General features: G+C 42.2%; 2 protein-coding genes across 2 annotated transcripts; one reads left to right on the top strand and one right to left on the bottom strand.

Annotated features, from left to right (window-relative positions):
* Positions 1-7,971: 7,971 nt before the first annotated feature.
* On the top strand, positions 7,972-28,893 carry DCLK3 (doublecortin like kinase 3; the record flags this gene model as incomplete). Its single annotated transcript, XM_081970653.1, has 5 exons — positions 7,972-7,977; positions 8,565-8,735; positions 19,290-19,422; positions 27,364-27,513; positions 28,808-28,893. The coding sequence occupies 5 exons, from the start codon at positions 7,972-7,974 to the stop codon at positions 28,891-28,893; spliced, it is 546 nt and encodes a 181-aa protein (XP_081826779.1).
* A 19,098-nt stretch (positions 28,894-47,991) lies between these two features.
* STAC (SH3 and cysteine rich domain) lies at positions 47,992-243,309 on the bottom strand. The gene is made up of 11 exons (XM_081933459.1): positions 243,008-243,309; positions 193,269-193,542; positions 149,412-149,512; positions 148,410-148,488; positions 127,527-127,642; positions 89,734-89,815; positions 88,516-88,586; positions 75,139-75,227; positions 74,849-74,900; positions 74,075-74,209; positions 47,992-49,862 (listed from the first exon to the last, which is right to left on the bottom strand). Exons 1-11 carry the CDS (start codon positions 243,110-243,112, stop codon positions 49,764-49,766), a joined length of 1,203 nt encoding a protein of 400 aa, XP_081789585.1. The 5' UTR covers positions 243,113-243,309; the 3' UTR covers positions 47,992-49,763.
* Positions 243,310-276,815: the final 33,506 nt, after the last annotated feature.

Here is a 276,815-nt window from a genome sequence, read left to right on the forward strand (position 1 = left end):
TTGTGGACTTCAACTCCCAGAATTCCACAGCCAGGCATGCTCAGTTCCAATTTAAAGCGACAGCATTTGTTTTTCTCCTTTGCTCCTTCTTTCTTTTTCTTTTTCTTCTCCTTCCCCTCCTTCCTCCCTCTCTCCCTTCCTCCCCCTCTCTCAAACACACACACACACACACACACACACACACACACAAGTTGGATTGGACTATCTCTCCTACCCCTTCCCTCTCTCACTCACTCTCAGACGAACCCCCACACACACAAAAGTTGGATTGGATATCTTTTCCAGTGGCTTGAAAGCAGCTCCTCTGTCATCCCCCCCCCATTCCCCTGCTGCCTTTCCCAAACACCTCCACCATTGCAAATGCAGCCTGATGTCTGGGTGGGAAATGCCTGGAACACAATAAAGCCCACCCACCACCTCCTGCTGGCAGGCTGGGGTGAGAGGAGAGGCAGAGAAGCCGGAGGGGAGCCGAGCCGAGCCTTCCAAAAGAAAGAGGCTGGGGGGAAGTGTGTGTACTACAGCATGGCTCTTTGCCTGGCTTCCTGCCTCCTCCTGTGGTCTCCTCAATGCTCGCTTGTGCTCTCCCTCCCCAAGTGTAGTTTGATTGCAGGTGGAGCCACGTTGCCTTTTCAAACTTGTAATCAGTGAAGCTGGGCTAGATTTTTATATAGTTTTATCCAGCTGTGTGTGTGTGAGAGAGAAATGAATGGGGGCCTGGGGAGGAAGTCACTACACTTGGGGAGGGAGAGCACCAGTGAGGTTAAGCAGAGTCATCCACGGTGAGGCAGCAACTAGCTCAGCTTTTTCCTTTTACTTTTTTTTTTCCATGATGAGAGTGGTGAGGCTGTGCCTCACTTGCCTCACCTGACTGCACGTCACTGATCTGAATTTAGTAAAGAGATTGGTCTATAGTTCTTGGTTTGTGTTAAATCAGTGTCCTTTTTGGGTAACAGTGTAATATATGCTTCTGACCATGATTTAGGTATTCTACTTTCAGACATCACTTCATTCATAACTTCTAAAAGTGGGAGGGACAAGGATTCTTCTAATGTTTTGTAGAATTCCACTGGCAATCCATCCGGTCCTGGGGCCTTTCCATTATTTTGTTTTTTAACTGCTTCCGTTAGCTGCATCATCGGTATTTTACCTTCCAACATTGTTCTAGTTTCGTTTAGTATCTGGGGAAGATTAGCGTCCTGTAAATATTTTTTAACTCTTCCCTCTTCTATTTTCTCTTGTTCATACAGATTAGCATAGTAGTCTTATATAATTTTCTTCTCCTCAGCATTTCCATACTGAATTTGTCCTTGCTCATCTCTTAACTGCAATATTTTCTTTGCTTCTCTCTCTTTTTTCAATTTATATGCCAACCATCTGCTTGGCTTATTTGCATTTTCAAAGTAGTTCTGTTTGGTGCCTCTAAGTCACTTCCGGTTTGCACAGAGGGTCATTTTAAGCGTTCCGAAGGCTTCAGGGAAGCCTCCGGACGATCCCTAAAGCCTCCGGTGGGCCTCCGGGGGGGCGGGGTCTCTTTTTGCCTGCCCCAGGCTCCTATAAAGCCTCTGAGTCTGGGGAGGGCGAAAAAAGCATGTAAAAATGGGGGGGAAGTGCCCTTTGTGTGTGCATGCGCAATGGGGGTCGCGCATTGCATTATGGGTGCGGCACACATGCACACAACCCCCCCTGCGCTCCCCCCACTTGTGGCACATGAGCCAAAAAAGGTTTGCCATCACTGGTATAAGGGAACTAAAGCACATGGCTATTTTAGAAGACATTATATAAGGAAGGCATTGCTATTAAATTGTGAAAAGGTTAAAAGATTACATTACTTAAAAACTCCGGTCTGGATATCAACCATTGAAGCATTTTCATATCCAATAATATATAAAAAGGAACAAACAGTTAGATATGTTGAAATATTGAATGCAAATCTATCCAAGAGTTGAAACAAGAAGGAATAGAAATGAATTGGTATTCATATGTGCAGATACACTCTAGATATAATAAAGATAGAAAATCAAAAGGCTTTACAACAAAATGACTGAGCTAGACAAAATTTTAACAGGTACTGATGAAAAAGTAATTAAAAAACTATATGGATATTTATTAGAGGTCAAACTACAAGAGTAACAAGTTAAAGAAACTATGATAGCTTGGGACTGAGTTAGAGAAATGGCAGAAATTGTGGTCTCAAAATTATAAAATGACAATGTCAACTGCATATAAAGAAAATTTGTATAAGATGTCTTACAGGTGGCATATACCCCCTCGTTTCTTGCAAAACGAGAATTGCAAGAATGTCCAAGAATATATCGGAAATGTGTTGGAAATGTCATCAGACACAGGGCTCATATTACCACATGTGGTGGACTTTACACTGAAGCTAAAAGGTACTGGACTAAAATTTACATGTGGTTGGAGAAAATGATGCACAAACACATAGACATTAAACCAGATATTTTTTTATTGGGAATCATACCAGAAACTTCCAATAAAGAAATATCTGATCATAAACGTTTTAACAGCAGCTAGAATTGTATTTGCAAAAAAACGGAAAAATGAAACAATACCAAAACAGGAGGAAGTTAGTCGAAAAATAATGGAGTGTGCTGAAATGAGTAAATTGACACTTGAAATTAGAAAACAAGAAGATGAGCAATTTTATAAGATATGGGATTTGTTTTATCAGTGGCTTGACAAAAAAAACTGGAAATGAAAAATGTTTTATTTATTATTTTAATTGAAGGAGATAAGTGATAATTCAAACATGTTGTTAAATAGATTAATAATGATACAATGAAGAACTGACATATATATGAATTGAATAATTTAGAATATTTTTTTTTAAATGAAGGATAAGGATAATAATGAATCTATATATTTGATAGATGATTGGTGATATTATGCATAACTCTAAGTAGTGATGTATATTATAAAGATATCTTGTTGTTGATAAAGAGTTTAATAAGGAAGTAATGAAAGATTGGTATATGTATGAAGTGAGTATTTAGAATACTCTGTTAAAAAATGAAGGAATAACATTTTTGCTTGAATGTATGATGTACAAGGACAACAATGAACATAAGCATACTTGATGGATGATTGGCGGGATTATGCATAATCGAAAGTAGTGATGTATAAACATAAACAGTTGGTAAATTATTTTACACTGTAAAAATAATCAGAATAAGATATGTGATTACATAAAGGTATATTGTTATTAAATAGACAATCAAGGATGCAAGGGAATTAGGTTCACTGAAAAGAAAGAAATATTAACCGTAATTGAATATATGATGTACAATGAAAATGAGGTACTTAGTTATATTAGATGGAAACTTTGTGATTATATACATAATTGAAAATATGGATGCACAAACGCTTGTAACCAAACGACATGTTGTATGTAATGGATGAGAATTTTTTATGCTGTCTTTTATGTTTAAAAATAAACATTTTAAAAAGAAATAAATCCTATGATCAATGCATTCTGTGTCCTACAAGCCAATTCACAGAACTCCCAATTCAGCCTGTTACTGCTCTGGGAGTTAACCAAATATGGTTAATCATCCTGTTATCTCTTAGCCTTGGTTCCCACCTTTTTAGCAGAGCGGCAGAGAGGGCTAATTTCAAATGGCTTTTTTCCCCTTTTGCCGAAGCCCAATTTCTCTGCTGCTCGGCAGGTGACCTGGTGGATGTCCAAAGGTGTTGGGCACGCTATGGAAGGCATCCAGTCTCTCTCTCTCACACACACACTGTGCTTGCTGCAATGCAAGGTGCATGTGGAAGGAGGACTGGATCAGCTGAGAGGCTGGCAAAAAAGAAGCCTCTGTTTCTCCACTGCTGCAGCTCGCAGAGGAAGGAGGCGGGGATGCTGGCAGGTGCTCTCTTCATTTACCACTCGCCCCTGCCTGGCTGGGTGGCTGGCTGGGAAAGTGGTGGTGGAGTGTGTGTGTGTTAACATAACCACTCTCTCCTTTGCCATTTAAAAAGAAAACAAAGCTGGAAAGGTGGGGGGGAGGGGAAACACACAACCAAAGTTTTAGGGAAGTTTTTATAGAGACCCCTTCAAAATCTCATTTTTTTCCACTCTTTTGCTGGGGGGAGAGAAACATGAAGTGGATTGCCCAGAATAGTAAAAAGACCCTCTATAAAGGTCCTTTTGATCCAGAAAGCAGGAGAAGGTGCGAAAGGAGGAGAGAAAGAATTTGGACTTCTTTTCTCTTCTCTTTTCTTTGGGCTTCTTTCTGCTTCTTCTTGCCAAAATCCATGCAATTTAATTGTTGTATCATAAATTGCCAATTTACATTGTCAAAGGCTTTCTGTGCATCTAAAAAATCAATGCCATTTGCTTTTCTGAGTGTGCCTCATAGTTTTCCAACATGTCCAAAATAAACCTTATTTTTAATTTGTCTTTTTGATAGGAATCCAGGTGAATAAATTCGTTCAGAAATCTTTTTAATCTCTCTGCCATTATTGATTCAAATATTTTATAATCTGCATTTAGTAATTATATATAGGCCTGTGTCAGATCTGAATCTTATTTTGGGATTAGAGTAATGTTTGCTTCTATCCAGGTATTTGGTATCTTCGCCTCTAGCAAAACCTCACTATAAACCTCTAACATTGACAAACTCAATGTATCCTGTAGCTGTTTGTATACTTCTGCTGGTAGTCCATCTGGTCCTGGGGTCTTATTGTTGTTGTTTTTTATCTTTTTATTGCCTCTTATCAGTTCAATCATCATTGTTTTTTCATTTAACAAGTTTTAAGTGTTTTCAGTCACTTTTGGTACTTTGGTTTTTTCCAAGTATTGTTATCCTTTCCTCTGATTTTTTTTATTTGTCGTATAATTATTTTCTTTTTAGGCTCATTTTGAAACTGTCAGTTTCCTTTCCCCTGTTGTTTACTTATCAGTTTCTTCACTCTCTCTCTTTTCAGTTTATAAGCTAACCATCTTCCTGGTTTGTTAGCATTTTCAAAATAATTTTTTGTTCTTTTTATTTGTTGCACCAATTCTTCTTTTTGTATTAGATTTAATTTGTGTTTTATTATATCCATTTGCTTTTTAAAAAGTTTTGTTTTGTGGGTCTTTTTTGCAGTTCTAATTCAATGGTGAGAAAAGTACGGTCCTGCATTTAAACAGAAGCATCAAGATTATGAGGAGTTATAGTACCACTTTATACCACACTGATGAGGCCATATTTCGAATACTGTATCTAATTCTGGTCATCACAATACAAAAAGTGTTGAGGTCCTGGAAAATATAGAGAAAAGCAACAAAGATGATAAAGGATTCAGAGGCTAGTGTCAGGATTCCAAGTAGCATCCAAAAGTAAATCAGTCCAAAGCGAAGTTTTGTTCATAGTTCCAATTTATTAAGAGAGCCTTGTTGGCACATCTGGGAAAACCCGAATCTGAAAGCTTCCTGGTTTTCCCCACCCAGTTGAAAGTTCAAGATCTTGCCCCCATGCCCACAAGTCCATCACATGGTCCAATCTCCCACTGCCATGCTGGCTGTTCTACCCATCCAGATCCAGTCAGGTGCAGAGACAAAGGATGACCTTGGTTTTCTAGAAAGAATTTTGTTCCAAAATGCATAGCAGAATAACAGAAAGTATGGCAGGCCAAAGACCCCCCAAAAAGATGGCTGTAGGCTTGACAGCTAAGTCATATGGCAAATGGTTGAGGGAAATGAGGTATGTCTAGCCCAGGGATGCAAACTCAATTTTATTGAGGACCACATCAGGGTTGTGTTTGACCTTGGGGGGCAGGAGTGTGTGACCAGGGTGGGCATGGCCAGGTCAAGATCACTCATGTCAGGGGTACCTGTGATGGCCCGGGCAAGGTGGGGGAATCCATTGTTACAGTGGAGGAAGGTGAGACCTGGGAGAGCACCAAACCCTTGTCTTCCAGAGGACCATTGCTGTCTGCTGGTGGCTAAGTGCTAAGGCAAGAATTTCCTTCCTTCCTCCTTTTCTTTTTTCTTCCCTCTTTATTCTCCTTTCTTCTTCCTTCCCCTCTTTCCTTTTTCCTTGCTCTCTTCCTTACCTTTTTCCTTTTCTTTCCTCTTTCCTCTTTCCCCTTTCCTGTCCCTTTTTGCATACTCAAATGCCAAAGGGGAAACATTTCTCCTTTTGTTTTGCTTTACGTTTGTTTTGCTAGCTCTCTGCCCTGGGCCCCCATTTTTGGCCTAGATGGCCTCCTGCAGCTTTCTGCACTCCCTGACCCCATTTTCACTGGCAAAGGCACTGCAGGCTAGTCCTTCACTGTTTCCAGGATGGGCCCTCAGGTCTTGAGTTTGACACCCCTGGTTGACCCTATCAAACATGAGGGGAAGGAGTGTTTTTGTTAATTTTTAAGGCAATTTTAAAAGTTTTTAAAAGTTAAAAATACTCACCTGCACATTCCTTCTTTAGTAGGCCAATGAAATATGCACTTGAATATAAAACCCTATTTTTAAACTACATTGCTCTACTTGACTAGAATCGTTTGATGTACTCTAATGGATCTAGAACTTTTTGCATTTTCAGTTTATCCATTTGAAATATGGATAAATAAAAATAATGAAACAGCTTATTATTTTATAAGTGAACTGACATTTTCATTTAACCAAAAGGGCAAAGAACTTGTCTCTCCACCCTTGATTCCCATGATGTACAGTGGTCCTCATGCCCAAATACTTATATCTATTTAGTATGTCTGTAAATATTTAACCAGACTTGCATAAATTCATAGGTGCATAATTAGCAGTAGAGTTTATAGTTCTATCTTCCGAGTTAAAGATGCTCATTTTATCCAAGCTTTCTATTCAATGCTAGATAGTCTTTGCAAGGATCAGAGATGGTTAATATTTACACCAAGGATTTTACACCACAGATTATTTGCAAAGAGAAAGTTCTCTGGCATCTCACACAAATTCATTTGAATGATTGTTTTATAAAACCTGAATGTATTTTGCATTTTTATAATTTACCCTATTTGCCATTCCATAGAAATAGACATTAAGATGCAATAAAATCGTACCTCAAAAATTAAGAGAAATATTTAACCATTTCACTTAAATAAATGAAAGGATTTTTTTTCTGATGTGGATTTATACATATTAACCAAACAATTTGGTTCATGATGCATATTTATAGCTTTATATTATATTAACCATAATGAATATGTTTTATGTTTAGTCACAAAGTCTGGTTATGAAATCATTTTAGGACTTTTTAGTTCCCATATAAAACAACTCAATATTAGTATAATTTTATGTAGAAAAATCCCCCAACTATAAATGCAGTTAATAGTTTTTGGAAAAAAAACATTTGGTTTCCATTTTAGAAATATGATAATTGTATTTTATAGGATTTCAGAATTGGTATACAAAACATCATGTTTTCATATAAGTTCTTGGAAATCTTTAACAACTTATATATTTTTGTCATTCATACTTTAGTACATGTTTCTAGGATGACACCTGAAAAGGTTGCTGACATTGTTAATAAAATGATACTACATGGTTTATATTCAAATTTTATTTCTGTGAACATGAACTTTGCAGCATTGTGCAGCCTGCTCATACAAGCATTCAACATTTTCTGAGTGGCTTCTTCCATTGCTGTGCCATGTAGCTGCAAGCTGCTCCATTGCTAGGATGCACAGCATGATCCTAGGAGCAGCAACTCAGAAAATGATGGAACATTGTGGAGTGCTGCAAAAGTTGTGTTAGCAAAGCAAAGCAAGGTTCTCTGATGCTGGGATACATGGTATAGCACACTCCTGGAAATGGCCACCATTTTAATGTTGCCACTTGAAAAATGGTGACCATTTCTAGAATTATGCCATGTGGCTAGCAACCTAATGACCTGCTGTCTTTCCCTAACCCAACCTCTGAGCTCTGGAGATCTATGAAAGTTAAGTGAGGAGGGGCTCAATGGGGTGGAAAGCAAATCCAAGGCCTGCGGGAATCCAGTGTGGGAAATGGAGGTAGGAGATAGGTGCGGAAGCACTGCAGCATTCCTATGATCAGTCATAAGGGTGAGTGATCATAGGGGTGCTATATTAGCTGTAACTTTGGGTTGCAAAGACTTTTGGGAGGTCCACCATAAAATACAGCAGGCACCAATTAGGATTCCTGATAAAGTGGGATTGGAAATCTCATTATGTGTGTATTTGTGGGGGGTGGGGGTAGAACATGCTACATTTCATGTGTGTTGAGCATCGTAGAGGCTTAATACCAATTTCATTGCATAATGAAAGAAATAAGAATACATCTAAGTGTCTAACTAGTCAGTTTCTTCTTAGGGTTCTTGGCTAAGTAAAACGGACAAAAATATTACATATTTGATTTAAAAGCTTTTGTGCCAGAGATCGGAAGGCGGACAAGAAAAATGAAAGGTGGTGTTGCAGCAAGATTGCACTTTTTTGATACCCTTGGCAAAAGAATAAGAAGTCGAAAAATTATAGCGAGGAAAAAAAAATATCTTTCTCTCCTCATTTTCATACTAAACATTTTTGTTTTTGTAGTAAAGCATTTATATATATGCTTGATGAATTTTATGTTATGATAAAAGCCAAGGATTATCACAGTAGTGAAGCCCTGTAGGCATGCCGTCAGGAAGATAACATTGCTTTTAAACCGGCATTCTGTTCAAACATTTGAACAGCTCATTGCTGACATCTCAGAAGCCTTGGGATTTTCACGGTGGAAAAACAATCTTTTGTTTATTGGTCGAAGGAATGAGGTGAGGCACTTCTGAGGAGACGCAACGCAGTTTATTAACAACAGACAGCAGTCAGAACTATTTACAGCAACTTCAGCACCTTCCCTGCTTGACAGCTATTTATATGGAGCAGTCAAGCAGGGTAGCCAATAGGAACGGCCCGAACAGCCCACGCTCAGCCAAGCCACATCTTAGCCAATGAGACGGCTTGGCTGTTGCCGGCTGTCAGGTCGTATGTCAAGGATATAACACTCCTTTCCCCCCAGCGAGGATGCAGGCGCGTATGTAGCACATGCATATTCGCTGAGGTAGCTGGGGGGCCCCGGACCCACCCTGAACGCCTCAGTTGAGGAGGCGGCGGAGGAGGAGGAAGAGGTGCCTATGGAAGCTCCTCCCTGAAGGAAGTGTAGCTCCGGGCAACGTCATCCAGGCCTGCACCAGAGGGCGGACCTGAAGGCCCAGGTAGGACAGGGCAAGGGGATGCGTCTGATGGAGACGGGCTTGAATGCAACTGCCGGTATGTGGCATCTGGGTAGGCGAGGCCTGACTGGGGGAAGGCCACACACATGATTGTGTTTGCCAGTGGCGGCGGTATTGAGGATGGCTGCAAGGTGACGGTGGCCAGGCTTGACATGTCGGTTTGAGCAGATGCCTTAGTTGGGTGGTGGCACCTTAGTTGATCCACATGGCACCACCACTTGGTGCCATCTGGAAGGTGGACCCTGTAACAACAGGGACCAGTTATTTCTGAGACAGTGGGGGCACCCACCTAGGATCCCCCGTGTAGCTCCTAGCCCAAATCAAATTCCCCACCCCGAATATGTGGGGAGGGGCCCCCAGGTTGCACGGCTGTTCCCCTGAATAGAGTGGGTACATTCTATCCAGGGGTCTCTGCAGTTGCCGGCCCATCAGAAGCTTGGCGGGGCTTTTGTTGTCAATGGGGCAAGGGGTGGAGTGCTGACCTAAAAGGTAAGCGGCCACCCTTGCCGGCCAATCACCCCGATCCATCCTGCCCAATGCCTCTTTGGCTGAGTGGATGGCCCGTTCCACCCAGCCATTGCAGGCAGGGTGGTAAGGGGCGGTGGGTGCATGGCGGATGCCCTGCATAGCCAGGAACTCTTGAAAGGTCGTGGATGCAATGGGTCGTGCGGCCCATTGTCGGATACGAGAATGTCTGGCATCCCGTGTGTGGCGAAGAGGCGCCCTGATGGTACTCTCCGCTGTGGTGGATGACATGAAGATGACTTCTGTCACGATGTTAAAAAGTTTGCTAGGCCTGAACTGCCTGAATTGACACTCAAGAGTTAAACTAAGAAAGCTTTATTGTGCAGGTCATAAAACAAAATGTTATCTGAAAGTGATTTATTGCGCATGCGTTACACATTCCAAAAAAATTCCTCTCTTCTTTGTTCGCCTGCTAACTTGGCAGACGTAGCTTTCATTATCAAAATGTAACCAATTAGTTATTTTCTGTTTCATTTACTTTTATTATTTTATTATTAAAGTTTGTTTATTAATTAGAATAATTTTAAAGACTTTTATTTTTCTCAATATCTCAAAAGATATGCGGAAGGGAATCAGCCACGGTCCATTGATCTCAGATTTCCCCAGGGCATTTTTTTTCCCCTGACAACTTGGTAGCAGAGTTGGTCCGATGATACAAGCTGAGATGGTTACAATTTATGGCTGTATTTTCCCTTCATACTATCTAAAGATAACCGACTAAGCCTAATTAGCAATGTCGGAGAAAAAGAAAAAAAAGAAAAGGAAAGATGGGGCGAGCACAGATGAATCAGCTTCCTCTGACGAGGAGGCTTCCTCGGACACAGAGAAGCAAAAAACTTCAAACGTACTCCAGGAGCAACAAAGTGCCGAGCCAAATATGGGGGAAGGAGCTACAGGACGCGACATCCACGAAACGAGGTCAGTGGTTCCTCCTTCTAAAATATCTCCAGGAGATTATGAATTTTTTGGGGCCAAGCCAAAACTTCCCACTCTGCCAGAGCCACTCCATTCCCAGACCCTTGCAGATTATCAAACGATTGATGAATGGCAACTGCCGGCACAAAAAAAAATCCTCCCACGCAGAAAGCAGATTTTATGAAATCCCCCCAGATGATGAGCAAGAAATGCAAAGCTATCTTGATCAAATAGAACGTTTCGAAAGATATGCTAGGGAGGCGAGAGTGTGTTTTGAAGAGATAAGGCGAAGTAGGAGAAGCTCCCCCACTCCCAAAATGTCTGAGGACGCCATCTTGTCTTCAAAACAACAGCCTAAGACACACCCCACAGAGTTCATTGGTCAATCAGAACAAAGAGACATGTACACGTCACTGAGGTCACGTGGTCCCTTTGAGTCAACTGAACTTCCGCATACGTATAGAAAGGTGAGACAGCCAAAAAGTGAAGCTGCACTGCCATCTGCTGGCGGAGAAAAATTATTACAGCAAAAGATGAAGCAATTGGACCAGATTTTTAGAGATCTGTCTATGAGTTTTACAGAAGCCCAAACTTTGCCCCCAAAGGTTAAGTCTTCAACACCCCCTGGCGGCGTTGAATCCTCCCTAGATGGAAAAAGGCAAAGCCAAAGGCGAATTCGAGGAAGCCAATTTGATGTTGCCACGCAAAGGCCAATGATGCAACCCCAGCATCCCCTGGTTCAACAACCAGATTTGCAACCAGAGCAACAAATTGTTCCTCAGCAGGTATTCACAGTCACCCCCTTGACTGGTGAGTCCAAATTAAAGGAGTCAGGAGAGAATTATAAAGCCTGGGTCAGTGAAATTGCGCTCTTACTTCGAAGAGAAGGCACACATTCCATGATTTTTAATCCTCCTCCTCCACCGTGGACGCCTGCAATAAGAGACCTCGAAAACAGAGCAATCACGACTTTACTCATGTCAATGGAAATTGAGATCCAAGGTATCTTTCCACCTGATGCAACTGCCCAAGAAATATGGGCTATTTTGGAAGATTGCTACAGGCCCGTTTCAATTGAATCTTCATGTTTGCTCATGTCCGAGTTCCATGGTTCGAAGTTGAAACCTGGTGAACGAATTGGTGGACATTTGACCAAACTGAAAAGAATGAGAAGTGAATTGAGACAAAATGGCCATGTAATCGATGATATCCAAATGATTAGCATCATCATTAACTCATTGAATTATGAATGGAAAGATGCTGTTGCAAAGATTAACTACGTGCCTATTGCTCAACGCACAGTTAACCACGTTTGCAGACTTTTAGTGGAAGACGAAGCTATCAGGTTAGCTACCCCACATCTGCAACGACCTCCAGCGTCAAAGGCTCCAGCCAGACGTCCCTTCCGAGGAAGAGGCTATGCTCCAAGGATGCCAAAATGCTACACCTGCAACCGTGTGGGACATGACACCCGGGATTGTCCCCAACGAGTTCCAGCTCCCGCCACGTACCAGCCCAGAGGAACAGATTCCAGAGGCAGAGGTAGAGGCGGAAGACAAGGTCGTCGTGGTCCAAGGCGTGATTCACAAGCTCCACTTGTGACACTGGCCATAACCAACGTTCCACAACCTGATCCAAAGTTCGAGAGACGTCTTTTGTGGACTTTAGATAGTGGAGCAGCTGTGCACGTTACCCACAGAAGGGAACTTTTCACAGAGATGGGCGAACCAGAGCCCGAGTATCGAGAACTGTATTCCTTCACCAACCACACTTGCAAGGTCATGGGAAAAGGAACTGTTTACATTGAAGAGCTCGATACACACATCCCTGATGTTTATTACATACCTTCAGCAACCAGTAATTTGCTTAGTCAAAGTCACTTGTCTAGAGATCTAAAGTTCCAGGTTCACCACCTCGAAAAAGCAAGTTACTTAGTTAAAGATGGTGATATTGTTGCTGAAACCATGCTGATTGGTGGTGTTTATTACTTAAAGCCAAAGCCTAAAGGGCAAGTACAGGCAAGTATGCAAACTCCAAAAAGGCACAACGCAAACCCAGAGAGAGTTGTCCCAGAGAGAGAAAGCGTTACTGTGCCAAAGGCTCCTAAAGCCAACAAACAAAGAAAACAGAAACAGATTGCTCAGAGCAAGCCTGAGGGTCCTCATGAAACTGTTAATGTTGAGAATTCACTAACTGGTAAACCTTTGCATTCCAGGTGTATTCACAAGTGGCACAGAAGATTGGGGCATGCCAGTTTCCGTGTTCTTAGAAAGATGCCGGAGTTCGCAAAAGGTTTGGATCTAAAGGGGTGTAAGGTGTTTTTGGATTGTGCGGTTTGCAAAAAGGCTAAATCCAAGGCGGCTGCAATTCCCAAACAAGCTACACGCCGGTCAACACGCATTTTTGATTTGGTACACACTGACATAGTGGGTCCTTTCCCACCAACACTTGGTGGCAGAAAGTATTTTTTAACAATTGTAGATAATCATTCTAGATATGGATTTGTATATCCTATGAGAGAGAAATCTGAGACCTTTCAGATCTTTAAAGACTTTGCAGCATTTGTTTCTACACAATACCAAGTTCGCATCGCCAGAATCCAGAGTGACCGTGGTGCAGAATTCATGTCTCAGCGTTTCCAGGACTGGATGCGTAAGAATGGAATTCTTCATCAGACATCTGCTCCATATACACCGGCTCATAACGGAGTCGTAGAAAGAAGACAAGGGGTTCTACAAACCATGATGTGTTGTCTTCTAGAAGATGCCAATCTCAGTAACGCATACTGGGGTGAAGCAATCAAATATGCAAATTACATTGTCAACCGTACTTGGAGCAGTGTAATCAATCAAACTCCTTTCTACATGCTGTATGGCTACAAGCCTAATCTCAAGAACCTCCATATTTTTGGTTCATATGCTATGGTGAACACTCCCTTAAGTCAAAGACGAAAGGGAGGTACAGTAGCAAAGAGACTGAGATTTATGGGTATTGATGATAATTCAAAATGGTACAAATTCATTGATACTAAACATGTGATTGTCATTTCACAATCTGCTAATTTTGAGGAAGACATTGACTGGTCCAGGATTCATTCCAATGATCCTGAAGTTTATTTTCCTAGAGATGGTGTTCCAGATGCCACGCAGCCTGATGACAATTTGCAGGCAGATGTTCCTTCTACCAGCTCTTCACAACCTGATGTTCCGTCTTCGCAAGCCGCGGATGCTGATGCTAGCGACGAACGTGAGGACGAGGATGATGATGAAGAAGAAGAAGACTGGACTGATGTTCCTAGACGCTCCAAGAGGGCCACAAAAGGAATCCCTCCACAACGTTATTCATGGCAACTGACAAAGTCACCATTACCTTTGATTTGCAACGTTACTCTTCCTCCAGAGACATTCACACAAATCAAACAGCTTCCTGATTCAGAACAAGACAAATGGTATGATGCAATGCAGGATGAAATGGACAGTTTAAAGAAACTTAATGTATTCACACCTGCAAAACCTCCAGCAAACAAGAAAGTCATTGGCACCCGATGGGTCTACAGAATCAAGAAGAAACCAAATGGTGAGTCTTTATACAAAGCCAGACTGGTAGCTCAGGGTTTCGCTCAACGTTATCCTGAGGACTACACAAACACTTACTCACCAACAGTCAGAACTGAAAGTGTAAAAATTGCTTTAACCACTGCAACTATTCTTGGTTTAGAAGTTTTTCAATTTGATGTGGACACAGCTTATCTACATGCAGACCTAGATGAAGAGATCTACGTGAGAAGCCCTCCAGGATTCAGAAAGCAAGAAGGGGATACCTGGTTCCTGAACAAAAGTCTTTATGGTCTGAAACAGTCAGGTTTAATGTGGTATTTATGTCTTACTGACAAACTAAATTCAATGGGCTTTATTAAGTCTGAAACTGATGAATGTGTGTTCACAAAAAGATCTAACAATGCATATGAGATAATTCTTGTTTATGTTGATGATATTGTTTATATTGGTCCAAATAAGAAAATGAGTGAGATTTTTGCCAAAAGTTTGCAGAGATACTTCACACTAAAATCTTTAGGACACATTAGCACTTATTTAGGTGTTCAAATTGAAAAGACACAGAAGGGGTTTAGTCTTTCACAAGAGGAGAAAATCGACCACATTCTACATCATTGCAACATGAAAGATGCTAGCACAACAAAGACACCCATGCAAACAGATTTTCACAACTTAACACATGAACCAAGTCCTGAGTTCGAGGATCAAACACTTTATCGTTCAGTCATTGGTTCACTATTATACATTAGTAGTTGGACCAGACCTGACATCGCACTTAGTGTTAATCTTTTATCACGACACGTAGGTAAGGCAACACAATTTCATTGGTCATGCAATAAGAAGTTGTTGAAATACCTGAAACACACTAAGCACATGAAGTTATTGCTAGAACCAACACACACTGATCAACCAAAGTTGATTTGTTTTGTTGATTCCGACTGGGCGAGCGACAAGAAGTCACGCAAAAGCACTTCTGGTTACATGATGTTCCTAAATGGTTGTCCTGTTTACTGGCAAGTGAGAAAACAGAGTTTTGTTTCATGTTCATCTACTGAAGCTGAATATGCTTGTGTTTCAGATGCTTGTAATTCTCTAACGTGGTTTGATGCTTTGATCACAGATATCTGGACACGTCCGATTCGACCAATCACCGTGATGGAAGATAATGTATCTGTTGTTTATATTTCTGAGTCACATTTTACAGGTTCTAGGTCCAGACACATTGACATTCGTTATCAAAACACAAAGCAATTAGTTAAGCAAGGTTTTGTTAAATTGCAATATGTTTCTACACATGATCAGATTGCAGACATGCTTAACAAACCACTCGCCGCAAATCAACACGAGTATCTGCGAAAGAAGATGTGCCTTAATTGATGATTTGATGACGTCAGCCCAGACTAGCAAAAGAAGGGGTGTCACGATGTTAAAAAGTTTGCTAGGCCTGAACTGCCTGAATTGACACTCAAGAGTTAAACTAAGAAAGCTTTATTGCGCAGGTCATAAAACAAAATGTTATCTGAAAGTGATTTATTGCGCATGCGTTACACATTCCAAAAAAATTCCTCTCTTCTTTGTTCGCCTGCTAACTTGGCAGACGTAGCTTTCATTATCAAAATGTAACCAATTAGTTATTTTCTGTTTCATTTACTTTTATTATTTTATTATTAAAGTTTGTTTATTAATTAGAATAATTTTAAAGACTTTTATTTTTCTCAATATCTCAAAAGATATGCGGAAGGGAATCAGCCACGGTCCATTGATCTCAGATTTCCCCAGGGCATTTTTTTTCCCTGACAACTTCCACCCAGCGAGAGTATGCATCCACAACCACCAAGAACACCTGGCCATGGAAGGGCCTGCGAAATCCACATGGACCCTCGACCATGGCCCCTAGGAGTCTCCCACTGCCGGACAGATGCAGCAGGTGGGGCGGGGTGAGACAGCTGGCACGGGGAACACCATGCCAGCCAGGCTGCTATCTCGTCATCCAAGTGGGGCCACCAGACATAGCTGCGCGCTAAAGCTTTCATGCGCACTAAGCCCAGGTGGTCCACATGGTCGAGGAAGACGATGGAGAGGATGGACAGAGAGGGCACTGGAGAAGAGCACGAACTCGTCGATTAAATTTGTGCGGTTGGGCGGAGGTGGTGGCTGGTATTTGAACATTTGTGCCGTGGACTGTTCTGATAGTTCGGCGGCTCTGGCCTCTTCCACCGCTTGTTGGAGAGTGATCTCCACCCAGGCTAGAAGCCGCTGCTTCAGGTGGGGGTCCCTGAGGAGACGCAACGCGGTTTGTTAACAACAGACAGCAGTCAGAACTATTTACAGCAACTTCAGCACTATTTATATGGAGCTGTCAAGCAGGGCAGCCAATAGGAATGGCCCGAACAGCCCACACTCAGCCAAGCCACGTCTTAGCCAATCAGGCGCATCTTGGCTGTTGCCGGCTGTCAGGCCATATGTCAAGGATATAACACAATCATGTGAGAAAGTTGTACAATCCATCAGACAGCAGGGGCAAGCTCAGGAGTTTTCACCTGGATTCCCCTCTGTCCTCTGATCTTCCAAAGTTCTTTCCCCAATGTGTGATAGCTTTCTACTGGATTCCCCTCTGTCTTGCCTCCTCCAATCTCCCAGGGTTCTTTCTCCAGCATGCGATAGCTTTCTACTGGATTCCCCTCTGTCTTGCCGCCTCCGATCTCCCAGGGTTCTTTCCCCAGTGTGCGATAGCTTTCTACTGGATTCCCCTCTCTCCTGCCTTCTCAGATTTCCCAAGGTTCTTTCCCCAGCATGCAATAGCTTTCTACTGGATTCCCCTCTCTCCTGCCTTCTCAGATTTCCCAAGGTTCTTTCCTCAGCATGCAATAGCTTTCTACTGGATTCCCCTCTGTCCTGCCTCCTCCAATCTCCCAAGGTTCTTTCCCAGCATGCAATAGCTTTCTACTGGATTCCCCTATGTCTTGCCTCCTCTGATCTCCCAAGGTTCTTTCCCCAGCATGCGATAGCTTTCTACTGGATTCCTCTCTGTCCTGCCGCCTCCGATCTCCCAGGGTTCTTTCCCCAGTATGCGATAGCTTTCTACTGGATTCCCCTCTCTCCTGCCTTCTCAGATTTCCCAAGGTTCTTTCCCCAGCATGCAATAGCTTTCTACTGGATTCCCCTCTCTCCTGCCTTCTCAGATTTCCCAAGGTTCTTTCCTCAGCATGCAATAGCTTTCTACTGGATTCCCCTCTGTCCTGCCTCCTCCAATCTCCCAAGGTTCTTTCCCAGCATGCAATAGCTTTCTACTGGATTCCCCTATGTCTTGCCTCCTCTGATCTCCCAAGGTTCTTTCCCCAGCATGCGATAGCTTTCTACTGGATTCCTCTCTGTCCTGCCTTCTCCGATTTCCCTAATTTTGGCCCTTAATCCTCCAGTTGTCTATTTTTGGGAGGTTTTCCCCTCTCTTCCCCCTCCCTTCAAAGGAGTCCCACAAGGCTTGGGGGTGGTGTGGTCATGTGACTGAGTGTGCATGAATGATGTCAAGTTGGTCATACCACCCGATCACATGACTGCCAAGCCATGCCCACAAAATAGGCCACACCCACAGAATAGGTTCTAAAAAAAATTGAAACCCACCACTGGTTTATATGAACAAATGATCTAGCAAAGGAGTATGAAAAATATGCAGAATGGTACAAATTGTTCCTATCCCTTTAAGGATTAATGTAGGGATTTGGATTGATTGAATTGATTACATTCTCTGGTTGAGCTCATTGAAAAAGTTTGGAGTACTTTCTTGAGAAAAGGAATTTCTGATTTGCATTAGATGTAATTCCATTCAACTTTAATACATTAAAAAAATAACTTAAGAGTATACTTCCCTCTTCTAAACTGATAAATAGGTTTTACACAATTATTCTATAAAATAGAATGCAAAAGTGAAACATGATTAATTTCTCTAATGACCTTAATAATTTGCAGTATGTAAGTAATCTTTAGTGTATTTGAGAAATGGGATAGATGCATAGCAAATGGCATAGATGCGTAGCAAAATATTATATGGATCGATATTCTATCTTATGTGGCTAGGGATAACGGAAGACAAAAAGGGGGGCCTGTTGTAATGTCTGTATAGAAGAATACATGTACCTTTAAAGGTGTTCATTGAAGTCATTGATGGCTTTCTTGGCTCATCAGTTCAAACAAATGAAGATTTATGTGCCTCCTTTTTTAATAAATTTTTTGCCTTCCTGTTTTCATGCAAGTGTTCAGGAGATATATCAAAACTATAGCCAAAGAAACAAAAAAGAAAATCAAAGGCTTCATTCATTTAAGTGGCTTTGGGAGGATTGCAGTGGCTCATAAAATTCATTTCATATTCTAAAACTTTCCAAATAATTCCTTGATATTTTTCTCAAGATTCTTTTCAGCTGAGGCACCATAATGTGTCACTGAAAGGTTAGCTATTGTAACAGTGCCCTTCTACTCAAGGAACTTCAGTCTGGGTAGTCCTCAACTTATGACCAAAATTGAACCCAGCATTTCTGTTGCTCCATTTTATGACATTTTGCCACAGCTGTTAAGTGAATCGCTGCAATTGTTAAGCAAATTATTCAGTCATTAAGTGAATCTGACTTACCCTATTGACTGATTGTCAGAAGCTGAGATTACAGATGGTGATCATATGACCCTAGGCATAAATACATACTAGTTGTCAAGCACCCAAATTTTGAAGATGTGACAAGGGATTACTGCAAGAATTGTTAAGTATGAAAACCAGTTGAAAGTCACTTTTTTCAGTGCCATTGTAGCTTTGGTCACTAAATGAATGGTGTAAATTGAGGACTACTTGTATAGCAAAAGAGGTGGATTTCTGTAGTGGTTTAACCAGTCCAGCCAACTAAAACCTTTGAAATACTCTCTGTGACATCATAGTAATTAAATCAATATCTGTTTATTTGTGATAGGCAGTTAGATATGATAGGTTCTATTCCACTATCAGTTTTGTAGCAATAGAGATCCATTGTGTAATTTAATTTTTAGTTGATGGTTAAACCTCAAGCTTGTGTGCAATTCACACTAATGATTTCTGTCTAATTTTGGTTTTCCTGTTTAGGTTCAGCATAATTCAGATAAAACTATCACATTGAAACTAGCAGATTTTGGTCTTGCAAAACAGTTGACAAGACCAATATTCACTGTATGTGGAACTCCAACTTATGTTGCTCCTGAAATACTTGCTGAGAATGGTGAACATAATTTTTTGTAAATTTTTTATGTTGTTACGTAAGCATTTGATTAATTTTGTTTTATTTTGCTTAGTTTTTATCCAAGTAGATGTTCTTATAACTATGAATGTGTGGATATTGCTGTGATTGTTCATTTGGGCTGTACATTCTTACAACACTATGAATTTGTCCTCGGTGTGTTCTTTTGTATTATATTACAGAGTTGTCTGATGTTTTATTGCTCACTTGTCTCTTTCTGATGGTAATTATTGAGGAATGCTGAATTGTCTCCAGTTATGCATGTCTGAAAATGCACAAAAGAGTGGTACAGAAATGGGGATTGGGATAAACTTTAGGAATTGTTTTACATCACTCCCCTTTCTTTTTCTCAAAAAACTAGGAATTTGTATGCTATGGGAGTACAATTGGATTGTAGTCTTTGTGTTTTGTTAACAGTATTAATTAGGAAAATGAGCAATTTGGTATACAATAATAGTCTGGGCATAAGGCATACTGTGCTTTTTTACATACTTCATCAGAGCTAGTCCTTTAAGCAGTACTTAAGTAGTTCAGTAGACTGTAGTTATTTAATGCTGTATTTTACTACTTAAGGACAGGGAAATTTTACTTGATATGTAACTGATCTTACTTTGGTTAGTTGCCTCTTTGCCTTCAATAGAGACATGAAAAAAATGAATGAGTGTGTGCCATCATGTTCATTACCATGTATTAATTAGATAGCAAAAATGATTTGGGCAAAGGAGAGGAGAGAGAAAACAAAAGTATGGTATAGAAATTTACTGGTGTTGCTCAGTGGTCTCACTAACACCACACTAGTGTAAATTGTTTATATATTATTACCCATTTTAAATAGATTCTTCTTTATATGTTAGTTGAAAATATGCTTAAGGAGTATTCCTAAACTCGCAATTTTTATTGTTTATGAGACACCAACAACCTTTTGAGAGTCAGTGGCTTTTGAAGTTCAAAGCTGGAATAAATCCAAAAATTGCTAGCATATTCCTTAAGTTTTAATTAAGACCTTGACAATCCAAACTGCTTCACATATAGGTGAGAAGTACTGGCTCTGTCATCCCTGTGAAAGTGTGTACACATATATGCATCTGTTTTTGAATGCACATAGTGGCATACATGTATACATACTGATACTATATTATGATATAAGTAGTGAATTGAAAACCTGGGCTCATTCTGTCCTTGTAATGGTATGTGAGAATACCCTTGAGAGACAGGTGCGAAGAGATGCTACCTTGGAAATGATCAGATAAATGAGGTGGTCCCTGCAGATGTCTAAAGAGCAGAAAAAGAAACTCAGAAAAGATCCCCTATAACTTGTAGTCTGTAAAAAGAGACCAAAGAGACCATAGGGTCTCTGTGTTCCCTGTGCTGAACTCTTCCTGTAAACTCCTCTGTAAAAAGAGACCAAAGAGACCATAGGGTCTCTGTGTTCCCTGTGCTGAACTCTTCCTGTTTGTGGGCTCTGGAGGGAGCCTAAGCCTCCCTGAAGGAGTGGTGAAGCAATGAGGAAGCACTCTGTGAGGTCAGGAAGAGTCACAGCTCTCCTGTCTGGCCCGGGGTTTCTTTTTCCTCTTAGCCACCACAAGAAGAAGAAGCAGTCTAAAGATGGCTACTACAAAGCTGGGACAACCAAAGAATAACAGCTAAGAATGGTGCTGGAGAGAAGAAGGTGAGAAGTAATGGAACTGGGGGAGAGAATGCTTCTTTTGCCTTAAATTGAAACCAAAAAAATAATCCAGAACTATTTGCCCAGAATTGAGTGTTAGCCTAAGCACTTTGGAGCGTTTTGGGGAAAAAATACTTAACCGGAAATAAAAGCTGCAGGAAAATAAGCAACAGATTATGAAATAATGAAATAAACAAAGTCTTAAACTAGGAAAAAGCACTACTGGGAAAGTATTTTTAAATATTGGGATTATATATACTCTTTTATTTTGGCTGTACAACTCAAACAACACTAGTAAACTAGCAAACCGAAATTTAAATGGAGAGTGCCACCTGCTGACAAAAGAAGAAACTATAAGTAAGTGATTTAATTAAAGAGACACTTGAACATTATATCAGAGGATTGAATTTGCAAAGAGGATATAAAGGGTTTTGGGACTATTCGAATGGAACTGAGTGTTAACTTATGAAATATAAAGAATTTGGACTAGTGTATTTCTTGAAGAATAATTTAAAGACTAAATAAATAGTTCTTGGATTGTTGGATAAAAATTAATTAAAAAAAAAAAGATACTGAAGAAGGAGAAATGAATGGAATTGTCCAGGAGATGGATCTACTTTTTCCAAATATAAACGACATATGGACAAAGAATTTAAGGATATTATGGAAAACACTACACGATGGATAATGATGATAGAACAAGAAGAAATAAAGAAGGAAAAAACAAGAAGAAGATCATAACAAAAATTATTATTATTAATGAATTGAACCAGAGGGGAAACATACTACGAGAGTCAGAAGATACATTTGAAATGGAGGCAGGGTCATTGGACATCCAATAAAAAGATATAGAGGAAGACTGAAGAGAGAAATGGGGGAGGGGCAGTAAAAAAAGCATAGCAACTGAGGTGTCAAAGCGGGCAAGAGATGATGGGTAAACAAGCTTTTTTTTCTTATTGTTTTGACTTGTTTTTCCTTTTCCCCCTCTTTCTTTTAAAGCATAGCAATTAAAGTATAAAGCAGGCGACAATTGAAGGATGATTCCTTTTCTAGGTTGCTGTTTTGAATTGATTTTTCCTCTTTCCCTCCCTCCCTCTGCTTTTTTCTTTCTCTTTTTGTAGGTAGGTGACATGATTAGAAGTTAGATAGGAAAGAAGGGAAAAGCCTTTTATAGGGTGATATGATTAAAAGTTAGACTGTGATAGAAATAAAGGGAATATTGATGAGGAATAGGTGGAATAACTGAATAATGAAAGATTGTATGCAAGAGTATGTAATTATGTTTGTACTTTCGATTTATTTATGTGTTTTATCTGACTGTACACCGCCCCGAGTCCCTTTGGGGAGAGGGGGCAGTATAAAAGTCCAAATAAAGTAAAGTAAAGTAAGTGTAACCTAATATAGATGTATATTGTTATGAGAATTATATAAGTTGATTGAATATAATAATAATATTTAATCTGATGAGTTTTGTTTGTATTGGAATGTGTGGTGCCCAAGTGCCATACTGTTCATATATTGATTGGACATTTTTATTTAAAAAAATTTAAAAAATAAAACAGAAAAAAAAGAGACCACAGGACACTTTCCTTCAAACTATTACTAGATTCAATAAAGTAGAATTAGCTCAACTGGTCATGTTTCCTGATAAGGCTGACAGTCCTATTTATAATACCAGATGCCTCTGTATAAGTCTGGCAAGAACAGGTGTTAATGGGCCCCAATCATGCTTTATTAAGTTTAGGATGATTAGAAGGTTATTAAATATACTTAGAATTGCATGTGACAAGACGTAAGCAATTTATTTTCTAATATTTTATTCATATTTTAAAATATAAATCATTTGCCTATGTCAATATTTTTTCTTTCTCTTGTTGGAGCGCGAGGATCGGTGTTCCTGGTTACAGATGCCGCAGACGCCCAGAGCCACTGCTGGTGCCCTGTATAGGGTTTTTGGGCCTGTGCTTCGCCAGTGAACTGGGGAGGGCCCCATCTGTTCGGTGGTGGGCCAGTCTTTCAAGCCATGGATCGGCAGCAGGCAGCACCGGTTCGAAGGAGCTCTGAACCACTCACAGAGCTCACACTGGTGGTGAAGTGAGAAGAGGTGGAGAGACAGCGACATGAGTAGGGGCGCGATGGCGGAGGCCACAAGGAGTGGGGGAGCAGCTGCCCCTGGATTACCAGGTGATTCCAATCTGGGTGAGAGGACCTCCCGGGGGGCTACCCCAGTAATGAGGGGAGGTCTACCTTGAAGAAAACCTCCTCAAAGTCAGCCAGGGGGAGAGTTCCTAGCAAAGAGCCCCACATTACCAGAGCTGCAGGCAGGAGGATTATGGAGAAAATCAGTCCTTTCCCATCCAGGTCACGCTCCCCTCACAGGCCTTCACCCTTGACTGAAGTTCAGCTTGGGTTCTCCAGGTTCCCTATGTGGCTCTGTGAGAGAAGATAGCCCCTTATCCCCTCCTCTATCTCCTGTGCAGTCTTCAGGACACTGTGGGGAGTCCTTTGGCCGTATGGCAGCTGGTTCCACCAGGCCATGTCTGGCTCCTCAATCTGCAGGTTCCAGACCCGAACTGGAGCCTCCTAGTCTAACCCCAGTGTATCCAGAACTTTCTGAAAATTTTCAGAATGTGATCACTCGAGCCATTGCTCAGGGCATTGCCATGGGCCTGCATCACAAATTTCAGAGCTCTAGATGAAAGTCTTCTCATGGTGCCCCATGAGGTCATCCAGACCAACCCAAAACTTCTGCTGCCAGGGAGCGAAGATTGGCTTCACCTTTGACTGCTAGTGCGGGGTCTGGCTTAGAAGAGGAGGGGCAGAGATCTGTCAAGGCAGAGGTTGGACTCAGAGGAAACTGCTTCCTTCAAACTTTTTTTCTCCGCACTTCCACATGCAGCAGTGTCATCCTCCAGCCTCCTGGGGGGGGGGGGGGGCAGGCAAAGTCTCCAGCAGAGGAAGGCAAGAAGAGGGCAAGCGCCAAAGTCTTGTCCACCTGAGGAGAGTTGCCATTCCTGGAGAGTGGCATGGGTTTCCTGGTGCCCTGGGCAACGGAAGTCAAGGACCCAGTCTTACCCTTGAGTTCCTGGGGTGCTGGGACCCTGTAGCCCAGCTGAGCCCAGCATGGGCCATACTTACCTCCTCCTTGAGGCTGCTGCTGTTGTGTTTGCTCACCTTGGCCAGTTTGCTCCTGGTGTATGTCGGAGGGCTAAGTCTATGGATCAGTTCATCAGTCCAAAGTCAGATGGAGGCTCACTCCCTTTCCTTGCCAGGAGACTTAGCTTTGTAACCAAAGCATCCTCAGCAATAGGATGGTAGATGAGCAAGAGAGAGGAGAAGGAGGGGGAAAGATGATGGTGAAAGGGAAGCAGGGCTGCTGATGGCTAAATGCTAAGGCAGGACTTCCCTCAAATCCTCCATCCCTTTCATAACTTTCCTTCCTTCCTTCCTTCCTTCCTTCCTTCCTTCCTTCCTTCCTTCCTTTCCTTCCTTCCTTCCTTCTCCAAGAAGTAAGGTGACCAACTTTTTTACAATGAAAAGGAGGCCAAATAAATTGGAAAAAATATATCGTAAATAAAAGAAATATTTCATTCATTGCAACAATAATACACTAAAATATGATATATGCATAATAAAAACATTTGCAACATTTTATATTGTAATTATGCTTACATGCCTGTTAATTATTATTTAAATGAGTACTTTTCCATTGAATTAATATTTTTTGTCAATGTATCATCTTCTAAGAATATATTGGAAATATCTGAACAAGAAATATCCTTCATATTGAATTTTACGGCAAGTGCTGCAGCTAGAGTATCAACATTCAATCTCGATTTCTCACTTGTCCAAAAATCATTGGCAATTGAAAAAAAAAACTCTTTCAACTGCTGCATTAGTTCCAGGGCAGCACAATGTAAATTGAACAAGTATAAATAAATGTTCACATGGAATATGTTCGTTTTTGAAATGGCTGAAAATATCCACCCATCTTTTATCAATTTCAACGTGTTGATTTTCCCATTGTATTAATTTTTCAGAATTTAAATATACATTCAGTCTTCTAATTTCTTCAAAGAGACAATTGTCGTCTATTTTAATGTCTAGCATTTCTTTAGATAAAAATTCAACACAAGATTCAATATCTGTTCAATATACTTGCGATGAAGTAAAAAAAACACCATTAAAAACTGTTTAATAAAATACGTCACATAATGCGCAACAGATTAGCCTTCAAATATCAAAAAGGAGGACATGTAGGAGGACACTTTTCGAGGGAGGACAGAACTTACAAAAGAAGGACTGTCCTCCCTAAAGGAGGACGGTTGGTCACCTTACAAGAAGGGACAAGGGCGGGAGAGGGTGGCGGTGCTGCTGGTGGCCATGACTTTTCTACCCAGGACAGGAGGTGAGGCCAGTGGGCGAGGCTGGGTGGCAAGCAGGCCATGGAGGTAGTGGAGGTGCTGGTGGGTATGGTGCTGCCTCTTCGCCTCTACTATATGCTGATCTACAACAACTTCATGGTGACATCCAGGCTGGGACACGATCAGCCTTAGATCTTGGTGGTGGGGCTGCCCTGCAGACTGCGAGCGACCAGCCCCATCCCCTCAGCCTGGGTCATCCCAGCCTGGCTGGGGACTCCCCCTGGGTGTGTTCACAGTAGCCGACAAGCATGTGGGAGGGAGAATTCTATACTTTAATTATATTGAATTGCTCAGGAATCAGCCAGAGCTGGTTTTGCTTTCATTCTGTGCCAAAATGATGTACTCACTAAAGTTTTGCATGAAGATATTGGATTGTTTCATCAGTGCTTGCTGGGTTGAGTTCGTCAGTCGGAACCTTGACAGTATATTTCCTAGATATCCCCTTAAATAGTGGAAATATGAGCAATTTCATGAGTAAAATTTATTCACACCTAATGCTAAATCATAACTGGGTTTATCTTTAATTGTTTTCAATATGAATTAGTTGATTTTGCTTTCATTATGTGCCAAAATGATGTACTTAATAAAGTTTTGCATGAAGAGATTGGATCATCTCGACTGGCCCATGTACTTCCCCTCTCCTCACTGTCAGAATCTGCTACCAACTCTGCTGGCAGACCACAATGCTGACATTCTGACCCGGATGGATGTACCAAGTTGTAGATCAGCGCTGTGCCTGCATCATCCTTTCCATGACAAATTCACCCACCTGGCCTCACAACTTGCAAGCTTCCCTTTCACTGGGACCACCCCCACTTCCGAATGGGAACGGAATGGGACCTTTAGGACAATCGGGTGGCAGACAGAAGCCATGATGCTTCTGACAAGCGTGCAATGGGCAATAAGTGGTCGCAGGAGCTTTGGGACTGTTAGGGGACGTGGCAGGTGAATGGTGGTGGGCTGTGACTTCTGGCATTGTGGGGAGCAGAGCTTCTGGGGTTGGGGGGCTCAGAAGGAGAACTGCCATTTTGGCATCAGGCATAAAGTCAGTCCAGGCAATGGGGAGGGTGGGGAAAAAGAGAAGCTGCAGCTCCCTTTTGGGGTTTCTTTTTAAAGCTGTCAGAGGCTCTGAGGAGAGCTGGCAACAGGGAGGCAGCAGTGGGCAGAGGCTTTGGGGTCATCGTGCCCTGGGAGGTTGAGGGTCAGGCTCAGCGCTTGCCCTCTGTTGCCTAGGGCTCCAGACAGCCTGCACTGCCATCTGGAGTCTTCATGTGGCCTGAGAGGGATGGTAAAACTCCTCTGGTGGAGAAGGGTTTGGTGCTCACCCTGGTCTTGCCTTCCTCCACTGGAGAAAATGGATCCCCCCAGCCCTGCCAGGGCCACTACAGGGATGTCCCGATGCAAGCAACATTGAGCTGAACAATGAAATTGAGTTTGACACCCCTGTTATAGAGCCATAATAATGGAGAAGCAAAGTTAAGCTGTGATTTGTCTATATAATAATTTTGTTGTGCAAAATCTGAAGTATGATGCTTAATGCTGGTCTTTTTTAGTGCAAAGCATTGTTTTTTTTCTTATTCTCTGCTACATGTTTTTTGAAACTTTATTAAAAGTAAAAGTATATTGTAAAATTATTTCATACTACTTTTAATACTTTATTCTAAAATTTTGACAGACATATAAATCTTTCTTAGTGCAGTACAATTGAATGTTTTTGTAATTTTGGTCTTCCAAATTGTGGCCCATTGTTGCCATACTTTAAATTTTTAAATTTTATTGAGTTTTTTCCAATTCTATGAAATTTCAAAGTGAAGTCATATTAATTATACTTGTCTTTGCGCTTAATGGTAGTTGAGCCAAAAAAGCACTATACTGCTCAACAAGTTCTTCGGCACCTATGGATCCACACAGCTGGAGAAAGGAACTGTAGAAATCTCCAAAGGGAGGTGACCATCAGTCTTGAGCAATACTTTCGAAGTCAGTGTAAGTCAGAAGTTACCAAAGAAGACTCATAAGGGATCATGCACACCAAAGACAATGTTTTTCCATTCTGTATTCATACAATCTTCTTTCGGAGATCAAATGTTAGGGTTTTAGGCAAATTCATTACTTCTGCTAGAGTTGAAGTCTGCTGAGCATATATCGATTTAACTGATTTTATGTGGTATCATGCAGTCATTTCCTGGTTCTTTGTACATAGCAATTTGTCATTTTTGAAAAAGGATTTCTTTTTAAGTGAACAAAAGAACTCCCATCTGAAAGGCAAGATTTTGATTGACTTTGCCATGCATTTTGATGATTAAGACACTTCTCTTTGGTCTCCAAAACGAAATAAGATGCAATGGTGATGAAATATATGTGATCTTGGTTAAATTCTTGTTACAGAAATATATTTTGAAAAAAACATTTTGTAAATGTGACTTACCCAAGAACTTGTCAAACTGCTGGTTAAAATGAATAAGCCTATTTTTGAATCATTCACGTATATTAAATATGGTTACAGAAAGGCCAGGTCCAGAGAATTATTTTCAGTATGCTTAATTTCCTGGGAATTGAATGAGCTACCTAGATTTTTTTTAATTAAAAGCCATGAATAAGTTTCTTTTCTTTTTTTAAAAAAAACTTAGTTTCAAAAGCTTGTTGTGGTATGAGTTGCTTAAAAGAAAAATTCTTTGGGGGCATATTAATTTTTTGAAATCATGTTATTGAACATATCCTTGATGTTTTATATTGTTAATATTTAAAATATTTGTATATCAAGGATGGAAATGATTTCTTGTACAAACTATATATAATGCATACCAGAGCTTTGTTTTAATTGTGCATAGATATTATACTTAGAGTTTATGTGAAATATTATTTACTTTTCCATATCCAAAGAAAGAGGGATGAGACTAAATAAAGAAAATGGTCTTCTTCTCTTAAGTAAGCTGTTAGATGTATTCTGAATTTATCTGTGTCTATGTACATGCTTTAGTTATTTCTAATATTACATAAATATATTATTTTTGATATTGTGATTTTCTTCCTTTCTTTAGGGCCTTCATGTTTAAATGGGTACTGTGAATTATACACCAGATAAAGTTGCTGCTTTGATAGAATTTGTAAAAGGTATTTGTTAAATAAGAACTCTCTGAGGTTGCAGTCTAGAATAGTAGCTTTGGCTAGATTATGATCTCAAAGATGGATTGGCAATATGAATCCTGAGATATGTACATGTAGTATAGAGTTGACCATTGTTCCTAATTTAATTGTCACTGTCTTGTATTCCTTATAGGGAGGGCCCTGTACTCAGAAGTGGAGAAACTGTCTGTGGGCGGGGAGGATGGGCACTTGCGGTTATGCCTCTGTGAGGTCCAATGACATGAGGAAGGTTGAATCCCCTGTCCAAACCTCAAAAGGGCGAGCGATGAAAATAAGGCAGGGGATGAGCTTCGGCATGTCAATAAAGGAATGGAATATTTTTTTTCTTTATCCCTGGACTCAATCAGGAGATGCTCTAGGTAATCCCCAAACAATTGCTCCCCGGTAAAGGGGGTGGGTGCAAGTTTCCACTTGTGTCTAGCATCTGCTTGCCACTGGCAGAGCCAGAGGAGACATCTGTTGGAACCCAGTCACTGCTGTCTGATGGCCTTCAGTAGGCTTGGGCAGAAGCTGCTCTGCCTGCTGTTGATGGGAGCCAAAATTCCAGAAGAAAATCCTTTTTCTTGATTTCTTTGGATATTATGGAAGATATAAAGCATTCAGGAATGGAAGAGAATTTAAACAGACGTCTTGTCCTAAGATAGACTGAGTCTAAAAGCTGGAAGGAGCTACCAGAGGAGGCATGTCATCACAGCTTGTAGACTCAGCCTGATTGGGTGACAGATGGTGTTAACTCATTCCTGGATGCTAGCTCCACCACTATGGAGAATAGTTAAGTAGATTGTCCCTGGAAGAGTGATTTTTTAAATTCATGAATAATAAAATACCAAAATATTGCAAAAATTACCATTATACATTAAATCTATATATGTAAAAGTGAAACCCACTCATGCCGGATCACAAAATCTCCAGAACCATAAAGCCTACAAACTTGAAATGTGGCACATATGCTCCTCTCAGCTTCTAGTTACTCGCTTAGAAAGGATTTTTCAAAATAACCATCAGCTCATTAGTATTTGTTAGATTATTATTAACATGCTCTGATACTAAGAGATTCTACTCCCCCCTCCCCACCTCAAAAGATCTCTGTTCAAACTTCTACTTTGGCCAGTGATCTGGCCTGCTGGCTGGGAGTTTGGAGAGGAGCCTGAGGGAGAGAAGGAGATAAGATAGGAGACGTTTTTGTGGGGCAAGCCTGAGGGTGAGAAGGGGATAGGATAGGAGACATTTATGGGGGGGAAGGCTGAGGGAGAGAAGAGGATAGAAGAGGCCGATCATAACTACTCATTAATTTTCAAGCTGTAAGTGTAGATTTATCAAGCCCAATCACATAGTTTCGTAGCGGAGCACAGGTATTAAGCTAGTATTGAATATACTTCAATTCCGTTGAAGTAGATGATCATGGAAGTAAAACCATATCAGACAAAGTTCAGGAATATTTGCAAGTGTCTTATCCTTTAACTATTTACATTTCCAATCAGCCAAGAAATACTTTTCTCAAGACCAATATTTCATAAACAAATACAACTACCATTTTTCTGACAAAATCAAACCAAGAGAAAGATATTCCTGTTGGTTTTTTAAAAATCTGCTCATCAGGATTACCATGGAGGTCACCTAGCCAAAACAATCTTCACTATCTATTCGCTCCTTCCCCCCACCTTAAGAATGTGGTGAGCCTGAAACCCCCTCTTACATAGTAAAGAGAAAGAAAAGGAATAAATGAGTATAATAGAGAGCTAAATAAAATGGCTACACATATGTCAAATTCGGGCTTGACAAACCTCTTATTCTAGAGATACCCAGCCTTTTGGCCAGATCAAACAGCATGCATCAAAATACAGTTTCATATCTGGTAGGCCCAAACCCCCTCTTTCCTTAGCATCTTGTAATAGCTTATATTAAGGTGACCAACTTTTTTACAATGAAAAGGAGGACAAATAAATTGGAAAAAATATATTGTAAATAAAAGAAATATTTCATTCATTGCAACAATAATACACTAAAATATGATATATGCATAATAAAAACATTTGCAACATTTTATATTGTAATTATGCTTACATGCCTGTTAATTATTATTTAAATGAGTACTTTTCCATTGAATTAATATTTTTTGTCAATGTATCATCTTCTAAGAATATATTGGAAATATCTGAACAAGAAATATCCTTCATATTGAATTTTACGGCAAGTGCTGCAGCTAGAGTATCAACATTCAATCTCGATTTCTCACTTGTCCAAAAATCATTGGCAATTGAAAAAAAAAACTCTTTCAACTGCTGCATTAGTTCCAGGGCAGCACAATGTAAATTGAACAAGTATAAATAAATGTTCACATGGAATATGTTCGTTTTTGAAATGGCTGAAAATATCCACCCATCTTTTATCAATTTCAACGTGTTGATTTTCCCATTGTATTAATTTTTCAGAATTTAAATATACATTCAGTCTTCTAATTTCTTCAAAGAGACAATTGTCGTCTATTTTAATGTCTAGCATTTCTTTAGATAAAAATTCAACACAAGATTCAATATCTGTTCAATATACTTGCGATGAAGTAAAAAAAACACCATTAAAAACTGTTTAATAAAATACGTCACATAATGTGCAACAGATTAGCCTTCAAATATCAAAAAGGAGGACATGTAGGAGGACACTTTTCGAGGGAGGACAGAACTTACAAAAGAAGGACTGTCCTCCCTAAAGGAGGACGGTTGGTCACCTTACTTATATCTAATTCTTATTGTTTTCCCCTTGCCATATGAACTTAGAAATACCCTTCTGCCATTGTTTAAATGGATTGTCCGTTGTAAGTATTGATAACTTCTGAAATAAAAAAACATCTTTGATAAGATATTTATCTTGGTAACAGAGATTCTACCCAATAGTGATAAATGCAATTTATCCCATCTTTGTAAATCCCTCCAAAGAAGTACCATAGTTGTTTTGAAACAGTTTTATGTTTGCATTTGTCAACATAACCCCTAAGTATGTCACCTTTTTCTGAACCCTAAAACTCGACTTGTTATTGAATTGAATATATCACTATCCTGAGAAGGCATATTCTCAATCAGCATTGTTGTTTTGTGTTTATTTATTTTGAAACCTGACAAAGCCCCAAACTCATTCAATTTCCTCATCAAATATTCTATATTATTTTGGGTCCTGTAATTTGGTGAAAACTTCATAAATATGTTTAAGGCAATTTACTGCAATCAAATGGCCAGAGTGGTAATAAAAGGGGATACAATGAGCACCTATTCTGCTCCCCACTCACATGCCTCCCAGTCTCACCATGCCCTGGCCAAGCTCTCCCTGCAGGGCCAGGGCGTTGCCGCCATCCCAGTATGGCTTCTTCTCTGGCTTCCAAACTCCGGAGATCAACTGCTGAGTCTTCCAGCAGTGGTCACTCTGGGAGTGCGCCCAATGGTTGTGGGCCAGCTGCTGGAAGACTCTGCCTGGCCAGAGAGAGGTTGTCCAAGAGGCTTATTTTCAGGGGAGGGCTTATATTTTTGCCCAATTGAAAAATATGGCATGGCCTTATTTTCAGGACATGTCATATTTTCGGGGAAACACGGTAATTACAATAAACTATTTTATCAAATTAAGGTGGATTTAGAACAGTGGAAAAATTTACAGCTCTTCTTCATGGGGAGAAAAGCAACAGTCAAAATGAACATCTTACCCAAAATACTTTTTTTATTTCAAAACATACTAATAAGATTGGAGAAAGAATATTTTAGAAATTTAAACAAAATGGTATCTAAATTTATTTGGCAAGGAAAAAGGCACAGAATTAATTGAAACTCTACAGGATTCCAAGGAAAGAGAAGGATTCAGACTGCCAACTTGGGAAAGATATTACCAAGCGTCAGCACTAACATGGGTAAAAGACTGGATAGGACTTAAAAACAGAAGACTATTAGCGTTGGAAGGTAATGGTATGCAAATGGAGTGGCATGCCTTCTTATGGGATGGAAAACTGGAAAACATAAAACCCACCAATACTTTCAGAGCCACAATATAAGACAAGCTTTACTTGATGTATGGATGAGGATCAAACAACAAAACTAAACTGGTTATCGATGCTGGAGATGTTCGTACATCAAAATTTTATTAATTTAGGGAAAGTAATTACTTTATAAGGAGATACTAAATGAAAGAGGTGAATTAAAATCTAGAAGAGAATTATTCGAGGAATGGTGCTTGTGGCAGTTCTGAATCTAATTCTGTTGTATCTGATTGTTCCAGTCTTAGTCTCTTGATGAAGAAAGAGGTCAAACTACTTTGACTTTTCATCCTGTTAAATACTACTACTGCAAAAGAAAAAAAACAATATTGTGCTTTGGACTCAACTGTGGTTGTAAGCTGAGGACTACAGGTAACAGAAGGGATCTGTGTTTCACCCAATAATGTACAGCCTTTTCAGGAAGGATGTCCCCAACAAACAGGAAAGATAGTTTTTCATCTAAGAAGCTAGATCAAGAAGAATAAATGTCATAGGTAGATTCACAGAGCAATACAGATTTCTTTTTCTGAAATTCATTCCTCAATTCAAAAAACAGAAATATGTGAATTAGGTTCAGTACTTAGGTCAGTATAAGTATCTATTCAAGAGTTAGTGGTGTCATGGTTGGAAGCAATGATAAAGCAAGATATGGATTTAAAACCAGGAATATTTTGTTGGATATTTCAAAGGGAATACATATTTAATTTTACACATGTTAACACTGCTAGAATTGTGTTTGTACAACAGTGGAAGAACAAAGATATGAAAATGAATAAAGAAAATATAATGTGCAGACATGAATAAATTAACAATTAAAATCAAGAGGAAGACTTGTTTTATCAATGGCTAACTAACAGAAACAGAAGTTAGAAATCTAAAAGTATGAAAGAAAACACCAGTTATGTAAGGAAGGTTCACTAAAATATATAAGCAAATATTAGTATTTGATCATTATTAATGTATAGATAACCACATGACATTACACCCCCCCTGCCTCACCCCCCCCAAACTATGACAGTGCCAGGAAAATACCAAAAGCGTAACAAAGTTTCTCCCCAAAAGAATTGCATTTCACAAAAACAATAACATTTCCTTAAAAAAAATTACACTCATTTTTTTAAAAGCATAAAACAAAACAAAAAACCCAGCCATTTACCAGCAGGTAGAATAAGTTGCTCACCGATGAAATGGATGCTGGAATGGATGTCTTCCACTTCCAGGCAGGCAGGAGACCAGACCAGATGATTCCCAGTCAGTTGAAGATAAGCTGGAGGCTATGGGGACAAGCGGTCAGCTAGATCCACCTGTGATGGTGCTGAGGTGGCTTAGCCACCCAGGCAAGGCCAGGGACTGGGGGTGGGGGCAGTGGCAAGAAAGGCCTCAACTGAGTGCCAGCAGGCTTCATGACCTACACGAGCCCGCTGGTGATTGGCTGAGGCCTTTCTTGCTGCTCCCCAGCCCCCAGCCTTGTGTAGGTCATGAAGCTGCAGCCTTTTTTGCCGTACCCTTACCATACCCCCTGTGAAATAACAACCGAGGCCAAGCGCTGGCGAGTTTCCCAACCTATATGAGGCCGGAGACTGAAGGGGTGGCAAAGAAGGCCTCAGCCAAGTGCTGGCGGCCTTTGCAAATGATGTGAGGGTCCAGGGTGTGGTAGGCTTACTTACCATTGCAGGAGGAGGCAGCAGTTCCGTTGGGGTGCAGGACAACACCACAGAAGGGAAATCAGCAAGCAAGGTCTCAGGTGGTCATGACAATGTGAGGCCAGTAGGAGTAGGTGGGCCACGTGGTGACTGTGGTATATATAGGACTCAGATGGGTGGGGCAAGCAAGCGAGTCAGTGAGTGGCCAGCGGGTAGAAAGGTGGGTCGAGCATCATGCGGTGGACAGGAAGAGTGAGTGAGCAAGTGGTGACCGGGTAAGCAGGGAGAGCAAAGAGGCCAGGTGACGTGTTTGGGGATGTGGCCAGCCTGCCGGCAATACCAGTTTGGCGACCCAGGCACAATTACCACTACTGGTTTGGCCAAATTGGTAGGAACTCACCTCTGCCTCTAGCACCACTAAGGTTCACTGACACAGCGGCTAAGGATAGTCAGTTTGGAAAACCAGGATCACATGAACAAAAGCAAGAGTGTGTGTGGGAGGGAAATGCTAGGATGGGACCAAGCAATCCCCAGGAAGATGAACTAACAGTATATAGGGTAAGCACCTAAATTAGGAATCTAATACATAGATTTGATCTGTGTTATGGATCAAATTGGAGGATAAGATACTTGTGTTTAGAATATAGGTTACAAATCACACTTGAACCGGTCAATAGGCATACCTTGCAGAAATGAGCAGAGCCTCAATAATTTGAAGATTGCTTTTCACTGAGATGTTAATTTCTTACGTGAATCAGCATTGTAAACAGCCAAACAAATCTTTAGCCGATGAGATGAAATAATGCTTTTTTCTGCTTAGTTAATATTCCATATGCCATTTCTGTTTTGCTTTGGGGGAAGTTACTTCCTTATAAATGCTTGGATAATCTTATATTCCTCTGAAGGTTATCATTCCCTAATGTAAGGCAGAAATAAGTGAATATGTTGGTGGAAAGCAAAGTCTTATAAAACAGTCAATGACCCACTATAGAAATAAAGTAAGAGTCAACCGAGGAATGATTCCAATGGCATTTACATTTAAGTTCTGGGAAAATTCATTTTAATTTTGCCAAAGAATTGATCTGCCAGACTGCAGTGTAAGTCTGTTCTAGTGAGACATCTCTTATGAATTGAAGTAGGACACCTGTAATTCAGTGGACTCAACTTCCAAATGCTTAGATGATCTCTAGAAAGGACATAGAACAAACAATAATAGAGTTGTGAGGGGGTGACTTCCAGTTGCACTTCTAGCGCGACCTCCCCAACCCCCTTCTGAGCCCTCTCCATCGGAGGGCTCAAATCGATCCATAGCCACTCTGGAAGAATGGTGAAGTAAAGTGGAACCACTGTGCAGGTCGAGGAGAGTCACATCTTTCCTCCCTGACTCAGAAAGCTGCCTCATCTGAAGATGAAGAGCAGCGGCAGCAAAAAATGTCTTCCATGAAGCCAGGGACAGCCTGAATACCTAAGACTGTGCTGGAGCAGAGAAAGTGAATGGTGTGTGAACTGGGTGAGAGAACTTTTTGTTGGAATTTGACCCTAAGACATTTAAGGGAAGTATATTTAGAACTATTTGTTGAAGAAGTGTATAGGCACTAGAAAAAATACCAGAGAATTTAAGAAAGAAAGAAAAGTACTTTTAAAAATAAGTAGAAATTTGGATTTCTCAAAGTTAAAAGACGTGGTATTGTAAACATTTTAAAACACTGGAACTAAAGCCTCAAATTTCTTCTTACAAATATTGTAATTATTGGATTTACAACTTAAAATAATTGAAATTGGAATTGTCATCAATATTGCAGAGAAGCTGTAGCAGACTGAAGCAAGATTGCCATCTGCTGATGAAAAGGGAACTATGCAATTTGGAAATAATCATTTTAAAAGATTGAAAATATTTGCTGGACAAACTAGAGATTTGATTGTTAATTAAGAACCTTAGTTAAGAGATGCCTGAATATTACTGATATTCAGAAATAAAAGTGACTTGAAGAGGCGTGGACAACTCCCTGGTGAATTTAAACTGATTGGACTGATTCTTGATAAAACATTCAAAAATTGTGACCTGGAAGTTTTGTTTTGAACTAATGAATTCGGGACAGCTAGCTAAAAAGGAGAACTACTAAACACAGATGCAATGCAAGACGGAAGTGAGGAGAAGTCAAACAGAATGGAAATTTTCCAAAGCATCAAGGAAATATTTGACCATATAGAACAAAAACAAGAAAATATAATGCAAGGGATAAAGGGCAAAGATCAGGACAATGAAAAAAGAATAGAGCCATCAGAAGGAACAGAGGGGAAAGCAGAATTCAGAAGGCAGCAAGAAGATAATAAGGAGGAGGTGTTATTAAAAGTAATACTGACTAAGGAACTAAAAAAAAGAGGAAAATATTGTAAAGGGCTTAAAAAGGGAATGGGAGACACAGGAAAAGAACTGGGAAAAAGAGAGGAGGGGTTGAATAGATACTTCTGAAATTAGACAGTGGGAAAAGGTAGAGACAGGAGAAAAATCTACATTGCACAGACAAACAGATGGGATAAAAGATTTAAGGGACAAATATGGGAGACAAGTTAAGAAGAAAATAAGAACAAAGTTTCGGATGAGGGCAAGAGATGATGGTTAAGGGGAAAAGAAAAAAGAGTATAAAATTTCTTATGAATATACTTAAATAATGTGTACTAATATTAGAATTATACAGGTTGGACAATTATTTTATAATCAGTATGATAGGCATTAGGATACTAATATAAACAGATATGAAGAATTGGAAAATTAGATTTTAAATGAGGATTAAATGTGTCTAAAAATATGATTAGTAGTGAAATGTTAGAATTGAACTATGGGTGATTAAGAAATATATATGTATTTTAATATGTGTATTAAAAGCAGAATTATATGGATTGAAGAACTGGAAAGAATATGAATAGATGTATTTTAAATGTATAATTAATTGTGATTTATTTTTACAATTTTATACTAGGATTTTGAGTAATTAAAGAATGGATGAAATTCTGAACTAAGGAAAATATGAAAAATATAACAGATGAAAAACACCTTTGAATATAACGAAGACCAAATAGGGACAGAAGTAAGAGGGAAATAATGGTGGTGGTGGTGGTGGTGGTGGTGTGTGTGTGTGTGTGTGTGTGTGTGTGTGTGTGAAGATATATAAAAGAATAGAAAGGTTTACAAATGAAAGGATGTATAAAATAATATGAAATAATGGAATGGAATGGAATATTTAGGAGTAATAAGACTATGTCTATGTGTATTGAAATGTATGATACCCAGGTACCACTCCATTCACACATTGATTTGTATAAATAATATTAAAAAATCTTCATTAAAAAAAAGTTGGAAGGGACTGTGGAGGTCCTCTAATCCAATCACCTGCTCAAGGAGGAGACCCTATAGTTGTAATGGCAAACCTATGGCATGTGTGCCACAGTTGGCAGACAGAGCCCTCTCTGCAGGACACCAGCTGTCACATCAGCCTAGCTCCATGCAGGTGTGCACGCCTTGCACCAGTCAGCTGACCTTTGGGTCTCTGCCGTGCATGCGTGGGGAACATGTGTGGGGCATGAGCATGCATGTGTGGGGATGGGGGTGCATATGTGTGTGTGGGCTCACATTGCATTTTGGGGTTTCACACGTGTGCGTGCTTTGAGCACTCAGCACCAAAAAGGTTAGCCATCATTGCCCTATACCATTTAAGACAAGTTGTTGTCCAGTCTCTTCTTAAAGGCTTCCAGTGATGGGGTAGCAACAACTTCTGAAGGCAAGCCAATGCACTGATTAATTGTTCTCACTGTTCGGAAATTTCTTTTTAGTTCTAGGTTGCTTGATTAGTTTCCATTCATTTTCTCTCATCTTGCCTTCTGATGCTTTGGAAAATAAGTTGACCCCATCATATTTGCATTAGCTCTTCAAATATTGGAACACTACTATCACATCTCTAGTCGTTCATTTCACTAAATTAGACATACTCCCCAATTACTGCAAAAAAAATTGTAAGTTTTAGCCTCCAACTCCTAATTATATTTGTTGCTCTTCTCTACAGTCTTTCGAGGATCTCAGCATCTTTTTAATATTGTGATGACCAAAATTTGATGCAGCAGAAGCCCTTGTTTCCAGCGGCTATGAGGCAGCCATTAAAGCTTCCGAAGTCGGGGACAGCTCTGGAACAGAAGGGAAAGCAGGAGAGAAAGTATGTTGATTTGGTGAGAGAACTTTTCTTCATTATTATTTGAGAAAACACCCTAAAAGACTAAAAGTAAAATTAAAGTTGAAGACTGAAGAGGTTAAGCGGCGAGATTAAGCCAGAGTCAAACTGAGTGGGTTTTTTTCTTCCTTTTTATTGCTGGAATTTGGCTGGACTTTTACAAACGCTTTCTACTTTTTAAACTGGACTGTTTTTTTTCCTTTTTAAAAAGAAATACTTGCATAATAATTTTTATTGTCTAAGACTTTTTTCCCTTCTACTTTTTTTTCAATGCTTTATTGTATTTCTTTTTGAATTTCTTTTTTCTTTTTTGAGTATAAGGAAAGGGGATGAAAGTGGAAGAAAATAAGTAACACTGCCACCCAGAGGTTTGGAAATATTGTTTGTTTGTTTTTTGTATGAATGTTTAGAGAAAAGTTAAGAGTTGTGTTACATTTCAAGGATTCTAAGCCTGTTTATTGAATGATAGTGGGATGAGCATGGAGGATTGTTTATACAGGTGCTCTTCTGGGTCACTATTAATGTGTGGCATTTGGGCTTGAAAGAAAACTTGGAGTACAAAGAAAGAAGATTGCAGTGACCTTGAAAAAGAGAATTGCTAATTTTGTTTGGAACTTAACAGCCTTGGATTTTATACAGTGGCAGTGTTTTTCTTTTCAATTTGTTTCTCTACTCACTTACTTTCCTTCTTATGTAGCTAGTCACAGCTGATCTGAGGCCTTTTGCAGAAGAAGTCTGGATTTCTCCTTTCCTTTCCTTAAAGAAGGTGTGCCTCTTTTCTGTTTTTTTTTTCTTTTAATACATAGACGTATATTTTCTCTTCTTTTCCTGCTGGATTTTGTCATTTTATTCTATTAAATTGGATTAAGGTAAATAAAAGCCTGAGGACTTTTATTTTTATTCCTTTTCATTTATTTTTTTATTTTGTGATTGACCTGTAATTTTTTTCTTTTTCTTTCTTTTTAAACAATTGGAACCAATTTGATTAGGGCATACAAGAGATATTGATAGCAGATTGAGTGTGGTCGAAAAAGAGAAGAGTGGAATATTAGAATGGGATTGACAGATCAGAATTCTATCTCAGATTTCTAAATATAGAAGAAGAAAAGGGAGAAAACATGGCAGAAATAATGATAGAAATTCTGGCAAATGCCTTGGAGATAATCAAAGAGAAGATGATGGATGGTATAGACCAGGTGTTTTGAGTCTTTACAAGATATACAATGAAAAACAAACTCTCAAGAGAAATCCGTATAAGATTTACCAAGAAAGCAATTAAGACACAAATATGACAGATGGCAAGAGATAAAGCATTGAAATATAAAGACAAGGAGATTGTGGTTCTGAAATAAGTACCAAGAAGAGTGAGAGAGATAAGAAGAGAATATCAATTTTGACTAAAATTCTACTGAAAAAAGGTGTTAATTACAGATGACTGATTCCAGAAGGCCTCATGTTTGTATGGCAAGGACAAAGACACAGAATAGATTCAACTGAGAAAGCAGAACTATTCTACACAGAATATCTTAGAGGGAAAGAGGAGGAAACAGGAAAAGAAGAATCATTAATTGTATTTCAAGATGAAAGCCTGGCAGTGACTGAAAAAGAAGAAGGTGCAGTAGGCAGCATTGTGGACCCTAGAGAACAACGAGAACCAACATCTACTAGAGCAGTAAATCCTTCCTATAAAGTGTAAACACGGAAGAGAAAAAATTGATTACGATTAATATAAATGGACTTAATTCAGCTACTAAAGGAAGGAAAACATTCCATAAATTAGAGAAATTAAAATGGGATATAATCTGCCTACAAGAAGTATATATTAAAAAGCAACAGGAACAAATATTGATACAGCCAAAATTAGGGAAAATATTTACTGCAGTGCCATGATGGTTTTGTATATTAAAGATACAATTCCAGCAGAACAAATCTATACAGATGATGATGATGGAAGAATCTTGATGGTGGAAATTATGGACAATAATAAAAAATGCTTTTAATAGCAATTTATGCTCTTAATGACAATCAAGATGAATTTTAGAGAAAATTACACATGAAAATAATTGAATTGGACTATATTAATATTTGCATGATGGGAGATTTTAATGGACTCATAGATCAGAATTTGGAGTATAAAACACAACAAACAACAAACTAAATAGAAAGACTCTTCCAAAATCTTTTTTCAAAATGACTGATGAAATAGACATAAAAGATGTTTGGAGAGAAAGAAATCCCACAAATAGACAATATACCTTCTACTCAAATAGACATTTATACAATACAATACAATAGTAGAATTGGAAGGGACCTTGGAGGTCTTCTAGTCCAACCCCCTGCCTAGGCAGGAAACCCTATACCGTTTCAGACAAATAGCTATCCAACATCTTCTTAAAGACTTCCAGTGTTGGGGCATTCACAACTTCTGGAGGCAAGCTGTTCCACTGATTAATTGTTCTAACTGTCAGGAAATTTCTCCTCAGTTCTAAGTTGCTTCTCTCCTTGATTAGTTTCCACCCATTAGTTTTCACCCATTGCACCCATTTATCACGGTCCAGAATAGATATGATATGGATATTTTAATGTTGTACACCGCCCTGAGTCCTTTGGGAGAAGGGCGGCATATAAATCCAATAAAAACAAACAAACAAACAATCAGGAAAGTGGAAAACAAAAGCACCAAAGAAGAATCCACAGCTGGTGTTTTGTCTTATGTGGCAGTTTTTACCACTCTGTTTATCAAATCACTATGTTCAAGGCCATTTTTAAAAATATATTCCCTCTGTTGTCACTAGATGGCACTGTTGTTACTGAAAAGAGTAGTTAGGAAAGGAAAAAAATTCCAAGAGCAATCTCAGAGTTCAGATTCTTCAATATCAATTATAAAAATTTAAAAATTTCACTGGCAATCAACTCTACTGAAACTATTTCTCCAAACTATCCTACCAAAACTATTTGATGAATCTTTTATTTATATTGGTGTTCGCTTCCCCACCACTGTTTCTTGGATGGGTAATCCATCCCCCCCCCCTTTTTGCCTTCTCTCTTTGTTCTCAGTCAGTCAATCAGGGAGAAAAAACAAACTTTTGAATACAGTGCCCCAAGGTATTATCACAATCTCACCCAGATGTTCCAAACCACTTCCTTCTCTCTTTTTGTGAAGCTGCCTTAACTCTTGACAGCTCGCAATGGCTGTCTTCCTTGTTACCTGGATCAAGAGCTATTGCAGACATTCCAGGGGGTTTGCAGCACCCCCCTTCACATCTGCCCATGCTCTCATTCTTCACTGTCCCTCCGAGACAGTTTCAGGCTCAAATGAGCCTCCCAGAGTGGTAAGATATCACTGCTCCTCCGGAGCCCTGAAGTTCACGTGTGTACCATTGAGATGCTGGCCACACCCTCCAGAAGGTTGGATTTGAGTACAACAAAAACTACTGGGAACATCAGGTTGAGAAGGTTCTAGAGAATGAAAAAGTCAAGATCTTGTGTGACTTCAGAATTCAGACTGATAGGCACTTGGTCCACAACACACCTGATATAACAATAGTTGAAAAGAAAAAAGTTTGGTTCATTGACATTGCAGTACATGGTAATGCGTGAATTGAAGATAAACAGCAAGAAAAAAATCACAAAGTACCGGGACTTGCAAATGGAAGTTGAGTGACTGTGGAAAAAGACATTGTGTGCTGTCCCAATTGTAATTGGAGCCCTTGGAGCAATACCTAAAGGACTACCTCACTATTTGGAAATTCTACATTTATCAGACTTGAACATTCTGATTCTACAAAAAACCACCCTACTTGGAACAGCTTATATCCTCCGACGTTACCTTAATATTTTCTAGGTCTTTGGTTAAGACTTGAGCTGTTGAGCTACCAACCAGCCCCAAAGGCTGTGAATCTCACCAAAGATTAACATAATAACAACAACAACAGTGCAGCTGTGACCTTGGCTACAGGGAAATATAATTTGAAACTGTGAAAATTGTTAAGGAGTATCTGTTATTGCAACATTGTATTCAACTGGTTCACATCTATTTGCTAGAACCATTGTTAACTTTCTAAGCTGTTCAGAGAACCAGTTGTTGGAAGAAATCTCCTTTTGTCCGTCCGTCCCCCCACTTTACAGGGCTAATCCTATAAGGAAGGCAGGAAAGAAACATTCTGGTGTTGTTTCTAGCCTAATCTTTATTGCCTGGCTTACAGAAACTGCATCTCGGTTAACCCTTATTACATTGTAACAGCTAAAGGAGAGTGGCAGTACGGCCAGACTTACTGTTGCCTGAGTTTTTCCAGAATTCCCCTCCCCCTTGCTGGTACTTTGCTGGGGCTTGACTTTCTTAAAGGAGAAGGGTTGTTTTAAGCTTTTTACACTGCTGTTGGGAGGAAATATTCCCCTGTTGGAGTTCTTCCAGCCAGGATGCAATCATACAACGATCAGCACTTTTAAGAAATAATTGAATAATGAAGCAGAGTTGCTGGAAAGAAACTTAATGGTAAGGAACCAAGATGAGGGACATTCAGCAAGGCTTCTTGGCTTGAAAGATTGACATTCACATGTGAGTTTACATACCCTTTCTGAGTTTTGGTCTAAAACTGGTTTTTGGTGAAGTTTAATTCTGTGCTTGGTGACATTTAATCTGTGTTTATTAATGGGATAATTCTCCCTATTCAGCTTTATTTGGAAGAAAAAAGGTTAATGTCTGTTCCTGAGAAGAAAGTGGGTTGAGAAATCTGGCTAGGTCCTGTGTCTATTTGTTCTGGTAATTGGTTTAACGAGCAACTGCTACTGTGTTTGCTACATTCTAGTGCTAATTGCTTTCTTTGTGGTTAGGCTTATCTCAAGTGTTTACACTTGAGCTTGCCTGGGGTGTAAACTCTGGCAATGAGCCAGACAAGGCTTATGTTTTAGTTTAAAAAGAATTTAAACTGTTGTGATTTAATTATCACAAAAATTCAAACAGAATGCAATCATTAAATTGTATTGTGTTTGATTTTTTCCCCTGCCTCATGGTTTATTTTTCTATCTGGGGAGAAAACTGTCCTTTTGGTGTGTACTTCCACAGAGGCAGGATACAAGCTTGGCACTGATTTGTACTGCCTTTCGGGGGGGCATGTGACCTTTCCTTAAATATGGATGGTTTCCTTAGGATATCTTGTGAGGTGAGACCAACTGTTGTCGACAAACTTGGGAGTGCAGAGACTTGAACCTGGGCTGGTTTCTTATATAATTTGTTAGTTTGTCTCTTTAACTTGGCATTTAGTAGTCCAAATATGCCCACCCACAGCTTAAATGACCTCTCTGCTAAAGGGTTTCCATTTATGAGCAAGAGTTGCTGATAATTATAATTGCATTTTAACTATTTTAATTCCTCAAGGTGCTCTGGCACTCTACCTGATTTGTAACTCTGGGTTGCAGGTATTTCTAATCTAATAGTTGGTATTTAGAGCAGCTTTTTGCAAGCATTTTGTAATTTTGTACAGATAATCCTTTAAAAAGTGACATGACCGTTTTTCACACTTAAGACTGTTGCAGCATCCCCATGGTCACAAGAGATCGGAAGAGGAGAAACGCCCCTCAATGTGAGTGATGTTAAATTGGCTATACCCACCCAGTCACAAGGCCACCCAGCTGGTCATTAGGACAGAGAACCAGTTGTTACATTATTTGAATCCCATCACTGGCCTGAATGGCCTCCTGTACTACCCTGGCAGCCAAAATGGGGCATGCCACATCCCTCTGTGCCTCATTTTGAGCCTGGACAGCCTCCTACAATACCCTGGCAGCCAAAAGAGGGTATGCAGCCTGCTGCACTCCCCACAGCCTGTTTTGGGCCTGGACAGCCTCCTGCACTACCCTAGAAGCTAAAAAGGGGTGCATGGGGGTTGCCCACACACCCCGAATGAGACCCTGTCCCACAGAAACCAATGCTGCTTGTGTGGGGAGGAGGAGGAGAAGAATGGCAAGGCTTTGTGCCAGCCATCTGATCAATCAGCGACCAGGTTAGGCATGGCTGGCTGGTTGGGGAGGGAGAATGATAGTGGCTTCTGCCACCCCAGTGGTGGGTTTCTGCCGGATCGCACCGGATCGCGCGATCTGGTTGGAGAATGAATCCGGAAGTAATTTCCTGCCCCGCCCCCTTGGCGTTTTTTGCATCGGGGCTGACTCCCCACTGCCACTGCTGTGCTACCTCATGTTCCTTGTCTTCTGGCCGTGGAAAACATAGGCGCAATTACAGCCCGGAGCAGGAGCAAAGCCCCTTTCCCAACTGGCCCTTCCTCCCTCAGAAGGCTTCGGAGGGAAGCTTCTGCAGAAGCCCGGGCGAGTGACAACAAGTTCCCACCGTTACGAAGTCTCGGAGGCTGTAATTTTCTGAGCTGTGCGCACGCGCCTGTTTTCCACAACGTGGAGCAGCGGAGAGATTCTGCGTGGCCGGCAATGACTCAGGATGCCATCCGGGAAGACAAGGAACGTGAGGGGGGACCATTGACGGCCTCCGGAATCATCGCTGGCCGCGCAGAGCCTTGCTGCTGCTCCACGCCGTGGAAAACAGGCGCGCGCACACAGCTCAGAAAATTACAGCCTCCGAGACTTCGTAACGGCAGGAACTTGTTGTCACTCGCCCGGGCTTTTGCAGAAGCTTCCCCCCGAAGTCTTCCGAGGGAGGAAGGGCCAGTTGGGAAAGGGGCTTTGCTCCTGCTCCGGGCTGTATTTGCACCTATGTTTTCCACGGTGTGGAGCAGCAGCAAGGCTCTGCGCGGCCAGCGATGATTCCGGGGGCCATCCGGGAAGACGAGGAATGCAAGGGGGGACCCTGCCCCCCACTGATGGCCTCCGGAATCATCACTGGCCTCGCCGCTACTCCACGCCGTGGAAAACATAGGCGCAATTACAGCCCGGAGCAGGAGCAAAGCCCCTTTCCCAACTGGCCCTTCCTCCCTCGGAAGGCTTCGGAGGGAAGCTTCTGCAAAAGCCCGGGCGAGTGACAACAAGTTCCCGCCGTTACGAAGTCTTGGAGGCTGTAATTTTCTGAGCTGTGCGTGCGCGCCTGTTTTCCACGGCGTGGAGCAGCAGCGAGGCTCTGCGAGGCGAGTTATGATTGCGGAGGCTGTCAATGGTCCCCCCTCGCATTCCTCGTCTTCCCGGATGGCATCTGGAGTCATTGCCGGCCACGCAAACCTCGCTGCTGCTCCACGCCGTGGAAAACAGGCGCGCGCTCACAGCTCAGAAAATTACAGCCTCCGAGACTTTGTAACGGTGGGAACTTGTTGTCACTCGCCCGGGCTTATGCAGAAGCTTCCCTCCGAAGCCCTCCAAGCGAGGAAAGGCCAGTTGGAAAAGGGGCTTTGCTCCTGCTCTGGGCTGTAAGCTTCCCTCCGAAGTCTTGGGATGTTCTGAGGAGCCCCCCAAGGAAAAACGCCGCTGCCAGGTAGTTAAAAGTACCTCTCTGATTCTGTCAGACTCTGTCAGTCTCTCTCTGATTCCCTCTCTCACTCCCTCGCTCTGTTCCTCTCTCCGTCTGTCTGCCTCACTCACACACACACACACACTGTGGTCACCTTGTTGAGTGTTCCAATCACATTTGAAACACTCAACAACTGGCCTGCATTTATGGTATTTTGCAGCATTCTGCAGTCATAGGACCAAAATATATGGTTAAAAGCATATATTTTGGTCCTATGACTGCAGAATGCTGCAAAATACCATAAATGCAGGCCAGTTGTTGAGTGTTTCAAATGTGATTGAAACACTCAACAAGGTGACCACAGTGGTGTGGGTGTGAGTGAGACAGACAGACAGACAGAGAGAGGAACAGAGAGAGGGAGTGAGGGAGGGAATCAGAGAGAGACTGACAGACACACACACACACACACACACAGAGTGACAGAGAGAGAGGAAGGGAGGGGAGAGAGACAGAGGGAGAGACAGAGACAGACACACACACACACAGAGTGAATGAGAGACAGACACACACACACACACAGAGTGACAGAGATGGGGGAAGGAGGAGAGAGAGACAGAGATACAGAGAGAAGACAGACAGACACCCAGAGAAAATGACAGAGGGAGACAGAGAGGGAGGGAGGGAGAGAAAGACAAAGAGCCAGAGAGAGAGAGAAAGAAAAAGAACTTAGCCTCTGCACACGCACACATGCTGAGATGATGTGGGCTGGGCTGAAGTGGATCCTTACAGTTTTCAGGATGGCCACATAGGTCAAATTCGGCCTCATTGTGGGCGGGATCCAGACCACGGGCCTTGAGTTTGACAACCCTGATTTACATGAAATTCCTTATTCCATTATGTTAAATGAATTAGTCTAACAATAACCAGTGGTTATTTAATGGGCTACCATCTGTCTCCTAATTTTGGACACATTAATTTTGAACACATTATGCAAACACCAGTTCTCTTAAAAAGTCCATAGTGCTGAGAAAGGTCAAAGAAAAGAAAAAAGAAGAAGAACCAGCAGGAAGGGTGGACTTGAACTTGGTGGAAATGGGCATCCTTTTGGGAGACCTGAAGGGCCAGATTAGGGCCAGGTATCCTGAAGAAGTTCTGTCTACCTAGTTGATATTGTCTTGAGGACAGTGAAGTATTAGTTATGATCCTAATGCATCTATTTTCCGGTCCACAGGTATACCAAGTAATAATAACCAAGACATGGTTGAATAGAAACATTAAGATGTACCATATTTTTCGGAGTATAAGACACACCTTTTGCCCTCAAAAAAGAGGCTGAAAATCTGTGTGCACTTATACAATGAATACAGCATTTTTTGCCCCCTGAAACCCCGCACCCTTCATCAAAATGGCCGTGCATAGCCTTTAGGAGGCTTTCAGAGTGCTCCTGGGGGCTGGGAAGGCTGTTTCTTGCTCAAGTTTGTCCCCCCCCCAGCCTCCAGGAGCACTCTATAAGCCTCCTAAAGGCTATGCATGCCCCCCCCCCTTTTTTTTTTTACAAAAAACAGACTCGTTTTTGCGGAAAATGGGCCATTTTTGCTCATTTTGCCCCCCCCCCCACCAGGAGCAGTCTACAAGCCTCCTAAAGGCTATTCATGTCCTTTTTGTGGGGAAAAAAAACCCGGGTCTGTTTTCATGAAAAACTGCCATTTTTGGGAGGTCTGCAGAGTGCAAAAACTTTTTTCTTAATTTGCCTCTTCAAAATCTTGGTGCGTCTTATTCTCCAAAAAATACAATACTTGAATGCAATGTCTAAATATGAGGAACATTTAACAAAAAGTTGATTCATGAGTGGCTTAAAACAGTGTCCAACATTAAAGATGAATACTGTGTGGATATTAAACCCTTTGATCCACCATAGCAAAAGATGTGTGTATGTGCACATGTATTTCTAATTTCACCATCAATGGTGGTAGGGAAAAAGATGAAAGTCATTTGCTTGTAACAGAAACATGAATCAATATAAAACAACCCAAATGTCTTTTAAAAATCATTTATTGCTTGGTATCAAAAGAAATGACAATAATTAAAGGTCATTGTAAATTGAAACTAATATTAATATTTATCCTATGAGGCAGGAATGAAAGAGAAATTGAACAGAGTTAAAATAGGGCAGAATGACAATATATTGCATTGAAATAAACAATAGCATGTACAAATGATTGCATTATCAGGTCTTTGCATACTAAAATACAATGTCGTTTGAAACCAATGATATAAAGCAGGTTAGGTTAATAGTGTTTCTTCTGTACTGCTACAAAGGCAAATGTTTAGCAACTGGAAAACTGTCTGGCTTCCCTTTTCAAAAAATGTAATGTAATGTAATAAATGTTTCTGGTATATCATTTATTACAATTTTGCCTTTGGGGTGGCTTTATTTACATGAACAAGTATAAGAAAATTGAATGGCTATCAGTACCATGTAATATCATTCTACAATCTGGAAAATGGGCTTTTCAAATGAATAAATGATAAAATCTCTGAAGCATTAATGATGTTCACACCATGGTTCCAGATGTATCTTCAGAGTCAATGCTAATCATAGCAATTCTGATCAATGCTAAGAACAGAGTTGAAAATTGCAAAGGCATCTTCTCTGATAGCAAATGCACATCAACTCAAATATTGAATCACAAACCAAGCTGTAATTTTCTTTTGGATCATATGAATCTCAGGTCAGTGTTAACTGTTACTCTTACATAGGAGTAACAGTGTTAACTGTTACTCTTATCTCTCTAAAATGTAAAAGTGTATCCTAGCACATGGTTAGCATAGGTTTCAAAAGATTCTAGTTCATTTTAAAATCAAACAAGGAAATCATAAATTAACAAGGGGCTTACAACTTCTCAAGAGTGATCACACTGGATTCTCCTTAAGTCCTAGGCAAATAGATTTTATTTAGCCTCAAGGACAATCTCTCATCCACTTGTATAAAAAAGAAAGGAAAAGCTGACTCCAAACTGATTCAACTGGAATCAAAACGATGTTGTTTATATTGGGTGTCAAAACAAAATGTGAAATGACCAAAATTTTGACTTCTGTCAGAGGCTGTTATCCCAAAGCAGTGCTATTTCTGTTAGACTTAATAGAAGTTTTTATACACACCTGATTTTGTGTTGGCTTATAGCTGATTCTTGCTTTCAGGTGAATTGTCAAACTTTGCTGTTTGAATGTGTGCTCATTTTTCAATGTGTTAATTTATTTTTTCTTTCAGCCCATATATTTTTCATTTGTGGATATATGCATTTTTCATTCTAAAGGGAACTGACTACCCACAGAAACAAGCCAATGTTGTATGTGTATGCATTTACCCTCAAATGTTCCCATCCATGTACACACACATAATATTTTAAAATATTATTTTGGCAACAACATCTAATTGGCCTCACTGGGGAAAATGTTATTCATCAGTTGCATAATCAGAATTTACATCTGTGACCTGCACGTTTTTAGATATACATGCTGACCAATTTAACCTATCTAAAAGAAACCTGCAGAGCAGCATGTTTCCCAAATTGATGTCTACATGTTTCACTTAAACTGCCTTTTAATTTTTTTTAAAAAAGGGAAGGCCTCCTCAGCCGATAATGGAACTCCGCAACTAAATGCAGTTGGTCTTTGTAGTTGTCTCCTGATTCCCCTAGTCATCTCCAAGACAGTTTGTTTGGGTAGATACAGTGCAAAATGAAGCAAGCAGATATTCCTGGCAAAGCTTCGCTACTGTATTGCAGTTGCTGAGCAGGCAAATTTCAGATGTGTTCTAAGACATCTACCGGGACAAAGCCCCTTTTTTTCCCACTGCATACTTTAATAAATCCGTCATGTTCCTTTTCTGAAGTTATGCAGATCTGAAGATAAACAATGAAGAGAACAGTTAAACATGTCTCACACTCATACACTACTATTATTATGGACCGCAAATAGCTGCTGCATATAGTAGAGGAGACAACGAGCTGTAAATACACTGAGTTGAACCAGGCTACCCAACTTTGCAGCCCTCTTTTAGATTTCTTTGATGTTTGCAAAGGGTATGAAGATGGAAACTACTGCTTTCTAAATATAACTGTTTGTCCTATCCAAGGTTGTCAAATTGGCAGCCCACAGGCCGGATGCATCACGTGCAGTCCCGCCCATCCCAACTCCATGAATTGAAAAATACATTGTGAAGCATCACATGACGGCAACATGACGCCATGAGTTTAACACCTGTGGGCTATACACTTTATTTATTCATCATATTTATTATCAATCATATTTCTTTGTGACAATAAACCATTTCTTTGATAAAAGCTATTAAGAACAAGCACTTTACTGTGGCTGAGATGTTTGCTAAGAGTTGCATAATAAAACTAATTGAAATGATGGTTCAGAGAAATTCTAAACATACAATTTTAATTAGTTGCAATCTTACCTGTAAAATTATATATAGTTTGTTCAACTTTAACTCTATGGAATTCATATGTCTAATTAAAGCACTGGATTCTTCTTGGTGACTTGAGATCACTGTTAACTTTTTCTCAAGAGTTAGGGGAATAATATTGCCTTTGATGGCTTATGTATTAGTTTAATCTTATGTTCCTATGAGCCAGTGGTGGGTTTCTGCCGGATCGCACCGGATCGCGCGATCCGGTTGGTCAATGAACCCAGAAGTAAGTTCCTGCCTCACCCCTGTCACGGGACGGCGCTTACCTGCGCTCCACCAGCTTGGGCACGACCAGAGAAGTTTCTCTTCTCAGAAATGTCTTCAGTGGAGCGGTGGCAGCCTGCATCCCTTTCAGGAGCTCCACTGAGGAAACTTCTCCGGTCGCGCCCGAGCTGGTGGAGCGCAGGCAAGCGCCGTCCCGTCGCCAGGGAGACAGTGAGTGAGGTGAATTGCGTGGTTGCTCAGATCACACGGGCGCAGCCCAAGAAGACATTTCTGAGAAGAGAAACTTCTCCAGTCGGGCTGTGTCAGTGTGATCTAAGCAACCACGTGATTCACCTCACTCACTGTCTCCCTGGCGACGGGACGGCGCTTGCCGGCGCTCCACCAGCTCGGGTGTGACCAGAGAAGTTTCCTCAGTGGAGCTCCTGAAAGGGACGCAGGCTCAGCCTGCCAGGCTGCCACCGCTCCACTGAAGACATTTCTGAGAAGAGAAACTTCTTTGGTCACACCTGAGCTGGTGAAGTGCTAGAAGGGGGTGGGGGGGAAGGAGTTGAAAGGACAAAAAGGAGAATGAAAGGGAGAAAGAGGAGGTGGGGATAGTGGGATCCTTGCTGCTTTCTGAGCTTGGTGGTATTCTTACAGACATTTCATTACCAAACTAGGTATCATCACTGCTAGAAGGGAGTGGGGTTGTGGGGAAAGGAGGAGGAGGAGAAGTCGTAGGACAAAAAGGAAAAAGATAAGGAGGGAGAGGACTTTGGGGTCCTTTGGTGTTCTCTGAACTTGGCCGGCAAGCCACTCCTACCCAGTCACATGGCCAGCAAGCCACTCCCACAAAGTAGGCCACACCCACAGAATAGGTTCCAAAAAAATTTGAAACCCACCACTGCTATGATCCCAAACATGAGTTATGAATAAACACTATAATTTCAGCTGGACATGACCATTTTATATGCGGGTAAAAATTAAAGCCACATCCCTAACACCTCATACAATTCTGCAATTGTGAAGAACATTTATTTATTTATTTTTAAATTTGTCAAACAAAAATGAGAAGAATAAAAGAAAAATTCAATGAATGTGATAATAGGCATATTAATGCACTTATACATGCCCCCTCTCCTGACCATTTAAATATGAAGTAAGATCCATGGAAGTAAATTTGCAACTGAAACTATGAAAATTTGTAGCTGAGACAACTGGATCAGATAGAGCATTCCAGACTTTGACATCTCTATTACAGAAATCATATTTTTACAGTCAAGTTTAGAACAATATACATTAAGTTTTAAAAGGTTGTTTGCATACGTACTATTGCAATTACAACAAAAGAAGTCATTTACAAGTAAAGCATTACTAATGTATAATTTTGTATGCAACATAGGTCTGACTACAAGCAATGCAGTTTTGTTATCCAAACTAAGAATTTCGAGCCTAGTGTTGTGGCTCAACAGCAGCCAGCTGAGCTATTGGTGGAATCTGACAGCGATGAACACTATGGGACTGCCCTGGAGGCTGAGGAAGACTGGGGGGTGTTCGGAGTCAGAGCAGGGATTAGAGAGGCTTGTTGGCCACCAGGTGGCGTCTGAGTCAGGGAGCAGTGAGGAAGAACAGAGGGAGGCTGTCCCTGACGTACATATGCGTAGGACTGTGAGGAGGAGGGAGCAACTTTGGAAAAAGGGTCACAGAAGAAATAGGAATATTGGCCCCTCCCAGAGAGTTTATAGGTGGGGCGACGGGAGGGGAATTTTGCAGGAAACAACAATTTACTGATCCAGCCATAGAGAAAGAGTGGGAGAATTTCATGAGTTCAAGCCTTGTTTCATAGAGATAGCTGTCTGGACTCCCAACCAAGGGGTTGCTTATCTCACTCCTTAGTTGTGGCAGACAGCCAAGTCTGCGTCCGTATATATTGTACAGAACAGTTTGTTTCCTGCCCTCTAAAACAGATTTAAATATAATTTAAAATGGAGCAGCTTCATGCAGAAAACACGCAGCTCACACAACAGATAGCTGTGCTGGCTGTCCAGGTGGCTCAGCTCCAAGTTCAAACTGCTCCACCACTGCCTCAGAAAAAATGCCCGGTTGCAGTGCTTGATAAATTCGATGGAAACCAAGCCATGTTTCCAGCTTTTTGGGGACAATGCCAGCTGTTTATCAGCTTGACAGCAGAGGATTTCCCCACTGACCGAGATAAAGTGGGGTTTATGATTACCCTTCTCTCTGGCTCCGCAGTTTGTTGGGCTATCCCACTGCTGGTCCAGGCTAGGCCTTTGCTGGATGACTTCAGGGGGTTCTGTGACCACCTCAGGTTAATGTATGACAACCCCATTAAGACGGAGATGGCTACCCGACATCTGAAGACTCTGAAGCAGGGACGGTGTCAGCCTCTGCTTTGCTGCTTGCTTTCAGCTGCCATTGAAATGGGGAGCTTCAGCACAGGAGTGAATGAAGAAGGGAGTGTTTTTCTCACCATCTACTGCGCATGTTGCAGATAGTGGAATTGCCACTAAGGCCAACCGTCCAGCATACCAACCTGATGATGGGTTTTGAAGATGCAGCCCACATGACACCTATGAGGTGTGCAGATTGGACTGGGTGATGAGGTTACTAGGGGGAGGGAGTTGGGTCACATATTGATATCTGTTGTGGCCCAGCCGGTGCCGCTGTCACCAGACTCCGAGAGTGATACTCCATACGAGTCAGCTCCAGAGATGTGCGATCCTGGACAGGATTCGGAGGCTGAGCAGGAATCCGAGAGTCTGGTCAGCCACCAGGTGGCGTCAGAGGCATGCAGCAGCGGTGAGAGCGAGAGGAGGAGGACTCCCGATGCCCTGCCTTGGAGCAGCGGAGAGGATAGTGACTCAGGACTTAGTAGGGCGTTTCGAGATGCCCGTTTCCGGCGCGCCCACAAACGCAAGGAGCGTGGGCGTAATTATAGGCAGTAAAGAGCTCTCAGGTGCTGTTGGGAGACGCCCTTTTTAGGTTATAAAAGGGTTGACTCTGGACAGGCTCTGCGTAGCAATCAACAAAGGACTTTGGACAGCAACTCTAGTCTGGGATCCTGGCAAGCTGGATTGCTGCTTTTGTGTGTTCTGTCTTTGTGAGTTCTGTCTTGGTGGCTTGCTGCCACAAAACCTCTTGTCTGTTGGTGTAATAAACCTTGTTCCCTTGTACTGTTCCGGAGTGTGTGTGCTGTGTGGGCAACGGAGGAAGGGGGGTCAGAACAGATTGATTGCTACCCCAAACGTATCTCCATTCAGCTATGATGGAGCAACTTCAGGCGGAGAATGCTCTCTTCGCACAGCAACTTGCCTTGCTAACAGCGCAAGTTGCACAGCTGTCTGCTCCTGCCAACCCCCCACCCCCCCAGCAGCAATGAAGGAAATGCCCAGTGGCCATGCCGGATAAGTTTGATGGCAGTCCGAAACTTTTCCCGGCGTTCCTGGGCCAATGCCGGTTGTTCATTGCCTTGAGAGCGGAGGACTTTCCCACCGACCAGACGAAGGTGGGCTTTGTGATAAGCTTGCTCTCAGGCACAGCAGCACGGTGGGCTACGCCTTTGCTGACTCAGCCGAGCCCCCTGCTGGATGACTTCCAGGGTTAGGGTTAGGGTTAGGCTACCACGAATTTTATGGATGCAGCGTTTGTCACGAAATATCACGTCCCTCTGTGCCCGGTAGACCCTCCGATGCGAGTGGAGACCATTGACGGCCGGGTGCTTCTGTCTGGGCCCATCAAGAACGCCACGCAGCCTTTGTGCCTGATCCTCGGGGAGCATGAGGAGGCCATTCAATTTTACGTGGCTTCAGGTCTGCATTTCCCCGTGGTGTTGGGCTTGGCTTGGCTGCGGGCGCACGATCCCCAGATCCACTGGTCGCAGAACCGCATCTCGTTCCCGTCCTTGCAATGCTTGGACCATACCCGTCATGTTTGCACGGCTCAGGTGCCCAGTTCGGCCGAGGTGACAGTGCCGCCGGATTTAGCGGAGTTCGCGGACGTGTTTAGCGAGCAGGAGGCGGATCAACTGCCACCGCACCGGCCTTACGACTGTCCCATTGACCTGGTACCTGATGCGAAACTCCCGACGGGCCGCCTATACTCCATGTCTGAACCGGAGTTGGCCGCATTGCGGGACTTCCTTGACAAGAACCTGGCCCGGGGTTTTATCCGGCCTTCGTCTTCGCCCTTGTCTGCCCCGGTTTTGTTCGTCAAAAAGAAGACCGGGGATCTAAGACTTTGTTGCGATTACCGGCGCTTGAACGCCATCACGATCCGTAATCGCTACCCATTGCCTCTGATTCCCGAGTTGTTGGAGCGGCTCCGGGAGGCCGTGGTGTTTACAAAACTGGACTTACGTGGAGCTTACAATCTGGTTCGAGTCAGGGCGGGGGACGAATGGAAGACAGCTTTTGGCACCCGATACGGACATTTTGAGTATACGGTCATGCCGTTCGGGTTGACCAATGCCCCAGCTGTCTTCCAACATTTTATGAACGATATCTTTCAGGACCTTTTGGATCAGTTTGTCGTCATCTACCTGGACGACATCTTGATCTACTCTACATCTCGGAAGGATCATCAACAGCATTTGCGTCAGGTCTTGCAGCGCCTTCGAAAGCATCGCTTGTTTGCCAAGCTGGAGAAGTGTCAGTTCTGGCAGACCACCATCGAGTTCCTGGGGCACCGTATTTCCCCTGAAGGAATTGCGATGGAGCCAGGCAAGGTGGAGGCATTACGAAGTTGGCAATCTCCTCGACGGATGAAAGACGTTCAGAGACTCCTCGGGTTTGCCAACTACTACTGGTCCTTCATCCCCGGCTTTGCTTTCTTGACCGCGCCCCTCACTCGGCTCCTGCAAAAGAAAGTGCCGTTTCACTGGGGGTCCACGGAACAACAAGCGTTCGTGGCCTTGAAGCGCGCTTTTACAAAGGAGCCAATCTTGAAACACCCTGATCCCCATCGCCCCTTTGTAGTCGAGGCGGATGCGTCCGACATCGCGGTGGGGGAGGTGTTATTGCAGGCTCACACCCCTGATGGCACCCTTTTCCCTTGCGCCTATTACTCTCGGAAACTCAATCCTTCTGAGCGCAATTATACCATCTGGGAGAAGGAGTTGCTGGCTATCAAGGCGGCGTTCGAAGCCTGGCGACATCACCTGGAGGGGGCCAGGCATCAGGTCAAAGTCCGGACAGACCATCGGAATCTGGAGTTTTTGACAACAGCGCGGAAGCTCAATCAGCGCCAGATCCGGTGGTCTCTGTTTTTTGCCCGGTTCCACTTCAAGGTCACGTATATCCCCAGTGCCTTGAACCAGAGGGCGGATGCCCTGTCTAGAAAGCCGGAGTACTCAGACCCTGCTGACTCACTGCCCCCCCGGACGGTCCTACCCGTCGAGTCCTTCGCTGCAATCCAGGAACCCGTGGATTTATGGTCGTTGATACGGAATGCGCAGCGAAACGACGAGTGGGTGGAACAACGGCGGGCAAAGGTAGGGCCGACATCCCCGTGGACCTTTGACGAGGACCTTTTGAGGTATCGGGATCGGCTCTACGTGCCTGCAGGACCGCTCCGTGGATTGGTTCTCTCCCAATGTCATGACACTCCGGCAGCGGGACACTTTGGCCTGTTCAAAACTTTGCACCTGGTTTCCCGTACGTTTTGGTGGCCTCGCCTGCGACACGACGTGCAGACGTACGTCACGTCATGCGTGCAGTGTCGACAGGCCAAATCAGCGACGGGAGCTCCTCCAGGCTTGCTACAGCTATTGCCGACCCCGGACAGACCCTGGGGAGCCGTGTCCATGGACTTCTTGACGGAACTGCCTCCGTCGTCCGGTTTCACTACGGTCCTAGTGGTGGTGGACATGCTCACCAAGATGGCGCATTTCATCCCCTGCCAGAGATTGCCGACAGCCCGCGCCACCGCCCGCATGTTCATCCAGCACGTGTTCCGGCTGCACGGCCTACCTGACCGGGTCGTCTCCGATCGTGGTACACAATTCACGGCCCAGTTCTGGAAAGGGCTGATGGCTGCTCTTGACGTTCAAGTTTGTCTGTCCTCGGCGCACCATCCCGAAACCGATGGAGGGACGGAGAAGGTGATTGGGATTCTGGAACAATATCTGCGCTGCTTCGTGAACCAGCAGCAGAACAATTGGGCGGAGTACCTCGCCGTGGCGGAGTTTGCGTTCAACAACTCGCAGCACTCCTCCACACGGACGACGCCTTTCATGGCGAACGTCGGGTACCACCCTCGTTTTTTCCCTCTCACCCCCGTGGACTCTCCGGTCCCCGCAGCGCAGGATTTCCTCTCTGAGCTTCAGGCGGTTCACCAGATGGTGCGCCGCTACTTGAATCAGGCGAAGGAGGATTACAAGCGGGTGGCGGACAGGTCTCGCCGTGCGGTGCCTGAATTGGCCGTGGGTGATCGCGTGTGGTTGTCCACGCGGCATCTTCCGTCCCACCGGCCTACGAGGAAGTTGGACCACCGGTATCTGGGGCCGTTCCCTGTGGAGGCCGTTATCAATCCGGTGGCCTATCGCCTGACCCTCCCGCGCTCGATGCGAGTACACCCGGTGTTCCATCGCTCGCTCCTGATCCCTGAGCGGTCGGATTGTCCTCTCCGACGTCCCTCTTCACCCCTGCCGTCATCGCCTGAGGTGCACGCACGGCCATCGCACAGAGTGACCCGGATCCGTGACTCGAGATGGCTCAAGGGTCGGTTCCAGTATTTGGTCGACTGGGCGGACGAGGACTCGGACGGGGGGTCCTGGACCGATGCGACGGCTGTGCATGCTCCAGCTTTGGTGCGGGCCTATCATGGACAATTTCCCTCTCGACCGCATCCCGAGCGTCAGGCCCGGGGGAAGGGCCCTGCGGTGAGGGATAGTGTTGTGGCCCAGCCGGTGCCGCTGTCACCAGACTCCGAGAGTGATACTCCATACGAGTCAGCTCCAGAGATGTGCGATCCTGGACAGGATTCGGAGGCTGAGCAGGAATCCGAGAGTCTGGTCGGCCACCGGGTGGCGCCAGAGGCATGGAGCAGCGGTGAGAGCGAGAGGAGGAGGACTCCCGATGCCCTGCCTTGGAGCAGCGGAGAGGATAGTGACTCAGGACTTAGTAGGGCGTTTCGAGATGCCCGTTTCCGGCGCGCCCACAAACGCAAGGAGCGTGGGCGTAATTATAGGCAGTAAAGAGCTCTCAGGTGCTGTTGGGAGACGCCCTTTTTAGGTTATAAAAGGGTTGACTCTGGACAGGCTCTGCGTAGCAATCAACAAAGGACTTTGGACAGCAACTCTAGTCTGGGATCCTGGCAAGCTGGATTGCTGCTTTTGTGTGTTCTGTCTTTGTGAGTTCTGTCTTGGTGGCTTGCTGCCACAAAACCTCTTGTCTGTTGGTGTAATAAACCTTGTTCCCTTGTACTGTTCCGGAGTGTGTGTGCTATGTGGGCAACGGAGGAAGGGGGGTCAGAACAGATATCTATGATTACACACGTTTTTGCCTCAGATCTTGCTTTGCCTAGCTGCTATCTACTCATAACCAGTAAAAGTACTCTTAATTCTGAAAAATGGAGTTGAGTGGTTTCTTTCTTGGTTACTGATGGAGGCTGGAATACATCAGTGAGTTTAGGCTGCTTAGCCAGGATTTGGCTTGGAATGAGGCAGCCCTCATGGACACATTTCAGGATGGGTTGTTGGAAGAATTGCAGGATGAGCTGGTGCATGTGGATAGGCCACCAAATTTCAACACACTGGTCCATCTGTGTCTCCGGATTGATGCTCAGGTGCAGAGGCAGGGAAGTTGCCGCACATCCCAGGAGAATAGGGTGGTTCCGGCCATGCGTGAGACTCCAACTCCATGGGAGGAGCCCATGGAATTAGGTGCAGCCAAACCCCGCTTGTCGATAATGGGGAAAAACAGATGGCGCTCAAGGGGGTTGTGTTTTATTGTGGGGAACCTGGGCACATGACAACCTTTTGCTCCAAGAAGAGACGAGGGGCGTCAGTTACTGGACCTACATCCCAGCCCCAGAACGTTTTGTCAGGAAAGGCCCCTAAGCCCAATCTAAGGGAGACCTTGGGTTGGGCGCACACCAATTCTGAGCCATGCTCAGAGACAGTGACTTGTAGGCCTCCCCGACACCTGATCCTGGCATTATAAATAGTCCTGTCCAGTAGTCCACAGGGGATTCTGGCGCATGCTCTGGTCTACTCTGGGGCTACAACAAACATCATGGATCAGGCATTTGCGACCAAGTATGCAGGCTCTCTGTCTCCAGTAGATCCTCCTATGCTTGTGGAGACCATTGATGGCTGGGTGCTTCTGTCTGGGCCTACCAAGGCTGCCGTGCAATCCTTGCACCTGGTCATCGGGGCTCATGAGGAAGCCATCCAGTTCTACATTACCTCTGGCCTGCATTTCCCCATGGTCTTGGGCTTGGCTTGGCTGTGGGTGCATGATCCACAGATCTACTGGTCCCAGAACATTGTCACTTTTCCAGCCTTGCAATGTGTGGACCACACCAGTCAAGTCTGTGCAGGCCAGTTGCTGAGTTCACATGGGGTGTCCTTTCCTTCCAACATAGCAGATTTTGCAGATGAGTTCAGTGAATGAGAAGCAGGCCAATTGCCACTGCACCGGCCATATGATTGCCCAATCGATTTGATTTTGGACGCACCGTTCCCCATGGGTAATTTGTATTCAATGTCAGATCCGGAGTTAGCCACATTACGGATCTTTTTGGACAAAAACCTAGCTCACAGTTTTATTCAACCCTCATCTTTACCACCCATCAAACTGTGTTGTCCTGTTGGTCAAAAAGAAGACTGGAGATTTGAGACAATGTTGTGACTACCGTAAACATAATTCTATCATGGTGAGCAATTGATATCTTCTGCCCCTTACTCCTGAACTGTTGGAGCAGCTCAGAGAGACTACTGTTTTCACAAAGTTGGATCTGCATGGAGCCTATAATCCTGCCGGATCCGGTCCAGGGATGAATGGAAGACAGCATTTGGCACCAGGTACAGGAATTTTGAGTATACGGTCATGCCTTTTGGGCTGACCAGTGCCCCTGCCGTCTTCCAACATTTTATGAATGACATCTTCAGGGACCTTTTGGACCAGTTTGTCATTATTTATCTACATTCTAATTTACTCGTCCTCCCAGGAGAGTTATCGCCAGCATCTATGCCTGGTCCTACAATGGCTCCATGAGAATTGCTTGTATGCGAAACTGGAGAAGTGCCAGTTTTGGCAGTCCACCATCGAGTTCCTGGGGGATTGTATCTCTCCTGAAGGCATTGCAAGGTAGAGTCTTTGAGTAGTTGGCACCCTCCTTGGCGAGTGAAGGATGTCCAGTGATTTCTCGGGTTTGCCAACTATTATCGGATCTTTATCCTCGGCTTTGCTTCCCTGACTGCACCCCTCACTCGGCTCCTTCAGAAGAAAGTTCCATTTCACTGGAGTGCCCCTGAGCAACAAGTGTTCCAGGACTTGAAGCAGGCCTTCATGAAAGAGCCCATCTTGAAGCATCCTGACTCCCACAGTCCATTTGTACTGGAGGTGGATGCATCAGATATCGCTGTTGGAGCAGTATTACTTCAGGCTCATGCCTCCGGCGGTACCCTCTTCCCTTGTGCTTATTATTTGCACAAACTCAATTCTTCCAAGCGTAACTATACCATTTGGGAGAAGGAGTTACTAACCATTAAGGTGGCATTTGAGGCCTGGAGGCATCATTTAGAGGGGGCCGGACATCAAATTGAAGTCTGGATGGACCATAGAAATTTGGAATTTTGGAAGACCGCACAAAAATTGAACCAGCACCAGATTCAGTGGTCCCTCTTCTTTGCACAGTTCAATTTCCATGTGACATACATCCCAGTGTGCACAACCAAAGGGCAGATGCACTCTCGTGGAACCTGAGTATTCTTGTACCAAAGACCAGATCCCATCCGGACAGTTTTACCTGTAGAGTCCTTCTCTGCAGTTCAGCAGCCTGTGGAGTTATGGCCTCAGATATGGGAAGCGCAGCGGCATGATGATTGGGTGGAACAATGGAAAGCAGAGGTGGGGCCTGCCTCCCCATGGACATTCACCGATGAACTCCTGCAGTACTGAGACACTCTATGTGCCAGTGGGGCCACTTCAGGGACTTATTCTATCCCAGAGCCATGATAATCCTGCGGTGGGGCACTTTGGCCTCTTGAAGACTTTGAACCTGGTCTCCTATACTTTCTGGTGGCCCCGATTATGACATGAAATGCAATCTTACATCACATCTTGTGTATGGTGTCGGCAGGCCAAGTCAGCGATAGGAGCCCCCCCCCCCAAGGCTGCTCCAGCCATTGCCAACACCGAAGAGACCCTGGGGGCCATTTCTATGAACTTCTTGACGGACACCTCCATCTTCTGGATTTACCACGGTGTTCGTAGTGGTAGACATGCTGATGAAGATGGTGCATTTTATCCCATGACAGGGATTATCCCACGCCATCACCCGCATGTTTCCAGGTTGCACAGCCTACCTGACAGGGTCGTGTCAGACAGGGGAGCGCAATTTACAGCCCAGTTTTGGAAAGGGCTGATGAAGGCCTTGGATGTATAAATCTTCTTGTCCTCGGCGCACCATCCAGAAACTGACAGAGGAATGGAGAAAGTGATTGGGACCTTGGAGCAGTACCTGTGCTGTTTTGTGAACCAGTAGCAAAATGATTGGGCGGACTAACTGGCAGTGGCAGAGTTTGCGTTCAATAGCTCACAGCACACATCCATGCAAACGACGCCCTTCTTGGCCAATGTAGGGTATCATCCTCAGTTCTTTCCTCTCACACCAATCAACTCACCAGTCCCCGCAGCTAAGGACTTCCTGTCAGAACTATAGGCGGTCCATAAAGTGATGCGACGATATCTGGATAAAACCAAGGAGGATTATAAGAGAGTCACGGACAGGTCTTGGCACACGACACCGGCATTGACGGTGGGGGATCAAGTGTAACTGTCCACTAGACACCTTCTGTCAGACCAGCCAGTCAAGAAGATAGACCACCATTATCTTGGCCCATTTCCTGTTGAAGCAGTCATCAATCCGGTCACCTATCGCCTGACATTGCCATGTTCAATGCGAGTCCATCCGGTCTTTCATTGATCTCTCCTTGTTCCTGAATGGCTGGCTAGTCCTCTTCACCAACCAGATCATCTCCAGCCAGAACCTCGTGAAAATGAGGTGCTACCCAAGTACAAAGTTGCCAGTATCTGGGATTCCTGATGGCTGAAAGGATGGTTCCAATACCTGATTGAATGGAAGGGCTATGGGCCGGAGGATTTTACCTAGGAGGATGCAACCTCCGTGCACGCACCTGCTTTGGTGCAGGCCTTCCATGATCAATTCCCATCTAGGCCACACCTAGGGGTTTATGACTGCCCTGAGAAAACATTTTGACAACCCCCTCCTAAATCAAAAGGCGAAGAGCAGGATGAAACCCTTAACCCAGGACAGAAGGCCTGATATATGGGGGATGTCCGAGGAGGCACTAAAAGCAGAAAAGGAGGGGCTCTGGGAGCCCAGCTGCTACACTAGACATGGCCCCACTGACTCCGGCTGGTGGGGAGGAACCTGGATGGCAGCTAGGGAGACACTGTAAACTGCCCTGGAAGGCAAGGAAGGTGCTGGTGTCCTTCCTCCAGGCCAGGAAAAGGAACCCTCCTCTTCCACAGAAGAAAGTGAAAATGATTCAAATGAACACCACTCAGTGAGTCCCCGATTGGGCCCCATGACCATCCCAGTAGAATTAAAAGTGCCATCAACAGGAGCCCTGTTTATTTTTGGATACTCTATCTAATTTCCTTTTTAACTTTTGTAATGTGTGTTTTTTTTAATGTTGTACGCCGTCATGAGTCCTTTGGGAGAAGAGCGGCATATAAATCCAATAAACAAACAAACAAAGAGGGAGATGAGTGGAAAACTGCTTTCAACTGCTGTTTGGGAGGTTTCCAGTTTAGAGTACTCCCGTTTGGACTGCAGGGGGCGTCAGCAGTTTTCATGCAATTAATAAATGAAGTTTTGCATGAGCACCTCTACAAGGGTGTGTTAGTTTACCTTGACAACATTCTTATCTACACGGAAACACATGAGGAACATGTGACTTTGGTGCGCTCAGTCCTCAAAAAACTCTGGGCCACTGAACTTTATCCCAAATTGTCTAAGTGTGAATTTCACCAGGAGAGGATTGATTATTTGGGATACCATATCTCCCACAAAGGTATCGAGATGGACCCAGCAAAAGTCACTGTCACTGAATGGGCACCTCCTCGCACCAGCAAGCAACTACAAAGTTTTTTGGGATGGGCAAATTTCTATCGCCAATTTATCCCCTCGTTTGCAAGCATTGCACTACCAATTACAAATCTCCTAAAATCAAAGGGAGAGGTTAAATTTAGGCCAGGTAAGCGTCTGAATTGGACTATGGAATGCCAAGCAGCTTTCGAGAAATTGAAGCAATTTTTCACTGCTGAGCCTGTTTTAAACACCATTTGTGGTTCAAGCTGATACCAGTGACATGGCAGTGGGAGCAATATTGCTCCAAACAAATGCAGAAGGCAAATTGCAACCTTGCACTTACACCTCACGTAAGCTTACAGAAACAGAAAGAAGATGGGCTATATGGGAAAAGGAAGCTTTTGCAGTTAGATGGGCCTTGATGACCTGGCAACATTTTCTGGAGGGGGCGAAACACCCATTTGTAGTATGGACTGATCATAAAAATCTGGGAGCATTGAAGACTCCACATAAGCTGTCACCTAAACAAATGCGCTGGGCACAGCATTTCAACCACTTCAATGTTATCCTAAAATACATCCCAGGAGGGAAGAACTTTATGGCTGATGCTTTGTCTAGGCTTCCCCAATACAACAGTGCCAGACCAAACATGGTTCATCCAGTCATCCTGGCTAAGAACCTGGCTGCCCCAATGGTTACTAGGAGCCAGAGCCCAGTGGACTTAGATGTGACCATAGACCTAATGAAAAGTCTTGCATCTGATGACTGGTTCAAAGATCATTCTGATGAATGCACCATGAAAGATGGATTGGCTTGGATAGGAGCTAAGCTGTATGTTCCTGCCAGCCTGAAAACTGTTGTCTTTCAATGGACCCACAACTCAAGAATGGTGAGTCATTTTGGATTTTTAAAAACTTTGCATCTGATTAAAAGGCAGTTTTGGTGGGCTTTTCTGAAAAAAGACATTGAGTCCTATATAGCTAGTTGTTCTGTTTGTGCAGCTGCAAAGAGACCACCAGGAAAACCCCAAGGAGTCCTTCAAAGTTTTGCCTGACCTTGGGTCCCGTGGAAGGAAATATTGATGGATTTTATTGTTTTATATATTTGTTTTTTTTTCTCTTTTTTTTGTAATAAAATTTTATTGGTTTTTCAAGATTTATAGGGAAAAGGGTAAATGGACAGGTATACAAATTTTGGCAGTTGATGGATTTTATTGTTGAGCAACCAGAAAGTCTTGGTAATACCGTGATTTGGGTGATCACCGATCTGTTCTCCAAACAGGTCTACTTTGCACCTTGTTCCAAGATCCCATCAGCAAAGTCGCTAGCTAAATTGTTTATTTTACATGTGTATAGGTTACATGGAGTTCCTGAATGCATTATTTCAGACAGAGGGGTCCAATTCACCGCCCTCTTTTGGAAATTAATAAGCTCTGCCCAGGGTCTAAGCTCCTCCCACCATAAGCAGACTAATGGGGCTTGTGAGAGGACTAACTCGGTTCTGGAACAATACTAAGGTTATGTCAATCATCAACAGGATAATTGGGCTGACCTTTTGTCACATGCAGAGGTGGCGTACAATAATTCAATACATAGCAGAACCGGAATGACCTCTTTTAAAATTGTGTTTGGCCAAGACTTTGTGCCCATTCCTGAATTGCCTCAAGAGAAGTTGCAAATTTTGTCCTTGTCCAAGTGGAGTGATCAACTTCAACGGTTTTGGCCAATGACTCGCAAGGCCTTAGATGCAGCTCACCAAGCACACAAAAAACAAGCTGACAAAAAACGGCAAAGCCAAAAGAGTACCAAGTTGGGGATAGGGTATTTTTGTCCACTGTTTTTGCAAACCACCCAGAAATTGGGTCTGAAATATGTGGGTCCATTTCCCATTGTCAAAATTAACAAATCCATGTCAGTGAAATTGGAACTGCCAAATGCCCTTAGAAGGATTTATCCTGTGTTTCATGTAAACTTACTGAAACTGGAACACACCTGCTATACCCCAACCCTCACCCCCTGTTCTCCTCCTAAAGCTAAAGGAAACCCGTCAGGTACATATGACAACTCAACAGGAGTTAATAAATCTTTTCTGTTACTTGGATTTTGCATGCACTAGCCATGTAATTATCACTTCAGACTTGAATCCAAATGGCATTTTCACACAAATATTTATTTCCAATTTATATAGTCACACTTATTTATTAAATAGATGTGTGTAATGTTTCTTTTGTTTCATCTCTAAGTAATTTACAATAAAAGCATCAATAAAATATACCACATGATCTGTGTAAAATGATTACTGCTGGACTGAGAACTGCTGCCCTAAGAATTATGCAATTTCTAGTAAAATTTAAATTATTGTCTTTGCATTTTCAAATTTTCTTTTTCTGCTCTTTTTGTGTGTCAACATGAGTAATTAAAAACTTTTAGGTTTTAATATACCCATTTTATACACACTGTTAATACCTGAAGATACTTACAGTTTCCTAAGTAGCATGCTGAATGCCATCTGACCTGAGAGGACAAATAATCTAGTAGTATTGTCAATAATTTTATACTCTTCTCATACTTAACCCTAACCCTAACCCTAAGCCTAACCCTACAGTGAAATATAGATGCCTGCTTATTTTATTACATAGTTGGGGTTATGCACTCTTGGCATACATTCCCAACATCCCCCACTCATCCCCTCTTGGATAAATAGTGGATTTTCCCGCTAGCATGATGAGACTGCACAGCTAGGAGAAGAGAGAATTAACATAATTAGAGGAATAGAGTTTACAAACCTGGGTATTTATTGATATCAGCCTTCTAATTACCAGGATTAAGTACACAAACATTACATTAAACAAATGCAAGTTGTGATTTTACAATTGTGCTTGATCAGCTATCTTAACCCTGTCAGTCTTTCAGAGAAAATAGCTTCCCCCCAAACTATTTTCTAAGCTTCACATCCTTTCTATCTGATACTTTCTCTTGCCTAATATTCTGTTATGAAAATCCAGTCTAGAATGGATCTTTGTGACTACATTATTTGGATAAGCTAGGTATCCTTTAATTGTAATAACATTTTCCTTCTCAAAGCAGAAAAATACCACATACTATTTTCATTTCTCTTGTATTTCAGCTTCTTTACAAAAGGTATAAGCAACTTGAAGGAACAAAGCTACAAAGCCCTATAAACACAATTTGCCTCATTTTCTGGGCAAGTGACTTGGCATAAGTAAGGGCGCTAAAAAAATACCCTTCTGAATAACATTATACAATGATCCTGTTGATAAAACATGATGAATAAAATCTTTTTTAGTTCCCATGACAAGCATATTACTGTTTGTATATTCCTGCTTTATACAGCATATGCAAACTCTCATTAAGAGCTTACGTCAAATGCAGGCCTGAGAAGGGTCCATTGATTTTTAAAACATTCCTATCAAAAAAAGAAGTGTAATTTCATATTGGAAATTTAGCTGCACATAATATTGTGATGTGTAGGGTGAGCGAGATAATTAGTGAATGGGGCTTTGGCCTGGGAGGAAGAAACAAAATTGCAAATGAATTGTGGGGAGTCAAAAGGGCAGGCAGCAATATTAACATTTCTGTATTGTGATGCTTGCCCTCTGGAGTGAGATCCTTCTTGAAATTATGTGGCTCCCACCCTATTGACATTCCAGAATTCCTTGAAGACGGCTATTTTCCTGGTCTGGGTTAGAATGGATAGAAATGCTTCTTGGATGTATTTTTTGTAAGTGTTTGCAGCGGATCCAAGTTATCTGTTCTACATTGTGCTTCTATTTTTGTTTGCTAATTTGTGAGGTCTCTTTAGGGGAGCCTGAAACCCCCACAGAGTGCATTCCCAGGTGGCGGATTGGGGGGCCTACCTATTTTATGCTATAATGGTGGGTTGGAGGGAATCAAATACCTCCCGTGGACCAAAACGGGCTTGGTGAGTGGCAGCTGGCTCATCAGTACCAACTGAAGGCAGATAACTCATTGGTCAGAACAGCTTCAGAAGAACAGCACACGCTGTGCTGGTAGCCACTTGAACAGCTTGTGCACAACAGTGTAGAAAGCAAAGAGAAGACTACTACACTATATATTTTGCAGGAAAATCATGCAAATGGTGGTAAAACCTAACAATGGCCTCAAGTACGGGCACCCGTTTAAATGGGGTAGGGGTGGTAAGAATCTCCCAGCCTGCTAGAAGCGTGGTAAACCCAAAATTACAAATTGGAATGTGGATTTAGAGAAGTTCTATGAAGATATAAGCAGTGTACTGAAAACCCCAAAAAGTGATGATATCATAATAGTCATGGGGGACTTCAATGCAAAAGTGGGAGAAGGAAGTGCTGCTCCTGTAGTTAGAAACTTTGGCTTAGGAACCAGAGATGGTAAAGGTGATAGATTTGTAGACTTCTGCAAGGAATGTAGGCAATATGTGATGAATACTTTTTTCCAAGTTACCAAAAAGAGGCCTCTTCACTTGGAGATCACCGGCAGATACACAAAATAATATAGTAAGGAACCAAATGGACTATTTTCAATGAACAAAAGATTTAGAAACTCAGTAAAATCAGTAAAAACATACCCAGGCACAAATGTACCATCCAATCACAATCTGCTACGCTGAAGTTCAGGTGAAACTAAAAAAGATGAAAAACCCAAATCCTCCTAAACCAAGAATTGACAGTGACTTCATCATTAAACATGGAGATAAGATAGAAGAAATAGAAATTCATTTAAGAGAAACCAACAACCTAAATAATGAAGATGTAGAAGTCAATTGGAATAAATTTAAAAATGCAATAGTAAAGGTAACAAACTCAAAACAAGAACAGAGATACCACAAGAAACAACACTGGATGATGGAGGAAATTATTCATCCTATGGATGAAAGACGCTCTTATAAAAATAAAAATAAAGAAAAATATAAAGAATTGCAAAAAACAATTAGAAGAAAAATTCAACTAGCAGAAGAAAAGTGGTTTGCAAAGAAATGCAGAGAAATAGAAGAGACAGAATGTATTCATGATAATTTCAACATACAAAAAAGTGAATGAAGCAGCAGGTGTCTACCAAAAGAAAACCAACAACTTAGTTGACAAGGAGGGGGAAATAGTCTTGGATGATGATGAAAAACTAAAATGATGGAAGGAATAAATTGAAGAACTTTTTGAGGAAACTAGGAATGATATTGATATGAAAAGTATAACAACTGGACCAAATATGGAGAGTTGAACACACAATAAAAATAGCAAAAACAAGAAAAGCCACAGGACCTGTTTAATTCAGGTCATTTCCTGTAGAAATTTTAAAATTGCTAGAAGAAAATTGGAAGACATTTTTATTGCAGCTCTTCAATCAAAGATATGAAACAGGAAAGATACCAAATGATTGGCTAAAGTCAACCTTTGTGACAATCCCCCCCAAAAATAAATGCAAAGAAGTGTACCAAATATAGAACAATAAGCTTAATGAGTCATGCCCTGAAAATATTCCTGAGAATAATTCACACAAGAATATACAACAAATTGAGGAGTGTCTTAAGTAATTTGGTTTCAGAAACAATTTTGGTACCCGAGATGCCCTATTCAGCATTCAAGTTCTTGTACAGCACTGTAGAGATGCCAATCAATGTTTACATGTGCTTCATTGATTTTGAAAAAGCATTTGATAAAATAAGACACAAACTATTACAAATCCTGAAACAATGGGATTAGATGACAAAGACATCCAAATCATAAAGAATCTATATTGGCATCAAGTAGCAAATGTGAGACTAGGCCAAAAATACTCAGATGATGCAGAAATACGAAGAGGGATCAGACAGGCTGTCTCCACTGTTGTTTAATATCTGTCAATTTTCAATGAAGCACATGTAAACATTGATGCTGGCCTCAAAGTAACCAGTGTTCAGATCCACAATTTAAGATATGCTGATGATACAGTTCTGCTTGCCAGTAAGCATGAAGATCTTTAGCTCCTCATCAACAGTCTCAGAAATATCTGAAAAATACGGCTTGAAGCTTGACACCTCAAAAATCAAGGCTATGGTTATCAGCAAACAACAATTACCACTGATAAATTCAGAAGGAATGTGGAATACCACTAGAAAAAGTTGAAAGGATCACGTACCTCAGTTTTAATTTACGAAAGCAGGGACATGATCACATTCTTCAAAATAAAAAAGGTCTTCTGCAGTCATGACATAAGCCTAAGACTGAAAATCAGGCTTGTCAGATGTTATATCTGTTGTATCTGATGTTCTATCTACAGAGTGGAGAGTTGATCTCTGACAGAAAACCACTTGAAGAAACTAGAAGTATTTGAAATGTGGATTTACAGATGGCTGTTACATATAAGCTGGGTTGACAAAATCACAAATGAGATGATAAGCCACCTGGATAAGCAAAAGGACATCATTAAAGCCATAGAAAAGCAAAAGTTATATTTTGGACGTGATGCAACACCCAGAAAAATATGACATACTTTACTTAATCCTTCACAGAAAAATTGAAGGCAAACAAGGTCCAGGCAGAAGAAGAAGAAATTATGGCTTCAAAACCTAAGGGACTAGTTTGGACAAAACTCAGCAGCACTTTTTCATGTGGCTGTTGACAAAAATAGGATTGCCAACATGATTGCCAATGTCCAATGATGGACATGGGACAACAAGAAGAAGAATATTGTGAGCTGTATGTGTCAGATCAGTGAATCTGCCATTCTTCAAGGGAAGAGGGGGATCCCATACTCCCTTTAGACCTTTCTACCCTTTCCTATATATTGTATACCATGTAATTAATCACTTTATAAAACTGCTAGCCTGGCGCCTAGAGACCAGGCACTTTCTCACCTTTCATGGAATGGATAGGGAGGGAGAGCTATGTGGACTGCATCATTCAGGAAACAAGCCTGAGAAAGTCTTCTTATTACTTTCCCTTACAAACATCTTTACACGTGCAGATTTGCTAAATACACATTGGATGGTTGGGAGAGAATTCCAACTGTTTTATTCCTATTGTATTGCCTTAAGGATCCCAGATCCTGATTTGCTTTTGCCCAGCTTTCACCTCTTTCTCAACAAAAGCTTCCTTTTTAAAAAATATATTTTTATTATTTTTACATTTAAAACAATGCAATACCGCGGAGTCGAAGTGACCATACATTCACATTATATACAGCTAGTTTCAACCATTAACAATTAATCTACTTAATACATTGTCTATCCTTCTGTCCAATCACAATATATACATTTGTTCCAGTCTTGTCAACTTGTCTTATAAAATCTATTCCATACTTCAAAATATTCTCATTCCCCTTTATTTTTAAGTTCAAGAGTGAGCCTATCTGCTTCTGCACAGGCCAACACTTTTCTGATTATATCTAGCTCTGATGGTGTATTTTCTTTTTTCCAATACCGTGCATAGGTTATGCGCGCTGCAGTAAGTATATGTATAATTAGATAAAGTGTATCTTTCTTAAACCCCTCCGGTATTATGCCTAGGAGAAAAGTTTCTGGTTTAAATATAATTTGTTCTCCCACCATTTGTTCTAACCATGATTGAATCATTTTCCAATATTTTTTTGCCTCATTGCACGTCCACCACATATGATAGAAAGTGCCTGGTGTTTTTTTACACTTCCAACAATTTGGGGCCAGATTTTTGAACATTTTGGAAAGCCATGCTGGGGGGAGATGCCATCTGTAGAACACCTTATAAAGATTTTCTTTATACGCCATAGCCAATGTTAGTTTCTGAATACGTATCCAAAATTTTTCCCACTTATCCAATTCCACATTGTAACCGAAATTTTTCACCCAGGCGACCATGGTTTCTTTGACATGTTCCTCCTCTAGCTTATATTCCAACAAGAATCTATACAGCAATGTATATTTCGGTCGTGTACTTCTTGTTGCCCTTGTTCCTCACTTCCTTTGGTTCTTCCCCTTTTTCGTCTAGAACGACTTCTTTCTCCTTTCTTGTTTCCACTGGTTCCTTTTCTCTTTTTATCTGTGACCTGTCCTTGCCTCCTTGCTCCCAACTGTTCTTCGTCTTTCTCATCCTCCTGCCCAACAATATTGTTGTAGAAATCTTCCGCTTGTTCCATCGTGTCTATTCTGAATCTTCTATCTCTCCAGGTTACCAGTATGCCCTCCGACATCAACCATCCGAAGTTAATTTCAAATTTGTTCAGGACAGACATTAAAAATTGATAGGGCCGCCTTAGTTCTCTAATTCTCCTCGGTACCTGTTTTAGGACTGTTAGTTGTCGTTGATTGCAAATTATCGGGTCGTCTCTTGTTCTATTCAGCACCTCGTCTCGTATTGATTTTTTTACAAACTTTACATGGACTTCTCTTGGTTGTTCTTTTTTGGGTAGTTTGTATACTATATGTCTCGTCAATCTCACTTGCCATCTCATCCTTTTCTATTCCCAAAGCCTTTGCCATAAGGTCTGCCATCGTGTCTGGTAAATCCTCACCTTTTTCTTCCTTTACGTTCTGGAACCGTAGGAATTGGGCTGCTTTCCCTGATTCTAATGTGAGGACCATTAACTCAAGTTTTTTGTTTGCCTGGATCAGCCTAGAACTCAGCTGCTCCATTTTTTCATCCTCCTTTTCTAACCTTCCTTCTATTACATTTATTCTTTGTTCGTGTTTATTGATCTGTTCCTGGAACTTCTCAAATTTATCGTCCATCTTCTGCATTCTCTCCTTTAATTCTACAGTATCATTCCTTATTTCTCTAATATCCTTTTTAAGTTCTTTGTGATTTTTAGCCATTACCTCCTGCATGGTCTGTAATATCATCTGCAATTCCTTAGTTGAATTGGATCTTTCTCTCTGGAGCATATCCTCCAAAGATCTTTGGTTCGAGGGACTGGCAGCTGCTAGGGATGGCGGGGATGCTGGCTTCCTCCCCGTGCCAATTTTCATTAAATTTGTAATATTGTCATTTTTTGGAAGAATTGGATCCCTACTTTAGTTTTTCTCCAGAACTCCCACTTTCTTCTCTCCCTTGTAACTTTCTCCAGTCCTTCTTTTTCTTTCTTTCTTTCTTTCTTTCTTTCTTTCTTTCTTTCTTTCTTTCTTCCTTCCTCTCCTTCTCCTCCCTTTCCCTTTCCTCTTCCCTCTTCCTCTACTCAATTGTTGATTTTAAGTGGTAATAGGGGGTAGTAAACTCTATATATCAATAAGCGTATATATGAAAACAACTATCATAGGGTAGGGAGAGAGTGAGAGAGACTTATCAATTTATCACTGTATATATATTTGTGTGTGTCACACTTATAATATTCCTAAATTTCTATTAACCCATTAATCTATTTTATTAGTAAACTCTAAGAGTAAATTGCTTATAATGTGATCAAACAGACTCCTAAATTAATCAATACTAATGCCAATAATATCGAAGTGTTGAAATTAATAATCTTACAGCAATAACAATAACAATAGCAGTATATTCCTTTGCTGGTAGTGTTATAACATTAATTCCTATTCTTTAAGTTCAACCTTACATGCGACCCTCCTCGATTGGATAATTATATGAGAATGTTCTGGGTTCCCTTGATCCCATAAATCTTCTTGCTCTCTCTCCGGTTGTTTCTGTTTAGTAATGTCTAAAGATTAGCCTCAATATTCTCTAGTAGTCAGCTCTCTTGTTTCCAGAGAATATAGTCACCAAAATTCCTGTTTTCTCTTAAGGTATTAAGAGGGGGAAAGATTCCAAATTTCGCCAGTAGATGTCGCTCTTCCACTCTTCCACAAGCTAACCAAATACAAAGTAACAGCAAACATATTCAGAGAATAAGAGAACATAGCCTCTAGCCTTCACTCAGCATATTCCTCTTGCCACTGTAATGGAGGGGGATAGACAGCCCCCCCCCCACTTCCTCTTGGAGCCCTTAATCTCTTGAGCTGTTTTGGAATAAAAATGCCTTCTGCCAAGATCAGGAATCTGTTAAGTCACTTGCAACTCCGGCAGCTTCTCTGTAATAAATCCTCGCTTGCTTTGAACTGCTGTCAGCACTCTGGGACAGCCATTAAAGATCGCCCTCTTCCACGCCCGGGGTTATGAAGGAGATTTCAAGCACAGACCATGAATTGCCATCCTCTGGTCATGCCAAACCAACCTTCTCTCTTCAGTCTTCCCTCCAGGAAGGCTTGGTTTATCAAAATCTTTTCAGCAAACCCCTCCGGACGTTAGATCTAGCTGCTGTTAACGGAGCTCTCCATCCAAGCAGCCATTCGTGCAGGCAGCAAGCCCCACCCCCAAACTGAATAAAAGCTTCCTTTTGAAATGCAAAGTTTCAAGAGTCTTTATTTCCTTGATTAAGGGGGATTAAGAGGCTGGACCTTACATTATATATGTATGTATGTGTACCCAATTGGCAAAAGGAAGCTCAGGACCATATAGTTGGAAACATCCAGAGGAGCCCTTCATCCTGCAGTGGATAGACAATGACTAAAATGATAGTGTATGTATTTATCTATGATTAAACTAAATGACAAAACACCTAGTCTGGCGTAAGGCAGACTTTTTCACTCTTCATTTTTTATAAGCTCATTTAGCCCTCTCTGTTGTTTCATAGCTATTTGTACTGTCACAAAAATATACTGTATAATTGGTAGAAATTGCTCACTTGCTTCCATTGCAAATGGCTATGACTCTCCATTAATATGTTTTCTTACAGCAATGTCCCCCAAAATTGCTGTAGCTTGATTATTGAGATCTCAACAACCAATGCACTTTTTCACCCCTCTGTTGTAGATAAGAGTTTTTGCTTTTACAACCTATTCCTATTAATTCTCATACCAACATGATTCCATAGTAACCCCTTGATTTAAATATATTTGTAGGTTTATAAAAATAGCAAAATTACTTTTTCTCCCATATACATTGGGGCATATATTAATAATCTCTTTTTCAGCAAGCATAACAACCTTTGAGTTTTCCTTGACCAGATTTCTATTAATTGTGTTGACTTATTTTATCCATGGGTTTGAATCTCAAATCTTTATATTTATTTATTTTTGAGTCATGAATCGTGGAATTTCATGGGACTGGTTTTTTTAAAAAGGGAAGATGGGTTCTTAAAATTCTAAAACAGAGGAAAGAATTCTAAGTTTACTTACTTGGTTCTCTTTTAGAGTTATCTGTCCTTGTTCCTTGCATCCAATAAATGTTCTGATACATTTGAAAACATTTTCATCTTGTAATCTTTGAACAAAATTAGCAGGAAAAAAACCAATTCGACCTTCTATTTTTCCCTGTGAATAGGACATGGTGACCATTACATAGTATTAAAGTGTATTTTGCAAATGTTATTTTTCTATCACTTCATCCAAGGTGAAATGTTCTGTTTTCCCTTCAGCTACTAAGATGGCTAGCCTTATAAAATAGCTCCCACCAAGTCTAAATCACTCACTGAGTTTCATTAAAGTTCAAAGGAATTTGAAGTTTAATCATTCTAGCTTTGGTCGGATGCTATAATCCATCTTCCCCTACATTGGCACCCCAAATATGGCAGACTACATTTTCCTTCATCAATATTTAGCAAGTGGTTTGCATGCTGATTGAGGATAGTGGAAGCTATAATCAAATATATTTGGAGAACACCTTGTTGGTTTTATAATTGGTGACAATTTCTAATGTAGATAACCAGATAATTTGATGGGTTGTTTGCATTCTCCTGCTGTATTCTTGGATTTTAATCTGAAACAGAAGGAAGGTTTCTTTATTTTCTCACTATGAAAAAGAGTAGCTAACCAAAGAACTATGCTGGGAAAAATATAGTTCTACAACAGTAATGGGTTACAAATGAATTTGTACTAATGTATTGACCAACAAAGTATAATACAATATTCTTTTTATCCACTTTAACATTATTGAAGCTATTTTAATTGTACCTTCCACCAATCTTCATTTGAATCCTCCAGAAGTATAATTCTATCTCCTGGCCTATGATTAAAAGAACAGAATTAGGTGCAATTAGTTTACATGTCTATTAATATGCAAAAGCATCAGTATTGTCATATAGTCACCCATCAGACTGCATTGTGGAATTATACAAAATTATATGTAATGTTTAGGTGATACAATGTTGATGGGATTAAAAACTATTGCTTTTGATTTCAATAAAATTAGCTAAGCAAGCCAATCACAACTAAATGAAATATACAGTGTATACTAGCATTACCTCATTTCCAAATCTTCATGCTCCTGTGGAACAAATTTGTACAAGGCCACATAGGTATTCATCTGTATTGTATCTTTATTAAGAGATCCCTTGAAAGGGGGGAGCAAAGAAGAGGAAAAATATTACTACCAGTTTTGCAAAAAGATCATATTGGAAATCATAGTTACTTTTCCTTAGGTGGTATTTTGAAATATATTTGGTTTGTTGAGTACCCATGACCAATGGCTACATTTTGGTCTGACTTTATTGGTCTTAACTCACTGTAGAACATAAATGGTGAAATATATCTGACAGGATCTAAATTTATTTTGAAATAAAACTAAAAAAGCAAAAGAAGGGATATTTAGCAATGAATAACTCATCTAGCAAACTCTGTTTGAGAAGCCACTAAGTATTATAAAAGTACAAAAGATTTGTACTATCTTTGAACTAATACAATTCCAAATCCACCAAACAAAACATATACAAAAGAGTGATCTGCGAAGGTAAATGGGGAATTTGGAAAGGAATTGCTTTTGATAACATACAGAATTTAGATTCCTCCCCCCCCCCCCCGGTATCAGAACTGGCTTTATACACGAATCTATTTTCTCTCAAGCTTTCTTAATCTCTGTAAACTAATACTAAGAGAGGGAGAAAAGGCTTTAATGGCTATTCTCATTCAATCTTGGGAACTGGAACCAATCCACATCAAATATGTATGTATGTCTATTTCTGTCCATATTAGTTCTCTATATAAGTAGTGATTTAAAAAATGAAAATTCATATTTATTTCTAGACCTGTGTCAAATATATATCTTTTCTAAAATATGTTTTTTCCTGAATACTTTTCCTTAATATGTGAAGACTCTTGAAACTGATTGTTTCAAAAGGAACTTTTAAATAAGAAGAATGGAAGGCATTAGTCGCAAAGCAACATCTGAATCCCTTTAGGCAATGCAAGTAGAATTAAACTAATAGTGACTCCTCTTTGTTAGAATGCAGATTCTATCCAATACATGTGTGAAGATGTTTCCTTTATCAACTGCCCTGAGAGCTGAATAAACATATATTCCCATGGTTATCTTCTGTAAGACATTAAAGTAAAACATCCCACATCCCATCATTAACATTCCCCAAAAGGTGATGGGATCTCAGGCCTTTTGGCGCTGGGAAACCAATTGTAAAATATCAGTTGTCACAGGCACTGCCAATAAATTGACTCCAAGGCCTCCCTCCTCCCAAATGAATGACAGTATCACTTTTAGGGATCTGATAGAAATATATATGTTCAAATCTGGGCAGTAATGAAATGGAACAATTTTTCTGCATGCTAGACAGAAAGAGAAAATTAGGCAGTTTATATAGTATATAACTGTATACTGAACAAAACCCTTCCCCATCTCTACTTAATGTGAATGTTTTAAACCATTCAGTTTACAGATTGATATAATTTATTTGGCATAATAATAATAATAATAATAATAATAATAATAATAATAATAATAATAATAATAATAATAATAATAATAATAATAATACTTTAATTTATAGACCGCACCCTCTCCTAGAAAGGACTCGGGGCAGTGTACAGTCATATTAAAACAACCATGTGGATACAAAAATATAGATATACATACATATATATACGGAGGAGGTAGGATATACACTGTACAATAATGGTTAAAATTCGAATAAAAATTAAAATTACCCTTAAAAACTACCCCAGAATAAGATGTTTGCCAGGAGGTTGAATCAGCTAGGCCAGCTAATTGGAACAGGTGGGTCTTAAGTTTCTGTCGGAAGGAGCGGAGGTCGGTAGTAGTTCTAATATCGGGAGGGAGGTCATTCCAGAGGGTTGGGCCCATCACAGAGAAGGCTCTACTCCTGGGCGCCGCCCGTAGACAGTGCTTAGTGGACGGCACCCGGAGGAGTCCCTCCCTGTAGGAGCGAATTGGTCGCAGGGATGTATGAGGTGAGATGCGATCCCGCAGGTAACTAGGTCCTGTGCCATGAAGCGCTTTGAAGATAGTAACCAACACCTTGAAACGCACCCAAAAAACCACAGGCAGCCAGTGCAGCTCGCGCAGGAGTGGTGTTATATGGGAGTACCTGGTCCTCCCCATGATAGCCCGCGCGGCCACATTCTGAACCAGCTGTAGTCTTCGGGTGCATCTCAAGGGGAGCCCCATGTAGAGAGCATTGCAGTAGTCCAGACAAGACGTCACCAGCGCATGAGTGACTGTGCGTAAGGTGTCCCGGTCCAGTAGGGGGTGCAATTGGCGCACCAGGCGAACCTGGTGGAATGCCCCCCTCGCCACGGCTGCCACATGGTCATCCATCGACAGCCGGGCATCAAGGAGGATGCCCAAATTGCGCGCCCGCATTACGGGGGGCAGTTGCTCGCCCCCTATGGCCAGCAATAGAGTCCACTGGTTGAACCGGGGCGCCGGTAGCCACAGCCACTCCGTCTTGGAAGGGTTGAGCCTGATTCTGTTGCCCCCATCCAGACCCAAACGGCTTCCAAGCACCGGGACATCATTTCGACGGCCTCGTTGGGGTGGTTTGGGGTGGAGACGTACAGCTGCGTATCATCAGCGTACAGATGGTATCCGACCCCAAAACCACGGATGATGTCACCCAGCGGCTTCACGTATGTGTTGAACAGGAGGGGCGAGAGGACCGACCCCTGCGGCACCCCACAAGTGAGCGGCCTCAGGGTCGACCTCTGCTCCCCTGCCAACACACATTGCGTCCAGTCAGAGAGGTAGGAGCAGAACCACCGCAAAACGGTGCCCCCTACTCCCATCCCCTCCAGCCGGCGCAATATGATACCATGGTCGATGGTATTGAAGGCCGCTGATAGGTCTAATAGGACCAGGATAGAGGAACAACCCCTATCTCTGGCCCTCCAGAGATCATCCACCAACGCGACCAAGGCCGTCTCCGTGCTGTGACCGGGCCGGAAACCGGACTGGCGCGGGTCTAGATAGTCAGTTTCCTCCAGGTGACGTGGGAACTGTTGTGCCACCACACTCGCTACAACCTTCGCCAAAAAGGGAAGGTTGGAGACGGGACGATAATTAGCTAGCTCCGCCAGGTCCAGGGAAGGCTTCTTGAGTAGGGGCCTCACCACCGCCTCTTTCAAGGCGGCCGGTAAGGACCTCTCCTCCAATGAAGCGTTCACTAGACCCAGGAGCCAGTCTTGTGTAACCTCCCAGGATGCCAGTACAAGCCAGGAGGGACACGGGTCCAATAAACATTTAGTGGCTCGCAGTCGCCCACGTAACCTGTCCAAATCCTCGGGGGCAACAGTGTCAAACCCCTCCCAGTGTGGTACCTCAAGATTTGCCTCTGACGTCTCCCCTGCTCCACTGAAGGGGGCCCATCCACTCCGGATCTGAGCGATTTTGTCCTGCAGATATTCCCCAAACTCCTCTGCTCTACCCTGCAAAGGGGCTTCCCGTGGCCTCTGTGATAGGAGGGAGTGGGTCACCCGAAACAGGGCGGCAGGGCGGTTATCTGCGGATGCAATAAGAACGGCACAGTGTCTACGTTTGGCCGCTCTTAGTGCCACAAGGTAGGTCCGTAAATAGGCTCTTACCTGTGTTCGGTCAGATTTGGAGCGTGAGGACCTCCACCTGCTTTCTAGGCGTCTCTTATGGCGTTTCATCACCCTCAGCTCCTCGGTGAACCAAGGAGCCAGGGTGGCTCGCTGCCGCAGGAGAGGCCGCAAAGGCGCTACCCGGTCCAAGGCCCCAGCAGCCGCCCTATTCCATGCGGCTACTAGGTCCTCCGTCTGGGAGCGGGTCAGGGCTACAGGAAGTGACCCAAGCTCCATCTCGAAACTATCCTGTTCCATCAGGCACCTGGGGCAGAACCATTGGGGACAGTCTGGTTCCGCCTCCCTGCGGTGGGGGGTAGCGCCAGGGAAGTCGAGCCGGAGAGATGAGTGATCTGACCATGACAGGGGTGTAATAACCAAATCCCCTATTCCCAGATCACTCGTCCACTGTCCAGAGACAAAAAAAGGTCCAGCGTGTGACCACCCTCGTGTGTGGGGCCCTGAATTAGTTGGGTCAGGTCCATGGCTTTCATGGAAGCCATGAACTCCCGAGCCACCTCAGATGCTTCACCCGTCGACGGCAGGTTGAAATCCCCCATAACCACAAGTTTGGGGGTATCAACCGCCGTCTCCGCGATCAGCTCGAGGAGCTCAGGCAGGGTGGCTGATGCATAGTGAGGAGCCAAGTATATCAGCAAGCCCAACTCCCTCCCTGGGCCCCATTTCACACCAAGGGACTCACACCCGGATATCTGTGGCACAGTGAACTCCCTCGGTTCCAGACTCTCCCGTATAATTACCGCCACCCCACCACCCTTATCCAGGGCCCGCAGCTGATGAAATGCACGGTAGCCTGGTGGGCACATCTCCACGAGGGGTAAACCACCCTCGTGGCCCAACCAGGTCTCCGTTATCCCTGCAAGGTCCAACTTCCCCTCTGAGATCAACTCATTGATGAGGGGGGCCTTGTTGACATTGCATTGCAGAGTATCAGCCTCAGGCCCTGGCTCTGTAGGTCCTGGCCACCTAAACTGCGGGGGTTGGTACAAGCGACCGGGCGTGTCCAACAGCCACGGTCTCCCAACCGACTACGGGATTTTCTTCCATCCTCGCACCCACCCCTCCCCACAACCGTTGGAATACAACAACCCTCTATTGGAATATCATTCTCCCTTTCCCCCCCCCACTCCGCTCACTTCCCTCTTGACCTCACCTGTCCGCCTGGCAAAAGTCCCCCTCCTGGCCTGATTAACCCTCCCACCCACCCTGGAACCCCCTAAAACGGATAAAAAACATTTTGTTAAAAAACTCCTGAGTCTACGCTTCCTCCACCTCTCTGGGCAAAGGGGGACTCCCGCAGTAGGAGCACATCTGACCTCGAATATATGCTGGAGAGAGCTATAACAGGGCCAGGGTGCTATCGGTGTTAAATGAGTCAACAAGCCAGGTTTCACGTCAGATGATAAATCAGATGATAAATAGATGGTAAGTAGATGGTAAGTAGATGGAGGCCAGGAGGCACTGTGGTGTGGGTAAAGGCAGATAGTCTGAGTAAATAATTGATGATATTTGATGATAAGCGGATCTTATCTTTATCTTTCATTAAATGAGGAACTATTAGCTGCACATTTTATTGTAAGTCCAAAGAAGTATCAATCATCTAAGTTGTAATGATTTGATATATGCCAATAGATAAAAGATAAAGAGATCTTTGGATCTGTGAAAATGTGTTCTCACTGTTGCACAGTCCAATAGAAGGTATTAAAATAATGAACAGATGCAGACAATCCAATGTTTACAAAAGCAGCTTCAACTTTCTACACTGAAAGACTGCAATAAAATGATAAACGTTTTGCTACTAACTTGGCTACTAACTTGGCTGCACTAACTTGGGTGATCAGGATTTGCATTTTTCCTTGTTCTGGCTATTTCCCCATCCCCACCCCAAATTAATGAAAACATTTTGTAATGAAATTGTAAACCTATTTGCCTGAAAGCTTCACAGAACTGGACATTTTTAGGCAGGTTTCTTCACTACTACAATCTGTAAGGATTGTCTCTCCTAGCTTAAGAAAGTGAAACAGTATTTCAAAATGAAGCTCTTTTTAAGTAGAAAGGAAACTATTAAGTTCAAAGCAATGTCTGAGCAGTAGGGATCCCTCCCATTAGAATTTTAGCCAATACACAAGTTTGAAGATAGTTCCTTTACCAACTGCCCAGAGAACCAGATAAACATACATTCCCATGGCTATCGTCCGTTAGACATTAAACTGAACTGTCCCACATGGCCATCATAAACCTTCCCCAAAAGCTGAGGGGATCTCAAGGTGCTTGGTGCCAGAAAACTAGTTGTAAAATATCAGTTATCACAGGCACTGCTAATAAATCAACTCCAAGCCTCCCCCCCTCCTAATTGAATGGCAGTATCACTTTTAGGGATCTTCCTTAGAAAAAGGATCTACCTGTGAAAAGATAGAAACAAAAATTCCATCATAGTATTTTAACAAGGTTTGTCGGGATATTGGGAGTGAATCCTCCCCCCCCAGTAAGGTAGCGGCCCTAACATGTTGTTTAGCTACCCATTCATTTTGGGATGAGGATAGATATTTCCAAGCAACTAAGTATTGGGTTTTCCCCCTGTGGATCCTAGAGTCAAGGATTTCCTTGATTTCAAAGTGTTGTTCACCTTCTATCATGATGGGAACAGGTGATGTATAGATGCAGGTGGTTTGAGTGGTGAGATTACTTCTTGTTTGAGTAAACTAATGTGAAATACAGTGTGGACTTGCCTAAGTGTCTTTGGAAGGAGTAGTTCTACTGTTACTGGATTGATGACCCTAGTGATAAGGAAAGGTCCATTGAAATTTGGCCCTAGTTTCTTTGATGGCTGTAATGATTGCAGGAATTTTGTAGATAAGTATATCTCCAACATGGAAAGGTTTGGGTTCCATTCTTTTCTTGTCAGCTTGAATTTTAAAAGCCACTCTCGCTTCCTCTAAATCTAAACTAAATACTGGCCATGTGTTTCATAAAGTGTCTATCCACTCCTTAAGTAAGGGAATAGTGGGTTCTTCGGTGGGTAGTTCAGGCATGGGGCTAGAATCCTGTCCTGTTGCTACTCTAAAAGAGGTAAAACCAGTACTTAAGAGTACAGAGTTGAATGCAACTTCTGAAAAAGATAAAAGTTCAGACAATTGAAAATTAATGAAACATCTTAGTTGAAAATCCTGTTGAAAATTAATGAAACATCTTAGATATTGTTCTAGTACCAAGTTAGTTGTCTCACATTAAATGTTATCTAGTGCTTGGTGAGAAGAGCTCAACCCCTGGGTGGTGCCAAGTAAATTTTAAAACGCCCTCCAAAATTTGGAGGTGAGTTGGACCTCTCTGTCGGAGATGATTCTCTGCAGGGCTCCATGAAGATGATAAATGTGTATCAGGAATAACTTGGCAAGACTCTTGGCAGTTGGGATTGTTTGGCAAGGTATAAAATGTGCCTATTTTGAAAGCAGGTCTGTTAAGACCCAAATGACAGTATTATTCACACTTTGTCGCAGTTCTACAATAAAGTCCATAGCAATTTCTCTCCAGAGGTCTGAAGGTTTGGCTAACTTCTCTAAGAGTCCGGGAGCTTTCCTTGATGTCTTTTAGCTGCTGCACAAGGAGGGCAGATAACTACATAGCTCTCTATGTCCTTTTTTAGTGATGGCCACCAAAATTGTCTTTTAATTAGATGTAAAGTTTTCACAAAAACAAAGTATCCAGCTAATTTGGAGTCGTGGCACCTTGCCATTAAGCACAGTTTTGGCTAGCTGGAACATACAACTTCCACCCAAGCTGTTATCTTTCATCAGGCAGCTGGATTTGTGGCTCAAAAACCATTCATCGGTGGCCAAAGCTTGTTTAAAAGTTTGGGTGGTGTCATTGTCCATCAATATTTTTTGTTTTGCCTGGGATCTAGTGATTATTTTAGCAGCTAGCTAATTATTTTGTACTGTGGGTTTGATTATATATCTTCATCCTATTGTGGTTTTGTGGATAGTGCATCTGCCCGAATTTTTCCCCCCGGGGAGATATCTGAGTGTAAAACTCAAACTGTTTAAAGTATTGAACCCATCGTACGTGTTTTGGGGAGTTTCCTTGGGATCTTTAAGGCTTCTAAATTTTTATGATCTGTCCAGACTTCAAAAGGGTTAAAAGCACAGACATAACTGTGTAAACTTCTTTCTCCCAAATGACCAACACCTCTGCTCAGTTTCATTCGATTTTTTTTATGTGTAAGGATCCAAAACATGGTTGTAATTGGTCTTGCTCATTTTTCTGAAGCAGGATTGAAGCATTGCCACATCGCTATCTTGTATGATGGTTTCTCTGTGTCCGGGTGCTTTAGTATTGACTGCTGAAAATAGCTATTTAAGTTTTTCAAATACAGCTTGGCATCCCATTGTCCACTTCAAAGGCTGCTTTGGTTTTGGGTTACCCTCTCCCTTTGTTTTTAAAAGCTGATGGGGAGAGCAATCTGGGTGAAAGCGGGATAAACGTGGTAAAAGTTAGTGAATCCCAGGAAGCTTTGTAACTGTTTACGTGTGCAGGGTGGTTCCCAATCAAGTACTGCCTGCTCTTTAAAAGGGTCCATTTCTATGCCCTGGTGTGAAATGTGGTACCCTATATAATTTTTTTCTTGGTGGAATTCACATTTAGAGAGTCTCCAAGGCCCCCCTCCTCCCAGTTGAATGGCAGTATCACTTTTAGGGATATGACATGCTGCCGTTCTTTAGAAAAAGGAGAGATCCACCCATGAAAAGATAGAAACAAAAATTCTATTATAGTATTTTAACAAGGTTTGTCAGGGTATTGGGAGTGGATTTTTTTCAATAAAGTAGGGGCCCTAACATGGAATTTAGCTACCCATTCATTTTGGGATGAAGGTAAATGCTTCCAAGGAACTAAGTATGGGTTTTCCCCCTGTGGGTCCTAGAGTCAAGGATTTCCTTAATTTCAAAGTGTTGTTTATCTTCTATCATGATAGGAACAGATGGTGTAGGTGCAGGTGGTCTAACTTGTGAGATTACTTTTCGTTTGAGTAAACTAATGTGAAATACTGGATAGACGGAAAGGTTTGGGTTCCACTCTTTTTTGTCAGCTTGAAGTTTAAAAGCCGCTCTAGCTTCCTCTAAGGCTAATCTATTAGTCATGTATTTCGTAACGTGTCTATCCATTCATTTAGTGAGGGGATAGTGGGTTCTTCTGTGGGTAGTTCAGGGATGGGACTAAAAACCTGGCCTATTGCTACTCTAAAAGGGTGAAACCAGTCCTTGAGTTCACAGGGTTATTGAAAGCCACTTCGGCAAAAGATAAAAGATCAGTCAAGTTATCCTGTTGAAAATTAATAAAAGATCTTAGATATTGTTCTAGAACCGAGTTCAAATTTTCAGTTTGATGGTTAGTTTGAGCATGGTTACTGGAGCTCAATCCTTGGGTAGTGCCAAGTAAAGTTAAAAATGCCCTCCAAAATTTCGAGGTGAATTGGACCCCTCTGTCGGAGATGATTCTCTTCAAGACTCCATGAAGGCGATGAATGTGTATCAGGAATAACCTGACTAGACATTTGGCCGTTGGGATCTTTGGCAAGGTATAAAATGTGCCTGCTTTGAAAACAGATCTGTTACGACCCAAATGAAAGTATTTCCCGGACTTTCTGGTAGTTCAACAATAAAGTCCATAGCAATTTATCTCCAGGGGCCTGAAGGTTTGGCTACCTTTTGTAAGAGTCCGGGAGCTTTCCCTTGACGTCTTTTAGCTGCTGCACAAATAGGGCAGCTGGCTACATAGCTCTCCATGTCCTTTTTTACTGATGGCCACCAAAATTGCCTTTTAATTAGGTGTAAAGTTTTCACAAACCCAAAGTGTACAGCTAATTTGGAATCGTGGCACCTTGCCATTGTGCAGTCTTTGGCTAGCTGGAACATACAACTTCCCTCCCATCTGCTTTCATCAGGCAGCTGGATTTGTGGCTCAAAAACGTGGCTAAAGCTTGTTTAAAAGTTTGGTTGGTGTCATTGCCCAACAAAGTTTCTTGTTTTGCCTGGGATCTGGTGGTTACTTTAGCGGCTAGTTTATTGTTTTGTATCATGGGTTTGATTACGTCTGGCTTCATACTATTGTATTGCAGTTTTCTGGATAGTGCATTTTCCAGAAAATTCACCCCCCCCCCAGGAAGATATCTGAGCATAAATTCAAACTGTTTAAAGTACGGAGCCCATCTTACTTGTTTTGGGGAAAGTTTCCTTGGGGTCTTTAGGGCTTCTAAATTTCTATGATCTGTCCAGACTTCAAAAGGGATCTTATTCCCCTCTAGAAAATGCCTCCAAGTTAAAAGAGCCCACTGAACTGGCGGTGGCTCCTTCCAGGGCTAGGGTAAACACTCTCTCCTTGGGTTTGAAAATCACATCCGTATTCTTGCATGTAGGTGGGCATGTGTGCCACAAAGAATCCCAATTTTTTCAGGTTCCCATCAAACTTCACCTCAAGGGAAGGATTTTTTCTTTTTAATTGCAAGTTTCGGGGTTGGTTGGGAGCTGCCCTCAATCCATGCACCAACTGGGGGGAAGGGTTTGCTGGGTTCCTTGCTGTTACTGCTGTGCCATCTGTTTGATCAGCAAGCTACCCTGGCATCATCCGCGATTGCTGCACTTCCAATGCCTCGGTTGCCATTCTGGCTCCCCTCGGTTGAGAGACTTTCCAAAATCTCCATCACCAAATGGGTTACATGTCTTCAGACAATCCTCTCTTAGCAAGACTTCATTTAGCTCCTCCTGATCAGAGGGGGTTTCTAGCTCCAATTTCCACCCCAGTTTTTGGCTACCCTGGGTAAGAGTGACTCTCCTGGTTCTCCCACCCAGCCATCTTTCATCCTGATGTCGATTGACCAGCGGGGCTTTTGGGGGTCCTCCAGGCTGACCTCATCTTCTCTGACAGGGTACATGGTGCAGTTCTCTGGTTGGAGGGGGGGTGTTGTCATCTCCCTCCAGCAATCAGCTTCCCCTTATTTGCTGTTGTGCTCAGACATGGTTTTCAGGGTCCCCTCGGTAGAGCAAATGTTGTCTCTTCTGGTTGGCTGTTTTGCAGATGTTGCTTTATGTAAGGGCTCCTCTCCTAACTGTTCTGCTTTGGTCTCAGTATATAGCAATTCAGGTTCCTAAAGTCCAAGAAGAGACATTTAGCATCTTTTCCCTCTCTAAACAACACTGGGGCTGCAATTTGTGGCCAGGCTGGCTCAATGAAACCCCTTGCTAAGTTTTTCTCAATTTCCTCAGTTCTTCCAACTCCCTCAGGGACATGCTATACATTTTGGATTTAGGGAGTTTGGTACTGGGTAGAATTTCCATTTCCACTACTGCCAGTGGAGTAGTGGTGGTGGTGAGCTCGTCCTTGTCCCAACAAATAAACCCAATTGTTGCAGATTTCCATCAAACTTCACCCCAAGTGTTTTTCTTTTCTGTTGCAGACTTCGGGGTTGGTTGGGAATGGGCCCCAAACCATGCACCAACTGGTGGGGATGGTTTTCTGGGTTGCCTGCTGCTGCTGCTGTGTCACCTGCTTGATCAGAAGGGTCCAGAGAGGGGGTTGCCCCCCTGGCATCATTCGCGGCTGCTGCCCTTCCAGTGCTTCTTTGCTGCCATTCTGGGTCCTCCAGAATGAGATTATCGAAAATCTCCATCACCAATTGGGTTATATGTCTCTTCATGTCCCTCTCAGCAAGGCTTTGTTTAGTTCCTCTTGGTGAGAGGGGGCTTCTAGCCCCAATGTCCACCCTTGTTTTTCGGTTACCACGGGTGAGGGTGACTCCTCTGGTCCTCCCATCACAGCTGTCTCATCCCAATGCTGATCAACCAGCAGAGCTTTTTGGAATCCCCCAGGATCACCTCATCCTCTCCGACAGGGTACAGGGAGCAGGCTTCCAGTTTGGGGTATGTGTGTGTGTGACATCTCCTTCCAGCATTCAGCTTCTCCCTGCTCACTGTTGTGTTCAGACAGGTTCCTCTCTATAGAGAGATTGCTTATCTGGGCTGACCGTTTTGCAGATGTTGCTTTATGTAAAGATTGCCTCTCCTAGCTTAAGAAAGACTCTTGAAAGGGAGTATTTCAAAAGGAAGCTTTTATTAAGTAGAAGGGAAACCATTAAGTTCAAAGCAATGCCCTTAGGCAATACAAGTAGAATTAGAGCAGTAGAGACCCCTCCCATGAATGCAGATTTTAGCCAATACACAGATGGTTCCTTTACCAACTGCCCTGAGAATCAGATAAACAAACCATGGCTACCTTCTGTTAGACATTAAAGTAAACCGTCCCACATAGCCATCATAAACCTTCCGCAAAAGGTGAGGAGATCTCAAGGTGCTTTGGCGCCAGGAAACCAGTTGTAAAATATCAGTTATCACAGGCACTGCTAATAAATCGACTCCAAGGCCCCCCTCCTCCCAATTGAATGGTAGTATCACTTTTAGAGATCTGACACAATCATTCTTGCTATATTCAGCTGAATTATAATAATTTACCTTTCCTATAATCCTATAAGATCTGGGATGGAGCTATAGAAGCTTTATATGCATGTCAAAACAATCATTCCTCTTTGTGGACACTTTGTGAACAAACTGGGCCTATTAGGTCTTAATACTTCTTCATGTAACTGGATACTTGATTTCCTTATTGATGGTCCCCAGTTTGTGTGAGTTGGAAAAGTTTCCATCTCCATCTCCTTTAGTACAGGTCCTCCACAGATTTGTGTCTTGAGTTCATTATTCACCCTGATGACCATGACTGCTGTATCTAGTCTGCTACGAATCATATTGTGAAGTACATGGATGACACTGCAGGGGTGGAGTTTATCCGGGATGACAATGAAGATTCTTAGAGGGAAGAAGTGAAGGTTTTGGTGGATTGAACCTGGATTTGAATGTTAACAAAACAAAGTAGATCACTGTTGATTTTAGAAAGTGCCGGCGTAGTCATACTCCACTTTGTATGAAGGCTGCAGCTGTGGAAATGATCAATAGTATTAAGTATCTGAAGGTGCACATAACTAAGAATCTGACTTGGTCTCTTCATGTTATCTTTAGTTAGGTGTGAAAATCACCATTTGAATTTCCTATGTTGGATGAGGAGAGCACATCTTTCTCCTTCTGTCCTGGCCACTTTTTACAGAGGCACGATTGAGAACATTTGAACAAACTGCATAACTGTTTGGTTTGGTGATTGCAGTGCCTCAGAAGATGCAGAGAATGGTAAGGACAGATGAGAATAACACTTTCCATTATTCATGGTACTGTTTATAAACACTATGCACAGAGCTCGAAACATTGTTATAGACCCCAAACACCCAGTTTATGGTCTGTTTCTGTTGCTCCCTTCTGGGAGGAGGTTTCAAAGGATCTATAGCAGGACTACTAGATTCTGTAACACCTATGTTCAGCCGTCTTCTAAACTCACAAGATTCTTTTTTTCGCTATGGATATGTATACATACAAACTAGACTGTGATGTTTCTCTATGTCATCATATATGTGCATGTATATACATAATGGTTATCTTTTGAGAGCTGAATGCAATAACATTTCATTTTAATGTAGGCTGACTAGTGTACTTTTAAAGTGACAATAAAGTTTCTATTTCTGTTTCTATTCTATTCTATTCTAATCTTATTAATTTCATTTTTTTTAAATGATATTTGGGGAGAAGAAAGCTTATTCCGCAAATTATCATTTATTATATTTATTTATTAATGTATATATTTACATTAAATGTAATATGCTGTTATCATATTTAAAAAGTCACCTGTAGTGCAGAGTTAATTTTCTTTGGTTCTTCTCCGTAATCTGACATACCATTTACTGAATATGTAAATACTGTAATCAGAAAGAAAAATATATTTTAGGATTAGGAATCTACCTCCCAAAGAACATCACCAGTTGTACTACTAATATGTTTTCACTTCATTTTGTCTTTGCCTGCAAGGATTTGTAACTTTCATTCTTATGCCCTTTCTAAGGATTAACCATCAATATCCTATACTATTTCTAGCTGTGAAATGTTTTAAAGAGAAAGGGATGAAAGCCATGAACATTATTCCATTATTGGTATTAAAATTTTCATTTTAAATAGTTCCACTTATTCTTTAACTGAATGGAAATGTATGGGGAAAATGTAAGGAATGTACAAAGATTTTATATTCAAATATTCTATTCTGTTACATATATTTCCTCACTTTTCTTCCTCACATATGATTTCTGACATATTAATTACTGTCAACATTCAACAACTCTGTTTTCAGAAATTTAACTATTTATCTGGAACTGATAATGTTTACATGAATATAAATAGTTACCAAATATCAATTCTCTCCACATAATAGTGCTTTCCTAGGAATCTGAGGTAATCTCTGTCTCAGAGGAATCGTCATCTCTCTTCTTCTATAGATGCTTGGTTCTTGGCAACAATGCCATACTTATGTTAGCACAGGACAAAGCCTGAAAACTGCCTTATAATATGTATGTTTTTGTTTTTGTGCTCTGTAGTAGAATCCTTGTGAGCACAACACAAAAGGTTTAGTGTTATCAGGGCTTTGCAGACAGCATGGAACATTTTTCTAACTGCCAAGAGGAATGTTTTGGAGGAGTTTTAGAGTATATATATTTTTTATGCTGAACTTCTGACAAGACAACTATAATCTCATCAAATAATGATCAAATAAATTGTTTCTATTCTGGTGATGTTTGTTGGGAAACCCAGAGAACTCCATCAGCATCCTTCCTGCACTATGTGAAATTGTGCATAAATATGGAAAACATGAATGTTAAATAAGATTTTTTTAATGATTTGCTAACCAAGAAACACAATATAATTATTAAAAACCCTGGATAGTAGTAGGAAGTAAGTAGTAACTGTCTCCTCAATGTCTGTTTGCAACTTCTGACATTAATCCCAGAAGAGAATTTGTACTTTAAGACTATGAGATAATCTGTGTTCTAGCTATAAATGAGAGCTTGCACTCACCACTATTGCTGCGTTGCCTATTTAGGACAAACATATTTCCTAGGCTGCCAACTTCTTCAGGAACCTCTGCCAAATCTGATGTCTGTAATAGGCAAAAAGGCAACAGACTGAAAATTAATAACGATGAAGAAAATTAACATGAGTGGAACAAGTTGATGATAGTAGTGAGAATATGGTAATTAGAATGGAGCTTCAGTGCTGCTTCTACTATATATGTGATGGTGAACCTATGACATGGACGCTGGAAGTGGCACACATCTCTAGAGGCCATCGCCCATTGCTTTTCCAGGTTCTGGCACCACATGCACATCAGCCAGCTGGTCTTTGCATATACAAGAGATACGGAAACTGGAACAGCAGCTCCCTGGCATGCATGCATGCACCAGGAAGCTGAGTTTCTGGTTTCTGGTGCATGCTGTTCTGACCTAGGCTTCCCAAGAGCATGAAACAAGTTCCTTGTCCTGACCAAAAAACCTTTTATTAATTTACTGTGAATTCTGCTCATTCACGTTCAGCAAAGTCTTTCAATGGAGGATTTACTGTCACATACCTTATGTGGTTTGGAGAGCTGACAGGCCAATATCTGCAAAACTTGGCAATGAGTCTCAGAGAGTCACAAACCAATTAAACAAACTAATTTTCTCCTGCAAATTCCACTCCCTTTTTGCACCTCTTTTACTTCCTCTGGGAAGGGCCATTCATTGTCCACCTGTTCTTTAGCTGTTCCCTTCGTCTGGCAACTCTGTGCTTGTGCACACTGGGAACAGGCTCCAGCTGTTCATCTTCCCCAATGATGTCTGTCTCTGAAGACAGCTGATGACTGGCATACGGCTCTGCCCCCCTCTCTGCCTCTAACACAGAGCCCTCATCAGAGCCTTCCACAGCTCCAGGACTGGCCCATGTTCCTCCCCAACCTTCTCACTGTCTGAATCTTCTGCCAGATCTGCTGGCCGCTGGCGGGCCGCAGCACTTGTTGGCCAGCTGGTCTTCATGCGTGCATGCACACCAGAAACTAGAATCTTCCTGTGTGCCGGGGAACTGCTCTTCCAGTTTTTGGAACTCCTGTGCATGCGCACCAGGGAACTGCTCTACCAATTTCTGATGCTCCCTCATATATGCGCATGCTCCTGTTTTGGCACTCAGTGTAAAAAGGTTCACCAACATTGTACTATATTATCCAGAAGCAGTTTAAATCCTCGATGGAAGCAATTATGTATAGAATAATTTGGTGTCCTAGATGTTAAATGGAGTGCAAAAAGGTTTTCTTATTTAGACAAGAGAAAAAAAAGACTCAGTTTTTTTAGAGCTTCCATATGAAGTAGATTAACCCTTCCCCAAAATGCACTCAATATACTAAAGGTCAACTCATATAATTCCCTAATAAGCATACGTAGCTCTTCAATATAAGAGGAAGATATTGTATTTCCTTGAATGCAAAGCTTACCTCTCTACATAGGATGAAGCTGTAAAGATGCATTGTTAGAATTCAATATCCTTTTGGTTGCTATACTGAATCCTGATGATGGTTGGATACAGATACTGTTATAATTATATTTACTAAAACCTATTTGGAATCAAGTAGCTTAATTAAGAATTTAGTCTATTCTGTTCCAAGTAAGTATGGATACAATTGCGTATGAAGTAACATAACCCATCTCTTCATTTGAACAATATGGTTCTCTTCCATCCCAGGTTTTATTTCATAGTCATGCCTGGCATTCCTTTGAGAGCTTTTTTTTAAAACAACTAGCTTTGAAAAATATGATGAATGACTAGACAACTTGTAACTTGCTGGGTCATCCTTTCAGAGATATTTCTTACCTAAACAGAGAAACAGAATGACTACAGGCTGAATAGAACTACAGAATGACAAGCAGTCGGAGAGATTTCTGACCTTGTTAGCTTCTCCAGTGAGTTTCTTTTTTTTTTCAATTTTTCAATTTTATTAACAAATGTAAAATACACACAAACAAAATTAGACATATAACACATTTGTATGTAATGTAATACAAACAGGAGCTTCCTGTTCTAGAAAGAAAGTAGCAATTATGTCGATAGCGGCCACCTTATATTATTTCCCATTCAATTGTATTTCATTTGGGTTTTACCATTCTTAACTTTCTTATTTTACTCTATTTTTGAGTTTTGTTACATTCCTTCATTGATTCTTGTTTCTTTCCTCCATCCACTTATATCATTTATCCCATATCTGGTAGAATTCTGATTCTTCTTTTCCCTGAATTTCTTTAGTTAGTTTGTCCATCTCAGCACAATCCATCACCTTTCTTATTATTTCATCTTCACTTGGGTAAAGGCAATTCTTGCCGCCGTAATTATATGTAGTATTAAATACTAGATTTCTTTTTTGTATTTCGCAGACATTATTCCTAATTTTAAAAAATTCAGGTTTCTCTCCAGTGAGTTTCTTTGTGGGAGGCTAGCAAAGAGTATCATAAATCTTCCTTCCTTCCTTCCTTCCTTCCTTCCTTCCTTCCTTCCTTCCTTCCTTCTTCCCTCCCTCCCTCCCTCCCTCCCTCCCTCCCCCTCCAATTCCAACTTGCTTCTCCATTTACTTTACTTGTGGGAAGTAATCTGAGACGCAGATAAGTAGGAATTCTCAAGGATCATGTTCCGGAGTTTCAAACCACATGCCCCACCTTCTTACATCCTGCAACCTCTAAGGTACCAGGCAATGGTTATAAATTGGGTGAAAGGTTAGATAAACAATGCAAGGCAAGACATAGAAAGGAGAAAGAACAAAATGCATCCAATCCAATGCCCCCATTTGTCCACCAAAAGTCCACTTGGAAAGACATAAAACATATAATACATTACAATTTAGGATGGTTTTTGAGGGTATTTCAGGTGGAATTTCCGTAACAGTGTGGGGGCTTTTACATGTTTTTTGGCTACCCACTTGTTCTGAGATGATGGTAGGTGTTTCCATGCCACTAAATATTACATGGAGCCATAGTGAGTGCGGGTGTCCAGGATATCAAAATGTTTTTCTCCTTTCACCATAACAGGGTTTGGGGCCATGGCAAAAGGGGTCTGATCTGGATGAACTTGCCTATGTCTTAGGAAGGAGTTCTATTATGAGGGGATTAATGATTCTGGTAATGGGGAATGGCCAATGAATTTTGGTCAGTTTCTTAGATGGTTGTAAGGATTGTAGAAACTTTATGGATAGATAGATATATGGTCCCCTACTTTGAATGGTTTGGGTTCACAGTGCTTCCTGTCAGCTTGAACTTTAAAAGCTGCTCTTCTTGTAGAGCTAGTCCGATTACTTGCCAAGTGGACTGTAGATTGTTTATCCACTCCTTAAGGGAAGGGATGGCAGGCACCTTTGCTGGTAGCTCTGGCAAGGGGTTGAATTCTTGTCCTGTGGCAAACTGAAATGGGGTAAAGCCAGTATTGCTGGGTACAGAGTTGTTGTAAGCTACTTCAGCAAAAGGTAACAGGTCCAGTTGTCCTTAATAGTTAATAAAACATCTTAAATATTGTTCCAATGCATCATTTATTTTCTCTGCCTCACACTTTGTCTGGGGATAATGTGAAGATACAGACCCTGGGCACAGTCTAACAGGTTTAAGAAAGCCTGCCAAAATTTGGAGGTGAATTGGTCTGAGATAATCCATTGGGGAGCTCCATGGAGGTGATAAATGTGAACATTTTTACTAGTGCCTTGGTTTTAAGGACCTTCTGGCGGGTGTGAAATGGACCTGTTTTAAAAAGAGGTGCATTACAACCAAAATAACTGTTTCCCATGGTTTCAGGCAGCTCCACTATAAAATCTATAAAATAGAAATCTCTTTCCATGGTGCTGAAGGTTCTGCTACTGTTTGTAAAAGTCCTGGGGATTTTCTTTGTCATCTTTTTGCAGCTGCGCTGGTAGGACAGCTAGCAATGTAGCTCTCAATTTCTTTTTTTAAGGGATGGGCACCAGAATTCTCTTTTGATGAGGTGTTGACTTTTCACAAATCCAAAATGTCCAGCTATCCTAGAGTCGTGGCATCACTTCATGAGATCCAGTCTTTGGCTAGCAGGGATGTAAAGTTTGTTTTCTACCCAGGCTAAGTCATGAGCAAACTGTTTTTGTGTGCTTGGAATTAGTTATCCTTAAGTAGGGCGTCCTTAAATTTGGAGACCGTTGCATTGTCGGCAAGCAATTCTTTTTTGATTTGTGCTCAGGTAATTACTTTGGCAGCTAGCTGGGGTGTTTGGAACATAGGTTTAACAATTTCAGTGTTTTTGCTGTTGTATTGGGGTTTTCTGGACAGGGCATCAGCTAAGATGTTTTTCCCTCTTAGAAGATATTTGAGGGGGAAATTAAACTGTTTAAAGTATTGTGCCCAATGTACTTATTTGGGGGAGCATTTTCGTGGGGTGTTCAGAGCTTCTAGATTTTTATGATCAGTCCAGACTTTGAGGGGATTTTGTTTCCTTCTAAGAATTGTCTCCATGTGGGGAGGGCCCATCGTAATGCATAAGCTACTTTCTCCCATATAGCCCATTTTTGCTCAGTTTCTGTAAATTTTTTGGATATGTATGCACACAGTTGTAATTGTCCCTGTTCATTATTTTGCAGTAGGACTGCTCCTACTGTTACATCACTAGCCATCTGCCTGGATGACAAATAGTTGTTCTGGATCTGGATGTTTTAGGATTGGTTCAGCTGAGAATAGTTTTTAAGTTTTTCAAATGTTGCTTGTCATTCCATGGTCCAGTTAAGTGATTGCCTTGGTTTTGGCTTCTCTCCCCCAACTTTTACCCAGTCAGAGTCCAAGCCTGATGGATCTTCAGACTTGAACACCGGGCCCTATCTAACAAAATAAAATTCAAGGTAGAGAAAAGTAAAGTCTTACACTTATGCAAGAAAAAACCTAGTACACCTAGAAACTGGGTGAAACCAATTTTAATAACAGTAATTGTGATGGGATCTTGGAGTCTTAGTGGACAACCAATTAAATATGAGCCAACAGTGTGCGGCAGGAACAACAAAAAAAAGCAATGCAATTCTAAGTTGTATTACAGAGGGATACAATCAAGATAAAGTGAGGTACTAGGGCAGCTTGTTGGGACCCCCTGGATCGGTGGCGGCCATGAGGGGGTCTCCAACTTTGCCCCAGGAGCCGGGAAGCATGGGGGGTGGGCGGCAGCGCTGTCATGTCACCGTGCGTCTTCGCCGAGCGGAGCCTGGAAGGAAACAACTAATTGAAGGCTACAGCTGGTGCGGTGAGGTGGGAAGTCTCTCCAAATCTCTTGCTAATCTATTCAATTGATGAACAGCAGTCTTTTCAAAGCTTCGTTTCAATCTTTGGAAGTGTTAAGATTGGAGGGGGGGGGTTCCACCACCCCCCTTGGAAAAGCGGCATTTGTCTCCCTCTCCGAGAGAGTTAAAAACCTACTTTCACTTCCTTTAAGTAATGGGAGAATGACTTTCTACTACAATTGCGAGAGAAAGGATGGCTGAGTTTTCTTTTAAACTATTTACGGGAACTTTTGACTTGTTGCTTTCTGACCTTCTGTGAAGGCTGAGCCAAGATGACCAACTTCCTCCTTCTTCCTTGCCTTTACGAATGAAGTTCCTTTCTTGAAAGATTTTCTGGCTTTATACTATTTCACACCCCAGAGACCTCCAGGAGCTACTCCTATTACATATTTCCCTTGGATTTGGAATATTTGATTCAATTATTTGGCTTGGAGTTGCACAGGAAGACTAACATTCTCTTCTGGGCTTGCCTGCCTTGCGATCTCTCCCGGTTGTGCTTTTCCACAGACGCCATTTCTTTGTACAGACTTATAGCTATCTCTGAGTTTCATAATGGGCCCTAAAAAATTACCGCCTGGTAAGGCATCCTCGGCCCCGACCTCCTCTATGTCCAGCCTGATCACTCAACAGACACAACTGGTGTCATTTCTACAACCTAAAGCTCCCGAAGAGAGTCCAAAGGATTTATCTGTTCACCAAATGCTTCAAACTCTTTTCTCTTCCGAAAAGTTCTGTGCAACTTCATCTTGCCACAGTGTAGCCAAAAAAGAAATTAGATAGAATATCCAAAAACAAACGCAATTAATATGAACATTTTAAAAATTGGATGAAAATTAACGATTAAATCAATCTTTTTAAAATTTTGTTCAGGCCAACCCAACTTTTTAAGGGCACGTCGGAAGGACCCGAGGTCGGGGATTATGCGAAGTTCCGGGGGCAGCTCATTCCAGAGGGAAGGCGCTCCCACAGAGAAGGCTCTCCCCCAGGGGGTCACTAGCTGTCTCCTCAGCACCCTGAGGAGGCCAACTCTGTGGGATCTCACTGGACAGTGGGAGGCTACTGGTGGCAGTAGGCAGTCTTGCAAGTACCCTGGGCCTAAGCCATGGAGCGCGTTAAAGGTCATAATTAGTACCTTGAATCGTACCCGGAAAACATCCAGCAACCGGTGCAGGCCACCTAAAAGCGGTGTAACATGGGAGCACCTAGGTACCACCAATGATAACCCTTGCAGCTGCATTCTGGACCAGCTGAACCCTCCGGGTGCTCTTCAAGGGCAGCCCTATGTAGAGAGCATTGCAGTAGTCCAGGTGAGAAAGGACGAGGGCATGAGTGACTGTGCACAGAGCATCCTGATCCAGGAAGGGGCGCAACTGATGTACTAGGCAAATGTGGTAAAAGGCCCCTTTGGTCACGGCCGTCAGGTGTTCTTCTAAACTAATCCGCGTATCCAGGAGGACTTCCAGATTGCGGGCCCTCTCTGAGGGGACTAAAAGTTCTCCCCCTATCATCAAAGATGGAACAAGATGCGCAAATCGGGATGACGGAAACCACAGCCACTCCGTCTTGGAGGGATTGAGTATGAGCCTGCTCCTCCCCATTCAGATCTGCACAGCCTCCAAGCATCGGGACATCACGTCGAGGACATCGTTTGGGTGGTTTGGGGTAGAGATGAAAAGTTACGTATCATCAGCATATTTATGATACTGTACCCCCAAACCACGGATGATCTCACCCAGCAGTTTCATATATATGTTGAACAGGAGGGGTGAGAGAACCGATCCCTGGGACACACCACAAGTGACGCACCTTGAGGTAGATCCCTGCCCTCCAGTCCACACGAACTGTGACTGATCTAACAGGTAGGAGGAGAACCACCATAAAACGGTGCCCCCACTCCCAACCCCCCGAGTCGTCACAGTAGGATACCATGGTCGATGGTATCGAAAGCCGCCGAGAGGTCTAATAGGACCAGGACAGAGGAGCAGCCCCTGTCCCGGGCCCGCCAGAGATCATCAACCAATGTGTCCAATGCTGTCTCCGTGCTATACCCAGGTCTGAAACCCGACTGAAACAGATTCAGGTAGACAGCTTCATCCAGGTACTGGGGAAGCTAACGTGCTACCACACTGTCAACAACCTTCACTACAAAGCGAAGGTTGGATTCTGGACGATAGTTGGCTAAAGAAGCTGTGACAAAGGGATTCAGGAAAAGTCCCAAGCTCCATCAGGAACCTTTCAGGGTCCATCAGGCACCTGGGGCAGAACCATCTTGTCGGTTCTGCCTCCCTGCAGTGCGGAGTAGCAGTATGGAAGTCAAGCCTGATGAGGAAATGATCAGACCATGACGAGGGTTGGATAGAAATATCCCCTAAATCTAGATCATTCATCCACTGCCCAGAGACAAAAATCAGGTCAATCGTGTGTCCCCTATTATGGGTGAGGTCTTGAATTAACTGAGTTAGATCCATAACCGTCATGGAAACCATGAACTCCTGAGGATGTCTCACCAATGGAAGGCACATTGAAATCCCCCAGGATCATAAGCCTCGGGAAATCAACTGCCAATCCAACTCACTAACTTCTGACTTTCCATGATCTGTCCCATCACGTATTGTAAAAAGATGATTTTATCCCCATGCTGAGCGGAGAGATATAGAATCCTACTATTCCAGTTCACAAAGGCATTTAAACTGCCCGGCTATAAACTTGCATGTGGGTAAGATGCCCTAGTGGCCAATCATAAACAGCTTGCTTTATGCTGATGATATGATTTTATTCCCAAGTAGAATTACGTAGGATACTAAGAAGATTCAGCTCTTATTGCCAGGATAGCTCCATAATCATTAATAAATTAAACAAAAATAATGGTTTTTGGAAAACACTATCAGAGAGATAGGTGGCAATTAGATAGTGAACCAATTGAACAGGTTTCACCTTTGTATACTTAGGCATAACTTTTTCAAAGATTGGATCTTGGGCTTGCCATCATCAACAGTACATTTAGAGCAAAAGCCCGTTTGAATTTAGTGCTTAAACTAAAGAACCTATACCCAGGCTCTCTAGCCCCATTAATTAAGGTTTATAAAGCTAACGTTACCCCTGTATGGAGCAGACATTTGGGGTGTATACTCAACCACAGTCCTAGAACAAACATAGTCCCAGCACGAGATATTTTGAGTGTAGACTCAAGAACATCTGCTGCAGGAATTACAGCTGAATTGGGAATTCATACAATTCATGCACTATCCAAAATTAGAGCATATAACTACTGGTGCAGTCAATGAAATGGAAACTGACAGACTTCCCAAGTTATGTCTACTAAAGCAAATAAAATTATAGTCACAAATCTCCTGGATCATCAAACTATCAAATTTTGTAAGAAGCTGTGTCATTCCTGTCTCTTGCATAGCTGGAGAACAACTAAAAAATAGAGCTGCCCAAAGGATATAGAAGCCCAAATGATATAGCTAGTTGGTCAACTTGAGATGGCTGAGTAAATACAAATGTACTTTTCAAGCAGACAGCTATTTGAAGTTACAACTGCCAAAACATCTTACAGAGATATTTACATGAGTGAGAGTCAAACAGCTTGACACAATGGTCAGATATGAGAGATTCCATTCTGTGCTCTACAATGGGTGTGTCTGTGTTTGTGGAGTAGCAAAAGTAGAAGACCTGGCTCACATCCTATTTCACTGTTGCTTCTATAAGGGAGTGAGAGACAGGTACTTTGGTCTATATACCAAACAAATGCCCCTTTGGGATCCCCATATCAAAACAACTTACCTTATGTGTGGCCAGAACCTGAAAACAGCATATTTAAAACAGCACAGTACTTAAACAAAATGGTTTATATGAGATTTGCATATGTGCGACTGATTGGGGTAGATTGCAGGAGTGACACCAAAATATAATTTTATCATGTTTTATCTATAGCGTAAATTATGGTATTCTATTCCAATTTCATTTTAGACTATATTTTATTCCAATTTCATTTTAAATTGCTTTTATCAAATTTTAGTAATAATTTGTTTCTGGAATTTTGCACTTTGATATGGCCAAAGGGCTAATCAATAAAGACCCAATGTCAATAGCTTAAACTCAATTTATGGCCTACAAGTTAAAGAACCCTTTTCCAACACAGTATGATTGATTTTTGTCTCAACTTGTATCCTTGCAAAAAGGGTCATAATGATGTGACTCCAAATCATAGCTGCTGACCTTGCATTTCTTGATTGGCACCTTTTGTTTAGAGGTTGTAATACTGCAGAAGACCATTGTTTGAAGTCAATAGAGTCATTAACCTATATGTACCAAAAATAAGCCCTAAAGGAAAAAAATTACCCATAACAATAAGAAAGTTATAATCCCAAAAAATATCTTTGGTGAGAGGGCTATGTAGCTAATTTTAAAAAAACACTACAAAACCTTATGCCACCAGATAAAGACAGAATGCACCGATTATCATTGCAAACAGGAGGGAGAACCGTTAAACTCAAAATCTACCCAAGGCTTCGATAATTTCATAAACGCCAAATTTAAAGACTCAAAAACTACTCCTTTCATATGTTGAGTTGTGTGCTGCTTTGTGAGCTCCTGCAGCGTGATGGGTTTTGATAAGTTTCTGATTGCACTGCTTTTGTTTTCCTGTTTTCCTAGGTTAATCCTGGTCCCAGATCTTTTGTCTTCCTATCCCGGGGGTTAGTTCTGCCAGGAAATAGGAAAAGGGGAGTTCCAGGTGAGCTATTTTTAGCCTTTGTCTTAATGGGTGTACTTAAGAATTTACCTTTCAGCTGGTTTTTGTCTGATGTTTTATTAAAGGGGAAAACCACTGCTTTCTGTGGTTTCTGGTTCTGTGAGCTTTCTGGCATTGTCCTTTATACTTTCCACAATGCCTTGATGGTTTCTATTCAATACAATACAATAGTAGAGTTGGAAGTGACCTTGGAGGCCTTCTAGTCCAACCCACTGCCTAGGCAGGAAACCCTATACCGTTTCAGGCAAATGGCTATCCAACTGTCCTTAGGGTTAGGGGGAAAACTGGTTTCATCTCCAGTATTTTGGTGGAAAACTATTATTCTTTTGGTTTTTTCCTAGTGCTGTCATAGTTTGTGTTTATGTGTATGTGTGTGTGTGTGTGTGTGTGTAATGTCACACAGGTATCTACACATTAATAATGTTCAGGAATTAATAATTTGCTTATATATTTTAGTGACCTTTCCTTACATAATTGGTGTTTTCTTTCATACTTCTTTCATACTTTTCTAACCTGTCTCTGTTAGTTAGCCATTGATAAAACAAACCCCACATGAAAAAGTATTCTTCGTCTTGATTTTAATTGTTAATTTATTCATTCTAATATTTTCTTTATTCATTTTCATATCTTTGTTTTTCCACGGCTGTGTAAACACAATTCGAGCAGCTGTTAACATGTGTAAAATTAAATATGTATTGTATTCCCTTTGAAATACCCAACAAAATATTTTTGGATTTAAATCCATAACTTGCTTTACCATTGCTTCTAACCATGACACCTCTAACTCTTAAATAGCTACTTGGACTGACCTAAGTACTGGACCTAATTCATATATTCCTGTTTTTTGAACTGAGGAATACATTCAGAAAAAGAATTCTGTTTTGCTCTGTGAATCTATCTATGACATTCATTCTTCTTGATCTTAGTTGAAAAACTATATCTTTCCTGAAAATACTGTACATTGTTGGGTGAAAACAGAGATCCCTTCTGTTACCTGTAGTGCTTAGCTTACAACCACAATTGAGTCCAAGGGAAAATATTGTTTTATTTCTTTTTCAGTTAGTATTATTTAATAGAATGAAGGCAACAATGACCGCTTTCTTCTCCAAAAAACCAAGACAGGAGAAATCAGCTGATCCACAACAGTCACCAGCACCACCAGTGCCAGCACCATCAGCACCACCAGTGCCACCACCAACATCACCAGTGCCAGCACCACCAGCACCACTACTTCCACCACTTTGAAGTCAGAGAAAGCAGCAAGTCCATCTCCACAGAAAGTCTTCCAAAACTTCCTGACTGCTGGAGTTTGCTGCAATACAGAAACTTCAAGGAGAAGTATGATGGACTGTCACTATCTGACAAAAAGTTAGGTTGTGAGTACTGTGCAAAACATGGGTTCTCATTAGAGAAAGGTGTTCACATTTTTAGAGAGTGCAAAAAATTTCAGGTTGAGGCAGCAGGGACAAATAAGGAGAATCAGCAATCATCTCAGCAATCAGAAAAAATGGAACATTTTCAATCAAAATCACACATTATTTGTAGAGAGAAGAGTAAACAACAGGAGCAGGATGCTTTAACCAAATCCAGAGATTGGATTGGCAAACATTTATCCAGCACTAGCACAATATTTTTTAATGCTTACAATCGGGCACAAAGATGCAAACCATTCTCAGACATTGAAGGGCAGATAGATTGCTTCCGGTGGCGCCGCTGTCCTTGGAAGATGTTCTCTTCGAAACACCAGTCCGTGTTTGAGTAACAAGCTGCTAGGATATCATAAATCAGCTGTCCAGCAGTTTGAAAATCTCCCCCTCGAAAAAAAGGGGGGAGGTGAGCACTCTGGCAGAGGGAATATTCGCCCAGCGGCCCCAGAAGCAATTCTGTGGCATGAAAGGTGTGAGCTCCCCAGGAAGCCTGACGATCTCCTCATCTGCATTTGCAGAACAAAAGGCAGCGTCCACACCAGCCACTTCAAGTTTATTTTACATCTGAATGAGAAGCTGGCAGAGCAAACTAGGAGATCAACAAATGCAAGTACCAGCCTTAACTCCGTAGATTATATCTCTTTCTTTAAACTTAAACTTTTCCCCCCCAAAAAATGGCGCCGGAGGAACAAAGGGTGTGTTGAAAACGAAAGTGAAGTGGGAAACTGATTAGCACCTGTTAAGTGCCTCTTTGAACAGACTTCAAAGAATACTTTATTTGGAATACTCAAAGAATACTTTCTTTGGGCTTTCTCGATTGAATAAATTGGCTGTTTGAAAGCCTGATCTAAATATTTTGAAATGGCTTCCAAAACAAAATTTAATACTTCAAAGAGTGCGGGCAGTTCACCGGCCCAAACTTCAAAGTTACAGAACACAACCACAAAACCTGACACTGGAGGCTCTACAAAATAATTTACAAAACGCACTAAAAGAACAGGCAGTTGTCACGGAGGGGAAATTTACAAGTGCCTTCAAAGATGTCTCTGATAAAATATCTGGAATTAAAGATTTAATTCAAACACGTAACCAAGAGATAAGGGAGGATATAGTTGAGGCACTTAAAGGACTATTTGGCTACGTTGGCATCTCTCGATGAGAAGGTGGAAGAAATTAAGGAGGCTAATATAAAGTTGGATGATAAACTTGTGGAGGCACAAAGAAGAGGCTTTTGCAAAACACACGAATACGAACAAGACTACCTAAATCTTTTTTTGATATGATGGATGACTTTGAACTGAGGGATATCTGGAGAGAACGGAATGTTAAAGAATGGGACTTTACCTTTTTTTCCGATAGGCATCAATCCTTTTCCAGAATTGATTTTATACTAATTGCAAATGATCTTTTTTCCAGGGTAAAGAAGACTAAGATATGCCTGAGAACTCTAACAGATCACAACCCGGTTTGGATAGAACTTGAATATGGAGACCGACCCAGGAGGTCTTGGAGATTACATGAAAATCTATTTAGATATGAGAAAAATGTTACGGAATGTAAAAAACTATTGAAAAAATATTTTGCTTTTAACATCCATAAGGGGATATCAATGGAAATGGTTTGGGACGCAAGTAAAGCATACATGAGAGGTGTTTTAATAAATTTGAATAATGTTCATAAGTGTAGAAAAAGGAAAAACAAAGGGAATTAGAGGAAGAGATTTAAAAAAAGAGCAGGAGTTAATGTCTAAACCAGATAATAAGACAAAAGAGATAATTACTTTACTGCGAGGACAGTTCAATATGTTAATGTCGGATCAGATAGCCACTAATCTTTTATATGCTAAACATAATACTTTTTGTAATGCCAATAAACCGGGTCAATGGTTAGCATACATGTTAAGGAAAAAACAAAGATCCCGTAATATAGAGAAAGTAGAATATAAAGGGAAGGAAGTCTTTCAACAGGATATGATTAAAAAGACTTTTCTAGAATTTTACACCAGATTGTATGCTGGTGATAAAATACAAGGGTCAGATATAGACCGATATCTGGAGAGAGAAAAAATCTTATACACAGATGAGCAAAAGGGAAGATTGAATAAACTTGTAACTGTAGAGGAAATCCTCCTGGCAATTAAGCAGTTAAAAGTTGGTAAGGCACCTGGCACAGATGGCCTGACAGCGGTTTATTATAAAAAGCTACACTAGAAATGAAGGGAACTATTTAATAAAATTCAAATGGAAGGCAGGGCTCCACCATCCTGGAAAACAGCTTTTATTTCATTGATTCCAAAAGAGGAACAGGATCCTACCCAGCCAAAAAATTATAGGCCAAAAAATTTAGTGGAAGAGGAAGCTATCAAGTTAGCTACACCACATCTGCAACGACCCCCAGCATCAAAGGCTCCAGCCAGACGTCCCTTCTGAGGAAGAGGCTACGCTCCAAGGATGCCAAAATGCTACACCTGCAACCGTGTGGGACATGACACCTGGGATTGTCCGCAACGAGTTCCAGCTCCCGTCACGTACCAGCCCAGAGGAACAGACTCCAGAGGCAGAGGTAGAGGCGGAAGACAAGGTCGTCGTGGTGCAAGGCGTGATCCACAAACTCCACTTGTAACACTGGCCATAACCAACGTTCCACAACCTGAACCATCCTCTGCTACCATAAATTGTCAGGGGAAAAACACCCTGATGAAAAGTGAGGTTTATGGACCGGGCTGATTCCCAGCAGCATATCATTAAGATGTTAAGAAAAGAAAATAACTTACTTAATAACTTCCTTACTTAATACAGACTACAAAATTTTTGCTAAAATATTGGTGAATAGGTTGATGGCAACTGCGCAACAAACAATTCACAATGACCAGTCTGGTTTTATACAGGGAAGGCAAATGAAAAGTAATGTAAGACAGATTATCAATTTAATGGAATACTTGGGAAAATATAACCAGGTCCCGGCAGTGCTTCTATTCCTAGATGCGGAGAAAGCATTTGATCAAGTTAATTGGCAATTTTTAATAAAAACATTACAAAGGATGCAGTTTGGAGAGTATTTCATGCAGTCTATTAAAGCAATGTACCAGAAACAGACAGCACAAATTACAGTTAATGGAGGTTTAACAGAATCTTTCAAGATTGAAAAAGGTACAAGACAGTGGTGTCCCTTATCTCCATTATTGTTTATCTTAACTCTGGAATTGTTATTGAATAGAATACGTGGGTCTGATGAACTACAAGGAATTAAGATAGGTACTATGAATATAGAGTGAGAGCATTTGCGGATGACTTGGTTGTAACTTTAACTCAGCCCGGGGAATCAGTTATATGTTTAATGAATATAATTAACCAATATGGTCAAGTATCTGGGTTCAAAGTAAATCTAGGAAAGACAAACTAAAAATGACTACGGAAACAAAAAAAGAATTAGAAAGAGTAACAGGATGTGAGATAGTAAAAAAGGTTAAATATTTAGGAATTTGTATTACAACTTTAAATGGGAAATTATATAACTATGAACTATTAAGGCATAAAATTCGGGGAGAATTGAATAAATGGAAAAAATTACAATTGTCTTTGCTGGGAAGGATAGCAGCAGTTAAAATGAATGTCTTGCCTAAGTTTCTATTTCTTTTTCAAATGATACCAATACTTTAAAAAGACGCAAATTTGGAAGAATGGCAGAAAGGTATTAACAACTTTGTTTGGGCAGGAAAGAAACCGAGTGTAAAACTTAAAATAATGCAAGAGGAGGCTTAAAAATGCCCAATTTAAAATTATACTATGAAGCAGTTTTAGTAACAATTAGCGATTGGATCAACTTAACAGAGGATAGAATATAGAATATTGAGGGTTATGATTTGCTATATGGCTGGCATGCTTAATATATGATAAGAAGGTTGATAAGATCTTTAAAAGTCATATTTTAAGGAATGTCTTATTGCGTGTTTGGAAAAAATATCAATATATGTTACAAAATACCTATGTGGGGAGTGCCTAGACATGCTATAGAGCAGTGATGGTGAACCTTTTTCGCTTCGGGTGCCAAAAGCACATATATGCGCGCTATCACACGAACTCGAGTGCCCACCCACATCACCTGTGTGGACCGTGCATTTTTGCACAAGGCTTCCTCGGCACTCCCTGCTCTGGCTGCTTCCCCTTGGATAACACCCAGTGAGGGGAGGTGTTGCTCTGCCACTAATGGGCAGAGATTGGGGTGGGGTGGGGGGATGCTCAAGTGTGCTCCTGTGTCAAAAAACCTTCCCTTATCATTCTCCTGTGTAAAGATTGGGCCCTTTTTACAATGGCAGGTGTGAGTCCAGTTGCTAAATTCTCCCCTTCTATTAAAGAGGATCCTGGGCACTACAGTCAATAGACAGATGAGGAAGGGAGCTGCTGGCACATGGAAAAAGCGGCAAGAAAAGAAGAAAAACAGCTTTTTTCCCTCAAGGTGGCTGCTCTGTTTCCCCCCCCCCCTTCCCCGTGCTAGCATAGAGGATTCTGCCTGGTCCCTGCAATCCAAAGGGAAATGAGGAAGAGAGCTATCTGCATGAGGGAAAGACAAGCAGCAAGGAAATAAGGAAAAGCAGCTTTTTTTCCACCCAAGGTGGCTGCTCTGTTGCTCTTTTCTCCATTTCAGCACCACTCCATGGAGCCTGCCCCACCCACCATCGGCCAGGTCCTCGCTTCTCCCAAGCATTTCTTTGCCTATTTAATTTTCCCTCTGTAGCATTTTTCCATCATTTCTTGCCGTTTTGGACAGGAAAACAAAGTTTGTGGGACTTAAAAAAAAACCCTTTCAATCTATCAATTCCAACTTTGCGAGATCTCCCCCCCCCCCCAGTTGTAATTGATTGAAGTTTTTTTTTAGTCCCACAAACTTTGTTTCTCTGTACACGATGGCAAGAAACGCGATGGAGCTGGAAATCATGTAGGCAAAGAAATGTTTGGGAGAAGCGAGGACCTGGGTGGGGCAACCTCGATGCCATAGCACTGAAATGGAGAAAAGGGCAACAGAGCAGGCACGTTGAGTGAAAGCAGCCTCTTTTCTTCTTTCCTTGCTGCTTGTCTTTCCCCTCTGCTGGTAGCTCTCCTCATTTCCCTGTGGATTCCAGCGATCTGGCAGGATCCTTTTTAGTAGCAGGGGAGGGAGGGGGGAAAAGAGCAGCCAGCACGAGTGGAAGAAGCCTCTTTTCTTGCCGCTTGTCTTCTCCCCCTCCCCCCTGCTGGCAAGTCTCCTCATTTATCTTGGGATTCCAGCGATCGGGCAGGATCCTTTTTAGTAGCAGGGGAAGGAGGGGGGAAAAGAGCAGCCAGCACGAGTGAAAGAAGCCTCTTTTCTTGCCGCTTGTCTTCTCCCCCTCCCCCCTGCTGGCAACTCTCCTCATTTATCTTGGGATTCCAGCGATCGGGCAGGATCCTTTTTAGTAGCGGGGGGGAGGGGGGAACAGAGCAGCCAGCACGAGTGAAAGAAGCCTCTTTTCTTGCTGCTTATCTTCTCCCCCTCCCCCCCTGCTGGCAACTCTCCTCATTTATCTTGGGATTCCAGCGATCGGGCAGGATCCTTTTTAGTAGCAGGGGGGAGAGGGGAACAGAGCAGCCAGCACGAGTGGAAGAAGCCTCTTTTCTTCTTTCCTTGCCGCTTGTCTTTCCCCTGTGCTGGCAGCTCATTTCCCTTTGGATTCCAGCGATCGGGCAGGATCCTTTTTAGTAGCAGGGGGGAGGGATAAACAGAGCAGCCAGCACGAATGAAAGAAGCCTCTTTTCTTGCCGCTTGTCTTTCCCCCATTCTGGCAGCTCTCTCCTCATTTCTGTTTTGCATTGAGCTGTTTTTTTGCCCTTTGGAGGCTTCAGGGAATCCTCCGGAGATTTAAAAAAAAGCACTATTGAAAATCAGCTGGCCAGCGGGCGCATGCGCACTGGAGCTGACAGGGCAATGCCTCGCATGCCCTCAGAAATGGCACTGCATGACATAGGTTCGCCATCACGGCTATAGAGAATATAAGTATAGAACAAAAACAAGATTTAACAACATATGCAGAATTCCTTAGTATTGATAAGTGTGTGCCGCAGTTGAAATCTCTGAATGTATTAAGAGACAAAAGGATAATCCAAACTTGGTTCCAGTATGGTCAGTTACAGGCTAGATGGAAAAAGGACCAGAAACTCGGTATTATCCAAAGTGAGGATAACTTGATAAAACAAATTAGGGATCAGGGTCCAATGCATATAAAAAGGCTGTATAATGTATTGATAGAAATAGACTCAGAAACAGAATTAGTTAAAGATTGTATGATAAAATAGGCACAAAATTTCGAGGAACCAATAATGATGGAAACATGGGAAGAGATTTGGGTAAGAAATGTAAAATTTGCACAAGCTCAGAACGTGAGAGAGAATTTCTATAAGATGTTGTACAGATGGCATTTAGATGCAAAAAGGCTAGCCTCTGTGTATCCGAACCTACAATCTAAATGTTGGAGATGTGATTGTGTTAATGCCACGTATTACCATATCTGGTGGACTTGTAAAAAAGTTAAAGCATTTTGGATAAAAATATGGTAGGTTATTCAAAATATGTTGAAAAAGAGGATAAAGTTTACACCCCAGTTGTTCTTGTTAGGTATAGTTTCAGACTGTACTGTTATAGAGACTAATCTGATTTTGAACCTAACGACTGCAGCAAGACTTGGTGGCGCAATACTGGAAGAAGGGTTGCCTACCATCCAAGAATGGACGTTAAAAGTAGCAAACTTAGCAGAGATGGCCAAAATTTCAGTGTATTTGAAAGATCATTCGGATGAGAAGTACAAGCTGGATTGGACAAGATGGATTGACTATATTCAAAATAAATACCGGACTAAAAAAATTCAGTTAGCGTATGAATGAAGGCATAAAGGACATTACAATTTATTCAAAACTAGTTTAATAAAGGGGGAGTTAAAGCACAAGTATAGTAATAGGTTAAAATTAGTTAGCTTAGCGTATGGTTGTATGTTTATATGTTTATACCCTGTACTTTGCTCTGGGAGGTCTGGGGGAGGTCTGGGAGGTCTGGGGGAGGTCGGGTGGGAAGAGGGAAGGGGTGATAATTGTAAAATTTATTGAAAATTTTAATTAAAAAAGGGCAGATAGATTTGTTAAATGCAATTGGAGTATATCTGGGAGCAGGCTTGCATTCACAGAGATCTGCAGTGAAAATTGTTGAATATTGCAAACAAAATTAAAAGCACTCTTTGCAAGCATTATTAGAAAGAATCTGAAAGTGTGATAATTGATGAAGCCTCAATGCTATCAATGAAAGCAGTTCTGATAGTTTTTATTAAAGTTGAAGATTTAGAATGCCCAGCAACCATTTTCGTTGAGCTGGAGTTGGAGAAACAAGATGCAGAGTCCATATGTTCTGCAGCTATGGGAAGCTTACATAGTTGGGTTTACCACTGCAGAAGAATTTAATAGCATTCTGTTCCAATGGGGCCACCGTTATGTTTGGGAGAAAATCTGGAGTTACCACCAGAATAGCAAGACTTCCCAAACATTGTAATCTGGCACTGCTTGAACCACTGCCTCCAACTTGTGCTAGATGATAACATAAAACAAATCAACCACTTCAAGATATTCCTTGACAAGATACACACCACTTTCCAGAAATCTTACAAGAGCCGGATTGAACTTTTCAAAATCTCTGAACAACTGGGCATTGAAATCATGAAGATTGGCAGAGCTTTGGGACTAAGATGGGCTGCCTGTAGTTTAAAGGCAACCGTAGCTGTGTGGTGTGCTTGTCCAGTGCTACATCAGTTTTTTCTGGGCAATGAAAAATTCCCAGACATGGCTGCCTGTTTTGAAATTTTAAATTTTTTGAATGATTTGGCCCTCCTGATTTCTTTCCAAATAAGATTTCTCTTCTGCCAAATGACCTGCAGGGGAGAAACACAGATATCATCAAGGCCCAAAAATTGGTATTGTGATCAATTAAAGCATTTGAAATGCTTAGATGAGGCAGCCCCCCCCCCCCAAAAAAAGGTTGATGGAATGATAGCTTCAGAAGCCTTCAGAAACATAAAATTAGTTCAAAATCAATAATTAGTTGCCCTTCCTCGTGAAAAACTTTTGGCAAACATCATCACCAATTTGAAGAAAAGGGTGAAGGATTGCGAACATCTAAACCACGGAGCCAATTGCCAGATGCAAACAAATTACAATTTCTCCCATATTTGGAGCAGGATTACTGGAACATTGAAGATGAAGTCGTTCTGAGGGCAGAAGCAGAAGTCTTGATTGAATTTGGTGTAATGTTTAATTATGAGATTGATTTGAATGACTACAGAGATTTTTAGGAAAATGTAAAAGATGAAAAGAAAAAATTCCTGACAGTATCAAAAAAGCTAAAGATATTGTCATGACAATTGCTGTGAGTTCAGCAGAGGCGAAAAGGGGTTTCTTAAAAATGAACCTCATATGTTCAGAACAAAGAACCCACCTGTTCCAAACATTAGCAATCTAATGACAATAATTGATGTTGGCATGGCTGTTAAGAGATGGGACCCAATTCCTACAGTCAAAAAGTGGCTCAGAGCACAGCATCACATGGCTGATGATTCACAAATGAAGAGCAAGAAAAGTGCAATTGAGCAGTCTGGAATCCTAAGAACAATCTGGAAACATCTTCAACTCTAAAACCAATAACACAAGTACGTACTTGAGTGTATCTCTTTCATTTTGTTATTCTTATGTAAGGTGTTGTGCAAACAAAGGCTTCCCTTCTGTGTCTCTTCTTTCTGCAGGCCATTCATTGGAGCAAAGTGGTCATTTGATGGAAAGAATTCCGTGGATGAGAATCCTCAAGGGGAAAACAACTTAAGAAGCTTGGGAAATTTTGAAAAATGAGATAACAAAAGCCCAGTTCAACACAATACCAAATGAAGAAGAAATTTAACAGTTCCCAAAGAAACCAGCATGGCTGCATAAAGAATTCTCTGACAAATTGAAAGACAAAAAAGATAAGTATAAAAAGTGGAAAGCGGGAGACATAACTAAGGCAGAAGATCAGCAAATAGCCTGAGCCTGTAAAGATGAATTGAAGAAAGCTAAGGCTCACAATGAAGAAAGGCTAGAGACAAAAGTAAAAAAATAACAAAAAAGCTTCTTCCAACGTTAAAAACAAGAAAAAGGTTAAGGAAGCTGGGAGAAAATGGCAAGAAGGTAACAAGCAACAGGGAGAAAGCAGAACTATTTCACTCATTTTTTGCATCTGTCTTTACACAAAGGGATAAAACAGTCCAACCTATCAAAAACAGCACCACAAAAATTAGATTAGGAACAGAAGTTGAAATAGGAAAGAAAATGGTAAGTGAGCACGTCTACCCTAGACGAGTTCAAATCACCAGGACTGGATGGATTACACCCCAGGATTCTGAAGGAACTGGCAGACGAGATCTCAGAACCACTGAAATATATCCTGGAGCAACAGGGAATTGTCAGGGGATTGGAAAAGAGCTGATGTGGTTCCCATTTTCAAAAAAGGAAAAAAATAGATCCAGGAAACCACAGACCTTTCAATATGACTTCAATACCAGGAAAGATTCTGGAAAAGATAATCAAGCTATGAATAAGCGAACACCTAGAAGCAAGTAATAGCTAAAAGCCAACATGGGTTTGTCAAAAACAGATCATGCCAGACTAATCTTATTGCATTCTTTGACAGTGACAAAATTAGTGGACCAGAGGAATACTGTTGATATAAATTATTGGACTTCAGTAAGGCATTTGATAAAGTATCTGAATAGCTAGTGATAGAACTTACAAAAGGTACCTGTATAAACAACGTGCACTTCCTACTATCACTATCAGTAAACGATGAAAGAACCTTGAATCTCAAGTGATCAAAGAGAAAGAAGAAAAAACAATGTATGTAAGTGGCAGTGTAACTGCTTTTCCTCCTGTTGTTACAACCCTCTTTAATCCTTGTTTTCTTCTTTATATTCCAAGCTTAAGAAATAAAAAAACCACTTAAATGGTGATCAAAACCAATCTAATCAATCAAATCAAACATTATTAAAAAAGGAGAATTTTAATCCATAGGTATAAGCAAAAGTGAAAAAAGATGAAAGAATTAATCCATTCAGTTTAAAAAATAGGGAGCCTTTGCAAAGTTCCATCCGTAAAAAAAAAAAAAGAAATTAGAAACTGGATAAGACACTAAGTTCAATGCAGATCAATCTCGCTGTCTACAGTCTTTTGTCTTCAATCTTAATTTTTTTTCTTGGGTAGTCTCTTCCTCTAATAAAATTTCCTCACCAATTCGACACACTTTCTCTTTCTGCTTTCTTCCCGTTCCGGAGCTGTCCCAACTTCAGCAGCTTCATTAGCTGCATTTCTGTTGCAAGAAAAAAAGGCTATTCCTGGATCTTTCATGGATTTTGCGATGTCCCTGAGATCAGCAGGAGGTGCCCTTCTCAAACACCATCTCTGCGGGACGGTTTAAGTCCAAATGGAATGTCCAGTGGCAGGAATTTGACTGTCTGTGATCTCGGAACACCAAGATCGCATGTCATGCAGTTACGACATCAGCTCTCTTCCCTTGACTTCATCCCATTCTTAAGAGGTCCATAAAAGGGGCATGCATAAGTGCACCAGTGTGCCTATTGTCTTACTGCCCCATTTAACTCTATTTACTTCCTTTGTTCATATTTATGTCATACCTATACTTGTACATGTTTGACAAACAAACAAACAAACAGTGTTCTAATCAACTCTTGCTTAGGAACAGTATAGTACTATGTTTTTAGTCAATATTGGCAGGATTAACTTGCAACTGCTCTCCAATGCATAAAACAGAAATCTTATATAAATAGGGATGCAGGAAATGGAAGGTTTCTTCATGCAAATCATTTACTATATAACTCCTCCTTTTTTGCCTTATGTTATCAGATTAGATGTAAAAAGCATGCTGTAAATTTCAGCAGCTATATTCTAGTTAGATGAGAACAAAGAGGATGAGAGTTTGTGGCATCTATAGGATGTTAGGTTGCATAATTATACATGGAGCTATTTTTATTAGTTTTGGCAATAATAATTTGATTTGGCTACAAGAAATTGAAAATATGAAAGCAGAGCCCAAAGAATTACTCCAGTTTTCCTCTGAACTGATCATACTGTAAATATTTCCTTATGCAAAGAATTGTTGAGAATCCTAAAGAAGCCCTATATAATATGCAGGATTACATTACAGAAATGTAAATTGAAGTTATTATTGCACAATTCTAATTATGGCAATCAGAAATATTATTATTGCTTTTCTCCTGAAATTGTAATTGTAAACAAGGTGTCCAATTTTTTCACTAGTGTTAATGGGTACTAATAGAGAACAGAATAGAGAACAGAAGAGAAGATGCCCTAAAAATAGTATGACTTCCTCAAAGATCATTGGAAAAACCACCCCTTTGCATGATAATAGCATGCTGACAGCACCATAATGTATCTCTTTTGCAATTCTATATGTATGGTATTTTGTGTATTGCAGAAGTAGACATTTATAGAATTTTTGGCTTCTCCATAATTATCAAATACAATTCTGAGCTTGTTTTTCTAGTGCGATTATTAGTATTCTAACTCAAAGAATGAATCAGGATTTCTCAATAGTTTTATTTTGTTTTTGACTCTCTTACAAGAATTGAAAATATTTTTGTTTGCTTAGTCTGACATGTCATACAGGATAGGAAGGATTCAGGATAGGAAGGAATTTGCTTCAGAAAAGTTATAGTTTGGGCTTTTTTTGGAATGTTTTTCTCACTCTGTCAATCCCAGATAGCTCAGGATTTTAAACTTTAATTTTAATCAAGTTCTCTGTTTTTGTTTTACTTGATGTCTTGTTGGCTGGCTGCTAAAGCAAGGTCATGGCACACACTTGAAAGTAAATCAACTGTAATTGGTGTATTTGTGTCTCTGTCTGTCTGTCTGGCAAGAACAAAGAATGCACATCAACAGGAAATATGCATGTGTAAAGCATGTAGCAATTATGAGTAGTAAGAAAGGATAAAAATAACAAGGATTAGACAACTTGCACACCTCAGCCAGAAGGTAGCAATGGAGATGGTCTGCAGCAAATGAAATGTCTATTAGATAACTCCTGGAGCATTCATTAGCCAAGGCTTAGAAATGGGACAGCTATAGACCAATAGAACAAGTTGTAGAATTATTGCTAAAATGTTGATTAGAGGATATTTCTTCTTATTTCACCTTGTCCCACCTTTAGTGAAAATGTATAAACCTTTCTTAAACCTTTGTTCTTGGTTCTTGGCCTTTTGACCTGGAACCCTTTTCCTGGGAGTACTCCAATAAAAAGCAATCAGAAAACCTGCAGCTCGTGTCTGGCATCCATCATTGGCTTCGGCAGCAGGCCCGAATTGGATTATTGGACAATAATCTGGGGGCTCGTTCCGGGATTCCATGCCTGGATTCAATTGGAAGGCACCAAAGACTACCAGAGGAGGGCCCTTGGATGGATAAGACTTAGTGGCTGAAAGGTGTGTGATTGCTCTGAAATAAAACTCCTATGTGTTTCTGCACTCAGAGCTCATGAGTCTTTTGACAGTGATTGAGTACTTCAAAAAGCAAAGGGTAATGCAGAGATTTTACCATTGATGCAAAGAGTGGGTTGACTGAATGCTATGAGCCACTGTCTGAATGAATGTATAGCCTCGGTAAGATCTTTGGTGACTTCTTAATTGAACTCAGTCTCAAGCCCTGAAGAAAGCGAGGAGCAAGAACTGGTGGAAGAACATGTCCCAAGGGATAAGGGATACCTGGCTGAGATCCTGCCCAAGGTAAAAGGCAAACAAAGGCAAAGACTGGACAGAAGACATCCCAGAGGATAAGGGGTATCCGCCTGAGATCCAACCCTAAGTAAAAGGCAAACAAAGGCAAAGACCGGACAGGAGATGTCCCGGGGGATTAGAGATCTGGCTTTGAAATGGGAAACTGGTAGCAAAAAGGCATCCAGTCCAGGAGCGACAAAGTTGCCAAAAGGGAAGCTGCCCAAAAATTTGTCGATGGGTTGTATTTTGCCTCAATCTGAGATATTAGGATGATTAGATATAAAGGATCAAAGGCAGCCTTTTTCAAATTATTGTATGTCTGTCTGGCCTCAACTTCCCTTAGACAATCTAGGTGATTTTTGGCCATTTTAGGGCCTTCATAATATGGGACTTATTGAGCAACTAAAACAAATATTGCAGAGACAATATTTGAGTTTATTTGTGAAACTTGTTAATAGTCCACTTCTTTTAGAGGAGTGTGGAGGTACAGTAGTGTATATGTCTTTCTATGTTGTGTCATTTCCAAGACTTGGGAGAGGAGTAAGACATTATTATTTTACTTTAAAAAAGGTTTTTTTGGGGGGGAAATGGAGCTCATTGGCTTATGAAAGCTTTCCAAAATGACAATAATGATTGATTTGCCTGGAGAAAGTATGAAAGAAAATAATTGTATGTGGATTTTTATGCAAGCAATATGAATGAAGAATAAAACTGTAAGTATGCTGATGTGTAAATCTTTGTGTGTGTTGACTCCCAATCCCCAGACTGTGAAAGGAGTTAATTATTTTGATTCTCGTTATGCACTGAACTTTCCCTGCCATAGACTTGTATTGCTTACTCCTGATTGGCCAAGATGCAGCAGCCTGTCGGCGGGAGAATCCAGCTACCTAATTGGTTACATGCCTGACAGCTCGACTATAGAAGAGCTGTAGCTGTCTTTTGCTGCTTGTTTGCCATTCCGAGATTTGCCGTACTTATGAGCTGCTTGTCACTGTTAATAAAGGTTGTGTTAGGTTCAACCTGCCTTGCCTCTGTGCCTGTCTGCCTCGTTCTCCCTATGGCGATGAGGATGGGATCAGGGCTGAGGTAAAGGACAAAGCGAAGTCACTGTTAGAGCTGTCTCAAGTTACTCAGCGATAAGACGTCGCTCATCGCTGATTTATTTTCTCTCTGATCCTTCACGCCCATCCTTCTCAGGATGGCTACCCAACCGGCATTCTCGGCATTCAGCCCGGCCACTGAAACATGGGAGGTGCTTCCTTGAGGCAAACGACTTCACTGGTTTGTCTAGTGGCCATAAAAGAGGCTATTTCCTCAGCACCTGTGGCCACGAGATGTTTGGCACAGCCAGGACTTTAGCAACCCCTCAGTTAGTTAGAGAAGGAGATTCTGTGTCGGACTACCATGGCTTCCCTCAGAACGGCGGTTCTACACTGCAATTTCCCTGTGCTGTGCTGTGCCGGACGATGCCCTACTAGAACAGTTGGTCTGTGGTGTGGGAGACGTCAGACTTCAGCAGTGTTTGCTGGCGCGAAAAGAGCTGACACTTCAGGGAGCCGTGGACGAAGCCACGGCATATGACATGTCTGATAAATCTACCGCAGAGATTCAAAAATTTCTGCCTCCAGCCACCCGTGCCGGCAGGGGCCATGCAGTCCACCACGACGAAGTCGATGCAGACGATTTTTCTGACATCAAAGAAGACATCAGCCACCTCAACCTGACAAGCCAGAAAAAATGAACTCAGAGAGACCTTTTGCGTCAGCCGGGTTGCCTCAGTTGCGGTGGGAACCATGCAAGGTCGGTTTGCAGGTTCAAAGCCGCCATCTGTCAATGTTGTGACAGGAAGGGACATTTGGCCAAGGTGTGCAGGGCGGCCATGCCAGTTGCTCTTCAGCCTCCTCAACATGCATTGCCAAGGCAGTCCACAAGACAACCACCTATGCACCGCCAGGAGTGCTTTGACATTGCAGATGACCAGCAGCACTCTGAATGGGTTGTCAGTCACACATCGCTCTCAAAGCCAGACCACAAATTGTATCTGTCCAAATTGAGGGAAAATCTTGTCAAATGGAGGTGGACACTGGCTCCTCTAAATCCCTCGTTTCTTGGGCCACCATCAAGCGAATAGTGCCGAGCCTTGCTAAGACTATCCTCCAACAGTGCCCGATTCGCCTCAGGAAATATCAGGGGCAACTAATTCCTATTATGGGCTGTGGCGCATTACAAGTCGCCACCCACAACTTCCAAGGGCCTCTTCCCCTCGTCATAGTCAATGGCCAACTGCCCAGCCTCCTAGGGCTGGACTGTTCTCCATGCTGGGCTCAACGTTTCCGGCATTCACTCTGTGGTTCCTGACCCCTTTGCCATGCTGACCAGCGAGTTTGCAGACGTCTTCGATGACCAGCTCGGTAAATATATGGGGACACCTATTTCTTTTAGCTTGGACCCCCAGGTGGCACCCTTAAGCCTAGGAGAGTGCCATTTGCCCTATGCCCCGAGGTAGACCTAGAATTGGACAAATTAATCACTCAAGGGGTGCTAGAGGCAGTGGACCACTCCCCCTGGGAGACCCCATTGTGATACCCATCAAACAGGATGGGAGCATTAGGATCTGTGGTGACTTTAAATGCACCATCAATAGAGGATTGCAAGCCAATCCTTACCCTGTACCTGTGGTGCAGCACCTGCTCCACATCCTGGGGCGGGGAAATGTGCTTGCCAAGTTAGACTTGGCACAAGCCTATCAGCAGCTCCTGGTGGACGAGGCAACTGCCATGGCCCAGACCATCGTAACCCACCGGGGAGCTTTTAAGTGCAAGAGGCTGCAGTTTGGGGTTAGCATAGCCCCAGGCATTTTTCAGAGCCTAATGGAGCAATTGCTCCAAGGGCTGCCTGGGGTAGTGCCTTATTTGTATGATGTGCTTGTCTCCGCCAAGGATCAAGCCGACCTCATCATCAAACTAAGGGCAGTCCTAAACAGATTCTGCCAGGCGGGGCTAAAACTTAAGCAAGGGAAATGCAAATTAGGAGTTCCCAGCGTAGAATTTTTAGGGTACCTCGTGGATGCCAGAGGCATCCACTCTACCTGTCCAAGATAGAGGAATCAAAAAAGGCACCACGCCCACGTCTAAAGTGGAGCTCCAAGCCTTTATTGGGCTCCATTTTTATGCCATATTTTTGCCGCATAAGGCTTCTTTGGCTGAGCCCCTGCACAGGCTCTTGGACTCTAAGACCCCTTGACATTGGGGTCCTAAGGAAGCCCATGCCTTCAGGGCAGTTAAGGACATCCTCGTGTCCCAGTCACTGCTGGTCTAAGACCCCTTGACATTGGGGTCCTAATGAAGCCCATGCCTTCAGGGCAGTTAAGGACATCCTTGTGTCCCAGTCACTGCTGGTCTAAGACCCCTTGACATTGGGGTCCTAATGAAGCCCATGCCTTCAGGGCAGTTAAGGACATCCTCGTGTCCCAGTCACTGCTGGTCTAAGACCCCTTGACATTGGGGTCCTAAGGAAGCCCATGCCTTCAGGGCAGTTAAGGACATCCTCATGTCCCAGTCACTGCTGGTCTAAGACCCCTTGACATTGGGGTCTTAAGGAAGCCCATGCCTTCAGGGCAGTTAAGGACATCCTCATGTCCCAGTCACTGCTGGTCTAAGACCCCTTGACATTGGGGTCTTAAGGAAGCCCATGCCTTCAGGGCAGTTAAGGACATCCTCATGTCCCAGTACCTGCTGGTCCAATACAGTGACCGCCTCCCTCTGATTTTGGTGTGCAATGCATCACCTTTTGGCATTGGGGCTGTTGTGAGCCATGTCCTCCCTAATGGCTCAGAAGCCCCAATTGCCTATTATTCCTGCAACCTCTCAGCTGTGGAAAGAAAGTGCAGCCAGCTAGACAAGGAGGCTCTAGCTGCTGTAGCAGGGGCCAAGCGTTTTCATGATTATGTATGGTCGGTTATTTCAGTTGTTAACAGACCACAAGCCCCTTTTGGGTCTCTTGGCGGGAGGCCGCCAGACCCCGCAAATTTTATCGCCGAGAATGTCCAGATGGACCATTTTCCTGACAGCATACAATTACCAGCTTGTCTATAGGCCAGGGAAGAATTTGGGGCATGCGGATGCCCTCAGTCGCTGCCCTTTGCCAGTGCCAGTGGAGGACCCTGCTCCCGCTGCCTCAGTCCTCCTCGTAGAGGAATTAGCCATGCCAATATCTGCCTGGGATATTGCCCAGCTATCTGCATCTGACCCTGTCCTCTCCAAAGTGCTGGACTGGGTGCGCAGGGGTTGGCCACAAGGGCCAGTAGGTCAGGAGTTCCAGCTCTTTTAAATATGTCGGCATGAGCTATCCATTCTCAATGGATGCCTGTTGTGGGGAAACTGGGTAGTACATCCCCCCAAGTGTAGGGCGCCAATTTTGAGTTGCCTGCACACTGCTCACCCAGGAATTGTGCGCATGAAAGCACTGGGCAGGAGCTACATGTAGTGGCCCAAAATTGACCAGCAGATAGAAGACTGGGTGGCTGCCTGCCAACAGTGCCAGCAGTCAAGGTCAGCTCCCCCGTCAGTGCCCATCTGAGAGTGGGACATGTCCCGGGCTCCATGGGCACGAATCTATTTGGATTTCGCTGGCCCATTTCTGGGCCAGAATTTTCTAATTGTAGTGGATGCCTACTTGAAGTGGGTGGAGCTGGCATTCATGCCATCCACCACTTCAGAGGCTGTCATTAAGGTACTGGAAAGACTTTTTGCAACCCAGGGGTTGCCTGATGTGGTGGTTTCCATCAATGGGCCCCAGTTTACGTTGGCACCATTCCAAGTGTTCCTAGGCCAGCTAGGCATCCGACATGCGACCACGGCTCTGTTTCACCGGGCAGGCAACAGCCTGGCTGAATGGACCATCCGATCTGCTAAAGAGGCGTTGGGCCACCTGGGGCCAGGTAATTGGCAAAATAAATTGTCCCAATACTTCCTGGCACAACATACAACACCGTACCCGGTCACCAACCAAAGCCCAGCAGAACGGCTAATGGGACGCCAGCTCTGGACAACCCTGAACCGGCTGTACCCCAGCTATGTTTCAGAAAAAAGCCCCAACACTGACAGCACTGCTCGAGCCTTTAACTTGGGAGAACTGGTCTACGCTCAGAACTTTGGAGCTAAACCAGCGTGGCTCCATGGACAAAATAATACAGCTAACTGGACCCTACTCTTATAGGATCCAGCTCGACGATGGGAGGGAGTGGCGCCGATACATTAATCAACTTTGACAAAGATCGATCGGTGCCTCAGACTTCCAACCAGGGTAGGCCCAATCCTACCCTGGCTAACTAACGCCGCCCGAAGCCGTTTCCGCTCCCGTCTTTAATGAATTCTTATCTCCAACCCGACCTGGTAGTCCAATTGGTCAGGCGATGGTCACTCGTCCCGCCGTCTTGGCCGCTCACTCTCCAGCAGTTCCGCAAGAGCAGCCAGCAGAGACTCCTCCTATGGCCACCGCCCCTGAACTAAGACGATCGGGGTGGATCCGACGTCAGCCAGCGTACTTGGCAGACTACACATGTTCCAACTGGGAGGAGAGGGGTGTTATGTACTGAACTTTCCCTGCCATAGACTTGTATTGCCTACTCCTGATTGGCCAAGACGCAGCAGCCTGCCAGCGGGAGAATCCAGCTACCTGATTGGTTATACGCCTGACAGCTCAAGTATAAAAGAGTTGTCAGCTGTCTTTTGCTGCTGTTTGCCAGTCTGAGATTTGCCGTTCTTATGAGCTGTTTGTCACTGTTAATAAAGGTTGTGTTAGCTTCAACCTGCCTTGCCTCAGTCCCTGTGTGCCTCTTTCTCCCTACAGAACAATTCGCTTTCTTACAAAGAAACCCAGTGCTCCTCCAGTTAAACTGGAGGACTCTTAGGCTGGTCTGCAACACCCTACTTACTACTGGAATGGGACACTCCAGGCAAAGAGATCCCAGTAAAGGAGGGAGGCTGAGGAACAACGTAATAAAACAGCAAGAGTCTTGTGACATCCAATCGCATTCAAAACTAAAACCAGAGATGCAGGCTCACTCCGAGGAAATACAGTGGTACGAGGAAGAAATAGATTCTGTCGAGTGCTAGTTTACACACCATTTTCTACTTCTAACTTTTATAACTGGAAGCAACAAAATCCCAGTTATAGGGAAGACCCAGAGAAAATGCACTCTGTTCTTATCTATTATAAGGGCGCATAGCCCCACTTGGTTAGACATTCAGATATTGATATCCTTTAACACCAGAGAAACAGAGATCTGGATGATGATGGGGACAATATGAGGCTACAGAATTCTCAATGTCATATGGAATCCAAAAATGGAGTTCCCTAAATTAAGACTCTTGTAAAAGTATATGAAATAAGGCAAAAGAAAGATGAGAGTCTTTTTCTTGAAAGGGTATACCAGGATTTTAGGTAATACACTGATTTAGATTATGAAGCCTCAGATAATCAGGAAATGATAAACATGATTTTTATAGGAAGTCAGCAGAGGATATTAGAAGAAAGTTACAGAAAGTAGAAGGAGATCTGAGGAAAGATATTTCGGACTTGGTTGAAATTGTTTACTGGAGAGTAAACTCGCTGAAATGTTATATTCCTAGCAGATGCCCTTAGGCAGGAAAAGGTGGAAGGAAGGGGGACAAAGTGGAAGAGGTGGCGAGGAGTGGAGTTTAGGGAATCTGAAAGTAGTATGGGCATGGAAGAGGAAAGGTCCCCTTGGGGGGACGTGTGCTATACGTGGAAAAGAAGGATTTTGGAAGAGTGGATGCCTGGTGACTATAGCCATGCAAGCAGAAAAAGAAGGGTGAAGAGGCTAGGGGCAGGGAGCTTTTGCTCTCCCAACCCACCTCTGTGGAAGTCCAAATTGGGGGATCTAAACATAAGATGTTAACAGATACAGGAAGCAGTAGATCTGTTTTTAACAGACGTGTTGCTCCTCGGACTACCGATGAGATACCTTTTGTTGGGGCTTCAGGAAAGGCTATAATATGCCTGAAACAACAAAAGCCCAAATTACACAGCAGGAGGTGAATATCTAGTGTATGGCATCTGTACATGACAGTAGAGACTGTTAGCCTAAAGAGGGAAGCAATCTATTAAAGCTCTCTGTTAATAAAAAACAACTGGGATTCTTGGGGATGGCTGTTTTTTGTAGAATTTGGATTCTTATTATTTGATTACTGTCAAGCTCCTTTATGAGGCTGTTAAAGAGGGGATGGGAAATATTTGAATAGACTGGAGAATGTCAACAAGCATTCACACAAATAGAGAGTGAACTTATAAGAATACTGGCACTGGGGCTTCCGGACCCCAGTAGACCTTTTACCCTCTTTGTTCATGAGTGGAAAGGCATTGCAGCAGGAGTTCTCACCCAGAAACTAGGCTCATGGCAAAGGCCTGTGGCATATTTTAGTAAGCAAATAGATGGCCTGGATGTCTGAGAGCTGTGGCAGCAACTGCCCTGCTAGTTGAGGAAGCCCAAAAGTTGACACTGGGACAACATCTAATAGTCAAAGTCCCACACAGGGTTCAGAAGATTATTGAAGTGAAGGGAGCATTTTGGATGACTGGGGGCCACCAAGCCAAGTATCAGACTTTCCTGCTTGACTCCCCAGCCATACAATTAAAGGTATACAATACCCTTAACCCAGCTACACTCTTGCACCAAGTGGATACTGAATTGCATCATGATTGCGTACAGGTGGTGGATTCTGTATAGACCAGTTGACCCGATCTTAGTGATCAGCCTCTCCTGTCAGCTGTGTGAATGGCTTACAGGTGGTAGTAGCTTTATGATGGAAGATCTAAGAAAGGCAGGATATGCATTGGCCACACTGTGGGAGGTTATATAAGCCAAATCACTACCAGTAAACACTTCTGCTCAACTGACTGAACTGGTAGGTCTAACTAGAGCTTACAGCTGGCTGTACGACTAACAGTAAATATTTACACAGATAGCAAATATGCTTTTGGAATCTTGCTTGCCTATGGGGCTTTATGGAAGGAAAGAGGATTGTTAAATGCAAAGGGGTCAAGTATGGTCCATAAATTTTAGAATTATTGGAAGCAGTCTGGCAGCCAAAAGAAGTAACAGTCATACATGTCAAGGAACATTCTAAGGAAGACACCCTTTACACAAAAAGGAACCGGGCTGCAGATAGAGCTACTAAGGAAGCTGCCCTATGACAGAAGGACCAGTTTCCCTAATTCTGATGTCTCCATCCATACCCACTCCCCCGCCCTCTTATACACCCTGGTACAGAGCATGGGCCAAGTTTATTGGAGGCATGGAGGGAAATGATGGGTGGTGGAGGGTAGAGAACAAATTTATTCTACCAGATACACTTCTAAGGATACTTTTATAACAAATACATGCTGGAACATATTGGGAGTCAAAAGCAAGTAGATTTTATGACAGCTTGTCTGATTTGTGCCAGGAGTAGTCAACGACAACTACCCAGGGTAATTTGAGAAATATTCACTGAATTACCTAGAAAGCAAGGTTTTAAGTATGTTTTGGGACTAGGATGTACCTTCACAGGATGGCCTGAGGTTTTTGTTTGCAGGACTAATAAAAATCATGAAGTAGTAAACATCCTACTGGAAGAAATTATTCCTAGGTTTGGGCTGCCAAATAGTATATCATTTGATTGTGACCCATATTTCACAGCTAAGTTTGTGTGAACAGTTAAACATCAATTGGAAGCTTTACTCAGCCTACCACTTGACAATTAGTCCTATAGAAAAAGTGTAATGATTTACAAAAACAACAGCTAGCTAACCTATGCCACTCACATTGTTGGGGCTTCACATTGCACTTCAAAAGCAAATGAGCCTCTTTGAGGCCCTTTTTGGACAACCACATCCCTCCTCAAAGGCAGAGGAGAGGTCCATCCCATTGGTGGGTGAACTGACCTTGTAAGACAACTCGCTGGGGTTATGAATTTTCTTTCCTGTTATCTGCAGGACTAGATCATCCAGTGCATCCATTTCAGCCTGTAGACTGGATTCTTGTAAAGACGTGGGCACCAATAACCTCCTTGAATGAGAAGTGGAAGGCACCATTTCAAGTGCTTCAGATCACCCATACAGCATTAAAAGTGAAAGGTCTGGCATCTTGGATACATCACTTCCAGAGGTAAGAAATACCCATGATCTGCCCTTCCTGATTCTTGGACTACACAGCCAGTGACTTTCTCAGTAGAAGAACTAGGATTTAAGTTATTTTTTTGGAATGAAAAGCCTCCGGAACCATAGTTGTGTGAGAGGAGAACTGTGATCTCCCATAGGTGTTTTCTCAATTAGAACGTCCCCAAAAAGTATTTGTAGCTACCCACAGTAGAATTAGGAGTTACCCAATTATTACCACTAGCTGATTGGTGCATCTCTGTGTTTGAAGGCTAAGATGTTAAGACAAAAAGACTGAACAACTGTCGGGATGAGACCATATGATTTGTTATGTGTGTTCTTCACACCCACCTATATTATGCCTTTACCTGAAAGAAATTGGAAACCATAGGAATCTTGAAAAATTCAGAAAGTACCTGAAGAATACCAACCCCTTACTTTGTTCTGTGGGCTCTGCTTTGTATCATATACGAGCAGTGGAGGAAATCCTAGCTAATGAGTGGGCAGTTTTTTTATTGCTGCAGCAGAAGAATAAGAAGCCATTTGGACAACGACAGTTCAGAATTGAATGGCTCTGATATGATATTGGCATCCTAAGGAGAGGTGTGTGCACTACTTGGACAACAATTGAATTTGAATTTATAGACCGCCCACTCTCCCCAAGGGGACTCGGGCGGTGTACAGACAGCAAGCTAAAAACATGTACAAAATAAAGAATCTTAAATACCCTAAAATCAGATTAAATGTTAGGCTGTACAGTAATAAAAATTAAAAAGCAACCTAAAAAGACTACCCCTAAAAATTTAAAATACAGGCTAGAAAGATTAAAACTACGGTTAGGCCAGGACAGCTAAATTGAACAGGTGGGTCTTAAGTTTCTTGCGGAAGGAGCGGAGATCGGTGGTTATTCTGATGTCGGGGGGAAGGTCATTCCAGAGGGTCGGGCCCATCACAGAGAAGGCCCTACTCCTGGGCGTCGCCCACTGGCACTGCCTAGTGGACGGCACCCGGAGGAGTCCCCCTCTGTGAGAGCGAATCAGCCGCAGGGATGTATCGGGTAGGATGCGATCCCGCAGATACCTAGGTCCTGTGCCAAGGAGCGCTTTAAAGATGATAGTCAACAACTTGAACCGCACCCGAAAAGCCACAGGTAGCCAGTGCAGCCTGTGCAGGAGAAGTGTTACATGGGAGTACCTAGTACCTCCCATGATTGCCCATGCGGCTGCATTCTGGACCAGCTGCAGCCTTCGGGTGCATCTCAAGGGAAGCCCCATGTAGAGAGCTTTGTAATAGTCCAGTCGGGACGTCACTAGCGCATGGGTGACTGTGTGAAGAGCGTTCCGGTCCAATAGGGGACGCAATTGGCGCACCAGGCGAACCTCGTGGAACGCCCCCCTTGCCACGGCTTGGTCATCCATTGATAGCCGGGCATCCAGGAGGACGCTCAAATTGCGTGCCCGCTCCACGGGGGCCAGTTGTTCGCCCCCGATGGCCAGTGATGGAACCCACTGGTTGAACCGGGGCGCCGGTAACCACAGCCACTCCGTCTTGGAGGGGTTGAGCTTGAGTCTGTTACTTCCCATCCAGACCCGTACGGCCTCCAGGCACCGGGACATCACTTCGACGGCATCGTTGGGGTTGTTCGGGGTGGAGATGTGGTTCGGGGTGGAGACCTATGAGGTTCCAGCAGGTGCCTGGGGTGGAACCATCTAGGACATTCTGGTTCCGCCTCCCCGCGATGAGGGGTAGCGCCCGGGAAGTCGAGCCGGAGAAGTGAGTGATCTGACCATGACAGGGGTGTAATAGCTGATTCCCCTACTCCCAGATCACTCTTCCACTGGTCAGAGACAAAAATAAGGTCCAGCGTGTGGCCACCCTCGTGTGTGGGGCCCTGAATTACTTGGGTCAGGTCCATGGCTGTCATGGAAGCCATGAACTCCCGAGCCACCTCGGATGATCCCCCTGTTGACGGCAGGTTGAAATCCCCCATAACCAATACCTTGGGGGTCTCAACCGCCATCTCTGCGATCACCTCGAGGAGCTCTGGCAGGCTGCTGATGGAGGAGCCAAGTATACAATCAGCAAGCCCAACTGTTTCCCTGGGCCCCACTTCATGCATAGAGACTCACACCCGGATATCTGTGGCACAGTGAACTCTCTCGGCTCCAGACCTTCCCTTATAATCACCGCTACCCCGCCACCCCTACCAGGGCCCGCGGCTGATGAAATGCATGGTATCCTGGTGGGCACATTTCCACGAGGGGGAGACCCCCCTCGTGGCCCAACCAGGTCTCCGTTATCCCTGCAAGGTCCGGCTCCCCCTCCAAGATCAAATCATTAATGAGGGGGGCCTTATTGACAACGGACCTCACGTTGCATAACATCAGCCTCAGGCCCTGGCTCTGTAGGTCCTGGCCACCTACAGTGCGGGGGTTGGGACAAATGACCGGTCGTGTCCAACGACCACGGTCTCCCAACCGGTTACAGAATCTTCGTCTATCCTCGCACCTACCCCTCCCTACGACCGTTGAGATGAAAAGACCCTCTAATGGAATATCATTATTCCCCTTCCCCTCCCCAGCTCCGCTCACTCCCCTGCCAACCTCACCTGTCCGCCTGGCACCCCTCTCTCGGCCTGACTAACCCCCCCACCCTGGAACCCACTAAAACATGTAAATAACGTTTTGTTAAAAAAAACCCTAAGTTTTCGCTTCCTCCACCTCTCTGGATTAATAAATCCCTCATCAAGGTGGGCCCTCGAAAGGGCGGAGGGCCATACTTGCGAGAGGGGGGACTCCCGCAGTAAAATCAGGTCTGTCCTTAGATATATGGTAGATCATAGTTTCAGCAGGGCCACAGATCAATTATAGGTGCTGTAGATGTTAAGGCATATAATATACTAAGTCCAGTGCGATGTAAAAGGCCAGAGCTTGCGTGCAGATGGTAAGCTGGACCAGCCAGATCTAGAAGGCCACAATCCTAGTTGGGGGGATGGTGGGCTGGTCAAATGGTCTGCAGGTGGTAGCTCGCAGGTGGTCTATAGATGGTAAGCAGGGGGCAGATGTTCAGTAAGACAGTAGGGCAGTAGATGGTAAGCAGGGGGCAGGTGGTCAACAGGCAGCACGCAGGTGGTAAGCAAGGGGCAGATAGTTAGTAGGTGGTCAGCATATGTACACAACAATGCTTTGTACATATTCTGGACAAATCGGAGGAATTCCACAGCTGAACTACACACATCACAAAGATAGCTCCAACCCCTCCCCCAATGGATAAATGGAAAGACTTGTGGCATTGGCTGACAGGATGGTTGTCTGATTTGACTGGTTAAGTACAAAAATGACCCTAGCAGGCATAGTCATTTTTCTCATAATCACCTGTTGTGCATTACAATGCCGTCTGTTTTGCCTTTCTACCTATAAGCAAACCACGGGTTCTCCCAGTATGCAGATATTGATGTTCGGTGAATCTTGGAAAATTAAATAATTTTCAGATTCAAAGGGAGGGAATGATGGGCTGGTTGCTAAAGCAAGGTCATGGCACACACTTGAAAGTGAATCAGGAAGACTGTAATTGGTGTGTGTGTGTGTGTGTCTTTCTGGCAAGAACAAAGAATGCTTATCAACAGGAAATATGCATGTGTAAAGCTTGTAGCAATTCTGGGTAGTTAGAAAGTTGATAAAAGTAACAAGGATTAGACAACTTGCACACCTCAGCCAAAAGTTAGCAATGGAGATGGTCTGCAGCAAATGAAATGTCTATTAGATAAATCATGGAGCCAAGGCTTGAATGGGACAGCTATAGACCAATAGAACAAATTGTAGAAATTGCTAAAATGTTTATTAGAGAATATTTCTTCTTATTTCACCTTGTCCCACCTTCTCCTTTAGTGAAAACGTATAAAACTTTCTTAATCCTTTGTTCTTGGTTTTTGGCTTTTTGATCAAGGAACCCTTTTCCACGGAGTACTCCAATAAAAAGCAATTAGAAAACCTGCACCTTGTGTCTGGCGTCCATCGTTGGCTTTGGCACCAGGTTCAGACCCGAATTGGGGACAACAGTCTTGTATACTAAACTCTTTTTAAAATAGGTTTTTTAAATTCTTTATCTTGTTCAATTTTCCCCAATTTCTACAAATCCTTTAGTTCAAAATTTTCAATACTTATTATTATTTCTTCATTCCCACTTCTTCTATATTTATCCCTAATATTTATATTTTCTCTTTGATCTGCTTTTTTTCCCCTTCCAATATATTAAAATAGAAATGTTGATTATAAAATTGACGCAGGGACATAAAAAAGCCCAAATCTCATTAGGAAAGTTTTTAAAGGAGAGAGAAAGAAATGATATAATTACAGAATTTCTTTTGGGAGAGTCCGAGCTATTTCCAATGCTGCCTTTCTTGGTTTTCAGGGCCAACGAAGTTCCAAAGCGAAGTGTTTCATACACAGGGTCAACTTTATTGCCACAAGCTGAGGGGAGAAAAACAAAACATTGATACATTTGAGAGATAAGGAAGGACAAGTTATTTTCATAAACAGCAACAAATATCATTCACCATGATAATACAATCCAACTGCTACGACAGCATGACAAGGTAGCAACAATGGTGCATTGGAATATCTGCAAGAAAAACACCTGCCTGCAAGCAAGAACTTGTGGAAGCATAAATTAGACAAAGTAATAGAAAGTGGTTGCTCTGAACTTTAGAATTCAACCAGATAAACACCTGCCACATAACTCCATAGATTTTCTTAATTGTCAATAAGAAAGACAAAAAAAGTCTGGCTAGTGGTTTTGGCAGTAGCTGTAGACAGTAGAATAGATACAATTGGAGAAGACAATAAAACACAAAACTGATAAATAGAATGACTGTGGGGGAAAAAAACCAAAGATAGTACCAACAATAATTGGCACATCTCAGTAATATCCCAAATCAACAGGAACACTACTTGAACACCATCAGCTTTGACAAAATCACCATCAATCAATTGCAAAAGACAGTTTTACTTGGAACAGTAAAACATCCTGTGACAATACCTTCAACACCATCAAACATCCACATCGTTCTATCCCAGGTCCTTTGGAAGGACTTGGTAAGTTGGATGAAAATGCCAAATCCTGTGTAAATATCTGCGCAATAAACAGTAGATGTCAGCCGAAGAAGAGGATCTCATGATGTCCCACGCTATGAAACACTTCCAGGAGGCTTGGGAGAGATGACGTTTTTGTGAGAGCAGGTCCAAAGGAGAAGCTGATTCCCCTGATCTAGAGGAGAGACCTGCAGAAGACCTGTCTCGCCCAGGGGGGGTCCTGGGGGCAGACAGTGGAGCTGATCAGGATGGGAAAGCTGATCAGGATGGGAAAGCAGCAGCAGCAGCTGCAAGAACCCTTTCAAGAGAAGAAGGGGCCCCCACAGACACTGGATGGCAAAAGTTCCTCCACTTGGTGTGAAATTTGGAGGTGACCCAAAGGAGCTAGGATTTTTCCTGGTACAGGTCTGGAATTTCATGCAACAGTTTGGAAAGGATCTCCCCACCGAAGAAGCCAAGGTGAGAATTATTACCATGGCATTGGAGAACAAGGCGGCGGCATGGATGGTTGCTCTGCATAATGATGATTCCCCCCTGCTGAGAGACTATAATAGGTTTATGGCCACCCTGAGGAAACGCTTTGATGACCCGCTCACCAAGCAAAAGGCCATAACCAAAATGAAAACCCTTACTCAGGAAAAGAATCCAGTGGCTGAATCCATCCAAGAGTTTCATGAACTATCCGTTTATATGTGGGGTTAGTCAGAAGAAGCTTTAATGGATAGTTTTATGGATGGGCTGAACAAAGATATATACCAGAATTGTGTTCACGGGGAGGGGGGCAGTAACCTGCAACGCTGGTTCGAATTGGTAGCAAATGTGGATATCGATTTAACCAGGGATAAGTACCGTGAAGACAGTGAGAAAGAGAAAAATTCTCCTCCCCCCCCCAAAGGAACTCAGAAAGGAAGAAAATTTTGGTCTACAAGAAAGCCCCGGTCTACCACTTGTTTCCTATGTGGGAAGGAAGGGCACCGGGCAGCGAATTGCCACTCCAAGATTGGCCCAAAGCCCCCTGCCACGAGGGAGAGGAAGCCAAACAAACAACCTGGGAAACGGAAGGACACCGCTATGAAAGGGGTGGAACCAGTTGCAGAATTCCCTCCCATTCTGAGGGAAGAAGAACTCTCCTCCATCAGGGGAAAGTGAAACCGATTCCGATGACGACCGTCTGGTAAGTTCCTGATCGGGCCCCATGACCATCCCAGTAGAACTTAAAGTGCCCTCTACTGGTGCCCAAGCAAAACTACTGGCCCTTTTAGACTCTGGATGCACACGTTGCATTATTAGCCCAGAAGTGGTGGAAAAAGACTTAAGACTTAGAACTTTGAAAGTCCCCATTGCCTTTTGCCAGCTGGATGGATCAGTAGCTGGGGGGGGGGGGTTCCTGCCCATTTTATAACTGAACCAATAGATATGTATAGATGTGGGATCACCAAGAAACTTTAAGTTTCATCGTTGCACCTGGGATGGATTGGCCCCTCATACTGGGCTTACCCTGGTTATGGAGATGGAACCCACACATCAACTGAAGGAAAGGGTGATTGCACATCCAATCTGCTAAACCCTGAGGGGGAAGAGAGGGTCTCCAATATTACCAACACTGAACCTAACCTAGTGGCTGCAGTACAGGAAAAAATTTAGGGGGAGGAGAAAATCCCAAAAGAATATTGGGACCTAAAGGACATTTTCATTGAAAAATCTTCTGATAAATTACTCCCCCCCACCGCCTGACAGATTGTAGCATTGAGATCCTCCCAGGAATAAACTTCCAAAACCCCAGATTTACTTGATGACCCCACGCGAAATGGAGGAATTACTGAAGTTTATTGACAAAAATTTGAAGAGGGGGTTTATAGAACTTGCTAGGCCACATGTGGCCACTCCTGTATTGTTTAGAGAAAATAAAGATGGCTCTTTTCGTCTGTGTGTCAACTACAAAAACCTCTACAGTATTTCCATAGAAAATGTATACCCCCTCCCGCTGATGGACATATTTGCCCAATTGGGTAAAGGGAAGATCTTCACGAAATTGGACCTAAGAGAGGCCTACTACAGAGTCAGAATCAAAGAGGGAGATGAATGGAAAGCTGCTTTCAACTGTCTTTTGGGATGTTTTCAATTCAGGGTACTCCCTTTTGGTCTGCAGGGGGTGGCAGCAGTTTTCATGCAATTAATAAACAAAGTTTTACATGAACACCTGTACAAAGGCATGATGGTCTACCCTGATGACATCCTTACCTACACAGAAACACGTGATGAACATATGACTTTAGTGCGATCAGTACTCAAGAACCTCCTGGCAGCCGAACTTTATGCCAAATTGTCTAAATGTGAATTTCATCAAGAGAAGATAGATTACCTTGGCTACTGCATTTCCCACAATGGCATCAAGATGGACCCGGCGAAAGTCCAGGCTGTCACTGAGTGGGCACCTCCTTGCACCCACAAACAATTACAAAGTTTTTTGGGATTTGCGATTTTTTATTGTCAATTTATTCCCTCATTCGCCAGCATTGCTCTGCCCATTACAAATCTAAAATCAAAATGGGAGGCCAAACCCAGACCAGGTAAGCCTTTGACTTGGACTATGGAGTGTCAAGCTGCTTTCGAAAAATTAGAGTCTTTGCAGCTGAACCTGTTTTGAATCACCCGAATATGGAGGTACCATTTATCGTTCAAGCTGATGCCAGTGATGTGGCAGTGGGTGCTGTATTACTTCAAACTAACGCTGATGGAAAATTGCAGCCATGCGGTTATACCTCACATAAGCTTAGAGAGACAGAGAGGAGATGGGCTATATGGAAAAAGGAAGCTTTTGCTATCAGATGGGCCTTGATGACCTGGCAACATTTCATAGAATGGGCAAAACAACCTATCAGCATTCCAAGTATCATGCAGAATTAAATCAGAGTCCAAGGGAAAACTTTCCTTAAAGTTCTTATTTAATAAGTCAGACATCTTAGCACATCAGTGGAATCCCAATTCTGAAGAGCTTCCTGGGATTCCACCTACTTGAAAGTTCATGATCTTATGCCCACACCCATAAATCCATCACATGGCCCAATCTTCTTCCACGCTGGCATCTCCATCCTGCTGGTTCCAGTCAGATGTCAAGGTGTGGAGACAAAAGATGACGGCTTCTAGAAAAGAATGACAACACATTCCACTATTCTACTCCTTTCTATTCCCCCCTCCCAACTACTACACTAATGAAACAGCATAATGAAATAATAGAAAGTGTGGCAGGCCAAAGATCCTAAAATAAACATAACTACAGGCCTGACAGGCAGTGTCTCCTCAGAAGAAAAATGTTTCCTGTAAAGAGAACAGCATAAAATTTAACATAACACAATTAACCACCTCTTCTCCAGGGGGACCCCTTGACCCAGGGGGACCCTTTGACTTATCGGGAAACTTCTCATGGAATTGTTCTACTAACTTACCCACCTTTAGGTTCCCACTGTTCACCCAAGTAGCTTCAGATAAAGGGTAACCCTTCCAGTGCACTTACTGTAAGCGACCCCTTATAGCCTGGTGTCTACAATTTTTTCCACCTCAGATTGTGTTTCCCCTTCTATCACTACAGGAGGAGAAAAAGCTTGGGTGGATGCTCTTATGCTAGACCCAATTACTGGCTTCAACAAGCTACAATCAAATTCTGAGTCAATTTTCCCTAGGCCTCTGGGTAGACTGAGTCGAACTGTAACTGGGTTAACTATCTTCACTATTTGGAATGGACCTAGAAATTTCGGATCAAATTCCTTGCTAGGCATTCTTAATCTCAGGTATTTGGTAGATATAAAAACTTTGTCCCCCACATGAAAGGGGGTTTGGAGCGAGCAATGTTTATCAGCTTGCTTCTTGTAAAGCAAGAAGCCGCATCTGCTAGAGCCTTCTTTGTATTTTCCCATCCCTTCTTTAGTGTGTCCATCCATTCATTCAAAGACATAGAGGTTCTCTAGGCAATTCAGGCATGGCAACAAATTCCATGCCACCGGTAATCTGGGAAACCGTTAATCCCGTGCTACTGTGGACCGCATTGTTGTACGCCACTTTGGTGAAGGGTAGCAAGTCCGACCAGTTGTCTTGTTGATAGTCCACATAACACCAGATGTATTGTTCCACCACCGCATTGGCTCTCTCTGCTGCGCAGTTCATGCTGGGATGAACTTCTGAGCTCAGTTCTTGTGTGGACCCAGTGGATCTCAGGACCTCTCTCCAGAACTTGGCTGTGAACTGGACTCCGCGGTCTGAAATGATCCTCTTGGGCACCCTGTGCAGGCGATAAATGTGTTTCACAAACATTTTCACTAATTTCTTTGCAGACGGCAATCCTAACCAAGCGATGAAGTGTGCCTGCATGGAAACCAAATCAATCTGTCCAGATTACTCTGTTCCCACTGCTGTCTGGGAGTTCAAGATGAAGTCCATTGCAACATCTTCCCATGGTCGGTTAGGGCTGGCCACTCGTTGTAGCAGTCCAGGGGAATAGTCCGGCAGTTGTTTCATTGTTGTGCAAGTAGTACAGCTTTTTACGTAATCTTCCACCTCCAATTCCATCTTTGGCCACCAAAATTGATGCCTGGCGAGGTGGAGTGTTTTTAGGAATCCAAAGTGGCCTGCTAGTTCTGCCTCATGGCTTCATTGTAGAACTTCCAGCCTCAATCCCACGGGGACGTACAGTTTGGATTCCTTCCAGGCTAATCCATTTTCCATTGGTAGGATTTCCTGGTTATTGTTGAGCCACTGGTCTGTTGGGAGCATCAGTTTCATAGCTGTCATCAGTTTCTCCTGGCTTCCATCACTGTTGTACTGTGGGTTTCTCGACAAAACATCTCCCAACAAGTTTTTTGGTATTTGTTGGACCCCTGGGGTTTTTGTCTCTGCTGCAGATGCTGCAGGTTCTGGGTTCAATCATCCCTGGCTGGCCCTTTCCTCCTTCGAGGCCTCCCTCTTGGTAGGACTTTCCGTCACCTTTGGTTGGGGATCCTCTTCCAGAGGTTGTTGGCCCAGATGACTCTTTTTTGGTGGCTCTTTACCGCTGTGGTGGTTGGTGTGCATGCTTGTGGCATTGGGGCTGGATCCAAGCACTCTGATGCTCTGTGGCCAAGTTGGCAACAATGGTGGCATTTTATTGGCCCCCACGAGGAAAGGAACCTAGTTACATCTCTAAACCTAGGAACCGCATTTTCAGGTTGTTCTGCTATCCATCCTGCAGCACTCCCTTTGGTAATCCCTTCTTCCATTGTGGAGATTGCTTCTCTGTAGGAAGGTGGGGTAAGAACCTGTTGGGGGAGACTGGAACCGGTGGGGAGATCAGTTATCTGCCATGGTGCCATCTGCTGAGGGAGGGCAGGTGCCCACTGGCATCCCTTCCATCCATGACTTGGGGTTAAGACCCATCCCGGGGTTGCCTGATTCACAGATTGCAGTTCAACCAACAATGGCTGGCTAGAGGGGGTTTATGTGCCAAGGACCCCTCTGCTGGCTTGGAGAAGTTACGGGCCAAGTTGTTGGCTTGGAGGATTTTCCCATGCTGATAGCCACAGATTTGCCCACTGGAATCTTTTCCATCCATGCCCTGGGAAGAAATCCCAATTTGGTGGTGCTTCATTCACAAGGTAGCCCAATTTGCGGTGACTGGCAAGTGAAAGATGCTGGCCAAATCCCTTCTTGCTGTCTGGGTTGAATTTCCCATTTTGATAGGGAATCTGTCCTCCACTCAGTTGCAGAGTCATTTCATTTATCACTGTTTGGAAGGAATAATTATCTCCACTCCAGTCCTCCAGTCAATTGCAGCATTTATTAGTGAAGGAGGAGGAAAGATTGACTCACGTTTGGCTGAAGAAGTTGGTCTGAGATTCCAAACATCTTGTCGCTTCCAGTCTGCAGAATCTTTCCCCCACTGCATTCCTCCAGATGCAATAAATCTTCAAAACAGAAACTCCCTTGCCTCCAAGGCTTCGCAAAGAAGCTTCAAACAGAAATTCCTTTGCACTGAAGTTTTGCAGAGAAGCATCTCATCTCAGCTTTTATCTCAAAAAGCTTTCTCATAATTATTTGCTATTTTACGCTGACCCGGTCAGCATTGGGAATTTAGCACCCCCTCCCCAGCCCCCATCTCCGGGATGCTGGTGATTTATTTTAAAAGGACAATTGCGATAATGTCAGCATTCCAAGTATCATGCAGAATTAAATCAGAGTCCAAGACAAAACTTTCCTTAAACTTTCCTGCTAACCTGAAACTTATTGTTCTTCAACAGGCCCACGATTTGAGAATGGCGGGCCATTTTGGATTTGTAAAGACTTTGCATCTGATTAAGAGGCAACTTTGGTGGCCTTCATTGAAAAAAAAGACATTGAGTCTTACATAGCCAGTAGTCCCATTTGTGCAGCCGCAAAACAACCACTGGGGAAGCCCCGGGCCTTCTCCAAAGTGTGGCCCGCCCTGAGGCCTCATGGAAGGAGATATCGATGGACTTCATTGTCAAATTGCCAAGGAAATAGGAATAGGAAATACCTGTGATTTGGGTTATCACCTACCTGTTTTCCAAACAAATTCATTTTGTACCCTGTTCCAAAATCCCATTAGCTAAGTCGTTAGCTAAATTATTTATTTCACATGTATACTGGTTACATGCAGTGCCTGAATGCATAATTTCAGAAAGTGGGGTCCAATTCACCTCCCTCTTTTGGAAGGAGTTTCTGAAGTTAATTGGCTCCACCCAGGGGCTAAGCTCCGCCCAACATCCTCAGATTAATGTGGATTGTGAATGGACTAATTCTGTTCTGGAACAGTACCTCTGGTGTTTCATGAATTATCAGCAAGATAATTGGGCTGAACTGTTACCACATGCTGAGGTGGCATACAATAACTGTGCACAGCAGTACCAGCTTGACCCCTTTTAGAGTTGTGTTTGGCTAGGACTTTGTACCGATTCCTGAGTTACCTCAAGAGAAACCACAAATTCTGTCCCTCTCCGAGTGAGTGATCAACTTCGCCAATTTTGGCCTATAACCCGCAAGGCGTTGGAGGAGGCTCACCAGGCGCACAACAAACAGGCTGATAAAATCCACCAAGTTTCTACAAACCATCCAAAAATCTAAAAAACTGGGACCGAAGTATGTCGGTCCATTCCCTATTGTGAAAATCATAAATCCTGTTTCTCTACGATTGGAGTTGCCAAAGAATCTTAGGTGGATTTATCCTATGTTTCATGTGAACCTGTTGAAACCAGAGCACACTTCTTCCTTTCATCCGCCTCAACCTGCACACCCAGCTCCTCTTCTTATTGAGGAAGTGCAGCATTTTGAAGTTAAAGAAATCTTGGACTCCAGGAAACATAGGAGTCGAATTTAGTATCTGGTGTCCTGGAAACATTTTTCCCCCTCCCATACTGAATGGGTTGATAAATCTCATGTTAGGGCTTCTAGACTTTTACAGAAATTCTATGCCAAGTACCCTGATAACCCTGATATTATTTATAATATACAGATTTATGTTTTCTTTTCCATTGTTTTTTGTTTCTCTTGCAGGGATTACTTCTCTACCTGAAGGAGGGCCGGATGTCAGCCTCTGTTTCGCTATTCACTTTCGGCTGCCATTGAAATGGGGGAGGGGGGGTCTGGAATTTGGGAGGGGAAGGTTTGGTACAGGAGAGATTATTAAGAAGGAGTTTTGTTCTTACCATCTACTGGTGTTTAGAGTTGGTCAAGGCCAACCGTCCTGCATACCAACCTGAAGATGCTTCTTGGAGATGCAACCCACATGACACATGAGGGATTTGCAGATTGGACAATGGGGTGGGGGTTACCGGAGGGAGGGATTGGACAAATATTGATATGTATGATTTCGCGTGCTTTTGCCTCAGACCTTGCTTTACTTAACTGCTCTCTTTTCATAACCAGTAAAAGTACTCTTAATTCTGCAAAATGGAATTAAGTGGTTTTTTTTCTTGGTTGCTGAAGGAGGCCGGCTTGACAGTAAAAATAAAACAGTAACAATGTTTGGCAAAGGGAACATCTTAGAACAGATATGTCAATCTCAATTTAATTGAGGGACGGATCATTATTGTGGTTTCCTGCTGGGGCCATGGGGAGGAAGGGCATGGCCAGGGTGGTTGCAGCATACTGGGTATGGCCCGGGCACATGGCCACTTTGCCACTTTCAGGCTGAGCAGACGTGGTGCTCCAGGTGGTGACAGCAGGGGCCTAGTAGACCTGCATGAGCTGCTGACAGCCTCAGTGGTGGCAGCAGCTCACCGCAGTGCTACGTTGTATTGGGTGCATGAAGAGAATGTGCTCCATGACAGGCCAAGGACGACACACAAGGGGAATGAACTGGCTGAGGAGATGACCTCCAGGAACCTGCTCTCCAACTACAAGCAAAAACAGATGGGATCTTAGCAAAATGGTAAGCTATGCAGAACTCTTAGATGAAAAAGGAGAACTAAAATCAATACAAGATCTGAAAACACAAGGAATAAATATGGAATGGTGGCCCTATTTACAAATTTAAAAGATTTAAATGTCGGGAACAATACGGAATACACGAGAAACAATTGAATTAGATAAAATATTATTAGGAATGGGAGGAAAAATGATTAGATTATATAATTTTCTTTTAAGATATAAAATGGAGGAAGAGATGGTAAAGGAGAAAATGATTAGCTGGGGAAGAAATTTTGGCCATAAGAAAAATGGGATAAATTGTGGGAAAGAAATTATAAATTTACAATGGCAGTAGCTTACAAAGAAGACCTCTATAAAGTGTTTCATAGATGGCATTTGCCTCCAGCAAGATTGGCCAAAATGTACCCAAATTTATTCCTCAAATGTTGGAGATCTAGCCACAAGTCTGAACATTCTATCATATGTGATGGACATGCCCCATCACAAGGAAATACTGGTGCAAAATTCAGAAGTGGTTGGAAGAAATTACAGCGCGAAAAATAGAACTAAAAGCATTCTTATTAGGAGTGTTAGGGATGTAACCCTAGGCTTGGCTTGGAAATGTATAAAAGCTATGATTAATTTGCTGTTACTTTAAATGCTTAAGAGATGTAAGAGATGGCTGAGATCTGCGGAAAGGAAGATAAAAGCCAAGGTTATTACTGTAGTTACTGATAATGGGATGGAGTTTACAAATCATGTTCCAAAACTATGTTAAAAACAGCTAGTATTAAGCATAAACGTTCTGCTCCTTATAGATCTCAACATAATTCATTTGTAGAACGAAGAGGGCAAACGTTACAAGCTATGACTAGAACCATGTTAGCTGATTCAGGTTTGCCTGAAACAGTATGGGGTGAAGCCATCATGTGTGCTAATCATTTACTGAACAATGTTGTAAATGCTTCTACTGGAGAGGTACCATTTACTCGTTGGCATGGTAGGAAACCTGATTTGAGCTACTTGCACATATTTGGAGTTCCTGCATGGGTGTATATTCCAGCACAGATCAGATTAAAGGGACAAACTTGTGCAAGACAGTTAATATTTGTTGGTTATAACTCAAACCATAGATCTTATAGGTTCTGGGAACATGGGACAATTAAGTTCTATCACAGTGCTAATGCACAGTTTCTGCAACATGTTGGTTGGAACAAACTAGAAAATAATGATGAGGTAGTAATTGAAACCTGAGTAGATCAAAAGAATGTATCAGGAATACCAGAAACGTGTGATGAAAGGAAGGAGTCTACTCAGTAGGAGCAAGTGATAAAAGCAGGAGGACGTTCAGGATAGTCCACCTATGAGCCCAGAGTTACCCAGAAGGTCAACCCATGCAACGTCACCACCTGATAGGCATCTGTTGGATGTAAGGTGAATAAAGTACCTGCTGCATACCATGAGTTGACTACCATGAGTTGACAACTGAGGATAAAAAAGTAGGGCAAGCTGAAATGAACAGTGAGTTTAAGTCATTGCAGGATTTGGGAGTGCTTGATGAGACTGATTTACCTTCAGGTAAATATGCAAGGGGACGCAAACGGGTATATGTGTAAAACTGGAGTGAATGAGAATTATGTAACCCATTATAGATGGAAATTATGTAAACCCCGATGAGTTAGTTTTGGGGATGTTGATATAAAAGGTTCTATAAATTATATTTGACCATGGGCCTTGAATTTGACACCCTGTCTTAGAACAAAGACTCCAGATATCATCCCCCATGCTTTATCAACTGCTTATTGTTTATGGAAAATATGTTGTCACACCGGAACTACCCTGTTTTATGATTAGATGAAAAAGATTCTAAAAGTAAATGGAATAAGTTTACTTGCACAAAGATTCTATGCTGATTGGAGAGGAATCTGAGACATTAATAGGGCTACACTTGGAACACTATAGTAGAACTCTTTCCATCTCACTGCAAGATTCTGTGACACCACAGCCATTTCTTCTTTGATTGTTGAAGAAAACAGAAGTTCATCTAGTAGCCAACATTCTCCTCCTCCACCCCATCCTGAATACAGATCTTGCAAGAAAGTATTTCAAAATATTCTGATTTCTTCTGGTATTTTCTACTACTTTCAACAGCTTAATATTTTTGGGTCTGCCATTCCTGGCCTTTTGAATCCATGACAGCAATGACATAGCAAAGGGTCAGACAGCAGCTAATCTGCTGCATGTTCTTGCCATTGTTGCTTCATGCTATTGTTGGTCCATTGATGGCATGTGAACTCAATCATTGAAGGGGAGATAAGTAGGAAGGCAAGCAGTCTGTGCTCTTTTGGGGGATAAGTGGGAAATTCTGGTAGGCAGAATAATCTTCCCTGCTCCTTGGTCCCCCAAATGATGGGCTGGCTGTAAAATCAAGATCATGGCACACACTTGAAAGTAAATCAGGAAGACTGTAACTGGGGTATGTGGGTCTGTCTGTCTCAGAAGAATAGAGTGCTAGGTGTTGTGTACTGAACTGCCCTGCCATAGACTTGCATTGCTGACTCCTGATTGGCTAAGACGTAGCAGCCTGCCGGTGGGAGAATCCAGCTACCTGATTGGTTAAACGCCTAACAACTCGACTATAAAAGAGCTGTCAGCTGTCTTTTGCTGTTGTTTGCCGGTCCGGATTTTGCTGTACATATGAGCTGCTTGTCACTGTTAATAAAGGTTGTGTTAGCTTCAACCTGCCTTGCCTCAGTGCCTGTCTGCCTCTTTCTGCCTATAGAACACTGGCGATGAGGATGGGATCAGGGCTAAGGTAAAGGACAAAGAGAAGTCACAGAGCTGTCTCAAGTCACTAAGCGATAAGACGTCGCTCATCGCTGATATTTTTTTCTGATTCTTCACGCTGTCCTTCTCAGGATGACTATCCAACCAGCATTCTCGGCATTCAGTCCGGCCACCGAAACATGGGACACTTACCTCGAACGCTTACCTTGAGTGCTTCCTGGAGGCAAATGACTTCACAGGTTTGTCTAGTGGCCGTAAAAGAGGCTATTTCCTCAGCGCCTGTGGCCACAAGATGTTTGGCACAGCCAGGGCTTTAGCAACCCCTCAGTCACTGCACCCAATACCCTGGGAGACGCTGTTGGAGAAGTTAAAAAACCACTATTCTCCAACTCCCTCACATATGACGAGGTGCTATGCATTCTGACAGAGGATCCAGAGAGAAGGAGAATCCGTGTCAGACTACATGGCGTCCCTCAGAACGGCAGCTCTACACTGCAATTTCCCTGTGCTGGATGATGCCCTACTAGAACAGCTGGTCTGTGGTATGAGAGACCTCAGACTTCAGCAGCGTTTGCTGGCGCGAAAAGAGCTGACACTTCAGGCAGCCGTGGATGAAGCCACAGCATACAAAATGTCTGATAAATCTACTGCAGAAATTCAAAAATTTCTGCCTGGCCACCCATGCCGGCAGGGGCCATGCAGTCCACCATGACGAAGTCAATGCGGACGATTTTTCTGACATCAAAGAAGACATCAGCCGCCTCAACCTGACAACCTAGAAAAAATGAAAGATAGACTTTTTGCCTCAGCCGGGTTGCCTCAGTTGCAGCGGGAACCATGCAAGGTCGGTTTGCAGGTTCAAAGCCACCATCTGTCAACATTGTGACAGGAAGCGACATTTGTCCAAGGTGTGCAGGGCGACCATGCCAGTTGCTCTTTGGCCTCCTGAACACGCCTTGCCAGGGCAGTCCACAAGACAAGCGCCTATGCACCGCCGGGACTGTTTCGCCATTGCAGATGACCAGCAGCAATCTGAATGGGCTGTCAGTCACGCATTGCTCTCAAAGCCGGCTCACAAAATCTATATGACTGTCCAAATTGAGGAGAAGCCCTGTAAAATGGAGGTGGACACTGGGTCTTCCAAGTCCCTTGTCTTGTGGGCCACTATCAAGTGGATAGTGCCCAGCCTTGCTAAGGCTACCATCCAGCAATGCCCAATTCGCCTATCAAGGGCAACTAATTCATATTGTGGGTTGTGGCACATTCTAAGTCACCTGCCAAAACTTCAAAGGGCCTCTTTCTCTCATCACAGTTGATGGCGAGTTGCCCAGCCTTCTAGGGCTGGCTTGGTTCTCCACGCTGGGGCTCAACATTTCCAGCATCCACTCCGTGGTTCCAGACCCTTTTGCTGCACTGACCAGCGAGTTCATGGATGTTTACGACGACCAGCTGGGTAAATATACGGGACACCTATTTCATTTAATTTGGACCCCCAGGTGGCACCAATCCACCTTAAGCCTAGGAGAGTGCCATTTGCCCTACGGCCCAAGGTAGACTTGGAATTGGACAAATTAATTGCACAAGGGGTGCTTAAGGCAGTGGACCACTCCCCCTGGGAGACTCCCATTGTGATACCCATCAAACAGGATGGGAGCATTAGGATCTGTGGTGACTTTAAATGCACCATCAATAGAGAATTGCAAGCCAACCCTTACCCTGTATCTGTGGTGCAGCACCTGCTCCACTCCCTGGGGCGGGGTACTGTCTTTGCCAAGTTAGACTTAGCACAAGCCTATCAGCCACTGCCTTAGCCCAGACCATCATGACCCTCCGGGGAGCCTTTAAGTGCAAGAGGTTATAGTTTGGGGTTAGCATTGCCCCAGGCATTTTTCAAAGCCTAATGGAGCAATTGCTCCTTATTTCTATGATGTGCTTGTCTCCGCCAAGGATCAAGCCGACCTCATCATCAAACTAAGGGCAGTCCTAAACAGATTCTGCCAGTCGGGGCTAAAACTTAAGCAAGGGAAATGCAAATTAGGAGTTCCCAGCGTAGAATTTTTAGGGTACCTCGTGGATGCCAGAGGCATTCACCCTACCCGTCCAAGATAGAGGAATAAAAAAAGGTACCACGCCCACGTCTAAAGTGGAGCTCCAAGCCTTTATTGGGCTCCATTTTTATGCCATATTTTTGCCGCATAAGGCTTCTTTGGCTGAGCCCCTGCACAGGCTCTTGGACTCTAAGACCCCTTGACATTGGGGTCCTAAGGAAGCCCATGCCTTCAGGGCAGTTAAGGACATCCTCATGTCCCAGTCACTGCTGGTCTAAGACCCCTTGACATTGGGGTCCTAAGGAAGCCCATGCCTTCAGGGCAGTTAAGGACATCCTCATGTCCCAGTCACTGCTGGTCTAAGACCCCTTGACATTGGGGTCCTAAGGAAGCCCATGCCTTCAGGGCAGTTAAGGACATCCTCATGTCCCAGTCACTGCTGGTCTAAGACCCCTTGACATTGGGGTCCTAAGGAAGCCCATGCCTTCAGGGCAGTTAAGGACATCCTCATGTCCCAGTCACTGCTGGTCTAATACAGCGACCGCCTCCCTCTGATTTTGGTGTGCAATGCATCACCTTTTGGCATTGGGGCTGTTGTGAGCCACGTCCTCCCTAATGGCTCAGAAGCCCCAATTGCCTATTATTCCTGCAACCTCTCAGCTGTGGAAAGAAAGTGCAGCCAGCTAGACAAGGAGGCTCTAGCTGCTGTAGCAGGGGCCAAGCGTTTTCATGATTATGTCTATGGTCGGTTATTTCAGTTGTTTACAGACGACAAGCCCCTCTTGGGTCTCTTGGCGGGAGACCGCCAGACCCCGCAAATTTTATCGCCGAGAATGTCCAGATGGACCATTTTCCTGACAGCATACAATTACCAGCTTGTCTATAGGCCAGGGAAGAATTTGGGGCATGCGGATGCCCTCAGTCGCTGCTCTTTGCCAGTGCCAGTGGAGGACCCTGCTCCCGCTGCCTCAACCTTCCTCGTAGAGGAATTAGCCATGCCAATATCTGCCTGGGATATTGCACAGCTATCTGCATCTGACCCTGTCCTCTCCAAAGTGCTGGACTGGGTGTGCAGGGGTTGGCCACAAGGGCCAGTAGGTCAGGAGTTCCAGCTCTTTTAAGTACATCGGCATGAGCTATCCATTCTCAATGGATGCCTGTTGTGGGGAAACTGGGTAGTACATCCCCCCAAGTGTAGGGCGCCAATTTTGAGTTGCCTGCACACTGCTCACCCAGGAATTGTGCGCATGAAAGCACTGGGCAGGAGCTACATGTGGTGGCCCAAAATTGACCACAGATAGAAGACTGGGTGGCTGCCTGCCAACAGTGCCAGCAGTCAAGGTCAGCTCCCCCGTCAGTGCCCATCTGAGAGTGGGACATGTCCCGGGCTCCATGGGCACGAATCTATTTGGATTTCGCTGGCCCATTTCTGGGCCAGAATTTTCTAATTGTAGTGGATGCCTACTTGAACTGGGTGGAGCTGGCATTCATGCCATCCACCACTTCAGAGGCTGTCATTAAGGTACTGGAAAGACTTTTTGCAACCCAGGGGTTGCCTGATGTGGTGGTGTCCATCAATGGGCCCCAGTTTACATTGGCACCATTCCAAGTGTTCCTAGGCCAGCTAGGCATCCGACATGCGACCACGGCTCTGTTTCACCTGGCAGGCAATGGCCTGGCTGAATGGACCGTCCGATCTGCTAAGGAGGCGTTGGGCCGCCTGGGGCCAGGTAATTGGCAAAATAAATTGTCCCAATACTTCCTGGCACAACATACAACACCGTACCCGGTCACTAACCAAAGCCCAGCAGAACGGCTAATGGGACGCCAGCTCCGGACAACCCTGGACCGGCTGTACCCCAGGTATGTTTCAGAAAAAAGCCCCAACACTGACAGCACTGCTCGAGCCTTTAACTTGGGAGAACTGGTCTACGATCAGAACTTTGGAGCTAAACCAGCGTGGCTCCCTGGACAACTAACTGGATCCTACTCTTATTGGGTCCAGCTCGATGATGGAAGAGATTGGCACCGCCACATTAATCAACTTCGACGGAGATTGACCGGTGCTTCAGACCTCCAACCAGGGCAGGCCCAATCCTACCCTGGTGAACTAACGCGGCCCGAAGCCGATTCAGCACCCGTCTCCAATGCGTTCTCATCGCCAACCCTGCCTGATAGTCCCATTGGTCCAGCGATGGTCACTTGTCCCGCCATCTCGGCCGCTCAGTCTCCAGCAGTTCTTCAGGTGCAGCCAGCAGAGACTCCTCCTATGGCCGCCGCCCCTGAGCTAAGATGATTGGGGTGGATCCGACGTCACCCAGCGTACTTGGCGGACTACGCATGTGCCAAATGGGAGGGGAGGGGTATTGTGTACTGAACTGCCCTGCCATAGACTTACATTGCTGACTCCTGATTGGCTAAAACGCAGCAGCCTGCCGGCGGGAGAATCCAGCTACCAGATTGGTTAAATGCCTGACAGCTCAACTATAAAAGAGCTGTCAGCTGTTTTTTGCTGCTGTTTGCTGGTCCGAGTTTTGCTGTACATATGAGCTGTTTGTCATTATTAATAAAGGTTGTGTTAGCTTCAACCTGCCTTGCCTCAGTCCCTGTGTGCTTTGTTCACCCTATAGAACACCAATCAACAGGAAATATGCATGTGTAAAGCTTGTAGCAATTGTGGGTAGTTAGAAAGTTGATAGAAATAACAAGGATTAAACAACTTGCAGACCTCAGCCAAAAGTTAGCAATGGAGATGGTCTGCAGCAAATGAAATGTCTATTAGATAACTTCTGGAGCCAAGGCTTGAATGGGACAGCTATACACCAATAGAACAAATTGTAGAATTATTGCTAAAATGTTTATTAGAGGATATTTCTTCTTATTTCACCTTGTCCCGCCTTCTCCTTTAGTAAAAACGTATAAAGCTTTCTTAATCCTTTGTTCTTGGTTCTTCGCCTTTTGACCAGGAACCCTTGGAGTACTCCAATAAAAAGCAATCAGAAAACCTGAAACTCGTGTCTGGCATCCATCATTGGCTTTGGCACCAGGCTCAGACCCGAATTGGGGACAACACAATAGTTACAGTAGAAACTGAGGAGAGAATGAAATGACACTGCAGAAGATGTGGAGAAATGCTCCTTGACAAGGTAGTGTAGTAGGATACACTACCTTGTGAGATTAATTCAGAAGTTCTAATTTACATTATAATTCAGCTAGGAAGCTACTTGAGTGAATTGTAGTTGTCTAAATGGTTTTATTTTTGTTAGATATGGGCGATTCATCTCTTGCTACTTATATATTTACTTTCATCTGTCTAACTAATCAACAACAACTATATTTTATTATGGTCTGTAAACCTTTATTCCCATTTAGAATCTCTTATCCCTGTGACTTTTAGAGAAAAAAAACCCTTGAAATAATATTCTGTTTATCTTGTTAACAGTCCTCAAATGTGATTATCACTCCCGCTGTCAAGCAAAACCAAGCATTTAATAGTGATTGCCATACCATATGCATGAATCACACAAGTGGCAAGAAAATAGGGGCAGTCAGGCATAACACAGGTAGACAGTAAACACAAGGTCAATCAAAATGGACTCAAATGTCTATACACCAATGTATGAGGAATAAACAGGGCGAATTAGAAATTCAAGTAAAAGAAGGCAGATACGATATTATTGCCATTACAGAAACTTGGTGGGATGAAACCGACAAATGTAACATACAGCTAGAAGGATTTAAATTATTTAAAAGAAATAGACCAAATAAAAGAGGAGGTGGAGTTGCACTATATATAAGAAATAACTACGTCTCTACAGAAATAGAGCACAACAATGATGAGAACTATCTTGAATGCATTTGGGTCAGTATTAAAGGTTGTGAGGGAAATGACATTGCCATAGGTCTATACTACAGGCCACCCAACCAAGCAGAGGAAGTAGATGAACTTTTTGCTAGTCAGCTAATTAAGGTATGTAGGAAGCACACCACAATAGTAATGGGAGATTTTAACTACCCTGATATCAACTGGGAAACAAATTCTGCACCAAGTGGAAGATCCAATAGGTTCCTAACAAACCTAGCAGACAACTTTGTTTTCCAAAAAGTAGAGGGGAACAAGGGGATCAGCCATATTGGACTTAATTCTCACTGAGGAAATGATAGAAGGTGTTGAAGCCATAGGAACCCTGGGGGCAAGTGACCATGCAATATTGGAATTCAACATTATCCAAACACAAGTAGTAGAACAAAGCCAAACTAGAGTCTTGGACTTTAAGAAAGCTAATTTCAATAAACTTAGAGAGAGCTTGGGAAAAATTCCATGGATAAGAATCCTCAAGGGGAAAACAACTCAAAAAGCTTGGGAAATTTTGAAAAATGAGATTACAAAAGCCCAGTCTAGCACAATATCAATGAAGAAGAAAAATAACAGCTCCCAAAAGAAACCAGCATGGCTGCATAAAGAACTATCTGACAAACTGAAAGACAAAAAAGGTAAGTATAAAAAGTGGAACTACGGCAGAATATCAGCAAATAGCCTGAGCTTGTAAAGATGAAGTGAAGAAAGCTAAGGCTCACAATGAAGAAAGGCTAGCGACAAAAGTAAAAAATAACAAAAAAGCTTCTTCCAACATGTTAAAAACAGGAAAAAGGTTAAGGAAGCAATTGGTCCATTGCTGGGAGAAAGTGGCAAGAAGGTAACAAGCAACAGGGAGAAAGCAGAACTATTTCACTCATTTTTTGCATCTGTCTTTACACAAAGGGATAAAACAGTCCAACCTATCAAAAACAGCACCACAAAAATCAGATTAGGAACACAAATTGAAATAGGGAAGAAAATGGTAAGTGAGCACCTTAGACGAGTTCAAATCACAGGGACCGGATGTATTACACCCCAGGGTTCTGAAGGAACTAGCAGACGACATCTCAGAACCACTGAATTATATCTTTCAGAGATCCTGGAACACCGGGGAACTACCGGAGGACTGGAAAAGAGCTGATGTGGTTCCCATCTTCAAAAAAGGGGGAAAATTAGATCCAGAAAACTACAGACCTATCAGCCTGACCTCAATACCAGGAAAGATTCTGGAAAAAATAATCAAGCAATGAATTTGCGAACACCTAGAAGCAAATAAAGTAATAGCCAAAAGCCAACATGGATTTGTCAAAACAGATCATGCCAGACTTATTGCATTCTTTGATAATGTGACAAAATTAGTGGACCAGAGGAATGCCGTCGATATAGTTTACTTGGACTTCAGTAAGGCTTTTGATAAGGTAGACCATAACCTACTACTAGATAAAGTAGAAGAATGTGGGTTAGACAGCATCACCACCAGACGTATTCGTAACTGGCTGACCAATCGCACTCAACGTGTAGTTCTCAATGGAACTGCTTCTACATGGAGGGAAGTATGCAGTGGAGTACCACAAGGCTCTGTTTTAGGCCCAGTACTCTTCAACATTTTCATCAACGATTTGGATGAGGGAATGGGGAACTCATCAAATTTGCAGATGACACCAAGCTGGCAGGAATAGCCACACTCCAGAAGATAGGCTAAAGATACAGAAGGATCTTGACAAACTTGAACATTGGGCACTATCTAATAAAATGAAATTCAATGGTGAAAAGAGTAAGGTTCTACATTTAGGCAACAAAAATGGAATGCACAGGTACAGTATAGGTGATACCTTGCTCAGTAGTAGTAACTGTGAAAGGGATCTTGGAGTGCTAGTGGACAACCATTTAAATATGAGCCAGCAGTGTGCAGCAGCTGCCAAAAAAGCCAACACAGTCCTAGGCTGCATCAACAGAGGGATAGAATCAAAATCACGTGAAATGTTAATACCACTTTATAATGCCTTGGTAAGGCCACACTTGGAATACTGCATTCAGTTCTGGTCGCCACGATGTAAAAAAGATGTGGAGATTCTAGAAAGAGTGCAGAGAAGAGCAACAAAGATGATTAGGAGACTGGAGACTAAAACATGAAGAACGGTTGCAGGAACTGGGTATGATTAGCTTAAGAAAAAGAAGGACTAGGGGAGACATGATAGCATTGTTCCAATATCTCAGGGGTTGCAACAAAGAAGAGGGAGTCAAACTATTCTCCAAAGCAGAGAAAAGAGACATCATCAAATACCCCTTAAAAAGTCACATCAACAAACACAGCTGAGATAAAGAAAAAAGCACCACAGATTGCACCCCCGAAAAAAGGAAGGTGAGTGTTGGTGATAGGAGATTCTATTCTCAAAGGAACAGAACCAGCCATCTGTAGACCAGGCATACAAGTATGTCTAGTTTAATGAAAAGAAGGACTAGGGGAGATATGATAGCAATGTTCCAATATCTCAGGGGTTGCCAAAAGAAGAGGGTCAAACTATTCTCCAAAGCACCTGAGGGTAGAGCAAGAAGCAATGGATGGAAACTAATCAAGGAGAGAAGCAACTTAGAACTGAGGAGAAATTTCCTGACAGAACAAGCAATCAGTGGAACAGCTTTCCTCCAGAAGTTGTGAATGCCCAAACACTGGAAGTCTTTAAGAAGATGTTGGATAGCTATTTGTCTGAAACGGTATAGGGTTTCCTGCCTAGGCAGGGGGTTGGACTAGAAGACCTCCAAGACTAGAAGACTTCCAACTCTACTATTGTATTGTATTGCATTGCATTGCATTGCATTGCATTGCATTGTATTGTATTGTATTGTATTGTTCCTTGGCAAAGGGATTTTCAGGTTTATGAACTTCATGTAACATTTGCGTGTTTTTTTCTTTCTTGAAATTTCCCTCTTCAACAAGATTTGGAAAATTCCCGAGTGTTATGAATGAAAACATATAAAAGTTTATACAGGACACTGAACATCAAGTTCATAGAACAGAAAAAGAGAAACAATAACAGAAAATTAATCTTAAGTTTACCAATTGGCATGACTTCTTTGATGCATCCAAACTGCTCCTGAATGAGGTGACTGCTGTAGTAACGGCGGAAACCTTTGGGCTAGAAAGTAAGAGAAAGGAAATGAAGATATGAGATTAGGAGAACTAAAGGCACTACATACACACATTTAAATTTAAAGACAAAAAGGCATTTCAGAGCCCATTCATTCACTCAGCATCTGGTCTAATTCTTACAACAGCTGCACTTTTCCCCACAGTCATGAAAGTGCTCTCTGCATTTGTGGAGCAATACTGAAAAAAAATTAATTCAGATTTATTTAGAAATTCAGAAAGATTAGAAATTTTTACATACCAAAATGTAAGGTTTACATTTTAAAATGAATATTTGAATAAGCCCATTACAATAATACAGATGCCATTTGCACGTTAAGGTGTAAGAGAAGTCTTGAGATGGAGCCTTCATGGAAAGGTACTAGTAGGATTTTTGTTCTGATTCAGAAGGAAACCAGGAAACCACATTTGCTTTTCTGCTGAATTTAGGGCACAGTCCAGAATTTAGGGGGCCTTGGTCAAGGTAGTTTCAACTGACCCTCCTCAGTATTACTGCCCACTTATTTGCCTTTTGACAAATTTGTGGATTGCAGATCTGCAAACTGTCGAAAAGCAGAGTATGACAAGAATAGCAGACTGCTTCACTTCTTCAGTCTTGCCATTGCTTGCAAACCAAGGAAAGGGTGGAAATAGTCAAAAACACAGTAAGGAGGACCTAGAAGATTATAGAAATCAGCAACACAGTCCTTGCAGAAAGAAGAATATACAAAATGAAAACACTCAATATTATCTCTGCCAATAGGGACCTAAGCTATGTAAACATAAAGAGACAGAGAATGATTTCTATAACCTTTTAGTAGTGCAAGTATATTTTTTAAGTCAGCTAAATCAAGAAGATTGGAGGGATCTGTTAGACCAACATCTCTTACTGAACCTTATTTGCAGGTTTATTCAATAGTTATATTGGCTTACCAATTTGCCCATGCATCGTTGCTGTCCAGTGCTTTCTGCACATTTGTGGTGAATGCTCAGTTTGCATGCCTTACAGCGTAATCCATGTTTAGCATTTGTCCCTGTCAAAGGCACAGATATAATCAATAGTTTCCATATGCTCACCAAATGACATGGCATACAAATTCAAATGTGATTCAACTTTTCTGCACTGCAAAACTTCCAGTCATTTTAAGTGTGTGTAATCTGTTTTGTTTTTTCATATGATGGTGAGTCTTGAAAAACTTATTTTAGCTGCAAATAATTGCATCTCAAGTATATGAGAAAGCAGAATTGCACATATTTAAATGATTACTTAATTTTTAAAAAAGATTTTAACCCAATCTTTATTATTTTTATGAATAATTCAAGATGGTAAACATACCTAATACTCCTTCCTCCTTCTATTTTTCCTCACAACAAAAACTGTGAGAAGCTGGAATGAGACAGAATGACTGACCCAAAGTCTATCTGCTGGCTTTTCATACTCAAACAGGACTAGAGATCACAGTCTCATGTATCATCTTTCCCCTTTAAAAACCGAAATGTATGAAATATTGCAAGGGTCTGGCAGGCCTGTAAGAGATCCCATGGCTTTATTGGTGCAAAAGAATACAGTGAGAAATAAGGTTCCAGATGGCATATGGTGCAGAGCGTATGATGGCAAGCAGGATCAGATGGGTAGGGCCAGGTCGCAGAGCTAACTGTAAATATAAGGGAACCCAATTTGGCCCGAAGTTTGTTCATGTGACTGTGGAGTACTGCAATAGCCAATACTATTGGTTATAAATCCGGTTTTTTTACCTATCATAACTTACAGTGGTTACTAAACAAATGCATATTAAGCAAGGACTTTGCATGAATAGAACAAAATGCAATAAAAATGCAGAGAGAGTCTCCACTCTCTCTTACAATAAAGATATTTACAGAAATGTTTCCCTGAAATATTTTTGCCATATATCTTGTAACATTGGTTAAGATCTAGCAATGGGACCTGTTAGTAAAGGGAGAATACCAGATCCAAATCCTCATCATTTAAATAGACAAAACTGCTGAAATAAGTTAAGCAACTCTGCTTTCTCTCTGTTGCCTGTTACTTCCTTGCCATCTTCTCTCTTCAATGGACTGTCTCCTTGATTTTTTTTCTTATTATTTATATGTTGGAAGAAGAACTTCTGGGGTGATGTCATGTTGGTGCAGTTACAGGAGAATGAGACCCCATTCTTCCTGTCTAAATTTTCATTTCTGGAGGCCAGCAACAGCAAAGCTGGGCCTTGGAGAGGACAGTGATATAGAGGGGGAAATACAGGAGTGATGGAGAGAACAGCGATCTCCTGCTGTGAAGGGTGGAATCTCTGAAATCCGACATGAAAGAGACCAGCTGTAATGGCTTGGTCCAGAGACGTGACAGCCTAATTAATGGGCGAGGAAGCAAAAAATGAGGTGACAAGAAATATTGGTGGAGAGTGCTAAAACAAAGTGAAATTCTGAGATACTTCTCCAAGTTGGTGGAATTTACAATAGAGCAATTAAGTGAGTTTCCAAAGAGGGGAGAGCAGCACCTGAGCAGTGGACAGCAGAAGGAGGAAGAAGACAAAACCAGCACAGAATCATAGAATCAGTAGAGAGTGAAAGTAATTGTGGTTGCTGAGAATTTCTACTGATTTCTGAGACTGGATCTGCAGTGATTGAGAGTTTTGTGTGGATGGTGAACATATTGGGAAAGAAGGAAAGAACAGACTCTTTTTGGAATAGGAGAGACAGAGGTGAAAGAAAATGAAGAGAATGGACAATGACTGGGCAATTTGAGGGCAGTGGTGATTTTGAAGCAGAGAACAAGGAACAGGGAAGTTGCAAGGAAGTAGAGAGATTGAGGAATAAGAACTGTGGTGTTCCCAACGAATGACTCTTTCTTCAAACATATATTGAGATAAAATCTCCAACATTTACATAATTGTTTTGTCACAAAAAGAACCAGAAAAAAGAAACAAGCTCATGGAATAGGTGACTGATACTATTGTGGCATGCAGTATATGTTCCATGTGTGTGCATCAAGAACATCAAAATTATACATGTATTAAATGTAAACTATGTGTACTGCTAGAGGAAAAAGTGAGGAATCTAAAGGCAACTCTAGGCCAACTCCAACCTATGTAAGAAAGCAATGCCCAAGTTGAACCATATAATGAACAAATAACTGGCCCTGATAATAAACCCCTAGAAGAAGATAAATGGAAGTATGTCACACAAAGAAGAAACACAACAAAGAAAAAACAGCATACATCTAAGCTACTGCCCAATCTAACCTACCAGAAGCAGCCCTGTTAAAACTGAGCAATTGATTAAATTAAAATAAAGATTAAAATATGCAGGCCCACTCAAAGAAAACATGCAGATACCTAGAAAAGAGACATCATCAAATACCCCTTAAAAAGTCACATCAACAAACACAGCTGAGATAAAGAAAAAAGCACCATAGACTGCACCCCCGAAAAAGGAAGGTGAGTGTTGGTGATAGGAGATTCTATTCTCAAAGGAACAGAACCAGCCATCTGTAGACCAGGCATACAAGTATGTCTAGTTTAATGAAAAGAAGGACTAGGGGAGATATGAGATAGCAATGTTCCAATATCTCAGGGGTTGCCAAAAGAAGAGGGTCAAACTATTCTCCAAAGCACCTGAGGGTAGCGCAAGAAGCAATGGATGGAAACTAATCAAGGAGAGAAGCAACTTAGAACTGAGGAGAAATTTCCTGACAGAACAAGCAATCAGTGGAACAGCTTGCCTCCAGAAGTTGTGAATGCCCAAACACTGGAAGTCTTTAAGAAGATGTTGGATAGGCATTTGTCTGAAACGGTATAGGGTTTCCTGCCTAGGCAGGGGGTTGGACTAGAAGACCTCCAAGGTCTCTTCCAACTCTGCTATTGTATTATTGTAATTGTTGTAAATTTATATAGCTCACACATAGGAGACTTGGGGTGGCTTACAATGCTTCAACATAGTGAAGCACCCAAATTGAACATTACATCCCATATTCAATATAGTTTAACATCACAGAGTATGTTAAATATGCTAATAGAACCCTCAAGACAATCCCCATGACCACCATAATTCAAATTAATGTACTGGTATATGCTATAGACATTTTATATAATTCTGAAGATGTTTGTTTACATGATTTAAAAAACCAGCAATACATATTCCCCTGGGAAACTGGTTGGAGGCTAATCTCAAGGCAGATCAATGATTAGTCAGATGGTGGAATTACTTGCTGTTACGTCCCAGCTTCTGCCAACCTAGCAGTTCGAAAGCATGTAAAAATGCAAGTAAATAGGGACCACCTTTGGTAGATAACAGTGTTCTGTATTTCTTCGGCATTTAGTCATGCCGGCCACACAACCATGGAGACGTCTTCAGATAGTGCTGGCTCTTCAGCTTTGAAATGGAGTTGAGCATCACCCCCTAGAGTCAGGAATGACTAGCACATATATGTGCGAGGGGAAACTTTCCCTTTCCCTTTAAGACTTGGTTATTGAAAAAATACAAAAGAATGAATCCATTAGATGCCCTAGAGATTGCTAAACAGAGGGTCACAGCACTGGCTAGCAGGTTAAGGAGATAAATTAGATTAATAGAGGCAAGAAGATTTTAAATGCCCTGTTCTCCAAAGAACCATCCAAAGTGCATCTCAACTGCAGTGCAATATATAGTAGCAGCAGCCACCAAAAGTAGAAATTTAACTACTGGAAGAACATTTAAGAGAAAGAAGACACATAATATCAATGCATGGTGGCGGCAGGACCAAAGAGAAGACCACAACAATCTCCCAGAACAGAAACTAGTCAACATCATAATTGCAGACATCCAATAGCAGGTCAAAAATATAAATAGGTAGACTAACAGCAATATATGAATGTCTAGTACACAGATAAAGCAGCTAGTAGTATCAGGCTCAGACCCAAACTGACTGATACAAGGAAGGACAGTATCAAGCTTCAAAAGGTTTTTTTTTTGTTTTTTTGCTGTTGAAACTATTATCACTTCTCAGCTTGCCAACAAACTATGGTGGAAGAGAAGGGATAGATGGAATGTAGGCTCTACATCAAGAAAGCAGGTTTGCAAACCAAGGACACTTCAACAGGTGTTTACCAGAGCCAAAATACTTTCTCACAAAAATACCAGGAGACTCCATTGGACAATGTGACCTGGTATAATAGGGTAAGGGAGAACCTGAATTTTAAATAGGTGTTAACTAGGAAATGTTAAAAAGGCCCTAGCTAAAGCAACAAAAAGTCAGAAAAAAGCAAGCCGATAAAAATGAGACAATATGTATAGATGGGCATGGCTGGGTGGGGCATGGAACTGAGTGGGCATGACAAACTACGTCACTCACATGGGTGGTGCCTGTATGGAGCAGGTGAGGTTGGGGAGGGAATCCAAGGGTCTCTGGTGGGTGGGGCAGGAGGGGGAAGGAGAAAAGAAAGAAAGATCCAGTGTGTGTGTGTGTGAGTGAGTGAGAGAGAGAGAGGGGGAAAGGGAGAGAGAGAGACCGCACACCGTGAGCCCGGGGGCCTCACAAGGTGGCAGAGGAGCTGGGATTACCACTTGGGGGATATTGCTGGGCCTGGATGTGGTGGGCTGCCCTCACCCAGGCAACTCCAAAGTTAAACGCTGGAGAGGCCAGTGGTCAAGGCCAGTTGATGAGGACTCCACATCCAACAAAGGGGCTGGGTAGAAGAAGGCACAGGGAAGGCACAGATGGCAGAAAGAGAGCAGAAAGTTGGGGGAGAACTTGCAGAAATCATGGGAGGCTTGGGCAGAGAGTTCAGGGCTCAGGTAGCAGAAAAGTACACCATGGCTCACTGTATGGGGGGAGGAAGCTGGGTGAGGAGTGGAGATCAGGGAAGGCAGATACCTTAGGCTGTGGCGACCATGTGGTTGAGGCAAGCAAGGGAGCAAGGGAGCCAGAGATCAGCAGCAGCTATGGAGCAGGTGTCACTCTAGGCACTGGCCAAGACAGACAAAGCAAGATAAGAAGTGGCTAGGAGAGGTGGGGCAGGTGGGATGGGGTTGGGACAGCCAGTGGTGTGATCAGCCAGTTCTCCAAACTTCACAAAAAGTTAACAACAGGTTCACTTGAACTGGTGTGAACTGGCTGAAAAGACAGGACTGATGGGGTGAAACTACCAGCAGGCCACATAGCAAATATGAAGACTAGCCACAAGTATTTTGTATCCCACAGTCACATGAGAACCATGACAAGGAGGCAAGAAAGAAAGCAACATTCAAGTACAATTAAAAATAAGATAGATACTAAAAAGCTATTTACACCATCGACATGTATTTTATTTTTTATTAATTTATTACATTTTTATGCCACACATTTAACTGATGCAGTGATTCTGAGTAGCTTAAAATATAATAAAAGGGTATAAAAAGATAAAAACAAAGCAATTAAAAGTATAAGAATTTAAATAGATAAAAACAAAATTTCTAACTAAAATGGTCTGACTGAGATTGGACATATGTCAGGGTTCCAAGTAACCCCCCTAATGAAAGAAGACTATGAGACTTGAGATTCCTTTATTTCATTAGAGATGTCATATTGGCACATATTGGAAAACCTGACTCTGAAAGTTTCCAGGCTTTCCCCACCCAAACAAAGTCCCTGCCCAACACTCACATGTCCATCACATGGTCCAAGCAAGCATGGCGCCAACTGGAGATGCCTTCCAGTCACGCCACTCCAGAAGCAGGTCCTTGACTCTCTGAGAAAGGAATGTTATTTTGACTATATCAACCGCACTACATATAATACCCCCTGCCAGACGTCTCACTCAGTATCCAAGAAAGAAAAGCCCCAACTCCATTTGAGATAAAGGTACTTTTACTAGACATGAAATGAAAGCAGCTAAAGAAAAGCAAAATCTGAGACAAAAAGGCATGAACGTGTACATATCAAATGTTTACCCAGAGCCCTCCCCCAAATTACCCCAACCCAATGTTCAATCTGAAACTCCCAAAGGTGTCTGTGTGCTTTACAAGTCATAGACCAGAATCATTGAAACTAATCACACCACTCAGACAAAGATAAGTTCTGTGGTTTCTCCCGAGGCAATTCAGAAATAGGTACCAAATCCTGCCTGAACACTACCTTAAAAGGGGTCATTCTAGTATTGCTATGTACCAAATTGTTGTATGCTACCTCTACATAAGACAAGAGGTCAACCCAATTATCCTGTTGATAGTTGACATAGCATCTAAGATACTGCTCTAGAACCAAGTTAGCCCTTTCACAAGCCCCATTCGTCTGCGGATGGTGGGCGTAGCTTAGACCCTGGGCAGAGCCTATTAACTTCAGGAACTCCTTCCAGAAAATGGTGAATTGGACCCCACCCATCTGAAATAATGTGTTCAGGAATTCCATGTAATGTATACACGTGAAAAATAAAGAATTTAGGCAGTGTTTTTGCTGATGGAATCTTGGAACAGGAAACAAAATGCACTTGCTTGGAGAACAAATCTGTGATCACTCAGATGACCTTATTTCTCAGGCTTTCTGGTAACTCGTCAATAAAATCCATCGATATCTCCTTCTATGGTGCACCAGGTCTGGCGACACTTTGAAGTACTCCTTAAGGTTTTCCTTGAGGTTGGTGGTCTCTTTTCCATTGCACAAATGGGACAACTAGCAATGTAGGATTTACGTCTTTTTTCAGAAAAGGCCACCAGAACTGTTTTTAACCAAATGCAATTTCTTCACGAAACCAAAATGCCCAGCCATTTTTGAGTCATGGAGGACAATGCTTTTTAGACTAGAAGGAACATATAGATTGGCTCTTACCCATGCAAGGCCATCTTGCGTGGGGCACTCATTGGTGTAGCTTGAACCATTCATCAAGCTTTCCCTGAGCCTTTTCGTCAAATCAGTGGACACCTCTAATCCACTCTCCCCTGGCTCCTGGTGACCACAGGAGCAGCTAGGTGTCTGGTGGGAATGACTGGACAAATCACCACTGATCTGGCACTGTTGTATTGGGGTAGCCTGGACAAGGCCTCAGCCATAAAGTTTTTTTTCCCCATGGATATATTTTACTGTAAAGTGAAATCAGTTAAAATGTTGTGCCCAGCGAACTTGTTTAGGTGACAGTTTCTGTGATGTTTTTAACGCTTCAAGGTTTTTATTAAAGCCTCGTTGAGGTCCCAATACTCTTTCGGAATTCTTTCCTTTCCTTCAATTTTTCTCATGCAAAAAAGCTGCTAAGTTTGTTACAGCTCTGGCTAGGTGGGAAATCTTTCCTTCGCCCTCTGTTGGCTTTGCCGAATGGATGCATAACCATCCCTTCCGTTCACCTGAGGGTTCCATTTCCACAGCCAAGGTAGTCCCAGTATGAGGGGCCTGTCCATCCCTGGTGGCCCTTGTAGAGGTGTTCATGCAGCAACTAATTTATTAACTGCATGAACACTGCTGGGGCTCCCTGCAATCCAAAAAGCATAATTTTGAATTGTCCCTTAGGGGGCAGTTAAATGCTATTTTCATCTCGAATCCTTCCCAGATGTGTACTTGGTAGTATGCTTCCCTGAGGCCTAGTTTGGTGAAGACTTTTCCCTTGGTCAGATGAGATAGCATGTCCTTCATGATGGGGAGAGTATAGGTTTTGTATGCACAATGCATTGATTCCTCTAAAGTCCACACAAAATCTCATTGTGAAGTTTCCAAGAGTTGCCCTAAAGCATTTCCACTCATCTTTTTTTTTTTTTTGAAGAGGACTGGAACTGTACCCCATGGCTTGGCAGGCTCAATGAACCCCTGTGCTAGGTTTTTATCTATGTATTTGCAAATTTCTTGCATTTTCTGGGGCATCATGGCTTGTGTAGTTTTGCCCCGGGGATGATTTCAATGGTGCAATCTGCCTCACGTTGGGGGGGTGGGGGCAGAATGTCACACTCGGTCTCACCTGCAAGGTCCTGATATTCCCTTGGGATCTGTGAAGTGTCTGGAGTTTTGTCAGATGTGGTTGACAATTGTTCTTTGGGGGGGGGGGTCCCTACCTGGGCGTTGTTTCTACTTGATGGTGTGGTAGCATTTCGGATCCCTTTTCTACCCTGCAGATACCCCCTTGCCACCAGATGGTCAGTCCCCACTTGTCTAGCCAGAAGAGTCCCTGTATGACTGCACATGTCATTTTGGGGGCTATTACGAATCAAATTACTGCCCAGTGATCTGCCAGCTCTAGTCTCACTGGTTCAGTCAGGTGGGTGGCATAGGCTCCCCCCACTAGGGACCCGTCAACCTGTTCAAACTGGATTGGGTGGGCCAACCTTTTTGCTCTGATCCCCAGTTTCAGGACTGTGGTCAGGTTGATCATTATTAGAGCTTGAAAAGTCCCCTGGCTTCCTGTTTTTGAGGCTGTGAGGCATATTGGAAAACAAAAGGGTGAATTGGTCCTCTTACCATTGGGTCATTTTCAAACTTGTCATCATTGTCATAGGATTCTGGTGATTTGTCATCATAGTCTGGGGTCCCCCCCCCTTAGGATGGAGATGGACCTCTGCAGCCTGGAGGGCCTTCCGGGACACCTTAGTGGCCTGTTTGGGGCCCCATTCCAGTCATGCCCTGGGTGGTGGCTCTGGCCTTGGTGTCAGGGTTGGGGTCATGCATGCAGATGCCATGTGGCCCACACCTCACATCTTGAAGTGGAGGGAGGCTGGTTTTGGGGCCCATTGTGTTGCTGTGGGTCCCTGTCAGCTGGGCAGTTTCAAGTCAGGTTGACCTCTCTCTTTCTCTCGTGGCTATCTCATGTCCCTACAACATACTCTGCAGTCGACTTTTATTGCTACTCAGAATCATTCAGAGAGTCGGTTCAGAATGTCACAGTAAGCAGTTACCTGGGCAATCTGCTTGTCCACGTTTGTTCTGAAAAGATGCACTAACAGGGAGTGACCAGTAGTACCTCTGAAGAGCCTCATGTAAATTCTGGCTGACAAACTCATGCTGGGGATTTTTGGATGAGAACTTTCCTGAAGGGAAAGTGAAGAAGGAGCTGCATCTCATTAGACCCAGTGAAACACAACTGGTTCCTTGCAAGTCACAGATTAGCTCTCTGAATCAGCATCGGGGGAGGCAGCATTGTAAAATGGCTGCTACAAAGCTGAAGCGTCTGAACTAAGCATTGAGCAGGAGCAGTGTTTGGAAGGAATGTTGAGACCTGGTGAGAAGATTTAAATAACCAACAGACACAAATCAGAATTTGGAAAAGGCAAAAATCTTCTGAGTAGAAAATATCATTAACGGACAGATTGGGATTTGGTGAAAAGGAAAGAAAGAAGGGGAAAATTGTATTTTAAATCACTATGCCCAAAGAGAACTGCTGCCTTTAAACAATGTGGAGACAGAAATGAGAATTGGCTAACCCATTCAAGTACAAACTTTGAATTGGGATCTGAAAAGATTGTCTTTAAAAGAGATTAACTGACCATTGGGAACCTCACAAAAAAAGGAGGGGGGAATGGAAACAAAAAACAACGATACTAAGGAAACTTGCTTTGTTCTAGCTTGTTCTAATTTACACATCTTAAGTAACCCTAATCAATGAGAGGTGGCAAATAACAGGAGGTAAACTCAAGAAAAAGCTTTGTTTCTTCATAATTTTATCTTTCCTGGATTTAAAACTACTAAGCTGTATCACTGAAAATCATGGAATTCAAAGAATACGGAGCCATTTGCTGGAGCAAAGAAAGCAAAGCATCTAAAGAGGGTTTGAATTTGCACAGTTTGATCTTGCAGTTTGATCTTGCAGCTGAGGAAGAAAAGAAGAATGCCCCCCCCTTTCCCCCCTTCACTTTAGCTGAACTGGAATATTGGTGCTGGATCAGAATTGGGAAATAAGAAGAAACTGCCGAACTTGAATTATAGTTCACTGTAACTTTTGAACTGGGCACTATAGAAAGTTGGGAATTTGAAGAGATACATGAGATTATAAAAATATGCATGTCCTTAAAATTAAATAGAATTTTGAAAGGAGAAACAAGAAGCGAGGGAAGAAGAAAGGAAAGGTAGAGGAACTACAGAAAAAGCAATAGAAAATAAAAACAGACAAAACATTTCACTGGGTTTGACAGTGGCACAGGGAAAATTGAAAAGCGGGATATGTCCCAACAAAGAAAGGGAAAGGGATTATAGAAGAAAGGAAAGGAAATAGCCAGACAGGCATAGAGAAGAAAGAGAAGAAAGAAAGGAGTTGTTAAGTAAGCTCCCCGTTAGGTGTGCAGAGAAGCATAATGAGAGTGGTATGGAATAACACCCACAAACTAGCATACAGGGACACCGAATAGTATAATATATAGTAGTTTACTATGTGGAAATATAGAGGTATTCAGAGTTCAGTCTACAGTTCAAGTCATAGTTCAGTCAGTCAGTTATCAATGTTCTCAGTTAAGGAGTGATCCTTCGAACAGAGTCCAGTATCACATAATCAGTTCAGCACACAAAGCAGCTAACAGTAGCAAAAACAGAGTACTTCACAATACATCGATCTAACAAACAGAGGGCTCTCTTATGGCTGCTTGAGGTAACAGCAACCAATCACATTACAGCAGTACTTAAAGAAACAGTACTACAATCCTGGTTTATATATTGCTAATCCAACTGTTAGCTTACATTCCTAACATTCTCCCCTTTGGGTAAGTGATATATATAACCTTACATTCCTAGTCCACATGCTTAACAACAATGTTTGTGTTTTACCATACCTTGAGCTTTGGTAAAATGGTCTGCTATGTTTTTTTCAGACATACAATACTCTAGTGTAATCATTTTACTACTAATACTTTGCTGTACATTTGAATATCTTAAGTAAGTATGCTTTGTCTTTGTCTTTACAGCAAGATTTGATGCCATTTGGATCACTGCTTGGTTGTCCTCATATACGACAATAGGTTCACGTACATTAATTCCCATATCCATTAGTAGTTGCTTGTAACAATTCAAATCAATACATAACAAAGATAAACATGAAAATTCAACCTCCATTGTTGATAAACTTAAATGTTTTTGACGAATAGATCGCCATCCAATTAATGCCTTTCCTAAGAATATTGCAATACCTGATGTGGATTTTCGTGTAGACACGTCAGTTGCAAAACTTGCACCAGCGTATGCAGTTAATTTCAGTTCATCCTTAGGCTCTAAATATAAGGCATAGTGTATTGTCTGTTTGATATCTCAATACACTTTTAGCAGCTTGCCAGTGCCGTTCAGTAGGTTCAGCATTAAACCTCACCAATTATATGCAATATCTGGCCTTGACCAATTGCTAAGATAAGATAAACTACCAATTTGATAAATACCTTTATCAAAAACTGGACTTTTTATATCATCATGGCTAAATTCTTGACTCATCATTTTAGCCGGTTTACACAGCTCCATTTTGAAAGTCCCGAGTAACTGATTGATCTTCTCAATTTGTGATATTTTATATCCTCCCCTAGTCTTATCTATCTTTACACCAAGATATTTCTTAATTTCACCAAGGTGTTTTATTTTAAACCGCGTTTTAATAGTGTAATAATCTCAATAGCCTTTTGCTCTGTTTTAGTAATCAATGTTATATCATCTGTAAACAATAGCAATAATGAAATCATACCATCGCTTTCTTGCTTAAATAAACAAGGATCAGCCATTCCAGCTTTAAAACCTATCCTTGCTAATTCCTTCGCTATGCATTGATTCCATTCATAGCCTGACTGTTTTTTTAAAGAATTTTATTGGTTTTTAAACATTTATAGGGAAGGGTAGGTGGATATAGAAAATTTTTTGGCAGCTACATCATGCTGAAAGTAGAAATCTCTCCAAATCTCACAACTTTTACAGAGAGAAAAACAAAAGATAAAAGATAAGCAGAAACAGCATCTTGTTATACATTGTATCAACCATGTGTTCAATCATTTCTTTTCCACTTTCTAATATATCAATAATTACAATATTTCAAATAAATTTATTTTTGTGACCTGAGTCTTTTCAATATTCCTCTCTTCCCTCTGTCCTCTGGCAGAGCCACAGCCCCTCCCTCCCTCATATCTTGTGTATTGTCACCTTTTTCACTACTTCTTATGATTTCATCCTCTAGGAGGGCACTATGTTTTTTTATGAAGGCCTCTGCCCTCCACAACTGTATTGATTCTAATTCTGTTTCCCTCCCAGATCAATATTCCTTCTGGCAATAACCATCTAAACCAAACTCCTTTGTTATATAATTTCTCTGATAAGGAGGAATACTTCCTCCTCTTATCTCTTATTTTTTTCGGAATTTGTTTAAGAATGTCAATTTCTTTATCTTTATATTTTAGTGGACCACCCTTGGTTTTCTTAGCTTTAGGAAGTAGATTGTTAACAAAAAGAAATCAATCCTTGAAAAGGATTTATGTCTATCTGAGTAAAAAGAAAAGTCCATCTCATTTAGATGCTGTATCCTCCAAACATCTTTTAATTTCAGGTCATCTTGTAGGTCAAAAAAAGCCTTTGGTAGTTTGGTATCCTTGGCGAAATCACTCCATTCCAGTCTCCCATAATTAAAATACTCTTAAAATTCCAATCTAAGATTTTTAAATGAAGCATCTTGTAAAAACTTTCTTGAAGTTGATTAGGTGCATAAATTCCTACAACCAAAATAGCACCAAAGTCTGTATCAAGTTCAATTGCTATATATCTACCACTGTCGTCTGCCTCTATAACCTTGGTTGGGAATCTTTCGTTTATATATATCACCACTCCATTTTTCTTTACCAAATTAGAGGCAGCATACAGTGTTCCCAATTTTGAATTCACTAAGTACTTCTGGTCTTGTAGCCTAATATGGGTCTCTTGAAGACAAACAACATCATTATTAAATTGCTTCAAATAATAAAATATTTTTTTCCTTTTTTGTGGAGAGTTCAATCCATTCACTTTCCAAGATAATAGCTTAAGCATCTTTGGGTCTGATCTGGAGCGTTGAAAGCATTTGCTGAAGATCTCTCTCCACAAGACTAATCTTCGGCCCGGCTCTTCCCATGGCTCCAGCTTGCTTCTTAACTTCTTTCTTAGCGCATTGTATTTGGGGGTCCACCTGCTTGTGAGATTCTAGCATTTGTTTAGTCGTGGATCTAGTAACACGTTGTTCCACAGGTTTAAGTATCGGCATTTCAATGAGAGTCTTAGACGGTCCTTCTTCCAAGAAGGAGCTCAACAGAGATCCGGAGGGGTCCACTCGAAATCCACCTATAGCACCCTGCACCTCCTTCTCTTTTGGCAACTGCTTTCTTTGTTCGTCTGATTCTTTTTCAAACAGCCTCTGCTCTGAGACATTCAAATCTGCTGATGTTGGTGTAGATGTACGTGGAGGGGTTGCACTTTCCTTGAGTATTTCATAATAAAAGTCTCTAGCTTTATCTATTGTATTCAAATGATATCTTACCCCTTGATACCTGAATATAACACCAATTGGAACATCCCACCTATATTGTCTCTCTCTCTTCTTCAGCTCAGCTACCAAAAATCCAAAATCCCTTCTAAACTTTAACATCGCTGGCGGGAGCTCCTTAAAAATACCAATCATAAGCCCATCTATTTGAAGGGCGGAGTAAAAAGACTTCTGCAAGATGTCATTTCTGAAATATCTCTCAGTAAAGTATATCACAACATCTCTTGGTAGTTGCCTTTGTGATGCTATGCGTGAATTTATTCTGTAAATTTTGTCGATCTTAGCTGAAATCTCACTGGGGTCATCCATTTTTAATAACGTAGCCAGAGCGTCTGCACAAACTTTTCTTAAATCCTCTCCAGGGTTTTCTCTTATGCCCCTAAGTCTGATAGCAAACTCCATAGATCTAAATTGTATCATAATAATCTCATTATCCACCCTTTGCATATTCCCTTCCATTCCCACAAATTTCAAATCTGTTTCTTTCGTTTTGGTTTCCAAGTCCACGGCTAATTGCTCAATCTTGCGTCCACCTTAAGAACCACCTCTGATAATCCCGTTGCAATAGTTTACAAATTTTTACCAATTTGATCGGACCTTTTTATAGTGTCCTGGACCATTTGTTTAATCTCTTTAAGTTCTTTGCCTATAAAATCCTTCAAGTCCTGGATATTCATTGTAGCGGTTGAGGAAACCGCCCCTTGATCCGTTGCCATATTTAACAGAAAAAAAGGAGGACAGTTCTTCGCAGCTTTCTCACAAAATACTCTTCCAAGTAGGTCAGGTTATGTAAAGTGACTTAGAAGTTGTTAATAGCTATTTCAGCCGCCCCAGCTGTCAGCAAGCAATTAGCTTTCGTTTTCTTTAGGTTTTCAACTATAAATCAACGCCATTTTGAATCCTTTGTTCTAAGCCCACGCCTCTCAAACTCAGCAGTAGCGTTCTTTTTAAAAAGATTTTTTCCTCCATTTAAAACTTAAAATACTTGCAAGAGTCTTCCTTCCTTCTTGGGATGTTGTTAGAAGTTAAGGCTGTTCCCGGCGTCTGGCTCTACTAAAAACATTAGCAGAGGATATCAAAAGACCGGAGAATGCAACAACTGCAAAGGCACTCCTTGCCGCACTCCAGAGGCTATAAATCCTTCTGGAGGGCTACACAAGTGGCTCAACCCGACAGCTGAATCTCTCCCTCATAAATTCCAAGAATTTAAGAGTGTCCAAGGCATTAAAGATCTTAAAAAAACACCTCTACAGCCTATTGATCCGACAAGCTCAGAAAAAGCCTGCCGACGACGTTCGTGGAACAACCCGGAAGCACCTCCAACACTTCTACTGCAACTTCTAATTGACTATTTCCTTCCGGAATCCATTCGGTGAAGGCACACAGCTGTGCTATGCACACCCCAGGCCCCCCGGCTCCTGAGGCAAAGCTGGAAACCCCCCGTGGCTGCCGCCAATTCTGGGGGTTCCAGCAAGTTACCCTATGGCAGGTGGTCCCTCCAAGACCACCTGTGCTCCTAAAAGGAGCCCACCGGGGAGACGAGCAGCAAACGACAACGTCCGTCACCTTCCGGGACCGGAAGTTCTCCTCCATAGCCTGACTGTTTTAAACCCTAAAGACTCTTTTTCAGCTTCCAACAGTGTTGCTATCAGTGTTTAACCCTTCAGGTTTCTTTAAATATATAGTATGTTGCAACGGTGCATGGATATATGCTGTCTCAACATCTAAATGATTTATTACATATCTATGCTTAGCTGCCCAAACGAATGATGCACGTAATGTTGTAGCTTTTAAACTAGGTGCAAATACCTCATCATAGTCATTTGCTGACTGATTGAAACCTTGTGCTACTAATCTGACTTTATGGGTAACAGTCCCATCTATATTTGTTTTAATCTTGTAAATCATTTACATTCTATTACATTTTTACCTGGTGGTAACCTCACATTCTCATATACCTCCAGATCTTGTAAAGATTTCAGTTCCCTGTTCATTGCTGCTTTCCAAACTATTTGCTCCTCTTTACGATACATGGATAATAAGTGATACGTAGCAGGAACTTTATCTACTTAACATGCTATACTAGCTTGATATCTGTGAGGTGGTCATGTTACACAGATAGAACACCTAGGCAACTCAGGGCTCATCAGTGGACTCTCCTGTTGCATCTGCTCCCGTTCTTCTAACTCCTCCTGACTTTGCACTTCCTCCTGACTTTGCACTTCCTCTCTCATTTTTATAGCTGGTCTTTCTATTTCACTACTAAGAAATACCTGGATAACTACATCATTGTTATATTCCAGTTTATCCCACTCAATGGATTCAATAAATCGAGCACTAGCGCTACTGTATACTTTTGTAGTGCCTTTTTCCCAAAATCTAAATGATCTATGATTGGCTTCGTAACCTACGAAAAATAATTGCCTAGCTCTATGTTGTCCCTTCAGTCTTACTTGTGAGGGAATATGCACCCATGCCGGGGCTCCAAATGTGTGAAGATAGCTTAAATCAGGTTTTCTACCATGCCAACAAGTGAATGGTAATTCACCAGTTATTGTATTTACTACATTATTTACTACATGGTTATTACACATCATAGCTTCACCCCACAATGTTTCAGGCAATCCTGAATCAACTAACATGGTTTGAGCCATGGCTTGTAATGTTTGCCCCCTTCGTTCTTTAAATGAGTTATGTTGTGGCCTATAAGGAGCAGAACTATGCTCAATACCAGCTGATCTCAATGTTGTTTGAAATTTAAAGTTTGTAAACTCAGTTCCGATATTGGTTACAACAGTAATCACTTTAGATTTAATTTTTCTTTCAGCAAATCTTAACCAATTAAAGAAATGTTGAAACATTTCTGTCTTGTCCTTCAGTAAATAGCAGAAACCGTATCTTGAATAATGGTGCATGATACTCAAAACATACAGGCACTCCCAAATGGGTTTCATAGGTCCAATTAGATCAGCAAAAAGAACTTCCAGAGGTTCTTTAGTTTTAAACCCATTTCGTCTGTTTGCTGGAGTAACCTTGCTTTTTTCCTGACTACAGACATTACAATTTAAATATTGACTGCAAGGTTTTAACTTTACTCCTTCTGACAATTTAACAGTTTGTTGCAGCATCTTGAAATTAATGTGCCCCATATGCCTATGTAGTAAATGTATGCATTCATCATGTGGTTTCACATTATCATACACTGAGTTAGCTGTATGGGCATCAGATATAATATATAAACCATTTGTTAATTTGGCAGTAACCCTATTACCTTCCTTTTCAATGATACAGTCATCTCTCCTAAAGGTTACTACATAGCCAATATTAACTATAGCCCTTACTGATAATACATTAAATTTCAGTTTAGGTATATACAAAATGGATAAATACTCATTTACAAATGAACACTGTGCCATATCTTCACCAGATGCTTTCACCCTCCAACCATTTGCCAAAGATACATGTTGTTTGCTGGTGGACAATTTTACAAAACAATTCTTATTTCTATTAATGCACTGTGATGCTCCACTATCAACAATCCATGAATCATGGCTTATTGGTACATTTCTAGAGATAGTCAAAGTAGACATACCTAAATAGCCAGTAGCATTTTTCTTAGCTTTTCTAGTATTCTGGTGTTTTGCCTTTTTACCGAATCTAGCTATATGCCCCTTAGCCCCACAAGAAAAATATTTTCTAACAGTATAGGCAGTTGAAGGTGACTCTTCATGTTGTGGTGGTTTCTCTCTCAGTTGCTCTCCGTCTCAACTCTTCCAACAGTCGTGCAGTTATGTCAGACAATGTTAGTTCATTTCGAGTTAGGACCTCAAGGGAAGATACAAAATCATCATAACTCTCATCCAGTGAGGACAGAATGATGTAGACTTGATGTAACTCTGAGAAAATAAGTTCTTTTTCATGTAGTTATTGGAAAACTCCTTTCATAAAGTTTAAATGAGCTAACATATCTCCACCCTTCAGAAGACGTGCCCTAAACAGTTTACAGGTAAGATGTATATGTGCACCTACAGTGTCACGTACATAAATCTTCTTCAAATTATCCCAACATCTTGCTGCAGAATGCTCCCCATGAATGTGAACTAATTGTTGATATCGGTCAGTGTTATACCAATAATACCCAATGCTCGTTCGTTGCATCGTCGAAACTCTGCTATCTTCTTGGCATCATCCTCGACATTTGGATCCCAAGAAGTTACATCCGGTGGATTCTGTACAGCATCCCATAATCCCTCACTTCGCAGGAGTAGGCTGCACTTCATAGACCACGAAATATAGTTTGTTCCATCCAACCGGGTTATTAGTGACAGACTTGCTGATGGGGCATGTGCCACCTTCTCCATAATAGTAACAAGTACAAACTAAACAGCTGTCTGTATACGGTATTGCGTATCAACACCAACTCTTTTTAGCTACGTCTGGTACATTCTGGACCCATAACCAGTGTTAAGTAAGTAAGCTCCCCATTAGGAGAGTGAGTGTGCAGAGAAGCGTAATGAGAGTGGTATGGAATAACACCCACAAACCAGCATACAGGGACACTGAATAGTATAAAACATAGTAGTTTACTATGTGGAAATATAGAGGTATTCAGAATTCAGTCTACAGTCCAACTCATACACGGTTCAGTCAATCAGTTATCAATGTTCTCAGTTAAGAAGTGATCCTTCAAACACAGTCCAGTATCATATAATCAGTTCAGCACACAAAGCAGCTAACTGTAGCAAAAACACAGTACCTCACAATACACTGATCAGTGTCTAACAAACAGAGAGCTAACAGTCATTCTGGCTCCCTCTTATGGCTGCTTGAGTTAACAGCAACCAATCACATTACAGCAGTACTTAAAGAAACAGTACTACCATCCTGGTTTATATATTGCTAACCCAACTGTTAGCTTACATTCCTAAACAGGAGTTATAAGAGAAAAGAGGAAGAGAAGACAGGGAGACAGAGGATACATTGAATGATGCAGCAGTGGGTGATGGAAAAGCCAGAGAAGGAAGAATATATACACAGAAGAAAGAAAAAGCAGGAGCTTAAAGTTTGGGATAAAAGGCTCACTAGGAAGAAATGGAAAGGATAAGGTGGGAAAAAAGTGAAGATTGACAGGAGAGAGGAAGAAGGGAAGCATATACATATATATACAGAAGGACATATATTAATATGAATGCCTAGCTCATTGGATATTTAGAAATTACTCTGTGGAGAATATAAATGAGAGTTATGTGATTTAATCTTTTACATGATAGTTAAACTGAGTTGCTAATTGATTGAATATGATAATGAAAAGATAATTAAATATAAATTAAAATATTTAGAATATGGATGCATATAGAACTTTTGAGAAGATGAATGTGAGGTATATATTGCTATGTTATATAACAGATTAACAGAATTGTAATAAGCATTGAATAGCAAGGATTGCAATTAAAAGATAATTAAATGTAAGCTAAGAAAGATGTGGAAAAATGGAGGAGGAACTTGAAATATACTTATAATGGAAAATTACTGAGATTATAAAGAGAGAACTAAAAATTTGGGGCATGTAATGATGTATAACTATACAACATTATGATGAGAATAGCTGGAAATTGTAACCAGGTCCACACTTCGCCCAAAAAATAAGTTTGGGGGATTAAAAATATAATTGCTATATATGTATACTTTTTTAAAAAAGGAGATATACGTTAACATTATTAATATGAAAGATATTTATTGAAATGAAATTACTAATACCATTAACATTAAATGCAATCCACTCAGATGCTGAAATACACCATGCAAATGAGATGAAGAGTGTGGAAGAGAGAAGAGAGGCAAGAGGAAGGGCATCAATTGTGGGACCTGGGCAGGCATCCATTGGTGTTGTACCCACCTTGGCTGGGGTAGAATGCCCATCCAGGAGGGAATCTGGTTCACTGATGGCAGTCCAAAGACTGGCTGCTGTGGTGGAGTATTTGGTCTCCAGAATCCTTGCTGCGGTCCCTGCATCACTGGGCTGGGTTGGTTCATCAGGCTTGGTTGCTCGGTCATCTGCATTACCATGGTGACTGCTGCCACTGCAGGTCTGGCCTGATGCATGAGGCTATGGACCAAACAGCTGCTGCGCCAAGTGAAAGGAGGTAGAGTTTCAGTTAGAACCTCAGTGGTGCTGCGGTTTCTTGGCCTGAAAAGGTAAATGTTGGCTGGGCCAAGTTCTATCTAGACTGTTTGGTGTCAAGGAATTGAGTGGCGCTGCCAACGCTGAGTTAGTCAAACTGCTCCAGGAGACCAGCTAGTGACTGGCTATTTGATGGTGGCAGGAATCCCCATTCTTCGGAGTGCTTGTGGAACATCTGCTTCAGCATTCTCCAATCAAAGGTTGGGACTTGTCCCGCATCCATCTATGGTTCTGACAGCATCTCCTGGACTAGTGTGGCTCCCGCAGCTTCGTCTCGCAGGGTCAGGTCCAGTTGCACAGCTTGCTTAGGTGCTAGCTCTTTGGCCCGGGAACCCAGCTGCCACTCCTTCTCTGCAGCTTCCTCTGCTTCCACCACAGTTTGGGAAAGGGAGTAGATGGTCTCTGTTAGGGATGTAACCCTAGTCTTGGCAATGTATATAAGCCATGATTGTAACAAATATATCTGTTACTTTAAATGCTAGAGAGATGTAATTGGTTGCTATTACTGCAAGCAGCCATAAGAGGGAGCCAGAATGACAGCGCTCTGTTTGTTAGACGCTGATCAGATACTGTATCATGAGTCTTGCTACTATTAGCTACTTTGTGTGTTAAACTGAGAATATTGATAATTGATTGACTGAACCGTGTATGACTTGGACTGTAAACTGAACTCTGAATATTTTCACATAGTAAACTACTATATTTTATACTATTCAGTGTCCCTGTATGTTGGTTTGTGCGTGTTCTTCCATGCCACTCTCATTACGCTTCTCTGCACACTCGCTCTCCTAACGGGGAGCTTACTTACTTAACACTCTCGACATAAATCACTGAACCATCTCTAGTGGCTCTGGCTTTGGCTTTCTTGTCTCCCTCCATCTTTCCTGAGTCTTCACACCACCTGGTTTTGGGTTGATGATTGGGGCTCAGGACCCCTGAGTAGATTGCAGGGGTGATATAGAAATATAACTTTAAGTCATTTTATTCTATTTTACATATTTATGTATTAAATTATTGTATTTTATCCTATAACTTTTGTATTTTACTCTGCTTTCATTTTAAATTGTTTGTTTAGAATTTTATTGGTAACATGTTTAAACCAGTATGTTGATATGGTCTATAGGTGTGTGTGTGTGTGTGTGTGTAAGTATATATATTATACACACACACGCACACGCACACACATATATAAAGCCAAAAAGATAGGTGGCATTGGTGTGAGGATTTTCTCTATACCTATCAGCCACCTCAAATGTAGCATGTCCCAAATGCAGACAGAATGGGAAGGGAAAGGGAGAGGGCAAGGATGATAGGCATGGAAGTAGGGGAAAGAAAGGCCCCTCTCAATGGCTTCCTGTCAGACAAATGCTTCAACATCTATAAATATACCAGGTTATTGATTAGTATGCTATAAAGGGCTTTGAGGGAAATAACCAATATCGAAAACTGCCGAGAGAAGAACAAGAATGGAAATACTACCCCATCCCACTACCACCAGAGATCAACTATGAATGAAAACAATGCTGTCTGTGTCCATAACTGGGACTGAAAGCTGATTGAAAGGGATCCAAATAATCCATTTCATTCTGATGTAGATAACTTTTTCCACCATCTTCCTAAAATGGTGAGGTGGGAAATTGGACAGAATTTGTCCAGGCAAGTGAGATTGTCAGTTGGTCTTACCTGAACTGCATGTCTCGAAGGTGGCATGGGAGCAGTTACATATGGGTATTAACAGCCCTTTTGCCCTGGAGGCTGAGGTAAATCTTGAGGCCACACCTCTGTACCTCCTCTGACCTCCCAGATTAACTGATGGTCGTAGCAAAAAACCTGAAAGAGGAAGGGACAGGTAAAACACAAACACATCCTTCCTGCCTGGTTCCTGACTGACCTGCTGAGCTAACTCAGGCCCTTGGCGCGGGGCGCCCTAATGGGGGGGGAGGGGGAAGTGACTGCTCCCACGCCACCTTCGAGACATGCAGTTCAGGTAAGACCAACTGACAGTCTCCGAAGTGAGGCATGGGAGGAGTCACATATGGGACATACCAAAGCTAGATGGGAGGGATCAATGGGCCTGAGCCCCACGAGAGTCTAAGACTCCCTGCAGAACCCTCCTCCCGAAGGCCACATCCGCAGAGGCGTATGCGTCTAGTCGGTAATGCCTGATGAAAGGCGATGGGGAAGACCAAGCGGCGGCCCTGCAGATCTCCTCGAGGGGAGCCTGAGTGGCCCAGGCCGCCGAGGTGGCCGCACTCCTGGTGGAGTGTGCGGTGATGCCCCCTGGAACCTCAAGACCTCGTGCCTCGTAGGCTTTGGAAATGGCTGCTCTGATCCACCTGCTAACGGTGGCCGGAGAAACCTTGGCTCCTCGGGTGGAATGCTGAAAGGAGACGAAGAGGGCCTCTGAACGTCTGAAGGGTGCCGGGTGCTTCAGGTAGATGCGCAGAGCTCGTCTGACGTCCAGCCGGTGCTAGGATCTTTCTCTATCCCTGGACGGCTGGGGACAGAAATCCGGCAGGACTATCTCTAGACCTCTGTGGAATGGAGAGTTGATCTTGGGCATGAACGTGGGGTCCAGTCTGAGGACGACCTGGTTCTCCAGAAAGGAACAGAGGTCTGCCCTGCTGGATAGAGCGTTGAGCTCGGAAACTCTCCTGGCTGAAGTGATGGCAACCAGGAAGACGACCTTAAGGGTCAGGAATTGGAGGGAGACCTCCCTCAAGGGTTCAAAGGGTGCCTCCGTTAAAGCTTGGAGGACTGTGGGAAGGTCCCAGGTAGGGAAGCGATGGACTACGGGGGGCTTCAGATTCGCCGCTCCCTTAAGGAAACGCCTAAGGACCCGATGTTGTGACAAAGGCGGGGAGTCCACCCCCCCTCAGGACCGTGGACAGGGCAGAAACCTGCTGCCTGAGGGTGCTGGGTGCCAGACCTTTCTCTAGGCCTTCCTGTAGGAAGTCCAACACCTGGGGCACAGAGGCCGAAGTCGGGACAAGACCCCTTGCTTGGCACCAGTCCGCGAAGGCGGCCCAGGAGGCATTGTAAATGCGAGTGATGGACTGCCTCCTGGATGCCTCGATGGTCTTAATGACCTCCGCGGAGAAGTGTGCCCCTCTCAGTTGTTCCCGCTCAATCGCCAGGCGGTCAGCTGGAGCCACTCCGGGTCTGGATGTTCCAGGGACCCCTGGTGAAGGGACCCCTCCCCCAGTGGGAGCTTCCAGTGGGGGGCTGAGGACAGCTCCACCAGGTCTGCTAGCCAGGGGTGGCGTGGCCAGAAGGGGGCCACTAGAACCATCTCTTCTCTCTGTCACTAACGTCCTCAGAACCCCGGGAATGAGGGGAAGGGGAGGGAAAGCGTAGAGGAGGCCGGGCGGCCATCTGCAATGAAGAGCATCCATGTCCATGGCGCCTCTGGACGGGAACCTTGACACAAAGGTCGCTAGCTGGGCGTTCGCTGGAGTTGCGAAGAGATCCACCGTTGGGCGTCCGAACCTCTCGCAGATCTGCAGGAAGATGTCGTGGTGGAGCTGCCACTCTCCATTGTCGACTGTCTCCCTGCTGAGTCAGTCCGCCTGCTGATTCTCTATCCCCGAGATGTGTTCTGCTCTGATGGATGAAGACTCACCTGTTCCGTTTAGCCGGCCTGGACCATTCATAATCTTATTATACCTCCTGGCAGATATATTTTAACTGGGTAATTTTAATTGGGTATTTTTTAGGATTGTTGATATACTGTTTTTAATCTACTTTACCTTGTACAGTGTCGTATTGCCTCCTCTTCTATGTTTTTATGTTTTTATGTTTGTATGTTTGTATTCCATTTTATCTGTTTTATTTGACTGTACACCACCCCGAGTCCCTTTGGGGAGAGGGGGCGGTATAAAAATCGAAATAAAGAATAAGGATAAAGGAAGGTTCCTCTCTGCCCAGTTCCCCAATCAGAGAGCCTCGTCGCGTAGAGCCTTGGAATGGGTGCCTCCCTGTCTGTTCACATGGGCCTTGGCTGCCACATTGTCCATCAGGACCAGGACATGCTGGTCGGTCACCGAAGCCCTGAAGTGTCATAGGACCAGATGGATGGCCCTCAGCTCCAACCAGTTGATGTTGTTGCGTAGGTCGGTTGGGGTCCAGCGGCCCTGGGCTATCTGAGCCTCCAGGTGAGCTCCCCAGCCAAACAGACTTGCGTCCGTCATGAGTACCTTCCTTACTGGTTCTCTGAAGAGTGACCCCTTGTCTAGGGTTGGGGTTAACCACCAATGGAACGATAGGAGAACTTGGGGTGATACCCGGACCTTGAAGCTGGCGTCGCTTGTCCCGGCTCTCTGGTGTGGGAGCAGGAACCACTGGAGCTCCCTGGCGTGGAGACGAGCCCAAGGCACGATCCCTATGCAAGAAATGAATTTCCCAAGGAGCCTGGAAAGAACTACAGGAACAGAGCGTAACTTGCGAATCTCCTGAATCAGCTGGATGATGCTGTCCCTACGCTCCCGGGAGAGGAAGACCTCCCCAGACACTGAATCTATGATGGACCCTAGGTGTTGGAGACTGGTAGTAGGGGCTAGGTGACTCTTCTCGAGATTGATCGAGAACCCCAGGGACCTTAGCGTGTTGATGGTGAGACCCAGGTTCTGCCTCGCCGAGACTGGCGACCTGGCTAGGACTAGGATGTCATCCAGGTAACAATGGAGACGGACTTGCAAGGAACGAAGGTGACCCGCGGCCGCAGCCAGCACCTTGGTAAAGGTCCTGGGAGCCGAGGCCAGCCCGAAGGGGAGGGCTCTATACTGGAAGTGGTTGCCCTCGTGGGAGAATCTGAGGAATCTACGATGTTCAGGGGCGATTCTGATATGTAAATAAGCTTCCGTGAGGTCGATGGAAGCCAGGAAGTCACCCTGCCTGATGCCCTCTAGGATGGACTTCAGCGAGGCCATCTTGAACCTACAGTAGACCACTCTGGAGTTGAGCAGTTTAAGGTCCAAGATGGCCCTCCACCCGCCAGAGCTCTTGGGGACCAGGAACAGGTTCGAATAGAATCCAGAGCCCTTCTCCCCCTCTGGTACTCTCTCTATAGCCCTGATGTCTAACAGGTGCTTAATGGCCTTGGCCATCAGGGCCCGCTTGACCGGATCTCTGGAGGAGGCAAAGATGCGGAATCTATTTGGGGGTTGCGAGCGGAACTCCAGTTGGAGCCCGAGCCTGACCGTCTGGAGGACCAACTCATCTGAGGTGATGTGATCCCAGGCATCCGCAAATAAGGAGAGGCGACCGCCAATGGGGTGATCCCCGCAAGGATCACTTGGACCTGCAGAAAGGACAGCCGCCCCCTCCTCGAAAGGGCTGCTTGCCCTGCTGCTGACCTCTGAATCTGTCCCTAGAGAACTGTCTGTCCCCCTGTCTGTGGGACCTGGAAACCAGGTACCTCTGATTCTGGGGGTCCGTGTCAGGTGGGCGGTAAGATGCTCTCCTGGGGTACGGCGCCGGTCGGTGTTCTGACTTCCTGGTCGTGGACGGGAAGACCTTCCGCTTGTTCTTGTCCTCCACCAGGATTGGATCCAGTGATGCACTGAACAGCTTGTCCCCGGTGTAGTCGGCTCCTGCCAGGTCCCGTTTAGCTTGAGACTCCACCTGCCAGTGGCGTAGCCACAACAGGCGCCTGGAAGGTACAGAGGACGACAAAGCTCGAGAGGCATACTTAACTGCATCCAGCGTGGCGTCTGCTGAGAACTGAGTGGCTCCCAGCACCTTGGAGATGTCTTGCAGTAAACGCACCTCTGTGGCCGAGGTCCTGTCTCTCAGTTGTTCCAGCCACAGCACTGTGGACCTGTTAATAAAGGAGGCGGATGCAGCCGCCCTAATGGCCCAGGATATTGCCTGGAAAGACTTACGCAAGATCATTTCCGCCTTTTTGTCCTCTGCCTTGAGGCAGTTGGCAATATCCTCAGTCACCACCGCAGAGGCAGAAGCCAGGCTGGCCACTGGCGTGTCCACCGAAGGCACCTGCAGAGCTTGGGCGAAGGTGGAATTGAGATTATAGAATCTACGCTCATTGCCCCCCGGGTTGGGAAAGGATCCTGGCTTAATCCATTGGGATTTAAGCACCTCTAGGAACATCTCTGGAGTAGAGATCTCCTCCTTTTCCACCTGGGGCCTGTGGAAAGGCCCCTTCTTAACCCCCCGCTAGTGCTGGGGGTGGCAGTCGAAGGGGTGGACTCTGGGGGAGGGTCCAGATCCGCTGTGGCCCTGGCCTTACGGAGTAAGGAACTAAAAAGGGAGGGGGGGAAGAGCCCGGTGATGTTAGGAGCATCGGGGGCCTGGGCATCTTCATCCTCAGAGAACCCCACCTCCTTCAACTCCACCTCCTCCAAATCTGAAGCCTCACTGGCCATGGAGGGGGAAGATGACCTGGACTCTCTGTTGGAGGTGTACCTGGGGTGATCTAGATGACCCCTGGACTGGTCCCGGGAAGACCTACTTCTGGCACCCTGTGACTGGTGTTTCATCCCTGAGGCAATCCCCTGGGCTATGGCCCTGGCTAGCACCTCCTGGAAGCTATCAGGAAGCTCTGGGAGGGAGGGTGCAGCTCTGGGGGTAGCAGCGGCTCCCCTGGATCGGGGGCCTGCGGTGCCAGTTGGTGGCTAGGCTGGCTGGAGACCCTGCGCCCAAAGGGGTCTGGTCTGGTCTCGGGAGGATGGTCAGGTGATAGGGGGGGGTAACATGGAGCTACGCCCTCTTTCTGAACCTTCTGTAGGGCCAGGGGGGGGCACCTGGACCTCCTCCAAGGCCTGGAGCCTGTGGGGGGAGCGAGATGTGGAAGGTGAGGGGCTGATGGTAGCCCTGAATCTCCTGGAAGAAGCCCTGGTTTCCCGAGCCTCTTTCCCAGAGGAGCCATTCTTATCGGCCCTGGGGTGGCCTATCTTGGCAGGGATCCTCCCTCTGGTGACTGGGGGAACCTTCCTGGAGGTCCCCTCACCGGGATCCGCATCCCCTGTGGCTCTGGTCCTCGCCCCCCCGCTCCTCACCGCCTCCGCCATCGTACTCACGGTTCTGCTGGTCACCAACCTCCTCTCTGTTAGCCGGCTCCTCTTCTCTGCTGCCAATCCGCGGCCCGAATAGCCGGCAGGCACCGATCCACGGCCCTCCCCGGAGGACCGGCAGAGTTTAGGCTCTTCAAAGGCTCTTATGGCTTCGGTGGTGCTTCTTGAGCACTCTCGGCGTCCATAGGAGGAAGCCGGTCACGCGCTCACTCACGTGCTCAAGATGGCAATTCAAGATGGCAGCCGCCGATCTGCGGCCCGATCTTCTGCAGTTGGGGAGTGTTGGGGTGATCCCAGCTGGATCCCCAATCCTCCGAAGGTCTTCTTTCGTCCTCTGGGCGTTGGGAGCCGATTCACGCGCTCCGCGTGGCACGGGAGCTTCTTCTCCTTTTCGCGACCGTCCGGCCGCTTGGGGAGCGCGCGCTAGCAAGTGGCAAGGCTCTGCGCTAACCACGTGAGCACGGTAGAGGAGGGGTGTAAAATCCAGCAGCGAGGGGAAAAAAAGTAAAAAGAGAAAAAAAGGAAAAAAACGAAAAAAACTGCAAGCAAAAAAACCTAAGTCTTTGAAGTGAGGGAGAGTCAGGAAAAAACACTCCTTCTGGGCCGAAGGGTGAGGTTAATCTGGGAGGTCAGAGGAGGTATGGAGGTGTGGCCTCAAGATTTACCTCAGCCTCCAGGGCAAAAGGGCTGTGTTAATACCCATATGTGACTCCTCCCACGCCTCACTTCGGAGACCCAATGAAAGTTTTAAAGAAGGGGACAAACTAAGATTTCCTTACATGGTGCCAGAAAAACCCCCGTTATAGCAATATTGATTACTGTCAAGGAACACCTACATTCTGCTGGAGGCTTTTATGAACCAGAAGGGTCAAGGATTTGATAAGTAAGTAGTTGCATTAACAGCTGCAAGGACTCTGTTTACTTCCTTGGGTACAACAGGATCAAACTACTCCCAGATAACTAGATAAGTCCATTCCTTGGGCATCTCTAATGGGCGCACTGCACATTTGGTTTTCAACTGAATAATCTCCAATGTTATGCCCTCAGATACTCTGCCAATATAGTGAACTGACCAAAGCACTTGAGGCTGCCAATGTGAAGACCTGGAAGCTTCTCACAATGTATAGAATTTTCCAACCCAAATCAACAGACAAAGATCTAGATCAGCTACAGAGTGGGTTGGGAAGCAGAAAACCAAAGTATCCAGGAGAATGTCAATAAGATGACACTCAAAGATGATTACTTAAGAAAATTCCTGAGGCAGCAGCAGATGTGAGAAAAAGATTGAGCAGAGGAAGGGCCAAGACAAGATCCTACATGGGATGTACTATCAACAGATAGCTGACACTGGAAAATCCTACCAGTATGTGAAAAGAGCTAGATTAAAATACAGATTTAAGGCATTGATCATATTAGCAGAAGAACAGGCACCAAAAACCAGAGCCATAGAAACAGGAATCTATCACACTAGAAATGATCCAAGATAAAGACTATACAGAGAAGTATTAGAGACAGACCAACATATGTAAGATGCAGGAAGGAATAGCATACACTGAACGGCACAAACAAGTATTCAACCTTGTATATAGGAATAACTGCATAGTATAAGGGCCAGATTCTCCAAAGTTCAGATGGGAGATTCCACAGAAGGCTGTGGAGAATAACAGGACTTGAAGCAGTATATAAGTGTAAAGTGCTTTTCTTTATATCCTGATCTTGGCAGGTTCTTCTGTATGATATGAAAGTATCAAGTGCTCCAAAACTTCAGCAAGAAACTCTGTAATTCAATTCAAAACATTTTTGGACATAAATTGATGCTTTCCAGATACATAAGATTTTATTTCATATAATTCCAAGCTAACTGAGAATTTTTAGAAATGTAGTCCAATATAAAAGAAGAGATTTGGTATTGCTACTGTGTCTCTCCCAAAATAAGACCTCCCCCAAAAATGACTAGCACAGGAAGCTGCCCTTTCCTTTCCTGGTCATTTATTGGCAGCTGGGCCCCTTAATCATGACCTGCAGATCAGCTGAGCTGATTGAGAGCTGCCTCTCATTCTATCTCTCTGGATGCGTGGAGATGCTTCTTGCACATCTTACCAGCCCTAGCCCTGCTGCGGCACCAGGCAACCTCACAGCTGAGGGCCCATTGTCGAGTCCTGATCCAAGGCTCCCAATACCTGGGGGGGGGGGGTTTGCACGGAATGGCAACCATAGGAGCTGGCAAGTCTAATGGTGAGCAATGTTGTGGCGGCAGTGGTGGACATCAGGAAAGTGTTGGCCAGCTGCTTGTCAGCAGGCCTCTCTCCTGGCCAAAAGCAGCACTGGCAGGCAATGAGGTACATGGCCGGCATGAAGAATAGGGAGGCAATGGTAGCGATGGACTTCTAGTGGCAACACAACACAACTGCTCATCATCTGTTCACCCCGTACGCGCTTCCAGCCTTGCTTCCCAGGACTCTGCACCATGCCGTCGACCTGGTGATGCCGCTGTGACCGGATCTCCTGTCACCACCACCCCCTCCCTGTTCTTTGCACTGGCCACACACCTCGCCAGTACTGCTTGCAGCCAGACCCAGCCAGGAGAGCAGTCTCCAAGTAGCTGGCTGGCACTGTACTGATGTGACCCACTGCTTCCAGGATTGCAACATTGAAGGCTCAGAATGGGGGCTTTTTGTGAACGGCTTGAAAATGGGGAGGGGGAATTTTCCTGCTTTTCATTCTGTTCAGTCTGTGCTGAGCTTCAGAATAGGGTGAGGGGCAGGAACCCCCCCCCCCCCATGTTCAAGCCATTTGCAAAAACACCGCATTCCAAGCTTTCAATATATATACACACACACACACACACACACATACCTACCCCAGGATCCAAGGGAAGTACTGGTAACACTGTTAGGCAAGGAGGCATGAGGGGCCAGTCACCCTCCCCTCCCCTCCCCCAAATAAGCATTTTTTTCAGGGGTCAAAAGAAAATAAGACCTGGTCTTATTTTCGGGAAAACATGATAGGAAGCCCCTAAATTTCTTTTCCCTGTTTTTGGAATAAGACAAGATGACAAGCTACTTTTTTTCTGTAAACATGCGCTTAATGAAGTCAAATCTCTGATGTATCTCTTCTGTAGTTTCCTACCCTTCTCAAATTTGAAGAAACAGACATGTTTGTAACCTGTAGTCCAGTACAAGCAGTGTCATCAACTGGAATAGAAGTCATATTAATTAACAGAACAGGATTATTAGATCTAGAAGGAAAATTATAGTGTGGAGATAATTCGGGAAATTCAATTGCTAACATGATGTTGCCAAGAGGAGTAGAGGAAATTATTTCTTTTTTTGTTTGAACCAATATTCAAGTATTAATTCAAGATATTTTATAACAATTTAGTCACCAGAAGAACATTAAATACTAAATGTGTTAAAGCACATAAAAATAGCTATTTACCCCAGTTAATCTTAGTCATACTGACTTTTGAGTGTTCTAAATGCTGCCATGTTTTAGTGTAGTTTCATTGAGGAAAAGCAGAACACCAAAGAATATAAACTATATATAGTTTTGTTTCTTACCATATGTTCTGACTAAAATCAATGATGACATTTCCTAAGTGCCTTTCAATGCATTTTAAGACTGTAAGTTATTGCTGGTATGGCATTACATGAAGGCCAGGAATGAGAGGCCCCAATTCAAAGGTCATTTCTGCAAGACAAATTATAACCTGGACAGTATTTGTGGTACCTCTGCAATATGAGGATGACAACAAACCTAGCTTATTGATTGAAGAGGGTTTGGGGCAAACCAAATAGTATACTATGCTGGGTGACCAAAATATACTGAGTGCCTAGAGGGGGAGATGGCTTATCATTTGGACTTCTCAGGAATATGATGTGTCTGGGCTATGACCAGGTTTGCACTGTTGAAATGTGGTGTGTAGGATAACTACTATGAATTCTATTTATTTTTTTACTTGAAGCTGTTGTGCTAGAACTCTATTTCTACTCTTTATGGCTGCAATTTAATTTGTTAGTGGCACTTTAAAAAGTCACATAAACCATGTTGTGCAATTCATTTTATGCTTGGTCTGAAGTTTCTAAATAATGATGATGATGATGCATTTTTCATACTAAAACATTGCAAAAAACCTAGAATTACAGCTAACCATATCATTTTCTGTGAAAAATTATTGTCCATGGAAGACTTAGAATTATACTAGTATTGGATGAACTCTTGAGCAGTTCCTAATTAAATTGAATTTCAGTTAAAGATCCCTGCTAAACCAGATAAAAAAAATCTACTTAAATCAGCAACCTGTTTCTCAGGCACTCATTATAATCCACAACAAGTACATGGAAGTGATAGTCATCCAGTGATCTTTTTTCAGCACATACTTTTGAAATGGAAGAAAAACTCAGTGCCATTTTATAAGCTAAGTTTGCAAAACATTTCACAGTAGTACATTCCATAATTTATGCACAGCACATTAATTTTTAAAACTGTACTAGTGGTTACTTTCTCTGTGTAGGCCAACAATAATAACAAGTAATAATAGTTGTGGGTAGTAAAAGAATAAATGAAGTTCTTGACTTATATCTTTAGTGATTATTCCACACAGGCAGTACTCCAGAGGTGGGTTCCTACCAGTTTGGACCCATTCAGCTGAACCAATAGTGTTATGCCAGCCTGGGCCACTGAAACTGGCAGTAATCCAAGCTGTCCATGCCCCGGAACCGGTTCCCTCAGTCGCCACTGCTGTTGCCTGCATGTTTTTTTGGATGGAAAAGGGCAGAGAGAAACAGTCTTATTGCCAAGGTACAGGGGTGGAAAAGAAATTCAAACTTCAGCCTCCTGGTGCAGCATGAAGCTTTGGGTGAAGGAGGGAGGAAGGTTGAGCAGCAGTTGAGTGAGGGGAGGGCTGCAGCAGTGGTTGTTTCTCCCTGCTCCTCCACAGCATGTGTTCAAAGGCCTTTTCAAAGTGAAAAGAAGGGCAGAAAAACAAAGTGGAGAGGAGGGGGCAGGAAGCCCCATGCACATGTGCCTCTCGGGCTTTGTCTGTATGCCTCTAAAGTTTAAAAAATGAGGCAAGGGGAGAAAAAGAAGGTGATCAACCAGCTGCTGCTCTGGGAGGATGTGCTCTGTTTGGTCACTTTTGCTTCCTCTCTGTTAAAGCCCGTGCCTTGAAAGAAAAGAGGGGAAAGTCTCGAGCCCTGCAGACGCTGTGAGGGGAATGGCAAGCTCATGGGGGAGGGGGAGAAGAGAGCGACCACAACGAGAAGGGAGGAAGAGGTAGTTGTGTTCTTGACTCTTTCCTCTATCAAGCTTGCGTGCGCACACACACACATACACACAAGAGAGAGGGGGGAGAAAAAGAGAGAAATGAGAAACAAAGAGAGAGATGAAGAGAGAGAGAATGAGAAAGAGAGAGGGGGGAGATAGAAAGAGATATGGGAGAGACAGGAAGAAAGAGGGGGGAAGAGGAAGGGGCAGTTGTGATGTTGGCTCTGTCTTCTATCAGGCTTGTGCATGCTCACACTCACACTCACACACACATACACACACGAGAGAGAGGGGGGGAGAAAAAGAGAGATGAGAAACAGAGAGAGGGATCTTCCCAATGATGGAGATGGGATCCCCTCCTCCTCCTGGAGCCCATGATGAAGGAGAAGCCCTGGCAGCTACAGTGGATGTGGAGGGGTGTGTGCTGCTGTGTTGCTGCCACCTCTTCTTCATCGCTTCCCTCCCTCAAATCGGCTTGCCTGTCTCTTTAAATCATGCCTATTTGTCACTCTTTGTCACGCGTCCCCTGAAATGACCTGTCCTCATTAGAAAATGTTCGTGGCAGGCTCCTCTCAAGGGCTTGAGCAGGACAAAGCAATTGGGAAAGGACTGGTGTGTGTGGGAAAACCAGGTAAGGAGAAAGGATGAATGTCAGTGTTCCAAATACCATGCAAAAGTAAATCAGAGTCCAGAACAGAATCATCCTTAAAGTTCCAATTTAATAATACAGGCATGTTGGCATTGTACTATGAAATTTCAACTTTGATTTACATCCTGAGAGTTCACCCAGTTGAAAGTTCATGATCTATCCCCATACCCCATAATTCATCACATGTTCCAATCATCATCTTCCACGCTGGCATCTACACCCCTCTGCTTCCGGTCAGGTGTCGAGGTGCAGAGACAAAAGATGACCTTGAGCTTCTAGGAAGAATCAAAACAATACATTCCACAATCCTACTCCTTTCTATTCCCCCTCCCAACTACTACACTAATGAAACACATAGGAGATTATAAGAAAGTGTGGCAGGCCAAAGATTCTTAAAGGAACCTCTGCAGGCCTGACAACGGAGGCTTCTCAGCTTACTCTTGCCTCCTAGATATCTTTTCCAGCAGAGGTTCCTGTGTTTGGATGGCACTCCTTTCCCTCCATTTCCCATGGGGGAGGAGAAACCTATGAACTGGTGCTGGAGGGTGGGAATCTGACATCTGTCCAGAGGCTGACAAGCCCAGGAGCAGTGCGCCCGCGAAGCCCAGCTGGGCAGAGGGACGTGGGGCATTCCAACAGAGGAACCTCTACTGGAAAAGCTATCTGGGAGGCAAGAATGAGCCGAAATACCTCAATTTCTCCTCCTTAACTTATTCTCCCCACCCATACACCAATCCTTTCCCAATTGCTTTGTCCTGCTTGGGCCCTTGAGACAAAGAGGTATGATTTAAAAAGTTAGGTGAGCAGATTTTGGGGAGGGAAGCTACGAAGAAGAGGTGGCAGCAACAGCCTTGACACACATGCTTCCTCATCCACCACAGCTGCCAGGGCTTTTCCTTTGTCATGGGCCACAGGAGGAGGAGGGGACCCTGTCTCCCCAATTAGGAAGCTCTGCTGGAAAAGCTATCCAGGAGGCGCAAATGAGGCAAGACTCCACAGGGGAGAAAAGAGAAAGAGAAGGGGGTGGGAGGGAAACAGAAAGAGAGAGAGAAACAGAAAAATAAAGAAAGAGAGGGAGGGAAATAGTGGGGAGGGAGGGAAAGAGACAGATAGAGAGAAGAAGGGGGGAAGAGAGAAGGAGGGAGAAAATGAAGGAAAGAGGGAGGAAAGGGGGGAAAGAGAGAAAGAGAGGGGGAAGAGAAAGAGAGAGGGAAGGAGGGAAAGAGAAAGAGAGGGGGAGAGAAAGAAAGGGGGGATGGAGAGAGAAAGGGAGGGTGGGAAAGTAAGAGAAAAAGAGAGCAGGGAAGAGAAACAGAGGGGGAGGGGAAGAGAGAGGAAGGGAGGGAAAGAAAGATTGAGAAATGATATTACAAAATTTTTCTTTTTTATTGCTGCTAAACGTAATATTTCAAAAGCAGAAAAAGGGAGGCATGAAAATGCATTTATCACATTTTTCTTAGAATAATTAGCTGAAGTCTGCCTTGTTTATCATTATTTTAGTTAGTAAAACTTCATTATTCAGGTTAAATTGCCATGTTGTCACTTTGCGATAAATAAGCGGGGTTTTGGGTTGCAGTTTGGGCACTTGGTGCTGAAAAGATTGCCACCACTGATCTAATCCAAACCACCTGCTCCAGCAGAAGATCCTTACCGAATCACAAAATAGCAGGGTTAGAAGGAGCCTTGGAGGCCATCTAGTCCAACCACCTGCTCCAGCAGGAAACCTTATATTATCTGCATTATTTTGGTGCCTCTAACATAGAGAAAAATTGCCAGAAAGGAGAAGGAGTTTACTAGAACAAAGCTGCCAAGCAGAAGAAGGCAGAGGTAGTCCTTGTCTTATGACCACAATTGAGCCCAACATTTTGGTTGCTAAGCAAGAGTGTTGTTAAGTGAGTTTCACCACATTGTACTATGACATCTCCTGGCTCTAACAGCCATGTACAGAGAAATTGTACCTCGTTGAGTCTTTTGAGGTGAGGAGAGGCCAGGCAAGGTGCTCCATGACGTGAGTGATGTCAAGTTGGCCATGCCCACCCAGTCACATGACCAACCAGCTATGTCCACCCAGTCGCATGACTAACCAGTGACACCCACTAAGTCACATGACTAATAAGCCATGCCATCATCACATGACTAACAAACCACACCCACCAAGCAAGCCATGCCCACAGAACCGGTAGAAAAATATTTGAAACCCACCCATACAGTCCCACTAACCTGAGTGCTTGCACATCTATGCAGCAAATGCGGCACACTAGTGTACAAAACTCAGTGTCTTGTTAATGTGACCCAAAAAGTTAAGAACAGAGATAGACAAGTCAATAAGGAAAGGAATGCTAATGGGAATCAGTAACCTCTGGGCTCTCAAAGGATACAAAGGGTCACATGTTCCAGGTTGCATCTTAGTTTCCTATTGGAACTAGAATCTGAAAGTCACACACACACACACACACACACACATCAGAGTGGTTTTCGCCCAGTATGGACCGGGGTGGGCATACCAGTACCGGAACCGGCCTTACCTTTCTGTATCATTGCCAATGGTGGCCTGGCCATGCCCCTGTACTGGTGTATTCCCCTGGCCTATCTCCGCTCATCCCCTGCCACCCACCCCCTGTCCCACCACTTGGTCACCATTCACTCGCTCACTCGCCCCACCCCTCCACACCATGCTTGCCCCACCCACCTGCTTCCTTTGCCTGCCCAGCCGGCGGGACTGCAGCTGGTGGGCCAAAGGGGCATCGATGGCAAGTGGTAAATGAAGCGAGCACTGGCCAGCATCCTTGCCTTCTTCCTTTGTGAGCTCAGCCAGGGAGAAATCAGGGGGAGAGAGGGAGTAGAAGGCCATGTCTAGCAAAAGCTCGGCTTTCTCCTCCCTCTCTCCCCCTGATTTTTCCCCATCCCATGGCAAGTAAGGAGGCTCTCAAAGAGAACGCAGAGCGGGGGCTTCTTTCACAACAGCCTGCTACCGAAAGAAAGAAAGAAGGGAAGGGACTGGAAGCCTCTTTGGAAGGGAGCTGTGGCAGCCTGCCTATCCCTTTCAGATACTTCAACCCCTGGAAGGGTGGGGGCCAGGAGGGGCCATAAAAGGAGCAGCTGTGAATGGAGGGGAAAAAAGTTGAACTTCTCTCTGCCACAGCATTCAACGCTAAGGTCTGCAGCAGAGAGAATCTGAACTTTTTTCTCTCCCTCCATTCACAGTGGAGCTGCTGTAGCCTCTCCCCCACATGTTCCCTAGTTATGGGTCCAGCCTGATTTGCCCTGCAGTATTCTGGCGGAGGGGTCGTCTGTTTGTGGGGGGCGGTGAGAATTTGGTTGCAAAAACGCCAAGGGGTGGGCAGTCTTGGAGGGACTGTTCATCATTCCCCTTTTCCTCTTAGCCCTGCAAAACCAGGGGGGCAAGGAGGAAAGGGGTCCAAGAAGCCCAGCATCCCGAAGAAGTCTGCGCAGACAGGGTTATGGGCAAAGTGACCTTGAGGATAGAGGGCAGCATTAAGCTCTACATGCCTCAGCTTTGTTAGGGACTTTAGCTAGCCAGTCACCTCAGTCCTGAATCCCACCTTCATCATCAGTGCTCTGTTCAGAGAACCAGGTGGGTAGGAACTGAGACAAGGCAGGTTGTGGAACAAAACAACCTTTATTGGCTAACAAGTAATACACTAACAAGTGAGGCAATGGTAACTCTCTGTGTGACACCTCTTTATATAGCAGCTGTCAGATGGGCCAATCAATGGCGAGGCTACATTCTCCCACCAAGCGCTGTCACAGCCAATGTTCCCTCTAAGCTGCGCGGGTGCACAAAACACAGCACAACAGTTTCCAACTGCCATGCAGTGATCTTTAACATGATGGACTTTAAGCTGCAGGCAGCTAGGAGGCTTCTGTCAGCTGGGCCGGGATATTATAGTGCCTGGACACACCCAGAGGAGGGCGGGCCTTTGGCCAACAGAAATGTGGCTGCACATTCATGATTGGGCTCCCTCCACCGGCGCATGGCTGATTGACAGGGAGGTCATTCCCTCCTGGATCAAAGTTACTGAGGGGGGAAGCAGTGGCAACAGCAATCTCTCCGTGGGACGTGCGGAGCATGCTTCTGTCGCGGTTTGTCGGCTAAGTCCCCATGGCTGGGCTCCCTCTTGGCTCCGCTACCGAGATGTGGATGTGTGGGAGGCGTTCGGCACGCAAGCAAGTGGAAACCCACGTCGGGTGTGCACATGTCTGAATCCAGCCTCTGCGTTCAGAGCATTGGGGCTCAAGGTTTTTTTCACAGGAAGGGGGAGTGGAGCTGGTGCTCCGCAGATTTTATTTGATTTTATTGCTTGAAAAGAAAAAAAAAACAGAGGCTTCTTGGTCCACCTAGACCAGAAACTCAAAATCTGGAAAATTAACCTTGTTTAGGAAAGTTTTGCGCTGATGGAAAAATAGTGTTTTCCAGTGAAAGTTTTTCCTACTTTTCCTTGTTTGCTTTTCTGGCCTCTAATCCTTCTCTTCACTCCTCTTTTCTTTCTTTTTTCTTTCTTTATTTTCTTTCTTTCCTTTCTTCCTTCTTTCTTCCTTTCCTCTTTCTCTCTCTTTCTTTTTTCTGCCTCTTTTTCTTATCCTCCCTCCCTCCTCTCCTTTCCCCTTTCTTTTTCTCTTTCTCCTCTTTCTTTTTTTGTCTCTCTCTCTCTCTCTCTCTCTCTGTCTCTCTCTCTCCCTTCCTTCCTTCCTCCCCCTCCCTCCTCTCCCCTCTTTGTTTGTTTCCTTATGTGCCCCAATTGCTAATCTACATCAATTGGTAAATTATTCATAACTTGCTAATATCACTGCAGACTATTGGATAGTAAGGGGGAAATTATAAAACATATAAAGTAATTCATAATATGGAAAATGTGGATAGAGGGAAGTTTTGATCCTTTTCCCATAGAGAGTCATCCATTGAACTTGAATACAAGTAGTCCTCAACTTACAACAGTTCACTTAATGACTAAAGTTACATCAGCACTGAAAAAAGTGACTTACGGCTGTTCTTCACACTTATGATCATCATCCCCATGGCCACATAATCAAAATTTGGATCTTTGGCAACTGCCTCATATTTTTGATGGTTGCAGTGTCCTGGGGTCACCTTTTGCAACCTTCTACCAAGCAAAGTCAGTAGGAAAGTCAGATTGACTTAACAACCAGGTTACTGATTTAACCGCAGTGATTCACTTAACTGTATGTAGCAAGAAAGGTTGTAAAAGGGCAAAACTCACTTAACAAATGTCTCACTTAGCAATAGAAACTTTGGGCTCAATTATGGTCGTAGATTGAGGACTACCTGTATAGGGAGATTTCTTTACTTAATGGATATTTACATGGTAGAATTGAGTTTCAAATAACACTGATTTTGTTGTTGTCTTGGGTGACATCAATGAAAAAAAATCAGGTGCTCAGGCATGAAAATGTGCTGCTCAAACACTATACTTTTCCGCTCACACTGAAAAAAAATTAGAGGGAACATTGGTCACAGCTCAGCCAATGGGAGGTGCCTTGAACTGGCACGCTCCCGGATCATCGGCATAGCTTTGAGGATGCAACAGGTTTCATACAAATTGTTTTCTGCTTAAGATTCTGTATTTCTTTTGTTAATCTAGTGTTGGATAGAATGTATTCTAAACTATCACCATGGCTATGACAGCAATTCTCTGCCAAGCAGAAATCGTTTATAAGGAATGAAGGTCTATTGCAGTGATGGCTAACCTTTTCGTCCTTGCATGATGAAAGTGAGTGCACGGGTGCTCACACCCATAATGCAATGTGTGTGCAACACCCCCCACTCCCCACACATGTGCATATGACCCCCGCAGTCCATTTTGGCCTAGCAGGCCTCCCTGAAGCCTCCTGGGACCAAAAAACAGGGCATGGGGGGTGCACTGTAACCCCACACAGGGTGGCCATTGTTGGGTCTAGCAGGGCTTCCTGAAGCCTCATGGGACCAAAAATGGGGCTCTCTGCTACCCCCACACTCCCTCACCCCCACACATGCATGCACATCTCCCACATGCATGGCAGAGACCCAAAAACCAGCTGGCTGGTAGGAGGTGCATGCATGGTAGACCTGGGTTGGGCCAATTGCTCACGTGCCCGCGGAGAGGGCTCTGTATGCCACCTGTAGCACGCATGCCATTGATTCGCCATCTCAGGTCTATTGTATCACTAAGACAATGTTTATAAAAATAACTCCTGGTGGTTATGTGGTAAAAATCAATAAATCTTATATCCTTTCAATAAAAAAAATAGAATTAGTTTAAAAAGTGCTGTTTTGATAAGAACGTTGCAACCACACTAAAGATTACAACTATTGTCAGAAGAAATAGAAGCATTTAATAGGAAACACAGCCTCTTCTCCCTGGCCTTAGCTGAAAGTTTTAATGGTATCTGCTGTTGATAGTTATTTTAAAATTGTCTTTTATTGGAATGGGTATTAGGTTTAGGTTTAGGTTTAGGTTTATTTGGATTTATATGCCGCCCTTCTCCAAAAGGACTCAGGGCGGCGTACAACATTAAAAACACACATCACAAAAGTTAAAAAAAGATTAAACCCATTTCCAAAAAGACCAAACCGATTTTTTTAAAGAAACAATACATTTAAAATAAATTAAAATTAAAATTAACATTAACAGGCCAGGCCGGCTTGCTGGAAAAGCCAACATTTTAGGGCGCGTCGGAAGGACCGGAGGTCAGGGATTATGCGAAGCTCCGTGGGCAGCTCATTCCAGAGGGAAGGCGCTCCCACAGAGAAGGCTCTCCCCCTGGGGGTCACCAGCCGACACTGCTTGGCTGACGGCACCCTGAGGAGGCCAACTCTGTGGGATCGTACTGGACAGTGAGAGGCTACTGGTGGCAGTAGGTGGTCTCGCAGGTACCCTGGGCCTAAGCCATGGAGCGCTTTAAAGGTCATAATTAATACCTTGAATCGCACCCGGAAAACAACCGGCAACCAGTGCAGGCCGTCTAAAAGGGGTGTGACATGGGAGCACCTAGGTACCCCCATGACAACCCGCGCGGCCGCATTCTGGACCAGCTGAAGCCTCTGGGTGCTCTTCAAGGGCAGCCCCATGTAGAGAGCATTCAGTAGTCCAGGCGAGAAAGGACAAGGGCACGAGTGACTGTGCACAGAGCATCCCGATCCAGGAAGGGGCGCAACTGGCAAAGCAGGCGAACCTGGTAAAAGCCCCCCCTGGTCACGGCCGTCAGGTGTTCTTCTAAACTAAGCCACGTATCCAGGAGGACTCCCAGATTGCGAGCCTTCTCTGAGGGGGCTAAAATTTCTCCCCCTATCATCAAAGATGGAACAAGATGTACAAATCGGGATGACGGGAACCACAGCCACTCAGTCTTGGATTGATTGATCTTGAGTCTGTTCCTCCCCATCCAGATGCGCACAGCCTCCAGGCATCGGGACATCACGTCGAGGGCATCATTTGGGTGGTTTGGGGTAGAGATGAAAAGTTGGGTATCATCAGCATATTGATGATACCGTACCCCAAAACCACGGATGATCTCGCCCAGCGGTTTCATGTATATGTTGAACAGGAGGGGTGAGAGAACTGACCCCTGGGGCACCCCACAAGTGACGCGCCTGGGGGTCGATCTCTGCCCTCCAGTCAACACAAACTGCAACCGATCCGACAGGTAGGAGGAGAACCACCGTAAAACGGTGCCCCCCACTCCCAACCCCCGAGTCGTCACAGTAGGATACCATGGTCGATAGTATCGAAAGCCGCCGAGAGGTCTAATAGGACCAGGACAGAGGAACAGCCCCTGTCCCGGGCCTGCCAGAGATCATCGACCAACGCGACCAATGCCGTCTCTGTGCTGTACCCGGGCCTGAAACCCGACTGAAACAGATCCAGGTAGACAGCTTCGTCCAGGTACTGGGGAAGCTGACGTACTACAACACTCTCGACAACCTGTATTTTCTCTGTATTTTTGTATGTTTATGTGTTTGTACACATGTTTCTATGTTCTATATGCCCATTGTACGCCGCCCCGAGTCCTGTCTGGAAAGGGAGCGGCTAATAAATTCAAATTTATTATTATAATTTATTAACCTTCGCTACAAAGCGAAGGTTGGAGACCGGACGATAGTTGGCTAAAGAAGCTGGGTCCAGGGAAGGCTTCTTGATGAGGGGCCTCACCACCGCCTCCTTCAAGGCAGTGGGAAAGAACCCCTCTCTCAATGAAGCATTGGTAATTGCCTGGAGCCAGCCTCGTGTCACCTCCCGGGAAGCCGAAACTAACCAAGAGGGACACGGGTCCAGCACACAAGTGGCAGCACTGAGTCTCCCCATAATCCTGTCCATGCCTTCGGGGGCCTCAGGGTCAAACCCATCCCCGATAGTCTCCTCAAGATTCATCCCCGTTGGCTCGCCCGAATCTACCCAGTCAGAGTCCAAGCCTGTCCGGATCTGAGCGATTTTATCCTGCAGATACTGAACAAATTCTTCATCCCTACTCTGCAAGGGGTCTTCCCCAGTTCCTTGGTTAAGTAAGGAGCGGGTCACCCTAAACAGGGCGGCTGGGCAGCATATTAGATGCTGATGAATATTTTAAAACAGTGTTGAAATTGAAATGGTGTCTGCTCTAGGTAGATATTTTAAAACTGAATAGAAATGAAATGAATTTTGATTAAAATTACTGATATGATATGAAACATTTTGTATGGTTTTAATTCCATGAACTGTTGTGGAAAGATATCAGTCCTGTTAATTAGCTAAGATGCAGCTTAAGGAATGCTAAAAAAAAGTAGCTATTAGTGTGCAATAGCAAAAACAGAAGGACTAATCTTAAAGGACTAACAAAATTTTTATGGTATACATCTTTAAAAGATGGTTATGGTAACAGAAAAGCAGAGGAAAGAAGCAGAGTGGTACATATGGCTTCTTATATACAGTCACTAAGATTGTCCTAAATTAACTGTTCAAATTCTAAACCACCAAAGCCAAATCAACTTGGATACTATGTATTGCATTTACTCATAAACTGTAACGCTCACTAATATTCTTGGGCAGAAATTGGAGACCACTTTTAAAAAGTAATGTTCATTGGTGCTCAACAACATTTTTGATGCCTATCAGGATTTCTGCTCCACAGTACTGTGTGTTTAAAATGTTAACCAGCATTTATTTTAAACTCTAAATACTACAGAAAACTTGGAGCAACACAATTTGAGAAAATCAAGGGGAGAATAAGTATGTTTTTCCCGGAAAACAGGAGAAAGCGAGTAGGCACTATAGCTGTCTCCAAGTATTGAAAGGACTGTTTTATAGAAGAGATAGCAAAGTGGAGGAAAGTGGAGCTGATGTCACTGCTAAATGACGAGTCTTCCATAAGCTCTATGGAAGTTCACTGAATTCCCTCTGCCAGAGGATCCAAATGGATCTAAGCCATTCTGTAGGAATGATGAAGAAGAGACCAATACCTCGTCCTTCACAAGGAAATTGCTAACTCCTTGTTGGGACCAGGGAAAGATCTCAACTTAGCAGTGAGGAAAAGACAGACGTGCTATCCAAAGCTGGGGCAGCTTCAAAGAAAAACAGTGTGCTGGCTGCATGAGAAATTTTTAATATTTTAACATCTGTCAGAAATGCCATACATACATGTATGTACATACATACATACAAATACATACATACAAATACACATTCCTTTTTAACATTTTAATTAACTGATTTTCGGTATTCTACTTACTGTCTATAACCAAATAAAAATTTGTTTATTTGATTGATTGATTGTTATGTGATGTGTGAAACATGCCTTCAATCTTCAAGTCCACGAATTGCCCTTGGTATCCCTGTTATTTTTTAGGATTTTAAAGTAGTAATCACCAAGAGTATGTGGTATAGCCCTCTTCTTAACCTCCAACCAATGTTCCCAAGGAGGAAAGGGTCATGATGGAGCAAAGGCTGTCAAGCTCAGAATAGTGAATAGTTGATAAAAGGCAGAAAGCAAAATAAGATCTGAAGGAAGATTTGAGTTCCCAACATATAAAGGTTGACACAGTATTTACAATATCTAGTTGCACATCTGCCATTGCTTTCTATGTTGTAGTATGAGAAACTAACTAACTGTATTTTTAAAAATTAAATCCAAAATGTAACATGCAAAAATAAAATGACCAATCCAACTGGGGTCAGGAGACTATTCATTTACAACATATTTTCTCTTTTTTATCTGTTCATTTTTGAATTTTTTGAATAGATTTGTGTTCTTGCTGAATTTGCTAATTCATCTGAATTCATGCTTTTAAGGCTCTGCATTTGACACAGATGAGAGAGACCTAGCATGCAAATAATGTGTAGAAAATTAAAATGTTTTCCATCTAAGTCACTATAGGAAATAAAGTTCAAGAATAGCATGGCTAATTCATAAATCAATCCATGTTTAAAGCAAAGGTAATTAGATATATGTGTGCAATATAATGGAGATTTCTACTGATAGTGTTGTTGTTCATCAATATTTATCTCTTTCTTAGCTTATTGCTGGCTAGTATTTAAGCATGTTTTCCTCATCATGACTATATCTCCTTTACTGCTGATATACTGAAATCTGGAAAGTTAACTAGATTCTAGAAAGTTGATTCTTAGAATTTCTAAATACAGGTAATCCTCAATTTACAACAGTTCATTTAGAGACCATTCAAAGTTACAACATCATTGAAAAAAGTGACATGACCATTTTTCATACTTATGACCATTGCAGCATCCCCATTGTTATGTGATCAAAATTCAGACACTTGTCAACTGGTTCATATTTATGACCTTTGCAGTGTCCTGGGTTCAATGTGACCCCCTCTTTGAGATCTTATGAGAAGCAAAGTCAATGGGGAAGCCAGATTCACTTAACGATCATACTACTATCTTAACAACTGCAGTGATTCACTTAACAACTATGGAAAGAAAGGTCATAAAGTGGGACAAAACTCACAACAAATGTCTGAGTTAGCAACATAAATGTGCTCAATTGTGGTCATAAGTTGGGGATTACTTGTATAGAAGTTATGATTAGTTTCTCATAAACAGTGATTCCCAGAATATCACTTTTTATATACAAAAACATAAAAAGATTCCAATTTTTTTCATGTAGTTTGAATATATTAAATAAATGCAAAAAGTCAGTTTAAGCACTTCACCCTCTTCCCTAGAAAAGTTGCTTTGTAAAGTAACAAAAACAAAACAAAAAAACACGCAAAAAACACACAAAAAAACATAAAATCTTTCTTACCAACAATCATATGGTTGCAGACATCACAGAATGTGGGTTTTTTGAAAATATGTTCCTGAAAAATGTGAGTCTTGTCTTCTGATTGGAGATGAGTTTTGGTTGGAGTGGAGTTTTGACTTTCCAAATTAGGGAGCTGCCCCCTTTTAGAGGTGATTTCTGATAGCAAATCTACTTGCAACTTTGTGCCACAATTTGTTTGTTGAAAAAAGTTATCTGCACTTTTACTCCTCAAACTTTTGGTCTTGAAAGAAAGTGATCGTTTCAATTTCTGGAGCTGAAAAAAAATTAACAATAGCATTTTTTCCAAAAGGCAGGATTCAGAATACATGGCATGTAACCATTATATGCAATTTCCATTGATATTTAGTGTTCTGGCAATTTCAAGTAACTAGAATTCCAATACAGCCAAGAGACCTTCAATAACAATCACAAACCTGCAATAGAGCCAATCTTGCCTATTTGTTTATTTTTTTAAATATGAGCTTTCAGATGCCATAACATGTTAATACAAGCCATAAAATGTTAATGCAAGCTGGGTAAAAGAAGTTAAAGTCCATCAAAGACCTTTATATACTTTCAAAGCCTATTCTAACCAACATGCTATTTATACAATTATATTTCAGCATCACTAAGACATAGGCAAATCCACACTTAATTAATATGGAAAGACTGCTGCTAATTTGTTCATGGGTAACAGTGGGATAACAGCAAAAGCCCTGTTGTAGTTCTAGCTGTGCTGAAATTCTGAGGGCGCCAGCCTTTTCCCAGATTTGTTTGTTCTTGCATTGGATAGCTGCCAGTTCAAATACTTGACCTCAAAGTAGGTGGGAGGGGGAGGAATACTGAGGGAAATGGGCCACAGAGTTAATAGAGCACTGTGCCTAGCAAGGGGGAAAGAGCACAAGAGGAGGCTTCTTCTAATTTGCTCTGGGTCAAAAAAGGAAGCAGTAATACTGCTGGCAATGTAAGAGGGCATTAAACTTATCTAGTTTAGACACTCAGAGAAATAGGCATTTGAGGCATTACTATTTCAAAAGTTTCAAATCATTTTCTTCAGTCAAATCTGCAATGATCACCTGCATATTTGCCACATTGGATTCAAGCACACTCAATTAGTACACAGACTTCAGGGGCTTGTGAGCTATACTCAGTCTTTAGATACTGTGCAGAGGACTGCATTCCAAAATTGAATGGGATTAACACTAATTTAATTTAAATTAAGGCAAGTAAACTTTACTTTACTTTACTTTATTTGGACTTTTATACCGCCCCCTCTCCCCAAAGGGACTAGTTTCTGCATTTATTTTTAATATAGCATCTCCCTTCTATTTCTTTAAATGTTACCATTTTTGGCAATTTTTGGAAGGGCTTTGAAGAACCAAAGCAAACATCCTGAAGGATGCATGCAGACTTAAGGATTCAGATTTGCACCCAATATACAAGAGGCTATAATGAAATGTCTGTAAGATTTCCTCCCTGCTAATTCAGTGCTACTACTTGGCTAAACTCTTATATTCCCCTCCTGTTCAAAATGATTGTCATTCTATAAACTTTCCGCAAATAAGGACTAGTCTCCCTTTATTTATTTATCAGCACAAATGCAACACAAATGTAACAAAGGCAACATTTAAAAAATGGCTTTCTGCCTGGATGGCTCCTAGGGTGAGCCGAAAGACAGAAAAAAGAAAGCAGTATGCTCCCTCCCATATTTGGGCATACCAGGGGTTGTGACACAATACATACCTATTTCCCTGGCTTAGCTGATAAAGGAGGAGAGCCACTGTGGCTTAGTGCCTAATATGTAATACAGCCCAGGTTCAATTCCCAGCAAGGGTATGGCTAGCTGATGAGAGCTAAATAGCTTGAAATAGCTCTATACTAGTCTCCCATTATTTATTTATCAGCACAAATGCAACGTGTGTGTGTGTGTGTGTGTGTGTGTGTGTGTGTGTATGCTTTTTTGGTAGATTTTCATGGGTGTAGGTATGCTGGTCTTCTTGTATTTGGGTCTTTTCCCATTCAAAAATGAGATTGTCTTGGCAACGTTTCGGTGAGGTCTCACTTGCCATCTTCAGGCTGGTGTTTTCGGCTTCATGTTTGTTTGAGTAAAGCCTTTACTCATTAGACAATCTCAATCTTACACAGGAAAAGACCCGAATACAACAAGATCAGCATATAAAAATTATAATTTTTAAACAAACATAAAACAAACAGACATAGACACACACACAATACATAAAAATCATCCTCCAGTTACGTACAGTATATCGATTGGTTACAAAGCTTGGTGCTTCCTCACAATAGTCCCCGCTTACAGTTTACACAAATTCTCATATCATCAATCCAATATATATGTAAACAATTATTATGATTATTAAACATTCATTTGACTACAACTGTCATTACAGCCTTTTATATAAAATATTCTAAATTTAAAGTAAATCTATATTATGGCATTTCATTACTTCCTCCTAAAATCATCCAATAATATTACATCTTTTTACCATATTCTATATAAAAATTGTTCATATTTAATAACAAAGCTTTTAAACATCCTCTCCATAGTCCTCATTTACAATTTGTATAAAATTTCATATTATCAATCTAGTGTATATAGATGCATTATTATCATTGTTACTCATTTATTTGACTATAACTATTATCACTCCATTTTATATATAATACACTACATTTAACTAAATTTAACTTAATTTTTATTATGACCTTTCATTACATTTTCCTGTATCCTTCCAATAATAGTGCAATTTTTATATCTCTTGCCATTTGAAGTATTAGTGTTCTGGTTATATGGACTTCTCTTAGCAACTTGCTGCTCATTGCGTATCTTGTAAAGACTCTAAACCCTCCATCTGTTCCTTCCATCAGCTTGCCTTTAGTTATCACTGATGCTTCTGCCAAAATTTCTCTCATTAATTCTGTCAAATTTTCTCCTGTTTCTTCTTCTATATTTTGAGGTATGAGATAGAGTTCCAATCCGTTGATCTCCCCTTTCCATATTCCACTCTTGCAATTTCCAACCACGCTCAGTTTACTGCCAATATCAACAATTTTCTTATCTCTTTGTTCTATATTATCCATCTCTTTTCAATGTTCTCTGTTGTTACGAATATTTTTTGAATTTCTAGCATAATCATTAGCAATATTAATGTTTCTTTTTCATGTTGTGCCATTCTTCCAACTTATAAACACTGCCACTATAACATCCAAGGCTTTTTTGTTAAATTTGAAGCATTCATTATAATCTTTCAAGTCAAGAGTTCTTTTCACTCCAGTCCAACTACTGATAATACTTCAAAAGAGCACCTGTATAAACAACCCATCCTCTTCCCATTATCACTTTCAATAAACAAACTCAAAAGCCTTGAAAATGTTCTAAGAGAAAAGAGAAAAACAATGTTTCCAAACCTCCAGCCTCTAAGTGGCAGTGTTACTTCTTTTTTCCTCCTGCTTTTACATCCCTCTTTGTATTCCAAACTTAAGGAGAAAAGTTCTTAAAAGAAAAACAATCCGATCAAGCATTGTAAAAAAAAGAAATTCTTAATCGATAAGTATGAAAAAAAGAATGAAAACTAGAAGAAGAAAAATTAACCAATCCAATTTAAAAAGTAGGAAACATTTGTAAAAATTCCATCCATAAATAGAAAAAATTAAAAAAAGATAACACACTAAGTTTAATTCTGGCTTAATCTCACCGCTTGCTCTCTTCTGTCCTCAAATTTAATTTAACTTCTAGGTTTTTGGGGTGATCTCTTCTCTAATAATAAAATTTATCTCATCAATTCGACATACTTTCACTCCTGCTTTCCTTCTGTTCTGGAGCTGTCCCAACTTCAGCAGCTTCAATGGCTGCTTCTCTGTCGCCAAAAAAAAGAGCTTATCCTGGATCAATCAGGGACTTTGCCATGTCCCTGAGATCAGCAGGATGTGCCCTTCTCTATTACCATCTCTATGGGACGGTTTAGGTCCAAAAGGACCATCCAGTGGCAGAGATATCGACGGTGATCTTGGAGCTCCAAGATTGCACATCATGTCATCGCGACGTCAGCTCCACCCCCAAGATGTAGCAGGTTTCATGGGGTGCTTTTTTCTCAAACCCAATATGGAATCAACTAAAGATTCTGTCTGTGGAGCCCTCAAGGCTCTTTAAAAACCAATACCAAGTCAACTGTAAAAGCCCTTCACTTAAGTTCCACCCAATTCTGGGGAACCAATTGTTCCTGAGAGTCTCTGGATGTAGATGAAGTCATCTAGCATGAAACAAATTGAATATATTGATGCAGAAGCTTCATGACTTCTTGGCACACTCATCAGAAGAATCAGAGGACACAAATTCTCCCCAAATATTATATATGAGAAAAAATATAGAATGCCTGGAAATATTCCAGCCTCAGTGGAAAACAGCAAGGAAGAGGGTAGTAGCTCTTCTGAATGATCCAAATAATTAGGAGTGCTCCAAAAGAAAACCCACAGCTGTAACAAAATTACGTTGGAACAAAGTTTAGATGAAACCATGACTCAAGATATTTCAAATGAAAACTCAGAAAATGAAGTTGATGTTAATAGTTTGCCAAAAGAAATTATTGTTGTACAACCAGAGCTAGTACTTAATGATGACAAAGATGACTTTAAAGGACCTGAATTTAGGGACAGAAATACTACTAAATTAAAACCAGAAGCAGCAAAATGAATTGTTCAGTGAAGTTGATGAATTTTTTTTAATTTCAAATAAGGAGAAGACAGGTAATTCAAGACAATTTACAAGACACGCTGTCAGCGTTCCAAATATCATGCAGAATTAAATCATTGTCCAAGGCAAAGTAGTCCTTAAAACTCCAATTTAATAAGACAGGCATGTTGGCATTATGCTGTTGAAATTTCAACTCTAATGTACATCCGGTGAATTCACCCAGTTAAAAGTTCATCATTTATCCCCACACCCCATAATTCATCACATGGTCCAATCTTCATCTTCCACGCTGGCATGTACACCCCTCTTCTTCCGGCCAGGTGTCGAGGTGCGGAGACAAAAGACGACCTTGAGCTTCTAAGAAATCCATAACAATACATTCCACAATCCTACTCCTTTCTATTCCCCCCTCCCAACTACTATACCAATGAAACAGCATAATATATATATATGTTTTAATTATGTGGCAGGCCAAAGATCCTAAAAGGAACAGAATTACAGGCCTGACACACGCCTTGTAAAGAGGCATCTGTTAAAAAAAAGCAAGCATGAGGTTTCAAAGAAAATGTGTTGAAAAGAAAACAGAATGTTTCATCTGTAAAAGACAATAGGAGCTCTTCAGGAAAGCGAAGCAAACTTTGGGGGAAATTACGGAATTTATCCTCTGATGATACAGGAAGTTCCCAAAGCAAGAACAAAGTAGTGAATTCTTAGATGAGATAAAGAAAACTAAAAAAGAAATCATAAATGAGAGAAAGACCTTTGAAAGGAGGAAAAGTGATTCCTTGTCTGAAATTGAGAAGCCTTCTCCTGAAAAAGATAATTGGAGTGCTTCTGGTAGTATCAGAAAGAAAGAAAAAGACTTGAGGAAGGACCTTAAGAGGGAGAAACTCCAAGATAATGTTTCATATACTGAGAAATCTCCCCAAATGAAGAGGTCTGTGACCTGTTGGATGACAATTTAAATAAAAAGAGAAAAAAAGAAAAGCCCTAAAAGGAGGAATTAAAAACAACTACCAAGAAGTGAGTTACTATTGTTTCCTGATGAAGACTGATGAGGAGAAAAAGAGGAAAATGAGAGGGACAGCCAAGAAGGGAAATAGCAACGGTAAAGAGACAGGAAAACAAGCTTTAAAAACCCCAAGGACACATCTGTCAATACTGCTGCCACATGCTGAAAATGAAAATTTTAATTCAACAGGCAAAGAAAGCAATGATGAGCAAAAAATAAAACCAGTAACAGAAGGTTTGTCGGTGAATTGAAAAGTGGGTTTTTTTCAGTCTTCATGAGATGAAGGAGAGCATAAATCTGCAGCTGTGCCAAATGGAAGAAGAGGAAGATGACACTGATAATCCCAAGAATAGGTATGATTCCATCCGTAAGGACTTTAAAAAGATTATAACACACCCTAAGTATGGGCACAACCAGAGCAACAAAACAGCAAGCAGGTTGTAAAAACCAGAAGTGCCTGCCTTGTACAGACTTGCTCACAGGCTTTCTGCCAGCTTGCACAAGAGGCCTTGTGGTAGGTTAGAGGGTGGATCTCAGTTGAAGTCTGGAATGTTACTAACTTCCCTGTGAGATTGAAAGATTGGATTTTGTTGGGACAAGTGAACCACCCACCCTTGTCATACTGCTCGATACAGGAGAAAAGACTGAGGGTGAGATTTCAATAGGTTCTATTCAATTCTACCAGAAGAACACATAGCCACCCTCAGAGTGGCAGGAGAGGGCTAGAGACAAACTTGGGAGGTGGCGGCACCTGTTCTCAAAAGACAAATTTAATGTGGGGTGTGCTGTGCTAGGAGCGCTCAACATTGAAAGATGTCTTTCCAAGAAAAGTCTTGGTGGATCCCCTTAAATGACTTAGATGACCGCAGAGAGATTGTAGCAGAATTGTACTGGAATCATCCAAAAATCTCAGAGCCCTACATCTCTCCCATAATAGTAGACTGGAAGAAGAATTTGTCCCTGAGGATGTGCATAGATTACCATACCATCAATTGGAGGCCCATTCCAGATCAGTACTCTCCAGATCAAAGTCACCCTACATTGCTTATCAGGGGCAAAATGGTTTAGTGTGCTGAATCTGAGAAATTGCTCCCATCAACAGATGATAGAGAGAAAATTGTTTTCGTTTGTCCTTTGGGGTTCTATGAATTCAATCAGATGCCTCAAGCATTGTCAGGTATCCCAGTGACCTTTCAGCAACTTATGGAGTGGATGGTGGGAAACATGAATTTTAAAAATATTTATTTTTTATTTATATATAAATATTTTGAAATATTTTGAAAACAGTGTATTTTCTAGGTATTTCCTTTTAGCAAAATAACAATAAATATGCTAACAGTTATAAAAATAATATATGTAGTAATTATAACAATTATAATTGCATTATTTGTGCTTCTATTAATTATACTGACCTATACTTATAGTCATACATAATGTTAATCTTTTACATACACATAATAGTCTTTCTTCTTCTAAATTCTACCTCTTGTATCTAGCCACTGGTAGAACCTATTCCATGTTGAATAATACACTGTATCTCCTTTATCTTTTATTTTTATTGTCAGTCTGTCCATTTTTGCACAATCCAATATTTTCCAAATTATGTTCTCACATAATTTTATTTCAAATGTTTTTCCAATACTGTGCAAATACTGTCAATACATGAAGTATTAAGTATATAGTCCTTTCGTCATAACTTTCTGGTATTATACCTAACAAAAATATTTCTGGCTTTAAATCTATATGCTGCTTAATTATTTTTTCCAACCACATATGTATTTTAGTCTAATATTTTCTTGCTATCACATGCGTCCATCACATATGATAATAAGTACCTGGTATCTGATTGCATTTCCAACATTTGACGGACATACTTCTAGAGATCTTTGCTAATCTTGATGGTGGCAGAAGCCACCTATAGAAAATTTTGTATAAATTTTAATTATATGCAGTGGCCATTGTCTGCTTATAATTTCTATCCCATTTGCCATTTATCTAATTCTATAGTGTATCCAATTTTTTTGCCCATACTATCATTGTTTCTTTAACTTATTCATCTTCCATTTTAAAGCTTAGTAGGTAATTATATAGTTTCCTTATCAATTTTTCATCTGTCCCTAATAGTATTTGATCAAGTATTGTTGGTTCTTTATAAAACCCCATATTTCCACATCTCTCTCATATCTTGATTGTATTTGCAAGTGCAGTCACCATGCTAGGACTATCCCTTGGTTCTGAAATTCCTGTCTAATTTTTTCTTCCTTGTTTAAAATGTCTTTGTAGGATACAATTTTTTTTGCCAAATTGACAATATTTTGATTTATTAATGCTCCATTGTAGAAAGCCAAATTGATATTTTCCTATAGTTTTTTTTATTTAACTTTTTCCTATACTAAAAATAAAGCATTCCTCACATTGTGCCTTTTAAAGTATCTATGTGCTGTATTCCTTCCATACCACAGAAAAGTATGCCACCGTAATTGAAGATCATGGCCCCCCAGTAACAACAATCTTCTATGTCTCAAGTTTATCCAATCTTTCACCCATGTAATCACAGATGCCTCATAATACAACTCCCAGTCTGGTAGCCCAAAACTCCCATTGCATTTAGACTCCTGTAGCATTTTCAATCTTATTCTTGCTTTTTTCCCTTGCCAGATGTATTTCAAAATTATTTTATTTACTTCCTCAAAATATTTTTTCTCTAGTTTTACTAGCATTGTTTGGAATAAGAAAAGTAGTTTCGGCAATATATTCATTTTTATAATAGTTATTCTTCCTATCATTGAAAATTGTAGATTCTTCATTTTCTCCAAGTCCAGCTTAATTTTCTGCATTAACTTTGTATAATTATCATCCTTAATTGTTGCACATCTTGCTGTTAAATGAATTCCTAAATATTTCACTTTCAGTACTATCTGAAGATCTATCTTCTTTGTCAATTCATTTTTCTGCTTAATAGTTCCTGACTAATATTTTTTATTTGTTTTCAGTCCTGCAACTTCTCCATACTCCTCTATTTTACCTATTAGTTTGGGGTTGGTTTCTAATGGTTTTTCAAATATAAAAACCAGGTCATCTGTAAACGCTTGTAATTTATACTTTTCTTTTTTATTTCCATTTCTTTTATTTCTGTATCCTGCCTAATATTTCTAATTAACATTTCCAATGTTAGTATAAATAGCAGTGGAGGCAATAGGCATTCTTGTCTTGCCCCTTTTTAATATAAACATTGTCTGTTACGTCCCCATTCACAATAACCTTTGATCTCTGTGTTGTCTAAATTGCCTTGATCATATTTATATTTTTTTTTGCCAAAGTCCATACACTTTAATTATTGCATCATAAATTGCCACGTTACATTATCAAAGGCTTTCTGGGCATCTAGAAAAATCAATGCCAATTGCTTTTCACAGTGTACTTCATAATACTCCACGGTATCTAAGATGATTCTCATATTATTTTTAATTTGCCTTTTAGGTAAAAACCCATTTTGATCAGGGTGTATGAACTCATTTTAAAAAAATCTCTTAAGTCTTTCAACTATTATTGAAGCAAATATTTTGCAATCTGCATTTAAAACTGACTATAGTTCTTTATTTGTGTTAAATCTGAATCTTAGCTTCTAACAAAGCTTCATTATACACCCCTAACTTTGACAAGCTTAATGTATCTTGTAGGTTTTTGTAGATTTCTTTCCCCCCAATATATTATTATTGTTTTATATTATAAAATCCATTTCTATAGTGAACAGTGAGTTTTCTAGGTGTCCATTGTGTTACAATAAAAACATCATCATAATCATTATAATCATGTACATATAGACATATATGTGATATCAATCATTGAAAAAAACACTATCTTCCATTATAATATGACCATCAAAATATTTACTAATCAGTTTTTCTTTCTTACGTAATCCATATCTCACACAAATCCACTCATCTAACCTCTGTATCTGTCAGCTAACCCTTTGCAGAAAAGTTTCCATGTCACAAAATATTCTGAACCTTCTTTTTCTTTGACTTTTAAGGCAAATCTATCTATTTCTGCACATTCCAGAATTTTTTTTATTATATAATCATCTGTAGGGGGTTGTACATTTTTCCAGGATTGTGCATATATAATCCTGGCTGCTGTTAGAATATGTAAAATTAAATATGTCTTACCTTTATTATAATTTCCTGTAAGTATGCCCAACAGGAATGTCTCAGGTTTCAAGTCTATGCATTGTTTTGTCATAGTTTCCAGTCATATGTCTATTTTTTCCAGTATTTTTTTTGCTTTGGGACACATCCACCACAAATGATAATATAAACCCGGTATTTGGTTGCATTTCCAACATTTAACAGATTTATCTTTATACATATTCACTAATCTTACAGGTGAATAGTGCATCTATAAAACATTTTATACAGATTTTCTTTATACACTGTTGACATTGTGAGTTTATAATTTCTATTCCATAATTTCTGCTACCTGTCCAAATCTATTATATAGTTAAAATTCTTAGCCAAATTATCATAAATTCTTTTACTTGTTCTTCCACCAATTTGACAGTTAATAAATAATTGTATATCCTCTTGATTAATTTTTAATCTGTTCCCACTAGAATCTGATCTACTAGTTCATTTGGTTCATTATAAAACCCATACTCCTTTCTATTGTTTTCATATCTGGATTGTATCTGTAATTGTGGCCACCATGATAGATCAATCCCTAATCTTTTTAGTTCTTCTTTGGTTTTTAGTTCTCCCCTTTTGTTTAGTATGTCTTATTGTATCTTATACTTTTATCCATATTTATGACATTTAATTATCCACCCCTCCATTATAGATAACCATACTGGCACTTTCATGTACTGTTGCTCTTTGATTTTGGTCCATACTAGCAGTAATGAATTTTTAATATAATGCCTCTGGAAGTAGCCTTATCATACTATAAGAAGGCATGCCATCCCAATTGCAGATCATGACCTTTCAGTGTTAATAGCTGTATATTCCTCAAATTAACCAATCTTTCATCCAGGTCAGTGCCAATGCTTGGTAGTATAGCTCCCAATTTGGAAGACCAAAACTTCCTCTAGTTTTAACATCTTGTAACATTATTAATTTTATTCTCACTTTTTTCCATGCCATACAAATTTTAATATCATCTTATTTAGTTCTTCAAAATATTTCCCTCCAGTTTTATTGGTATCATCTCAAACAGGTTCAATCATCTCAACAGAATATTCATCTTAATTGTAGCTATTCTACCCAGTAAAAGCAATTACAGATTTTTCCAATTTTCCAGATCTGCTTTAATTTGGGCTTTCAGTTTGTCATAATTATCTTCTTTGAGAGAAACATCTTGCTGTTAATTGAAACCCCATATATTTGACTTTCTTTACAATTTGCATGTTAATCATTCTTGTAAATTTCCTCTTTTGTTTCTGTAAAGTTTTTAACCAATATTTTCATTTTCTCTTTATTTATTTTTAAACCTGCAATTGCCCCATATTCTTCTATCTTTGTAATTAATTCAGGTCCTGTTTCCTGTGGCTCTTCTAAAATAAAAACCAAGTCATCAGCAAAGGCCTGTAATTTATATTCCTCCTTCTTAATTCTCATACCTTTTATTTCACTATCTTGTCTAACATTCCTGGCTAATACCTCTAATGTTAATATAAATAACAGAGGGGATAAGGGACAACCTTGCCTTTCATGTTAATAAATTTCTCTCCGAAGTCTATATATTTTAATTGTAAAAACAAACTACCAGCTCAGATTATCAAAAGCTTTCTGTGCGTCAAGAAAAATCATTGCTATCTGTTTTCCTGGATGTGTCTCATAATATTCCAGTGTGTTCAGAATCATCTGCATATTATTTTTGATTTGCCTCTTAGGTAGAAAGCCATTCTGGTCTGTGTGTATGAAGTCATTCAGGAAACTTTTCAATCTTTCTGCAATTATTGAGGCATAGAATTTGTAATCTACATTTTACAATGATACCAGTCTATAGTTTTTTATTTGTAATAAGTCAGAATCTTCTTTAGGTATCAATGTTATAATTGCCTCCATCCATGTGGAATCTTTGCTTCAAACAATACTTTGTTTTAGACTTCTGGCATAGATCTCTTGTAGATGTTTATAAAATTCTGCCAGTAGGCCAGTAGGCCATCCGGTCCTGGTGTCTTGTTGGGGTTTTTTTTGCCTCTTAATTGCTTTCATTAACTTCATTATTGTTATTCTTCCATTCAACATTGTTTTTACTTCATCCAGCACTTTGGGTAGGTTGACTTCTTCCATATATTGTTTAATTTTATATTTTAGTATGTTTTCTTTTCTATATAGTTTTTCATAAAATTATTTCCTTATTTTCTTATCTTCATTTTTGTGTCAGATTGTACCCATCTTGTTTCTTCCTCTTTTTCGAGTCTGAATGCCAACCATTTACCTGCCTTATTTGTGTTTTCAAAGACGTTTTGTTTGGCTGCTTTGATTTTTTGTGCTAGTTCCTCCTTCTCTAAAATATGTAATTCATGTTTTACTAGTTCCATTCCATTAGTTCCAAGAGAGGACACTCTGCAAACCACAGAGAGTCCAAAGTTAAAAAAAGAAGACCATCAAGCGATGTTTTTGTTCTAGATGAGATTTTTCTGACCTCTCCTTCAAATGAAAAGTCTTGACTCTCCCTCAAAATTGGATTTAATTGAGAGTGAGACTAAAGAATAGGATTTTAAACTTTCCACCTTTGGATTTCATGACAAAGAGGCTTTTAGTCATTAATAAAGAAACAGAAAAGCGTACTATTTTACTACAAGAAAATGTGAAAGAGATGGAAATTTTTTTGGGGGTGAAGCTCTGTACTCCCCTTTTTATTAAAATTTGGAAACTTTTGATTGTAAAAAGGAAAAACTTTAAGCTTTAAATTTAAGGAGTGATGGGAGTGATGGGACTAAAATAGAAAATAAAAGAAACAGAACAAGTGCACCAGCTAGCAGAGAAACTGTTTAAGGAAAAAACTTCTGAATAGGGAGAAAATGTTTTCTAGCAGATGCACTATCCAGAAAACAGCAATACAATAGTATGAAGCCAGACGTAATCAAACCCATGATACAAAACAATAAACTAGCCGCTAAAGTAACCACCAGATCCCAGGCGAAACAAGAAACTTTGATGGACAATGACATCACCCAAACTTTTAAACAAGCTTTAGCCACTGATGAATGGTTTTTGAGCCACAAATCCAACTGCCTGATGAAAAATAGCTTGGGTGGGAGGGAAGTTGTATGTTCCAGCTAGCCAAAGACTGCGCTTAATGGCAAGGTGCCACAACTCCAAATTAGCTGGACACTTTGGTTTTGTGAAAACTTTACACCTAATTAAAAGGCAATTTTGGTGGCCATCACTAAAAACGGACATAGAGAGCTATGTAGTTAGCTGTCCTATTTGTGCAGCAGCTAAAAGACACCAAGGGGAAATCCCAGGACTATTATAGAAGGTAGCTGAACCTTCAGTACCCTGGAAAGAGATTGCTATGGACTTTTTTAAAAAACAATTTTAAAACAAACATAAAAATAAAAATAAAAAACCATCTTCCATTACAAATTGTAGAAAGTGTGTCAGTTGCTTACAGTATTTCCATGCATCTCTTCCATAGTCACCACCTGCTTTTCATATCAAATCGCCTATTTTAAATTCACCCATATTCATGTATATCACAATTATTATATCTCAACCTTAATTTGACTATAATTGTTTTTACATCCTGTTATATTTAATATTCAAAATCTAGAATAGGATTATATGATAACATCCCTTTAAATTATCCTAATCATCCAGTCACAATACATCTTTATAACATATTCTAGATAAAACTTTTAAACCTCCTCTTATAATCTCCATGTGTTGTTTAAATAAAATTTCATATTATCAAACTAATATATCTATATATATTGTTATAATTATTAATCATTATTTAACTATAGCTATTGTCGCTTCATTTTATACATACTACTAGTAAATTAAATTTAGCATAATTTTTTATTATATATTTTCATTGCATCAACCTGTATCTTTCCAGTAATAGTACAGTCTTATATCTTTTGCCATTTGTAGCATTAATGTTCTAGTTACTTTCTTAATAAATCTTGTATAAACTTCTCTTGGCAACATGTTATTCCTTTTGTATCTCATAAAAGCTTGAAATCCAACATATGTTCTTTCCATCAGCTTATCTTTGGTTATCACTAGTGCTTCTGTCAAGATTTCTCTCCTGATCTCCGTCAATTTTTCTCTCTTTTCTTCTTCTGTGCTTTGAAGTCTGGGGTAGAGTTCCAATCCATCTATCGCCCCTTTCCATATTCCGCTCTTGCCATTACCAACCATGCTCACTTTGTTGTCAGTATCCACAGTTTTCTTATCTCTTTGCTCATTTTTTTCTTCCATCTTTTGAACTCTGTCCTCCACTTTCTTCATCTGGTAAACATCCTCAGTTTCTCCATCAGATTTTTATGTTTTGTATTCCATATTCTCCAATCTCTTTTCAATTATCTCTGCCACAACTAATAGATTTTGAATTTCAAACATAATCATTTGCAATGTTACAGTTTCTTTTTCCTGCTGGGCCATTCTTTCAATTTTGCAGATACTGCCACTATAGGGTTCAAAACTATTTTAATAAACTTCAAACAGGTTCATTTATTATCTTTGAAGTCAAAATGTTGTCTTCTCTCCAATAGCTAGTGATAGAACTTCCAAAAGGCACTTGTATAAACAACGTCCACTTCCTACTATCACTGTCAGTAAACAAGCTGAAAGAACCTTGAAACTCAAGTAATCAAAGAGAAAGAAGAAAAAACAGCCTCCAGCCTCTAAGTGGCAGTGTAACAGCTTTTCCTCCTGTTGTTACAACCCTCTTTAATCCTTCTTATTTTCTTCTTTATATTTCAAGCTTAAGAAAGGAAAAAAACCCTTAATTGGAGATCAAAACCAATCCAATCAATCAAATCAAGCATTATAAAAAAGGAGAATTTTAATCTATAGGTATAAGCAAAAGTGAAAAATGAAGAAGAAAGAATTAATCCATTCAGTTTAAAAAATAGGGAGCCTTTGCAAAGTTCCATCCGTAAAAAAAAAAGAAATTAGAAACTGGATAACACACTAAGTTCAGTGCAGATCAATCTCGCCGCCTACAGTCTTCTGTCTTCAATCTTAACTTAAATTAAAAAAAAATTCTTAGGTAGTCTCTTCCTCTAATAATAAAATTTCCTCACCAATTTGACACACTTTCTCTTTCTGCTTTCTTCCCATTCCAGAGCTGTCCCAAGTTCAGCAGCTTCATTAGCTGCATTTCTGTTGCCAGAAAAAATGGGCTATTCCTGGATCTTTCAGGGACTTTGCAATGTCCCTGAGGTCAGCAGGAGGTGCCCTTCTCAATCACCATCTCTACAGGATATTTAGGTCCAAATGGACCGTCCAGCGTCAGAAATGTGACTGCAATCTCAAAGCACCAAGATCGCACGTTGTGCTGTCGCAACGTCAGCTCTCCTATGGACTTTATTAACTACCAGAATGTGGAGGCAACGATCCCAACTGCCAAAAGTCTACCCAAGTTATTACTGACACATTTATCGCCTTCATGGAGAATCATCTCCAATTCACCTCAAAATTTTGGAGGGCTTTTTAAACTTTACTTGGCACCACCCAAGGATTGGGCTCATCACAACATGCCTAGACTAACGGTAAACTAAAAAATTGAACTCGGTCCTAGAACAATATCTAAGATGTTCCATTACTTTTCAACAGGATAACTGGACTGATCTTTTACCATTTGCAGAAGTGGCCTTCAATAACGCTGTGCAATCAAGGACTGATTTCACCCCATTTAGAGGAGCAACTGGTCAGGATTTCAGCCCCTTGCCTGAACTACCCACAGAAGAACCCACTATCCCCTCACTTAAGGAGTGGATGGACATGTTATGAAACACATGGCCAGTAGTTAGATTATTTTTAGAGGAAGCTAGAGCGGCTTTTAAAATTCAAGCTGACAAGAAAAGAGTGGAACCCAAACCTTTCCATGTTGGAGATAGGGTATACTTATCTACAAAATTCCTGAAGTCATTGCAGCCATCAAAGAAATTAGGGCCAAATTTCATTGGACTTTTCCCTATCACTAGAGTCATCAACCCAGTAACAGTAGAATTACTCCTTCCAAAGACACTCAGGCAAGTTCATCCAGTATTTCACATTAGTTTACTTAAACCCGAAGTAATCTCACCACTCAGACCACTTGCACCTACACCACTTGTTCCTATCATGATAGAAGATGAACAACACTTTGAAATTAAGGAAATCCTTGACTCTAGGACCCACAGGGGGAAAACTCAATACTTAGTTGCTTGGAAGCATTTATCTTCATCCCAAAATGAATGGGTAGGTAAACACCATGTTAGGGCCCTCACCTTATTGAAAAAATTTCACTCCCAATATCCTGACAAACCTTATTTAAAATACTATGATGGAATCTCTATCTTTTCACAGGTGGGTCTCTCCTTTTTCTAAAGAACGGTAGCATGTTAGATCCCTAAAAGTGATACTGCCATTCCATTGGGAGGAGGGGAGACTTGGAGTCAATTTACTAGCAGTGCCTGTGACAACTGATATTTTACAACTGGTTCCCTGGCTCCGAAAGGCCTGAGATCCTCTCACCTTTTGGGGAAACGTTTATGATGGCCATCTGGAATGTTGCACTTTACTGTGTAATGGAATGTATGTTTATTTGGCTCTCAGGGCAATTGATAAAGGAAACATCTTCACACTTGTGTATTGGCTAGAATCTGCATTCTAACAAATGGGAGAGGTCTCTACTTGCATTGCCTAAAGTTCCTTTTGAAATATTCCATTTCAAGAATCTTCACTTTCTTAAGTTAGGAGAGGATCCCTTACACTTATCCTGATGGGTTTCATCAACGTGCAGATCTGCCCATGACATGAGTGACTTTGAGCTGGCCTTGACCACCTTAGCCACCCTTCCCCCAGCCATGCCTCCCATCCCTTCAAGTCCAACACAACCCTGATGTCTCACTGCATTGCATTTCATATATCAGTTGCTTAGCTTTTGTCTGGGTGTTTTAACATTGGGCTTCTGCCTTAGTGTTCTTTGGTTTAAAGTGTACATCTATGTTGTGTTGGTTGAAAATTTTCCTCAGCTTTTCAGATATTCCTGCAACCAATGGAATGCTGGAACTTTTTTCTGGACCTTTTTCTGGGCCTTCATCAAATTCAGAAAAAAGATCCAGCAGGAGCTCCTCCATCGCAGACAAAGAAGAGAACAATAAACGTGACAACATTGTCATTCCATATGTTGCAGGAATATCTGAAAAGCTCAAAAGATTTTTCAATTTTAGGCTCACCTTTTTATTTATTCCAAAGACATAAATATCATATATCATATATTACCAAAAATAAAAGGTATTAAGTTTACCCACAATTACCCTACTGTTTCTTTTTGTTCTTCTGCAGAAGTATGTTGTTTTATTTACTGGATTTTTAGGCAGTAAAAAAACCACAATTGTGCCTTTTTAAATGGACAACCACTTGTTCAAATATTCACCTTCTTTTCTTTCATAGAACATTTTCCACTTTAAGCTTTTCAAAAGGTTTCAGAATAATCTGAATCCTGCACTACAAGACAAGAAGTCTTTTCCTTATCCCCTGCTCCCCCCACCATTTCTTAATGATATTTCTTACTTTATCAGATGGACAGTATCTTACAATGAAACAAAATGAAACAAACACATTTCCAATATGGAACTTATTACAGAGACATGCAGTCATCCATTAAAAGCCATGACACTATCACCCAACCATGAGAAAAGCACACAAATATTGTGAATTAAGTAATTTATGTCATTTTCATGATGACATCTGTCATAATATTACCTGCCCTTCCATACATGTTCATAATTACACAAAGAAAGAGAAACATAAGATCTGTGTCTCCTTTAAAGTGTTCAACAAAGCATATTTGGGGTTCTAAATTAATGGTTCTCAACTTTTTGTAACTTGTCCTACAAATGACCATCAAACAGCTTGGGACCCATTTTTTCCTGAAAAATATTTTTATATGTTCACAGGGATGCTATTATATAAACCATTTAAAGACTTAAAATTTTTAACAGCTACTTTTGTTCATGTTAGAATTGCATAATACTCATTTATGTATTTCCTTTCAAAATTCAATACATTCACCCATTTAGAAACAAGAATCTGCTTGTTTTTAGATGAACATTCATTCCAAATAACACTTGTTGACATATATTTTCTCCAAATCTTATAGTATATTAAGCTCCAAATCTTCAAGTGGTATATATTTTCTACACAATTTTACTAGAGAAGTATTTTGAGGCAGTCAGTAAATTCTATGAATGCTAGGCTGTAATAGATATTGTATTTTATGTATGCATAGACTTAGAATAACTTTGTTTATGTACACTTTAAATGTACACTAATAGACATATATTAAAATGAAAGTTCATTGTATACAACTCTCAAATGGTTATCACCTCCAATATATACTATATAAACATGACAAATAAATAAATAAATATCCACATATATTATTATATGACACAGAAAAGTAGCACAGTCTAGTCAGATGTATACATGTACATGGTGAGAAAAACAAACTGAATTTACCAGACGGATGGCATAGGGAACAAAGCTGTTATAGAATCTGGTAGTCCTGCTAGAAATATTTTTGAAACTTCCTCCCTGAGGGGAGCAATAGAAACAGATAATAAAGTGGGTCTGTGGGGTCTCTAACAATGCAAACTCTAAGCATATAGCGCTTATAAGCACTGTTTTTTTTAAAAAACAAAATTTTATTAGTTTTAAAAAAATTATCAAGGAAAAGGGTAATGGGTAAAATTACAAATTTTGACAGTTACATTATGCAGGAAATGGCCCTCCCCCCCATTCTCATAACTTTCATTTATTAATACATTAGATTGTTGCTACTTAGTAGTATTTTGTCAGCATATACTTTTATCTTTAAACAATTTCAATCATTTTATATCAAACAGATTTTCTAGGTTTTTTTGTGATCTGAGTTTTCTCAATGTTGCCTCTTCTCCCCCCTCCAGCAGAGCTCCGGCACCTCCCGTGTCCTGTACGTCCCGTATAGTATCATCAGGTTTATCTAGGAGGACTTTATTTTTTTCCATGAAGGCCTCAGCCTCCATAGTTGTGTTGATTCTAACTCTCGTGTCATCCCAGAATATTAGCATACCTTCTGGCATAAGCCATCTAAACCACACCTCTTTCTGGTATAATTTCTTCGCTAAAAGCAAATAGTTTTTTCTTTTATCTCTAACTTTCTTTGGGATTTGTTTCAGAATGGCTATTTCTCTATCCTTGTATTTTAGTGCTTGCCCCCTTTGTGCACTCAGAATCTCATCTCTTGTGGTCTTTCTGAGAAATTTAATGTGTACCTCCCTTGGAACATTGTGTGTTCTGGCATATGCTGAGTTTACTCTATAGACCATGTCCATGTCCCACCCCATCTGTTGTCTGTCTTTTTTAATATATTCAGCCAATAAATTTGTCATAATATCCCTTAGATCTTCATCATCAGCCTCAATTACATTTTGAAATCTAAGAAAAAAAAGACATCCTTTCAAATTCCACTTTTATCTGGTGGTTCTCAAGTTCTTGGTTTCCTTTCTGCACCCCCTTCACCTCCATCCTCATCTCAGCCGTCCCCTCCTCCAAAAGTTCCAGTCTCCGTGAATTTTGGATCGCTCGGTCTTGGTTCTCTCTGAGCTGCTCATTCATTTCTTTCAATTGATTTTTTAAGTCCTCCTGCCCCTTTAAGAGTTGTTGAAACATCTGTTGAAAGTCCACCTCAGGGGGCTTAGGCTGGAACAAAGAAGTTAGTGTCTGTTGTCCGCTGGGGCTGGATGTTGAAGATGCTGGGGCGGAGCCAGCAAAACCCGGTTTCCCCGGTGGTGGTCTTTTAGGTGGCATTGTAGTAAGCAAAGCTCAGAGATGGCAATGTCAATACAGAGAGGAAACAATTGGGAAGGTGGATAGCCAAGAGAGATCGCGAGGCAGGAAGTCCAGACAGATAAGGACCTTTTCTCAATTCTAGTTCCAGGCAATAAAGCAATAAAATCCTTTGTTCCAAATCCAGGGTAATGTAACAAGAGATTTCTCTGAGTGTCACGGAGACAAAGACAAATGCCAGCAGTTTCTGTGGGTGGAGTCAAATTTCAAAGTACATGAAGACAACGGAAGTGACTTATAAGCACTGTCTTGAATAAAGGCAGCTTCCTATAATCTTCTCAGCTGTCCTTACCACTCTCTGTATGGACCTTCTGTCTGACACACTGCTATCACCAAACAAAATTGTGATGTAGTTTGTTAAAATGTTCTCAATTGTGCCTCTGTAAAAATGGATAGAACAGAAGGAGAAAAATGTGCTCTCCTCATCCAATGCAGGAAATACAGACACTGGTTTGCACACTTCACTAAGGATGATGTGTGGAGTGACCAATTCAGATGGTTAATTATCTGCACCCCCAAATACTTAATACTGCTGACTACCTCAACAGCTGCATTCTTGATACTGAGTGGCATATGACTATGCCATCTCTTTGTAAAATCTACAATGATCTCCTTTGTTTTATTAATTTTAGAACCAGGTTACTTTTATTGCACCAGTCCACCAGAGCCTTCACCTCTTCTCTATAAGCATCTTCATTATTGTCCCAGATAAGATCCACCACTGCTGTATCATCCACATACTTCATAACATGATTCATAGCAGATTTGGCACAGTAACCGTGGGTCATCACAGTGAACAGTAGCGGACTCAAGACACAGCCCTCTGGGAAATTTGTCTCAAAGAGATGGAGTTAGAAATGTTTATTCCAACTCGCACAAACTGGGGCCTATCAATAAGGAAATCAAGTATCCAGTTACATAAAGGAGTATTAAAGCCTAATAGCCCTAGTTTGTTTACCAAATGCTAAGGAATGATTGTGTTGAATGCCAAACTAAAATCAACAAATAGCATTTGCTATGAGTATTCTTCTCCTCCAGGTGCGGCAAGCATACAGGGAAGTGCATCATCTGTACAGTGATTCTTCTGATAGGCAAATGGTAATGATAGGTAATGAGTCAAATATAGGGGGAAGGCATGAAACCATATAGTCCTTTATACTTCATTATAATGGAAATGAGTGCAACTCGACAGTAATCATTAAGGCATGTGATTATAGATTTTTTGGGCACTGGTATAATGATTTCAGTCTTAAAACATGATGGAATCATGGCCTGATGCAACAAGAGGTTGAAAATGTCTGTGAGAACAGTGGCCAGCTGGTCAACACACTCCTTAAATACTCGCCCAGGAATATTATCATGACACACATTTTTTTGAGTATTGACTTTCTGCAGGACCTACCAAACAACAGTTGTATCAAATCTGAGCACCTATTCATTAGGAAGGGGAATAGCCTTCCTTGCTGGAATGTTGTTTGCAGCTTCAAACCATCCCAAAAACATATTTATCTTGTTTAGATGATTATTTCCAGAAGGTTACTGGAAATAATCATCTAAACAGCTAAATATATTACAATTTATAACTTTTTATAACTTTTATAACTTTTTAATAATACCTTCCTTCTTATTAATTATTATCTTTATATTATCTTCAACTGGTAACTCAAAACTTTTATATTTAATGAAAAAGTGAATGCGATAGGAAATAAATATTTTAGGTGTATCCAACAGTGGAATTTTCTTTACCAGAATAAAATTTGAATGTACTATTTTATTCAGAATAAAAATAAATGAGAGCAACTAGAGAATCTCGTTATCCCTTGTCTGAAGTTTAAGGTTTTCTTTCTATGTAACCTGAACAGTTAAGAAAATAGGGGTCTTAATATTCTGATTAGCTGAACTTTATGTCCATCCCAGAGAAATACGTTCTGATTTGAGTCAATTTATTCTAATGTATCCTAGAGTTAATCCTTGGTTGTTCATTCCACATTGCATCTACATGTAATCTATGTCTACATCTACGTCTACAGTACATCTATATTTCTATCCTTGCCTAAAGAAAGCTGATGACTTATTTTAATCGATTATATTAGTCATAATGTGTTTTTATTTATAAATATAAATTACTAATGTAAATTGTTCTCACAAGAATTCATCATAATTTCTTTTTTTGTTTTAATTATTTTAACCTGCTTCTCTGATGCCACTGGAAGTTACAGAAAAAAGAAGTATTTTAGCCCTTAGAGTGTTTTTGCTGGCAACTGGGATCTGCTTTACATCAAAGCAGAGTTGATCCATTGAATACAATACTGTCAACAACACCTAACCAAAGGTCCAGTCTAAATTTTTCTATCACTAATTGGAATTGATGGGAACTGAACTGTGAACTTTCAATATACAAATAATATACTCTTACAGAGCTTTACCTCCTCACATATCTGCAACTGTTTCACATCTTTGTTTCTCCTTTTCCTTTGCTTACTTTTATGTGTTGGGATTTCTATTATTTATATTTCAGAGGCTTAAAGAAGAAGATCATTGCTTTTATCTGTTAACAGTGCTGAAAGCTCTGAACATCTTCAGGTATAACTAGATATCCTTTAATAGTCCTGCCCTGCATCTTAGTGGTTTTCTCCAGCATCCTAACAATGACAGCTCCAGCTGATTGGATCCAGAAGCTACCATTTCAATTTCTCATCACATTTTGGAGTGAATGTTGTAAACATAAATGGTTGCTCCTGAATCCAGCCTGAGAAGGAAAGAACTTTAAAGTACATCTGCATCTAAAACAAAAGTAAAATATAAGTTTCTTTCAAGACATGAAGGTTGTTGACATACAACAGGACTGTAGGCATGGATGTCCATAGGAACATGAACGCAAGTGAAAATATGTACATCATGACATCATGGCATAAACAATACAATTTAAGCCCTTGTGTCAGATGACATGATCTACTTACATAATTGTATCATCATGAAGATGACACAATAATCTGTTTTGATGTTATTCTGTTTTGTTATTGGGGCTGTGGGCTTATATTTCTCACTGAGTCCTATATCCTCTAGTTCATGGGTGTCAAACTGGTGACCCATGGGCCGAATGAACCACACACCTGCCACACCCACCCCAGCTCTGTGAATGGAAAAATGTCACAAAACATCACATGATGGCAACATGAGGGCGAGTTTGACACCTGTGCTCTAGTTCCTGAATATTAATGCTGGATATTGAAGCTATTGCGAATATTCATATAACCTTTGGGATGGTTATGACAATGCAAATGGATAGCTATTTCTTATGCATTATACCCATTCCTGCAGTTAATGACTGAAGATTCTAAGTAAAGGTAATCCTCGCGTTACGAATATAATGGAGCCTGCTCATTCCATTCATAATGCAAGGATTTGTGAGAGTGAATCTTGTACCTTGAATGAGATAACTTCCTCCTTTTGCCCACACATTCACTAATAAAATGCAAGGCCTGTTAAGTGCACATGAGGTATATCAGGATGGGGAAGGCCATGGGGGACCTACTGATGGAACAGCTTAACTGCCTAAGACAACCCAAGGCCCCCATGATTAATTGAAACACTTTATGCTCTCCTCAATTTCCCATGCCAGGTCACTTACTTGATTTTTTAAAATTATTGTTATTATTTTTAATTTTTTGAATAGACACAAACAAACAAGACGCAACAAACACCATAAAAATATATTCCATTACAAATTATAAAAAGTGTGTCAATTGGTTACAAAGAACTTTTCTGCATTCCTTCCACAATCATCACCTATAATCCATATCAAATTATATATTTTACATCAAATATATTTATATATATTACTATCATCATACCTCATCCTTCATATGACTATAGTTGTTTTAACATCCCTTTATAACAAATATTCCAAAATTCAAAGCAAAACCACATAATGGCATTCCATTGTCTATTTTCAATATCATCCAACAACATTCTATCTTCATGAAACGTTCTAAATAAAAATTAATTATGTTTGATAACAAAGTTTCTAAACCTCCTTTCTTAATCACTGTGTCAGCATTCCAAGTATCATGCAGAATTAAATCAGAGTCGAAGGCAAAGCTTTCCTTAAAGTTCCAATTTAATAAGTCAGACATCTTAGCACATCTATGGAATCCCAATTCTGACGAGCTTCCTGGGATTCCACCCAGTTGAAAGTTCATGATCTTATGCCCACACCCATAAATCCATCACATGGTCCAATCTTCTTCTTCCACGCTGGCATCTCCACCCCGCTGGTTCCGGTCAGGTGTCAAGGTGCTGAGACAAAAGATGACCTTGGCTTCTAGAAAAGAATGACAACAACACATTCCACCATTCTACTCCTTTCTATTCCCCCTCCCAACTACTACACTAATGAAACAGCACAGTGAAATAAAATAAAGTATGGCAGGCCAAAAATCCCAAAAGGAACATAACTACAGGCCTGACAGGTGGCCTCTCCTTAGAAGAAAAATGTTTCCTGAAAAGAGAATAACATAAAAGTTAACATACCAAAATTAACCAACTCTTTCCCCCCTCCAGGGGAACCCTTTGGCTTATTGGGAAACTTCTCATGGAATTGTTTTATTAACCTATCTGCCTTTAGGTCCCAAATTTTCACCCAAGTGGCTTCGGACAAAGGGTACTCCTTCCAATGTACTAAATACTGTAAGCGACCCCTATATAACCTTGAGTTTAATATTTTTTTCACCTCATAAGGTGTTTCCCCTTCTACCACTATAGGAGGAGGGGGAGCTTGGGTGGACGGTCTTATGCTGGACTCAATTACTGGTTTCAACAAGCTACAATGAAATATTGGGTAAATTTTCCCTAGAATTCTGGGTAGGCTGAGTTGAACTATAACTGAGTTAATTATCTTTTCTATTGGGAAAGGACCTAGAAATTTTGGACCTAATTTCTTACTAGGCATTCTTAATCTTATGTATTTAGTAGACACAAAAACTTTGTCCCCCACCCGAAAGGGGGGTTGGAGGGAGCGATGTTTATCAGCTTGCTTCTTGTGGACTTCTGCCGCATCTGCTAGGGCCTTCTTCATATTTTCCCACCCTTTCTTTAGTGTGTCCATCCATTCATTCAGAGACATGGAGGTTCTTTAGGCAGCTCAGGCATGGGAACGAATTCCCTGCTACTGGTAATCTGGAAAGGAGTTAATCTGGTACTGCTGTGGACCACATTATTATATGCCACTTCGGTAAGGGTAGCAAGTCCGACCAGTTGTCCTGCTGATAGTCCACATAACACAGGATGTATTGTTCCACCATCGCATTGGCCCTCTCTGCTGCCCCATTTGTGCTGGGATGAAATGCTGAGCTGAGTCCCTGTGTGGACCCGATCGATTTAAGAAACTCTCTCCAGAATGTGGCAGTGAACTGAACTCCGCAATCTGAAATGACCCATTTTGGCACCCCATGCAGGCGATAAATGTGTTTCACAAACATTTTCGCTAATTTCTTTGCGGATGGCAGGCCTGAGCAAGCGATGAAAAGCACTTGCTTGGAAAACAAATCAATAACTGTCCAGATTACTCTATTATCGCTGCTGTCTGGAAGCTTGACGATGAAGTCCATTGCGATCTCTTCCCATGGTCGGCTAGGGTTGGCTACTCGTTGTAGTAGCCCAGGGGGCTTTCCTGGCTGGGTTTTCATTGTGGCACAAGTAGCACAGCTTTTTACATAATCTTCCACCTCTGATTTCATCTTTGGCCACCAAAATTGATGCCTGGTGAGGTGGAGAGTTTTTAGGAATCCAAAATGACCTCCTAGTTCTGCATCATGACTCTGCTGTAGCACTTGCAGTCTCATCTCTGCAGGGACGTACAGTTTGGACCCCTTCCAGGCTAAATCATCATTCATCGTTAGGATGTCCTTGTTGTTATTGAACCACGGGTCTGTCCCGAGGGCCGCTTTCAGCTTGGTTTTCAGCTTATCTTGGCTTTGAGTGGTGACTTGAGCTGCCTTTTGGTGAGAAGAAGATATGATGGGGTGGATAGCTTCTTCCTTCTTACTGTCAAACTGGGGTTTTCTCAACAGAGCATCTGCTAACAAGTTCTTTCCTGCGGGGATGTGTTTAATTTCAAATTTGAACCTTTGGAAATATTGGGCCCAGCAAACTTGTTTGGGGAATAACTTCCAATGGGCAAGGAGAGCTTCAAGGTTTTTATGATCAGTCCAGACCTCGAACGGTATATCCCCCCCCCTTCAGGAGATGTCTCCAGGTGAGATTGCTCCACCTGATCATGAAGGCCTCTTTCTCCCAAATGGCCCACCTTCTTTCAGTAGTGGTGAGTTTCTTGGAGATGTAAGCACATGGTAAGAGGTGGCCTTCTTTACTCTTTTGCAGTAGTACCACGGCTATTGCAACATCACTGGTATCCATTTGGATTATAAATGGTCGCTCTGGATCAGGGTGTTGTAATATGGGCTCTTGGGCAAAGAGCCGTTTTAATTTCTCAAAGGCTTTTTGACAGTCCACTGTCCATTTTAATGGTTGGTTTGCTTTCACCTTTGTTGGTGAAGGGCCCGTCTTTAAAGCTCAGTCAATGGTAGAGCAATTTCAGCGAAGGTCAGAATGAACTGTCTATAAAAATGTGCAAATCCAAGGAAGTTTTGCAGTTGTTTGCGAGTGCTTGGAGGTTTCCAATCTAACACCGCTTTCACTTTTCCTGGATCCATTTCTACCCCTTCGTTGGAGATATGATACCCCAGGTAATCTAGTGAGGTCTTGTGGAACTCACACTTTGACAATTTTGTGTATAGTTTGGCAGCTAGAAGTTTTTTCAGGACTTGCCGTACCAGTTTCACATGTTCTTCCAGGGTCTCAGAGAAGATCAAGATGTCATCTAAATAGACGAGTACTCCGTGGTACAGGTGGTCATGTAGCACTTCGTTTATGTACTGCATGAATACTGCGGGTGCTCCTTGTAGTCCAAAAGGCATGACTTTGTACTAGAAGCTGCCCAGGGGAGTATTAAAAGCGGTCTTCCACACATCCCCTTTTCGCATTTGTATATGGTAATACGCCTCTCTCAAGTCCAGCTTGGTGAAGATCTTGCCTTTAGCCAAGTGGTTCAACATATCTTTCATGAGGGGGAGGGGATAGGTGTTATTTTCGCATACTGCATTCAAAGCTCGTAAATCTACACAGAGGCGAACTCCGCCATTTTTCTTTTCTCTGAAGAGCACTGGAGCAGCTACTTTTGATTTTGCTGGTTCAATAAAGCCCCGATTCAAATTGATGTCTATGTAATTCCTCAATTCAACAATCTCTTTGGGGGTCATGGAGTGCATTTTCGGCTTCGGAAAATTAGCCCCCAGTTTGAAGTCTATTGCATAATTTGTGGGCCGGTGGGGGAGGAAGATAGTTGCAACCTTTTTCACTGAACTCCCCCGCTAAGTCCCAGTATTCTTTTGGTACTCATTGGATTCCTGGGGGTTTGGTGACTGCTGCAGGTGCCGCAGGTTGCAGACGGTCTGGGCTGTTGGGTTCCATCGTCCCTGGGTGCCCTTTAGGCTCCACCAGTGGTAGCGGCCCAAAGCCAATAATCAATTTTCTAATGCCATCCTCCCACTTTATTGTAGGCGCCCACTTGTCCAGCCATGCAAGCCCCAATATAATTGATTCCTGCATTCTTGGAGCTACAATGAATCTGAGGAATTCATAGTGGCGCCCTATCATCAACTTTACCAACACGGTAATGTTAGTGGCTGGGGCCCCTCCAATCAATGTTCCATCCACTTGCTCGAACGAAATGGGATGGATTAGGGGTCTTGTACGCATACCTAGTTGCTCCACAATTGACATGCTGATTAAGCTTCAAGTGCAACCGGTGTCCACAATTGCCCCAACTTCCCCTTCCACTCCAGTTTCTGGCACTTGGAGGTTGCATTTTATTTGAAAGGGGTGGATGGGTGCACTAACCATTGGGTCATCTTCAGCCTTTCCCTCCTCCGAGGCCTCCCCCTTGGTAGGACTCTTTGTCACCTTAAGTTGGGGATCCTCTTCCAGAGGTTGTTGGCCAAGAAGACTCTTTTGTGGTAACTTCTGGATCCTTTTCTTTATCGCTCTGGCAGTTAGTGCACACGGTTGTGATATTGGGGCTGGAGCCAAGCACTTTGATGCTCTGTGGCCAAATTGATAGCAATGCTGGCATTCTATTGGCTTCCCTGAGGGACGGAACCTAGTAGCATCTCTAGGCTTAGGAATGGTCTCATCATATTGTTCTGTTACCCATCCTCCAGTAATCCCCTCATTCACCTCTTCATCCACTGCTGAGAACTCTTCTCTGTAGGAAGGTGGGTAAGAACCTGTTGGGGCATTGCAGGGGAGACTGGAACCGGTGGGTAGGTCAATTCCTTGGTTGGCCACTGCCCAGTTATCTGCCATGGTGCCATCTGCTGAGGGAGGGCAGGTGCTCACTGGCATCTCCTCCATCCATGACCTGGGGTTAAGACCCATCCCAGGGTTTCCTGATTCACAGGTTGCAGTTCAACCAACAATGGCTGGCTAGGGGGTTTTATGTGCCAAGGTCCCCTCTGCTGGCTTGGAGGATTTTCCCATGTTGATGGCAAAGGAGGTGCCCAGGGGCATCTTATCCATCCATACTCTGGGAAGAAAACCCAATCTGGTGGTGCTTCATTCACACACTGCAGCCCAATTTCTGGTGGCTGGCAAGTGAAAGATGCTGGTCAAATCCCTTCTTGCTGTCTGGGTTGAATTTCCCATTTTGATAGGGAATCTGCCTTCAACTCAGTTGCAGGGTAATGAGTCATTTCATTTATCGCTGTTTGGAAGGAATAATTATCTCCACTCCAGTCCTCCAGTTCACTGCAGCTTTTACTAGTGAAAGTGGGGAAAGATTGACTCACGTTTGGCTGAAGAAGTCGGTCTGGGAGCCCCCTCCACCCATCCCCCTCTGGCTGTGCGTGCATCTTCCCAGATGCTATACAGATGAAAATTTCCTCCCACGCAAATTCTTTTGCACTTCGGAAGAACTTCAGAGAAGCAATTCATCATTAGCTTTTTTATCTTAATTGTTCACTGATATTTTACACTGATGTGGTCAGCATTGGGAGTTCAGTACACCTCACCAGCCCCCCTCCCCATGCGGGTCTGGTGATTTATTTTAAAGGGAGAATTGGGATAATGTCAGTATTCCAAGTATCATGCAGAATTAAATCAGAGTCGAAGGCAAAACTTTCCTTAAAGTTCCAATTTAATAAGTCAGACATCTTAGCACATCTATGGAATCCCAATTCTGACGAGCTTCCTGGGATTCCACCCAGTTGAAAGTTCATGCTCTTATGCCCACACCCATAAATCCATCACATGGTCCAATCTTCTTCTTCCACGCTGGCATCTCCACCCCGCTGGTTCCGGTCAGGTGTCAAGGTGCTGAGACAAAAGATGACCTTGGCTTCTAGAAAAGAATGACAACAACACATTCCACCATTCTACTCTTTTCTATTCCCCCTCCCAACTACTACACTAATGAAACAGCATAGTGAAATAAAATAAAGTATGGCAGGCCAAAAATCCCAAAAGGAACATAACTACAGGCCTGACACACTGTTTACAATTTATATCCAATTTCAATATTATAGGCTTTCATACATAACTAAGTTTCAAAACCATTTAAAATGTATACCAAATTTTCTCTTGGTCAAACCAATACATATGTATACATTATATCATTATCAATTATCTATCTAGCTATATCGATTATCACTTCATTTTTAACATAATGCTCTTATTTTAACTATTTAGCTAGTATTTTGTTAATAGTTTTCATATGTCTCAACCTGTGTCTTTCCAGTAGTAATATAGTCTCATTTCTTTTGCCTTATGTGGGATTAATCTTCTGGTTATTTCCTTAATCAACTTTGTGGGGACTTCTCTTCGCACCTTATTGCTTGTTGCATGTCTTATAAATTCTGGAAATCCTCCATCAGCTTCTTTAATCAGCTTATCTTTGGTTATCAGTAGTGCTTTTGTCAAAGTTCCTCTCCTTAAATCCATCAATTCTTCTCTTTTTTCTCCTTCTATACCTTGAAATCTGGGGTCCATCTCTCTTCCCTTTCCATGTTCCATTCTTTCCATTTCCAACCACGCACATATCACTGTCAATATCCACAGTTATCTTGCCTCTTTGTTCATTTTTCCCTTGAGTTTTTGAGATTCTAACCTTCACTTTTTCCATTAGCTGGCTATTTCAATTTCATCAAATTTTGCTATATTACCATCTATATTTTCCAATTTCTTCTCAATTCTCTCTGATGTTTCTAATAATTTTTGAATTTCAAACATAATCTATTGTAATGTTATGGTTTCTTCTTGGTATTGTGTCATTGTCCAATTTATAAACACTGTCACTCTAGTTGGAAAACAAAGCTTTGTTTTTCACTTCTCTCTCACTGCCAAGGAGACATCCAAAGGGCACCTGCATAAACAACCCTTCTTATCTCTTTGCAAGCTAAAACCTTTGAAGTGCTAGGTCAAAATGATCAAAGAAAAGAGAGAGAAAAATATTTCCAGAACTCAGCCTCCAACCTCCAAGTGGGGGCAACTTCTTTTCCCTCTGCTATTACTGCTCTCTTTATATTCCTTTTATATCCTCTTTATATTCCAAGCTTAAAAGAAACAAGGCTCTTAAATGGAACAAAATAAAAAGAAAAAAAAACCATCCAAGCCAGTATTGTTAAAATAAATAAAAAAAGATTTAATCCATAGGTTAAAAAAAAGTAGTAGAAGAAAAGCCAATACTTTCACTTTAAAAAGTAGGAAGTGTTTGCAAAACTTCCATCCATAGAAGACAATTTAAAAAAAGGATAACACACTGTCCAAAATAGCTTAAATTCACTGCTTCTTTTCTTTTCTTTTCATTACAAGTTTGATTTGGTTTTAATCTTTTTTGGACAGCCTCTATTGTAAAAATAAAATTTCCTCATCAGATGGACATAACTTCTCTTTCTGCTTTCCTCTGGTTGTGGAGCAATCCCAACTTCAGCAGCTTGGGGCTGCACTTCGCCAGCTAGAAGAGATTCTCTTGGATCAATCAGGGACTTTGCGATGTCCCTGAGATCAGCAAGACATACTCTTCCCTGTCACCATCTCTTTGGGATGGTTCAGGTCCAGATGGACCACCCAGCAGTAAAAGTATCAGCTGCAATCTCGGAGCTCCGAGATCACATATCTGTATCATCACAACGTCAGCTCTTTTTTTCAGGTCACTTACTTTATGAAGATCTAGCAAGCAGTCTCCTCTCAAGCTTTTCAGCCATGTGCACCCCTTTTAGACTCTCTTAGGTTTGCCATGGGCCTCTCCTGGCCCATTGCAGGCTGAAATGGAGCCTCCAAGGGCCAGAGGAATTCATAGTGGCGCCCTATCATCAACTTTACCAACACGGTAATGTTAGTGGCTGGGGCCCCTCCAATCAATGTTCCATCCACTTGCTTGAATGAAATGGGATGGGTTAGGGGTCTTGTACGCATACCTAGTTGCTCCACAATTGACATGCTGATTAAGCATCGAGTGCAACCGGTGTCCACAATTGCCCCAACTTCCCCTTCCACTCCAGTTTCTGGCACTTGGAGGTTGCATTTTATTTGAAAGGGGTGGATGGGTGCACTAACCATTGGGTCATCTTCAGCCTTTCCCTCCTCCGAGGCCTCCCCCTTGATAGGACTCTTTGTCACCTTAAGTTGGGGATCCTCTTCCAGAGGTTGTTGGCCCATATTTATTATTCTATATACAGTCTTGCAACCTCCTCCACCTACGTATTTAATTATTTAACTGTTTTATGTATGTATTTTATAACGCATTTTAGTGACTGTACACCACCCCGAGTCCCTTTTGGGAGAGGGGGCGGTCTATAAATACGAATAATAAAAAATAAAAAAAATAGAAGACTCTTTTGTGGTAACTTCTGGATCCTTTTCTTTATCGCTCTGGCAGTTAGTGCACACGGTTGTGATATTGGGGCTGGAGCCAAGCACTTTGATGCTCTGTGGCCAAATTGATAGCAATGCTGGCATTCTATTGGCTTCCCTAAGGGACGGAACCTAGGCTGAGGAATGGTTTTCAGCCATGTGCGCCCCTTTTAGACTCTCTGAGGTTTGCCATGGGCCTCTCCTGGCCCATTGCAGGCTGAAATGGAGCCTCCAAGGGCCAGATCTGAGTCGCAGGGGAAGGGATCTAGCCCTCCAAGGCTCTGCTCTGCCCTCCATGGCATTCTAAGAGACTCCATTTTGGCCTGCAACAGGCCAGGGGAGGCCTGTAGAGTGCTGAATGGAGCCTCAAAGGCCCAGATCCAGCCCCCAGATCAGTGGTGGGTTTCAATATATTTTTGAACTTATTCTATAGGTGTGGCCTATTTTGTGGGTGTGGCTTGGCTGCCATGTGACCAAGGCGGGTATGGCCAACTTGACATCACTAATGCACATTCAGTCACATGACTCCCAAGCCATGCCCACGTGGCAAACATTTTTGGGACTCCAATGAAGTGGGGGGGGGGGGAGAAAGGAGGAAAACTCCCAAAAAGAGGTAACTGGAGGATTAAGGGCTGAAATTAGGCAGATCGGAGGAGGGAGGATAGAGAGAAATACAGTAGAAAGTTATCACAGGCTGGGGAAAGAACTTGGGAGATCAGATGAGTGAGGACAGAGAGGAATCCAGTAGAAAGCTATCACAAGCTGGGAAAAAACTTGGGAGATCGGAGGAGGGGGGACAGAGAGTAATCCAGTAGAAAGCTATCACAGGCTGGGGAAAGAACTTGGGAGATTGGAGGAAGGAGGACAGAGAGGAATCCAGTAGACAGATATCACAGGCTAGGGAAAGAACTTGGGAGGAGGGGGGATAGAGAGGAATCCACAAGAAAGCTATCACACACTGAGAAAAGAACTTTGGGAGATCGGTGGAGGGGGGGATAGAATAGAATCCAGGAGAAAGCTATCACAGGCTGGGGAAAGGACTTGGGAGATTGGAAAAGGAGGGAACAGAGAGGAATCCAGTAGAAAGCTACCACAGACTGGGGAAAGAACTTTGGGAGATCGGAGGAGGGAAGATAGAGAGGAATCCAAGAGAAAGCTATCACAGGCTGGGAAAAGAACTTGGGAGATCGGAGGAGGAATGGCAGAGAGGAATCCAGGAGAAAGCTACTACTGGCTGGGATGAGTGAATGAGGCAGATGGAGAATGAAAGGAGATAGTGTAGCCAAGGGCAAAGGAGCCTGCAGCATCCTTCATTCACTTCGGGCATTGGGGGGGGGGGCTTTCTTGCACACCTTCCGGAGAAAGTAAGAAGGCGTTCAAGAAAGCCGTTTGAATGAAGGAGGCTGCAGGCTCCTTTGTCCTTGGCTATTCAATCTCCTTTCGTTCTCTGCTACCTGAACAAGTGAATGAGGCAGACGGAGAATGAAAGGAGATTGTGTAAGGTGGGGGGAGCAAGCGTGGTGGGGCAGCCAGGAGGCAGCATTCCGGTACTGTGCCACCTGACGAATGGGTTCTAAAACGTACGCTGAATTTCACAAACGGGTTCTAGCGTACCAGTTAGAACCAGCTGAAACCCACCCCTGCCCCAGAGGCTCCATTTCAGCCTTCAACAGGCTGGGGAAGCCTGTAGCTGGCCGAATGGGGCTTCTGAAGGGCAGATCCACCCCTCAGAACTCCATCTTGGCCAGCAACGAATGTTGCAGAGCCTCTGCGGTTGTTTGTAAGGATAAAAAACTTCTGTGGTGCTGAAAAATTCATAGTTTCGGATGTTGTTCAGATATGTTAGGGGGCATTGATTTTGAACATTCACTAAGGGAATGCTCATAAATGGGGTTTACCTGTATTTTGCTGTTTTGCACATAATGAAGAGTTGCTCCTCTGAGATTATGTAGGAATTCTGTAAAATGTGTTCTATAATAAAGGTGGCAAATTTGCAGTGATCCTTTTCACCAAAGATACTAACTATCCAAGTCATTTTGTGAGTCATTTTATTTGTGTTTTAAGACAACCCTGTTGAAAAAAACAACGTATGCAAAATGAAGCAGACATGCCAAGATAATTATATAGTTTATGTTTTAGATTCATTTGTGTTTTTAGCTCTTGCTCTTTACTACTGTAATTAAAATTCACAACTACATTTTCTCCATAATATGAAGAATTCTTTGTTTTGCTTTGTCCTTACATGTCTTAATAACTTACATTATTTTATAATGTGATGAAGTCCAATGAAAACTCTGTTAAGAGCTCAAAAAATTCACTAAGCATAAAAAAACCTAAAGTTTTCCAGTGAAATCAGCAGGTTTTTCAAGTGCCTAATTTTGACAGGATTGTGTCTTGTGATACTTTAGGTTAATAATAATAAAAAAAACTAAGGATGATAACAACCATAAATCTTAAGGTTTTTTTCTTAAGATTTATTAAACTAATGTTGATTTCATTGTCTTTAAAGTGGATATTTGGTCAAGAGTGGGATTACTGCAATATTAATCATTCTTTGATAGTAAAGAAAAAGGAAGGGTAAAGAAAATTTTTAAAAACATCTATTGATACCAGTGAAGTTTTTAAAAGCCATTATGTCCTTAGAAAGCATACCGCATTTTTCAGAATATAATATGTACCAAAATTTTGAAGAGGTAAATTTAAAAAAAAGTTTTTGCACTCTGCAGACCTCCCAAACCCTCTGCATGCCTCATTTTTTTGTGAAAAATGGGGGATGCAGAGACTTTGAGAGGCCTGCAAAGTGCTCCCCGGGACTGGGGGGGGGGGGGGAAGATTGAGAAAAAATGGCCCATTTTTGCTTTTAAAAAGGGCATGCATAGACTTTAGGAGGCATGTGAAGTGCTCCTGGGGTCTGGGGGGGGGGATGCCCTATTTTCACTCATTTGTGCCCTCCCAAGCCCTCAGGAACAGTCTGCATGTCCATTTTTGTGAAGGGGCAGGGTTATCCTGTCCGATCAACATTCCTCTTTCAGATTTCTTTGTTATGTTAACTATAAAAGTGGATGTAAGCTAAAGATCGGGGTTCCCTTTTTGAATGAGGAATCCCTTTTGTCTGAATATTCTATAAATTGCAATTAAACAATCTTCCTGTCTTGGTTTTCTCATTGGAAAATATGCACACTGAAAAAGCCATATTTGGCCTTCAATTGTGTTCTTTGGGTCAAGGAGATATGAACCAATTAATGCAGATCTGTTAAGAGTTTGCAGCAATTCAACCAGCACACAAATAAATAATTTACCAGGATTCATGTATAAAAGAAACTTCTTTATATACAGTAATATAAAGCATGATGCATGTATACAATACTGATGCAGCAGAAGACAGAATCAGAAATCACAGAAGCACAGAATCAATATAATCACAGAAGCAATCATATATATATACACCCAGGCTCTGAGTCATCTTGAATCTCTTGAATCTATTCTAACCAAAACATTTTATAACCTGGTTATGAAACTTTTCTTTCATTATTAAAAATTATTATTTTAATAGACGCATTGACTAAACATGAATTTGGATATTTATATTACAATTAATGAAACCATAAAATAAAAAGTGTCTTCCCAAAAAAGAAAAAGGAAAAAAGTCTGAAGACTTTTTTAAAGAGCTTAGCTATGTGTTGCTGGTGCTACTAACAATTGGATAGAAATATAATCCAATATAATTCCTGTTAGTTTCAATGCATATATTTTTTCTGTAATTTAAGAATCCAATAAAGTTTGTATTTATTATTGCTTTAAGTTTAATTGCCAGTGAAGTTTTATACAATACTTAAGAAACTATTCTGATTTTTCACACCTACCCTGCCCCCAATGCATGTGAAATTAAATTTCTCACATCTTTAAAGCTATTTTCTGTTTACTTTTTAAAGTTTTCAGCTACATTGGCAACAATGAAAATATTGTATGTTCCACACATTGTATGTTCCACACATACAATCAATTTTGCTTCATGTTTATTATAGATTAGAAGTATTTTTGAATTAACTTATAAGTACAGGTAAATTAGTCTCCACATGATTTTAATAAAATTAAATAAATAAATAAAATTATTCATATAAATGTGGGTACACACATTTATTAGCATAACAAAACTTATTAAGAGTTTTCTTATAAAACATTGCCTGCAAAATAGCACATGGTAGCATTAAATCAACAGAGTTTAAAACATCCATGACTTAGTTAAATAATTAATATCTAAATCATGAAAAGTATTAAAAACATACTGGAGATAAAGTTTCTGGTGGGTTTTCTTTATTACACATTAAACAGTTCCAAGATATGGGCCCATCTCTTTGTTCATTAAGTTCTCCAAATCACTGATCCATTTCAAAGGAAGAAGCAAAGAACTACAACCTGTTCTCCTTGTCTGCTCTGCTCTCCCTAAGTTGTCTGAAACCAGCACAATAAATCTTTTGTTAATGTGAGTGAACAGCAATGTTTAATGTTTGACATGCTGACTGTACTATTTCCAAATTAAAGTTCACCACTTAAAATTTCCTAGCTATATTTTCTGTCAACTCAGCTCAAACAGATAGGTAACTGTGTTCCAAAATGTATCTTTTTATTTTAAAGAATACTATTATTGGAGGATTTTGACTGTATTTTTTTTTAAAGAGAGAATAAGAAAAAAAAGTCTGACTATCTATCTATCATCTATCATCTATCATCTATCTATCTATCTATCTATCTATCTATCTATCTATCTATCTATCTATCTATCTATCTATCTATCTATCTATCTATCTATCATCTATCATCTATCTATCTATCTATCTATCATCTGTCTGTCTGTCTGTCTATCTATCATCTATCTATCATCTATCTATCTATCTATCTATCTATCTATCTATCTATCTATCTATCTATCATCTATCTCTGTTTGTGATTTTCACAGATTGAAACCCAATGACAGTTAAAGAAATGAAGTTTAATCAACTAAAAAGGTGGGCATAGAATCATTGGACCACAATAATATAACAAATAGTAGTCAACTGCAACTCTTTGACAGTTACTGCCAAACTTGCAAATCTGACAATATACCAGATTTTGTATCTCCATGATGCACGTGCTTTACTTGCCATTATTGTAATAATTAATCTAAAAACAATTATTGTATAAGCTTTTGCTGTATGAAGGAAAATATGGAAATGGCCATTAGTAGAGATTTTAGAATTGCCTTGTTGCTATAAAGTGTGGATATACTCATTAATAACTTCTTAAATCAATTCTGAGATCACACTGCAGCTGTGGAAGGCAATTGTGCAAGCCTGAAAAAAGAGTAACTGTTTTAAGAAGTTGCCATCAGTTGTTATGTCGTTGCACCCAATACTCCAAAGCAACTTTTTGGTTTGTATATGCTAACTACTACATAGTAGTAGTAGTATTTATCCATAGATGGGCAGCTAATACTTTATTCTATTCTGGATGGTATAATATTAGTGATTTGAATCAGAATAAATTACTTCGAGTTACTCATACTACTTTCAATTTACTAATCCTCTATTCATAAAATGGAACTGAAAAGCTATCTAGGAAAAATCAAGGACAGAGGAAAAAGAAATTTCCAATAATATATTTACATCTGAAAGTTTAAAAGCAGGCTAGTCACAACTATGATCCATGAAGATTGTTATTCGAAATCTTCACACCATTTGTATAAGACTGGCTAATTACTTTCCTTTTCAATATAACAAATCTTGTTTATTCACAATACTTACCATTTTATGCTAAAATATGGTAATAGTTTTAGAGCTGCAGATGAGTGTCAAATCCTCTCTGTGGATTTATAAGAGTTGTTTTCATGTTCCCTTCCAACTGCACATTGTATGCTGTTTATTCAGCAGAATGAATAAACTGTCCATATGCTATTCTCTGCCTTTTAAAATATTCAGTAGCTGGTAACATATACCAATGGAAACTCAGAATGCATTAATTCCATTAAGCAGGAAATGTGTGTGTTTATTTAACAAACAAACTATGATTTTAAACTAATTAGCTTTGCCAAGACTCTAGATCAGGAGTGTCAAATTTAATTTCATTGAGGGCTGCATCAGGGTTGTTTGACCTGGGGGGGGGGGCAAGGAGACATGACCAGGGTGGGCGAGGCCAGCTTGACATACTGTAACTTGTGTCAGGGCACTTTTAGCAAAAACGGGCTCCTGAGCTCCATTTTTGGCTGCAACAGCTTCCTGCAACTCTCTGCTAGTGAAAATGGAGCTCAGGAGGGCTACACGCAACCCTCCCAAACTCCATTTTCACTGGCAGAGGGACAATAGACTGGTCCATTGCTGTTTCCAGGGTGGCCTTGGGGCCAGATTTAAGCACCCTGTGGGCTATATGCTGCCCCTGGGCCTTGAATTGACACCCCTGCCCTAGATGAAAACCAGACTTTTACATTAGGAAATTTAATTAAAATATGTTTACTGTCTAAGAAATGGGTATGGGCCTATTCAATGAATGACATGGGTTATTTCTTGAATTTTTTAAAAGGGAAAGTTAACAATGGTGCAATGGTATAAATGATCTTTGAGTAAATTCTCACTGGCTATTAGTAGCTTAGCTGCTATGTTTTAGCTGTTTTCTCATTGAGCCCATGGAACCAAGGCTCATTGGGATACAAGTATATTAACCAGGTATACTTACTATTTTTAACATAACTGTTCTGACAAGAATAGACAAAATAATTCATTTAGAAAATTAAATGTTTTTCCTGTTTCAGCAATTAGGAGCCATGGTGGCACAGTGGTTAGAATGCAGTATTGCAGGCTGACTCTGCCCATTGTGATTGGAATTGCAGCGTTGGAAAGGCCCTGCTGAAAGAGCCAATTTGGATCTCTGCCACCTGCCCCCTCCCCCTCCCCCAGACTTCTGTTTTGTGTGAATGCAGCATCTGGGCTGGCGGGGATCTGCGGAAGTTGACACTGGGCGGGCTAGGTTGGTGTGCGTGGTGGCTGCCAGGCTGAACCAGCTGAAACCCACCCCTGCTGGGCATATTCCTATAGCACAGTGATGGTGAACCTATGGCACGCGTGCCACAGGCGGCACACGGAGCCATTTGTCAGGGCACTCGAGGTGCTTCCGGTTTGCTCTGAGGGTCATTTTGAGCGCTCCGAAGGCGTCAGGGAAGCCTCCGGACGGTCCCTGACGCCTTTGGAACGCTTAAAACGACACTCCGAGCAAACCGTTCCGGTTTGCTCGGAGGGTCATTTTAAGCGTTCCAAAGGCTTCAGGGAAGCCTCTGGACGATCCCTGATGCCTCCGGAGGGCCTCCGGGGAGGGCGGAGGAGGCTCTTTTCACCCTCCCGAGGCTCCTATAAAGCCTCTGGAGCCTGGGGAGGGTGAAAAAACATGTAAAAATGGTTGGGAGCTCCTGTTGTGCGCACATGCACACTGGGGGGTTGCGCATTGCATTATGGGTGCGGTACGCCCACACACGACCCCCCTGCACTCCCCCCACTTGTGGCACGCAAGCCAAAAAAGGTTCGCCATCGCTGCTATAGCACGTCCAATTTCATAGCAACCTTGGAACTGGTGTAAATAATTTCCATTTCCACTGTCTTCAATGAAAGAGGGAGTTCTTTTTTTAAAAAAATACTCACTATACAAGGCATTATGATGTGCAATCATTTGACAGTCATTTAAAATACATCACTAGAAATCTACAAATCTGACAACTTCTTAGATAATAGTGGACCTAACAAAGAATTAGAATGAATTTTATCTTTTATCACAATATTTGAAAGAGAGAATTCTGTTGAAGGAGAAGTGCAAAGAGCATTTTAGAGGGGACACTCTGGTTTCCCAAATGTGCTGAGAATTTTAACATATTGCTAATATGTCAAATATCAGTTTAACCTCAATATCAGTTGCCCTCAGAATTAATACCCATTTTCCTAAATTAAAAAATATATCAAGGTGCCTTCACAGACGAGGCTTTTATTATGAAGTTTGATGCCTCATTCAGACAACTTTCTATTCAATCTCTTTTCCAATACTCCTTCTATTTTCTTATCACAAAAAACCTTTTTTAAGGAATGGAGGCAAAATGATTATGCATATTAGGAGTAAACCTGTCTGGAAGTACCTTAATAATTAAAGGACAAGTCAGTTAAACCTTTTGATTATTTTCCCAAGCAATTAAAACATGCTGCGCACAGACTAGACTAGGAATTTCTATGAGCTGAATTAGGCCTATGGATTAGAGCCGTGATGGTGAATCTATGACACACATGCTCCAGGTGTCACGTACAGCACTCTCTGCAGGCACACAAGCTATTGGCCCAGTTCAGCTCTACCGCACATGCGCAAGCACCTCCTGCCAGCCAGCTGGTTTTCCGGTGTCTGCCACGCATGTGGAGCACATGCGGGAGAAAAGTGCACATGTGTGGGAATGGGTAAGTCATACACCCATGTGTGGGGATCATGTGCACATGTTCGGGGGAAGAGGGAGGTGGCATGCATATATGTGTAGGAGTGGGGTACACATGGGGATTGCACACATATGCCTGGGGCTGGGATGCATGGGGGGTCACATGCATATTGCATTATTGCATGCATGCACAAGCTTTCAGCACGTGACAACAAAAAGGTGACTGGATTAGAGGATTCCCAACTGTTGTTGTAGAGCATGAAAAGCTGAGTTATCCATTGAATTATTTTTCACAAAAGGATTATAAGTGTGACATACAAATGCATTTAAGAAAGCATACATGAAACCAAATATATAAGTTAGTTTTTATAATCTTTTCCCAATTTGCAGCTAAAATGACATATAAAAACAGACACATTCCATCTTGTAATTTGTTCTGACATCATCTCAGATTGTATGTACCAAGATCATCTCTTGTAGTAAGATGATATAAAATTACAATACTTTGAGTTTATATTCAGCTGTGTAACAAATCTACTGATTAGTGCAAACTGTAAATGAAAATCTAATCAGAATGCTGGAAACAGTGGGAGGACTTCCGGTTTCTAAAGGTGACGGACGTTGGTCTGCTGTTCGCTTCTCCGGTGGGCTCCTTTTAGGAGCACAGGAGGTCTTGGAGGGACCACCTGCCATAGGGCGGCTTGCTGGAACCCCCCGGATAGGCGGCAGCCATGGGGGGGGTCTCCAGTTTCGCCTTAGGAGCCGGGGAGCGTAGGGGGTGCATAACAGCACCTTCCCTGAATGGATTCCGGAAGGAAAGAGTTAACTACATGCAGCGGCTGAAATGCTGGATGTGAGAAATTTGCTCCAATCTCCTTAATTGCTTTTAACTGAAGAGTAGCGGCTTTTTTACAAGTTGTGGATTTAATCTGTTTGAAGTAGGAAGATTGGAGGGGGGTTGCTTTTTTTCTTCTACCCCTCTCAGGCAAAGCGGCATTTGGACTGTCTCTCAATCTCGGAATGGAGATAGAGAGCAAAAATTGAATTAGCCACTTGAACTAACTCTGTGAAAAGATTTATATCATAACTGCTAGAGCTGATTGCTGAGTTGTTTTGAAAGCTTTATGGAAGTTTTTAATGTTCTGCTCCTGATCCCGAGGAGGAGCCAAGATGGCCTGCTTCCTTCTTCTTCTTTGCACTTATAAATGAAGTCTGCCTTTTGAAACTACCTTTGAAGAAAGTCTGGCTTTACATTTTTTTTTGTATATCCACCTATCCTTTTCCCCAAATTTTTTTGGAAACCAATAAAATTCTTTTTTAAAAAAAGAATGCTTGAAACAGTGTCAGATCTGTTGAAGTAATTCAGGAGTTTGTCTTCCTTGATTCATCTAACTATCAGAACTTGGTAAAACTTATTTGGAGATATCAGTTCAGCCTGATTAATGGCTGAATGTGTGAATAAATGTATGATGGCAGAGATCAAATTATAAGGTCAGAGAGGAACAGATGAATCTAGGTTTCTCAATAACAAACTAGAAGTTTGTTATTGAACTTTTTACATGCTAGACGTTTAAACCATCCATCAAGAGCCAGAAGTGGTTCAAGCTTTAACACATTGATGTCCCAACTGGCTCTCTAGTTGGATGCTGCAGCTATTTCCTGAACCATGTTTTTTTGCCTCTTAAACAAATAAAATAAATAAGAGTTTGTTAAACTTAGTAAAGGCATAATTCATGTAGTCCAGTTGGGGAGGAGCTTCCGGGACAATGGCGGTCTGCCTTTGAGCTCCGCATGAACTGCGGGGCTCGTTTGAAGGGTAGGGATGTTACCTGGCCCTCTTTGCCATTTTTAAGGGCCAGTTCCAGCAAGCGACCACCCTGGCTTTCCATCGAGACCTGAGTCGGTCCCCAGGGTGGTCTGACGGCCGAGAACAGCCGAGAATGGCCGAGAATGGAGGCACCGCTGGCCGGAAGGTGCCGGCCAGCTGGAATTGATTAGAGACGCCGGGGGGAGTCAGCCAGAGACGCCGGGCATTTGGGCTGATGTCGGCCTGCATTGGAGGAGACCTGGCAGGAGAGTCGGAGGAGCTTGCGTCGATGGCCTGCAAGGAGGAGCGTTGGTGGCCGGTAGGAGGCCCAGAGGCCCGGCGGGAGCATCGGAGGAGGCCCGGTGGGAGTGACGGTGGCCGGCAGGAGGCCCGGCGGGAGCGTCGAAGGAGCACCGGCAGGAGGCCTGGCAGCGCCGGCAGGAGGCCTGGCAGCGTCCGTAGGAGCGTCGGAGGAGCGTCGGAGCGCAGGAACATCAGCTGGAGACGCCGGGTGTGCAGGCCATTCGGGCCGATGTCGGCTTGCGTCAGAGGCCGGGCAGGAGTGCCGGGTGTCGGCTTGCGTTGGTGGGCTGCAGGAGGAGCGTCGGTGGCCGGCGGGAGGCCTGGCAGGAGCGTTGGAGGAGCGCCGGGTTCCTGGTGGCCTGGCAAGAGGCCTTTACCACCGGAGGCCTGGCAAGAGGTAGGAGGCTCCTAGGCGCCGGACTATGACTAAGTGCACTTTATGGGACCATCTATATGACTATGTGACCACCTATATGTCTATGTGCACTTTATATGACCATCTGCTGACTATCTGACCATCTTACCACCCTATCTAAGATTTTGGCCTGTTCGTACCTTACTGGAATTAGTGAATTTTTACTTTTTAACTATGCATTTTAACATCTGTACCATCCCTATAACCAAATTGATGCCCTGCCGATAATATAATCCATCATTTACTCGAGGGCAGACTTGATCCTACTGCGGGAGTCCCCCCTCTCGCAAGTATGGCCCTGCGCCCTTTCGAGGGCCCACCTTGATGAGGGATTTATTAATCCAGAGAGGTGGACAAAGCGTACTCTCAGGGAGTTTTTAATTAAATTTTATATTAGCATTTTAGGGGGTCCCAGGGTGGGGGGTGGGGTTAGTCAGGTTGAGGGAGGGACAAGTGCCAGGCCGACGGGTGGGGTTAGCAAGGGAGTGAGCTACTAAGGGGAGGGGGAATAGCGACATTCCAGAAGAGGGTCTTTCCATCCCAACGGTCGCGGGGAGGGGTAGGTATGAGGGTAGCCAGAGATCCTATAACCAGTTGGGAGACTGTGGTCGTTGGATACGGCCGGTCATTTGTCCCAACCCCCGCAATCTAGGTGGTCAGGACCTACAGAGCCGGGGCCTGAGACTGATGCTATGCAATGCCAGGTCCGTTGCCAATAAAGCCCCCCTCATTAATGACTTGGTCTCGGAGGGGGAGCCGGACCTGGCAGGGATAACGGAGACCTAGCTGGGTCACGAGGGAGGTCTCCCCCTCGTGGAAATGTGCCTGCCAGGTTACCGCGCATTTCATCAGTCACGGGCCCAGGGCAGGGGTGGTGGGGTAGCGGTTATCATAAGGGAAGGCCTCGAGCTGAGAGAGTCCACTGTGCCACAGATAACCGGTTGTGAGTCCCTATGCATGAAGTGGGGCCCAGGGAGGCAGTTGGGCTTGCTGATTGTATACTTGGCTCCTCGCTATGCATCAGCAGCCCTGCCCGAGCTCCTCGAGGTGATCGCTGAGATGGCGGTTGAGACCCCCAGGCTCTTAGTCATGGGGGACTTCAACTTGCCATCGGTAGGGGAAACATTCGAGGTAGCTCGGGAGTTCATGGCTTCCATGACAGCCATGGACCTGACCCAAGTAATTCAGGGCCCCACACACAAGGGAGGTCACACACTGGACCTTATCTTTGTCTCTGGCCAGTGGAGGACTGATCTGGGAGTAGGGGATTTAGTTATTACACCCCTGTCATGGTCAGATCACTCACTTCTCCGCCTTGACTTTCCAGCCGTTGCTCCCCATTGCGGGGAGGCGGAACCGGAATCTTCTAGATGGTTCTGCCCCAGGTGCCTGATGGAACCTGATAGGTTCCAGATGGAGCTTGGGCCATTTCCTGTAGCCCTGACCCGCACCCGGATGGAGGACCTAGTGGCTGCATGGAATAGTGCGGCCGCCGGGGCCTTGGAACGAGGCCTTGGACCGGGTTGCGGCTTTGCGGCCACTCTTGCGGCAGCGATCCACCCAGGCCCCTTGGTTTACCGAGGAGCTGAGGGTGATGAAGCACCACAAGAGACGCCTAGAGAACAGATGGAGATCGTCACGCTCTGAATCTGACCGATCACAGGTGAGAGCCTATTTACGGACTTACCTTGTGGCATTGAGAGTGGCCAAACGTCAGTACTGTGCCACTCTTATTGCGTCCGCAGATAACCGCCCTGCCGCCCTGTTTAGGGTGACCTGCTCCCTCCTTCTACAGAGACTGCGGGAAGCCCCTTTGCAGGGTAGAGCAGAGGAATTTGGGGAGTATCTGCAGGATAAAATCACTCAGATTCGAAGCGAGTGGGTCCCCTTTAATGGTCCAGAAGGGACGTCGGAGGTGGGTCTTGAGGTGCCATTCTGGGAGGAGTTTGACTCTGTTACTTCTGACAATATGGACAGGTTGCGTGGGCGACTGCGAGCCACCACATGTTTATTGGACCCGTGTCCCTCCTGGCTTATACTGGCATCCTGGGAGGTCACACGAGGCTGGCTCCAGGAGCTAGTCAACGCTTCCTTGAGAGAGGGGTTCTTGCCGGCCGTCTTAAAAGAGGCGGTGGTAAGGCCCCTACTCAAGAAGTCTTCCCTGGACCCGGCTATGTTAGCTAACTATCATCCCGTCTCCAACCTTTGCTTCCTGGCGAAGGTTGTAGAGAGTGTGGTGGCACAACAGTTCCAACGCCACCTAGAGGAAATTGATTATCTGGACCCGCGCCAGTCCAGTTTCCGGCCCGGCCACAGCACGGAGACGGCTATGGTCGCGTTGGTGGATGATCTCTGGAGGGCCAGAGATGGGGGTTGTTCCTCCATCTTGGTCCTATTAGACCTCTCGGCGGCTTTTGATACCATTGACCATGGTATCCTATTGCGTCGTCTGGAGGGGTTGGGGGTGAGGGGCACTGTTTTGCGGTGGTTCTCCTCCTACCTCTCTGGCCGAACACAATGTGTGTTGACAGGGGGCAGAGGTCGACCCTGAGGCCGGTCACTTGTGGGGTGCCGCAGGGGTCGGTCCTCTCGCCTCTCCTGTTCAACACATATATGAAGCCGCTGGGCGAGATCATTTGTGGGTTCGGGGTGGATTACCATCTGTATGCAGACGACACCCAGTTGTACATTTCTACCCCGAACCACCCCAACGATGCCGTCGAAGTGATGTCCCGGTGTCTGGAAGCCGTACGGATCTGGATGGGAGGTAACAGACTCAAACTCAACCCGTCCAAGACGGAGTGGCTGTGGCTACCGGCACCCCGGTTGAACCAGTTGCTTCCATCACTGGCCATTGGGGGCGAACAGCTGGCCCCCGTGGATCGGGTACGCAATTTGGGTGTCCTCCTAGATGCCCGGCTGTCAATGGATGACCATATGACGGCTGTGGCAAGGGGGGCGTTTCACCAGGTTTGCCTGGTGCGCCAATTGCATCCCCTATTGGACCGGAACGCCCTCCGCACAGTCACCCATACACTTGTGACGTCTCGGCTGGACTACTGTAATGCTCTCTACATGGGGCTCCCCTTGAGATGCATCCAAAGGCTGCAGTTGGTCCAGAATGCGGCCGTGCGGGCAATTGTGGGAGTCTCTAGATACTCCCACGTAACACCTCTCCTGCGCGGGCTGCACTGGCTACCTGTGGCTTTTCGGGTGCGTTTCAAGGTTGACTATCATCTTTAAAGCGCTCCATGGGATAGGACCTAGGTACTTGCGGGATCGTATCCTGCCCCATTCATCCCTTTGGCCGATCCGCTCTCACAGAGAGGGACTCCTCCGGGTACCGTCCACGAGACAGTGCCAGCGGGCGGCGCCCAGGAGTAGGGCCTTCTCTGTGATGGGCCCGACCCTCTGGAATGACCTCCCCCCGGACATTAGAACAACTACCGATCTCCGCTCCTTCCGCAAGAAGCTTAAAACCCACCTGTTTGGTTTAGCTGGCCTGGCCTAATCCCAGTTTAGTCCCTCAATGCTGCACTTTAAAAAATTTTAGGGGTTGGTTTTAAGTCGATTTCTAATTTTTATTACTCTGTACAGCCTTAGGTTTAATTTGATTTTAAGTGTATTTATTCTTTGTATATGGTTTTTAATATGCCTGTACACTGCCCTGAGTCCCTTCAGGTAGAGGGGGCAGTCTATAAATTTAATAAAATTAAATTAAAATTAAATTCCAATGTAAATAAGAAAACCATCCAGCTACCATTGTTTTGCAACTGAATTTCAGCAGAAGAATCTGAGGAGACACAGGCAGAAACTAAAAAAATAATGTGCTGGAGGGACACATGCCGTGCCTCCAAACCATCTATTGCTCCCATCTTTTAGAAAGCATGGAAATTTAAGACCAGGAACATGTCCCTACTTAGTCATGAAATCACTGAACCATCACTCCTTTCAGCCCAACACACCTCACAGAAGGTAGTGAAGATCAAATAGAAATAGAAAGCACATTTGTGAAATATAGCGATATAAAAGCAAGGAATACTTTAAACAAATGATTATTTATTAGGAAGAATTGTCTGCTGTAAAAGACGGGCCAAATAAGTACTGAAATCAGTTGATTTGCTTTTTCATGAGAAAGGAGAACACCCTCTAATAAACTGTGCTTTCTTGTATTATTTCTTATTTGAAAAAGCATGCTTTGATTCCAATGAACAGTTCAAATCAATGTATAGGATTTCAGTCATTGCAAAAGAATCTGTGTGTGATGGCTTGTCTAACTTAGTGCATAAACTTGTCAAACGTTCTGTTTTGAACTAAGGAATTTACATTTGTCCTTGTTTTCTTTTATCCCCAATTATAAATGTCTAGGAACTTCATAAAACATTGGATTCAGCAACATATATTTGCCAAATTATTCAGAAGTAATAGGGCCTAAATGGGACAGCAGCATGCCTGACTGCAACTACCTATTAAACCATAATTTGAAACCAGAAACAGAAACGAAGCTCAAATTTCTGCACTTCAAACCCTACTTAATTTAAAATAAGCCTCACTGATTTCATAGAATATGGTTTTGAAAAGGGCAAAGAACCCAGTTTGTTTAGAAAACACTCCCAGTGTTTTCTTTTTTTAAAGACTATATGATAGAAAGGGTTATAAAAATAGAACTGTAGCTTGCATCAGTAATGACTACACATCTGACTTTGGTTTAAGGCAAGGATAGAAAAGAAGCTACAGAAATAGTTACAGGGGTCTTCAGAGTAAACTGCAGAAATAGCCACCCTTGACTTATGTTTACACAGTATAGCACTGGGAAATTTGCTGTAAATTGCTATCTGACTTTAAGACAGTCCCCAAGAAGCCAGCTGATTTAGAGTTGCCCTATAGAAATGCAGTACTTTAGTTATGGCACCTGTTGCACTGATGGGTAAGGAGAAGACAAGAAAGCAGTAGTTAGATAAAAAGCCCCAATCTTCCTCCAATTATGTATCCACAGAGCAAGATTATAAGAAACATTTTATAATATCTTTTAGTATGAGTAGTTTTATTCAAGTTTCTGGCCAAACCACAAGTCTCAATGTAGTTTGGCACTCACAGAAGCTCAAGATAGAAAAAAAGATACGTTCCCATTCCTTTTTCTAATTCCTTTAACCTTTTTGACTTACAGCTTCCAATTTGGGGACAACCATTCTTTTTATTTTTTAGAAATGGGGAAATGTATGTGCACTAAATTTTGAACTTATAATTTTTTTCTGAAAAACCAAGAAAAACTAAAACCAAGTTTAGGCTATTAATTTTTCAGAAGAAGAATTCCCTTGTTTCAATTTTTACCCTCAAAATGCACACACAAAATGCACTGCACACCAGAACAACTATATACAAGGACAGTTTTTCCCTGAATGCCATCACTCTGCTTAACAACTAATCAGACACTGTCAAATAATTTACTAAGACTGTATTACTATTATTCTTCTCTTCCTTACTAGTATCTAACTCTTCCAACTTATTTCTATAATTATGTTGCTTGTATCTTTCAATTTATATTGTTTTCATTTGTTTCCTAATACAATTTGATAGTTTATTAGTAACCTTGATTATCACTAAGTATTGTATCTTTTTATTTTTGATGAATGTATTTTATTCTCCTTATGTACACTGAGAGCATATACACCAAAGACAAATTCCTTGTGTGTCCAATAAAGAATTCTATTCTATTGTATTCTATTCTATCATGTAGCATATAATGTGTAAGGATAGAAAGAAAGCTGTACTCATCTATTCTGCATTTGAAAAATATACTAAAAGTTCTGTATCATTTTTAAACTAGCCTAATTTGACTATTTATACCAACATTTGAATTTAGTTAACTGAATATTGTGTAACAGAAAACTGCCAGCATTGAAGAGTGCTCCAAAATTTGAGAATTGGAATTTAAATTTTAAATGTTATCATTTCATACTTCATAGTTTGAAATATGCCCATTTTTATGTGTGAAAATTCAACAGAATATTTCCAAATTGTCAAAAATACTTTCCCACAAAGTATTTATATCCATCTTTATCAAAAAGAAATACTTCAAATAGCAGCAAACTCACTCAGAACTTCTAAAACAATTGATTTCCTGTGATTAGATGGCAATCTTGTTATAAATTTAAGAGGCCTCAATTACCTCTCCCATAGGCCAAAGTAATGTATATATCAGTCACCGTAGTCTTCCCTGTATACCACAACACAAATAGATAAAAGGCCACACAGTTGTTCTTTCATTTAACTTTTCATTACAGCATGGAGCAATTTCATTGATTATATGATATGATTCAGAGCACTATCTTATTGGTTGGTTTCTATCTTTGACAAGCCTGCTGGAATTGTATTGATCAAATAGGAAAGGGAAATCATAGCAGTATCTGTCCTCTCTCTAAAATACCAATAATGGTATTTTATTGAAGCCTCAGTGCTTCTTCAGATGGGTTGAATTCCTGGAGTTGACAATACTAACTGGAAGCTTTGGGAGCTGTATTTGCAATTGGCTTGCCTTTAACTATTGATCTGCTTACTGGTTAAGCTGAAAACTTCCTGCAAAGCATTTAAAACAGTAACCAACTTTTCTATAATAAATAAATTGCAGTATATTCAATACAGTAGTGAATAATTTATGAGCCTCAAGTTATTGAAGCCCAAGATATAGTAATGGTTTTTTTTAAAAAAGGAATGCCTCCCATTCCTCCAGGAATAAATACTTGAAAACTTTCCCACTAAAGAATCCTTTGAAACACATACACTTAACATAACAATCCAAAAACCCAAACGAATCATGCAACCCCTCCAGAGCTATATTCGAGAATTCCTTTTCCACATAAGGTTCCAATGGGAAAAGATGAACAATTGGGTATGGCACTAGAAATAAACATCTGTATGTGAGTTGAAATGCATTTGAATATAAGTAGCTCTAATAAACATACACTTGCACGCAAACAGTGAATGTTTGCGTGCAAGTGTATCTTATGAATTTATGATTCACCCCCCTCCCCGACGCTAGAGATACCTTTGATTCCTGGCTGGTGGTAGAGGCAGGAGAGTGGGGCTCAATGTCGTTCTCGTTCTCCACCCTCTCAAGGCTGACTTCAGTCTTGTTAACCTGAGGAATCATTTCGCCTCTGACAGGAAAGATCGCGGCTGTGACTGGCTGTCAAAAAGCTCCCCCTTTAGTTCACGTGTTTTCCCTTCGCCATTCATCCGGAGCCGGGGTGTTTCCTCAGACTCCACTGGACTCCAAGATACAGGCGTGGATTTTCTACTTAAAAACTAATAAACCCTACATCCTTTCTCTATTTCCTTCGTGTTTTATGCCTCCTCCTCTCATTCCCAGCGCTCCTGCTTACAAGTTATGGCTTGTTCGCCGGCATCAAATTAATTAGGGACAGTCGATGAGCCCACAGCTCCTGTCCGCTCCTTTCGACCCTCCCTTTTTCTTTCCAGCCGGATAGGTGTAACACGGAAAAGCCGATGCACCCACCCCACAGCCCAGCCCTGAAAGCGAGCTGAGCAGAAAGCGTGGGCAATACGCGTGGAGAAGCTAAGGACGGGAGGCAATGCTCTTCGTCGCCTTGGACAGAAACATGTGTTTTTAGTAGTGAAAAAGAGTGCAATCTGACGAAGCTCGGGGAACTGTAGTAAAGTCTCAAAGAATTTGTCTAAAATCCAGATATTTCTGTTTCTGGATCACACTTCCAATGAGGAAATAGATAGATGTTCTCTAATTTTTCCAGGAAGAAAAAGATGTAGTCCTGAAGTCCTTTTATGCCGGATTGCTACAATAGTTAGCCGCAGGTGACAAATCAGGAGAGTTGATTTCAAATCCTGGTCAGTAATTGAGAATTTTTAAAGTAGCCATTTATAGCATCCTCTGGCTGTTGCTGTGGCAGAATAGGACCAAGGACCTCAGACATTTTTTTTGCCATGGTGGCAGTGATGCAATAAGTTGTGGAAAGACTCTTAATATCTGTCACTTTATCATATGTTAATAAAAATGAGATCACTGCTATAGGTGTGTTTGTGTGACACCATGAGCCACATTTAAATGTTATATTCTGGCTGAATTCAATTTAAGGATTTATTAGGTAGATATAAATTCAGATAATTGAATGGTATAAGTAGCTGTGGTTCAATTAATAATGGAAAAGTGTGCTGTGCCAACAAAGCCACTACATTTTTTCTCAATGAAGAAAGGACAGGCTTTATCAGCTACATACATACATACATACATACATACATACATACATACATACATACATCATACATACATAATCTCCCCCATTGTCTTCAGGATAGGAAACTTTTAGTGGTGACAGTAGCACCACTTCTGAAAAAACTCCGAGGATTTTCAGGTCTTCTCTTGGGATTTAAATAATTGATGGAAAATCCTGAAAGCTGAAAATATTGGAGAAGTGATTGTATAGATATCAGATATAAATAAATAAATAACAGAATTGGAAAGGACCTTGTAGATCATTTAAACCAACACACACAGCCCATCCAAGCAGGAGATCCTACACCATTTCTGACAGTTGGCAGTCCAGTCTCTTCTTGAAATCCTCCAGTGATGAAGCTCCCACAACTTCCTAATGCAAGCTATTCTATTTGTTGATGGTTCTCACTATGTCAGGGTTCCAAATAGCATCCAAAAGTAAATTAGAGTCCAAGGCAAAGTATTGCTCAAAGTTCCAATTTATTAAGAGCGCCATGTTGGCACATCTGGGAAAACCTGAATCTGAAAATTTCCTGGTTTTCCCCACCCAGTTGAAAGTTCAAGATCTTGCCCCCACATCCAAAAGACCATCACATGGTCTGATCTTCCACTGCCATGCTGGCAGCTCCACCCATCCAGTTCCAGTGAGATGCAGAGGTGCAAAGACAAAGGATGACCTTGGCTTTCAAGAAAGTTTTTTGTTATGGCTACATAGCATCTAACTCTGTATAACCCCCCTCCCATTTTCCCACAATAGAAAATGCATAGTAGAATAATAGATAGTGTGGCAGGCCAAAGATCCAAAAGAAAAGATGGCTGCAGGCCTGACAGGTGGCCTCACCTCAGAAGAAAAGCAAATCCTGCAAAGAGAATAATATAGGGGGTTAACATAAGCATAACTAACCTCCTCCCCCCGCCCCGTGTGGCCCTTTGACTTATCATGGAATTGTTTTACTAACTTGTCAGCTTTCACATTCCAACTTTTCACCCATGTAGCTTCAGACAAAGGATATCCCTTCCAATGCACTAAATACTGCAAACGATCTCTATACAATCTAGTTTAAAAAAAATTCACCTCATAGTGAGTTCTTCCAGTGGTGACATCATAGCAGAGCGAGTGAAGGAATGGCAGCTCCATTCACTTTGCTCGAGTTTTTGTGTTGGAGATCCTGAAAAGGGCGATGTCGATCCCGGAGGGAGCAACAGGAGAGAGAGAGAGGAAGCTCAGGAAATGTTGTGGAGATAGGCAATCTTCCGAAGGAATGAGAGAAACTCCGTGAAACTAACAGAAAAGAAATTGGAGCGTATGGCTGATTTGGAGCTGTGATGACCGTGAATGAGGAAGGGAATATAAAGCAACACGACAACATCAGAGAAAGAAACAACATCTAAAAATGGTAAAAGATGTATATATAGAAGCTTGAGCTAGAAAATTGAGGCTCTAAGGAGTCAGGCTGAAACAGAGCCCAAATTCAGCAGCAATAAGAAGAGTGGAGCAGGCGAGGACTTCCTTTGGCAGCTGACAAGATTGGGAGAAAAAAACAGGAGATAAGGAGGAAAATGCCAGTGTTATTTAACAGTATATTTACGGAACTTTGAAATTTGTGGGATAGTGAAGAAGGTGGATAGAAAATTAAAATTAAAAAGGTACCTGGTGAATTACAGGAATGGACAAACGGCATAAAAACTTCGTTTTGCAAAAAAAAAAAAAGACTAGAAATATCAAATGGAGAAGACAACAACAGTGCCATCTAGTGACCTGAGGAATTAGAAACTGAGTAAAGAGACCTGAGAAGTGACTGATGTAACTTTCTGAAAAGTTACAAGAGGAAAAAGAAAGAACATTTTGGAGGATTGATTGTGGAAGTAAGAAAACAAAACTTTAATAGATTCTACCTAAGATAAAGTAGAAATTTGGAAAATAAAAACAAAATTAAAACATATTTAAAGAAGAATGACTTTAAAAAGTGGACTTTATATACGTATTTAAAACATATTTATATAGTAGCATGTATAGTTTGTTATCCATTGATTGATTATATACAGTGTGTATGTATTGTGTGTATGTATATGTTGTGGAAAGTTATCACCCAGCCCTCTCCCAGAAAAATGAAATATCCTAGGAAATATTGAAAAGGCAGAATATTACATTTCCTTGGATGTGAAAAAGAAGAAACATGTTTAAAGAGAGAATAGCTCCTTGTAGCTTCCTGCCTCCATCCACTTTGTCAATGGGCCATTAAGGTGGCCAAGCCAGTCCCTTTACATAACAAAGAGTTCTCCCCTTCAGGTCCAGGGGGATGGGATTAAGGCATGATAATATTGGCCCTTTACCCAACTCACCACATGGCATCTGAGAACTCAACCAAACCTGTACTCAAAACTCAGCCTAGAATGTTGCCCCTGCATGGCCCCATGGGAGTCTGACAACCAATCAGAATACAAGCTCAAGATCAAAGGCCAGAGAGGGCATAAAACCAGGAACTCAGCATCTCAGTCCTCCCTTCTCTTCTTCTCCACCAACATTGAAGCATGTGATCACCTTTTTCGGTTCAGGACTCAAGCCATGTGGTCCTGTCCACCAATAAACCATCTTTCCAAGCAGCCTCCATGTCTCCAATGTCTTTTTCCCCACTTGGAGACGAACCCAGAAGGATATCTTTCATCAATTGGTGACCCACAGATGGGACTCCAAGCTAGTCCAACCAATGGATATGGCCCAGGTAAGCCTCCCATGCCGGCACAGATCCCATTGAGTCTGTGGGTGGACTTTATCGTGGCCTTAGCCATTTGGATCTAGGTTTTAAAGAGGTTTTGAATTTGAGCTCAAAGGCTGCCTGGATAGAAGGTGAGTACCTCTACCTCTAAATTTTAATTCTCTAATATTTAATTTTAATGCATGGCAAATGGGAAATGTGTGTACGCCTGCATGTGTGTGAGTGATGATGCTTTCTCCCAATCACATCTGGATCTTGGTTCCTCTGTGTGTTTTACCAAGAGAGCCTGGAAAGTATTGGGTCAGGCCAGAGCACAGGACCTTTTGTTAGGGAAAGGAGAGTGTGTGTGAAAATGGATGGAAAAGTGAATGAAAATTTTGTTGTTGTTGTTGTTGTTGTTGTTGTTGTTGTTGTTGCTTTTGTCCTGTGAAAGCAAAAAAGCAAAGGCCCAAAAGAGTAGAAAAGAGTGGAAAACAGTAGAGGTGTCTGGAACTAACTGCAGAGGGGCAGAGGTCCTCAAGGATTACTTTTTTGATCCTCAAAACCCAGGTGATTCCCTGAGAGGAGGGGGCCGAATACTTTGTGGGGGAATCGAACTCCTTCCTAGAATCTTTTTTTCCCCTGAAACTTACGGTGCATGGCACCCGGCTAGGTCAAAGTGAGCCCTGCATGCAAAGGGTCATGGGAAGCATTAGCTTGTGGGTGGCCAGAAGTGCCCTCGGAAATTTCCTTAGATGCCAAGATTTTGGCTGACATAAGTAAAAAGAGAGCAAGGAAATTGTGTGAGAAATGGGCTTTGCTGAAAGATGATACATGAAAAGGAATTTGGCTACATAAAGGTACTTAAAAGAAAAAGGGAAATGTTGGGGTTTCTTCTTTTCTCTTGTCTGTTTGTCTCTTTCTCTGTCTTCTATGCAACCACATGGTTTGTTAAGATTTGTGCCTTCCCTAATTTAACAGATTTGTGCTGGGAATGACTAGCATGTGTAAACCTGAGAGTTTTCTCCCCCCCTCTTATTTTCTCCTTGTCCTTGTGTAAATGTGTCTCTAAGTCTTAGTGCACCATCAAGGTAATTGTAACTAAGGTGTCTCCAATCCAAAAAACAAGAATTTTAAAGTGTTCAATGAAAGAAAAGAGTAAACTGGCAGAAATTGCCTTCGCTCAGTTTGTTGGGCCCAGAAAACTAAGTGAAGGTGGGGGAAGTCTTTACTTTGTGTCTGTTTTACCAGCAGAAACAGAGTAAAGAGACTTTTTTGTGGGATTGAATTGGCTGTGCTCTTGGTCACGTACTCATGTCTGACAGGATATGTGGATTGTCTGTAAGGAACCTTGATTCTTTGAATGGTGATAATTAACTCCTTATGTGTACTTTTACGTGTAACTAATTATCTTTTGGTGCTTTAGACTTTCTTGTGTATTTGAATAAATAGGGTGTGCCGGGCTTTGCCCGGGGCTACTCATCCCAAGGACAATCCTTGTGTCCGTCTCTTTCATGGGTAGCCAGGAAAATCACCACACTTTTTTTCCTTCCTTCCTTCCCTATATCTTAAAGTAACAACCCAGGAAATGTTTTAAGTTCATTTACAAGAAGAGTTTCATCCTTGCACTTATTGTGTGTTTAAATGATTTTACCTCTTCATTTCTTTTCTGAAGCATGTGAGTCCAGACCCCATTTCTCATCTGTGAAATGTTACCAGTTTATCTGTTTAGTAACTGATGGTTTTATTTTTCAAACTCTGCCTGCAAGCTATCTACCCACACACACACACCCTTACCTCTAATCCTCCAACAATGTCTTTTCTGTGGGGGAGAGAACCTTGTTCTCATGTCTTTAAAAATTAGCCAGCTAATATCAGGGAAGTGCGGTCAGGGGAGGCAGAGCCTCACTGCTCTCATAATGAAAAGAAAAAAAGGGAAAAGGGAAAAGGTGCTGAGGAGTCTCAGGGAATGGGACCACATGTGCAGGAGGGAGGTGCAGGAGGCTCCTCTAGCCTCATCTCTGTCCTACACACGTGGTCCCATTCCCTGCCTTCTGTTGGGTTCTGATGCCGGAGCTCATGGTTCCAGGGCAAATGCACATGCATGAGTGGCTCCCTTCCTCGCATTGAGCAACGGCGGGTTTATGGGAAGTTGCTCGCGAAAGTGGAAAGTGCGATGGACTTTCTGGACCGGCAGCTACCATTTCACTGCCAGCTCGCGAAAGGACCTGGGAAACTGGTGCCTTGTTAAGAATTGCGCTGCTGAAAGAGACAGAGAGAAAAAGCAGATGTATTTTTTTTACAATTATTATTTTGTGATACAATATTGAATGTAGCGCTTAGAAGGCCATGGCTGATTCCAAGAAAACTAAGTGGGGTCAGATTTGATTAATCTTCAGTTAAGATGGGGACCCAGGAAATCCTAGGCGGGGAATGGGACCACGTGTGCAGGAGGGAGGCTGAGGCAGGCTCAGCCACCTGCCCACGTGGTCCCATTCCCCGCCTTCCTGATGATGTCACCAGCCTCACCAGCCATAAACCTCACCGCACGTCACTGGCTAATATATACTATATATAATATATACTATATATTATATTATATATATAATATACATACATACATACAGTATACATACATACTGATGAAAGAAATATCCTTCTGGGTTTGGCTCCAAGTGGGGAAAAAGACACTGGAGACATGGAGGCTGCTTGGAAAGATGGTTTTAATGGTGGACAGGACCACATGGCTTGAGTCCTGAACAAAAAAGGACACACACTCACATTCATACTGCAATCAGATCTTGGCTTGCTCATGCCAAACAATCATAAGTATTTCAGGGAGCTTTTTTTCCCACAAGCCATCAAGCTTCATTTTCTTTTATTAAAGGATCACACCCTCCCTTCAGGTTTGGAAATGGTAACGCAAATACATAACACACACATACCATTAAACAACCTTGCAACTTGCTGTTTCTTTATATGAAAGGGAATCAAAGTACATTCATACCAACTTTTACCATCAACATACTCACATTTGCACTGCAACCAGACTGCTTGTGTAAATTAATTTCACATACAAAAATCCCATTTCCTTCTTTCTTCATGCAAAGCAGTTATTACAATTATTTCAGGGAGCTGTACATAAGCCAATGAGCTCCATTTTCTATTATTAAGAGATCTCAACTTCCCTCCAGGTCTGGAAATGATTACACATACACACATACATGCACAAATACCAGGGAACAAAACTTTCAGGCCTGGGGGAGGTCCTGTTCCTTTAAATCTTCAATTTTCTTTCTTTGGGAAACATGTGGCTCATTCTCCAAGCATGGGAAAACACAGAGATCAGTTTAAATCCTAACTACACTCCCCTTCCCCACAGCTTCAAGCCCAAACTTACATATTTTGCCAGCTGGTCAAACATATCACAATCAATTTAATGCCATTCAATTCTACATGTTATCAGTATAGATGCACACCTAAGAATTTTAACAAATATTATATCAAATTAATCAAGTGCAATCACCTTTTTACTTATGTCAGCCAAAATCTTGGCATCTAAGGAAATCTCCGAGGGCACTTCTGGCCACCCACAAGCTAATGCTTCCCATGACCCTTTGCATGCAGGGCTCACTTTGACCTAGCCGGGTGCCATGCACCGTAAGTTTCAGGGGAAAAAAAGATTCTAGGAAGGAGTTCGATTCCCCCACAAAGTATTCGGCCCCCTCCTCTCAGGGAATCACCTGGGTTTTGAGGATCAAAAAAGTAATCCTTGAGGACCTCTGCCCCTCTGCAGTTAGTTCCAGACACCTCTACTGTTTTCCACTCTTTTCCACTCTTTTGGGCCTTTGCTTTTTTGCTTTCACAGGACAAAAGCAACAACAACAACAACAACAACAACAACAACAACAACAACAACAAAATTTTCATTCACTTTTCCATCCATTTTCACACACACTCTCCTTTCCCTAACAAAAGGTCCTGTGCTCTGGCCTGACCCAATACTTTCCAGGCTCTCTTGGTAAAACACACAGAGGAACCAAGATCCAGATGTGATTGGGAGAAAGCATCATCACTCATACACATGCAGGCGTACACACATTTCCCATTTGCTATGCATTAAAATTAAATATTAGAGAATTAAAATTTAGAGGTAGAGGTACTCACCTTCTTCCCAGGCAGCCTTTGAGCTCAAACTCAAAACCTCTTTAAAACCTAGATCCAAATGGCTAAGGCCAAGATAAAGTCCACCCACAGACTCAATGGGATCTGTGCCGGCATGGGAGGCTTACCTGGGCCATATCCATTGGTTTGGCTAGCTTGGAGTCCCATCTGTGGGTCACCAATTGATGAAAGAAATATCCTTCTGGGTTCAGTTCCAAGTGGGGAAAAAGACACTGGAGACATGGAGGCTGCTTGGAAAGATGGTGTATTGGTGGACAGGACCACATGGCTTGAGTTCCTGAACTGAAAAAGGTGATCACATGCTTCAATGTTGGTGGAGAAGAAGAGAAGTGAGGACTGAGATGCTGAGTTCCTGGTTTTATGCCCTCTCTGGCCTTTGATCTTGAGCTTGTATTCTGATTGGTTGTCAGACTCCCATGGGGCCATGCAGGGGCAACATTCTAGGCTGAGTTTTGAATCCAGGTTTGGTTGAGTTCTCAGATGCCATGTGGTGAGTTGGGTAAAGGGCCAATATTATCATGCCTTAATCCCATCCCCCTGGACCTGAAGGGGAGAACTCTTTATTATGTAAAGCGACTGTCTTGGCCATCTTAATGGCCCATTGACAAAGTGGGTGGAGGCAGGAAGCTACAAGGAGCTATTCTTTCTTAATATTCTGCCTTTTCAATATTTCCTAGGATATTTATTTCTCTGGGAGTGGGCTGGGTGATAACTTTCCACACTACTGTGCATTATATCTTGGCATATTCGGGTCTTTTCCCATGTAAGATTGAGAGTATGTTGCCGACGTTTTGATGAGGTCCCACTCGCCATCTTAATGCTGGTGCCTTCGGCTTCGTGCTTGTGCAACAAAGTGTGATTGGAGCTGCTGTCTTTCTATAAATATTGGTGGGGGTGGGGTGGGGTGCTGGCTTTGTTGCTGTAAGTGAGTTGGTTGGCTGTGTTGTTACATCTTGATTATTTGATAGAGTTGAGGTATGCAAATTAGTCAGCTGTTTCATAACATCCTGTGTAGCTGAGGTACTAGCTATGTGCCCATTGTTCTTTTGTGTTGTAACGACCTGGGTAATGGGCTGTGTGATGACATCCTGAGCTCTAGCGTAGTGATATTATGAGTCCTGTGCTCAACATCATGGGAGGTTGGCTTATTTATTATTTCTTAGATTTTTAAACCGTCCCCTCTCCCAAAAAGGGACTCGGGGCGGTGTACAGTCAGTGCATAAAATACAGACATAACAATAAAATACATTTAAAATACATTAGAGGGGGAGATAGACTGTACAAGAAATAAATACCTAAAAACATCCCAATTAAAACCCCAAACCCAATTAAAATAAATCCCCGGGAGGTAAAACTAAGAAAGTGCCAAGCCAGCTGATTGAAATAGGTGAGTCTTTAACTTTTGACGGAAGGAACGGAGGTCAGTGGTAGTTCGAATATCAGGGGGGAGGTCGTTCCAGAGGGTTGGGCCCATCACAGAGAAGGACCTACTCCTAGGTGTCGCCCGCTGGCATTGCCTAGCGGACGGCACCAGGAGGAGCCCCTCCCTGTGTGAGTGGATAGGTCGCAGGGACGAGTGTGGTAGGATGCGATCCTGCAGATAACTAGGACCTGTGCCATGGAGCGCTTTCAAGATGGTGATCAATACCTTGAAACGCACCCGGAAGGCCACAGGTAGCCAGTGCAGCTCGCGCAGGAGAGGTGTTACGTGGGAGTAATGTGTACTCCCCATAATAACCCGCGCAGCTGCGTTCTGAACTAGCTGCAGTCTCCGGATGCGTCCCAAGGGAAGCCCCATGTAGAGAGCATTGCAGTAGTCCAGGCGAGACGTCACCAGCGCATGAGTGACCGTGCGCAGGGCACTCCGGTCCAGTAGGGGGCGCAATTGGCGCACCAGGCAAACCTGGTGGAACGCCCCCCTTGCCACGGCTGCCACATGATCCTCCATTGACAGCCGGGCATCAAGGAGGACGCCCAAATTGCACGCCCGCTCAACAGGAGACAGTTGTTCGCCCCCTATGGCCAGCGATGGAGTCAGCTGGCTGAACCGAGGTGCCGGTACCCACAGCCACTCTGTCTTGGAGGGGTTGAGTTTGAGTCTGTTGTCCCCCATCCAGACCCCGACGGCTTCCAAACACCGGGACATCACTTCGACAGCCTCGTTGGGGTGGTTTGGGGTTGAAATGTACAGCTGAGTATCATCAGCGTACAGGTGGTACTCAACCCCAAAACCACGGATGATCTCACCCAGCGGCTTCACATATGCGTTGAACAGGAGGGGCGAGAGGACCAACCCCTGCGGCACCCCACAAGTGAGTGGCCTCAGGGACGACCTCTGCCCCCCTGTCAACACACATTGCTTCCGGTCGGAGAGGTAGGAGCCGAACCACCGCAAAACGGTGCCTCCGACTCCCATCCCCTCCAACCGGCGCAATAGGATACCATGGTCGATGGTATCAAAAGCCGCCGAGAGGTCTAATAGGACCAGGATAGAGGAACAACCCCTATCTCTGGCCCTCCAGAGATCATCAACCAACGCGACCAAGGCCGTCTCAGTGCTGTGCCCGGGCCGGAAGCCGGACTGGCGTGGGTCTAGATAGTCGGATTCGTCCAGGTGTCGTGGAAATTGCTGCGCCACCACATTCTCAACAACCTTCGCCAAGAAGGGGAGGTTGGAGACTGGACGATAATTAGCTAGCTCCATTGGGTCGAGCGAAGGCCTCTTGAGCAAGGGTCTCACCACCGCCTCTTTCAAGGTGGTTGGTAAGTATCCCTCACCCAGTGAGGCGTTCACCAGGCCCAGGAGCCAGCCTCGTGTCACCTCCCAGGCTGCCAGCACCAGCCAGGAGGGGCACGGGTCCATTAAACATGTGGAGGGTCGCAGCCGTCCACGCAACCTGTCCAAATCCTCGGGGGCAACAGAGTCAAACTCCTCCCAGAATGGTCTCTCAAGACTCGCTGTTGGCGGCTCGTCTGGTCCACTGACGGAGGTCCACCCGCTCCGGATCTGATCGATTTTGTCCTGAAGATATTCCCCAAACTCCTCTGCTCTACCCTGTAAGGGTGTCTCCCGCGCCCCCTGTGACAAAAGGGAGCGGGTCACCCGAAACAGGGCGGCAGGGCGTTTATCCGCGGACGCAATAAGGGCAGCACAATATCTACGTTTGGCCGCTCTTATTGCCACAAGGTAAGTCCGCAAATAGGCTCTTACCTGTGTTCGGTCAGATTCGGAGCGTGAGGACCTCCACCTGCTCTCTAGACGTCTCCTGTGGCGCTTCATCACCCTAAGCTCCTCAGTGAACCAAGGAGCCCGGGTGGGTCGATGCCGCAGGAGAGGTCGCAAAGGCGCAACCCGGTCCAAGGCCCCAGTCGTCGCCCTATTCCAGGCAGTCACTAGGTCCTCGGAGCGGGAGCGGGACAAGGCTACAGGTATTGGCCCAAACTCCGTCTGGAATCTATCCGATTCCATCAGGTGCCTGGGGCGGTACCAGTTTATAGAGTCTGGTTCCGCCTCCTCGCGGTGGGGGATAGCGCCAGGGAAGTCCAGCCGGAGGGATGAGTGGTCTGACCATGACAGGGGCGTGATGACTAAATCCCCTATTCCCAGATCACTCGTCCACTGCTCAGATTCAAAAATGAGGTCCAGTGTGTGGCCCCCTTCGTGAGTGGGGCCCTGCACTAATTGGGTCAGGTCCATGGCCGTCATGGAAGCCATGAACTCCCGAGCCACCTCAGAAGCCTCTCCCGTCGACGGCAAATTGAAGTCCCCCATGACCAGAAGTCTGGGAGTCTCAATTGCCGTCGATGAGATTAGCTCGAGGAGCTCGGGCAGGGCTGCTGATGCATAGCGAGGAGCCAAGTATACAATCAGCAAGCCCCACTGCCTCCCTGGGCCCCAGTTCACACCAAGGGACTCACACCCGGGTATCTGAGGGACAGTGAACTCCCTCGGCTCTAAACATTCCCGAATAACCACCGCCACCCCACCACCCTTACCCAGGGCCCGGGGCTGATGGAATGCCCGGAAACCTGGTGGGCACATTTCCACGAGGGGTAAACCACCCTCGTGGCCCAACCAGGTCTCTGTTATCCCCGCAAGGTCTAGCTCCCCCTCTGAGATCAACTCATTAATGAGGGGGGCCTTGTTGGTAACAGACCTTGCGTTGCAAAGCATCAGCCGCAGGCCCTGGCTCTGTAGCACCTGTCCACCTAGACTGCAGGGGTTGGTACAAGCGACCGGGCATAACCAGCAGCCACGGTCTCCCAACCGACCTTGAGATCTTATCCTGTCCTCGCATCCCTTCCTCCCCATGACCGTTGTAATAGGACAACCCTCTGCTCGAATGATCTTTACTTTCCCCACCACCACCGCATCCCCGTCCTTCCTAGACTCACCCATTTGTCCGGCACTGGCTCTCCTCCCGGTCTGAATAGCCCTCCCCCCCACCCTGGAACCCCCTAAAAAAGATAAAAAACATTTTACTAAAAATCCCCTTAGCTTCCGGTTCCTGCACCTCTCGGGGTCCACGAACCCGTCCTCGAGGCGGGCCCTTGAAAGAGCCAAGGGCCAAACCTGCGAGAGAGGGGCCTCCCGCAGGCGGAGCAAATCTAGCCTCAAATAAATTATTATCAAAGTTCCAATAGGGGTTAAGGTGCTGTAGGTGGTAAGAATAAGTCGGTAAGGGGGGAAGGTTGAAGGCATTAGTCCCATAAACCAATGTGGGAGGTGAGAGGCATTGTCCTAGATAATTCTTCAGTAAAGAGTGGGGGGGAGCAGATGTCCAAATGATGGGATTAGAACTGCATTGTCCAAATGATGGGATTAGAACTGCTGCATTGTAACATCCTGAGTCTTTGTGTTGTAACATCCTGAGTTCTGTAATGTAATTTCATAAGCAGATGGCTGTGATGTAACATCCCTGGCTTTGGTTTGGCTCCGAGTTTGCGGTCTGGCCATGTGTTCATGGCATTTGTCAGTTTGCTTTGTGTGGGGGTTGGAGAGAGGTGCAGCAGTTGGTTGCTTCTGGAAGGTGGTTGCATTTCGTTTATGGGATGGGTTTGCGTTTGAGTCTGGTGAGGGTGATTAGTGGTGGCGTCTTGTGTTGTTCTGGGTCAAGTGTCGGTTTTCATGGATGGGACTCATTTGTTGACTAGGGCTAGTTTCCAGATGTCTGGTAGGCAGGAGGTATCGTCATGTTTATTCATGTTGTGGGGGTGTTTCTCTATTTCGATGGCTTCCATAATTGTTATGGAATTATCACCCTCACCAGAATCAAACCATCCAGAAGCCAAAAATTACAGACCCATTTCATTATTGAATAAAGATTACAAAATATTCACATCCATAATTGCATAATGATTTTAAAAATATTAAACACAATTATCTACTCAGATCAAAATTGATTTCTATCAAAACGACAACTGGAAAATAATATGAGAATAATTATGAATACACTATAATATGAAGCAGATCCAGGGTTGCAAGTTGCACTGATCTTTTTGGATGGCCAAAAAGCTTTTGACAATTTGAATTGACAATTTATCATTACACAAGTAAAAAACATGCAATTTGGAGATAAATTTGTGAAGATGATCGAAACAATGTATTCGATTCAAATGGCGAAAGTACTAATAAATGGAGATGTCACCGAGAAATTTAATGTTTTGAAGGGAGCAAGGCAAGGATGTCCCCTGTTGCCCCCATTATTTATCTTAACATTTGAGGTATTATTAATAGAAATTTGAAGGGAACAAGAAATAAAGGGACTAAAAATTTTAAAAGAAGAATATAAAGTTCAGGCATTTGTGGATGATAAAGTATTCATTTTAGAAGAACCATTAGAAACAGGGTCCAAATTAATACAAAAAATAGAGGAATTCAGCAAAGTAGCAGGACTCAAAATGGAAATAGACTGGTCGCCGTATATGCAGATACAGACTAGGTACAAGAAAGACTTAGAAACAGATGGATTTTATGAAGAACCACAAGAATTGGACAAAATTTTACAGGGGACAGAAGAAAAACTGATTTAAAAAATATACCATCATTTATTACAATTTAAAATGGAAGACGAAGTAGCAAAAGAGACCATGATAATGTGGGCAACAATCTTTGGATAAAACATAGAACTAGAGAAATGGGAAAGCCTCTGGGAAATGAACTACAAGCTAACAATGGCAACGGCAACGGCATACAGAAAAAAACAGCAAAAAATATTGGATAAGAATAAAAAACTGGCTGGAGAGGAGGAGCTATGCGTCGCAGCGTTACCGCGGATCTTCAGGTTACTCCGGATTAGCCGCTGAATTCCGATCATTTGGACAGTCCAATTGGACCCAAGCCGTCCCAAAGAGATGGTGGGAGGTAAGGGGAAATTCCGGGGGATCCAGAGACACCCGCAAAGTCTCTGGAAACCCAGGGGAAACCCCTTTTTGCCGGAAATCAAGAGCCAGCCCCCGGGCTGCCGAAGCTGCTGACAGCTCCGCAAAGCAAGAGCAGGAGAGAAAGAAGCATGCCGTTTTTTGGTGACACTATTTGAAAAAGTTTTTTTTCTTTTTTTGTTTAAATTATACAGAGGACACCCTAAAATTGGAGACTTAAGGAAAACAGAATATAACTAGAGACTTAGCGGCGGGTTTGAATAGAGTTAACTGAAACCATTTGGGTTTTTTTCCCCCCTTTTATTTACCGGACGCCAGACTGGACTCTTGTTACAGCTGTTACAATTGTTGTTGAAGTCTTTACTTTTAACTCTCTCTTTTTAGAAGTGACTTGATTAGAGCTATTTTTTTTCCTTATTATTTCACTTTATTCTTTTCTTTTTTTTCTTTTTTTTGTAATAATTTTTAATTGCTTTTGTCTTTTTATCACATATCACAATCTTTATATCAACAGTTTGTACAATGTTACATCATCATATCTGTGTATGTTTTCCTCTCTTTACCATATATTACAATCCTTATCTCATCTTATCTATACATTTTTATGATATTTAACATATTTACCTATTTTTATATACAGTTCTATGTTTATTTATGTATATTGTTTTCGGCTTAATTGTTTTTCTTATTATCCAACCATTCATACCACTTATTCCAAATTTCGTAGTATTCCGATTCTTCTTTGTCCTTTAATTTTTGAGTTAGTTTGTCCATCTCTGCGCACTCCAAGGTTTTTTTTTATCACTAATTCATCTGGCAGTGTATTATTTTGCTTCCAGCATTGGGCAAAGGCAATTCTAGCTATAGTTAATATATGTGTTGGTAGATATTTAATTATTCCTAGTAGAAAGGTTTCAGGCTTATACTTTATTTGTTCCCCCGTAATTTCTTGTGCCCACTTCCAGATTCTTTTCCAGTATTTTTGCGATTGCGGGCAGGTCCACCACATGTGATAGTATGTCCCTTGTTCTTTTTTGCATTTCCAACATATTGGTTTCAGTGTTGGGTACATTTTTGCTAATCTTGTTGGTGGTAGGTGCCAAAGATAAAACATTTTATATATATTTTCTTTCAGTGTTGCTGATCTCGTTAATTTATAATTTATATTCCAAATTTTTTCCCAATCCGCTAGATCTATATTATAACCAAAATTTTTGGCCCATGCTATCATACATCCTTTAACTATTTCTTCTTCTAAGTTTATTTCTAACAAATATTTATACATTTTCGTTATAAATTTGTTTTCTGGGCCAATTAAGATTTTGTCTATTTGTTGCAATTCTATATATATTCCATATTCTTTTATATCTTTTTTATATCTTGATTGTAATTGGAGGTATGGCCACCAATCTATATTGATATTGTTCTCTTTTAGTTCTTGGTTCATTTTCAAATTCCCCTGGTTATCTAAAATTTCACTATACCTAACCATTTTTGATAGATCTAGCGTATTGGGGTGTATCATGGCTTCCATGGTGGGAAGCCATGCCGGTATTTTCATATAATGTTTTGCTTTAATTTTGTTCCAGACCTGAATCAATGCTTCTCTAATGTAATGTCTATGGAAATATTTTTGCTTCTTTTTACTCTCTTCCCATAAGAAAAAGTGCCATCCTGTTTGCAGGTCATGGCCTTCTATTGCTAATCTTTATCCAATCTTTAATCCAAATTAGTGCTGCTGCATTGTAGTAGAGTTCCCAGTCAGGTAGTCCCATACCACCTCTGCTTCTATCGTCCTGTAATGCTTTCAGTTTTATCCTAGCTTTTTTCCCTTGCCAGATGAATTTTAGTATTATTTTATTCAGTTTGGTAAAAAAGTTTTTCTCTAGTTTTATGGGGATCGTTTGAAATAGATATAGGACTCTTGGTAGTATGTTCATTTTTATAGTTGCTATTTTCCCTAATAGTGATAGTTGTAATTTCCCCCATAATTCTAGGTCTTTTTTTATTTGTTGCACTAATTTTGTGTAATTATTTTCTTTTATGGTTGAGCACTTTGCAGTTAGCCATATTCCTAAATATTTGACTTTCTTTACTACCTGGAGTCCTATTGTTTTTTCTAATTCTTTGTTCTGTTTTTCCTTCAAATTTTTGGTTATTATTTTAGTCTTTTCTCTGTTAATTTTTAGTCCTGCCACATCTCCATATTTTTCTAGTTCTTGCATTAACTTATTCCCTGTTTCTAATGGATTTTCTATAATAAATACTATGTCATCTGCAAAGGCCTGTATTTTGTATTCTTCATTTTTAATTTTGGTTCCTCTTATTTCCTTGTTTTTTCTAATTCATGTCAGAAGGCTTTCTAACGTCAAAATAAAAAGCAGAGGTGATAGTGGGCAGCCCTGTCTTACTCCTTTAGCTATTTCAAAGGACTCTGTATTTTCCCCATTTAATAGTATGTTTGCCTTTTGGGTAGAGTATATTGTTTCTATTAATCTTTCAAATTTATTTCCTAAATTCATATTTTTAATTTGTTGTTTCATGTATTGCCAATTTAAATTATCAAATGCCTTCTGTGCATCCAGGAATACAAGTGCCACTTGTTTCCCTGTATGCACCTCATAGTACTCCAAGATATTAGCTATTATTCTGGTATTGTTTCTAATTTGTCTTGTTGGGAGAAATCCATTTTGATCTGGGTGTATGTAATCATTTAGTAATCTTTTTAGTCTCTCCGCTATTATTGTTGCAAATATTTTATAGTCCACGTTCAGCAACGAGATTGGCCTGTAATTTTGGATTTGGTTTTGGTCTGTACCTTCTTTATATATTAACGTAATGTATGCTTCCCTCCATGTGTTCGGTATTTTTGCTTTCGTCAATGTTTCGTTATACATCTCCAGCATTAGGGGTTCTATTGATTCATTCAGATCGTTTATCGTTTTGTACCATTCTGCTGGGAATCCATCTGGGCCTGGTGTTTTATTATTTTTCTGTTTTTGAATTGCCTGTTTCAGTTCAATATTTATTATTTGTTTCGTTAGCATTTCTTTCATCTCTTCCGGTATTACTGGGGGTTCTTCTCTGTTCAAATATTCTTGTATTTGTTTGTCATCTATTTGTTCCCCCTTATATAACTTCTCGAAATATTTATGTACAATCTTTTTTTTCCCTTCCATTGTGTGTTGTAATTCACCCGTTTCCTCTTGGAGTTGATATATTAATCTTTTTTCTCTTTCTTTTCTCAATCTATAAGATAGCCACCTTCCTGGTTTATTTGCTTGCTCAAAAAATTTTGTTTCGTTAGTTTTAAGCGTTTTACTATTTCTTCCTGGACTAGTATGTTTAATTTGTGTTTCGCTAGCATCCAATCTTTTCTAATTTTGTCACTTTGTGGTTTGTTTTGGAGTTCTTTTTCTAGGTTCTCAATTTCCTTCTCTAATGCTTTCTGTTGTGCCCATTTTTCTTTATTTCTTTTTGCTGAATAAGCTATAATGATTCCTCGTATGTAGGCTTTCATAGTATCCCATAGGTTTTGTATTGATGCCTGTTCTTTTGTGTTTTCTTTGAGAAATAGTTCCAATTCACTCTTACACTTTTGGATAAATTCTTTTTCTTTTAATATTTGCAGATTTAATGTCCATCTTCGTCTAGTTTTTTTTCCCCTTTCCAGATTATTTTAATGGGGTTATGGTCTGCCCAGGTGTTTGGTAGTATTTCAATTTTATATACTTCTGCCCCGATTTCCTTATTCATCCATGCCATGTCGATCCGTGACCAAGATTGGTGTGGATTTGAGTAGAAGGTAAATTGTTTTTTATTTGGTTCCATTTTTCTCCAGATGTCTATTAGATTTAGCTCTTCCATCATCTCCATACACGTTGTTGGTAATACTTTTTTTTGTTTTTGGTTTTTTTGTCACTTACATAGTCTTTTTTGCTATCTACTATGGCATTATAGTCTCCTATTATACAGATGTTTTTTCCTCCAATTTCTCTGATTTTTTCATGTAATTTTTTATAGAAATTTTTCTGGTCTTCGTTTGGGGCATAAATTGCTACCAGCAATATTGGTTTTTGGTTTATCCATATCTCTAATATTAATATTCTTCCCCTTGGATCTGCATAAATTAAGCTTGTCTTTATTTTCTCTTTAACATAAATTGCTAATCCTTTTCTTTTTTCTTCTGCCGATGCTGTATATAATTTTCCCAATTTCGGACATTCTAAGTATTTTATGTCTTGTTGTTTGATATGTGTTTCCTGTAGACTTTATTCTTTTCAATGTCTTAAAGATTTTTTTTTTGCTTAGTCTCCCTTTTACTAAAGGCAGCACTTTAAGGGGTTAGGGACTGGATACATTTTAACACTGCCATCTGGTGGACTTTGAAACATTGTTACTAATTCCTACTGCTGGGACTATTTTGAGAAAAAACCTCCTACTCAAGGTCAAGACCCGATAAGAGACAAGAAGTACAGCTGTTTACTGCAGGCTGTTTCTTGTGGAGCTTTAAGGTCTGGAAACCTATCTTGGAAGATGAATGAAAACTTATAAGAGAAAATTGGAGTGACTTTGGAAACTACATCAACTGTTTATACTAATCTGCCGGGGATGTGATGATTTTTCTTTTTCCCTGTTGGTGCGTGTGCTGTTTGTTACACTCTAAACTTCTTTTTTTTTAAAGTCCTGAAGCCTGGAAGCGCTGAATAATTTTTTCTTTTTCTTTGGTCTTCCTTCCCCCCCCCTTTTTCTCTCCTTTTTGAAATATTAGAGATACAATTTTTCTTCCTCTCCTCCCTTTCCCTTCACCCACCCTTATTTTTTTATATAGATTGCTTTTTTTTGCCCTTTTCTTTCTTTTACCTCTTTTCCGTATTCTTCATCATACTTTCTATATTCTTTTCTTTCTATTTTAATCTTGACCTCTCTGCTTACTATTTTTATCTAATTACTATATACTTTTTCTTCTCCTTTCCTCCTCCTCTTTCTTTTTCTTTTTCTATTCTTTTTTCCCTAGAGCTTATTGCAATTGGATCGAACTACAAAAGAAGAAGAAGAAGAAGAAGAAGAAGAAGAAGAAGAAGAAGAAGAAGAAGAAGAAGAAGAAGAAGAAGAGGAGAATAAATTAGCAAGATGAGTAGAAAGCCAACACCAGTGGGCTCCACAACAACAACCCCTACCTCTTCACCAGCAGGAGGACAAAGATCAATACAATCTATGATTCAGCAGGAAAAAGAGAAGATCATATCATTAGATTCAATTATGCAATCAATACAGAAACTTCAAACAAGCTCCGATGAAAAAATTGATACACTTATAAAGAAATTGGACAATGTGGAAACGAAGATGGAGACAATGGACCAGCGAATTGGCAACATAAAAAAAACAGATAAAGCAGAGGGAAAAATAGAAGATATACAACAGTGGGTCAATAAACAAGAAGATAATATGCAAAAAATTGCTGAAAGAGAGGAGCAAAGAGAAAAGAGGGATGAAGAATTTGACTCTAGACTGAGTGAAGTGGAAACAGAAAGCAGTGCAATAATCAGATGGGAGATGGAGCGTTCTGAATACTTTCTAAGATTTCAAAATATGGTAGAAGAAAAGGGAGAAAATTTGCCACAAATAACATCTGAAATCCTCATAGAAATATTAGAGATACCTGAAGAGAAGATGCTGGATGGCATAGATGAGACATTTTGAGTAAATACAAGATATGCAACGAGAAACTCCCTCCCAAGGGAAGTCCAGGTAAGATTTTCTAAAAAAGCACTAAAACTACAAATCTTGCAAAAAATAAGATAGAAAATTGGAATATAAAGGCAAGGAGATTGTAATTCTAAAGCAAATACCAAGAAGGGTGAGAGAGAAGAGAAGAAAGTACCAATTCTTGACTACAGTTTTACTTAAAATAAGAGCTAACTATAGATGGCTGATTCTGGAAGGTCTAATATTCTTATGGAAAGGACAGAGATACAGAATTGATACAATTGAGAAAGCAGAAGCTTTCTACGCAGAACATTTGAGAGGAAAGGCAGTGAAGCCTGGAAACAAAGAACCACCGGTGCAATTGTTAGATATACCTATAATTGAAACTGAGAAAATAGAGGGTGCTGTAGGTGGAATTGATATTGAAGAAGGTGCTGTTGGGGGTGTAGAGATTAGAGCACAACAGGAACCAAGATCAACTAGAGCTATAAATCCTATATATAAAACATAAGGATGGAAGGAATAAAATTACTTTCAATTAATATAAATGGACTTAATTCGCCAAATAAAAGAAAGAAAATATTTCATAAATTAGAAAAATTAAAATTAGACATAATTTGCTTACAAGAAGTACATATCCAGCAAAGAAATGGCCACCTATTAGTACAACCAAAACTGGGAAAAAACTTTATTTCGTTAGCGGACTGTAAGAAAAGAGGAGTGACCTTTTATATTAAAGATAAAATTCCTGTGAAACAAATTTATACAGACGAAGATGGAAGAATTTTAATGGTGGAAATAATGGACAATGTTAGGAAAATACTGTTAATTGCAATCTACGCACCTAATGAAAAACAAGATGAATTTTATTAAAAAATCCGTAAGAAAATTTCTGACTTAGACTGCTGATATTTGTATGATGGGAGACTTTAATGACATTATAAACCAGAACATGGACTATAAAACCCATAAAACAACAAAATTAAATAGAAAAACACTCCCAAAGTCCTTCTTCAGGATGATGGATGAAATAAACCTAAAAGATGTTTGGAGAGAAAGAAATCCTACTAAAAAACAATACACCTTCTACTCAAACAGTATCATTCCCTAGAATTGATATGATTTGGGCTTCAACGGACCTATCTAGCAGTGCACAAGAAGTGGAAATTGAGTCGAATACTTGGGCGGACCACAACCCAATGACAATAGGATGGAGACAACAAAGAACAAGATCTAGATGGACACTAAATAATATGATATTGAAAGAGAAAGAATTTGAGGCGACTTCCGGTTCCGGCTGTTGAGAGCGACGGGCGTGTTTCGCTTGCCCTGCGCGCTCTTGGTGGGCTCCCCTCGATCGGGGGGCACAGGGAGCCTTGAAGGAGTGCCCTGCTGAAGGGGCGGCTAGATGGGGGTCCCCTGCATCAGTGGTGGCCGCGGGGGGCTCCTGGCATTGCCCTAGGAGGCGAAAGGGGGTGCGTGGGGAGTTCCATGCTTCCGCACGCTTTCGCGTCGAGGCTGCTGGACGAACTTGATGATCTGAAGGCTACAGCTGCAATGTGGTGAGATGGAAACTCTCCCCGATTCCCTTTTTGATTGCCTAATGAAGGATTGGCAGCTTTTTAAAGGTTTTCAATCTGTTCCTGGGAAGTGCGATTGGAGGGAGGGGGATTTCCCCCCCCTTGGAAAAGCGGCTTTGGACTGCTCTCTGCCCTCGGAGGAGGAGAGGGGAGAGCTCTAGAATGAAATCACACTCATAGCAAGCAAGCAGATGAATACCCTGCTGCAATTGTGAAAGAGAAGTGATGATCTGATTCTTTTGAAAACTTTGAAAACTTTTGGTTTGTTGCCTTCTGATCCCGGTGCTGGCAAAGCAAGATGGCACACTTCCGCTGTCTTTATGCACTTTGAAATTTGACTCCACCCATGGAAATTGCTGGCATTTTGTTTTTGTCTCCGTGACACTCAGAAATATCTCTTGATATACTGTATCCTGGACTTGGAATAATGGATTTTATTGTCTGGATTTGAACTATAGAAAAGGTCCCTATTATTGTCTGGACTGCCTGCCTCGTGATCTCTCCCCTTCCATAACTGCCATCTCATCATATTGACACAGACACCTCTGAGTTCTCTTTATTAAAATGCCACCTGGGAAACCAGGCTTTGCTGGCTCTGCTCCAACATCTTCAACGTCCAGCCCCAGTGGACAACAGACATTAACATCTCTATTACAACCCAAAGCCCCTGAGGAGGACCTAACTCAGCAGTTGCTTTAAAAGATCTTAAAGGGGCAGGAGGACTTGAAAAATCAACTGAAAGAAATGAATGAACAGCTCAGAGAGAACCAAAACCGAACGGCTCAAAATACACAGAGACTGGAAGTTTTGGAGGAGGGGATGGCTGAGATGAGGGGGAGGGGGAGGGGGGTCCAGAGAGGAAACCAAGAACTTGAGAACCATCAGATAAAAATGGAATTTGAAAGGATGTCTTTTTTCCTTAGATTTCAAAATGTAATTGAGGCTGATGATGAAGACTTGAGGGAGATTATGACAAAATTATTGGCTGAATATATTAAAAAAGACAGACAGCAGCTGGGATGGGATATTGACCTGGTCTATAGAGTTAATTCAGCCTATGCTAGAACACACAATGTTCCAAGAGAGGTTCACATTAGGCCTTCATGGAAAAAAACAAAGCCCTCCTGGAAAAAGCTGATGATACCACTATTTGAAAAAGGGGTTTGGTTCCATTGGCTTCTGCCAGAAGGTATGCTGATATTCTGGGAGGGCAGTAGAGTTAGAATTAATACAACCACAGAGGCGGAGGCCTTCATGGAAAAAAACAAAGCTCTCCTAGATAAAGCTGATGACATTACACGAGACACACAAGACACGGGAGGTGCCGGAGCCTTGCTGGGGGGGGGGGGGAGAGGCAACATTGAGAAAACTTAGATCACAAAAGTGAGTTACAAAAATAATACAATTGCTGATACAGGGAATTTTTTCTGTTTGATATAAAATAGAGAAATTATTGGAAGATATAAGGTAAAGATATGCTGTCAAAATATTGCTAAGTAATAATTATCTAATGTATTAACAGTGAAAGTTATGAGAACCGGGGGGAGTACCATTTCCTGCATAATGTAGCTGTCAAAATTCGTAACCTTACCCATTACCCTTTTTCCTTAAAATTCTGTAAAACTAATAAAAAAAATTTGTTTAATGAAAAAAGAAAGAGAATTTGTAAAGAAAATGGAAAAAGAATTGACTTTTTTTTTTTTAAGAAAAGAAAAAAGAAGATACGTCCTTGCAGAATCTCTGGGATACAATGAAGGCCTTTTCTAGAGGTTTGATAATAGACTATGCAAGAAAGAGAAACTTAAAGAAAGGACAAGTGTCTAAGGACCTAGAAAAAGACTATAGTACACTGGAAAAAGAATTATAGAAATCTCCACAAAAGAAAGAGATTAAAATGAAAATGGATTCAATAAAACACAAAATGGACCTACTGGAAAAGGAGGACTTGGCTCGAAAAATCAGAGGCACTAAACAGAACTACTTTGAAAATGCAAATAAACCAGGCAGATGGTTGGCATATAAATTGAGAAAAGAAAGAGAGACCAAGAAAATACAACAACTAAGAGACGAACAAGGACAATTGCACTATGGAAATATGGAAAAGAAGAAAATTATACAAGACTACTATGCTAAGTTGTATGAACAAGAGAATATAAAAGAGGAAGAAGTGAAACAATATTTACAAAATGCCAAACTCCCCCAAATACCAAGTGATACTAGAACTATATTAGAAGATAAAATAACAATGATGGAGTTAACTGAAGCCCTTAAAAGACAAAATAATGGGAAGGCCCCGGGACCGGATGGCCTTCCTGTGGAACCCTATAGAACACTAGAGAAATCCTTGGCCATTCCCCTACTAGAAGTTATGAATGAAGTAATGACTGAAAGCAAAATACCTAACTCATGGCTGGAGGCACATATTACATTGCTACCCAAAGAGGAGGCAGACCATACGCAAATTAAGAATTATAGACCTATCTCCTTGTTGAATTCAGATTACAAGTTATTTGTTTCTATATTCGTGGAGAGACTGAAAAAATATTTAAATGGGTTTATTCATCTGGACCAAAACGGCTTTTTACCAAAGAGGCAAATCAGAGATAATATAAGAACAATTTTGGATACCTTGGAATATTATGAGGCCCACTCTGGGAAGCAAATGGCTTTGATGTTCCTGGATGGGCAGAAAGCTTTTGATAATGTGAATTGGATATTTATGATACAACAAATGGAACAAATGAACTTTGGTAAGAACTTTATTCAAGCCATACAAATGATATACCACAAACAAACAGCTAAGATAATGATAAATGGAGAACTGACGGATCCCATCGAGATAAAAAGAGGCACGAGACAAGGCTGTCCACTATCACCACTACTTTTTGTTTTAACATTAGAAGTACTAAACAGAAAGATTAGAGAAGAGGAAGAAATAAAGGGAATGACTATTAAAAAGGAAGAATATAAGCTGCAAGCATTTGCATATTATCTAGTTTTTATTCTTGAGCAGCTACTTCAATCTGCACCTAAATTGATAGGAAAAATTGAGGCGTATGGAGAAGTTGCAGGCTTGAAAATAAATAAAGACAAAACAAAGATTTTGACAAAAAATATACCCTCAAAACAAAAAGAAGAATTGGCGGAAATTTTGGAAATGCAAATTACAAATAAAGTTAAATATTTGGGGATTTACCTAACAGCCAGATGCAGCACCCTTAAAGAAAATAATTATCTTAGATTGAAGCAACAAATTGCAATAGATCTGGCAAAATGGGAGAATCTTTTTTTTAATTGAAAAAGTTTTATACAAACAAATTTTCCCCCTTCCCCCCGCCACATAATATAAATCACATACAAATACTGTACCCCTCCCCTCCCCCCGTCTTAAAATAAATTTCTCATTCAAATATTGTGCCCCCTCACCTCCCAACAATCATAGTATAAGTTTCTCTTAAAGTAACAATAGCCCAATAACCCCATCATCTAAATTAATTAAACATATATAAATCATAATATAGGTTTCTCTTAAGGTAGCAATATCTCATTAATCCCATCTTCTAAATTTATTATGCATATATATTTCCCCACCCTAACCCTCCCCCACCTCCCAATCGAACCCACCCCCCTGACTTCCGCTATACACCACTCTAACAATTCCAAGCATCCCGTATATCATTTACTCTGATCATCTGTCAATCTGAACATTCTTACCTAAAGGCTACATAGTACTTTCTAGTCTGATATTTATTCTGTATATAATCAATCCATTTTACCCATTCCTGTGTATAATTCTCCTGCTTCTGACCTTTTAAGAAAGCTGAGATTTTTGCCATTTCGGCGAACCCCGCCACTTTCTGAATCCATTGATCAATTGTCGGTAAAAAATCTTTTTTCCAATGTTGCACAATCAACAACCTAGCTGCTGTAACCATATACAAAACCAGTTTTGTTTGCCCTTTAGTAAAATCCTGAGTTATACCCAATAAAAACATTTGCGGAGTAAATTGTATTCTTTTCTTAAATACATTTTGCATAACCCACCATATTTTTATCCAAAAAGCTTTAACCTTATTGCAAGTCCACCATACATGAAAAAAGGTAGCATCTAGACACCCGCATCTCCAACATTTTGGTTGAACATTTGGGTACACGCATGATAATTTTTTAGGATCTAAATACCATCTATAAAACATTTTATAAAAGTTCTCCCTTATATTCTGTGACTGTGTAAATTTAACATTCTGAACCCATATTTTTTCCCACGTGTCCAACATAACTGATTCATCAAAATTCTGAGCCCATTTAATCATACAATCCTTAACCAATTCACTTTCTGAGTCTCTTTCTAACAGTACATTATATATTCTTTTAACCTGTTTTGGGCCAGTCTCTTTTATCTGCTTGATCAGTTCCACTTCTTTATCCATAAAACCGACCCTACAATCTTCTTTTCATCTCTTCTGTAACTGTATGTAATGTAACCAATTTAAAGTAATTCCTTCTTCCAACAGTTGTTCCAAAGTTTTCAGCTGCCATTCATCCCCATCAACAATAAGCACGTCTTTATATAAACACCACCCGAGTGACTTAGTATTTGTAATCCACATGGTGTCTGCAAGATCCAACCAAAGCGGTATTTTATAATCCCAGTTGGGCCGGTGCTTCTTCCATATTCTCATCAAGGCACTTCGGAGAACATGATTGTTAAACACTTTATCCACTCTATCTTCATAAAAAAGATATGCATGCCATCCCAGAACAAGGTCATGACCTTCTATATTCAACAGTTCAGTTTTTGTTTTCCCAAACCAATCTGCTACATGCGTCAATACCGCAGCTTCATAATACAATCGGAGGTTTGGGAGTCTAAGGCCACCTCTTTCACGAGTATCTTGCATAATCTTCATCTTTACTCTCGGTTTTTTCTCCTTCCAAACAAATTTATTTAATGTTGCTTGCCATTCTAACAAGATTTTATCTGATTTAAGCACCGGTATCATCTGGAATAAAAAGATGAATCTAGGTAGAATATTCATTTTAATTGCTGAAATCCTTCCAAGCAAAGATAGTTGTAACTTTTTCCACACTTGAAGATCTTTCTGTATCTTTTGCCACAACACTTCATAATTATTTAGGAAAAGTTTTGTATTTGATTCTGCGATTTGTATTTCTAAATATTTGACCTTGGAGACTATTGCGAAACCTGCCAAGCTTACAAGTCTCTTTCTTTGAATCTCTGTCATGTTTTTAACCATCATTTTCATTTTGTTTTGATTTAGTCTAAACCCGGACACCATGCCAAATTCTGCTATGATATTTTTCATCTGGATTATTGAATTCAAAGGATGTGAAAGGGTAACAACCAGATCGTTGGCAAATGCTCTAGTTCTGTATTCCTTTTGCCTAATAGTTATGCCATCTAAGGATTTTGAGTCCCGTATTGCGTTCAACAAGACTTCCAAAGTTAAAATAAATAACAATGGAGATAACGGGCAACCTTGTCTTGTGCCTTTTTGTATCTCGAAAGTTGTTGACAAATTTCCATTAATAATAAGTTGTGCATTTTGTTGCTGATAAATCGCTTCAATCGCCTGCCGAAATTGTGGTCCCATATCCATCTTTTCCAAAGTCTTGGTTAGAAAATTCCAATTCACTCGATCAAAGGCCTTCTCTGCATGCAAGAAGACCAGCACTGCAGAGATCTGCTTATTCTTATCAAGATAGTCAATTAAATCTATGAGTTGCCTTACATTCTCCTTCATGTGTCTGCCTTCAATAAATCCTGCTTGATCATGATGAATAACCTCTTGGATAACCGGCATCAATCTGTTGGCTAGTACTTTAGCAAATATTTTATAATCTGTGTTCAGAAGAGATATCGGTCTATAATCCTCTTCTTTTCTTAGGGCCATCTTTGTCTTTGGGTATCAATGATATAAAAGCCGCTTTCCATGAAGGGGGCATTTTACCTCCTTGCTGTATGTTGCGAAATAGTTCTGTAAGATATTCAATCATTTCCAATTGTAAAGTTTTATAGTACATCACAGTCAAACCATCAGTCCCCGGAGCCTTGGCTAATTTAAGTTGGTTTATAGCTAAAATCATCTCATCAGCAGTTATCAGACGTTCCAAATTTGCCTTTTGGAGCACGGATATTTTAGTAAGCCTTTTTCCTTCCAAAAAATCATCTACTGACTTGTTCTGTATATTGTCCTGTACATATAACTTAGCATAATAGTCCACAAATGATTTTTTAATCAAGTCTTGTTGATATACCGTTTTCCCTCCATACTCGATTCTATCAATAATTCTGTCATTCGTGTTCTTTCTCAAGGTATAAGCCAACCACCTACCAGGTTTGTTAGCATTAGCAAAGGTATTATGTTTAGCAAATTGTAAGTTGGTTGCTGTTTGTTCTGCTATAAGCATTTGAAATTGATCTTTCAACAGCTTTATCGCCATCTGAAGTGCCTCATCTTTTGGGTTTGCTATAAGTAACTGTTCCTTGTTTTTTATTTCATCTTCCAATTCCATTCTCCTTTTCTGTCTGTTTTGTTTATGTTTAGAATTCATATGTATCAGGACCCCGCGCATGTAAGCTTTACTTGCATCCCAAACTGTTTCAATGGGAGTACCCTTATTCATGTTAAAACTGAAAAAATCCTTCATGTGTTTTTTAAGTTCATCAACATTTTTTTCGTATCTAAATAAATTTTCATTTACTCTCCAAGACCTTCTTGGCCTCTTCCCTAACTCAATTTCTAACTACACTGGGCTATGGTCAGTTAGTGTCCTGGAGAGTATCTTGGTTTTCTTAGCTTTAGGAAGTAAATCCAGTGTTAACAAAAAAAAAATCAATCCTTGAAAAGGATTTATGTCTATCTGAGTAGAAAGAAAAGTCCATCTCAGTTGGATGTTGTATCCTCCAAACATCTTTTAGTTTCAAGTCATCTTGTAAGTCGAAAAAAAAAAAAAACCTTTGGTAATTTGGTAGTGAATTTAGTCATTATTCTCTTATCTATCTTTGGAGAAATCACTCCATTCCAATCTCCCATAATTAAAATACTCTTAAAGTTCCAATCTAAAAATTTTAAATGAAGCATCTTATAAAAGCTTTCTTGTTGTTGATTAGGTGCATATATTCCTACCACCAAAATAGGACCAAAGTCTGTATCAAGTTCAATTGCTACATATCTACCACTGTCATCCGCCTCTATAACTTTAGTTGAAAATCTTTTATTTATATATATCACCACTCCATTTTATTTACCAAATTAGAAGCAGCATAAGATGTTCCCAATTTTGAATTCACTAAATACTTCTGGTCTTGCAACCTAATATGAGTCTCTTGAAAGCAAACAACATCATTATTAAATTGCTTCAAATAATAAAATATTTTTCTCCTTTTTTGTGGAGAATTCAATCCATTCACATTCCACGATAATAATTTAAACATCTTTTGGTCTGATCTGAAGCGTTGAGAGCATTTGCTGAAGATCTCTCTCCACAAGACTAATCTTCGACCCTGCTCCTACTCCCATGGCTCCAATTTGCTTCTTACCTTCCTTCTTGGCACATTGTACTTGGGGCTTCCCCTGCTTGTGAGATTCTAGCATTTGTCTAGTCGTAGATCTAGTAACACATTGTTCCACTGGCTTAAGTAATGGCATTTCAATGAGGGTCTTGGACGGTTCCTCCACGAAAGAACTTAAAAGGAGGATCTGGAGGAGGAGCTTCCGGAGGAATGGAGGTCTGCCTCTGAGCTCCGCTTATTGCGATGGGCTTTCTGACGGGCAGGGATGCTGCCGACCCTCATTTCCAGCTCGAGGGTCGGGATTTCTGTTGCTAACCACACTGGCTTTCGCCCGGGACCCAGGCTGGCCCGTTAGGTCGGCCTGGCAGCCAGGCAGAAGGTGGATAGTGTGCTGGCTGGCTGGTGTGGTGACTGGCGTTTTTTGAACGGAGCGGTATGGAGCGGCGAGACAGTGAAGGCCCTGAACGGAGGGGGGCTGGATGACGAAGTTGGTCTGGACTGAAAGGACGGGAAGATTTATGGCAGGATGGCGGCGACTCATGAGAACTGAGCGGCCCGAACAGCGATCAGCTGTGAGCCCAGACCAGCGGGAGGGCCGATGGAAGGAGAGAGAGGCACGGGCGAGGCCCGAGGCGCCGGAAGGAGGAAGGGAAGGAGAGCGAGGCCCGAGGCGCCGGAGGGAATTGAAAGATCAGCAGGAGGGCCGCAGAGAGGCTGCAGGCCACAGGAACATCAGCGGTCGCAGGAACATCAGCGACCTAGGCAGAAGGTTTGACTTTATACCCCTGCCATGCCTATCACAACCCCCCCCATGCATTTACCACTCATTTACCTGGGCTACCCGCCCCTACCGCCCATTACCTCCCAGGCCTCTCTATTTTCCAGTTGGCTATCTTATCCTATCTTATTATCCCATCAGCCCATCATTTCCATCAAGATGCGGACTATATCCATCTGCCTATCCCCTCAGCCAGGACTATTCCATCCGTTCCATCTAGGATGTGTATTTATCACCTATTGGGAAACTGTGGTTCACTAACCCATACTAACATCAACAGCTCCCACTTGACATGTTTTAGCCCTGTTTTAACATATTATACTCGAGGCTAGACCTGCTGCGGCTGCGAGAGTCCCCCCTCTCGCAGTTATGGCCTCCAGCCCTCTCAAGGGCCCACCTCGAGGACGGGTTGATTAACCCAGAGAGGTGGAGGAAGCGTTCTTTGAGGGTTTTTTTAATTAATTGTTTTTTAAAAATTGTAAGGGGTTCCAGGGATTGGGGGGGGGGGATGGACCAGGTCAGGAGTGATGGTAGAGCCAGGCGATTAGGTGTGGTCGAAAGAGGAGGGAGTGGAGCGGGGGAGGAGACGGAAGACAGCATTCCATTACAGGGCTCTCTGATATCAACGGTCGTGGGGAGGGGCAGGTGCGAGGACAGATTAAGAACTCGTAGTCGGTTGGGAGACCGGGGGTGCTGGTTATACCCGGTCACTTGTACCAACCCCCGCATACTAGGTGGTCAGGATCTACAGACCCAAGGCCTGAGACTGTTGTTATGCAATGCGAGGTCCGTTGTTAACAAGGCCCCCCTCATCAGCGATCTAATTCTGGAGGGGGAGCTACACCTCGCAGGAATAACTGAGACCTGGTTGGGTCATGAGGGAGGTCTCCCCCTCGTGGAAATGTGCCCGCCAGGTTATCGAGCATTTCACCAGCCTCGGGCCCAGGGAAGGGACGGTGGGGTAGCAGTGATTATCCGGGAAGACTTAGAGCCGAGAGAGTTCACTGTGCCGCAGACATCTGGGTGTGAGTCCCTTGGCGTGAGATGGGGCCCAGGGAGGCAGTGGGGCCTGCTGATAGTGTACCTGGCTCCTTGCTATACATCAGCGGCCCTGCCTGAACTCCTCGAGCTGATCGCATCGGTGGCGGTTGAGACCCCCAAACTTTTAGTGATGGGGGATTTCAACTTGCCGTCAATGGGAGAAGCGTCTGAGGGGGTTCGGGAGTTCATGGCTTCCATGACAGCCATGGACCTGACCCAATTAATTCAGGGCCCTACCCACGAAGGGGGCCACACGTTGGACCTTGTTTTTGTCTCTGGCCAGTGGACGAGTGATCTGGGAATAGGGGATTTAACTATCACTCCCCTGTCATGGTCGGATCACTCACTTCTCCGACTTGACTTCCCTGGTGCTACCCCCCGTTGCGGGGAGGCGGAGCCGGAAGGCATTAGATGGTTCCGCCCCAAGCGCCTGATGGAACCAGATAAGTTCCAGACGGAGCTTGGGCCACCTCCTGTAGACCTGACTCACCCCCGGGTGGAGGACCTGGTAGCCACATGGAATAGTGCAACTGCCGGGGCCCTTGACCGGGTGGCGCCTTTGCAGCCTCTCCTGCGGCAACGAACCACCCTGGCTCCTTGGTTTACCGAGGAGCTAAGGGTGATGAAACGCCACAAGAGACGCCTAGAGAGTCATTGGAGATCATCCCGCTCCGAATTTGACCGAGCACAGGCACGAACCTACTTAAGGACGTACCTTGTGGCATTAAGAGCGGCCAAACGTCACCATTGTGCCGCTCTTATTGCGTCTGCAGATAACCGCCCTGCTGCCCTGTTCCGGGTGACCCGCTCCCTCTTGTTTCAGAGGCCGCAGGAAGCCCCTTTACAGGGCAGAGCAGAGGAGTTTGGGAAATATCTGCAGGACAAAGTCGCTCAAATCCGGATGGGATGGGTCCCTTTCAGTGGTCCAGTGGAGACACCCGTGGCGAGTCTTGAGAGACCATTCTGGGAGGAGTTTGACTCGGTTGCCATTGAGGATTTGGACAAGTTATGTGGACGCCTGCGACCTACCACATGTTTATTGGACCTGTGCCCCTCCTGGCTTGTACTGGCATCCTGGGAGGTTACACGCGACTGGCTCCTGGGCCTAGTGAATGCTTCGTTGGGCGAGGGGTCTCTGCCGGCCGCCTTGAAAGAGGCGGTTGTGAGACCCCTACTCAAGAAGCCTTCCCTGGACCCAGCGGAGCTAGCTAATTATTGTCCAGTCTCCAACCTTCCCTTTTTAGTGAAGGTTGTAGAGAGTGTGGTGGCCCAACAGTTTCCACGTCACTTGGAGGAGAATGATTATCTAGACCCGCGCCAGTCCAGCTTCCGACCCGGGCACAGCACGGAGACTGCCTTGGTCGCATTGGTTGATGATCTCTGGAGGGCCAGAGATAGGGGTTGTTCCTCTGTCCTGGTCCTATTAGATCTCTCGGCGGCTTTCGATACCATCGACCATGGTATCCTGTTGCACCGGCTATGGGGGTTGGGAGTCAGGGGCACCGTTTTACGGTGGTTCGGCTCCTACCTCTCCGGCCGGACGCAACGTGTGTTGGCAGGGGAGCAGAGATCGACCCTGAGCCCCCTCACTTGCGGGGTGCCACAGGGGTCAGTTCTCTCGCCACTCCTGTTCAACACATACATGAAACCGCTGGGCGAGATCATCCGTGGCTTTGGGGTGGGATACCATCTGTATGCTGATGACACTCAGCTATACATTTCCACCCCGAACCACCCCAACGAGGCTGTCGAAATGATGTCCTGGTGCTTGGAAGCCGTAGGGGTCTGGATGGATGACAACCGACTTAAACTCAACCCCTCCAAGACGGGGTGGCTGTGGCTTCCGGCCCCCCGGTTCAACCAGTTGCTTCCATCTCTGGCCATTGGGGGCGAGCAACTGGCCCCCATGGAACAGGCGCGCAATTTGAGCGTCCTCCTAGATGCCCAGCTGTCCATGGATGAACATGTAACAGCCGTGGCAAGGGGGGCGTTCCACCAGGTCCGCCTGGTAAGCCAATTGCGCCCCTTATTGGACCGGGATGATGTCTCGTCTGGACTACTGCAATGCTCTCTACATGGGGCTTCCCTTGAGATGCACTCGGAGACTACAGTTGGTTCAGAATGCGGCCGCGCGGGTGATTATGGGGAGGACTAGGTTCTCCCATGTAACACCTCTCCTGCGCGAGCTGCACTGGCTTCCTGTGGTCTATCGGGTGCGTTTCAAGGTTTTAATTACGATCTTTAAAGCGCTCCATGGCATAGGACCTAGTTATTTGTGGGATCGCATCCTGCCCCATACATCCCTACGACCAATCTGCTCACACAGAGAGGGACTTCTCCGGGTGCCGTCCGCTAAACAGTGTCGGGGGGTGACACCCAGGAGCAGGGTCTTCTCTGTGATGGGCCCAGCCCTGTGGAATGACCTCCCCCTTGACATCAGGATTACTTCCGATCTCCGCTCCTTCCGTGTAAAGCTCAAGACCCACCTCTTTCAATTATCTGGCCTGGCTCAACCGTAGTTTATCCTCCTCCTGACAGTCCTTTTAAATTGTATTTTATCATGGGATATTTTAATGGCTAATTTTAATTTTCTATTATTATTACTAATGTGATATATGTTTGATTACTACCTCCTCCATGTATGTATATGTATGTATATGTGTGTATCTGTATGTCTATATGTATGTATGTATATTTT

The sequence above is a fragment of the Natrix helvetica genome (genome assembly GCF_964273705.1).
Source record: "Natrix helvetica genome assembly, chromosome: Z".
NCBI classification, from domain to species: domain Eukaryota; kingdom Metazoa; phylum Chordata; class Lepidosauria; order Squamata; family Natricidae; genus Natrix; species Natrix helvetica.

Bases quoted from the DNA above. Each gene is read 5' to 3' on its own strand.
- STAC (XM_081933459.1), bottom strand. From the start codon at position 243,112: ATGATTCCTCAGGTTAACAAGACTGAAGTCAGCCTTGAGAGGGTGGAG. The intron at 127,643-148,409 runs GTAAACTTAAGA...TTCTCCCCTCAG, and splicing joins CAAAGAAGTCATGCCAATTG to CTTGTGGCAATAAAGTTGAC. The intron at 89,816-127,526 runs GTAATTATATCA...TGCCTATTACAG, and splicing joins ACTCTCCCAAAAGAAATTCT to ACATCAGATTTGGCAGAGGT.